At 36.0% G+C, this 288358-nt stretch overlaps 5 protein-coding genes, 1 long non-coding RNA gene and 1 pseudogene across 9 annotated transcripts; 3 read left to right on the forward strand and 4 right to left on the reverse strand.

Annotated features, from left to right (window-relative positions):
- The first annotated feature begins 13227 nt into the window (after window positions 1-13227).
- On the forward strand, window positions 13228-33766 carry CCT8 (chaperonin containing TCP1 subunit 8). The gene is made up of 15 exons (XM_027875511.1): window positions 13228-13365; window positions 15886-15976; window positions 16718-16797; window positions 17646-17795; window positions 23742-23922; window positions 25568-25629; window positions 26618-26755; window positions 27494-27672; window positions 31459-31525; window positions 31603-31690; window positions 31793-31908; window positions 32222-32293; window positions 32368-32532; window positions 32813-32932; window positions 33606-33766. Exons 1-15 carry the CDS (start codon window positions 13306-13308, stop codon window positions 33681-33683), a joined length of 1647 nt encoding a protein of 548 aa, XP_027731312.1. The 5' UTR covers window positions 13228-13305; the 3' UTR covers window positions 33684-33766.
- On the reverse strand, window positions 23932-31444 carry LOC114052797. The gene is made up of 3 exons (XR_003570313.1): window positions 29756-31444; window positions 27217-27370; window positions 23932-24698 (listed from the first exon to the last, which is right to left on the reverse strand). It is a non-coding gene; the product is annotated as an uncharacterized LOC114052797 (long non-coding RNA).
- Window positions 33767-35137: 1371 nt separating the features above from the next.
- On the reverse strand, window positions 35138-72028 carry USP16 (ubiquitin specific peptidase 16). The gene is made up of 18 exons (XM_027875501.1): window positions 71909-72028; window positions 62580-62682; window positions 61552-61730; window positions 55931-56034; window positions 55037-55140; window positions 51964-52151; window positions 50260-50355; window positions 49371-49501; window positions 48980-49067; window positions 46832-46910; window positions 45512-45603; window positions 44669-44725; window positions 43536-43709; window positions 40874-41534; window positions 37779-37873; window positions 36172-36258; window positions 35571-35727; window positions 35138-35483 (listed from the first exon to the last, which is right to left on the reverse strand). The coding sequence occupies exons 2-18, from the start codon at window positions 62638-62640 to the stop codon at window positions 35350-35352; spliced, it is 2487 nt and encodes an 828-aa protein (XP_027731302.1). The 5' UTR covers window positions 62641-62682; window positions 71909-72028; the 3' UTR covers window positions 35138-35349.
- A 24-nt stretch (window positions 72029-72052) lies between these two features.
- RWDD2B (RWD domain containing 2B) lies at window positions 72053-82654 on the forward strand. Of its 2 annotated transcripts, none has more exons than XM_027875502.1 (5): window positions 72053-72161; window positions 73412-73624; window positions 73709-73776; window positions 73925-74290; window positions 80697-82654. In XM_027875502.1, exons 2-5 carry the CDS (start codon window positions 73418-73420, stop codon window positions 80929-80931), a joined length of 876 nt encoding a protein of 291 aa, XP_027731303.1. In that variant the 5' UTR covers window positions 72053-72161; window positions 73412-73417; the 3' UTR covers window positions 80932-82654. The 2 variants fall into 2 exon arrangements, with proteins under 2 accessions (XP_027731303.1, XP_027731304.1); XM_027875503.1 differs by lacking the exon at window positions 72053-72161 and adding an exon at window positions 72406-72485.
- Window positions 82655-87544: 4890 nt separating this feature from the next.
- LOC114052732 lies at window positions 87545-87739 on the reverse strand (annotated as a pseudogene).
- A 14004-nt stretch (window positions 87740-101743) lies between these two features.
- On the forward strand, window positions 101744-187411 carry LTN1 (listerin E3 ubiquitin protein ligase 1). 2 transcript variants are annotated; one of them, XM_027875504.1, is made up of 30 exons: window positions 101744-101841; window positions 113167-113370; window positions 113908-114006; window positions 114601-114831; window positions 125371-125423; window positions 129180-129360; window positions 129842-130015; window positions 130568-130758; window positions 132733-132880; window positions 133520-134344; window positions 135390-135431; window positions 138409-138598; window positions 140221-140460; window positions 141763-141916; window positions 142578-142725; window positions 143022-143208; window positions 152117-152276; window positions 153833-153937; window positions 157805-157947; window positions 162748-162883; window positions 163069-163213; window positions 174209-174410; window positions 177628-177865; window positions 179435-179509; window positions 181021-181207; window positions 183327-183498; window positions 185085-185305; window positions 186056-186250; window positions 186452-186619; window positions 187116-187411. In XM_027875504.1, the coding sequence occupies exons 1-30, from the start codon at window positions 101800-101802 to the stop codon at window positions 187176-187178; spliced, it is 5319 nt and encodes a 1772-aa protein (XP_027731305.1). In that variant the 5' UTR covers window positions 101744-101799; the 3' UTR covers window positions 187179-187411. The 2 variants fall into 2 exon arrangements, with proteins under 2 accessions (XP_027731305.1, XP_027731306.1); XM_027875505.1 differs by lacking the exons at window positions 185085-185305; window positions 186452-186619; window positions 187116-187411 and having other exon boundaries at window positions 186056-186199.
- A 5856-nt stretch (window positions 187412-193267) lies between these two features.
- N6AMT1 (N-6 adenine-specific DNA methyltransferase 1) lies at window positions 193268-215407 on the reverse strand. Of its 2 annotated transcripts, XM_027875549.1 has the most exons (6): window positions 215230-215407; window positions 203084-203170; window positions 202506-202596; window positions 201134-201217; window positions 196806-196947; window positions 193268-193528 (listed from the first exon to the last, which is right to left on the reverse strand). In XM_027875549.1, exons 1-6 carry the CDS (start codon window positions 215376-215378, stop codon window positions 193422-193424), a joined length of 660 nt encoding a protein of 219 aa, XP_027731350.1. In that variant the 5' UTR covers window positions 215379-215407; the 3' UTR covers window positions 193268-193421. The 2 variants fall into 2 exon arrangements, with proteins under 2 accessions (XP_027731350.1, XP_027731351.1); XM_027875550.1 differs by lacking the exons at window positions 193268-193528; window positions 196806-196947 and adding an exon at window positions 199552-201034.
- Between the last annotated feature and the right edge of the window lie 72951 nt (window positions 215408-288358).

Here is a 288358-nt window from a genome sequence, read left to right on the forward strand (position 1 = left end):
GTCAGGAGGACCTGAGTTCAAATCTGGCCTCAGACCAGACACTTGACACTTACTAGCTGTGTGACCCTGGGCAAGTCACTTAACCCCAATTGCCTTAAAAAAAAAAGTTTACTATGCACCAGACACTATGCTAATCACTGGGGATACAGAGAAAGTTCAGGAAGAATCCTTACTCCCAAAGAGCTTACAGTCTAATGGGGGAGGTAAAATACAAACAATTATGTATTGACAAGATATATACAGGATAAATTGGGGATAGTCTTAGAGGAAAGACCCCAAGATTAAGGAAGCCTGGAAAAGGTTTCTGGCAGAAGGTGAGACATTAGCTGAGACCTGAAGGAAACCACAGAAGCTATCAGGTGGAGATGAGAAGTGAAAGAGTTCCAGGCATGGAGGACAACCAGTGAAAAGGTATAAAGCAAGGAGATGGAGTGTCTTGTCCTAGGAAAAGCAAAGAGGTCAGTGTCACTTGGATCAGAGAGTACATGGTAGGAGTAAGAGTTACTCCTTATTCTGAAAAAGTCTGCAGTTCTTCAAGGAAAGGTCCAGATTATGAAGGGCTTTAAAAGCCAAGGGATTCTATAACTGATCCTGCAGATAATAGGAAATCATTAGAGCAGAGGTTCCCAAAAGTGAGTGATACTACCCCTAGGGGGTGTTGGAACAAACTGGGGGGGTGGCAGGGGGGCCTTGGGTGCAATTGGGGAGGGTGTTGAATAAAAATAAGGGGGAGGTGGAAGCATAAGGAAAGAAGAGAATATAAGAAAATTTTCAAAAACCATTTCTACATGTTTCATCTGTTGTGTAACAGTTAAAGTCATATTGATTACATTACTTTCCAAATAAACCCACAAAATGCAAGTTATAACCAATCAGTAGTCAAGTCTGCAGACAGGTCTTAACAAGCAAGTGTTGGCAGGCGAGTGTGTTGTGCATTGTTGGGAAGTCCAGCATGCATCACAAGGAATATGTGTAAACAATGACTTGTTTACAATATGATACTATACGGTTACATGATGCATCATCAAAATTTCAATGCAGGAAAAAACTCCATAAATTTACAAGAAATTATTAAATTTAAGATGCTTCATTTTTTAAAAAAATATTTTATATATTTTTAAAAATATTTCATGTATTTTTAAATGATGCAAATTTTTAAATTTTTAAAGGGTTAAAGAAAGTAGATTTCTGGGGGAAGTTGTGTAATTTTTTTTAAAGGGGTGGTAGGCCAAATAAGTTTAGGAACCTCTCCACTATAGTATGTTGAATAGAGTTGGGGGAGGAGGGGCCATATACTCAGAACTGTGATTTAAGAATATCAATTTAACAACTGAGTGGAGGATGAATTGAAGAGGGGAGAGGTTTGAGATGGGGAGACTAACCAGCTGGTTGTTGCTATAATCCAGGTATGAGGTGATGAGGGCCTGTACCAGGGTGGTGGCAGTGTCAGAGTTGAGAAAGGTACACATGGGAGAGATGTTACAAGGATAGACTGAACATGACTTAGTAGCTGATTAACATAAGAGGTGAGAAAGAGTGAAAAGTTGAAGGTGACACCTAGGTTGCAAACCTGGATGACTGGGAGGATGGTAAAAAAGTTAGGAAGAGGGGAGGGTTTGGCAGAAAAGATAATGACCCCAGTTATAGACATGTTGAGTTTAAGATGTCTACAGTAAGTCCATTTTAAGATACGTAACACACAGTTGGAGATGTGTGATTGGAGGTCAGTGGAAGGAAGGAGGGAAGGAAAGAAGGAAGGAAAGTTAAGTGTGATGTTGTGTGGATCCTATTTTGTTTTACTCATTATGTATGTCCACATGAGTCTGTCTAAAGGTGGCTTAAAGGGAGGCAAGAACAGATAGATAACCCTAGCATCTCCCCTCCCTCATTTTTCCCCAAGGAAGACTTTGATTCCTGCCAGGAGAAGGAGGATGTTGGGGCTAAAGTTTGGCCCCTTTGCTGTTTTCAGAGAGAGAAAATACTGGGCTAGAATTATAACTATTTGTTCCTTTAAATATTATCAGTCATGGGGACACAATTTTTAGACTCAAGCTAAACTCCTGATGGGTATTTTTTAATGAGAAAGGATATCCCCAAGCTCTATATCCAAGATTTTATTCCCTCTCCACCAAATGCCAGGTCTACAATGAACACATGTAACAAATAGAAAACAAATTCATTTTTCCAAGCCAATAGCAAAACAAATCAGAGAATCCTCAAGTGCAGCAAGCTGGCGGTAAGGGCATGATAGACACTGCCAGTCCCTCTCATGTTAGCTTCTTCCCAGTCTTTTTCTCCTTTTAGTGATCAGAAGAAAGATTAGAATCACACCTCTTCTCTCAAAACTAGAAGCCAAAAGATCTCAGATCTCTCTTCCTTTTATCTCTCACCAACTCCTCCCACCTTCACAGGCATGGGACATTGAGTAATCAATCTCCATCAATGAGGAACTTGAGCCAAGGGTTGGGAAAGAAGGAAGAAAGGAAGAAAGGAAAGAAAGAAAGAAAGAAGGAGAGACAGAGGGAGGGAAGGATAGAGAAATGGAGGCAAGAAAGAAGAAAGGAAGGAAATATTAAACACCTACTATATGCCAGGAACTGTGCTAAATATAAATATATTGGGGATATAAAGACAAGCAAAAAGGAAAAAGTCCATATCCACAAGGAGCCTACATTCTAATGGGAGAAAACAACATACAAAAGAAAGCTGAAAATAAGGAGATAGAAGAGGAATAAAATTGCTGAGGGAAGTGCCAAGATGAGCCAGAATTTGAAGGGTACAGTTGTGAAGTCCTAAGAAATTCAGGAGCAAGGTTAGAAAGGGAATGGAGGCAGGCCAGCCTGAGTCTTCCTACAAAATGGAGGCTCCACGAAGAACTCACCAATGGGAGAAGGGGGCCAGAACTTGTGGAGTAATATTCCATGGTGAGTCACTAAGAGGACTGTTCCAGAAAAAGGAGGCCCCAAGCACTGAGGAAAATTCCAGGATGAGACCTTATCTAGAGAAAGTTAGGAATAGGGTTGGGAGAGAAAGGTTAGGGCTGAATAAATAGATTTTAGAATCATCAGCATTAGAAATGATAATCAAATCCATGGAAGCTGATGAGATCTCCAAATGAAATAATATAGAAGACAAGGACCCAGGACAGAGTCTTATGGGATACCCACTTTTAGTGGACATGACCCGAATCTTCATCCAGCAAAGGACACTGAGCAGGAGAGTTCAACAGGTAGGAGCAGAATCAGGAGAGAATAGTTATGAAAATCCAGAGAGAATAAAAATATACAACAGTGAAGAACAATCTAGAAGAAGAGAAGTAAAAAAGCAATAGTATTAAAAGAAAGCATGATCTCCATTCAAACAAACTCTATTGATCTTTAAGACAAAATGCACGAAGACAACTTAAGGATAAAAGGTTTCTTAGAAGAATGCGACAAGTCAAAAAAACTGAATTCCTTAATGCAAGAAATAATACAAGAAAACTGCCAGGAACTTATGAACACAGAAAAACAAAACAAAACAAAACAAAAAAAAAAACCCTATGCTGTATACTCTAAGAAACATAATGGTTAAGTTTAATAATTCCAATAAAAAAGATGAAATTCTTCAAGCAACCAGGAAAAAGATCTTCTAATATAAAGGTAAAGAAAGGTAAAGAATGCAATGAATGTGAGAAAGCCTTCAGTAGCAGGGGAAGCCTTAACAGACATCTGAGAATTCATACTGGAGAGAAACCCTATGAATGTAATGAATGTGGGAAAGGCTTCAGCCAGAAGGGACACCTCATTTATCATCAAGGGATTCATACTGGAGATAAACCCTTTAAATGTAGTGAATGTGGAAAAGGCTTCAGTTGGAGAGCAAGCCTTATTACCCATCAGAGAACTCAAACTGGAGAAAAACCCTTTGCATGTAACGAATGTGGGAAAGGCTTTGGGGAGAGGGGAAACCTTATTACCCATCAGAGAACTCATACTGGAGAGAAACCCTTCGAATGTAATGGATGTGGGAAAGCCTTCACTCAGAGGGCAAGCCTTATTACCCATCAGAAAACTCATACTGGAGAGAAACCTTTTAAATATAATTAAAATGGCCAAGCCTTTGATGAGAGTAAAATACTCAAAAGCTATCAGATAACTTACACTAAAGAGAAGCACTTTGAATATAATTAACATAGGATACTTTCTTAGGATAGTCCTTGGAGGACATCAGTGAATACATGCTGAATTAAAACTCTTCCTCTGGAATGAGTATAGGAAAGCTATTTTTTTTCCTGGAAAATGCTCAAAAGACATATAAGAATTCATACTGGACATGAGACCTTTGGATCTTATGAATGTGGGAAAGCCTTCTCCTGGGGGGGGGGAGTCTCATAACATGAGACTTTTTTGTACCCACCAGAAACTGAAGGAAGAAATGGAATGTTTTAATAAACATCAAAGACGCTCAAAATGCAACCAAGATGACATACCCTGCAAATCTAAGCCTAATCATTTCTGAAAAAAAGATGGACATTCAATAAAAAGGAATTATTCAAAGCATTTCTAAAAAGAAAACCAGACCTGAACAAATAACTTGCTTCTCACAACCCCAGACAACAGAAATAGAAGATAAACAAATAGAGCAACCAAGGATAACAACAAAATAACATCAGAAAGTATTAAGAGATTTCTTTCTGAAAGTACACAAGGAGACAAAGATGAAAGTGGAAGGTAAACAGAAATGATAGTGGAGAAACATGCCTTTTCAGGTCTTATTATGGACCCAGCTACAGAATTGATGCTTTTCTGGGACAAAATTATGGAAATAATAAAATGGAGAAGAGAGGAAGAAGATAGAGGGGAATATGTAATGTACTCTAATCAAGTCAAAGAAGAAGTAATTTATGCAGTCACAGAAAAGATAGAACCTACAGGAGAGCAGCTGAGGAGTTGAAGAGGAATTGAAACGGGGGAAAGAAAGGAGAGGCAAATCCCAATTTGTAAAGATAAAACAACACTAGAACAAATGAAAGAAAAGAGAAGTCTTTCATAACTTAAATGTGAATGGATTAAACAATCCAGTAAAACTAAAAAAAGTGGCAAATAGAATAAAACCCCCACAATCAGGGGGTTACAAGAATATAAATATATGCACAAAATATTTAGTAAAGTTCTAGAAACACTAGGAATAGTAATTGAAAGAAATCAAAGATATCAACATAAGCAAAGAAGAGATAAAACTATCTCTATTTGCTGATTATATCATGTTTCATTTAGAAAATCCTAGGGAATCATCAAAAATACTAATTTTGACAATTAATGACTTCAGCTGTTTCAGTATACAAATATAAACCCTAAAAAAATCAATAACATTTATATATAATATATAAGAATGTATTTTATATATTATACACATAATGTATAACAACATAAGAGATATTAATAGCAAGGGAAATCCCATTACAAATAATTACAAAATACATAAAATATCTGGGGATCAATTTACCAAAACATATAAAGTATTTGTATAGATTAAATTACAAATTGCCCCTTAAGGAAATAAAGAATAACTTAAATGGCTCCAGTGCTCATGGATAGGCTGTGCCAATGCAATATGAATGACAATGCTACCAAAGTTGATTTATAATTTTTACATAATATCAATTACATTATCAAAGAAATACTTGAAAAACAGAAGATCTAGAATATTAAGGAAAATAATGAAAAGAGGTAGAGATGAAAGGGGGATAGCATTTCTGGATCTTATCCCATATTATAAAGCAGCAGTCATCATCAAAACAGTCTGGTACTGGTTAAAAATAGAGAGGTAGATCAATGGAACAGACTAGACAAGGAAGAATCAGAAGCAACGGAACTCAACCTAGGGTTTGATAAAGTGGAAAACATAAATTACCTAGGGAAAAAACTCCTTGTTTGATAAAAACAAAACAAAATAAAACAAACTACTAGGATAAATGGAAAGCAGTCTGACAGAAATTAGGCTTAGACCAACACCTTATATCATATACGATATATTCTTAATGTATATGTGACTTTAATATTAAAGATTATACTTTAAAAAATAGAGGAGAAACAGATTAGCTATTTTTCATAGCTATGTACAGATGTAATCCTAACTAACAAGAGATAGAGGCTATTAGCAAAGATAAAATAGATAACTGAACACGAAACTGAAAACTTTCTACACAAACAAAATTAATGCACTTAAGGAGGGAAGCAGTCAAATGGGGGGAATATCTTTGTATCAAATTTCTTTGATAAGGGTTTCATGTCCAAGAAAGAATACATCACCATGTCTGTGAGAGGTTTGTGATCTATTTGTCTTCCAAATTTTTTATGGTATAGTCTTTATTAAGATCATATTTCCATTTAGAATGTATAGTGGAATATGGTTTAAGGTATTAGTATAAGCCAACACCTTATACCATATTTTATTCTGACATACTGGTTTTATTCTGAAAGACCACTTTCCAGTTTTTCCAGTAGTTTTTATCAAATAAGGAATTTTTCCTAAGTAATTTATGTTTTTCACTTAATCAAACATGGGTTTATTGCATTCCATTGTTTCTGATTCACCCTTGTATAGTCTATTCCATTGATCTATTTTTTTTAAACCAACATCAGGTGGTTTTAATGACTTGCTGTTTTATAATATAGTTTGAAGTCTAGAAGAGCTATTCCCACTTCAATCCTACTTCTTTTCATAATTTCCCTTGATATTCCATATCTTTTGTGTTTCCAAATGAATTTTGTTATTATTTCATCAAGTTCTATGAAGTATCCTGTGGGGTCCCCATTGGGAAAAAGCCATGAAACAAATAAGAAGTGAAAGCCATAACTTAAACTCTGTGGAAAGTGGAAGCCAGGACATGGTGACCTGTTAAAATCATAATTCAGACATCGAGTCATAACTCAGATAATGCAACCAGGCAATAAACATGACACAGATACAGTGACAACTTCATGACCAGTACACAGTCGTGTGTTTGGTCATTTACTCAATAACATTGGCATAACACCCAAGCCCAGAAATGAGCTTATTACTAAGCAGAAACCCAAAATATCCACCAATCAACTCCTCCTCCCTTTGTTTGATTTTTTTTTTCTGTTTGTTTTTTGTTTTTTGTTTTTTTTGGCTAGGCAATGGGGTTAAGTGACTTGCCCAGGGTCACACAGCTAGTAAGTGTTATGTGTCTGAGGCTGGATTTGAACTCAAGTCCTCCTAAATAAAGGGCCGGTGCTCTATTCACTGTGCCACCTAGCTGCCCCCCCTTTGTTTGATTTCTATAATTACCATGGACCTTTTTCAGATCTTTGTGGGGATCCAACCTGTAGTCTGGCCACCACCCTAGACTGATGATTTATTAAATTCTTAGCAGGAATTCATCATTCTGCCCTAATGTAAATTATCCAATTGATTAAACTACTATTCATAATCAATATGGGACTCTTGGCCTCTTCCTTCTTATCAAAGTTGTCCCACTGTTTGAGTGGGTGTGGCATGAATATCCCTGTGCAGGGGAATTCTAGACCCTACATATCTCCTTGATAACTTGACTGGCATATCATTAAAAATGTAAATTAAATTTTGCCAATATTGTGATTTTTACTATATTGGCATAGCCTAGCAATGTTCATTGCATATTCCTTTAGCTATTAAAGTTGTTATTGACTTCTTTAAGGAATGCTGGGCTTGAAGTCAGGAAGACTCATCAGAAAGATGAGTCCCCTAGGATTAAGAGTAGGAGCTGGATTTAATTACATTAAATTGAAAAGTCTTTGCACAAAGACAATGCAACTAAGATTAGAACGAATGTAGAAAATTGGGAAAGAATTTTTACAACCAATCTCTCTGATAAGGGCCTCATTTCTAAAATATATAGAGAATTAAGTCAAATTTATAAGAATACAAGCCATTCCCAAATGATAAATGGTCAGAGGATATGAACAGGCAGTTCTCAGATGAAGAAATTAAAGCCATCTATAGTCATATGAAAAAATGCTCTAAATCACTACTGATTAGAGAAATGCAAATCAAAATAACTCTGAGGTACCACATCACACCTACCAGATTGGCCAACATGACAAAAAAGGAAAATGATAAATGTTGGAGAAGATGTGGGAAAATTGGAACACTAATGCATTGTTGGTGGAGTTGTGAAATGATCCAACCATTTTGGAGAGCAATTTGGAACTATGTCCAAAGGGCTATAAAAATGTGCATATCCTTTGACTCAGCAAATAGCACTTCTAGGGCTATATCCCAAAGAGATCACACAAACGGGAAAAGGACCTACATGTACAAAAATATTCATAGCAACTCTTTTTGTGGTGGCAAAGAATTGGAAATTGAGAAGATGCCCATCAATTGGGGAATGGCTGAGCAAGTTGTGGTATATGAATGTGATGGAATACTATTGTGCTATAAGAAATGATGAACAGGCTGACTTCAGAAAAACCTGGAAAGACTTGAATGGAATGATGCTGAGTTAAGTGAGCAGAACCAAGAGAACGTTGTACACAATAACAGCCATGTTGTGTGATGACTAATATTGATAAACTTAACCCTTCCTGGCAACACAAGGATCTAAGACATTTCCAGAGGCCTTGTGATAGAAAATGCTATCCACATCCAAAGAAAGAACTAGGGAAGCCGAATTGCTATTTTTCTTTTCTTCTGTTGAGTTTTGTTTCCTCTTTCTGATGGTTCCTCCTATTGGTTTTAATTTGTACTTATAACATCACTAATGTGAAAATATGTTTAATATGAATGTAAATGTATAGCCTATATCAGATTATGCGCCGTCCTGGGGAGGGTAGTGGGGAGGAAGGGGGAGAAAAATTTTAAATTCAAAAGCATATGGGGGCAGCTAGGTGGCGCAGTGGATAGAGCACTGGCCCTGGATTCAGGAGGACCTGAGTTCAAATCTGGTCTCAGAACAGACATTTAACACTTACTAGCTGCGTGACCCTCGGCAAGTCACTTAACCCCATTGCCTAATCAAAAAAAAAAAAAAAGCATATGGAAGTGATTACTGATAAATCAAAATAAGTTAATAAAAAAATTAAAATATAAAAAAAGAGTAGGAGCTGGAGAAGAGGGAAAGATGGGCATCCATGAGAAAGAGGGGTTTAATAACATGGAGATATACTACAGGCATCAAATTTTTGATGTAGTAGAAATTTTTAATTGTGTGGATTTCAAAAGAAGAAAGATTTCTGAATGAAGGAGGCAAAATGGAGAGTTTGGAAATAACAATGGAGAGCAAAGTGTATTCTGATTCTCCTTCTAGGATCAGTGGGAGAAGGCAGATGGTAAGAGAAGGTACAACTAATGCTGCGAATAGTACAGGATTCAGGGTCATTAGTCACTTGGCAGGCCTTAGGGAGGACTAAAAGAAGGAAAATTTATGAAAGAAAGACATCCAAGATGAAAGGAAATTTGTTAGTTATGGCACAGAAATCCCATAGGGAAGAGTGGAAGGTGTAGGCAGGTTGGTTTGGGATATAGATGGAAGTAGAGTTGAGAGATGGAGATGAAAATACTAAATGATCAGTCATTAAATATTACAAGGCCAGGAAGAGATATAAGCCATATAGGTGAGTAATTAATTAGTAAATAGGGAGAGAAGCTCATGGTCTCCAAAGGGTGTTGAACAGAGAACTGAGCTGGGTCTAGGTCTTTTTCTTCACCTGGCAGGCTAGAGGGAGAGTTGTCTCCCCATGTCCCCTTACCCAATCCATGTCTCAAATAACTGCCAAAATGTTCTTCCTAATGTATATGTCTGACTATCATATTCCCTTGCTTAAGACTCTTCAATACCTTCCAAATACCTACTGAATAAAGTTCAGGTTTCTTAACCTGTCATTCAAGAGCTCTACATTCAGGGTATAATATACTTTTCAGTCTTAATCTTACACAACACCCATGTCCTGCCCCCAAACTCAACCCTTATAAATTCTATCAATTACTTAATCAGTAACCATTTGTTAAGGACCTACTATGTCCTAATCACTGTCCAAAAATACTGGGAATAAAAAGATAAAAGTGAAACAATCCCTGCTCTCAGTCAGTTGCCAAACCTTGAAGTCTCTACCTCCACAACAGCTCTTAACTCCAGCCCCTTCACCCTTTCTCTTTATGTTCATTGCTTCCTGATTAGATTATTATAATAGCCTCCTAATTAGCATGTGTCCTACTCCAGTCCAGCATACAAACTACTGCCAAAGTAATTTTCCTTAACTGTAGATCAGGTCACAAGTTTCCCATATTCAACAAACTTTAAGGAATATTCCCTCTCTGGAAATAAAATTATGTGAGTTTAGGAGATGCAGAAGAGCCATAAGAGGTCTGTCCCACTGGCAACCAGGGGTTGGTAGTAGTGTCCTTTGAAGCTGGTAGTGGCTGTCAGGATCCCCATGCCAAGACCACCCCTGTCTTTTTACTATTAGAAGATACCCTATTTTCCAAAACTAAGGCCCAGCAAGCAAGCTGTGCCCTGACCTTGGAACAATAGCAATCCTTTCTGCTCACCCTCTGGATGAACTCAGCCACAGCATAACCACAGAATTGTTTCACATCAGCGCTAGGTGGTCTCTGAGCTTGGACAAGAACCTATACTATCTGTGTTCTGGGCATGAAGTCCTGCTATGAATCAAACTCGTTTAATGGTTGCTGTTACCCTTCCATTGTCAGTGTTACAGCTCACTATGTACCCATTGGTATAAGTATTGAGATTTATCCACACTAAAGGGGCTCTCCTACTAAGGTGGGGGAGGGAGGGAAGGGGGGTTACGTATGTGTCTACTTTCCCTCCTCCAATGGAATAAAGTTTTTTGCTTAAAACCACTGTTAGCTCTTTGGTTTTATTTTGTTTTATTTTTTTTGTAGAGTTAACTGTGATTTTGATAACCTGTGTGAGCTGAGTTTTTTTTAAAGTTAACAGCAGTTGCAGAGCTGCTGTGGCTCTTTGGTCATTTGGTCAGGGTTTACATGACTGATGGCAATATCTGCCTTAGGAACTGAGAGACACACCAAGGAAAAACCAGGCACATTAATGGAAAATTTCTTAAACTTGTAAAGTTCCAAAAACTTTAAACTTAGTTGTAAAAAAACAACTTCACAGATCCTAGTTTAAGAAACTTTCCATTTTTCCAATATTTTGATATTTTAATATTATATATTATAACATATTTTAATATTATATATAGCTTTAATGTTTTGATAATTATACCTATATAATTGGCTTCTTTCATAACCCTATGCATTTCATTTTATTTTGTGCATTTAAATACATTATTCTGAGGCTTCACCAGACTGGAAAAGGGATTCACCACACACAAAATGTTAAGAAACCCTGCTCAGAGGAAAAACACCTTCAAAACTTTTCAGGGCAACAACCTTGGATCCTAGCAGAATGAGGACTCCAAGAAGGAAGAAAAGAATTTCCAGTAACCAGGAACTATGACTTTATTCTTTGGCCACATGTGCTCTCTTAGGTTGAGCCCATTCTCTCTAGGGACCTTTTTTGTGAAAAGTGAGAATATTCACCAGTTCAAGGAGACTTTTCTATAGCTGTCTTTGCTATACTTGTTTAGTAAATACTATAAAAGCTAATTAATAGTGGCTGATACTCCACCAGGAGCACACAGATTGGGAGCTAGTGAGCAACCATTACTAGCAGCTTAACCCTTAGCAGCTTTAAAGCTATCCCTAGAACTCAAGTAGTCAGAAATCATCTGGGGACCTGGCCCACCAACAGAGTAAAGGAAAATAGCCCTTGAGGTGGTGCTATTTATACATTTATTTTATCCTATTAAAAGGTAAGCTCCTTGTAGAGTTTCTTTTATTTTTTGAATATGTATCCCTATTCTGTTGCACAATGTCTGGCATATAGTAAGCACCTAATAAATGTTTGCCAGATTGATTCATTAATTGAAAGAATCCACAATCTAGCTAGAGGTCTCGTGTAGAAAGTGGCATTTAAGGAACCTAGGGATTCCAAAAGGCAGAAGTAGGAAGGGCATTGGTTTAGGGGACAACTGGCATAGTTATCAGCCAGCCAGGGCAATAGAGGACTGTCCTGTATGAGGAACATTGTAAAGGTCAGCTTGGCTGAAACATAGGGTATGTGAAGAGAAGTATTGAAGCTGGAAAGGTAGGTTACAGACAGATTGTAAAGGACTTTAAATGCTAGGTGACAGAATGCCTAACGAAGTCAGGAGTTCAAATTCTGGCTCAGTCACTTACTCAGCTGGGTGACCTCCCTGACACTCTTTCAGGCACAGTTTTCTCATCTGTAAATAGGGATAATAATCTTACCTACCTTACATGGTTGTTGTAACATATGTAAAACACTTAGTAAACCTTAAGCATTACATAAATTATATAACAAAATAAATTATATAAATGCTAGCTATTATTATTATGCCAAACAGAAAACTTGTATTTGAAGTAACAGGCAGCTCCTTAAGTCTACTGACCAGGGGAGGGTCAAAGTTAGGTCTGCACTTCAGGAAAAGAGATTTTGTCGCTTTACATCCTACATCCTACGGATGGGAGAGGAAGCAGTGTCCGTGCAGGGGCCGCGCTCCAGGCCAGACGCGATGGGAGACTGGACTAGGATGGGGGTGGCTACCTGCCGGGGGACAAAGGACGGACGGGAGAGGTCCTGGAGGTTCACGTGTCGGGTTGGAACTGTTGGGAAGTGACGGGGGTAGATTTCAGAGGCTGCAGGCCCGGGTGACTGGTACCTTCCACAAAAGCTCGGAAAAGGGCAGCGAGGCCCGTGGGCTGGTTGGGAGGCCCCCCAGGGAGGGACGCGACCGGAGTGGGTGGATCCGGAGGAGGCCGGAGCACGGAGATGCTCATTGAATCTAGGGGCGCTGATGACGTCACCGAGAATGCGGCAAGCGAGAGGAACCCTGGGACAGAGCCTTGGGGTACACAACCCACAGGCGGGGCTCGTGACTGCCCAGACCCCAAGCTGGGAGAGGCTAGTAAGGGAAAGCGCGCCCGGGCCTTCCCCCCGCCGCAGGTGCAGCGTCCCGGGCCGCGGCAGCCCGAGCTTCTCTCTCCCGCAGAGACGGCGCAGGCCACGCCCAGTACCCGAACGCGTGGGAGCGGGTGTCCGGCGGGGAAGAAGGAGGGAGGGGTCGTGAGGAGGGAGAGGAAGTGAGAGAGGTTGGAGGGAAGGCGTGGGGGTGGGGAGTTGCGCGCGCAGCCTTCCCAGCGGCCAGTGCGTGCTTTTTCTCCGGTGTGTTCCCTGTCTTGCCCGTTGTGATCCATAGTTACCGTCCAGCCATGGCGCTGCACGTTCCCAAGGCTCCGGGCTTCGCCCAGATGCTAAAAGAAGGAGCTAAAGTAAGCGAATGAGAGGGGATTGGCGGGGGAAGAAGTTGGCTCGGTGCGGCCCGCTGTGGTGGGAGGGTAAAAAAGAAGGCGAACTGCGGCGGGTGGGCTCCTCCACAGGCTGGGCCGCTGGGAAGGAGAAGGTTCCAGAAGGGGGGGTGGGGGACAGGCGGCCCACGCGCCGTGCTCCCAGTTCCGAGCTCCGGGCGCGCGGCTCCCGTCGATGCAGCCTCTGGGAGGGAGCGGCGGCGCAGTGGGAGGTGGTCACGTGCTCGGGGGCACCACCCTGGGACACGCGTTAGCGCTCCGCTTTTTTATCTCTTGAAGAAAGCCCCCCTAACGCTAGCCGAGTTCATTTCCCGGCCGATCCTGTTTAGTAGTGGAATGGGAAAGCTTTTGGAGGATGTGTATCGAGGGATGATATTATGAAGGAAAGAAATAGCATTTAAGCACCTACTGTACCAATGGGTGTGGTTGCAGATTAAAAAAAAAAAAAAGGTAAGAACAAGTCCTTGTCAGGGTGCTTATAGTCTTAAAGGGCTCTGGATCTATTACCCATGATCCTGTGTCAACGCCAATAAGTGTATAAGAGAAACAAAACAGTTCATTGGGAGGTTCATGCGGGCAGGCTTCCTTCCCTTCAAGTGCTATGTTGAATGGAGGTATCATGGGATGGTACATGTGGTGCAGTGGATAGAGCACTGTCTTTACTGAGTCAGGACAAGGGTATAAATCACTCCTCGGGTGTTTACTATCCGTGAGCTTGACCTCGACTTATTTATTTGCAAAGTGAGAATTATACTAGGTGGTCTCTGATGTCACTTTCAGTTCTAGATCTATGATCCTGAACAGCTCTCTGACTTTAATAGCTTCCATGTCTGCCAGCATATGATGACATCTCATTTGATCCTCTAACACCTCTGTGAAATAGGTACTCCAGGTATTACCCCTTTTACCTATAAGAAAACCGAGGCTCAGATTAAGTGGCTCTTTCCATGGCCTCACCTAGTAAATGTCTTAGGCAAGACTAAACTAAAGTCTTGCCTAACTAATTCTGAAATTATTTGAGTCTATGATTTTTACTTCCCTTTCTCTCAGAAGATTAGAATTAACCTTACCTAGCCTTAGGTTGACAGACTGTGGTCATGATCCCAAGACCTGGTCTTTCATGTAATTTCAGAGATACAGGTAGGAGATTCTTTTGTTATAACATTATGATTTCTTTTCTTGTATTTTTACAATTTTAACTGACTAAGCTTGCTTATGCTGAATTACTTACCTGGATATATAATTGCACCAGCAGGATGAAAGAATATTTTTAAAGAGTTGAGGTTTTGAATGGGGATATAAAGTAACAGCTAAATGGTTTTGAAGAGTTTGGGGTCTTGCAAGCATAGCCTGGAGATATGATTCATTCCAGGTGCTTGTTTGAAAACTTTGTTCCTAATAGAAACTTAAGAAATTTTTCTTTGTAAATTATGTAGTCATCTAGAAAATAAGTTTGAGTGAGAACTCAACCATATTTACAATAAATAATTTACTATATTCCATCTAATTCAATATTTATTAAGTACCTATTGTGAGCGGCATTATGCAGAGTATTGTAGTGAAGAAAGAGCACTGACTGCCCTTAGAAACAAGAACACTTGGGTTCAAGGCTGTGACACATTCTGGCTTTGGCACCTGCCTTACAACAGAGATTTAGAGAATTGCCTGAAATACTAAGGGGTCAAGTGGTTTGCCCAGGGTCACAATATGGATTAATAGGAATTTCTCAGACTTTGGGTTCAAATCCTGCCTTAGATGCTTAATAGTTATATGACTGTGAGCAAAGTCACTTAAATTCTTTGAGCCTCAGCTACTTTATCTGTAATAGGAGGATGATCTGTAACAGTTACTTTTAGTATCTATCTCACAGGTTGTTGTCAAAATAAAGGAAGATTGTGATGTTTTTCATGTTGTGAAGCTATTAATATATATACGTGGTTCTGTGCTAGATTCTAGGGTTACAAAAATGAAAAAACATTAGTCTTTGCCCCAAAGAACTTGTTAGAAGTCCAGTGGTTTTGAGAAGCAGTATTTATGTGTTAATGGCAAAGTTGACATTAGGTATCACTTAGAAATAGTATCTATTATATAGAATGCCCCTATATTTTGAATTACAATCTGAAATTCCTCTTTAAAAAAGTGAGAAATTTGAAAATCATAGCAAAAGGAAAGTTTTTGGATCTGATGATACCTTTGGAATTGAAATAATATAACTTACATTAACAAATAATTAATAGCCTACCCTTTTTCACTGCTTTTTGAGAAAGCATGTTTTGATGTCTAAACTGACCTATAATTCTAAAAAAAATCAGTATCCTTTATGTTCAAGGTGCTCATGGAGCATTTGTTACATCCAAGATGCCGGGGGGGGGGGGGGGGGGCAGGGGTGTTGTACAAAAATGAATGAAGTACACTTTTTCTGTTTCACAAGTCTTACTGATTAAATATATCAACTGTATAATTTTAACTATTTTTCTTTTAAAGCATTATTCAGGATTAGAGGAAGCTGTGTATAGGAATATACAAGCTTGTAAGGAGCTTGCCCAGACTACCCGTACAGCATATGGACCAAATGGTAATTGTAAATTTATTATATGAGTCACTAATAGTTACTGCCAGTTGTTTTAAGATTCATTTTATGGTTATTTAAAATTAGACATTTCTTATAAATTAGTTTTAGAATGTTAAGATGTTATGTAAGAGATTTGGGGTATGGACCCAAAATTGAAATAGCAGAGGTCAGTGTCACTAATTTTCTTATTAAGAACATTTTAATAACTCTTTTGACTTTATTTTTGTTAAGCAAGTTATGTCTTAGAACAATTTCCTGGAGTACTGGTAGAAGGAAGATTAAAAAATGAGATAGAAGCTTTGCCATCAAAGATTCCATTCCACAATTTCCTGTAATGGAAAGATCAGTGAATTTAAGAGACATGCTTTCTGGTGCTGTTCCCCCACCCCCTCATAAATGTGTGACCTTGGGGAAATCATTTTATCTCTAGACCTCAGTTTCCTCGTCTCTAAAATGAAGTGGATAGATTTGATGATCTCTGAAGTGTTTTGAAGATAATAAATGCTACTAGGAATTCAGAGGTGGGAGAGGTCACTTTTACCTGTGGTAGACTGGGAGGTTTTATAGAAAAGGTATGGAGTGAGCTATCCTTCAAGGATTTTAGGGTCATGTGAAGCTCTATGAAGAGTAAGTAATTGAAAATGCATGCTTTATGGCTGTCTGGGAAAGACAGTACTTATGGGATTGTGTTAGATTGTAAATCTTAAAAGGATATAGAAATATGAATTGCTCTATTATTTTTAGGAATGAACAAAATGGTTATCAATCACCTGGAGAAGCTGTTTGTGACAAATGATGCAGCTACTATTTTAAGAGAGCTCGAAGTAAGTAATTAAGGATACTTTGGATTCTTAAATAATAAAAACTTGTCTCATTCAGGAAATACATTTTACTTCAGATTAGTATTATAGAGGATTTTCAATGAACATAGCTGTGCAGAAAGGTGGATTTTAGAAATTTATTTCAGCTAAGTTTTATTCCATTAATATTGGTAAAGTAATGCTCCATTTAGCTAGCGTTTCCAGAGAATCATGTATTCTAGATTTGGAATTTTCTAAATAACTGGTCTCCTCTTTAAGAACTACCATTTATTTTAAGCATTTTCTTGGAAATCTTTTCAAAATTAAATGCTTTCCCGCACTTTTTGTGTTAATAACTGAACTTTGTTCTTCTTGATGTCTTAAGGTTGTCATTCTGACCATTAGTTATTGTACCTGTTGTAGAAAATACAGTGACATCCTTGGGCTTAAGGATATCATTTGTGTAAGGCTTTTCCCTCTAATTTGATGTGCTTTTTTTATTTTAAAAATCCTTAAATTTTATCTGTCTTGTGTCTTGTCACTTAATGTTTTTCTCAGAGTGTCTCTTGAGCAACTTTGCTCAGTTCTGCAGTTTTCAGTGGTAATGATGGATGGATGATGTTATTCTTACGATAATCTTGCCTGTTTGTGTTAGGAATAAAGTATAAAACTATAGAAAAAGAGTGGTGCTAACTCTCCCACAGGAAGATTGAACATTCAGCCTTAGCCTTATTAATGTAATAACTACAATGAAATGAAAGTAAAAAATTAAAAAATTAAATTAGGCATATTGGAAGTTTTACTGAAATTTAGACAGTGGTCCAAGAAAAAAAATATTTTAACTTTTCAATTAAAATTCATTCTGCCAATAGGTACAGCATCCTGCTGCGAAAATGATTGTAATGGCTTCTCACATGCAAGAGCAAGAGGTTGGGGATGGCACAAATTTTGTCCTTGTATTTGCTGGAGCCCTTCTAGAGTTAGCTGAAGAACTCCTGAGAATTGGCCTGTCTGTTTCAGAGGCAAGTATTTCATTTTGTAATTTCCTGTGATTTGAAATATAATTTTAAAACAAGAACAATAAGCATCTGTCTACCCATTTAAATTATTTCCTCTTTAATTTTCATGAGGACCTAAAGTTTTTATTTATTATCTGTTACTAGTTTTAATGCAGTATAGGCCATACATGTATTCTGTAGGATCTCTGATTTTCTGTATGTTGGGCTTTTTTGTTTTTATTTTTTTTTTTAATTAGAAACTTGGTTATCAGCAAAGAATGCCTTTCCATATATAAAGATCAGAAAGAGGTTTGCTTATGAGACTGAATCTACAATATATTAAAGTGTACTTAACATGCTAGCACTAGTCATTGTCCTTACTGTGTTTACTTCTGAACTGCCTTTTGCTCTTGTCTGTATATTTTTGTGTTTTTCATTGATGCTCTTTTTTTTGCATCACTCTCACTACTTCCCACAACGTTCCATTGTAATGAATATGTCAGGCAAAACAAATTTGCGTTGTATTGGTCATACCTGAAAATATATGTCTCACTCTGCACTTACTTTTCCAGGTGGTGTGCTTAGGCATCAGTCTTTCAGAGTTGTGAATGTTCATTGCATTGAGCAGAGTTCTTAAGTCTTTCAGAATTATCCTTTACAATGTTGTACTCATCATATAAGTTATTCCTCTGGTCCTGCTCGCTTCACTTAGCAGTTCATACATTTCTTCACAAGTTTCTCTCAATCTGTTCCTTTCATTGGTTCTTATATTGTAGTATTCTATTACGTTTCGTATACCATAATTATTCAGGCACTCCCCAATTGATGGGCACATGCTATTTTTCTAGTTCTTTTGTTATGACAAAAAGTGCTGCTGTAAATATTTTTGTACATGTGGTCTTTTTTCTCTTTTATCTTTGGAGTATAAGCCCTAGTGGTGATACTGCTACGTCAGAGAGTAGGTACGGTTTTTAGTGACTTTGGGATATAATTACACATTACTTTCCAGAGTGTTTGGACCAATTCACAGGTTCACTAATAATTGAATACATCATCATGTCTGTCTTCCTGTAGACCTCCGACATTGTCATTTTCATTTTTTTTTTTTTGTCATTGCTAATCTGATAGGTATGTGATAGAAACTCAAGTTTTTTTGATGTGCTTTGCTCTTATTGTTAATGATTTGGAGCATTTTTTTTCTCTTGAGAACTGCTTGTTAATTTTCTTTGACCATTTATCTATTGGGGAACGATATTAATTCACTAAGTGTACCTTTATCAGAGAATTAGAAGGAGACAATGCAGAAAAATTCTGATTTTATTGATCTTGTTTGTGCAAAAGCCTTTCAAATTTGTGTAATCAAAATTGTCCAGTTTATCTTCTCATGATCTCTTTTCTCCTGTTTGATCAAGAGCTCTTCCCCTATCCACAGTTGGGAAAGGTATCTCCTTCCCTGTGCCTCTAATGTGCTCATGATGTAATTTTTTATATTTGGGTTGTGTATCCATTTGGAAAGTATTGTGGTGTATGGTGAGATGTGGTCTGAGCCTAATTTCTGCCAAACTGCTTTCCAGTTTGCCATCAGTTTTTGTTGAATAATGAGTCTTACTCTGGTTGATATCATTGGATTTATTGAACATCATGCTATAATCCAATCTCAGCTGGGCCATCAATACATTAAGGAAGTCTTTTTGTTTCTCTCTAGAAGACTCCCTATTTCGTTCCCTATTTCGTACCCTATTTCAAACCTTTCTTCCTTCCGTAAGATCCTCACCACCATTCTCTCAGCTCACCCTTAGTTAAGGTCCTTATCTCTAACTGGGGGGAAGGGGAAGAAACCATTCAATATGAACTGCTCCCTCTTTACACATTCTATTTATCTCAAAACGCCTTCATGTCATCTTCTCTTCTTTTCCCCAGTACCTGAAAAATTAATGATCCTCTCCAAGCTCCATTTTCTGCATCTCTTCTCCCCAAATTACTAGTACCCTCTTCTCCCAAACTTCTTTTTGAATATATACATTTACTCTTTTTGCTATATGTGTTTTTATATGTACTTTGTCTCTCCCATGAGAATTTAAGCTTCCTGCAAGTAAGCATTATTTCATTCTCTGTTCTTACCTCTAGCAGAGTAGGTACTTAATAAATACTCAGTGGAATAAAAAAGAAATATATTGGATATATAATTAACTCCAGTTTTTATATACATATTATATATATATTATATGTATTATAAACTATTTGCAAAAATCAGGAAAGATGGCATTGTACCAGACTTTTATAGTACAGATGTGATAATATGATAATCATTTATATAGGAGAAAAATTAGAAGATTAAAGAAAAATCTTTTCATTGAGTATGAATGCAAAAATACATTGAATTGAATAAAATGTTTAGCAAAGAAGGTATAACCAAATATTAAGAAATTTATACATCATTGACAAGATTGGAGTTGTATCAAGAATGTAGGATTGGTTTACTATTAGAAAAATTGTAAATGTGACAATATTAATAACAAAATCATTTAAAAATCACGTTATTATATGTAAAAAGAGCTTTTAACAAGATACCATACCCATTTGTTTAAAACAAAGGTATAGGAAACAAATGAAGTTTCCTTTATAATAGTAAATAATATCTATCTAAAATCAACAACCAGAATTATCTGCAATGGAAAAACGTCAGGGGTTTTTCCAATAACATTGGAGGCAAAGAAAGACTATCTTTTATCCTTTTTCTACTGTATTTTAGTCAAATGTATTATATTCTCTTTTCTCGTTTCTTTTTACAATTTTTGAACTTAAAACGGCAGTAAGCATTTCCACATATGCTATAGAACAGAGAAAAGGATTATAAATGAAACTGCATCTTTATTATGTAGAGCTTGCTTTTCCTTTATAGATAAAAACCTGTTCTGGTTGAGATTTTTTTGGCCTTTCTTTTGTTCCATTCCTCCAAAAGAGAAGAAACAAAACCTTTATAATCAAATTGTACATTCAAACAATATAAATTCCCACGTTGGTCATATCCATAAACATGAATCTTTCTGCACAAGAATGTTACTTGCCAACACTGTTATTTAACATAGTTTTAGAAATGATAACTATAGCAGTAAGACGAAAGAAATCAAAGGAATAGTAATAGAAAACACAATTAGTGCTTTTTTCAGATGACGACAGTCTATGAGAAACCCTACCTAGAGTCAACCAGAAAGTTGTCAGCTTTAGTAAAGAAGGATATAAGAATACAATCACAAAAATCACCAATGCTTCTGTGTATTAACAAATTTGATTCAGAGTGACAAAAAGAAATTCTATTCAAAATAACTACATTACAAGTAAACTATCTGGGAGTACATCTAGCAAGACTCTCACAGGAATTAGTATAATTACAAAATACTTCTTACAGGAATAAAGGAACATTTAAATAATCAGAGAGAAATTAATTTCTCATGATAGTGCTGTGTTACGCATGATAAAAATTGTAATACTATGTAAATTAATTTACAGATTGTGTGATAACAGCCAAACTACCAAAAGTAATGCTGTACAGAATTCTAAAAAAAAATATCATTCATCTAGAGAACAGTGGTCAAGAATCTCAGGAGAAATAATGAATACACATGAAAAGGATACGAACTTCATAATACTAGAACTACTCCAAGCGGAAAAGTTGATCAATAAAGGATATAAGCTACACAAAATGAAGAAGGCATTGAACGTTGTAGCATAATGATCAATAAATCCAGTGATGTCATCCAGGGTAAAGACTCATTATTCAACAAAAACTGATGGACATACTGGAAAGCAGTTTGGCAGAGATTAGGTGTAGACCACATCTCACTGTACACCACAATATTCTCCAGATGGATACACAAACATGAGATTGCCTCATGAAGACATTAGAGGCATTTCCTTCAGTTTTCAGAGGATGTATTAAGGCAGGACTGACTGGACAGAGAAGAACAGCTATAAGACACAGGGGGCAAAGGATTCAAGGACTATATAGAGTTAAATGGTTAACCTTTGTGTTGAAGTTGGAGACTGTGAAGTTGAAAATTAGCGAAAATGTTTAAAGAAATAAGTTGCTTTCCAAGAACTGGTTTGGTACTCAAGAAGGTAGTAAAAGAGAAGAAATGTGGTCAATATTAGCTATCTATAACTGATTCTCCTTTCTTCCCCTAGTCTAGATCCTAATCACTGGTTCTTATTGTTTCTTTACTTTTGATCCTATTACAATCTGCCCTCTAAAGTTTGCTTTGCTTGTGAGTATTTCTTCCCTGTCCTTACTTGACTGGTTGAATTTAATTTCTACACCAAACTCTGTTCAACCCTCTGTTGGCCAGTTCAGATGAAAGTGAGGTTATGGGAAGCACAATATCTCCTTCTCTGTGTTTGTATAGTCTTCTTACCAAGTACTCCAGTTATACAAGTTTCTTCTTCCTCATATCATCACTTTTTCCAACTATTTAAGTCCTTTTTGGTTGCTCAAAAAATGTATTTACATTTTAGAAAGTTTGCTCTTATAGTTGGTGTTGTCGTTTCTAAGATTCTGCCCTGCTTGGGTTCAGATGCTTGAAAGTAGCCTGTTATGTTGAGTCTGGTTGTTTTTTTTTTTCTTTTTACTCTGTAAAATTTTATTTTGCTTGATAGAATATTATTCCTAATTATAAGCCTTCATCTTTTTGCCTTTTGGAATGTCATTTCTATCTCTCCTCTGTAGAGGTAGCTTGTGTGATCCTTGGTGTTTGAATTCTTTATTTCTGGCAGCTTTCAGGATTGTATTCTTTAATCTGGAAACTCAGGATTTTGATTGACTTTCATTTTGTTGTTTTAGGAGGTAACCAGTGGATTCTTTCTATTTTTACTTTATTCCCTAGTTCTAATATATTTGGGCAATTTTCTTTTATGATTTATTGAGGTATGTTGTTCAGGGTTTTGTTTTTTTGTTGTTTGTTTGTTTGTTTGTTCATGTTTTCTAGGGAATACGTGTTAAAATTTCCTTGACCTGTTTTCCAAATCACTGGTTTTTGATGGTAGATGAATTACATTTCTTTAAGTCTTATGTCTTTGTTCTAATATTTATTTTTGTCTCATGGAGGCTTTGAGTTGTATTCTCTTTTTCAGGTTATTGCCTATAAGATAAAAACCTTTTATTCTAAGCTATTTAAAATACTCTTCCAATTTTTTTTCCCCATGGATTTCTTTTTGCTTCATTTCTTCCTGGTACTGTTGCCCTTGGGGTCAAACCATTCTTTTCCCTGAGGTGTTATTTGAACTTGTTTTGGAACTCCTGACTTTTTCCAGTTTACCCCTTGGTTTCTCTTAATTCATAGTGTTTCTTTATTATATTAAACATTTTCTTCGGTTTACTAATGTATTTAACCTCAGTTCTTGATGGGAAATAGATTCTTGGGTCAGATTTGCACTCCCTTCCATATTCTTGGATGGTGTGGGCAGGCCTTGCCCAGGTCCTGTCTCCTGAGATCTAAATACCATTGCCTCTGCTTTTGTAAGATTATGCAGCCCTACCACACTGCCCCTCACCCCAGTCTACAGGCATGCCTGACTTTTAGCTTAGTCTCTTGGGGATTTGACTCAGATTTTGGCCTTAGTCCCTTCTCCTTGCTCAATCTAGAACCTGAATTTGGCTTCGTCACCTGCTGTGGCCTTAAGAAGCCCTAATCAGATGTTGGTAGCAGACCTTTTCCAAGTCTCCAGGTTCTATGCTTAATAAAATCACACTTTATACATGAAACATTTTCAAGAATATATTCCTCCAATGATGTTTTCTTTTCTACATTTGTTTCTCCTGCTCTGGCTTCAGCGCTGGCATTTTGTGGAGTGATCTAGCCACCTGGCACATATCAGAGCATCAAAATAACAAATCAAAAAGAAGTCACAATAGCAAGTTAAGATCATAGGTTCATTTATTGTTTGGGAAGATAATTACTGTCCTTCATATTTTAGGTCATAGAAGGTTATGAAATAGCTTGCAGGAAAGCCCATGAAATTCTTCCTGATTTGGTATGTTGTTCTGCAAAAAATCTTAGAGATGTTGATGAAGTAGCATCTCTGCTTCAGACCTCCATTATGAGCAAGCAGTATGGAAATGAAGTCTTTTTGGCAAAACTTATTTCCCAGGCATGTGGTAAGTAAATTTTAATGAACTCACACAGCTCTTTTCCTCCAAAAGTTCAATACTTTATAGTTTAATTTGGTTGTTAAAATTGAGAGTGATGTGATGATTTTGAGCAATGTAAAAATAATAGTGGATTACATACACATGCATGTATGCTTGAGCTATAAAAGGGGGTTACCAAAGGGGGAAAACATTCAAATGACTGAATGTCCCGGAATGAATGTTAGATGGGAGCCAAGAATCTTCTTTTCTCTCAGTCTTAGTTCACTCATGCATCTCTCATGTGAGCATTTCACTGCAGTAAGAATCTTTCATACCCTTAGACAAGTGGTGTCAAACTAAAATAGAAATGGGGATCTCTGAATCAGGATCCCTGTGGGGGCAGTGTAGTAACTTAGTTTCAGAATATATTATCTGCTGTATTTTTATTCGTTTTAAATATTTTCCACTTACATTTTAATCTGGTTTGGGCTGCATGTTTGAAACCTGTGCTCTGGAGAAGAACCTGTGACCCTTAGGTCCTCAGTTGCTGCCTTTTGATTGAATCCAGAGTTCACAGAACATATCCCCTTACTAAAAGGATTTGTTCTGTAAAACTTGGACTCAGTTAAAAGGCCGCACCCAAGGACCGAGAAGGACACATGGAGCCTCAAGGTCACAGGTACCCCACCCCTGCTTTAGACAGTTTGTTAGAAGTAGGATAATTTTAGTTTGCTTTCCTACCTTTCCTTCCTGGTTAGCCAGAAGATTCCTCCAGTGTTCTTTTAAGTTCTTGTGTTCTCTTGCTGCACAGTGAAACAGGAGTAAAAAAGCTCTATGGTGGTGTAATGAATTACTCCTTAATAAAATCACACTTACATGTGAAGCCATTTCAAGAGTATTTTCCCCCAGTGACGTTTTCTTGTCTACAGTTGTTTCCGGAGCAACCATCTCAGAACCATCTGTTCTCTTTATAGACTGCCTTATTTTAAAGGGATCGGATATCATATTTTTGTGGATGGTTTTAGGGATTTTCGAGGGTAATTTTGGTGGTAGTTTTGTTTCTGTTTTGTTGTCTGCTGTTGTTTTGCTTTATGCCCTGGCTTGAGAACCCCTTTTCTTTTAAAGCTTTTAAGCCCTTTCTCAACCTGGCCCAAACCTATCTTTCTAGCCGCATTGGACGTTATTCTCCTTCCTGCTCTCTGATCTAGCCAAACTAGCCTGGTCTGTGCATCTCATACGTGACACTCTTATCTTCTGTCTCCATGCTTTCTCAGTGAATCCCTCACTCCTTTCCCCCATAGCTGGAATGTACTTCCTCCTTGCCTCTGCCTCACAGAGCCCACTTCTTCCTTTAAGACACAGCTCAAGCTTTGTCTTTTGCGTGAAGCCTTCCCTTGTTCCCCTTCTCCCTCAAGTTGCCTAGTGCCTTCTCTCTCAAACTCTACTTTGTATATATTTGCATTTATTTATTTTGTGTTTATGCTGTATATGTTTGTGTGTGTATATACACACACACACACAATTGTCTACCTCATGAGAATTTAAGTTCCCTGTGAGTGAGGATTGTTTCATTCTTTGAACTTGTATCTCAGTCATGCCTTGCACATAGTGGTGTGCTTAATAAATACTTGTTGATTAAATGATTTGACGTATAATCTTATTTCTTCAACAGTATCTATTTTTCCTGATTCTGGTCACTTTAATGTTGATAATATCAGAGTGTGTAAAATTCTGGTGAGTTATGAAAATCATTTCCTTTTAATTTAGTAAAACAGTTTGTTGAATTTTACCTTTAACTATAGGAAAACCAATCTTATGTAACTTTTTGTTTTAACCAAAATAGCCTTCATGTATTTAATTTTGAGATTTATTGAGAAATTCTCCACCAGAGATTATGATAACCTGAATAGCATAGTGGAGATACCACTGATTTTGGTGTCATGCTTGTGTTCAAGCCCCAGTTACTTCTTATTATTTGGATATTACCTTACAACATTTGGGTATTTTTAGGTTTCAGAAATTCTAGCCTTTAGTTAAAAATATGGTAATTTTACATCTCCATTTTTGGATTGCTATAAGTTTGTTGTTAGGTTTTTTTAATTACATTTTTGTATTCAGACATTAAAAGTCATGTTTTTGTTTTTTGTAATGTTTGTTGGATTAAACCAGCAAATTGATCTAGAATGGAGCTGAAGTTGGCAGATTGACATCTCACTATAATAAAACAGTACATGTCTGCTGTACATTAAGTTTTACTCTAATGCTAATCATAGTATGATGGTTCTTAAAGGCCATGCCAGTGGAGTGTAAGCTCTGTTAGACTTCCAGATTGGAAGGGGACTACATCTGACATCTTAAGATTAGACTAGCTAAATTCAGAGAGCTTTATCATCAGATTCACTGTGGAGTAATAAATTGTTTTCATGTAAAATAGCAACTCTTCTGGGTCATAGAAGAATTATGATCTGTCTTTGAAGGGACTACCACACCAATTTAAATCAAGTTAATTGAAGCATGTTAAAGCTTTATCTATTCAATGCATTGGAGCTGCGTTAAACAATGCTTTGAGGAGGAGAGCATTCTGATTATTTAGTTCATTTGGTTCCTAGCTAATTATGTTTTACTATATTTGTTCATATGTTTTTGAAGAGTTCATTTAGATATCCTACCCATAGGTGTATGGTTTCAGGACACTGTTATTTCAAGATATTTTCTTTCACAGGGCTCTGGCATCCATTCCTCTTCAGTATTGCATGGTATGGTTTTTAAGAAAGAAACTGAAGGTGATGTAACTTCAGTGAAAGATGCTAAAATAGCAGTGTATTCTTGTCCTTTTGATGGCATGATAACTGAAACTAAGGTAGGTAGGCTTCAATTTAGGAATTAATGGTCTCAAAGATTCATTTGTGAGATGTGCACTAATTTTCTAAAGTCATAGCCAGAATGTTAATTTAAAAAACTGGGTGCAGTCTTTTAGAGGCAGCTAGGTTCCCCATGGACTCCCCTGGAGTCAGGAAGACCTGAATTCAAATTCTGCCTCAGGCAATTAATAACTTTGTAACCCTGAGCAAGTCACTTAATCTCTTTCTGACCCGGTTTCCTTATCTGCAAAATAGGGATAATAATTAGCATATACTTCATGGGGTTATTGTGGGTATCTTAAAGGGACATGACTGATTAATGTAACTTTTTGTTTTGTGCAGGTAGCATTTCCTTGAAGAGAATAGTATACAATGATATACAATATAAATTATACAAAATAATAGCATACATTTTAATATAAGGCTTGCATAAACTTGTAGGGCCAGGGTACATACTTACTCCCTTTACTGCAAAGTTTCAGCAGTATCCTTGAATTTCTTCACAGGAGTTCTAGGGTTTCTGTGATCTTGAGAATCTGTGAAATTCTTAAGAATTATTTGGCCCATGAGATTGAAGTTTGAGGAACATAGGGTCTTTTTGTGCAGCTTTTTTTCTATAACAGACATGGAGGGGAAAGAACCAAGTTGTGTTTCAGAATATACAAATAAGAAATTTCATATGAAATAAAATATTTTAAATGGTTTTTCATACTTTAAATAAAATTTTATCTTGATAGGGAACAGTACTGATAAAGACTGCAGAAGAACTAATGAATTTTAGCAAAGGAGAAGAAAATCTTATGGATTCGCAAGTTAAGGCTATTGCTGATTCTGGTGCAAATGTAATAGTAACAGGTGGCAAAGTTGCAGATATGGCTCTTCATTATGCTAACAAATACAATATAATGTTGGTCAGGTAAGAATTGAATGCCTTTTTCTATTTTTTTAAGAAAGGTCACTTGTACATTACTTCATTGCGAAAAAAAATAAAAAGTATATTTGGAGTGTGTATGAAACCAGTGATCACTGACTGATTCTTGTCAATGACCTTCTACAAATCCTACACAGAAGATGTACCCAACAAGCTTGAAGTTTCCCTGTAGAACAATGGTCCTCAAATTTTTGAGTCTCAGGACCCCTTTTACTCTTAAAAATGAGTCCTTTGCTCCCTCCTCCCATGAGCTTTTGTTAATTACATGGGTTAGACCTATTACTATTTACCATATTAGAAATTACAGTGTCTTGGTATTATTATGAAATTAGTTTTTAACCTTTTGGACCCCCTTAAAGGGAATTAGGGACTCTTCTTACCACCCCCACCCCTCCCAGTTTTTGAAAGCTGCTAAATAGGGTACCAGCATAATTTAGGCTGTCTTCTTATCCCTCACTTTGTCCCATGAACAACCCAGCTCCACCCCATTTTCTAATCATAAATTTCCTTGGTGTAATATACTTCTTACGCACAAGCCATTGTTGGTAATATGATACAACCAGTTTATGCCCTTTAAGTCACTTGGAGTTTTGATTCTTAATTGTGGTATTGCATGATTTGTAGCCATATAGCATAATCTGAAGAATACTGATATTATTTGGTGCTTTTTCTATCAGGAAACAGCTTGGAATCATTTAAAGTGATGTACAGTTGCCCAAATGCAGTCCACACCTCTTCATTTCTGGGCCAGCTTAATGACTACCCTTCCATGTGCTCCCATACCCTGACCCATGCATACAAATTCCACGAGGTGGAACAGGAACTTGCTGCTCACACCTCTTGGATGAAATGGGAAATATCAATTCTAATCCTCCTGTTGTGTTGGAGGACCACCATGTCCTAAGGTCTTCTGAGCAGTCATCTGATCTACTGATGCACTCTAAAGACTTTTGGGCTTTGACATCCACCTTATTGCTGTACCCTTAGGATTTCCCAGGCCTTTCCATATGCCCTGACGCTGAACTATCTTACATGAGTTCCTCCCCCTTTGTAATTTGCATTAAGAAATGCTTTTTTATTTATTCATCTACAGTGCCTGCAAGCAATGGAATAATTCATTGGGTTACCCATCAGATGCATGCAGTAGTCTGGTCAATAGGCATACTTAATCCACTCAATATGGCAAAAAAAATTATTCACAAAATGTTGCCTATAGATATTTATGTATATGAGTTGGAAGGGGGTATTGTACAAGATAACCATTACTGAGTAATTTTCCCAATATATTGGAACCTTCTAAAAAGCAGTGAATTTCAGGAAAGCCATCATTTTCCGGATGACATAGGTAATTTTATAAAATAGAACTTTTTTCCTACTTAGCTGTGTCAATCGAAAATCTTCTATTCTAATTAAAACTAGTCTTGACTAAAAAGGATTGTGGAACTAATAGTGATGATGAAATTCTGACATATCTGTTTAATTTTTGTTCATCTGTTGTTCTTCAGTTCTGTATATGAAAGCTGACTACCTATGGGTTGTGAACTAAGAGTGTTTTAAATTTTCTCATAAACATTATCAAATGGTTTTTTTTAAAAACTCAAAAAAAAAAGCCCAAAACATTTCTTAGCTCATGGGCTATACAAAAATAAGAATCTAGCTGGATTTGGCAGTTGGTTGTAGTTTTCTGAACTGGTGTTGCTGTTGCCTTCTATATCCCTGCTTAACAGGTAAACAGATTTAAAGGGTCAAGGCAGTTCCTGGGATTATTTAGTCTCCTTGTTAAACTTAATAGGAAATTGTAATGGTCTTTGTTACTGTTGTTTCATTATTTTTCTGCTTTTTGAATAGCAACTGAAGCTGTAGCAATTCCATTTAGTGTCTTCTCATCTTTAGTCTTCTGATTTGGTATTGATTTTGACTTTTGCTCTAACATGTTCATAGCTCACACACAAACTAGTAGTTTGGAAATAAATCCCCCACTGGTTGCCATTTGTTTCCTGTCAAGTTACAAGTATTTAGTTGTTTGTTTGTTTGTTTTTTTTGGTGATGCTTTTTGATGTTTGCTTACCAAACTGCCAAAAGTCAATGGAGAGAAGGCATAATTGCTGAAATCTTGTTTTGTATGAGTTCTTAATGAAGCAGAAAGAAATGAAGTTGCTGCTAAATGGGGATTTTCCCTGGAAAAGCAAATAATGAATGTGAGAAAGTGAGCCTACCACTTGCCTAGTGCTAAGCAGTGTCTTTTTTAGTGTAGCCTAAAATTACATTAACTTTGACTGCCATATCATAGCATCATTTCATATATTGAGCTTACACCCTGCTAAAAATGACCAGATCTTTTTTAAACAGACTTCTATAAAGTCCTGTCACTGCTATCTTGTGTTTTGGAATCCATGTAAAACGTTACATTTAACCCTTTTATATTTGAGCGTATTCATTTCAGGCCAGTGTGCTGGCCCATGAAGACCTTTTTTAGTTTCTGTCTCATTCATATCTCTCCTCAGCTTTATGTAGTCTATGAATTTTATTTATGGGGTTCAGTATTACAACTAGGTTGATGAACAAGGATCTTATATTTACATTACCAGTAGTTCAATTCAGAGTCTGAAAATTGTGAGTTTTCGCACCCCTTGGCCTTTTTTCCATTGCTCTGCCACCCTCACTGAAGAACTAGAAATTTGTACAAGACAGAATAATTTTGTATTTTTCTTTCTTTCATGGATTCCCATGGCAAGATATTTCTTCACAAAGTGACAAACATCCTATCAGTGAGTTAGCTTTATGCCTAACTAGGCTGGTCTTGGGACAGTAGGCAAAAATACTACTTTGTATGGGTAACATATTTGAAGTCTTTCTAGCTTAGAATTTGCCTTAGTTGAATCAGAGTTTATACTTTCCTGATACATATATAGGCTTTGACCACTCAAACAAGCACATCTTTAGAGATAGAACTTCTCAATCCTCCATATAAGTTCTGTGATTTATATCTTTGGTGTTTTCACATTTTCCCTTTCTCATTGTTTTTGATGCGTGGAAGTGTTGTATGCTGCTCCAAATACAGAGCAAATAAGGCCCTGTTTGAACATGAGTTCCTTTTACTGTTACACTGAGCTTTACTTTTATTTGCTGCTACATGACAACTTCAGGAGAAAAAATAATTCTGGGAAAGTAATAGAAAGAGCACTAAACAGAGGATCAGAAGACATTGGTTTCAGTCCCAGCTATTATCATACCTCTGAACTTTGGGCAACTTTAGTTTTTCACTTGTAAAATAGGAACTAATAATTGAACTACTTAGAGGGATGTTGTGAAGAACACAATTTGTAAACAAAGTGTGAACATGCCCTGACTGTGAAGGCATACGTACAGATAACTTTTCATTGAATCAGATTTGGAGATAGAAGATACCTAGGACATCTCTCCAACATACTTGATGTTCCCCACCCCCATATTGCAGATGTGGAAACTAAGAACCTGTTTATTATGATTTGTCTAAGGTCATACAGAGAGTATAAGCCAGATATGAAACTTGAACACAGAGGTTCTTTGATTCTTAAACCAAATTCTCCCCCCCCTTTTTCTAACCATGGTAGAGCATTGAAACAAATAGTATAAACTGAAGGACACCAGAAAATTCTATCATTGGAGTGTCATTGCAAAATATTTTAGGGGGGATTTGTGGTAGAAAATTGCAGTTGCATGTGTAGTCTATAAGCCATACCTTTTTTATGTATGTTAATAGTCAGTTACAAGTTTGTTTTGTTTTAAAAGGTTGAATTCAAAATGGGATCTCCGAAGGCTGTGTAAAACTGTTGGTGCTATTGCCCTTCCTAGATTGGTAAGTAAGTTGGATTTAAGTTCATGTTTGGAATGTTTTTTATTACTTTGATTATATTAATAGAATTCTTTTTCCAGACTCCCCCTGTCCTTGAAGAAATGGGCCATTGTGACAGTGTTTATTTATCAGAGGTTGGAGACACACAAGTGGTTGTTTTTAAGCATGGTAAGTATGCCTTTGAAGAATAATTGCTTCTGGTTGACAGTGTTTTTTCACTACCTTTTCAAAAAAGCAAAACAAAACACCTCCACATTTCAATTCTTACAGAAAAGGAAGATGGTGCCATTTCTACTATAGTACTTCGAGGTTCTACAGATAATCTAATGGATGACATAGAAAGGGCAGTAGATGATGGTGTTAATACTTTCAAAGTTCTCACAAGGGTATGTAAAAACAAGCTTGCTTAGTGAAATTTAGTTTAAGAGAAATTTAATCTTTTTCATGTCTTGATATCTCTAAAATTCTATAAATAATTTTCTGTAGTAAAGACACTTTTTCTTGTCATTACCTTATTTCCAATCATATACCACTCCTTCCTCCCCCCAAGCAATAGCTTTGAAGTTTTCTTTTAGCTAGGTAACCTGCCTGTGCTGGGGCACTGTAATAGTTGTTTTTTTATAGAAATGAAGCTTTTTGACTTTATTCTAAATATCAAACTACTACAAATTTGAACTCTTAGTATGTGCTTCATTATAGGATAAGCGTCTTGTACCTGGAGGTGGAGCAACAGAAATCGAATTGGCCAAACAGATCACATCTTACGGAGAGGTATGCCAATTTCTCTGTTGTTTATTTCTACTTAGGCCAAAATTAAAATATTAAAACATTTTATTTTGTTTTAGACATGTCCTGGGCTCGAACAATATGCCATCAAGAAATTTGCAGAAGCATTTGAAGCTATTCCCCGGGCATTGGCAGAAAATTCTGGAGTTAAGGCTAATGAAGTGATCTCTAAACTTTATGCAGTACACCAAGAAGGAAACAAAAATGTTGGATTAGATATTGAGGTTGGAGGACAACTATTTTCTTTTGAGTATACAACTGTAAAAACTCTCTTTTAGCATTCACATGACTAATGAAGTTTTAGTGATATAAAATTGTAGTACATTTAATTTTTATCAGTTGGTTCTACTAAGATACTTAGGAATCCAGCTTTCACTGTTTTAAGAAATAACAAACCCTCTCACATAATGATTTTAAAAGAGTTTTTTGTGGCTTATAATTTGCATTTGGGTGTGTACATGTTTAGAAAGAAAAAGAATAAACATAGTTTTGTTTTATTGGCAGGCTGAAACTGCTGCAGTAAAGGATGTGTTGGAAGCTGGCATTCTAGATACTTACCTTGGAAAATATTGGGCTATCAAGTTGGCTACTAATGCTGCAGTTACTGTACTCAGAGTTGATCAGGTGGGTTGAAAAAAAATTCTATTAATTGAAAAACTAATTTTCTAAATTGAGTATCTTCTCCCCTAAAGATTATGAAGTGTTTTCTATAACTCTTAAAATAGGATTTATAAAACAGGATGTATTTCAGCTAATTTAAGTGAAGGAATTTGAAAGATGTGATGTGGTCATTATTGGATAGCTTAAGAGAAAAGAGCCTACGATAGGTGAGGAGATGAGAGTACTCAGATTATCTAGGATACTGAAAGATCTTGCAATCAAAGTCTTTGATCTTAGAGAACAAGGAGTGCCCCTAGAGATACCTAAGTTGCCCCATTTTTTGAAAAGTATAAGAAATCTGAAACTTTTATTCAAAGTACTTGTAATCATTAGCTATTTAAGTCTTTTGTAATCTCTTCGTGGACAGATTTAAAGTTCTAATACCATAAAATCCTAGATGCTATACCAGGTTTTGCTCCAAAATAAAGCTGGGATGATGATGATTGAACCTGCCAAGGTTAATTTTTTGTGCTAACATAAAATTGGGGAAGGGAAATAACTTTAAAGTGTCTCACTTTATCTGATTTACATACAGTTGAGTTTCATATAGAATGGTTTTTTATATTATGTTTTGCATTTATATACAATATATTGATGTCATAAAGATTTTCTTCTCTCTTTCTTTTTTTTTAAATAGATAATCATGGCAAGACCAGCTGGTGGGCCAAAACCTCCAACGGGAAAAAAGAATTGGGATGATGATCAAAATGACTGAACAGGTTAACTGAACATCTCAAGTTAAAAGATCCTGTTTGTATTCCAAGATGATAAATAAATACTATCAAATTTTTATGGCCAGTATTGTTTCCACATTTGCTTCTTTACAGGGGAAGGGTGGTTTTGACCATTTTAACTGCAATGCCTGTCTTCAAAATGGTGTCACTTTTCCAGTGGATTGAGGATTTTCAACATTAAATGAATTTTTATTTGTTTCTCATGGCATTCTACAGATGAGGAAAATGTGATTCCACGAAAGAAGTTAAGTAACTTTCTCAAGCTACTATTAAGTGGCAGGTGTGGCTTACCAGGTTTCCAGTGGTCTTATGACTTAATTTAGTGTTTAGGCTTATAAAATAGGCATAAAAATATTCATGAGCAAATATAAAAATGAAACAAATTTGAAAGGTTTAGAACTACCTTATTTTACAAAGGTGAAGATTGAAAAATAATCTGTGCACTTCTTAGTAGAAGCCAGACTTTTGAAATCTCCAGGTTATTCATTTTAGAAACAAAATCCACAGCTATTGCTATTTTAAAAGGCAAGAAACTTTTAGATTTTTTTTCTTAGCCCAGAGATTTTCCTTTCAATGTTGAATTTTTTTACTGCTTCCTAAAGTTCTAACTGAAGGCTCAAGGAAGTGACTTGACCAAGTATCAGATCCAAGGGTATTCTGTGTCCAAATGAAGGGATATTTCCATTGTCAGTCTTTCAGGTTGGAAGTGTGGTGGATAGTGTGGAAAATGACTGCACGTATGTTGATGTTTTTAAAACCAGCAAACAGCTTCGATACCTCCACTTTACAGTCTATATCTTCAGAAGGTCCTTTCCCAGCGTCATATCCTATTAGTTCTTTTAGATTGTAAGGTCCCTTGAAAAGAGCTACTTGTCTGAGGTATATGAATTAAAGTTATGTTATGTAATAAATGTATGATACTTTTTGCTGAGGAAAGCAAAAAATCTGAACCACCTGGGCTTCTCTTTAAGCATTTCCCCTGGGCTTTGGTCTTCTCCCTGTCCCTAGGGCTGCACTTCTGGGATTTCTGTTTCCTGTCTCACTTTTTTCTCCTGGAAAGAGGTCTTGCCAGACATGGCTAGACATGGATTGGAGGAATTATTCCCCAGGTCCCTTTGTCTTTCTCCTCCCACGCTTTTGATTTTGATAGGGGGTTATGAGAGTAGATAGATAAATGCCCCTGGCTCTCTCTCTTTAATCAAGGCCTCGGTTCCAAAAACCATCAAAATAAAACCTATTCCATTATTTCATTCTATTATGCTAGATGAAGAATCCACAGATACTTCACAAGATTCCTCATCAATCCTTTGTCCAGTTTTTATAGTAAATGTCACCACACTGAGGAACATGTGTTTATGAATTAGTGTAAGTTTTGCAATATTTAAGGACATTAATCCTAACCAAGTTTCAACACAGCAAACTAATAGTCTTAAAATTATTAAACCAGTAAATGGTATCTTTATTTTTCCTCTCCACCACAGACAGAAACAAAACATTTGTCATTTGCGATTCTGTTCAGTGTCTTCCCTGCATCATTCCAGGACACATTATCTTTTCTGGAATATTCAAATTTATGTGAACATGATTCAAGTTGTCTTTGTTTTTTCCCATTAAAAACCAAACAAACATGGGGTGGAATTCTTCAAATTAATTTTTCAGATTAATTCGCTCATAAAACAGGAGGTAAGCTTGTGAATTTAGAACCTTAGTTGCAGGCACAGCTTGTACATGTGTATCACTGATATGAAACCACTGCCCCTTCGCTGATTCATTTTCAAATTCTATCAAGAAGAAAATTTAAAACAGGATTAAGATACAGGTGTATTTTCCCTATTTTAAAGTACTAATAAATATTCCCAGATATTTACCTTGTGGACTAGTTCCATCAAGAACAAGATTATAAAGATGACTATTTGAAGTTCTTGTCTTCACATAGGCAGTATAATGCCCCCGCCTCATAGTACCACTGTGTTCAACAACTCCATATAAAGAATACAATACTTTTGTATTTCCTTCAGCAACATTCTGTAAGAATTGAAATCAATTTCAAAGCATTTCAAATTAGGGTTAACACAACTCATCTGAAAAGTGTACTAGTTTTAGTAAATGTTATTAAATTGGTCAAGACAATACACTGACTTAAGAGTACTCATCAAAGAAATAACCCTTTCAAATGATTAACAAGATCAGATAAAGGTCTCAGAGCTCTGTGATCTCAGCAAGGTGTGAACTTTTAGCGACAAATAGCACTCTTGTCTATATCTTTATATAGGATCTACCCAATACCTTTTCCATATCCTCTCATAACTATATAGGATCTATCCAAAGTTTCTGTTTAGGGCTAACGTTAGGTTTACTGTTTAACTTAAAAAACCTCCCATTCCCCCAACCACAACTACACATCATGCTTATATGAACAAAATTGATAATGTAAGCTATAATTTAAATATAAGGACCACTTTTACTTACCTTGCACTTTATGGTACAAAAAGGAGCCAAATCTATCACATCTGGAAACTTTATGTGCTTGTTGACTTTGCAAAGATTAAGACCAGCCTAAAAGGGGACAATTTAGTTTATTTTTCTAAAGTTAAAAAAAAATTTCAGTGCTATACATACTATGTAAAACTCTTAAGAGAATTTCCTTGTGTCTCTGTTTGGTTTGGTCAAGGATTAAGGAGCCCAAGGGATCCCACCTTTGCCACTAACCAGCAAAATCATTAGCTTTCTCTAGGCCTAGGCCTAAATTTCTTCATCTATTGGTGGACTGCCTAGATGACTTCTAAGATCCCTTCCAAATGACTCTAACTTTCAAAGTTAGCCATTAACATCCAAAATGATTGTTAAGGACCACAAAATCAATCTAGAGCTTCAATAGGAGGTTATCTACCTTTGCCTGCTCAAGTAAACTAGAGGACCCAGACTGATACTACTAATAATACAGCATTTATGCTTTAAAGTTTACAAAGTGCTTTTACATAGAGTATCTTATTTGATCCTTACAAAAACCCTGTAAGTGCTGTTATCTCTGTTTTACAGTTGAGGAAAACTGAGGCATTCAGTTTAAGTGGCTTGCCTAATAAGCTGAATTTGAACTTGGGTTTTCCTGAAACTAGGTCCAGTGCTCTTTTCCACTGTATTACCTTAGAAATTTAAGACAGGAGTTTATAACTCAGCACTAGAAAAATACTTGTCCAACCTTAACCCTCTCCTACCTACAAACTCAGGCTTAGAGTGTTACTAAGTCCACACCCTAACTGACCTAACCTCCAGCATAAAACTAGGGAAGAAAAAAACCCAAAGGTTCTGAAACTGAAGTACAAAGATTTTCTAAAGATAAAGATCATAGCATCACAGACCAAGGTCACAGAAGTAGTTAAGTCACAGTGTTGGGATTTGAGCCAAAATCCTCTAGTCCAAATCCAATACCTCCTTATGATGGTATCATTAATGTGATAATACAAAATACTCAGTGATACATGAAAGTACATGAAAAACTTTTAGTAATCACATCTTCTTTCCATTATGAGTTAATCCTTAAAAAGGGCAAAGACTTTAAGAATGTCAGGGGAAAAAATTTACCCAGACTTCTAAGCAGCATCTGTGGAATAAATACCTTGGCCTTTCTCCCCCTGAAACTAATGCTACAGCAACACTAAATGGGGGATATTTTCTAGATTTCTCCATTAACTTCATACATTTTCCCATAAATCTTATATCCTGCCTATAATAACTTTTCTAATCCTTGCTATTTGTTAATTCCCTTTCAAGGTTGAAACTTTTAAAAAATACTTCGAGAAGCTGCAAAAAAGTACAGTTATCACTGCATTAGAGCTAGAAGGGGCCTTTGAGACAATATATCAAGTCTAGCCCACTTACTTTACAGTTAAGGAAATCAAGGCACAGAGGGGTTAAATGACTTGCTCAGACACATAGCTAGTAAATATATGAAAGGATTTGAATCTACCCAATTCAAAATCCCACTCTACTATGCTTGCCTCTCAAAATTTTACTATTTTTAGAAATGAGACTGTTTACTAACAAAAGATAGTAAGTTGAATATTAAACACTGATACCTGTTGAAATCTCTTTAAATGAAGAGTTAGAATGGGAGGAGCCAGAGAAATCAGCATTTGCTTTTTGGCATTAGTGTAAACATGCTTCTTTTCACCTAAAGGAAAAAAAAAACACCAGAAATTTCAAAGAGAGCATTTTTGTAGCATGTCAAACAACTGAAGACAAACCAATTTTCTTTCTTTTCACATTTACATAAAACCATTTTAGGTGCTGCTAAAATAGTTTGTTCTAGGCGTATGTGAAGGGAGACAGGAAAAGACTGAATGGCACGTGCCGCTGACTCACAATAGTCTGGCTTAGACCTATTTTCCATTCTCCTTGAAAATACTAGGAAAAATCAATCAAAAACCCACATTGTGCCAGGGACTCTCTAAGACACTAAGGATACAAATACAAAAGGAAATTCTCTACTCTTGAGGGGCTTACTTTACTTCTTAATAAGTTACTTTAATTCCTAAAGAGCACACATACTATACAAAGGAAAATAAACACAAGATAAAAGGTACTTAGGAAGGGGAGGGCACCAGGATTTAAGAGGATTGAGAAAAGTTTCATGCATGAAGTGGTGCTTATGCGGAATCTAGAAGGAAAAGTAGGATTCTATAAGATGGAGATAAGGAGAGAGTACATATTCCAAGAATATGAGACAGCCAGTGCAAAAACAAGGCAATATAAATGTAAAATGGAGTGTCATTTTGAAGGATAAAGAGAAGGCCTGTTTGGCTAGATTACAGAACAGAGAAGGGGAAGCTGGGAAGATAGGTTGAAGCCAGCATGTGAGGGCTATTTAAACCAAGCAGGAGTTTAAATTTGATCCTAGAAGCAACTGGGAGCCATTGGGTGCCTACTGAGTAGGGAAGTGACATGGTCAGATATTGCTCTTTAAGGAAAATCACTTTGGCAGGTGTGTTTAGAAGGAGAATAGACTGGAGTGGGAAGAGACTTGAAAAGACACCAACTGAGGAGGTCACTGCAATAACCTAGACAGGTGATGAGGATTTGAATTAAGGTGGTGACCGTATGAGTATCTAGGGGAAGTTGGATTTGTGAGCCATTGTGAAGATAGAAAATGTAAATGCTGGCAAATGATTTAGAAATACGGGTTGGGGATACTGCTGAGGCTAGAAACCTGGAAGACTAGATGAATGGTGGTGCCCTTGACAGAAACAGGAGTTTGGGAAAGTGTCGATTTGGGGGATAGTGGTGCGATATGAGTTCTATTTTGGATATAATGAGTATGAGATGTCTTTTGGGCATCTGGTGTGATAAGTCTAGCTGTGTTACTGAAACTCAGTAAAAAGACCAGGGTTGAGGATATAGATCTGTAAGTTATTTGCTTTGAATTGATAATTAAACCTATGAAAGGTCAGCAAGAGACAATGTGTAGAGGGAAAAGAGGGCCCAGGACAGCATGTTGAGAAAACCCACAGTAAAGGAACAGGAGAGATATAGATGATGAGCCAGTGAAAAAGACTGAGGAAAAAATAGACAAGTAGGAAGAGAATTAGGAGCATATAGTGCCAAAAGAGGATGGTTATGTCAAGAAGTATGAGGATTAAGCAAAGACTATCAGATTTGGCAATTAAGAGATCACTGGTGAACTTAAGAGTTCAACTTTCAGTTGAGTGATGTCAGAAAGCAGACTGCAAGGGTTTGAGGACTAAGAAAAAAGAAAAAAAAAGAAGTAAGTATAGACAGCCTTTTCTAGAAGTTTGGCTGGGAATGGGAGGAGGAGATATACAGAACGATAATTTGAGGGAGTGGAGGATGGTAAGGTTTAGTGAAGATTTTTTTAGGACAGGAGAGACTTGTGCATGTTTGAAAGTAGCACAGAAGCAACCAGTAGACAGTAGAAACAGAACACGTGGAAAGGTGAGGAGGGATGAGTGAGGATACACGGCTGGAGAAGACAACAGGAGATGGAATCAAAGGCACATGCGATAGTTGGTCATGGCGAAGCCAAAGTCCACCTCATTATGACAGAAAGGAGAAAATGACGAGTGTTGAGAGATAGTAAGATGAGAGGGGAGAAGAGGGAGCTCGTGGCAATGGCTTCAATTTTTTAAATAAAATAAGCTCTCTCAACTGAGAGAATGTGGGTAGGAGGAGGCATGGAAGACCTAAAGACAGAACGTCTGATGTATCTTATCTTCCGTGGGAAGTGAGACTGGGTATCAATTAGGAATAAAATGAATGCCACACTACAAGTAGGATCCAGTTGAAGTTGGATAATAAGAATGTATAATGTACCCAGGAGAATGGTTGTGTGACTTCCTTCAGCTCCATTCAGTGTATGAACGTGTATGAAAACAGAGGAGGTAAATAGCAGGAGCAATCCAGGGCTGGTGTTTGGCAAGGAATGACTGGTGAGAGGATAAGGGGACAAGTGATTCAAGAGCAGACTTACACTGTGCAGTTAACTGGTTGGTCAATATTGGGAAAAATGAAAGTGAAGTCTGAAAAAGGGTAACAAGCCTGAAAATGAACTAAGGGGTCAGAGAGACTGGAAATCATGAAGGTGAAAAATAGGTTTAGGGAAGATGAAGCATAAGAAAACCTTTTTGATTAAGAAAGTAGAACTCTGTGGGTAATGGTGAGATCCAGGTTATGACTATTGCTGTGTATAGCTGAGGTGGAATGAAGAATTAGGTCATGAAATTAAGGAGATGTTCAAATGGATGTTAAAATCTCTTAGTATAAGAGCAGCATTTAGGAAGGAGGGGAAAGATAGGTTTTAAATTCGCTGAGAAAAAATGACCAAGGGTCAGTAGAAAACAGCCACCATAACTTGAATGGAGAGGAAAATTTCAATACAATGTCCCTGAAAGGAGAGGTTGCAGAGTTTCGGCAGCAAAAGGAGAGTCCAGAAGCAAGGAGTATTCTAATTGTCCCATTAAGGACCCAGTATGTCAGGATGTGTGAGTGAAGGTACAGTCAGTGCTGGAGAAGCATGGTCAGAGGTACACTATTTTCTGGGTGAAGCCAGACTCAGAAAGTTCACTTTGGAAATACATAATTTTGTTCACTATGGAAATTTGTAATTAAAAAAGAATATATTTTTAAAATATTACTTTTTAAATATTTAAAATATTACCTTTAATATCTGTCTTTGGTCCACTATGCTGCCTCTGTGTACAAACATCACAGAGTAGTTTGTCTGACCCTTGGAGTTTTTCATTACTAGTAAACTGATATAAACAATGATAGATTGAACATTCATCAATATTCATAGCTTCCCTGTTTGCTAGGGTACAAAAAGCAGTTTCTGGAACTTCGTTTACTACTTCATAGATCTTTGTCCCAACAGGATAAGTGTCATTCAAAATCTCTATATTTATTTCATCAGGCTGAAGAAGTGTATCCAACTTAAGGTTTTCAAAATCATTGACAAGTTCCTCTTCTTCATCACTCTCTTTCTTGAGATATATACCATTTAACTTACTAGCACATTCAATGGGAAAAGAAACACTCAGAGTGTCACCTGCATCATTTCCATTTTTTACATTTTCCTCTTCTGTACAATTTGGATTTTCTGACAAAGCTTCTATGGTATTCTCTTTGTCTCTCATATCTTTTTGATTTAAGCAACACTCTTCAGATTTTTCTTTCTCCTGTGAAAAGCAGCTAGATTCATCATCCATCTCTTCTTGTGGTAAAGTTTTATTAATGTGTTGATGTTCTTCAGGATACTCAGTGGTACAGATATTATTTAACTGAATACTTTTTTCTTGAATTTTTTGTTGCCTTCGTTGGTTCTGTGAAACAATGCATATAGTTTGACAAAAGACAAAAATAAGTAAAGCTGATTAATGAAGAAAAGAAATATTTAGTAGAGGTGAATCAACATCTAGAACTCTAGTCCTGATCCTTTATAAGCAAAAAAGCAAAAAACATAAAATGGTGAGTTCATCAACTCTAAACAATACTTTCATATTTGGGGCCACCTAGACCAGAAGACCACCAGTCAATCAACAAGTAGTCACTGAATGCCTAAATTCTGCTTGGCCCGGGGGTATGTACAGTAAGAAATAGGAAGAGATATAATAAATACTACGTGTATAATAAGAATTTGAGGAAGGGATCAATCACTGTGGATTGGGTAGTCACTGAGGTGGAAGTTGAGCTGGGCTTTGAAAAATGGGTAGGATGCTTATGAAAAGCATTTATAAGTCTGTGCCAAGTGCTAAGTGCTAAGTGCTGAGACGTGAATATAAAAACAAAGTTGTTTCCCTTAGGGAGCTTACATCCTAATGAGGTTAAATCAATCAATCAATCAATATTTATTAAATGCCTATTATGTGCCAGGCACTATGCTAAGCACTGGGGGTATAAAAAGAGGCAAAAGACGGCTGTTACCCTCAAGAAGAAAACAGTCTAACAGGGAAGACAACATGCAAACAAACATAACAAAGCAAACTATATACAGGAAAATAGGAAATAATTAACAGAGGGAAGTCACTAGAATTAAGAGTGGTTGAGGAAGGCTTCCTGCATTAAATAGGATTTTAGTTGAGGCTTCAAGGAAGCCAGTGAGGTCAGCAATCAGAGTGGAGGAGGGAAAATATTTTAGGAATGGGAGAGAGCCAAAAAGAATGTCTGAAGCTGAGAGATGGAGTATCTAAGTCTGGGAACAGCCAGGAGGCTCAGTGTTGCTAGGTCAAAGAGTATGTGTTGGGGAGGAAGGTATAAAAAACACTAGAAAAGCGGAAGGTGGCTAGATTATGAAGGGTTCTGAATGCTAAACAGAGTATTTGATCCTGGAAACAGTATGAAACCATTGGAATTTATTGAGGGAGGGGAGTGACAGGATCAGATTTAAGCTTTAGGAAGATCAGTTTAGTGGTTCAATGGAGAAGAAAATGGGTAGGAAGAGACCTGAGGCAGGTCGACTCACCAGCAAGCTACTGCAAAAATCAAGGGGTGAGGTGATGAAGGTCTGCACCGGAGTGGGAGCAGTGTCAGAGGAGAGAAGGAGTTGTATTTTAGAGATGTTGCAAAGGTGAAATCAACAGGCCTTGGCAACAGATTGGATATGGGAATGTGAGAGCTGGTGAGGAATCCAGGATGACGCCAGCTGTAGGCTGAGGGACTGGGAGGATGATGTTGCCTTCTTCAGTAACAGGGAATGAAAGAATGGGTGGGAAGGGTTTAGAGGAAAAGATAACAAATTGTATTTTGGACATTCTGAGTTTAAGATGTCTACAAGACCAATAATAAAACAGTAATATACTTCTATACTATGTCCAGGTTTGCAAAAAGCTTTCTTTAGAACAATCCTGTGAGGTAGGTACTATAAGTGCCCTGTTTTGCAGATGAAGAAACAGTCTCTGAGAAAAGTGACTTGTTTATGATCACAGGAAGTGTCCCAAGGGGGATTCAAACCCAGGTCTTCTGACTCCCATTACTGTGCTTTTTTTTTTTTTTAACATGCCAGCAAAAGCAAAGTAATAGAAACTTAAGTAAATGTAGCATGTCAACAGTAATCTACTTTTGGATAAATTTTGCTATAAATGAAAGAAGGTTATTATTGGTACTGTAAGGCTAACAAATGACATGGAACAAAAAATACTTCAGGCACATAAAACAGTTAAAAATTATGTTATCATAAGGCAAAATTTCAAATGTAACCAATTCCCTTATAAATGAAACATCTACTCATAAAATGAGAATCAGCAAAAAAAATTTTTTTCTTAACTATAAGTCAAACTGTACATTATAAAATACAAGGTAGAAGATCGTTCTTTATAAATACTAACCTTTGCTTGCTTTTTGGCTTGCTTCTTTGCTTTTTTCTGCAAGTGCTTACTTGTACAAGAAGAAATATTATTCTTCTCTTTCATATAACTATTATCTTTCTCTTCTTCACTGTCTTTATCTTCATCTTCCTTTGTTTTTTTGATATTTTTATTATTTATGCTTTTCTTACCACTCTTAAAACAGAACATAAATTTTAAAAATTAGTAACAATATTTTCCAAAGAACTTAATTTTGGCTAAATGTTTTTATGTTATAGTTTAATGATAGAAATTTTACTAAAATATTAAATTAATCAGGATAAAAATTATTACTTTTCCAAGCAAAACAAGAAGAAAAAAAGAAAATAGGTTGAATTTGTGAGCTTTACAGACAGGAAATAAAAGTATAAGAGCAATATAATGGAATTAATCAGGTATATAATAAATACTAGACTTGCCGTGCAAATTTCTAAATAAAGCATTCTGTTGTATTGTGTGTGTGGTGGGGGTAAATATAATATTATAGTTATAGCAATTCCTTTTTTTTTTTGGTAGGTAAATAATAAGTTTCAAAAGGGAGTCTGTTTTGAAAAGCAGTTAATGTCAGCATGGTTTCAGTGCCTATGATTATGATGAAATGGGTTTCTAAGTTAATTTGTGATTGTTTCATTGTCCATTGACTAAATCAAGTCTATCTCTCTTCTATTGTGACAGTTTTGTATCTAACATTTCCTCTAAAAGAATAAAATAAATATATTGAAGATATACAGACTTCTCTATTACCTTGTACAAAAAAAAGCCAGTTCTAACAGTGTTGTACCTAACACTTATTAAGTTATAACATGCTACATAATAAGACTATTAAGGGAGTTTTAGTAAATCCATTATAATAATTAAATAAATAAAAGAAATTAACGATTTTCAAGACTTACAGATATAATTGTCTTCTTAAGCAGAATTTAGTTCACACTTTTCACTATTTTCAGGGGACTTTGCAAATAATATTTATAATTTTTAACACAAGTTAATAATAAAAGGCTTTAATAAATTATTAATTTTAATAAATTATTAACCTTTAATAAATATCTTTAAGTCTTAATTCCCTATATCTAATGGTAAAAAAAATTTACATTAATTAAACTCAATAGTCTTACCTGATCATCTAAAACTGGGAGAGACAAATCAAGGAAAGACTCATGAACCAAGGAGACCTTAACCAAACACCAAAAAACATTTTTTAAAGGCAAAGAAGAATTTACTTAAAATATTACAAAGTAAGGAGTTTTGTTTATTTTAAAAGAGAAGGGGAAGGGAATAAGCATTTATACAGTAGCTACTAAGTGGTAAGCAATTTATAAACTTATTTGGTTCTCACAACGAACTGTTATTATCCCCATTTTACAGTTGAGGAAACTGAGGCAGACAAAGGTTAAGTGACTTGCCCAGGGTCACACAGCTAATTAGAATCTGAGGTCAAATTTGAATTCAGGCCTTTTTGACTCCAAGCCCAGCATTCCCCTTTACTCAGAATGCCTGCATTGACTAAAAATATACTAAAGATGCTTTGAATAAATTTTGCTGTAATTGAAAAGAGATTATAAGTGGTGCTGTAAGGCTAACAAATTATATGGAACAAAAATACTTCAGGTAGAAATATAATTTTAAATTATATTATCAATATACAATTAATTACTAATTAAAATTAAAATCCATTTCATTAAAGTATACTGTTAAATTTATCATTATATTATCATTATCACTGTACCACCAAGCTGCAAGTATGAATTAATTGAAGGAAATATGACTATGTAACTAGGAGATGTTTCAGGGTAGGGCCAAGGACTTTTAAAATTAGCTTTATACAGTACCATATACACTTGAACACATATTATTATAACAACAGAGTTTGGAAGTTATAATCTTATTTGTAAAGTAGAAATTTAAACTTAGATTTTATATATCTAATAAATCTAGTCATAATCAAACAATCTACTTACAGTTTTGCATTCCTCACACATGATTGTACTAGTTAGTTCTCCACCAAATATTCGATCCACAAAGCTTGGTGTTGCCTTTTTTTTTTCATGTTCTATAAAAAAGGGTTTAACAAAATAACTATAAAATTAACAAAGCAGGTGGAAAAAAAACCCAAACTAGATGGTACATCAATTAACTCTTATAAATTGTATAAAATTTAAGGTCTCCTAATCAACAAACTTTCAAACTAGTTCTACCCTTGATCCAGCTAAAGTTCTTCTAGGAACATAAACTCATTATCATAAAATATTTAGTTAGGAATACAACATCAGCTTCAAGTAGAAATGTGGTGTAATGAACAGGGAGAACTAGGGGTCAGCAGAAATATTCTCTAGTCCCTGTTGTTCTGCAATGTGACTTTAAACAAATCACAGTCACTCTGGGCCTCTGTTACTTCATCTAAAAAATGGGGGAGGGGAACATTATTTCTAAGATCTCCAGTACCTCTAAAATTCTATGAATCTTTATTACTACAGAAGAATTACATACGAAATTCTGATATTTGGGGGTAGTAGATTTGGCTTACTAACTAATCTTACTTAATTATAATATGGTTATAAAAAATACACTATGGGAATATATGCACTTCCTTCAATACAACAGAATAAGCACCTATATTGTATCTGGCACTGTGTTAAGACTCTTGGCATACAAAGACAAAAAGGAAAGCATTCCTTCCTCAAAAAGCTTACATCACTCTGAAGCGATGCAGCATGTAAAGCAAAGTCTTCTTGTAGGATGTGGCATATGAGCTGAGCCTTTGAGAACGGTACTCCTTTTTATATAAAATACTACCAAACATAAGCCAAAACTATTTTCTCCTTTCCTCCTTTCCACTATAATACTCTCATCGAAGTTAAACCAAGTCAGAATCATTTTCTGCGGATACTAAATATTTATCAACATGGTTATCTGGGTAACAGAGATGTGTCTAGGACAGGGCTGTGCCAATTACCCGTTTTAATGGCCTAACCCCAAAGGACATCATCAAAAAGTGAAAAATCAATGTTAAATGCTTTAAGTACCGTAAAACAGGCAAAATGGGGATGGCCACAAGTGTAACTTCCCTCATACATATTATTATACAACTAGTACACACCGTAATTTCCTTTTCTGGTATGTCCATATTTGAACTGCTTCACTGACTGACAGCAAGGTGCAAGCATCAAATCCACATATAAAAAATCCTCAAACAAACAAAAACATGCTAGCAACCCAGAATCTAAAAAAATGAAAATGAGTTTGACTTTGCTATTTGTGTTCCGGAAATCAGACATTACCTTTAATTTTCTTTTTAAGTTCTTCATCTAATTTTTCAGTGGAATTGCCAAATGCTTTAAGAATGCCAGTGCTTACTCTCTGAAAATAATGAAATAAGTACATATACTATGATTATTTTTATTACTTTTGCATAATCACATTTTTGAAAGAGGACTATAAAATACTATCCACAATAAAACAACTGTAAGATAATCATCTTTTTATTCTTGACAAGTCCTAAGTGTGAAAGTTATTGATTAGGGTAAGAACTGAAATATCTCAACTAGCAAGCCATCCCTCTACCTTTTATATCTCCAGAAGTATACTTTTAAATCACAATACTTAAAAATAACTCTGAGTAAAAGGTGTTCTAACAAAGTTCTACTAAAAATTTGGAAGATAAACACATAGTCTAATAATTCAAAATATTTCTAATGCTTAAGAAATTATCTGCTCAATTATCCTTTTTTACAGTTAAATTATTTTCAAAAGTTCTCGTTATACTGAATTAGAGACATATCAACAAACATAAACATTTCCATATTAAAAAAAAGAGAAAAAAAGAATTGTAGCTTTTTTAAAAAGTCTATCATAAATTCAACATGTTAATTCCAAAACTGCCTTGTTTGTCTGCATCTTCCTCTGAACTTCCTTCTGCTTTTGTCTGTGCGTTAAAAACAAAAACAACAAAACAATAAAAAAAGCCACATCTCACTAATGTCCTTTTCTTCTTTTTAGGGGCATCATTATGACAAACCTACCCCCCCAAACCAAAAGAAATGTATGCTTTGTAAAAATTAAACATAGGCAAAACCAACCAGACATTGGCTGCCTATAAATGTATGTCTCATTCTACACTTCTGGATGTCATCTGTATCAAAAGATGGGAAAGCGTGTCATCATGGGTATTCTGGAGTAGTAGATTTAATAATCCTTAAAAATTATTACAGTAAAAAGGAACTTCTGTATCTAAGGGGCTAACGAAACATAGCTTTTTGTTAACAATTTCCTCTGCATTTTACCATTTTTTTTTTTGGTGGACAAAAAGCCCTTAAAAACATGAAAAAGGTGGGGCAGCTAGGTATCACAATGGATAGAGTACCGCCCCTGGAGTCAGGAGGACCTGAGTTCAAATCCGGCCTCAGACACTTGACACTTACTAGCTGTGTGACCCTGGGCAAGTCACTTAACCCCACTGCCTAGCAAAAAAAGAAAGAAAAAAGAAAAGAAATGAAAATGTCGTCAAAAGTAAAATTGATGATATTTAATAATTATTAAAACACTAGGAAACTGAAAGCATGTTCTTGTTTTCTGATTCTTTCTGAAGCCTTTTAATTAAACACATAATGGAGTGAAAAGTTCCAAGAAATGCAAGAATCAAAACTGTGCTTCATCACTGCATTACCACTCATAAGCACGTGGGCCAGCCTAACTGAAGCAATTGGACACCCGAAGGAAGACAGAAGTAAACATGTGCCAGGCAGCTCAAACCACCACCACCTTGACCACTATATCTCCATTCAGACCCTGATGGACACAGCCCAGGACCCTCAGCCCAAGAGCCTTGGGAATAGTGTACTCCAAACCAACAGACCCACTTCTACCCAGTCCTCATATCCTCCCTTAGACTCTGATAGATAAACCAGGACTCTGAATCCAAGAGTCTTGGGAATAGCAATGCTTCTGGCCTATTGCCATCATTTTGGGAAGCAACCCAGCCACACTATTGAAGACCCAGAAAAAAAAGTTCTCACCAAATTCCTCGGCACTGTCAAATGGTTCAATATCACAAACAGCTCTGATTTTTATCAATGGAAATGATATTAAAGAAGAAATATTACCATCTACTTTGCCACTGCACCTTAAAGACTATGGGACCTTTCCACCGTCTTTCAGTTGAAACTTTCCATGTGTTGTCTCCCCATTAGAAGGTGAGCTTCTGGAGAGCAAAGGCTGTCTATTTGTATTCACAGGACTTAACAAAGTACTTTTACACAGTAAGCACTTAATAAATGTTTTATTCATTCATTCATTACCAGCCTAAAAATTCTATTACTAAAAAGTTAAATTACTAAATTACTAAAACAGGAAAAATTCTATTACCAAATTACTCAATGACAAATAAATGATCAGAGTATAAAAAACAAAATTTATAATGATAGATTTACCTGGATTTCTTCCGCTCTCATCCCATCCAGTAGATACCGAAGCAGTTCCTGACTATCTTGCTGCTGAGAACCTTTAAATCGCACTGCTCTAATTTATATAAAAAAAAAAAGAAAAAACTACTAAAATATGAAGGCACATTCACAAAATCCCAATAATCACATCTCTAATTTTGGAGTCTTTCCAGTTTATTTTAACTTCTATTTAATCTGATATGTTCTTTGGAAGACCTAATCTCTACTTACTATTTTGAGAATACAAGAAAAATAATGGAATATATTTGCTCACCTAACAGAATATGCACTCAGATCTTTTCTATATTATTCCTACGCAAAAGTGTGTTATAGGCAGTGTCCTATTCATGGTTCAAAGACAATCTGAACAGGTACTCACTTTTTACAGACCTGAGAAAATAGCTCTTCAGGTGTCACAATTCCCCTTTGGGTTTCATGCATCTCATTAAGAAATTGGCACATGGCTGAAGTAAGAGGACCTGGAGGTTCAAGGTTTATTTCTAGAGGCTCCTGAATGCGAAAAATAAAAATTGCTTTTTTCAATCAACATTAAGGACAGTTATTTATTTAAAACATTTATAGCAACAGAGAAACAGAGGAGACCATGGAGACCATCTAGACCCACGCCTTCACTTTACAGATGAGGAAACTTAGGCAAGCAACTTGCTTACAATCACACAGGTGGTAAGACATCAGAGGCAGGGTTCAAACCCAGGTCCTCTGACTACAAGTCAAATGCTCTTTCTACTCACTCTACCATACTGTTTTCCTTATTCTACAATTTATTCACTTTTAACTAAGGCTATTTTCTGGCCTTAAAGTTTTATGTGGTGTTTATCTTCACAATTTTCAGTTTTGAAAGTGTTTATTTCCATTTATAGACTTGATGGGTTGAGAATACATGAATTAAAACAAGATAAAGTAAAAAACAAAACAAAAAAAAACAAGATAAAGTAAGGATAATAAAATAACATATATATTTTTGCAATGCCTGCCAAGATATGTCAGTAGCATTCTCTAGAATAAAACACGTAAGTAAGCAGAGAGATGTATAAAATAAAGATATGCATATAACATACAACTCTTAAAAATTATAAAAAAGGTTTCATAATTATTTAATCAGTTTTATTAACCTATAAATGTTATGAACTTAGGAACCAAGAACATCATACTGAACATCTATACAAAAATATTTTTTAATCTTGGAAGATAATTATTTATTTCAAAGAAAGAAAATTTTCATCATAAATATAAATAAAAATACATACTGTTAGGGATAAATCAGGTGGTTCAATTTTCACTATTGTTCCAGACATTTTTACTTCCTTCAATAGTTCTCTTAGGACTAAAGTCTGTGACAAATTCTGGAAAAGAATGGAGAAAGAAAAAAGACAAATTACTTTAGACAAAAGGTATGAAATTAGCCAGAACAGAAAGCAAAAAAAGATTAGGGCTTTATTTCTCATTACAGTTTTAGACTTGGATAATGTAAATTGTAAAAGATAAACAACAAAAGAATTAGATCTCTAAAAATGTATAGTAATTCTATTTATAAATTGGCAAAAGCTCCATTAGATACAGGTATATTGTACCTGACATGTCAGAGTGTTACAAATGTATTTCTTTCTTGAAATTAGTTATATTAAGATATAATAATTATATTCTACTTTTAAACATAAACAATCTATTAACCTTAAGGCATATAGACATCCTTTCAAATTTAGGCTCAGGAATTATAAATTTGAATATCTTCCTAAAAATGTTGTTTTCCATCTAACATTTTTTCAATCTGTTAAATAATCAGCTTTCCACCAATAAAATAAACTGGAAAAAATTTTCTCAGGGTAGCACCAAATTTCCTGAACATGTCCAGCTCTTATATTTGTATTAAAACACCAACTAGCACAAACTGACTTTGTATGATTTAATAATAACAGAAGGGTGCAAATTAAAACTCTCAAAGTAATTTATGGCTCACTTATCAATGGGTGCAAAGTAAATGTTTACTAGTTTATAATCTAATTAACACAAGGTCAATTTAAAACATTGCACTGATCTTAACAAGCATATAATTCTTTCTTGCATAAATATCAGTTTTTACCTCTTACTCCAACATTTATTTTTAGTTTCTAATTAATTATTAATTAAAATTAGCTCACAATTTTTATTTCAATTTTGAGTTTGAGGTATTGGAGCTCTTGATAAGGAAATTTCAACTACCAAATACTGCTCAGGAACTGTTCTGTAAAACAGTCTCAGAAAGTTACCTAGGACACTAAGAAGTTAAAAGTGACATCCCAGGATCAGTACATGTTAGCAATGCAGCTTGGCAAAGCCAGGACTTCCTGATTTTGAGCTGTCTACTACCAAGCAGCCTCTCTTAAAGAAAAAAAAATTTCTTCCAACTATGCTACCTGGCTACATAAATCACAGAGACCAGTCTCTGAACCCAAGCAGTAGCTCACCAAAAGGGCAATGGGAGAAACACAGGGAACACATAAACAGACTGGAGCAAATTATCAACACTTGAGCACCAGACACAGCATAAAACTAACTAGGGACATATGACTGGGAAAGAAGATGGGCTATCATGTATTAAGAGCAAAGATGAATATTTTGGGTAAGTAATGTCAAAATATCTAGAAGAAAGTTCTTGGGATCTTAAATATGCCCACTATTGATGATTTTTGAAAGATCACTGCACATAATGAGGAGGCATAGATGGGTTGTGATTTGCACACTTGGAGAGTAAATACACATACATGATATCAAAGATCTATCAAAATATTAAAGTATTTAATATAAATGATACTAAAGGCCAAGTCACACATGAAGTTATAGAAAAGTAAAACATTTCATTAATTTATCTAATGAGATTCAACAAAATATTTTATAAAATACTTGGGCATTTTAATAAATAAGTCCTATAAAATAGTGAGAAGCATAAGGATGAATAAATAACACTTGATCACCTGCATGACTGCATTAAAGAAACATGTATTCCCCAAATTACTGAGTCCTTTCACAGTCACTTGAATAGTAGAATTCAATGGAGAATTTTCTTTAGCCATGTTTTCCTTTTTCTCTCTCTCCTGTTCATTTTTGCTATCTTTTTCTAATTTTTTGTTTTCAATTTCAGTTTTCCCTTGATCTTTTGATGCTAAAAAAAAAAAGGTTTAAGCAATGTATAAAACATTTATTATTACATAAATGATTAATGAGAATGTAGCTATACTTGTAAATTTTAACACTGTAATTCAATCTGGACCAATCTGATTTTATTGATTTTTTTATTTATAGAATTACAGAATTTATGTATAGATTATGTCAAGTATAAATGAATTGATAAAGTTTTCAATAGTTCCTTCCATATATTTCTGACGCCCTATCACAATCTTAATGGGGCTATTCCAGATCTTTCATTAAGCTCCCAATCTACATTCTTCTTTTAGTAAGTGACCTCTTTTCCATTTATCTATACTGAGGCCATGTGTCACGAGCTCCATCATCTACTTCAAAATCTCTCTGTTGTCACCCCGCATCTTCTCCTCCTCTGCTTTAGTGTCAGAAGACAAATTAGGCCTCCTGTGCCCTCCTCTCATCTTCAATCCCTACTTTTCTTCTGGATTCTTCATCATTGCCAACCAATAAGCTCAAATAAAAACAAACCAACCTTTGCTTGATCCTACTACAGTTTTATATAACTCTACTCTTCCACTATTCAATATCTAGAAAGAGAGTTCTAAACTTGTTGATTCCATTTCTTCATTTTCTCTCTTCGTTTTCCTCTCTGGTTGGTTTTGACTATATGAATTTCTTGGCCCTGTGCAGGGCACCAGCTGGAAGCCAAAAACCTTCTCCCTTTCAGCTTTTCTGTATTGTCTTCCCCCATTAGACTATAAGCTGCTTGAGGGCAGGGACTGTCTTTATTTTCCTTAATTGCATCCCCTGGGCTTAGCACAGTGCAGAGCACATAACTGGTACTTAATAGATGGTTATTGACCAATTTACTCTTATTCTTCAACTCCTTCCTAATGTGGCTTCTAAATTTTTTCTTTTAAAGTCACCAAATAGACCAATTCAGTGACCTTTTCTCACCTCTCTGCAACATTTCACACCATTCCTCCTCCTTGATACTCATTCTCTCATTCTTCCCTCATAGCTGGTGCTACTCCATCTTGTCCTTTAACAGCCTATACATTCATGCCGACCATCCTGCATGCTTTATTCATATTTGCTTGTTGCAATCCTCATCTTTCCTCAAGACTCAGCTCAGGTAATAACTCCTACCTTCCCTAAAGTTCTCCTCAGATAAAAATAAGGGGAACTACCTACCTACTTCCTCAAATTTTCTAGCACAACTTTCTCTGATCTCTTTTTTGTCTTTATCACATTCTACCTTATCACACCTATCTCTGAACATGTCACATGATACCCTCCAGTAGAAAATAAGCAATTTGAGGGCAAGATTATACTATTTAATAATTCTGAATCTCCAATGATTAAAACAGTGCTGCCTGCTGCCTTGAAGCCAACTTAACCTGTCTTCTCCAGTTGCCCTATTTTCCAGAAACAGTGGACCTGGGGTAATCAGAAGCCAGAATGAGTCGAGAATGAAGCCCCACCCTCCCCATCCCTTTCTGTGCTGACTTAATTTCTACCTCTGAGGCTCTCAGTGTGTCCTCGAGGGTTGAACCAGCTACAAGATGGGCGCCAGTCAGTCTGCATTAGGCTGATATGCAGTGGAAACCCTTGTTGGTAAGCAGACCATCACATCTTCATAGTCCAGTATTTCCCAAGGGAAAAGAATGCTGCTTTTGCCATCCTACTTACCTGTTCCCCTACCCCTACTGCTTCCTTCCTCCTCCTATGCCACTCCCATTTGGGAGGGGATGAAGCCCCATGCTGCCAATGCGACTTCCCCTTTCTGTAACTCATAAATATTCAAGCTTCTGCCTAGATTGTAAACTCCTTTCTACTTGGTATAGGAGTTCCACATGCATGTTTATTTCTCTTGTAATCAATTCAGTTTTGACATATCTCATGGACTTGGGATTTTTTTTGTTTAACATGCCTCTTCCGCTTACATCACAAAGTCTGTGAGAAGTGCTATGTAAATGGGAGTAATTTTTATTTGTTTATTTATTTTTAATTTGTTGAATTGAGGGAAATTAGTTAAATTGATATAAGCACTAGTTTCGACACTGAAGAATATGAAGACACATATAAATTTGTGGTTCTATTCCTTTTCATTCTTTACAAATGGGCAATGCTCTTCATGAAAAATGGTGAAGAATGTAGACATAAAGTAACACGTGAAAGAAAATTTTGCAAATGCAACTATTCCAAAAACCAATTCTGCAAAGTGGCAAAGGGAAGGCAGCAGACCAAAAAATTCCAAAACAACTTCAAGGCCATCTTAACCTTACAACTCAAATGCAAATTAAAATAACAGTTCAATACCATACTATTCACCAAAGATGGCACTTGCAGTCTCAAGGTACTGTTAACAACAATTCATTGTTTTGCTGTTAAAACGATGACAGTGAAAAACAATACAAAGCAAACTTCTGCAGTGGCCCCCTATTTTAACATATTTAGCATTTCTGTACTCATTTAAATACAATTATATCTGAAATGATGATGAGTCAGAGAAGCAAGTGAACATGAATACAAGGAAAACATGTCATTCCAATTAATTAACTGGTACTTTGTAATAACACTATTTACAGTCTGATTTTAACAGGATGTAGTAAATTCTGTATAAGGTACTTTTGGATGTTATTCTGGATAATATCGGTACTTCAGCATAAGTCTTTTGGATGTCATTTAAGAGAAGAGCATTTTTCTCACATGAGATAATTATAACCCTGTATACCTCACAGCACATGGATGCTAAAGACTATATTATGAGAGGCCCATATAATTGGAATTCAACATTTAATGATAAAGAGTTAGATCTAAACCTTATACATAAGATTCACCCATCTGCTTAAGGGTAGAGCAATATTAAAATATATACATATATCCACTACAAGACTTTACCTGGTCTTGGAGTTTTGACATTGGTTTGTTTTCTAATATAATCCACAAGTTGACCCAATCGACTTGAGCTGCTATATTGGACCTCCTCATCACACAAGTAACACCTGCCTCCCAAAAAGTACCAGAAGAAAACAATGACCAAAACCAAAACAAAACAAAACAAAAAAGCCAAACCTCATAGGTCTTAGAATTAAGATATTAACTTCAGATGTCAAATCTTATAAAAAAAAATAAAAAGCATTTTTGTCATATCATATAAGCAAATTTTTTTAGAATTCTGTACATCTTGAATAAAGTTGTTTTTATTATCAAGTTAGGCAAGATTTCAAAAACATTCTAATATCAACAAACACCCAAACTTAACCTATTAGTGGAATGATGATTTGAAATGAAAAATGTTCAAAATGTTGATGAGTTTTGTATAAACCAATTTCAAGGCAAAGTTCCACATCAATATATTTACCAGATCTTACAATTAAGCAATATTATATGTCAGGTGAATCCTATTTGAAAGGCCAAGGTCGAGAAATTACTTTAAAACATCATACTATGCACCTGAACACATTAGAATACAATATAACTTATGTTTGTTTCCCTGAAAGGATATTGTGGAAACTGTCATTTATTCTCAATATCTCTGAGTTTTTACACTGAGCTGTGATCACTTTGGCATATAGACCTATATAATAAAAAATATTTCCTAATATTTTTCTGCAAAGTAGAAATACTATCATTAACTAGAACACTATCAGAAATTATTACATAGTCTACCCTCCTGAAATATATTTTGCATAAAGTTAACTATTTACTTCTTAATGATTTTTCAAATATACCTATCTTCACTAGTTCAAAATCTTTTGCAATCAAATGTGTTTAATAGTTCCTCAAACTCACCACACACTCCAGTTGTACAAATTAAGCACCAAACAATGGGGTTCTGATCTTGGTGTGGAATAATGCTTGAAAGCATGCTGTTCTTGAGAATCTCTGCCACAACCCTAATGAAAGTAAGAAACTGAAAATTACAAAATTTTATGCAAGAATTCACAGCTAACATGAACAAGGAACGATGACTTGCTGTTTAAAAAAAAATGAAACATTAAGACTTCAATTCTATGTTAAAACTTAAGAGTCTCCAAAATAATTAAGGCCAAAATTCAAGTTTGAGGAAGAAGGTAATTATGAAGAAGTCAGATACATCCTTACTTGTTATAAAGGAGGGCTTTTTTTGGGGGGGGGAGGTGGAAGGTGTTCTGGAGAGGTATAATAATGATGATTAGGGGAGAAAAGAAAGAAAAGAGAGTCAATGAAACATTTTTTTAAAGTCACAGAAAAGATAGGACATAAGAAAGCAGGGAGGTTTTGGTACTAGATTAAATTTAATATGTAATGAAAAAAACAAGCTGTATGTACTAGATCAATGACTTTAAATACAATCCTCTTTTTCTGTACTTTGTGGAAATGTTCATGCATGTTGCTGACTATTGAATTCATTTTATTTATGTATACACATGTAAACATGTTCTTTATAGGCTTATATATGTAGATATTTATAAAATAAAAAGTCATGCTCTAGAAGTATTTCACACAACCATTCCCTCTTTCCATTCCTTCCTAACCTTAGTTACCCTTACCTTTCATCCCTACCTTTCTTTTTTCTTTTCTTTTCTTTTTTTTTCTTTTTTTTTTTTTTTGGTGAGGCACACAGCTAGTGAGTGTTATGAGTCTGAGGCCAGATTTGAACTCAGGTTCTCCTGACTCCAGGGACGGTGCTCTATCCACTGCACCACCTAGCTGCCCCCATCTTTACCTTTCACTTAAACTTTTTAATTTAAGGCAATAAATATTAAGTACCTACTATATACAAAGCATGGCAGCTAGGTGGCAAAGTGGACAGAGTGCCAGGCCATCAGGAAGACTCTTTTCCATGAGTTCAAATTTGTCCTCTGACACTTACTAGCTGTGTGACCCTGGACAAGTCACTTAACCCTGAGGCAGGTGAAACAGTGGATATAGCGCCGGGCCTGGAGTCAGAAAGACTTAAGTTCAAATCCAGCCTCAGACACTTACTAGCTGTGTGTGCCCCTGGGCAAGTCACTTAACCCTGTTAGCCTAACTTTCCTCATCTGTAAAATGGACTGGAGAAGGAAATGGCAAACCACTCCAGTATCTTTGTCAAGAAAACCCCAAATGGGGTCATAAAGAGTTAGACAGGACTGAAATGACTCAACAACAACAACAACAACAACAACAACAACAACAACAACAATATACAAAGTACTAAGCTAAGTATCGGGGATTCAAAGAAAAAAATGAAATCGCTTCTGTCCCTAAGGAACTTATATTCTACTGAGACAAAGCCTATAACCATTAAAGAATTAACACATGGTGTAATAATCTGAGAGGGAGTCAGCCTCTGGGAATCAGGAAAAGGATTACAGAGGAGCTGGCACCTGAGCACTGTGGGGACTTGGGATCCTAAGAGGTGGAGATAAGTGGGGAGTATATACATCCCAGGCATGGAAGCCGCTACGTGCGAGCGAAGAGAGAGAGGAGTGAGAATGTCAAATTTAAGGAACTAGTTGATAAGTCTGGCTAGAACAAAGTGCATGAAGAGGAATGATATGGAACAAGCCCTGAAAGCTATGTGAGAGTCATATGCTGAAAGACTGAATATCAGGTTAAAAAGTTTGTGTATTTCATCCTAGAGCAGGAGTTCTCAACTCTTTTTGGGTCATAAATCCCTTTGGCAGCTTGGTGAAACATTAGCAAAATAATATTTTAAATGCATGAAATAAATGGATTACAAAGGAAACAAATTATAATGAAATACAGATATCAAAAACTTTTTAAAGAAGTTCATGGGTTCCAGGTTAAGAACTCCAGTCCTAGAAGCAATAAGGAGTCAGTGACGATTTTTGAGAATGGGATTAAAACTATCATAATTGTGTTAGAAACATTAATTTTTTAAATGTAAATTTACTTATTTATTTTTATATGTATTTATAATCTATTCCCTTACTGCTCCTCATGAAACAAAAATAAAACTCTTATTCTTGGTTCAGCAAAAAATTTAAATTTAAAAAAAATCCCACATTAGCCATGCCTGAATGGATGTTTCAGGCTGAATTTTAAGTTCACCACTTCTCTGAAAGGATGTGAATGGCATATTTCATCTTCAGTCTTCTAGATCAGTGCTTCTTAAACTTTTTCCACTTGTGACCCCTTTCTGCCCAAGAAATTTTTATGCAACCCCAGGTATATAGGTATATGAAATAGGTATACAAATCAAACATTTCACAATAAGAAATCATAAAGAAATTTATTTTAAAACAACTCTTTGGCATACATATAATTTTATCCCTTATTAAAGACAGTAATCTCAAATCTGAGTTGAGATGTTTCTGGCAACATTTGTTGGGGTTGCATAGCGTGACAATATGCACAGTGCAAAGTGGGCATGTTATATGTTCAGAACCAAGGCTGCAGTGAAGCTGTATGATGCAACATGGGTAAGTACTGCCAGAAACACCTCGGATTCATTACACATTTGATTTTGAATTATTTTTTGGTCATTGTGTGTTCAGAAACCTTTTACTGTTGCCAAATCTTTCATGACCCCCACATTCAGTTATGCCAGTCCATACGGGGTTGCAAGCCACGGTTTAAGAAGCGCTATTCTAGACTCATGTTTTATCACTGCATTAGAATTCTAAAGTCTTTCAAGTTTTGTCATCAAAGAGAAAAACCTCTATGATGGTATCATCTTATAAATTGTTCTGTTTCTGCTTACTTCACTCTGCATCAGTTCAAAGGTTTCCTCTAAATTGTTAACTTTGTCATTTCTTATGGGACAATAATATTCCAGTACATTCATATTCCACAGTTTGTATAGTGATTCCCCAATAGGCACTTCCTTATTTTCCAATTTTGGGATATTACAAAGAAACATTAATTTGGTAGCTATGTATTGGAAGGTAAACACTGGAAATAAGGACACCTATTAGGACAATGTTGTGATAGTGGAGATAACAGACAGAGAGAGCCTGAACAAAGGTAGTAGCTATGGGAGTGGAGAGATGTGAGACCTTTTGTAGAATCAACAAAACTTGACAAATGATTGAATATACATGTGATGGATAAGAAAGAGCCAAGGATGACTTTGAGGCTGCAAACCCACATGACTAGAAGCAATGGTCATGTCAATAAAACTTTAGAAAGGTAAGGTAAAAGGTAAAGCTTAAAATTAATTTCATTTTGAATGTGTTGAATTTGAGATACTATATGGGACATCCAACTGGGAATGTCCAGTAGTAGCTGATGATGCAAGAATGGAGTTAAGCGAGGGAAAACAAGGGCAAGAGGCTGACTACAAGAGAGACTGATTTGCTCTGGGACACTTAACTTCAGTGAAAACCAAAAAATTGTACCAGGCTGAATAATTATCAAGAAATTCAATGAGCAACTACCACAACAAAACTCTTCCACCCCAAAATTACACAAAAAGTCAATCAGAAACCCATGAGCAATAGGAAAGAGAGCTATCAGCAATGTCAGTACCAGCCTAAGCAAACAAGCTAGCCACGACCCAGTTCTACAAGAGACATATGTAGCTTGCCAAGTACTATAGCACTGTATCTGGAAGCAGAAAGAGAGGAGGACTCTCTGAAACAGCCCCAGAGTGATCTGGGAACACATAGCAGCACCCTGGAAGTCACTAGGAGCAGATGTGATGAAAACAGCCCAACAAGAAGGTCCAGTCGAAGAGACACCAGGGCTCTGAGGTCTCTTAACATTCTGTGCTGAGATGCCATAGAGGGCTCTCTTTCTATATTCTTACAACTAAGAAGTGTAATCTATATGAACAACAAAGCTTGTTGAACCTGTACGTTCTTTGCCCACCTTCTTTCCAGAGTTTCTTGTTAATTAAAAAGAAAACTGAATAGCTACTGCTGTTATGTAGTAATTAAGCAATATGCTGAAAATCTCTTAGTTTAAGCTATGGTGAATAGCCTAACAGTTCAATAGAGCATCTTAAGAGGGGAAACTAATTTCGATGTTAATTTCTTTAAAAGAAAGGATGTATAGAAGTTGTCCTGAATTAAAAGATGAAACTTTACACAGGATTATAAAAGAGCTGTAGTGAAACAAACAGTTTGTGCTTTCAAGTAGTAAATGGTACATATGTAAAGGTTGTATGCTTTTTCTTTCATAATATTAAAAGTGAAATTAGGGGCAGCTAGGTGGCGCAGTGGATAGAGCACCGGCCCTGAAGTCAGGAGGACCTGAGTTCAAATCCGGCCTCAGACCAAACACTTGACACTTACTAGCTGTGTGACCCTGGGCAAGTCACTTAACCCCAATTGGCTAAAAAAAAAAAAAAAAATTTTTTTTAAAAAGTGAAATTAAAAAAAAACAAAACTGTGCTCAGAAACCCAAAAATCCAAAGGAGCCCAGTACTACTGAAAGTTTTAAAGAAGCTCATAAATACAAGTGATCCATGTTGACCTATACAGGTTTATGATTATGAAAACAATAACAAAGTCCAAGATTCATTAACAACTCCAACAACTGGTTCTTCAGTTTCTTTTAAAAACTAAGTCATTTGTGTTCTATTTTTAGGGAAATATCTTTTTGGCTCATTTCAACAAAGGATTCTGCATCTCCACATCACATAATAACTGAAGAAAATTAAATTAATACTACTTTGATTCCTAAAGTTACCTTTCTATGTCTTTGAGTTGAGCTCATGAATTCAGCTTCCCCTCTGAGTTAGTTTTAAGTTATAATTAAAAGGAAAGTTGTTATCTCCCATACAAGTAATCCCTTTAAGCTCCACAAGTTCACTTGGTACCATCACCAAAAGATATATCATCTGCCCTTGCCTGTCCTTGTACAATTAGGGGAGTTTTTAATCTCTTCCAAGGAGACAACAAGTCAGATAGATGTGATCCCCTAGCAAAGACTATAAGATATAGATGGGTCCCATAAAACAATCAGAGAGGGGCAGTAATTAGCTTTATGTGAATGCTACTCCATCTTTCTCAGTACAGCCAATTGTAATGTTTCTGCCCCCACCCTATAACCTATCACTTTTTCTCCCTCCCTACCAAGACCCTTTCTTTGTTGTAAGTCAATAAAGACCATCCTCTCCTTCTCTCTGGGGTTTCTGGCTTTACTGAGATTGTCAGTCTGAACCATTTTGTTAACAGTTATACAAGTCACTGTTAATGAAATGATTTTGCTCAAAGCTTTATAGCTCTGTTTACCTTCATTAATTTTATTTGCCACATAACTCATTTTAATATGACACTTTTAAATTGGTAAGTAATTTTCTTTACAACAACTTTGTAGGTTAAACAGTACAATTATTACTATTTCCAATTTACAGATGATGGAACTAAGACTGTCAGAAGTTAAGGGAACAAGATCATACAATTTTGAGGCAGGATTTGAACCAAGGATTCCTAACTCCACTACATCATGCTACTTCTTAAACAAAATCAAAACAATACCTGATGGCCACATTTAAGACACAGCCAGATTGAAGGGTTTTCTTCATTCTCCCCTTCAGGTTTATCTTTTGTTCTGTTGTCAGTCTTACATTCTTGGCAAATGTTCCACTGCACATTCATTAAAGACTTTTTCAAATTACTTTGTTCTAATCCTTTTCGAAGATGTCTGCACAGATGTTCTGTAAAAATAAAAAAAGAATAGGGAAATAGGAATTTTACATGATCTTTTGCATAGACTTAAGATTCAACTGTCTACAAATGTTACCTGCAAACTATTAGATAATAGGATTTAAAATTCCTAGGTCTAATCATTTACCACACCAAGATTTTTGTTTTCTGAATCATTTGTGAGTCACTGTTTCATTTACTGTGGCTTTATGGACATTAATCATTAGGTAAAAATATAGTACTTGAAATTAAAAGTCTTTTAGTGTCATTAAATAAAGTTATTTCTATTAAAAAAATAAAAATAAAAAAATAAAAAAGAAGAAAAAGTATTAAAGAACAGAGACATTTTGTTAACAGTAACTTTGCTTTTGAAATGTCAATCATACATACAAAAAATTTCGAACTCAAGTTTCAAAACTTCCTTTCTGGAATACGGCGAATAAGTCTAAAAATAACTGCACAGCACATCATCAAATGCTTTTTTATATACTGCATGCTAAAACTGAGTCAGAATATAATATGTGTATATTCTGTAGAATATGGAAATTTTGTAAATATAGACATTTTGAAGGAAAAACTTTCATTCTTAAATACCATAACAAAAACTATAACTTTATTTGTACAGAATATTTTAGTAATAAAACTTTTATCATACTTAAAATGTTTTAAAAACAATTTAGATCAAACTCATTATTTTAAATAGTTTATAAAGACATACATACATACATAATATGAAGTTATACTATTTTCCTTCTAGAGTTAATATTTCATTTTAATAGAGAAATACAGTGAAAAACAATACATTTTGGGACATAAAAATTACCCTGTCCAATCAATAAATAAAATCCAATATACTATACCTGAAATTTCAGCAGCATCATCAGTCAGTACAGTTTTTCCCTTTGTACGTTTCTTTCCCATTTTAGCGCTCTGTAGATTACCTAATAATGCATAAAGAATTTCCTACAACATAAGAGAAAGTTAGCATAATAAAAATGTGAGTATATTTTATATCAAATTTGTGAAGCAGAAACATAACCAAAACATACCTAAAACACCATCATTTCTATTCTGACAATGCTTTATAGTATTTTCACATATGCTATCTCATTTAATCTTTAGATATGACAAGTATTATTATTCTCATTTTATTTAATTCTTCAGCTAAATTTAAATGACTTGCCTTAGGTTTACAAGACTATAAGCAAAAGATACCTATGCCTCCAGATTCTTGATTTAGTGATCAATCTAGTGCTCTTTCAACTACATCAAACTCAATTCTTAATAAAAGGCTTTACTGAAAATGTACTTTTTACTTTACTTTACTTTAAATTTACTTTAAAATACCATTTTTAAAAAGCGTGTTGGCTTCCCTTAGGTAACTTCTGTGATCCTCTCAAGGAATGCAAACTAAATATTCCATTATACTTTAAAAACTAAGAAAAATTTGGAAGATAAAATTAAAAATAAAATTTCAAAATAAATTCTAAAACCAAATATAAAGTTGAATTTGATGACACTCAAGGTCACTTTCCATTCCACAGTATGTATCTGCCTAAAACAGCATGTGCAAACCAAATCACTTAAAATGCACTCAAATACTCACTCTTCACAGAAACACTCAGGGTTTCATTCTGTAAAGCCAGGGATCCTTCATTATAATATATCCATCCCAATCTTAACTGGAAAAGTCAGGGATTGTGAGAGAGGAAAGGTCTGGCCCCACTCCATCCAGAATTTCAGTACTTGGGAAATCCTGGACTACAGAGGGAACAAGACTCACAAACAAGGCTTGCCTGCCCTATCCAAGAGGTCAGGAGGGGGTGAAGCCCAGCTCTAGCAGAGTTCCAATCCAGAAACAGGCTGGAGTCATCTTGAAAGCCATAATTGTACCCATGAGAGCTGATGAGATCACCAAGAAATTACAGAGATAAAAAAAAAAAAGAAATTACAGAGAGAGAAAAGAAGCCAGCCTTGAATACGACTTGGGGCGGGGGAGGGGGGGATACCCCCATGCATATGGGAAAAGGCACAGATGATGAGCCAACAAAGGAATCTGAGAAAAAAAGGTCAGACAGGTAAGAAGAGAATCACAAGAGAGCAGTGTTATGAAAGCTGAGAAAGAAAGATTATCTAGAAGGAAGGAGTGGTTAATAGTGTAAAAAACCTCAGAGGTTAAGAGGATTGAGAAAAGTTGAAGTGAGTGGGAGGAAGTATAATGAAGACAATCTTTTCTAAGAATGTGGCTATCAAAGGGAAAAGAGCCATAGCATAGCTTTTTATTCTACTAATTATTGCTGCTAACAAGATGCCATATGTGGGCAGTCTAGGATGATGGGGTAGAGGAGTGAGAGAACATCACATACCCTTTCTACCACTTGCATCTCCCCATTCCTCGGTCACCATCCCTGTCCAAGTGCAGGCTGAATTCTAGTGCCCATCTCTCCCTCTCCTTTCATTGGTAGTGGTCATAAGCAAAAAAACACTCTTGAGGAGGGAAAAGAGTAATTTTTTAAATTACTAAACATAAGATAAACATAAAAGAATAGGATCAGAGGAAATATAGAATTAGCAGTCATAACTGTGAACATGAACGGAATGAATTCAGCATTGGAATTGGAAGAGGATAGAAGAATGGATTAGAAACCAGAATCCAACACTACATTTTTCATGAGAGTCATATTTTAAACAGAAAGATACTCACAGAGCTTCTCCAAACATATCTAGAAGATTAACCAAACTGAATCCTGATGGGGAAAAAGTCAATGAGGCATTTGTCTAGCCCAGCCAGCTCAGGGAAACTGATTAAGAATTCTTAGGAGAGAAAAACACAGCTTGGGCAAAAATTCAAGTAGAGTTTTTGCAAGAGTTCTTAAAAGTATTAAAAAATGTTTTTACAAATAAAATAGGGGCAGCTAGGTGGCACAGTGGATAGAGCACCGGCCCTGAAGTCAGGAGGACATGAATTCAAATCTAGCCTCAGACCAAGCACTTGACACATACTAGCTGTGTGACTCTGGGCAAGTCACTTGAAAAAAAAAATGAAAAAAATACTTGAAGGGAAAAAAAACAGCAATGAAATGAGGGCTAAACAGCTTAACGCTTGAGGTACAAAACCTTGCTCAAGCAATAAATTCTCTGAAAAACTAGAATGGACCAAATAAAGCCAATGACTCCGTAAGAGAACACAAAATATTAAAGCTAAGCCAAAAGACTGAAGTAAGTAAATAAATAAATATATACATATATGTGTGTGTGTATATATATATATATATATACACACACACACATATAGATGGTGTCACATTGCAAAAACAAGTGATCTGCAAAAGATTGTGGAGGAAAAAAAGTGTAAGAATCATTGGATTATCTAAATACCATGACCACAAAAGGAGACAACCCATCATATTTCTAGAAATCTCAAAAAAAAAACAAAACCAGAACTGTCCATATCTCTTTGAATCAGAGGGCAAAGTAGAAAATGAAAGAATCCACTAGTCACCTCCTAAAAAATGAAAAAATCTACAAGTACCTCCTAAAAGAAACCCCAAAATAAAAATTCTCAGGTATATTATAGTCAAAATCCAGAGCTCCCAAGTCATTGAAAAAAATACTTCAAAAAGCCAGAAATAAAGAATTCAAGTACTAAGGAGATACCATCAGAATCACACATTCAACTTTCACAAAAGAAAGGAAAGTTTAGAATAAAATATTCTAGAAGGTAAAGGATATAAAGCTTATAACCAATAACTTAATCAGCAAAACTGAGAAAAAAGTGGATCTTCAATGAAAGGGAACAAGTATTCCTGACGAAAAGATGAGAACTTCAGAGAAACTTTGACGTTCAAATATAGAAGTTAAGAGAAACAGAAAAAGGTAGACATTCAAATATGGGAATGATACATGTATTACCTTCTGAACCCTATCACTATGAGGGGTCATAGAGAAAGTTTAATTAGACAAGGCCTGGGAGTGGTGCTGTTATACCTAAGGATCTTAAGAGAAGAATGAAAAGAAAGGGAAAGAACGTCAGGGTGCTCAAGTAGAAGTCTATACAAACAAGAACAAAAAGGTAGGGGGGAGCAGCTGACACTTGAACCTTATTCTCATCTGAAAAGGAAGAATACATATACATATACATATGCATAGTGGGTAAAGAAATACATTTTGGCTTAGATTCTTATAATTTAGCCAAATGCTCTGAGTCTTACAATCTAGCCACTGCTCAGATTCTTATAATATAGCCAATAGCTTACTAATGTTCAGACTCCTTAAGAGTCTTGCCCAATATGATGGATGTTCTAATAAACCTTGTCTTTGGCTGAAAGAAGGCTTGGGTCTAATTCTTTCAGGCAAGACCCGCATGTTGTGATTTCGGGGTCCCAGCACCTCTAAACCTCTAAACCTCAACATTTTGGTGGCCCAGAAACTGCCTAACCCCAAGTTCTTCTCCAACCAAGACTGGAAGCAGTCTCAGTGAAGAAAGGAACTTATCTGTGCATAGATGAAATGGCCAAGGATAAGGAGAGGATGAAGGTTTCTTCCACCTGGAAGAGTGAAATAGCTATCCTTAAACACTGAAAATAGTAATGAACATAACTTCAACTCCAAATCCACAACAAATAGTTTTAAAGAGGGACCAGCCCTTACAGAGCAGTCAGTCCGTTTCTGAAAAACATTGCTTATGATTGAGATTGCCCAAATCCTCTGGGTACTTCCTCTGTGATCTTGGTTGGGACCCCATCCAACTAGAAGACCTTACAAAAAGAATCTAACTGAGGGGAATCCTCGCCCTTACTAAGTAAGTCTATGCCCTTGCAGACCCTCCATTGAATTTAGGGTGACACAGCTTATGAAGGATAAAACCAACCAGAGTGGTCTGGGTAGAGACGGATTCCTTTGTCCAGATTGCTGGAGGCAGCTGAGTCTCAGGATGAAGTCATGTTTCTCAGCAGAAAGAGCTATCGACTTTCAGCCTACCTCCTTATAAAAACTCCCTCATTAATTGTTCACCAATCAAGGCTGATTTCCATGTGTCAGAGATACCTCCTTTTCTAAGGTTTTAAGCATTCGGGGACCTCCATGGTTTTGTCTTTGGTTATTGAGAGACACTACTGACCAACAATTTATTGTTTATTTGCTAGCCTAATTAATAAATTGATTATTAATTACCCAGGAAAAAATTACATTTTACAGTGGCAGGTAGGTGGCACAGTGGATAGCGCACTGGCCCTGAAGTCAGGAAGACCTGAATTCAAATCCAGCCTCAGACACATAACACTCACTAGCTGGGAACCATGGCCAAGTCACTTAATCCCTATTACCTCAACAAAAAACAAAACAAAACAAAAAAACCATTTTACTTAACAGTGAAATATAAGGGAAAGGAAAGATGGGGGATGGAAGAATTAGAAAGAGGGTGGATTTAAGGGAAGGATTAGTCCTAAACAAAACAAACTCTAAGGATGAACAAAAAAAAAAAAATCCAGAAGCTCTTTTTGAGGTAGCAAAGAATAGGAATCTGAGTGGGTGTCAATAAACTAGGGGATGGCTGAACAATTAAGTTACATAAATGTGATGGAATACTATTGTGCTGTAAGAAATCGTGGAGTGGGGTGCTTTCATTCTCTGGTTTCAGGGAAATCTTAGAAAACTTGCATGAACTGAGACAAAGTGAAGTGAACAGTACCAAGAGAACAATTACTACTTTGATAACAGTATTGTAAGGACAAATAAATCTGAAAGACTTAGGAAACTCTGATCAGTGTAATCAATAATTATGATTCCAGAAATATACTACTCACTTCCTGCTCAAAGTAAAAAGACATTTTTCTTTTTACATAGCCAAACTGGAAATTTATTTTGTTTGACTGCATTTTTTTTCTTACATAGACAAATTGGAAATTTGTTTTGTTTGACTACGCATGTCTGTAACTGGGATTTTTTTTTATTTTCAATGGGTGAAGAGGAGTTGAGGTGGGAGGGTGAGAAAAGGGATTTTTGCTGTTTGACAGATACATAGTTGTTTAAAAAAATAATTCCACAGACAGTGACAATAAAGGAGCTATGGAAAGTTGAGGTTAGGAGATGCCCACAGTCAAATACAGAGGCAAGCAGAGATAACCATTCACTTTCAATAACTTCTGAATTCACCTAACTGTAATATCTATTTAGCTCACACCATACACTTTGTCTATAAGGATACCATGAAAGACTTAATAAATGCTTTATTAAATTCAGGTTAATTAATTGCCCTCATTTACCAGTCTATTATTAATGCTGAGAAAAAAAAGGAAAAAGAAAAGGAAAAAGCTGAAGGCAGCTAGGTGGATAGAACACTGGATTTAAGAGTCCAGAAATTCTGAGTTCAAATGTGGACTCAGACATTTACTACCTGTATGACCCTGGGCAAGTCACTTAACCTCTGCTTGCCTCAGTTTCCTCATCTGTAAAATGGGGATGCTAATAGCACCTACCTCCAAGGTAAAGGAGTTTGTTTTGTTTTGTTTAGGGCTAATCCCTCCCTTAAATCCACCCTCTTTCTAATTCTTCCAGCCCCCATCTTTCCTTTCCCTTATATTTCACTGTTAAGTTGTAAGGATAAAATGAGATATTTGTAAAGCTCTCTGCAAACCTTAAAGTGCTATAAAAATGCTAGCTGCTATCATCATCATCGTTACCACCATTAGCATTCACATCTGCCAATCCTTTCAGTACCTGAAGATGTTGATTTGAAATCATAAGCTCCTCCAAAGGCTGAAATTATCTCAATTTTGCATGTGTAAACTCAGTGTCTAGCACAAAGTAGAGATTGATTTTTGGTTTTCAATTGATTACTAGAGCTAGTTAACCTCTTATTACATCCCAACTTATCTGGATAATCAACTTCTTATAAGCCAAAATTTTTGTTCTGTCCAAACCACTACCAGTATCAATAGAAATAGGGAAGCTGGACAAACGGGGTTTTTATTTGTTATAGTTGTTCTTTTGGGGTGAGAGAGATGATTAGTTCAGTTCTAGACATGTTGAATTTGAGGTGATGGTAACTACATCCATCTCTACATGGAGATGTCCCATATGCAGACAGTTGGAAATTTGGCCATGGAGTTTAGGAAAAAAAGTCAGGCTCAGTGAGACTTGAGAATCATTGCATCGAGGTAATAATGAGGTCATGGAAATATTCATTTGCCGTGCCTCCCCCCTACCCCCCAGTCCTGTATGTCAAGAAGGAAAAATATCACTACTTATCTTATACGGGGAAACTGAGGCTCATGGAAATTATGACTTGTGCAATGTTATATAGCAATTAAGTAGCAGGCCTAGCATTTAGTCTTCTAAATTCTAATACAATGTTGTTTCCAATACAAACAAGGTAACCTTTTCCCTGGACATAACATTTATTCTTACCTCCATTCCTTTGCTTATGCCATGCCTTCGGTTTGAAATATCACCTACTCTTCTCTAGTCAAATCTTACCCATCCTCTAAGACCAAGGTTTAAGTGCCAAATCTCCCATAATACCTTTTCTGACTATTCCAGTCCACATTGGCCTTTTTGCTTCTGAACTCCTGAAACACTTACCGTGCACTTAAGTCATATACTTATTGTCTTGGGCTGTTATGTATCCTCTCAAAGGATAATGTATCCTAATATAAATGTATCCTTTCAGATCAACTATCAGCGTGCTTTCAGGAGAGCTACTCCCACATCACAAGCTGCCTATTAGATATTTCAATCTAGCTGACCTGGATACATTAAAAAAAAAACCAAAAACAAAAACAACTATTCCTTTTCCAAACAACCCTATAACTGTTGAGGGTTCCACAATACTGTTGAGGTAGCTTAAGTGGCACCATGGATAAAGTGCTAGACTTAGAGTCAGAAAGATCAGAGTTAAAATCTGATCCAGACGCTTGCTGTGTGACCCTGGACACTTAACCTTTATCTGCCTTAGTTCCCTTATCTCTGTAAAATAGAGATAATAATAGCACCAACCTCCCAGGGTTTTTGTGAGGGCAAAATGGGATACTATTCGTAAAGTATTTTGCAAACATTAAAGTTCTATATAAATGCTAGTTCTTGTTCTTTTTATTATTATTATACTTCTAATCTCCCAAGTTCACAAACTTAGCAGTCATTTTTTACTCCTTACTTCTATCTCCCCATCTCCTAACTATGTCCTTTTCTCTCCATTTACAAAGCTACCATACTAGGTTAGGCTCTCATTACTTCTGACTGATGATTACAATAGCCTAGTAATTGGTCTCCCTGCCTCCAAGTCTTTCCCCATTTCAATCTATCTTCCACAGTCACCACAGTGACCTTACTAAAGCATAAATCTGACCATGTCATCCTCCCATCCCAAATCAATTAAACAAACTCCAGTTGCTCCATATTATCACTGGGATCTCTTTGGCATTCAGTACTCTTCAAAACCTGGCCTCTTCCTATCTCTTTAGTCTTCTTACACATTAGTCCTGCTCCATGGTCCAGCCATACTGATCTACTTGTTTTCTTTCACACATGATTCTCAAATTTCCATCTCTGACTCTTGGCACTGTCCTCCATGCTTAGAATGATCTACTTCCTTACCTCTAACTCTTGGAATCCTTGGCTTCCTTCAAAATTCAGCTCAAGTGCTGATTTCTGCAGGAAGCCTTTCCTAGTTTCCCTCAGCTACTAGTTCCGTCCCATCCAAAACTACTTTGTGTCTAATTTATATATGTCTTTTACATATTTATATATGTATACACTGTCTCCTTCAAGAGAGTATAACCTTCTTGGGAGAAAGAACTGTTTCATTTTTGTCTTTGTATCTCTAAACCCTAGCACAGTGCCTGGCACACAACAGCATATAATAAATGTTTGTTGACTGAAGGCTCTATTATCTTTTGTATTTTCTCAGAGCATTTAGCAGAATATTAATGTATAGTAGGTGATGAATAAATATTTGGGATTGATCTACTCAATAAATGGTAAATGGGTATTCTACAGAAAATGTACAATATCAGGTGAGTAAAGTACAAAGACATTTGACAGAACCATTAGGAAAGGGGAAAATCAGGTCTGGGAGAATAGTAAAAAGGAGGAAAGGAGGTGTTTGAACTTCTAAATCTTTCATTTAACTGGGGAAGTTATGAAGCCATAAAATGTATGGAAGAAAAATTCAATCCCTTAATTTCACAAAGTGACTCACACAGGTAACATAGCTAGACAGAGGCAGATGGATCCCCTTACCCTTGGCCAGTGCTCTTTTCACTACATAAGCATCTTAAACCACCAAAAACTTTAATTGTTGCATGTTGAGGATAAGAGCTTTCTGGGTTAATCCTGGAGTGAGAAATACAGTAGGTAACATTTTAGAACTATACAGAACATCTGAGAGCAAGTATAGTGCTTCAAACATACATAGTAAGTCATACAGCAGCATCAGATCTATCAATGCCATGAAGTCTGAGAGTTTCAGAGGAAGTGACCTTAGGTAAATTATATCTTTAAGGAAACCCACACCACACCTCAACCAATTAGACAAGTCTAGGCTTGCATCCTCTTCTTTTTCATTGCTCTCCCTCTCAGCCAACTTGTCCTCCCTTAAAATGTAACGACAGGGTCTCTTTGGAGTCTTATCACTAGCTCTGCAGCATGGCCTTCTCCTTATGTGCGACCGGTCGCCACAGGGTTGTCGTAGGATCACAAGGTTTCAGAGTTAGAGGGGCCATGACAGATTGTCTAATCACAGGACCGAATCTGGAGCAGGAAGCAGGCCCGGAGAGGCGGAGGGCCCAGCTCAGGTCTAGGGCGTCTCGCGCTCCCCTTGGCCAGAGCACTAGCTCCACGTGGGAGCGACCACAAAAGCGCTTCCTACCACGTGGCTTCCTAGCGCCCAAACCCACCCAAACGGTGCCACCCGGCAGCGGTGCAACTCCGAGGTCTCAAACCCAGTGGTCGCCTCAGCAGCGAGAAGGGGAGGCCGCCGCCGACTCCTCTCATTGGACGATCCACTTAACGGACGGAACAAGCAGCCAATAGGACGGAAGAGCCTGCAGTTGGTCAAAGAACTCGAGGAAGGAGGAAAGGGCCCAGAAGACAGCGGCTCCTGGGGTTAAGGAAAGGAAGCGACGAGTGTGGGGCTCACGGTCCTGGGGACGAGAAGCGGCGGTGATGGCGTGTCAGGGGAAACGGGACTCACCTACAGACACGGCTCCCATAGCTTTCCCTCTAAGGAATCCGCGAGTCCCCTTCGGCCCCACCTCTTCTAAGTGACGACTCCAGCACGACAAATTCTACTCCCAGAGCAGCCCAAGGCCCCGCATTAATTTCCGGAAAGGGGCATTATGGGATAGGAATGAAATGCTTGCATTCTTCCAGGCGCGGGCGACTTGTCCGCCTCGAGTTGCGCGCGCACTGTAGAGGATCCGGAAGTCCCGCTTCCCACTCCTGGGGTAGGTAACTTGCTGCGGCCTCCCGGGGTCTCTAGTTCTTTGGCTGAGACACATTCAGAGTTGAGACAGTTTAATTCAGAATCTTGCAGCGCCTCGATTTATATGTGGCCTCCTAAGCCATTTCTCAAAGGTCCGGATCAGAGAATTAATATTTACTTCTGCACCATCTTGCAGAAAAAGCAGAGGCTACGTTGGCCTTTCCAGGTCCTGTGCTCCAGGAAAACGGGGAGTTTGTACCTTTTAGACAGCGCCAGAACTTGGGGTGTGGGGGGATGGAGGGGGCGAATGAGGGTTATCGGATTCACACCTGTAACCCAAACCTAGGTGAGCATGATGAAAGCACCTAAAATTCCTCCGTGATCAGAAGTAGCACAGGGAGACTTGTATAGTGCAGAGACATCTCGCAGCGTTATTCCAGTTTCCTGGAGGGGCAGTGCTCCATCCCAGTGCCAGAGTCACCCTATGCCCTAGCTCTGACGGCCTGCTCCTTCCCTACTGAATTGCCTAGATGTGAGGGAAAGAGGGGGAAAAGAACTGGCATAGTAAATTCAGACCCAACCTCTCTTCTAGTTAATATCCCTCTCTGATCTCCCTTCCCATTCTCCCTCTCTTCCCATTCTGCCATCTAAGAACCTTTCTCTTTTGTGGTATAGTAGAAAGATAACTAGAATTATTATAGTCAGAGACCCTAATTTCCATTTTACTCCCTAAAGCTCTTCTACTCCCTTGTGACTTTGGGCAAGCAAGCTTCTTTACCTTCCTGGACATCAGTAACTTCATTTATAAAAAGAGAGTTGAATTAGATGACTTCCAAGGTTCCTTTGAGGTCCTGCTCTAAATCCATGATCCTAGATTCCTTCTGTCGTCTAGTAGTACCTACTAAAAACTTAATTTGCTCTGAAAGACACTGCATTTCATGGTGACTCACCCAAACTGACTTTAGGACTCTATCCATTCTGGCCATATTTATTGCTATGATCTATGGACTTCTAGGTCACTTCCTTACCAGTAAGTTTAGTACCTGGATCATAGTCTCTACCTCAGGCCCCTCCACTGTTTGACTACCTTGACCTCCCCTCAAAATAGAACTGACGTTGAGGTGAAGGAGAAATAATAGCTATGCTTAAATTTGAGACTTAAATGACAGTCAAACACATCTTAACTTAGAAGGCCTAATTCTTTTATATTTGTTTTTTATCAGAAATCATGTTTTAAAAATATCTTTTTTTTAATCTCATTTTCCTGAACAGCCTAAAATGACTGAAGTAAAGCAAGCTGAAGCTCAGCTGTCTGAATTAGACCTGCTCTCTAGTATGTTTCCTGATGAGAATGAATTCATAATACATGATCATCTGGCTTTAGCAGAACTGAAAGATTATGTGGAAATGAGGACCACAGAAGTTCCATCTTCAAAAGTTCACTTTACTATAAATATAAAAGTAGAGATTTCTAATGAATCTATGGTAATTCACTTCATTTTTAAAGGAAATGTAGACATATCAGTTGTTAGTACAAAGTCCTAAAACATTATTGTTCTCTATTTTCAGGTTACATTTTCTTTATCTTGTGCCCTCCCTTTTCAGTATCCTGCAAGCCTGCCTGAAATTACTGTCAGGTATGTTATAGAACATACAATAACATCAAATGTTATAGAAACTCTTTGACAAAAAAATTACATTAAGAACTAAGATAGATTTTTAATATTTGGGAGATTTGGCATGAGAAAATTAAGAAAGATTTTCTCTGCTTATATTTTTCAACAGATCACTTTCATTAAGTAGAGCCCAGCAGGCCCAGCTAAACACAGACCTAACTGCATACCTTCAGAAAGGATACTGTGGGGAAGTTTGTATACTAAATGCAACAGAATGGGTTAAAGAGCATGCATCAACCTATATCAAAAGAGAACCCATGCCTTCCACTACCACCAAGACAAATCCAACTTATTCAACAGATGTCATTTTCACAAGACTTTGGATCTATAGCCATCACATTTACAACAAACAGAAAAGAAAAAATATTATGGAATGGGCAAAGGATCTCTCCCTCTCTGGGTTTAGCATGCCTGGGAAGCCTGGAGTTATTTGTGTTGAAGGTTCACAAAGTACATGCGAAGAATTCTGGGCAAGGTTTGTTTGTTTTTTTCCTCTGCTATACAACTCATGATGCTATATTTGTTATTAAGTAATAATAAATTAAGAATTGATTGCTTTCTGTGTGCCAGGCACTATACTAAACTCTAGAGATCCAAAGACAAAAAATGTAATATTTGTTGTTTTTAAGGAACTTGTATTCTATGGGGGGAGATGGCATGTACATATAAATCCTATATTTACATATAAGTATATATAGAATAAATATAGGGGATATAGGGCATTAGCAGTTGGGGGAATCAGGAAAGTTTTCCTATAGAAGGTAGTGTTTGAGCTGTGTCTTGAAGGAAGTGTGAGATCTTAGGAGGTGAAGGTGAGAAGGAAGTAATTTCAGTTATGGAGGACAACCAGGGCAATGAAATTGGAGATGGAGTTCTGGGTAGAAGGAAAAGAGGAAAGGCTATTTTGGCTAAACTATAGAATGTTGGAAGAAGAATAATGTATAATGAAACAGGAAAGAATGCTTGAAGCCAAATTATGAAAGGTCTTCAACCCGTCAGAGGAATTTATATTTTATCCTAGAGTTAAGAGAACCGCTGGAATTTATTGAACAGGGGAGTGACATAGTCGTATCTGCACTTAAAGAAAATCACTTTTCAGCTATGTGGAGGATAGACTGGAGAGGGGAGATACTCGAGACAAGGACTCCATTTAGGAGACTATTGCAATAATCTAGGTAAAAAGTAATGAGGGCTTGGGGCAGCTAGGTGGTTCAATGGATAGAGCACTGGCCCTGGAGTCAGGAGTACCTGAGTTCAAATCCGGTCTCAGACCAGACACTTGACATTTACTAGCTGTGTGACCCTGGGCAAGTCACTTAACCCCAATTGCCTCGAACAAAAAAAAGTAATGAGGGCCTAAAGTAAGGTGGTGGCTATGTGAGTAGAGAAAAGGAGTCAGATATGAGATCTGTAGAAGCAGAAAATGGTGAGATGTGGTGACTGATCAGATATATGGGATGAGTGAAAATGAGGAGTTGGAGATAATACTAAGATTATGAACCTTGAAGAAAGAATGATGGTGCCTTTAACAAATAGGATCATTTCAAAGAGGATAGAGTTGGAAGAGGGGGTAAAATGATAAGTTCTTTTGGGGATATGACGAATTTGAGATGTGTCTAGGTCGTCCAGTTTGAAATGTTCAGTAGGCAGTTGATATGGGACTAAAGCTCAGGAGGGAAACTTTGGCTGATATATAGATCTGTGAGTCATCTGTATAAGCTGTGAGAACTGATGAGGTCACTAAGAATGTAGAAGGAAAATAAAAGAGATCCCAGGACAGAATCTTGGGTTACACTGATAATTAGAGGTACTGATATGGAAGTTGAACCAAAGAAAAAAAAATTGAGAAGGAAGAGTTAGGTAAGGAAAGAACCAGGAGAGAAGTAGGGTCATGAAAATCCAGAAAGGAGAGTTTCCTGGAGGAGAGATTGATAAACAGTGTCAAATGCAGCAGGAGGGTCAGGAAAGATGAGGACCTAGAAACATAAGGTAAGGCAATTAAGAGGTGATTAGTAACTTTGGAGAGCAGTTTCAGTTGAGTGATAGAATCAGAAGTCTAATTGCAAAATGTGGATGAGTGAGTGAGAAGAGAAGTAGAGGCAATGAGTGCAATGAGCATTTTCTAGGAGGCTGGCTGAGAAAGGGAGGAGGATAATGGTTTGAGGGGCATGGTGGGTATAGTGAAGAGTTGTTTTGCTTGTTTTTTGTTTTTGAAGGATGGCAAGATTTGACCATATCTGAAAGTAGTAGGGAAGGAGTTGATAGGTAGAGAGAGAGACTGTAGATTAGGTAAGGCAGTCTGCTGGAAAATTTGGAGGGGATGGGATTGAGGGCATATTTAGACCTTGGTAAGAAGGCCCACATCATTAGAGAGTGGAGGTTTGGAAAAGAGAATGGAAAGACAAAATCAAAGGGTTTTGAGAAGAAAAGGAGCTCACAGCAAATGGCCTCAATTTTCTTAATAAAGTAAGTGTTAAGGTTCTCAGTTGAGAGGATGAGAAAAGATGTGAGAGGTCTGAAGAGATGCAAAGGTTTGGAATAGCTGTAGGAAATGGGATAAGAAATCAATCAGATAGGCACAAAATGTATGTCATGCTACAGTAAAGGCTTTGTTTAGGTTAGACATTTTAAATTTGTAGTGTACTCAGCATGGTTGTATGATTGTCTCTACCTCTATTCAGCAACACATAAGTAGTTTTGGAGGAGGCAAATGGTGGGAAAAATCCAGGATTATTTTTAGAATTAAGTGGTCACCCACTCATTATGAAAACACTGAGCTAGGAGTACAGATAGATTGTAGTTTAAGCTCTACTGCAAACTTAGCTGTGTAACTTTGATCAAGTTAGCCTTTAGGTCAGCCATGGAATGGAGGTAAAGAAAAAAAATCGCATAAAAATAAAAAAAACTAGCTCTTAGATTAGCCCTTCTTCTAGCATAGTGAGTGACAATAATAATAGTAGGCCTTAGTACCACTTAGCAACAGTAATACCTCAAAGATGCATCATCTGAATGCAAGTTCAGCAAAGGTGGCTACATCTTTGCTTTTTGCTGAGCTCCTGAGGAGCTTCGGCTAATTAGCAGGAAAAAGAAAGAGCAAATCAGCTTGGGACAGCACACTAAGGATAGAAAGATAGATCTCTCTTTTGTACTTTTCTCAGGTGTCCTTGTGTTTTAACTCTTGGTGTACATGTCTTTACTATATCCCATCCCACCTCAACCCTCCTTAGGTTGGAAGCTGCTCACATCTTTCTTTGTATTACTACCATCTTGCATGCATATTTTGGTCTGGATCTGTGATGTCATTAGTGTGGGTAATTTCACCAGTTCAAATCAGCAACTTGATTACCACTTAAAGTCTTAGATACCAAAGGGAATGAGAAGTTAAGTGATTTGCCCATGGTCATAAACTTAATATATGTAGGACCTAAACCAGGTTTTCTTTATTTCAAATATTGTCTTATATCCAGATCTTACATCTACTACACCATGCTCCCTGTTGCCTTGCATGTAGTAACTGCTTAATAAGGTTTGAGGTTATTTTGATAGTGGTTTTACATTGATTTAATCAGTTTTTTATTTTTTTAAATAAATAGATATCCTATGGGTATATCGATTTCTATGGTCTTAGGAGTGTCAGGGCTTACTGTGGGCTACTGGAATAGATATCTGAAGTCTCTTTCTAGGTCTAAAATCCCATCTGAACTCGTAATATTTTTAAAGCCATATACCTACAAAACTGGGAGTGCTGAGAGAATAGTATAAATATTGTTTCCATAGTTATACATATTCACAATCAACTATGACCAGCCATCTATGTGCTGGAAAGACCAATTCAGTATAAAAGACAAGAACCTTCACAGCCCAGCTTCTGTTCTGCCTCCGATACCTTCAGGTCATGAAAAGTGCAATATTTTTATCTTTTTAAATGTCTCTAAGGAGGCTGGCAATAAGTGATAGTGGGTATATTTTAGATTGGTTTCATGGACAGAATCAGAATAACAGAATGTGACCATTGCAAAGGATGTTAGTGCCCATCCAGTCCAACTCGTACCCAGAAAGGAATCACCATTACAAAGATACCAAACAAGTGGTATCCAGCTTCTACCTTTTGAAACAAGTGTAACCTTGGCAACCCTTGACTTCCGAGGCTGCCTGCTGCATTTATGAATAACTTTAATTCTTAGAAGTTTTTCCTGACATCAAGCCTAAATTTGAGTCTTTGAAACTTTTATACATTGTTGCTAGTTCTGCCCTCAGGGACCAAATGGAACAAGTCTGGTAACTTTTCCAGTTGACGGCACTTGAAGACAACCTTCGTGTTGTCTCCTGACTATTCTGTTCTCCAGCGGAAAGCTCTCCAGTTCCTTCAATTGACCTTTTAGGACATAGAACCTTTGACCATCCTGGTTGTTCTCTGAAAACTGTAGCACCCAAATTGAACACAGTACTTCAGAAAGATGTGGTTTGACAAGGACACAATACATAGAAACTGTTACCACTTTATTGCTGGAAGCTGTTGTCCTTTTCAGTGTAGCTCAAGATCATATCAGCTTTTTAATTTTTTTTTTGGACACTGCCTTAGCCAGCCAGAGCCTGCAGCCTATAATTTTCAGAAAAACTGCTATATCCCCCATCTTATACTTATGAAGTTGATTTCTTGAACCCAGGCCAAAGACTAAACATTTATCTCTGGTAGATTTTATCTTATTAAATTAAGCTCAAGACTGCCAGGATTCAGACTGTCTAATTAACATTCAAAGTGTTAGTTGTCCCTTCCAGCTTTCTGTCATCTATAGGTTAGATAAATATGTCATTATGCCTTTAGCTAAATGTCACTGAAGAAATAAATGGTAAACAGCTCAGGGCCAAGCACAGCTCCCTGGCACATGCGTCTGGCTATTTATTTAATTCCATACCCCTCTTGTGCTATCATCTAGCCCATAGCCCTCAATTTTTTTTTCTACAATAATATGTTTTCAAACTATTATTCTAATGATCTAGAATTTTCCAAGTAATCAAAGTCAAGCTTCCAGGCCTCTAGTTTGTTGAATCTAGGCTCTTGTCTTTTTTGAAGTTTAGGACATTTGCACACCCCAGTCTTGAAGTACCTCTCATTCACTACAAGTATTTCATAAGTCACTGACAGTGACTCAGAAATCACTCTGTGGATTATCTGTGGATTCCCAAGGATGTAGTTCATCTTGGCCAGGTGATTTGAATTCCTATATAGGACTGCTAGGTGCTCTCTTACTATCTTGTGTATCAATTCACTGTTATCTATTTGTTTTCTGGCCTTTCCTAACCAAAGATTGTGTCTAGTAAAGTAAAAAAGTACAATAACTGAATCTTCTCCCTTTTGTTAGTTATCATTTATTTCCATTGTATCTGCCATAATCCCTCTCTTTTTCTCAGGATAGCTTAAAAAAATCTTCTTGTTATTAGCTTTCCTGTCAGGTTCAGCTCCTCCAGACCTTGAACATTATTAATTCCATTCTTACAATACCACACTGTACTTATGTATTCATTAGGTTATCTGCTCTCACTTCCATCTTCTGTACATTTCTTGAAAATATGATTGGTTGTTGAGTTCCTCGTGCATCTGATTCAGTCTCTTCAGACAACTTCACTTTCTTCCTCTGATTAGAATTGTTTCTCTTTGTCTCTTCATAATGTCATTCATGAGAGTTTCTGATCCCTCCTCAGCTGAATTCGTCTGTAGAATTTTAGTCCGTGAGATCCTATCTATCTATTGTTTTACTAACTAACCAGTTTAAAATCTGCTTTCCCAGAATCTAAGGTCTATGCCAGATTATGCTTGACTTTCCTTTTCATTATCCTAACAGCTAGTAATTCCCAACTCACCCTGCCTTCAATTTTTGCTATCATTCTACCCCAGCAATCAGTTCCAAAATAGAATTTCTCCTTGTTGGTTTCTTCACCTCTCTGAGAATGAAATTATTAAAGCAGAAAGGAGAAGGGAAAGTGCCTATCATATGCCAGGTTTGATGTTAAGTGCTTTACAAATATTATCTTATTTGATCCTTACAACAGTCCTGAGGTAGGCAGTATTATTATTCCTTTGTGCCAGGCTTGTGATCTGTTTCTCAGACTTCTTTTTGTCCAAATGTTTGGTAGTATACATCAATCATGTAGTTACATAATAACCTATTATTTTTACAGCTTTCATATACTTTGTCTTATTTGATTCTTGAAACAACCCTAAAGGAAAGGTAGGGCAACTATTAATATCCCTATTTTACTGAGGAGGTAACTGAGGCAAAGATTGGTAAGTGACTTGCCTAAGATCATATAGCTAGTAAATGGTAGAATCAGTATTAGAATCAGATCTCCAGAATCCACATCCAGTATTCTTTCCAGCACATTATCCTGTCTCTATAATAATGGGTATTTATACAATATCTCATTTAACATTTTATTTACAATCACCTTGTAAAGTAGCTACTGCAAATATTGCCATCCTTATTTTACAGAATCCTAAGGATCAGAGGTTAAAACTGAAACAAACAAACCAACCCTCATACACAATGGCATAGTACTGAATTTGGAGTCAGAAAACCTAGGTTCTGATTCTGTCTCTTCACTTTGTATAACCAAAGGCAAATCACTTGATTTCTATGGATCTCAGTTTCCTTATCGCTAAAATGAGGGTCTTTTCCCCTATCTAAATCTATAATCATCAGTCCTTATCCTAAGTACAATGATCTTTCCACCACATGCTAATTCATTGAGTATCAACACATTTCTTTGCACTGAAAGATGGGTTGGTAAGTCAACTTCTGCTCTGTATAGCTTTTATTTTTAAAAGTTCCTGAATGTGTTTTACATTTTGGAAAAAAAATTTTTTTTAAATTTCTTTCCAGACTCCGAAGATTAACATGGAAGAGAATTTTAATTCGCCATCGAGAGGACATTACTTTTGATGGCACACAAGATGAACTGCAAAAACAAAGAAAATTTTTTAATTTTGAAGAAAAAGTTTTTGATACAAATGGTAACAGAGGAAATCACATGGATTTGGGTCAGCTTTATCAATTTTTAAGCGCCAGGGGATGTGCTGATGTTTTTCGGATTTACTTCGGCATAGAGGGACAGTAGTTGAATAAAGTATACATAGAAGACTTTTTTTTTTTTTTTTTGCCCAGTCATGGACTTAGTTTCATTCTTGTTACACTTTTTGCTGAGGGACTAATGAGTATTTTAAACTGCAGATTGATACTTTCAGTCAAGAGGGCTACCTGAACAAGGCAAACAGCTCAGCTCCCATAAACCTCCTGCATTAAAAACCTAAAAATAGCACAAGACCCAAGTGATCATGAAATCTACTAAGAGACTACACTACGTGACTTTATCCCACAATTGCACAAAATGGTAACCAGAAGCCCATAGGCAATAGGAAAGCCAGTGTCAGCACAGGCCAACAAGCTAGATGCCTCCTTGATAATCAAAAGAGTTTTGAAAGTAATGTTTTTACTTTATTATAGACTTTTTTTAAGTAGTAGATTTACAGTTTCACATATAATTCTCAAACAAAAAAACAACTAGATGTTGAATTTGCCTTATTAGCATTTCACTTGCATAGTGCTGAAGAACTGAATGAAGGTCACCTTTATATCATGATGAGGAATCAGATAATTTAATGTAGGCATCATGTCACTACTTTATTTAGGATACAGCCCTTATTGCCTACTATATCAGATCAAAACTACACTGCCCTTTTTTCAAGGCCTTCCATAATTCAAGTGGACTAAGCACTGTGGAAAATATGTAATACATTTAAGATATAATTCCACTTTTAAAGCAAGTATAGTCATGTAGGGGAGAAAGATAAGGTAAGTTTATGGAGCTACTAATGAAGCAAGGCAGTTCCAAGATGAGTGATTGCACTCCATAGGACACTGTGTGTATATATATATATATATATATATATATATATACACACACACACACATTCTATAGTTCTATAGGAATCTAGACTATGAAGAAAGAGATGAATGTGGACTCGAGTACTTAGGGAAGTCTTTATGGAGGAAGGAACCTTGGTCCTGAAAAATGGGTGGGATTTCAATAGGCACAATGTAGTGATAATGAACAAAGATAAAAGTTAGATGGAACAGAGAGTTCTTGCTGGGAAATAAGGCAGTTGGATAGCTAAAATGGGCCTAGAGTGACAGCCTAAAAAAAAAAATCCAGACTTCATTCCAGTGGCAGTGGGAATCTGTTAAAGAGTTTTTGGGCAGGGAAGTGACCTGATGTAAAATGCTATTGTTGTCACAATGCATGGTGGGGTCAGGGTAGGTAACAATTGATATAGTACTTTGAAAAAATGATCTCATTTGAGTCCATAGCACCTCTATGTGGTAGCTACTACAGGTATCACATTTATTTTATAGTCGAGAAAACCAGCTCAAACAGAATAAGGAACTTCTCCATGTTCACACAGCTGGTAAATGTCCTAAGTTGTATTTGAACCCCAGTCTTCCTGAGTTCAAATCCAGCAATCTCGATTATGCTTGATTCAGGCAGAGAAACTAATAAGGACACTTCCTGTTATTTAAGCTTAAGTTAATAAGAATAGAAAAAAATCTCTTTTTTTAGTAGAAAACATGCAGAGACATGGGTTAGATGTTGATAAATAGATCTGGAACCAGTCAAATAACCATACTTAAAGAATAGTCGTTAGTGACTCAATGTCAGTTTAGAAGGAATATGCCAGTGTAGACTACCAAGGATCTATCCTTTGGCCTGAGGCAGCTAAGTGGCCCAGTGGATAGAGTGCCAGCCCTGGCAGGAAGACTCATCGAGTTCAAATCTGGCCTCAGCTACTTACTAGCTGTGTGACCCTGGACAAATCAGTTAATACTGTTTGCCTCACTTCCTTATCTGTAAAATGAGCTTGAGAAGGAAATGGCAAGCCATTCCAGTATCTTTGCCAAGAAAATTCCAAAGGGGTCATGAAGACTCAGACATGACTGAAACGACTAAACAAAAATCCTCTGGTCCTGTGCTATTTAATGTTTTTATGATTGACTTGAATAAAGGCTTTAGTCAGTAGTAGCTACTATGTGCCAGGCACTGTGCTAAGCATTGGGAATACAAAAAAAAGTAAAAGTTCTGCTTTCAAGGAACTCACAATCTCATGGAGACAGCTCGCAAACAATTATGTACAATCAAGTGTGTATTTACAAGATAATCGAAGAGGGAGGGCACTAGAACTAAGGGGCCCCTGGAAGGCTTCCTGTAGAAGATAGGATTATAGCTGAGACTTGAAGGTAGGCAGGAGGCATAGAGGATGAAGAGCTTTCCAGACATAGGGGACAGTCACATGCTTATCAAATCTGCAGATGATAAAGCTGAGAAGAAAAGCTAACACTGGATGGCAATCAGAATCTAAAACTATTTTAGTAGGCTAGAGCATTGACCTGAATATTAAGATGAAATTTAATAGAAATAAATGGATTCAAGAAATAAATTTCACAAATACTAGACGGGAATGCAGCCAAATGAAAAAGATTTGGGTGGGTAATGAACTTCAGGTTCCCTGTCAGCAGCCCACTTTGGTAGCCAAAAAAAAGCTAATAAATTCCTGGAATTCATTAAGGAGGTGAAAATTCTGGTCTGTGAACATGTGGAGTACAATGTTCTGTTCTGGCAATTTTAAAAGTAAAAGGACATGATTATTGTCTTTGAGTATTTTTGAACTGCTGTCACACAGAAGAGCAACAGAAGTTGTTTTTCTTGTCTTCAGTAGACAGAACTAGGAGAAATGAGTGGTAATTTCAAAGAGTCAAATTTAGTCTTGATGTCAGGAAAAACTTTCTAATAATTAGCGTGATACATATGTAAGAGAGGCTGTGTTAAATAGCAGATAAAGACGTGGCCTCAGAGCCAGGAAGACCTGGGTTCAAGTCCTATTTCTGATGTATACTGACTCTGCAAACCTGGACTACTAAACTCCTAGTATGTGGACCACTTGTAGAGTTTCAGAGTACTGCCAAACTGCGTTGCCAGAGGGAGCTCCTCATCAAAGAGTTTCATTACAAGTGAAATCACCAGTCCCTATCCCCAAGAAGAATGGGTTGCCTTAAGATGAGAGGATGAGAGCTTTTCAAGTATAGGGAACAATTTTTTTGAAGAGTAACTTTTTTATACTTAATTTTCATTTTATTTTTTCTCAATTACATATAAACAAAAAATTTTGAACATTCATTTTTTAAAATTTTGAATTCCAAATTCTCTCCCTCCCTCTTCGTACCCCTCATTGAGAAGATAAGTAATTTGATATAAATTACACGTGTGCATTCATGCAAAACATTTCCATATTAGCCATGTTGGAAAAGAAAATGCAGACCAAAAAACCCCCAAGAATAATAAAGAAAGTAGAAAACAGATTGCTTCAATCTGCATTCAGACTCCGTCAATTCTTTCTCTGGAAGTGAATAGCATTTTTCTTCATAAGGCCCTCAGAATTGTCTTGGATCGTTATGTTGCTGAGACCAGCTAAGTTATTTATGGTTGGTCATCAAACAATATTACTATTCTTGTGGACAATGTTCTTTCTGCTAATTTCACTTTGCATCAGTTCATGTAAGTCTTCCCAGATTTTTCTGAAAGCATCCGGCTCGTCATTTCTCATAGACAGTAGTAGTCCTTCACAACCATATGCCACAACTTGTTCAGCCATTCCCCAATTGATAGGCATCTATAGGGAACAATTTGAACTAAGGTATAACACTATGACAGTCTAATGTATATGGGGCCTTCAGGTTGACTCGTTTGTTTTCTGAATGTAGAATGCCTTCATTCAACATCTCTCTGCCTTTTGAATGCCTGGTTAACATTTAAATATTACCTTCTTTAATAAATCTTTCCTTGGAAATAACCTGCTCCAGGTCTCATGTAACACTTTATTTTGTAGCATTCTAATGAATTTACCATTTAATATTTATTAAATAGCTTACTGTGTTAATGTCTCCTTGCCCTGCTAAATTATATGCCCCTTGAAGGCAGGGATTATGTGTTATCTGGTCTTTGTATCTTGCTCACATGTAGCACAGTGTTTGGCACCTATTAAGCATTTAATAAATGTTTATTGATTGTTTCATTGATTAATAGTTTGATTAGCAGACAATGATAGCTATATACCTGGCATGGGAATTAGTGACAATTATCTGTAGAAGTCACCAAATTAATTGGTGCTTGGTGTGCATTCCCCAGTTGATGGGCACTCACTTTGTTTCTAGTTCTTTATTCAAACAAAAAATTCTACTACAAATGTTTTTGTACATATGAATCATTTCCTTCTTTCTGGGGGGGTATATACCTCATAGTGGTATCTCCTAGTCAAAGGGTCTAGTAGTGGAAATATTTGCCAGAATCACTTACCATGGAAATTGACTACTATCTTAAAGTCAATGATGACAATGAGAACATAACAAAATTTTTGGGATGTAGCCAAAGCAGTATTTAGGGGAAATTTTATATTTCTAAATGCTTACATGAATTTTTAAAAATAAAGAAAGGGCACATCAATGAGTTGGGCAAGCAGTTTTTAAAAAACTAGAAAAAGAACAAATTAAAAATACCCAATTAAATGCCAAAATCTTGAAAATCAAAGGAGAGATTAATAAAAATTGAAAGTAAAGCCCCCCCCACCCCAGTAAACTAACAAATAAAATACTTAAATGACCCTATTTTAGAAAAAGAAATTCAGCAAACCATAAATGAGCTCCCTAAGAAAAAATCTCAAGGACAAAATGGTTTATACTTAAGGAACAATTAATCCCAATACTATAAAAATTATTTGAAAAAATAGAGAAAGAAGTCTAACTAAATTCTTTTTCACAAATATGGTCTTGATACCTAAGTAACAGAGAAATAAAACTATAGAACAATTTCCCTAATGAATATTGATGCAAAAATTTTAAATAAAATACTAGAAAGGAGATTACAGCAATATATCATAAAGATCATATACTAAGACTAGGTGGGATTTATACTAGGAATGCTTCACTGGTTAACTATTAGGAAATCTATAAGCATAACTGAACACATCAGTAACAAAAACTATAAAAATCAGTGATTATTGAAAAAAAGCTTTTGACAAAATATGACAGCCATTCCTGTTAAAAATACCAGAGAGCATAGAAATCAAAGGAGCCTTTCTTAAAATAAGTAGTATCTACTTTTTTAAATGCAAACTTTTTTTAATGCAATATAGTTTTATTCTATAATTCTCCATGACCCAGCCTAATGTTTCATCATGGGCTTTCACATGCTGTGCCCATATTAAAGTAATAATGGATCTTTTTGAAATATTTATTATTATTCTTAACATACTGGATAGAGAGCTTACTTTGTTATCAGAATCACAAAGATCTGGGTTCAAGTCTCAACTATGAGACATTCTGCTTATATGACTCTAGGGAACTCCTTAACCTTTCAGCAACCTTCCAGGCAAATTTTTTTAAAGCTTTTTATTTAAAGTTTTGAGTTCCAAATTCTGTCCCTTCCTTCCTCCTTCCCTTTGCCACTCCCTGAGATGGTAAGCAATCAGATAGTTGTTATACATGTGCAATTATGTAAAACATTTCCATATTAGTCATTTTGTACAAGAAGACTTAAATAAAAGAAAAAAATGGAAAAAAAAAAAGCAAAAAATAGCATGCTTCAGTCTGTATTCAAACAGTATCAGTTCTTTCTCTGGAGGTGGATAGTGTGGTTCATCGTTAGTCCTTTGGGATTGTCTTGGATCATGGTAATGAGAATAGTTAAGGCATTTGCAATTCTTCATCGAACAAGATTGATGTTACTGTGTACAATGTTCTCCCAGTCCTGTTCACTTCATTATGAATCAGTTCATGTAAATCTTTCCAGATTTTTAAGAAATCATTCTGCTTATCATTTCTTACAGCACAATAATATTTCATTACAATCATATACCACAGCTTGTTTAGCCATTCCCCAATTGATGGGCAAAACTTTGATTTCCAATTCTTTTTTTTTCCAATTTGATTAATTTTTATTGAAGAAAATGAGGAATTCTGAATTCCAGTGCAGACATTCTAGTATTTTAAAATAATAAAAATGGAGATATTACTTTTTGATCATGAAAAGGAATAAGCAACCGCACCTACTATATATCAGGTACTGTGTTAAGTACCTTTTTACAAATATATCATCATCTGATTTCAAATCCTTCAAAGTAGGTACTGTTATTATCCCTATTTTAAAGCTGAGGAAAATGAGTCAAACAGAGGTTAAGTGACTTGCATAGGGTTACACTGCTAGTAAGCATCTGAGACTGCAATTTGAATTCAGGTCATCCTGACTCCAGGCCCAGCACTCTATCCACTGAGCCACCTAGCTTCCTCTGTTCAATTCAAAGAAGACTTTCCTGCACCTAATTAAATAAGAAAAATAGATCTTCTAAACCATTTCAGCTTTAATAGCCTACAACATTGATTAAAAAGATGTGTCAACTTCAGGCTTTTTCATTTTAGGTTGATTGCTACCAAGTACAGAGAGGAACACAGACAAATTGAGACTAGATTCTAAGAAGCAAGTGTACAAAAGGAGTAATTGGAAAGTTGTGAGAATGGGTTAAAAGAGTCAAAGATATGAGCTCTTCCTGAATGAGGTCTCCTAGATGTGGAAAAAAGGTTCTTGGGCCAGAGTCCTTCATGGCTGCCATTGCTTGGTGGTTGGTAATTTAGAGGACTAATTGTGCTTGTTGGGTCATGGTAACCTTGAATCTCTTCTTGGTAATGATATGGTGTCTTGAATACTTGTCATCTGGGGAGAATCTGGCTGAGTGAGGTGAACAGGTCTGTTGTCCTGCAGGGTCTGTTTTCTTTAGGGTATAGACCTGGTCCCCTTGCTCACTGAGGTAATACCACAGAAACATCGCAACCAATTCACTTCGCCATCCAGGTCTACCATGGAAAGCATTGGGCTACAACTATACTTCCAAAGCCTGCGAGACTCTTAACGACAGACAGCTTGGGAAGCCTGGGCCTGCCCAGCTAATTTCCCATTCTTAGCTACCACAAAAAGAACTGCTATAAATATTTTTGTACAAATAGGTCTTTCTTTCCTTTTTTTTGGCTCTATTTGGGATATAGACCTATCAATGTTATCACCGGATCAAAGGGTATGCAGTTTTATAGTCCTTTGGGCATAATTCCAAATTGCTCTCCAGAACGGTTGAATCAGTTCACAACTCCACCCACAGTAGTGTCCCAGTTTTCCCAGATCTCCTCCAACATCCAGCATCTTTCTTTTTTTGTCACATTAGCCAATCTGGTAGGTGTGAGGTGGTACTTCAGAGTTATTTTAATTTGCATTTCTCTAATTGACAGTAATTTAGAGCATTTTTTTCCATATGACTATAAATTGCTTTGATTTCTTTGTCTAAAAGCTAGCTGTTCATATCCTTTAACCATTTATCAATTGGGGAATGACTTGTATTTTTATAAATTGGACTCAGTTCTCTATATATTTGAGAAATGAGGCCTTTATCAGATACATTTGTTGCAAAAATTCTGCTTTCTGTAGGAGGGGAAGGGAATAAGAGAAAGGTGGGGGGGATGATAAAAGGGAGGGCAGATGGGGGAGGGGTAGTCAGAAGCAAAACACTTTTGAGGAGGGACAGGGTGAAAGCAGAGAGAAAAATAGAATAAATGGGGGGGACAAAGGATGGAGGAAAATACAGTTAGAAATAGTAACTGTGAAAAAAATTTTGAAGTGAGTTTTTCTGATAAAGGCCTCATTTCTCAAACATATAGAGAACTGAGTCAAATTCATAAAAATAAAAGCCAGTCCCCAATTGATAAATGATCAAAAGTTATGAACAGTTTTCAGATGAAGTAATTAAAGCTATATATAACCAAACAAAAAATACTCTAACTCACTATTGATTGGAGAAATGTAAATTAAAACAATTCTGAGGTACTACCTCAAACCTATTAGATAGGCTAAAAGGACAGAAAAAGTAAATGACAAATGCTGGAGGGGACTTGGGAAAAATGAAACTTTAATGCATTGTTGGTGGAGTTGTGAATTGATTCAACCATTCTGTAGAGCAGTTTGGAACTATGCCCAGAGAGCTATAAAACCATGCAAACCTTTTGACCTTGCAATACCACTACTAGGTCTGTATCCCAAAAAAGATTTAAAAAAAAAAAAAGGAAAAGGACCTATATGTACAAAATATTTATAGTAGCTCTTTTCTGGGGGTAAAGAATTAGAAGGTGACGGGATGCCCATCAATTGGGGAATGGCTGAACTATATTATTGTGCTATAAGGAATGATGAGCAGAATGCTCTCAGGAAAACCTGGGAAGACTTGCATGAGCTGATGCAAAGTGAAATGTACTATGTACAAAGTAACAGCAATATTGTAAGATGATCAGCTGTGAATGACAACTCAGCAATACAATGATCCAAGACAACTCTGAAGGACTTATGATAAAAAATGCCTTCCATTCCCAGAGAAAGAACTGATGGTATCTGAATACAGATGAAAGCATACTTTTTTAAACTTTATTTATTTATTTTCTTGAGGTTTTTTTTTCTCCCTTGTTTATCTTTTCTTTTACAACATGACTATTATGAATATGTTTTGCATGACTACTCATGTAAAACATATATGGAACTGCTTGCCTTCTCGATGTGGGGGGGGTCATGGGGAGAGAGGAAGGGAGAGAATTTGGAATTCAAAGTTTTAAAAATGAATGTTAAAAATTGTTTTTACATGTAACTGGGGAAAAATAAAATACTAAATAAAAGCTTTAAAAAAATTCTGCTTTCCTTATAATTTTGGTTACATTGGTTTTGTTTATATAAAAACTTAAATTTTATATTACCATAATTAACTGTTTTACATTTTATAATGCTCTCTATGTTTTCTTTATTCCTAAATTCTTCTCTTATCCATAAATCTGATAAACTATTCCATGCTCTCTTGTTTTGCTTATGGTATCACCCTTTATGTGTAAATCATGTGCCCATTTTGATCTTATATTGGTATACTGTGTGAGATGTTGGTCTGTACCTAGTTTCTGCCATACTATTTTCCAGTTTTCCCAGCAGTTTTTGTCAAATAATGAGTTTTTTGTTCTAACAGCTTGGATCTTTGGGTTTCTCATATACTAGATTGCTATGGTAATTTACTATTATGTAATTTGTATCTAATCTATTCCACTGATACACCACTCTATTTCTTAGCCAGTATTGATTGTTTTGATAATTACCACTTTATGATACAGTTTGAGATTTGGTATGAGTAGACCACCTTCTTTCACATTTTTTTCATTGATTCATTTGATATCCTTGAGCTTTTGTTCTTCCAGATGAATTTTGTTATGATTTTTTTCTAGCTCTATAAAATAATTTTTGATTAATTGGCATGGCACTGAATAAATAGACTAATTTAGGAAGAACTGTCATTTCTATTATATTGGCTTGGCCTATTTTTTGACAATTAATATTTTCCCAATTATTTAGATCTGATTTTATTTGTGTGAAAAGCGTTTTATAGTTGTGTTCATTTAGTTTCTGGGTATGTCTTGGCAGGTGGACTCCCAGGTATTTTATATTGCTTAAAGTTATTTTAAATGGAATTTCTCTTTCTATCTCTTGCTGCTGAGCTTTGTTGGTAATATATAGAAATGTTGATGATTCATGTGGGTTTATTTTGTATCCTGCAACTTTGCTAAAACTTAATAATTTCAAGTAGTTTTTTAGTTGATTCTCTAGGATTTTCTAAGTATAACATCATATCATCTATAAAGAGTGATAGTTTTGTTTCCTCATTGCCTATTTGAATTCCTTTAATTTATTTTTCTTCTCTTACTGCGATTGCTAACATTTCTAGTACAATATTAAATAATAGAGGTGATAATGAACATCCTTTCTTCACCCCCTGATTGTATTGAGAAGGCTTCTAGCTTATCCCCATTAGAGATAATACTTGCTGATGGTTTTAGACAAATATTACTTATCATTTTAAGGTAAACTCCATTTATTTCTATGCTCTCTAGTATTTTTAATAGGAATGAGTGCTGATTTTGTCAAAGGCTTTTTCTGCATCTATTGAAATAATCATCTGATTTCTGCCGGTTTTGTTATTGATATGGTCAATTATGCACTAGTTTTCCTAATATTGAATCAGCCCTGCATTCTTGGTGTAAATTCCACCTGGTCATAGTGTATGATCGTTGTGGTATATTGCTATAATCTCTTTGCTAGTATTTTGTTTAAAATTTTTGTTTCTGAATTCATTAGGGAAATTGGTCTATAATTTTCTCACTCTGTTTTAGCCTTTCTTGATTTAGGTGTGAGCACCATATATTTGTGTTGTAAAAGGAATTTGGTAGGATTCCTTCTTCGCCTGTTTTTCCAAATAGTTTATATAGTATTGGGATTAATTCTTCTTTAACTGTTTGGTAGAATTTACTTGAGAATCCATTTGATCCTGGGAATTTTTGCTTAGGAAGTTCATTGATGGATTGTTCAATTTCTTTTTCCCAGATTGGGTTATTTAAGTATTTTATTTCTTCTTCTATTAATCTGGGTAATTATATTTTTGTAGATATTCATCCATTTCATTTAGATTGTCAAATTTATTGGCATATAATTGGGCAAAATAGCTCCTAACAATTGTCTTAATTTCCTCTTTGTTGGTGGTGAATTCACCCTTTTCATTTTTGATACTACTAGTCTGGTTTTCTTCTTTCTTTTTTTAAATCAAATTAACTAGGGGTGGGGAACCTGTAGCTTTGCTTGGGTGTGGTCTTTTGACTGAGTCCAAGTTTTACCTAACAAATCCTTTTGTTAAGGGGATTTGTTCTGTCAAGTTTGGATTCAGTCAAAGGGCAGCACTTGAGGACCTAGAGGGTCACATGTGGCCTTGAAGCAGCAGGTTCCCCACCCCTGAAATTAACCAATGGTTTATCTATTTTATTGTTGTTTTTTTCATAAAACTAGCTTCTTGTTTCATTTATTAGTTCAATGGTTTTCTCACTTTCAATTTTATTAATCTCCTTTGATTTTCAGGATTTCCAATTTGGTGTTTAATCTGGGAGTTTTAATTTGTTCTTTTTCTAGGTTTTTTAGTTGTATGCCCAATTCATTGATCTGCTTTTTGCTATTTTACTGATGTAAGCAATTAGAGATATAAGTTTTCCCCTAAGTACTGCTTTGGCTGCATCCCATAAATTTTGGTATGTTGTCTCATTGTTGTCATTTTCTTTAATGAAATATTTGATTGTTTCTATGATTTGTTCTTTGACCCACTTGTTTTTTAGGATTATTTTATTTTCAATTAGTTTTAAGTCTCTCTTTCTATTGTCAATTATGGAATGTAATTTTTATTACATTATGATCTGAAAAGTAAATATGCATTTATAAATATACTTTAGAAATTTGAAATAGAAATTTAGAAATATACTATTTCTGCTTTTCTTCATTTGATTGTGAGGTTTTTATATCGTAATACATGGTCAGTTTTTGTGTAGGTGCCATGTACTGCTGAGAAAAAGGTATATTCCTTTCTATTTCCATTCAGTTTTCTCCAGAGATCTATCATATCTAGCTTTTCCAGAATTTTATTCACATCCTTAACTTCTTTCTTGTTTATATTTTAAATTTATCTAGTTCTGAGAGGGGAAAATTGAGGTCCCCCACTAGTATAGTTTTACTATTTTCTCCTGTAAGTCATTCAACTTCTTCAAAAATTAAGATGCTATACCATTTAGTGCATATATATTTAGTATTGATATGACTTCATTGTCTATGGTACCTTCACCAAGATATAGTTTCCTTTCTTATCTCTTTTAATTAAATCTATTTTGACTTTTGTTTTGTCTGAGATCATGATTGTTACCCCTGCTTTCTTTGCTTCACCTGAAGCATAAATTTTGCTCCAGCCTCTTAAATAACTCTATGTGTATCTCTTTGTTTCAAATGTGTTTCTTGTAAACAACATATTATAGGATTCTGGTTTTTAATCTATTTTGCTACCTGCTTCCATTTTATGGGTGAGTTGATCCCATTCACATTTATAGTTATGATAACTGTGTATTTCCCTCCATGCTATTTTCCCCTTGTTTATCCCCTTTTTTCTCTTACCCCTCATCTTTTCCCTCCTCACAAGTGTTTTACTTCTGATCACTGCCTCCTCCAATCTACTCTCCTTTTTTTATCAGTCCCCCTTCCTCCTTATATTATCCCCATCCCTTTTTACTTCCTTATAGGGTGTGTTATTCCCTCTTTGAGCCAATTTTGATGAGAGTAAGGTTTAAGCTTTGCCTGCCATCCCCAGACCCTCTTCATTGTCCCCTCCATTATAATAGCTCTTTCATGCCTCTTTTATGTGGGATAATTTACTCCATTTAATCTCCTCCCTCCTTCTTCCAGTGCAATTTTCTTTTTCACCCCTTTATTTTGTTTTTTTTTCGGGTATCATCTCATCAAAGTCACTTTATATCTACATCCTCTGTCTATATATACTCTCTTTTTTTTTCTTTTGGCAAGACAATGGGGTTAAGTGACTTGCCCAGGGTCACACAGCTAGTATGTGTTATGTGTCTGAGGCCAAATTTGAACTCAGGTCCTTCTGAATCCAGGGCCAGTGATCTATCTACTGTGCCACCTAGCTGCCCCCTATATATACTCTTTCTAATTGCTTTTATAATAATAAAATTCTTAAGAGTAATAGATATTTTCTTGCCATATAGAAATACAAAGTTTAACCTTATTGAATTTCTTATGTTTTCTCTTTCTTGTTTCTTTTTTACCTTTTCATGTTTCCCTTGAGTCTTGTATTTGGAGGTCAAATTTTTTATGCAGCTCTGGTCTTTTAATTAGGAATGCTTGAAAGTCCTCTATTTCATTAAATATCCCTTTTTTCCTCTGAAAGATTATATTCAGTTTTGCTGGGTAGGTGATTTTTGGTTGTAATCCTAACTCCTTTGCTTTCTGGTACATTATATTCCAAGTCCTCTGGCTCTTTAATGTGGAAGCTGCCAAATCCTGTATAATCCTGACTGTAGCTCCATGATATTTAAACTGTTTCACCCCAGTGAGACAGACCTTTCCTGCCAGGCTGGTAAGCTATTTCCCTACTCTTAGATCCTAGAAACAGTTTAAATATCATAGAGCTACAGTCAGGATCTGTGAGCTCTGGAATTTGGCTATGATGTTCCTGAGAGTCTTCATTCCAGGATTTCTTTTCAGTAGTGATTGGTACATTCTTTCAATGTCTATTTTGCCCTCTGGTTCTAATATATCGGGGCAGTTTTCTTTGATAATTTCTTGAAAGAGGTTGTCCAGGCTTTTTTTTTTTTTTTTTTTTTTTTTAAATCATGCCTTATATTATCTCTCCTAGATCTATTTTCTAGGTCAGATGTTTTTCCAATGAGAAATTTCAAATTTTCTTCTATTTTTTTTTTTTTTTACTTTTTGATTTTGTTTTATCAGTATCTTGATGTCTCAGACATGATTAGCTTCCACTTACTCAATTCTAATTTTTAAGGAATTATTTTCTTCAATGATCTTTTGAACTTTCTTTTCCATTTGGCCAATTCTATTTTTTAGAGAGTTATTTTCCTTGATAAATTTTTGTATATCTTTTCCCAACCTATTGCCCCTTTTTTCATGATTGTCTTGCATTACTCTCATTTCTTTACCCAATTTTTCCTTCTACTTCTCTAATTTGCTTTTTAAAATCCTTTTAAAGCTTTTTTCCAGGAATTCTTTTTGGGCCTGAGACCAAATTACATGTTTCTTTGAGGCTTCACATTTAGCTATTTTCACATTGTTGTCCTGTTCTAAGTTTATGCCTGGATCCTTTCTGTCCCCATAGTAACTTCCTATAGTCAAATCTTTTTATTTTTGTTTTTTGCTCATTTTTTTCCTGCTTTTTTTGTGACTTGATGTTTTTATGTGAGAGTTGGGCTCTGATCCTGCACTGTCCTAAGTTTTTTGTGCTGAAGCTCAGGGTCGTACTGCTGGTTTTCATTGAGCTTCAGGGCTTAGCTGCTTGCTTTCACTAGAGGGTAGCCACCCTTCTGGCTTTTACTGGAGGGGTGCTTCCTGTTGTCCTCCCCTGGGTATGAGGAAGAGCTGCTGGTCTGCATCAGGAGTGGGGCCTTGCTGTTGGGTTGCTATGGTAACAGAGCCTTTTTGGTGGCTGGCCCTGGAGGAGGAATCTTGTTGCTGGTCTGCCCAGGGGTAGGACCCTGAGTTGCTATGGAAACAGGGTCTCTCTGCTGGCAGGCCCCAGGGGCAAGATCCCAGCCCCAGTGTGGAGCTTCACTACTGTTCAGCAGTGGGGTCAAGTCCTAGCTGGTGGCTTGTGATGGGGGTGGGGTCACTGGGGTAGGGCCTTGCTATATTGCACAAACTGCTCAGTTACCTTGCGGGGCTGCTGGTTTGCAGGAGGGCATTTCCCCAGGATTTCCTCAGGCTTAGAGCCTTGCTACAGGCCCCATGCTATGAGGCTGGCTGCTGCTACTGCTGCTGCTAGACCTTGCTCCCCTCCCACCCCAATGAGACAGACCTTTCCTGCCAGGCTGGTAAGCTGTTTCCCTACTCCTAGATCAATTCTGAGGCAGTTTTCTAGTTGTCTGGAGGGGAATTTGAGAGGGCTTCAGAAGTTTCCTTCCTCACTCTGGCATCTTGGCACTGGAAGTCAAACATTTTCTATAATGGGGATGAACTAAAAGCCTTCCCAATAAGATTAGAGGTGAAGCAAGCATGTCCATTATCACACTATGATTCAATATAGTACTGGAAATGCTAGCTGTAGCAATAAAACAAGAAAAAGAAATTGAAGCAATAAGAATAAGCAAAGAAGAAACAAAATTATTACTCTTTGTAGACAATATGATATACTTAGAGAACCCTAGAGAATCAGCTAAAAACTAGTTGAAATAATTAACAACTTAGCAAAGTTGCAGGATATAAAATAAACCCACATAAATATCAGCATTTCTATATATTACCAACAAAATATAGCAGGAAGAGATATAAAGAGAAATTCCATTTGAAATGATTGCAGATAGCATAAAATACTTGGGAGTTTACCTGCTAAGACAAACCTATGAACTATATGAACACAATTATAAAACACTTTTTCCACAAATAAAGACAGATCTAAATAACTAAAAATATACTAATTGCTCTTGGGTAGGCTGAGCCAATATAACAAAAATGATAATTTAGCCTAATTAATTTCCTTGTTCATTGTCATACCAATCAAACTACTAAAGAATTATTTTATAGTGCTAGAAAAAATAATAAAATTCATCTGGAATATCATGGGAATAAATTTTCTAAAAAGTGAAGAAAGGTGACCTAGCACTTCCAGATTTCAAACTATATTACAAAGCAGTAATTATGAAAACAATCTGTTTCTAGCTAAAAAATAGAATGGTGTATTAATAGATTAAGTACACAATACACCATAGCAAATAACCATATTAATCTAGTATCTGATAAACTCAAAGATCTCACCATTTGACAAAAATTTCTGGGAAAACTGGAAAGCAGTTTGGCAGAAACTAGGTACAGACCAACATCACATACCATATACCAAGATAAAGTCAAAATGGATAAATGATTTAGAAATAAAAGGCCACAACATATGCAAATTAGAGGAGCATGGAAAAATGAATACATCAGATCTATGGATCAAAGAAGAGTTTATGACTAAACAAGAGATAGAGAGGATCATGGAAAGTAAGATGGATAATTTTGATTACATGAAATTAAAATTTTTTGCACAAACAAAACCAATGCAACCAAAATTAGAAGGAAAGCAGGAAACTGGGGAAAAATTTTACAGCAAGTTTCTCTGATAAAGGCCTTTTTTCCCCTCAATATATATAGTGAACAGAGTCAAATTTATAAAAATAAGAGCCATTCCTCAAGAGATATATGAACAAGCAATTTTCAGAAGAAGAAATCAAAGCTACCTATAGTCATATGCAAAAATGCTCTAAATCGCTATTGATTAGAGAAATGCAAATTAAAAAGAACTCTGAGGTACCACCTCACACCTACCAGATTTGCTTGCAAAGTAAAGGAAAATGATAAATGTTGGAGAAGATGTGGGAAAACTGGAACACTAATGCATTGTTGGTGGAGTTGTGAACTGATTGAACTATTCTGGAGAGCGACATGGAACTATGCCCAAAGGGCTATAAAACTACATACCCTTTGATCCAGCAATACTAGATCTGTATCCCAAAGAGATCATAAAAAATGGAAAAGGATTCATATGTATAAAAATATTTAAAGCAGCTCTTTTTGTGGTTGCAAAGAATTGGAAATTGAGGGGATGCCTATCAATTGGAGAATGGCTGAACAAAGTTGTGGTATATGAATATAATGGAAAATACTATTGTGCTTTAAGAAATGATGAGCAGGCAGATTTCAGAAAAACATGGAAAGACTTACATGAACTGATGCTGAGTGAAATGAGTAGAATCAGGAGAATACTGTACACAGTAACAGCAACATTGCATAATTATCAACTATGATAGAGTTAGCTCTTTTCAGCAATACAGTGATCTAAGATAATTCCAAAAGACTCATGATGAAAAATGCTATCCACATCCAGAGAAAGAACTATAGAATCTGAATGCAGGTCAAAGCATACTATTTTTACTTTTTTAGTTTTTTTTCTTTCTTGTGGTTTTCCCCTTTTGTTCTGATTCTTTCATAACATGACTTGTGGAAATATGTTTAATATGATTGTACATGTATAACCTATATTAGATTGCTGCCTTGGGGAGGGGGGAGGGAAGGGAGGGTGGAAAAATTTGGAATGCAAAATCTTATAAAAGTGAATATTGAAAATTATTTTTACATGTAATTGGAAAAAATAAAATGATATTAAGGGGAAAAAATAAGATAATAAAGACATAACAGAACCACCCCACTCCCCAAAGGAAAAAGACTGTGCATACCTTTTGACCCAGCAAGACCACTACCAGGTCTATATCCCAAAGAGATCACAGAAAAAAGAAAAAGACCTATATGTGAAACTAATGTTTATAGCAGCCCCTTTTGTAGTGGGAAAGTATTAGAAATTCTTGAGGGGATGCCCATCAATTGGGGAATGGCTAAACAAGTTGTGGCATATGACTGATAGAATACTATTGTGCTATAAGAAATGACAAGCAGGATTTTTTCAGAAAACCCTAGGAAGATTTATACAAACTGATGAAAAGTGAAATGAGCAGAACCAAGAGAACATTTACACAGTAACAGCACTATTGTAATAATGATTAACTGTGAAAGACTTAGCTACTCTTATCAAGACAATAATCCAACACAATTCCAAAGGACTTATGATGAAAAATGCTATTTATGTCTGGAGAGAGAATTGATGAACTCTAAGTACAAACTGAAGTAAATTTTTTTCACTTTCTTGTTCTGCCTTTTTTTGCCAGGGGGTTGGGGTGGGGCAATATGGCTTTTACAGAAATGTTTTGCATGATTTGACATGTATTATTGTTATCATATTGCTTGCCTTCTCAATGAGTTGGGAAGGAACTGGAGGGAAAGATTTTGCAACTCAAAATAATAAAAAAAAAAGAATGTATTTTTTTTTTAATAGCAGCACTTCCTTAAGGAAGGGGGAGCATTAGCAGTGCTCAGGGCCTAGAACAGGAAGGTGGCACACTGTGCTGCTGTAGTGGCCGTTGGCTCCAAAGCAGCGACACCAGATTGCTATGTAGGTCCTAGCAGCAGTGCCAGAAGGCAGTTGTACCAACCCCAGGGGTAGCAGCTACCTGTAGTAGTGACAGTGGTCAGCAGTAGGAAACAGCTTTATAGAATTCCAAAAGTTTTGGTACATCTCATCATTATTTCCTTTCATAAATTTTCTACTGCTCCTCTGATTTGTTCTTTGACCCACCGAATATTTGGGATTAAATTATTTTTGCCTCCAATTAATTGTTAATCCTTTCTTCAGGGTCCCTTATTAAATCAAATTTTTATTGCATTGTGTTCCGTAAAGGGTATGTTTAACATTTCTCCATTTGTGAGGTTTTTATGTCCCTAAAACATTTTTTAATATCCCAAAATATTTCGATTTTTGTAAATTTGCCATGCATGGCTAAAAAATATGTAAAACTTTCCACTTCCAGTTGATAATCACCACAGGTCTATCACATCTAATTTTTCTAATGTTTTATTCAGGTCCTTAATTTTTTTCTTATTTATCTCTTTCTTTGGTCACCTTTTCCTCTTTGGTATTGTTTTCTTTCTAGGTTTTCATGACACTATTCTTTCATACTTCTTCTACCTCTCTGACCACTCCTTAGTCTCCTTTGCTGGATCTTCATCCAACTCACAAACATTAACAGTATTAATAGCAGGTGTCCCCTGCGGCTCTGTCCTGGACCCTCTTCTGCCTCTATATGATTTAATTTGATCTCATCATATCTCATGGAATCAATTATCATCTCTATGCTGATGGTTCATAGATCTACTTATCTAGCCCTAACCTCTCCTCTAACCTCTAGTCTCACATTTCCAACTGCCTAGTGGACATTTAGAACTAGATGTCTCATATATATATAGATTATTTTAAACTCAACATATCAAAAACTGAACTCATTATTATCTCCTCAAGTTCTCCCTTTTTCCCAAATTCCCTGTTAGTGTTAAGGGTACTACCATTCTCCCAGTCACCTTAGGTGTTATCCCTGACTCCTTACTCTCACCCCTCTCCTAATATCCAATTAGTTGCTAAATTCTGTAAATGGTACTTTGGTATTATCTCTCTCATATGTCCTTTTCTCTCTTCTGACACTGCTCCCACACTGGTGTAGGCTCTCATCACCTTACACATGGATTTTTGCAATAGCTTATTTTGAGTCTCCCTGCCTCTAGCATTTTCCTACTCTTGTCTATCTTCTACTCAGCTGTCAAATTGATCTTCTAAAGCACAGGTCTGACCATCTGACTCCATCACTCTCTTAATGAAAACTCCAGTAACTCCGTGTTACCTCCAGGATTCTCTGGCATTTAAAGCCTTTCATAATCTGCCAGTCTCCGCCCCCATCTTTCCAGCCACATAATGTGTAAACCAATGATACTGGTATCCTTGATGTTCCTTTCATAAGGAAGAGTGCATTTTTACTAATGTTGTCTCCCATGCCTGTGGTGCTCTCCCTCTTAATCTCCATCCCTTGGCTTCCCTGGTTGCATTCAAGATCTGGCTATAATGCCACCTTCTACCAGAAGCCTTTCCTGATATCCCTTAATGTTAGTGCCTTCCTTCTGAGATCATCTCCAATTTATTCTGTATATCTTGTTTGTAAATGTTTGTATTATGTCTCCATTTAGACTCTGAACCTCTTGAGGGCAGGGATTTTTTTTTTCCATTTTCACCTTTTGTCCTATCCTAGTCCTGGCACATAATATAGGTGCTTAATAAATGCTTTGTTGCCTGGCTATCACATTTGTAGGAGACCCAATGAAAAGATATGTGGTGGATGTTAGCAGATTGCAGCATGTTACCAATAACATGAAGTGGTACAAAAAGCATCCCCAAGGATATGTATGATCTGTGAAGGTGTGTAAATACCAAAAGGAGGAATAGATGAACACATGGAGGGTTACAATGGAATAAGGAAAATATTAAAAGTCCCTGGTAAGGTTTTACTGAAAGTCATAGAAAAACATCAACATTTGCACCAGTGGGAGGCGCCACTAATTCACATTTACATGGCATTTTAAGGTTTGCAAAGGGATTTCCTCAGAACTATCTTGTGCTGTAGGTATTATTTCCAATTTACAAAGGAGGAAACTGAAGTGCACAGAAATTACTTAAGGAAGGTCAGTTCTTTAGTATCTCATTGTGGGAAGAGAGCAAAGCATTTCCTCTTATTTCTTATTAGCTGTGAGGTGACTGACTAGTCATTTTTACCATTTCACCTCTTTGGGCCTTGGGATCCCACTTGTGAAAACATGTGAACATGTAAAAAGCATGAAGAAATAGCTCTAAAGTTTTGTGACTAGTGCTTGTCTTTGAAAAAATTTTTATTATTATGAACTTAATCATGGACAAGAACATTTCTGCATGGAAAGGACAAAAATTGTATATGAAACCACAAACTTGTTATAGCTTTTAAGTGTGTATTAAAGAGGGCAGTAACAAAAGCGACCTATTTGTGTCCTCTCCTGAGTGTTTTCTTCTGTGTATCTTTTTTTTTTTTTTTTAGGCAAGTGGGGTTAAGTGACTTGCCCAGGGTCACACAGCTAGTAAATCTTCTGTATATCTTTAAACGTATTGGTGCTTTTTTTTCTTTTTGCATCTCAATCTTTCACTAACTTATCCCTTCCCCCAATAAAAGCCCTACACTTTAACGTTTAGTCAAGCAAAACAATAAATATCCATCATGTATGCCATTACTCTTCCACCAGCACAGTGCTGACGTTAAAAAGAAATGAATTAAAACCCACCACTGCACCCTAGGTCCAGAATGTCCCCGGACAGAAGCTCACGTGACCAAGGGGAAGGGAGACCTGATCCTAGAAATCTCGGAAGTGACGCATTTCTTTCTTGTCCCTTCGTGGCTTTCCCCTCCCCTCCCCCCCTGCCCCTGGCCCTGGCCCTGCCCCCGGCCCCTCCCCTCCTATCATGCCCTAGCTACCCATCTTTGGGTTTCTATTGGATGAGAATGGGTATCTTGGCTTTGGGCAGGGCTTTACACTGTGACGTTTCCTAGGGCAAAGGAGAGAAAGGCCGGGATGGGGTTTCTGGAGGCAGGAGGCAGGAGGCAGGGGGCGGGCGGCGGGCGGCGAGAGGGCGGGAGGCGGAGGGGAAGGGAAGGGGAAGGCGTTGCTCGGCGGCTCTCTTCCGGCGGGCGCTGCGTGCCCGGAAGTCGTCCTCCCGGCTGAAGGCTGAGGTTCGCGCGAAGTCTGGGTATCACGGGGCTGGCTGCCATGGGGGGGAAGAACAAGCAGCGGACGAAGGGGAACCAGAGGGTGAGTGAGGAGAGGGGGCGGGCTTCTCGGGGCGGGGCGCCCGCGGCCGGGCGCCCGAGGCAGTTGGGCGTCCGCGCCTCCTGCACCTTGGCTTGCTGCTCCATCATTCCTGGCGCCCTGGCAGCCGGAGGGAACTTGAGGGGCCATCTTAGGCCGAAGTCCTCCTAGGCAGGAAAATGACACGTCCGTGGTTCGTGGTGTTGCGGCCCTGGGTGGCTTGGTGTCTGAGGGCTGCTGCAGGTGAAGGGATCGTCGATCGCGTAGTTCTGTTTTTCAGTCTGCTCCACCTGTTCTCCTTCTCCTTTCTAAGTGAGGGATTGCACAGCTGTTTGCACCCAGAGTTCGCTCCCCTTTCAGAGCCAGACCTCTTGAAAAAGTTTTTACACCCAATGCTACTTCCGTGCAACTCTGCTCAACACCTAGCAACCCCTGTCAATATTCTTTTGAAACTACTTAGCCAAAGAGCATTAATAGCATATTCTCATTTTTCCTCCACTTTTGCTGTAGCATTTATACTGTTGGGCACCCAGTCCTTCTGGATACTCTTGCATTCATTGCCTTCAGAAATACTAGTCTCCTTGATTTGCTTCTTAGTACTACTACTAGTTGCTGGCGTTTATTATTGAAACCCTTTAAAGATTTGCAAAATCTTCACAGATTCACTTGGTGATCTCATTAGCTCCGATGGATTTAATTTTCATCTTTCTACTGATGGTTCTCAAATGTACCTCTCCAGCCCTAACCTCTCTGCCAGACTCAGATCTCCCAGCCTTTCAAACATCTCAAACTGGATGTTGGATGTCCTGTAGATATCTGAAACTCAACATGTCCAGAATTGAACTCCATAACTTTCCCTCTTCTAACTTTCCTATTACTGTTGAGGGCACTATCATCCTGTACTCCTCACTCTCTCATCACCTCCTATCCAATCTGTTGCAAAGTCCTGTGGTTTTCACCTTTGCAGCATCCTTCTGATAAAGCCCCCTTCTCTCCTCACTCTGCCACCACCCTGGTTCAGGCCCTCATCACCTCATACCTGGACTATTTAAAAGCCTGTTGGTTTCCCTGCCTGTAATCTCTCCCTACTCCAGTACATTCTCCATTTATCCACTAAGTTATTTTCCTATAGAACATTTCTGACCATGTCATCACCCTTAAGTGGCTTGCTTTTACACTCCAGGATGTTAACAGGATTTTACTGAGCCAGTCTCTAACCTGAGAATGACAAAACAGAAGTCCAGAAACAAAGTGCCAGTAATTACATAGCCATTTAATTAATTAGTTTCAATATGAGGAACAGATTTGTAAATCAGGAATTCTCCTGATCAGCATTCCACCTTGCTGAAATGAAGACAGAGATTATGTACATAAATCACAACTGGGAAGGGAGGAAGGAAGTGGTTTACAAACATTTGTTCCTGAGACCAGAGTGGTTTCCTTCAACAAACCCACAAATGGAAGATAATACAACAATTCTGGAGTCCTGTGGGAGCAATATTGCTCAAGTCCTGGGGGGTCATTACTTGGTGGGTCACAGGACCAGAGTTCTGTGAGGGGAACAGGTTCTACAATTTTTTATTAGCTTCACTTCAGATACGCAGGCAGAAGAATGCCAGTGATTGTGAGCCTTGTAAAGGTTTGATTGATCACTTCAGGCTGCATTGTGAGTTTTCTCAGAAGAGAGGCAATTCTGAAAAATCTAATCTATTAATGTATTCATTACACATCTTATCAATCAAAAAATCAGAAGTCACTCCATGAAGATCTGTATAAAATCCTATTACTTTTAAAACCTGACCCCTACCTTTCCAGCCTCCTTTCACCTTACTCCTGTACATGTACTCTACCATGCAGTGACAATGTCCTTTGTGCTTTTCCACAAACAAGACACTCCATCTCTTGACTCTGTGCCTTTACACTGGCTGTTCTTCATGTCTGGAATACTCTCCCTCCTCATCTCTACCTCCTGACTTCCTTCAAGTCTCAGTTAAAGTCCCACTTGCTTCAAGAAACTTTTCCCAGTCGTTACTGTCTTCCTTCTGAGATTATTTCCAATTTATGTTGTATGTATTTTGTTTATGTCTGGTTGTTTACATGTCGTCTTCCCTGTTAGAATGTGAAGGAGAAACTTTTTTTTCTTCCTTTCTTCTTATCCCTAGTGTTAGCACACTGCCTGGCATATTAGTAGGTACTTAATGAATGTTTGTTGACTTGACTTCAAATCCATTGCTCCTACCACTGTATCACACTGGCTTCTGCCTAGCTCTTTTAATAGTTTCTTGTCTTTTCTGACTCCAAATTTTTTCTGGCGGTGCTCAAGGTTTTATTCATAGTGGTTTCTTCCTTCTCTTAGTCTAAGCTATTTATCTTTATGGGTTCAACCACTTCTAGGCAGATCTTAAGATTTATAATGAGAAATGGTCTTAGAGATCATGATGTTATAAGCCTTTATGTTATAGATGAAGAAACTGTAGTTTAGGTAATTCCAGCCCTGAGCTCTAGACCTCTGTCTTCCACTATTAACAAAACATCTTTGTTTTACTAATTTGCCCTAAGTAAGATAGCAACAGGATTTCCTATCTCCCATTTAAATCTGCCATTTTGACAGCTAGAATAGCTTCCCTTTGTCAAAAAATAACTAGTTAAAAGCTTCCATTAAAAATGTGAAAAATTCTGTTCTTGAAATGTTTGATTCTCAAATACTAATTCAGTGGTTTCAGCAATTATAAGTATCCTTCTGTCCAAATTTTAACAAGCTATATCTGAAACACTTGTGTATATAAACTTACATATATAAAATTTTGAGAACAAATGATTTACCCTATAAGTTTTCAAGTATTTCAAATGTCCGACATACACTCAACTTTCCTTCTCTTTGCTGAAGTTACATTATTTTCTTTTTCATTCCTCATGAAATATCCTGACATGAAGAGACATTTGAATCTGAAAATTAAAGCCACACTTTAGAGATATAAAGGAAATTCTAGTTTAATCCAGGTTTCTCCCTGCTTCCTGCCCATTCCCAATTTGGATGGCATTTTTTTCTCTGCATACCCTTTTACATGTTTGAGTTAATTCATTTATCACAGAGATGTTTGCTAATCCCAAAAAGCATTTTATCGAAGTTTTAACTATGCTGTCTTACAGCATATCAGTTTCTATTTTCCCTTCAGTGAAGATCTTATCTTCCTAAGTATGAAAATGGATTGTCCCCATTATTAAAGATGTAGCATAGTACAGTGAAAAGAACACTGTATTTTGAAAACAGACTAATTATGAGGATATTATAATAGTTGAGGCAAGACAAGATGAGGCCTTGAACTGGAATGGTGGCAGTAAATGGAATGAATGAGAGATACGGAAGTAAACTCAACCAGAACGGGCAGTGGATGGGTTTATGAAAAGTGAGGGACAAGAAGGGGTTGTTCAAGAATGACTCTGGAAATGTGAACCCAGGTGCCTGACAAGGTTGTGGTGTCTTCAGCAGAAACCAGGAAGTTTAGAGGAAGGGAGGGGAATTTAAGAGGGGGAAATGTTTGTTTGGATGTGTGATTTGAAATGCCTTCTAGGTAGAAATATCCATAAAACTAGGGGTTATAGGACTGGAATGAAGTAGAGAGACTAGGGCTTGAAATCATTTGGGAGTCACATCTTGTAGGCAAACACATGTTGACAACATACTACAAATGGGAGTATACACATTGGAAAAATTATTTAAATTTAATCTTAAATTTAAATTTAATGTATTTAAAGCTCTTTGCAAACCTTGAGTTGGTATTGTTATTAATGTAACCACCACATTGATGCTCATTGGCATCGGGTCACCTGAAATTCCAGTTCTTTAGAAACTATTGTGTTCCCAGGTTCACAGCCCCATAAAATCACAATGAAGCTACTATTTAAGTACTTCCATATACAATATCACATATATAAAACAGTATGAGTTAGCAGATGCAAGTATCAGATGAATGTCTTCGACTATTAGTGTTTGGTGGAGGGTGAACCATGAGTATGAGAAGCACTAGAGCAGAAACCAGTCTCCTCTAGTGCTCTTACTAATGTAATTTTCAATCTCTCAGTTTTCTCGGGGGCTCTTGTAGATTTTGTGGCCTAACCAATTTTTTTCTCAGAGGGCTCTGCTTATTTTGTGTTCCTTTCTTTTTCTGGGTACACACCTTGGGTCTCTCTTTAGCTGCAGTATTTCTTCATTGTATTTGGTATTTTATTTGCTTGTGTTTTCAGCCTCAATTCCTGGATTGGAATTTTGTGTTCATACCAGTCAGCCAGTTTTTCTCCACTACTTAGAATGGATAAATTCAACCAAATTAAATTGGTTGAATTTTTTGATCCTGTCTCCTCTTTAATCTGAGTGCTACTCCTGCTGAGAATCTAGATGAGGTGGCTTCACTCTCCACCTCAAACCAGAGTCTTTGCCTTAGACTGTCCTTTGTTTCTATTCTGTTGGGCTCTTCTGTTGGAAGAGTCCAGCTTCAGGTTCAATTGTGGGAACTTGGACTGTTTTCCTTGGTAGGCTCCTCACCTTTGCTCGTCATGTTTACCTAAGAGCTTGCTGGCTTCTGTGTTGTCACACCTCTATTAATCTTTGTCAGCTTCTGTCTGTGTTTTGATTTGTTTTATTTTGCTGTTTTGTATTAGATGGAGGTGCTTGTTTCTGTTCCTTTTTGGGGGTCCTTTTAGATATTTTCTGAGGTTTTTGTGAGAGGGCTGGGTTTCTCTATGTCCTTCCTCATCACCATCTTAGCCATAAGTCCAACAGTGAATCCACTTCCCATAGAAAATATAGTGTGACCAGGAAGAAGAGAAACAAAAGATTAAAAGATCAGCTAGACTAGAACAAGTATACACAATATACAAGTATACACAGAATAAGCCTGTGCTGGGGGCAACACAATTTTAAGACTATTAAATTTCAGGTATCTGATAGAAGGGATGATTCGGAAGATTTGGACAAAATCACAGACTTTTTTTTATTTATAGTCACATGATTGAAAGCTTATAGAAGAATATGAGATGCCCTTAAGTTCATTTTTTGTTGTGAAAAAGAAAATAAAATTGTTTGGGTAGAGGGAAGTACCTTCTTAAGCGATCTCTAATAAGATATCTCCTGTGAATGTTAAAAGTCTACATCATTCTTTGAAAGATATAACAGAGTTTGTAACTTTTATTAAGTTGCTTCTGAATGGTATTAGCAAGGGGAGCATAAAACAGGAATCCATTTACTTGCCAAAGGTGTTTGCCATTTTCATGTAGGTCATCCACGACAGAGTCTAAATCATAGCAGCATTCCCCTTAGGTTCACAGTGGTCCTACAGATTGCTCATTTTTGTAGGTGATTTAGTTCAATTTTGTAGATGTAAATATGATCAGATATTCAGAACTGAAGGAACCTTAGAGGTCATCTCAGCCAACTTCATTTTTTTTTTTTTTTTTTTTTTCCACAGTGGAACGTCTGGCCCAAGGTTTTACAGATAGTTGGGGCAGAGCCAGGGTTTAAACCTGAATCTTTAAAAGGCTCCAGATCCAGTGGTATACAGTCTTGTTTAATCCATTTGTTCCCTCCTTTCCTTCCTTTGATGTTCAATTTATCTAAGTCTGAGAGAGGTAAATTTTAGTTCCACACTACTGTAGTCTTCCTGTATTTCATTTGACTTTTCCTTTAAGAGTTTAGATACTATACTATTTGTGCATATATGTTCAGTATTGATATTAATGCATTGTCTAGAATATCTTTTAACAAAAGGTAGTTTTCCTGTTTATCTCTTTTAGTTGTTTTTTTTTTGTTACTGTGGCTTTATCTGAGAATAAGATTATTCTCTCTTCCTTTTTTACTTCAGCTGAAGCATAATAAATTCTATTCCAGTCCGATATTTTAATTATATGTATGTCTTTCTATTTCAGATGTTTCTTATAAATATATTGGTTTCTAACACATTCTGCTCTCCTCTTTCATTTCATTTTATGGAAGAGTTCATCCCATTCAGATTCACTGTTATGATTTCTAACTGTATATTTCTCTTTGTCCTATTCTCATACTTATTCTTTTCTTCCCCTGCTCCATTTAAGAATATGTTTTGCTTCTCATGCTTCCCATACTTGACCTCTCCCTTTTACTCCCACCTTTTTTCTTTATCCCTTTCCTTCCTATTGGTTAAGATGTATTTCTTTACCCAATTGTGTGTGTGTGTGTGTGTGTGTGTGTGTGTGTGTATGTATGTATTCCTTTCTCCTTTAGTTCAGATGAGAGTGAAGTTCTAATGTCTTGCCATTCCTCTCCACTGCCATTTCTTTGTTGTATAAACTGCTTTTCATACACTCTGTTTACATAGTTGTTTTCATTTTTCTTCTCTCTCCCTCTCCCCCATCCCATTGCATCCCTCTTCTCTATCCGTCTGATCCCATTCTTCTTTTGAGATCTTTCAAACATAACAGAATCACACCTAGCCCTTCTGTCTAATTAAATTCTTTCTGTGACCTCAGGTGATGATTCTTGAGGTCTAATGGGCCTGCATGTATCATCTCCCCGTAAGATAATGTAAACAATTTAATCTTGGTTAGCCTCTTGTAATTTCTCACTCATAATTGTTTTTTTATGCTTCTCTTGATTCCTGTATTTATATGTCACGTTTTTTATTCAACTCTCTTTCATCAAGAATTCTTGGAAATTTATTTCATTAAAGGTCCATTTTTTCCCCTGTAGTATTATACTCAGCTTTGCTGGTTAGGTTTTTCTTGGTTGTGAGCCCAGTTCCTTTGCTTTCTGGAATATCATATATTGGGTGCTCTGCTGCCTTTTTAGAGGTAATTGCTAAATCCTGTGTGATCCTGACAGGTTCCTCAGTGCTTGAATCCATTCTAGCTGCTTGCAGTATTTTTCCCTGCCTTGGGAGCTCTGAATTTTGGCTATAATATTTTCAGAAGTTTCCATTTTGAGATTTCTTTCAGGAGGTAGATTTTTTCAACTTCTACTTTGTCCTCTATTTCTGAGATATCTGAACAGTTTTCTTTTAAGATTTCTAAAATAGGATGTCTAGTCTTTTTTACGTTCATAGTTTTTGTTGCGATTTCATGGTGTGTGTTGTGGCAGCACTATCTCAAGGAATTCAGAGTCAGACCACCTCTAATCCAAGTATAGGTATTTATGGAGAATTGACACTCCTCAGAAGTGGGCTAGGTTTCAAGAGAAACTAGCAATTTAGGAAGACAGCACAGGCAAGTTTAGAGTATAATGATATTGGTTAAACAACAGAAGTTATGAATATTAAAAAGGTAGGAGGGATTTGTTAAGTGATTATGTAATGGGGAGGGGTTCCTTCTATGGTTCTGTGGTCAGACATCCTGGTTGTGCTGTTTTCTGATTGGCTAGATATTGTGCTCCTGTCTGGTCAAGATAGATAGTTAGGTTTTGTGGTCCCATCTTGGGCTAAATGGATGATGTGATTGTGGTTGAGTACAAGGACACACCTATTCAGATATGTGAATTGGATCTGGAGGCAGTGGCTAGCTGGGGCAGTGACAGTATTGAATCTGGGGACCTGAAGTGTGGTTGAATCAGGACAGGCCTGTTGTTCAGTGGGGCCCATAAGGAAGTTAGAATGGGGCTGGGGGAAGCTTTATTAGGATTCCATCAGTTTTCAGGTGATTCTTTAGTTACATCTTTTTTTTTTTTTTCTGTTTTGTAAGACCACTTTTTCCTATGAAATAACATAATTTTTTTTTTATTTTTTTCAGTCTTTTGACTTTACTTTATTATTTCTTGATTTCTCATGTAGTCTTTCACTGCCTTTTGGCCAATTTTAATTTTCAGAGTTATTTTCTTCAGTAAGATTTTGTTCTTTTTCCAAGCAGTTGATTTTATTTTCGTATTTTTTCTTTTCTAATTCCTTTCTCTTTTCCCATTCTTTCCTCTTCTGTTCTCAAATGGTTTTTAAAATCTTTTTTAATTTATTCTTTAATTCTTGCTTTACTTCTTCTAGTAATTCTTGTTGGACTTATATCCTAGACACATTTTTTCTTTGAGACTTTGCTTGTAAATGTTTTTGAATAATTTTCTACTTCTGTATTTATGTCTTGAGCTTGCCTTGTCACCGTAGTAGCTCTTTATGGTTGAGTATTTTTTTGGCTTGCTCTTTTTTACTATCCTATTTATTAACTTTGGACCTTATGTTCATATTGGTCTCTGTATACTTCTAGAGGGATGTCTGGCTTGAGTTTCTGTCATTTTACATTTAACCAGCAACATTTATTGGACATACATAGTGTTTAGACTATTTTAATGGATGTTAGAAGAATTGCAAAAAGAAGTGAAATAAAATATGAGGAACTTGCTGTTGAGGAACTTATAGGAAAAGACAAATAGTCAATTTGTAAAATAAGTTTTTATTACTGTTTCATCAGCACAGTATCCCATGTATCTCTTCTGCTCCCATTCCCAGACAGCCATCCTAGATGACAAATATTATTATTTTAGAGAGCAAAAAAAAAAAATCAGCACAACCGATTGATACATTGAGAAAGTCTCTAAACATGTACAATGTGTAACATCTGAGGACTTCCCACCTCCATGAAGGAATAGATTGGGGAATGAATGAAAAATATTTAAAGACTCATTGTCATAGTTGGAAGGGCTCTTAGATGGCATGTGGTCCAAACCCTTTCCTTTTTTAGATGATGAAACTGAGGCGCAAAGGGACTTAAATAAACACAAGTGATAATAACAATGTACTTAAAATTACGTCAAGATACTTATATGAGCTAGTGTGGAAGGTTAAAGAATTAGAAGATTCAAGAAAATGTTAACTGGCGTAATTGAAGTGGCAGAAGTAATCCAAAAAGCTTTCAGAGCAGGGAGATAAGATAATTATGAAAATTTATACAAACCAACATAGGTTTCTTATGTGAGCTAAGTTTGAAATAGCCTCTTTCTGTGGCATCTCAGCAAAAAAGTGTCTTCTTCTTCTTTTTTTTTTTTGGTGAGGTAATTGGGGTTAAGTGACTTGTCCAGGGTCAGCTAGTAAGTATCAAATGTCTGAGGCTGGATTTGAACTCAATTCTCCCTGACCCCAGGGCCAGTGCTCTATCTACTGTGCCACCTAGTCTTTTGAACTAGGAAAATAGTCTGTGCTGTGTAAACCAGGAAACAAATTTGTTTAAGTTTCCTTGAGGACAAAGATAGGCCATTTTTTTTTTTAGTTAAATATTTCCCGATTACATGTAAAATTATTTTTAGCATTTATTTTTTTAAAATTTGCATTTCAAATTCTTTCCTTCCTGCCCCTTCCCTACCATTGAGAAAGCAAGCAAGGTGATATTGATTAGACATGTGAAATCATGCAAAATGTATTGCCATAAAAGTTATTCCCCCTCCACAAAAAAAAAAAAGGCAAGAAAAAGAAAGTGAAAAAAATTTACTTCGGTTTGCCCTCAGAATTCATCAGTTCTCTCTCAAGGTAGATAGCATTTATCATTATGGAAATTCATTAGGAATTGTGTTAAATCATTGTCTTGATCAGAGTAGCTACATCTTGCACAGTTGATCATCATTCCAATTTTGCTATTACTGTGTACAATGTTCTCCTTGTTCTGCTTACTTCACTTTGCATCACTTTTATATAAAACTTTCCAGGTTTTTCTGAAACACTCCTTCTTAAAATTTATTATAATACAGTAGTATTTCATCACAGTCATATACCACAACTTATTCAGCCATTCCCCAATTGATGGGTATCCCCTCAAGAATTTCCAATTCTTTGCTACCACAAAAAGAACTGCTATAAACATTTTTGTATGTATAGTTCCTTTTCCTTTTTCTTTGATCTCTTTAGGATAACAGACCTAATCTTGCTGGATCAGAGGATATGCACAGTCTTACAGCCCTTTGGGCATGGTTCCAAATTGTCTCCAGAATAGTTGGACTAGTTCACAACTCCATCAACATGCATTAATGTACCTATTTTTCTACATCTCCTCCAACATTTTTGTTTTCCTTTTCTGTCATGTTAGCCACTCTAATAGGTGAGAGATAATACCTCAGAGTTGTTTTAATTTGCATTTCTTTAATAGTGATTCAAAGCATTTTTTCATGTGATTATTGATAGCTTTAATTTTTTCATCCGAGAACTGCCTGCTCATATCCTTTGACCGTTTATCAATTGGGGAATGGCTCTTATTTTTATAAATTTGGCTCAGTTCCCTATATAGTTGAGAAATAAGGCCTTTATCAAAGAAACTGGTTGTAAAAATTTTTCCTAGTTTCTTATTTTCCTTCTAAAATTTTGGCTTCATTAATTTTGTGTAAAACTTTTTTAATTTCGTGTAATCAAAATTATCCATTTTACTTCCATGATTGATTCTGTTTCTTGTTTGGTCATAAATTCTTTCCTTATCCATAGATCTGACTGGTACATTTTTCCATTCTCTTCTGATTTACTTATGATACCACCCTAAATGTCTAAATCATTTATCTATTTTGATCTTATCTTGGTATATGTTGTGAGTTGTTAATCTGTGCCTAGCTTCTTCTGTGGTGCTTTCCAGTTTTCCCAACAGTTTTTGTCAAATGGTAAGTTCTTAGCTAGTACTAGATTGTTTTCATGGTTAACACTATGTAATATAGTTTGAAATCTAGTATTACTAGTCTAAGATAGGCCATTCAATAAAAGGAGTGTTGGATACCCTAGATCTCAGGCTAAAAAAAAAATAAAAATTCTCAAGTGAATATTTACTATGTTAACCAAAAAACACTATCACAAGTCCGTGAGACATTGTGTTGCAACTATTTTTATTACAAGAGAAGTGACAAGAGAAATGAACATGTATGTGGAACTCTAAGCCAGGGCGAAGAGTTCACAATCCAAACAAAAGCTTGCATATATATGAAACTTCTAAGTGGGAGTGGTAGGGGAGGGAGAAGTCATGAATAATTAAGATGGCAAAAGCATCATTTTATTTTCCCTTGAGAACTTAAACTATGAAGGTAGGATGCTCTGTTTATCTATAAGGGTCCCACCTGCACAAGCTGTTTCCCAGTCTAGTGCAGACTGACCGGCGCTTGATTTGATTCTCTAGGACACACAGGGAATCGAGCTTGGAGTATAAACAACAAATTGTTATCAGCTCAGGAGGAGCTTTGTCCTTGACACATTCATGGCTTCCTATATACTCTGGGTCTGTTGTTTGTGGAAAATCTGGCAACTCAAAAAGACAAGTTTAGGGGAAACCCTTAACAACAATGAAAAAAATTTTAAGTAACTTCTTATTAGGTCTTAGAAGATAATTCTTTGATCTATCTTCTTTGCTTTTCATCAGCCCTCAAACAGTGGACGTGCTGCAGAACTCCTTGCAAAAGAACGTGGAACAGTACCTGGATTTATTGGCTTTGGGACATCTCAGAGTGACCTGGGCTATGTTCCTGCTGTACAAGGAGCAGAAGAAATAGACAGCCTGGTGGATTCTGATTTCCGGATGGTCCTTCGAAAACTTTCCAAGAAAGATGTTACAACAAAATTAAAAGCAAGTTTACTTTTTTACCTTACAATTAGGCACAAAAGCCCTTTTATTGAAATAGTGTTCCATTAGAAAATCAAAAGCATATCTTGTTGTGTTAGCTATGTTGTTTATAAGGGAAATTAGATTAGGCTTACATATTTACAAGTGATTTTTCTGAAGCATAAACTTCAGAAACATAGTAACTGGATCTGCCTCCAGGTGATATATGAATTTATTTGTTGCTGTGATTAAAAAATATATACCTTTAAATTTTGACTACTTTGATACATATTAGGGAATATAATTGTGAATTTAAATTATATTAAGAGGATTTTTATAAAATGTCAGAAATTCCTTATTATATTAGTCTGTAAGGGAATGTCTTAAGTATTTCCAAATGGCAGAGGTGAAAATTAACCTATATAACCTCCATTTACATTATTTAAACTTTGCCAAACTGAACAAAATAACTATGACATACATACCATGGAGGTGTTTTGCTACTCATGTATACTTACAAAGGGTATTAGTAACCTTGCATATATTGGTTCTTTGCATTAGGCTATGCAAGAATTCGGGGCAATGTGTGATGAAAGAGATGCAGAGATTGTAAAAGGTGTTCTTCCATACTGGCCAAGAATTTATTGCAAAATCTCTCTTGTAAGTACTGAAACATTTTTTTGTTTTAAAATTCTTTTGTTGTAGTAATGAGTACAGTTAAATTTGGGTGATTTCCCTTTGATAAGGTTTTGAAAAGAACAGTGAATTTCTGAGGAACGTTAGAAAAACAAAATAAAAGACTGCTGTGTTTTATTTACATAGACTCTGGGGACTGTGTTTTTATAGCTGTTAATAATATACTTTGGATCCTAACTACAAACAGATACTTTCTCATCCTTTAAGTTACTTATTTTAAATCCTTATTTGTTTACTTCTTGAAGAATAAGGGAAATAAAATATAAGTTGGTTTCTTATGCAGTCCTTCCAATAAACTAGCATCAGAGCAGGGAGTAGATTCTAGCCTTGTTTTTTAAGACATGTCTCTGCAACATCTAGTAACTTAACTGCTTGAAAAGTGAAAGATTTAGACACACTAGGTACTTGCCATGTAAGATAAAAAATATCTTGGTTATTTTCTTGATTTTTACTGGTGTTTAAAAAGAAACACTTCCAGTTAGATATTAGTTATGCATGTAGGTACAGTCTTAGGAGGAAGAGGCAATTATTTTTTAACCATATTTGTATTTTCAATAGGATTATGACCGTCGAGTTCGAGAAGCCACACAACTAGCTTTTGAAAAACTTATCCTAAAAGTAAAGAAACATCTGGCACCTCATTTAAAAAGTCTTATGGGATATTGGCTTATAGCACAATGTGACACTTATGCCCCAGCTGCAATTGCGGCAAAACTAGCATTTGAAGCAGCTTTCCCTCAAAGCAAGCAGTCCGAAGCATTAGTATTTTGTAAAGATGAAATTATTAATGTAAGTTGAAAAAAGTTATATCTCTATTCGTGTGTATGTGTGTGTCTGTGTCTGTGTCTGTGTGATTTTGCTGATATAGAGAACATGTGGTAAGGAAACTCCCTTAACCAGTGAAGATGGGCAAAAGCTCTGCAATTTGTAGTCTTCGTTGCTTGCGGACACTGAGAGGTTAAGATATAGAGTCATAGATTTAGAATTGGAAGAGACCATATAGGTCATCAAGTTCAGCCCCCTAATTTTGTTGTTGAGGAAACTGAGGGCAAGAGAAGTAAAATCCAAGAAGAAAGAGCCAGTTTGTGTCAAAGGTAGGACTTGAAACCAAGTCTTCTGACCCTAAAGCAGGCTTTCTGTCAACTTTATATTTGTTATTTGTAATTCAATTCAGTAAGTACTTAATGAAGTGCTTACTTCATGTTTTTCTAGGCATTGGAGATATAAAGATAAAAATGAAACAATCTCTAATAATAAGTTTATATTTTAGTATGTGTTCAGCAGTATGACCTCAAAAAGTAACATGAGGAGGGAAAGAGCACTAATAACTAGGGGGGCTTGGAAAAACTGCCTGGGAGCAGTGTATCTGCCTTGATCCTCAACGGAAGGTAAGGATTCAGAGAAGTGGAGGTGGGATTTGAGGGGAAGAAATACATTCCAGATATAGGAAGATACTTGTTTAAATGTACAGAGTTATATGTAATGTTTTGCTCTGGGAAAAAGTCTACTTTGCTTGGAAAATAGAATGGAGAAGAAGATGGTACTTGAGCAGAGCCTGGAAAGAAGCTGATGATTCTAGACTTGGAAGTGAAGAGGAAGCGCATTCCAGGTTTGGGGGATAGCTTATATGAAGGTGAAGAGAAAACACACGTTTCAAAATTTTTCATTCATTCTTTCAGCAAGCATTTTATTAAGCATCCAGTGTAGCAGGAACTGGGGGTTACAAAGGCAAAAATGAAACAGTCCCTGCTTTTGAAGAACTTATATTCCATTGGAAAGGAAGCAACAAATACACAGATACAACTATACAAAATATATTCAAAGTAAATGCAAAATAATTTCACCCTTTAAATGACAAAACTATTTTTACTCATTTTGTATGGAAATCTTCCTAAGACACCTTACACATTTCTTTATCCCAAACATAAACTAACTTAAAAAAAAAGTTTTATTAAAGCTTTTGATCCTTCCATCATATTCATTTTCCTTTTTTTCCCTCTGAAGTTAAAGACCAAAATAAGCATTTCTTTACGTGCAGCAGAACATGAAAAGAGGATTCTATATGAAACCTTGAATTTCCATTTCATACCCCTTGCTTTTGTAAACAGTACATAATATGTACATATAACATTCAAGACTGCCCAGCTTATCTCTTTTTCTCTTCTGAAGACTTTCCTACTTGTCTCTTTTTCTCTTCCGTACATTTAAAAATAATATTTCAGTATCCCTCTTTAATTTTTTTTTCTCAGCCCTTCCCCACTCCTCAATTAAAAACCAAGAAAGAAAACATAATCAAGCAAAACATCCACACAGTGTCCATATCCAAAAATTATGTTTGTTTCTTTATCTTGAGTCCATCAACTTTCTGGAAGTGGTAGTTGGTCACTGCTTTTATCAGTGTGCTTAAGTCTTTTCAGAATTGTTTTCCTTTGCCATATTGTTCTTGTGGAAACCATTCTGCTTTTGTACGTTTGACTCTGCCTTGGTTCATACTTTCTAAGATTCTCTGAAATAATCTCTTTCATAATTTTTATGGTGTAATCATATTCTATTACATTCATATATCATAATTATTTAGCCTTTCCCCTAGATATCCCCTTAGATTCCAGTTCTTTGCAGTCCTTTTTTTTTTTTAATCCTCAAGGAAAAATAAGTTTGTTTTGCTTCAACTATTGCCTCCCAGTTGGTCAATCACCAAGAATTTACTCAGCACTTACGATGTACCAGACCCTGTAGTAAGTGCTGGAGGTACAAAGAAAGGCAAAAAAGAACTCCCAAATATTCCATAAGGAGTGTTCATTGTAATAGAGGAAACCTGTAAATACCTGGATATGCAATATATCTATATCTATCTATCTAAATCTATATCTACCTATTTATCTATCTATATACATACACACACACACACACATATATATATACAGAGAGAGAGAGAGAGAGAAGTGGACCTGGAAAGATCTATAGAAGGTAGGTTTTGAGTTGAGTCTTTTTTATTTTGTTTTGTTTTGTTTTGTTTTTTTGAGTTGAATCTTGAAGGAAGCCAGGAAAAACTGAAAGGCAGAAGTGAGGGAACACAGCATTCCAGATAGAATTACAATCTGATCTGGGGTTGTGGCAATATGATTAGAGAGAAGACAGATATACAATACAACACATGATGGGGAGGGAGAAGTGACAAATTTGGCAATAGATTGGGTACATGTAGCAAATTAGAGTGAATAGGATGACATTGAAATTGTGGATCTGGTGAACTAGAGGAAGGTGATAGTCGGACAGTGATAGGGAAGGGGTAGAGGGAGGATTTGTTGGGAAAGATGATGAATTCTGTTTTGGATATGGTGTGTTTGAGGTGCTTACAGGGGCAGTGAGTTTAAGATTTCCAAGAAGCAGTTGGAGATTCATAACTGTAACTCATCAGAGAAACCAGAGCTGGGATATGTAGATCTGGGAATCATCTTCATAGTGATTAATGCCATGGGAATGATAAAATCACCAAGGGATAGTGTGTATTGGGAGAAGAGAAGAGGACCCAAGACAGCCTTGAAGGATACAATTGGAGGGTGTGAAGTGGGTGAAGAATTAACAAAGGAAACTGAGAATAAAGAGTCTGATGGAGAAGAGGAGAACCAGAAATCAGGCTTATGAAAACCTCGAGAGGAGAGAGGATCCAAAAGGAGAAGGTGGTGCACAGTATCAAATGCTTCAGGGAAGTCAAAGAGGATCAGGATTGAGGAGAGGCTATTTGATTTGGCAGTTAAGAGAGATCATTGGTAACTTTGGAGAGGGCTGTTTTAGTTGAATGTTGAGGGTGGAAGTCATGTTGCAGAGGGTTTAGAACACAGTGGGAGGAGAGGAACCAGAAGCATCAGTAGTAGAGGCTTTCTAAAGGCATTTGGTCATAAAGGAGAGTGCAGCTATCAGAAATGGTAGGCTCAAGTGAAGGTTGTTAAGCATGCATGCGTATGCTTGTTAGGCAGTAGGAAAAAGTAACTAACAGATGGAGAGAGTGAAGGTGAGAGGGGAAATGATAATGGGGGCAGTTTTCTGGAGAAGCCTGGAGGAGGTTCAGGGTTGCTGTAGAAGGCTTAGCCTCACCTCTTTTTATTCATTCATTCATTCATTTATTTGTTTGCTTGTTTGTTTATTTATTTATTTATTTATTTATTTTTGAGACCAGAGTGAAGGGGAGGAGGTAGGGAAGGAATATATCTGAGAGATATGAAATGAGGAAGAGGGAGAAAAAGACAGTTCTTGGTGAATAGTCTCCATTTTTTCAGTGAAGTATGAAATTGCAGAGTGTCCTTGTGATTATTTAGGGGAGGGTGTGTCATGAAGGGTTTGAGAAATTTTGGAACACAGCTGTGGAGAGTGGGAAGGTGAATCAGTTAGGGAAGAATACATTTACCTTGCTACAATGAGGGCCCAAGTAGGATTAGATCACCTAAATATATAGAGGGTCCAGGTAACTGTTTTTTGACTTTCTCTGGCTCCATTCAATTACACATGAGTAGCAAAGGAAGATAATGTGAGTAATCCAGACTTGGGGCTTGGTGTGGTGTGATTTGTAGTAAGACAGAGAAAAGGGGAATTGAAAGTGAAGTTTGAGTTGGTCCAGAAAGGGTTCAAGATAGGAAAAGGAGGAGAGTATACCATAGGCAGTGTAGAGGTGATTGCTTCATAATGAACTGAGGTTGGAGAGAAAGAAAGTCACAGTGGGGATCAAGAACAATGTCAGGGGTCATAAAGCACAGGGAAAGAAGGAATAATAAAAGATTATAATCAGTTAAAGGAGTTTCAGAGTTCATGAACATGGAAGTGTGGAAACTTTATAGGTGATGGCAAGGTTCAGGGTATGACCATCTCTGTGTGTAGCAGAGATGGATTGGAGTAGTAACTGGTTATGGGAACCTACATGAGTAGATAGAGGAATTGGGATATTCAGGTATTTAGGGGTAACAACATGTATGTTGATATATCCCGTATTATGAGTATAGGTGATAAGGAGAGGTTGTGAGCCAGGCACTAAACTCAATGAGAAAGGAAAGAAAATGCTGTGGAGTCCATAGATAATAGCCATCAGGATCTGGATTGGGTGATAAATTTGGATAGCGTGAACCTCAGGAGAAGAGGTTGCATATTGAAGGTAGTTGAAAGAGATCAAAAGTATTCTCAGCCCCACTATGAACATTGATTGTGTACTGAGAGTTTGTTTAGCCAGTTGATTGGTGTCCTTCCTTCTTGAAGAGGACCAAAATGACATCACTGTATTGGAAGTTAGGGTACAGTATGTCTGATTGTGGCTGATCAGACCAATCTTTACTGAGCAGACAAGCTCAGAAGGCTCTGCCGAAGGTTGTGCACAAATGGTCCACATGAACATGTGGAGTGGAAATGTCTCTAAATTTGTGCATCACGTGTTTCTTTTGAGCTACTGTAATTCTGCTTTGCCTTTTTTTGATGTGGGCGTGCCATGCTGGGTAAGCCTTTGCCAGTGTTTTCCATGTCATGCTGTCGATTCCAAAGTTCTTCAGAGAAACCTTGAGTATTGCTTCCTCTGACCTCCAGGTGAACACTTGTCTTGTGTGAGTTCTCCATAAAATAGATTGCTATTTTTTGCTTCCTCAAAAAGAGCCTTGTAAATATTTTTGTACATCCTTATTCAGAACTTGTTTTGAGGACAGTCCCTCCCTTTATTCTGTTATCCTTCTAATTTCTCCTTCTCCCATCTTCCTTTACCCACTTCTTTCTTTGTTGAGTGTAATTCTATATCTAGCTCCATGTTTCTTCCCTGTTTTGACTAATCAGATGAAAGTGAGGTTCACTTGTCAGCTCTTCCCCCCACCCTCCTCTTTTTATATTCATGTCTACTTGTGCACCCTGATGATGCAAGGTAATTTTCTCTAACCTTCCTTTCCCTGCCCCCACGCCACCCCTAGTGTATTCATCTTCTCTATTTCCATTCTTTTAAAAGATCATCAAGATGTAACAGATCTAAGTTATCTATTTCATTCTTTCCCCTGTAAGATTATACTAAATTTTGCTGGCTATGTTGTTCTTGGCTTTAAGCCTATATCCTTTGCCTTCTGGAATATTTCATTCCAGGCTGCCCTATCCTTAATAGTGGTGGCTGCCAAATTGCATGTGATCCTGACTGTGTCTCCTCATTACTTGAATTCTTTCTTTTCTGGCTGCTTGTAGTATTTTTCCTTTGTTTCTGGGAGTTTATATTTGGTGATTTCTTTTAGGAGGTGACCAGAGGATTTTTTTCTATTTCCACTTTACATTCTGGTTCTGAGATCTAGGAAGTTTTCTTTTAACATTTCTTGAATTATGATGTCTAGGCATTTTTTGTGGTCATGGTATACATATAGTCCAATGATTCTTGAATTTTTTTTTCTTTGATCTGTTTCCCAGGTCAGTTATTTTTGCTGTAAGATACATTTTCTATTTTTTCAGTCTTTTGACTTTGTTTTAATACTGTCTTATAGAATTACTGGTTACTTCTATTACATTCTAATTTTCTGGGAGTTTATTGCTTTTTTACTTATGCCTTTTTTTCATGTGTGTGTGTGTGAGGCAATTGGGGTTAAGTGACTTGCCCAGGGTCACACAGCTAGTGTCAGGTATCTGGCCTAAGGCTGAATTTGAACTCAGGTCCTCCTGACTCCAGGCCTGGTGCTCTATCCACTGTGCTACATAGCTGCCCCTTTTTTACTTATGCTTATTCCTTCAGTTTCTCATTATTGTCTTCTTGCTACAAGAACTGCTAATTTTGTTTCCTCTTTACTGGTGCTTATTCCCTCAATTTCTTTTTCTTATCTTATTTCTGTAGCTTGCATTTCTAGTAATTCAATGATAATTTATTAAGTACCTACTATATTCCAAGCACTGTGTTAAATGGTAGTAGTGATAATGGCATACTTACTTTACCTTAGTCATTTTGGAAAAGCCTCTAACTTTTCTTCATTAGATATAATGTTTACTTTTGGTTTTCTATAGATTTTGTTACAGTACAAAGGAAAAGTACATGTATACTTGTGTTTTCTAGTTTGTTTTTTTAACAGAAATGGGTATTGGATTTTGTCAAAAGGTTTTTCAAGGGGCAGCTAGGTGGTGCAGTGGATAGAGCACTGACCCTGGATTCAGGAGGACCTGAGTTCAAATTTGGGCCTCAGACACATAACACTAGCAGTGTGACCCTGGGCAAGTCACTTAACCCCTTGCCTACCCCTCCCCCCAAAAAAGTTTTTTTCAAAATGTGTTGATATAATCATGTGCTTTTTATTCTTTGTAAGTTTGTTATGTTTATATTTTTCCTTTTTGAGCCAGTTTTACATTTCCAGTATAAATCTATAATGTTCATAGTGTATATTCTTCTTCAAATATTGTATCCTACTTCCTAATTTTTATTTAAAACTTTTGTGTCAGTGTTCCTTAGTTTATAGCAGAGACTCTTAACTTGGGTAGACATACTCTAGAGTTATGTAGATAGATTTCAGGGGTTCTGTGGAAATATTTACATCTTTAATTTCACTATAATCTCCATTTGAAATTTGACATTTCCTTCCATTATGAATGTAGGCAACATTATGGAGGAGTCTGTAGGCTTTGTTCAAATCTACCCGCTGGGTCTGTAAAACAAATAAATTTAAGAATCCTTCGTTTATAGTTTTTTTCTCTGCTTTTTCTCTCATTTAGATATCGACACTATATTCATTGGAAAGATCTCTTTTCCTGTTCTTGCAAAGAGTTTCTGTAATAATGGAATTAATTGTTCTTTTGTGTTTGATAAAATCCATCTGGTTCTGGAGGGATTTTTTTTTTCCCTTTGGGAGTTTATTTATGACTTGTCCAGTTTTTCTGATACTGAATTTTTAAATAATTTTTTTTGTTAATCTGAATATTTTGCTTTTGTATATATCCATCCATTTCCTCTAAAAAAAAAGCACTTTAGTTTTTTTAAAATTAATTTATTTTGATTTATCAACAATCACTTCCATATGCTTTTGAGTTTAAAATTTTTCTCCCCCTTCCTCCCCATCACCTTCCCCAAGGCGGCACACAATCTGATATAGGCTATACATGTACATTCCTATTAAACATATTTTCATATTAATGATGTTATAAGTAAGAATTAGAACCAATAGAAGGAACCACCAGAAAGAGGAAACAAAACTCAACAGAAGAAAAAAAAATAGCAAATAGTATGCTTCAATCTGCATTCAAATTCCATAGTTCTTTCTTTGGATGTGGATAGCGTTTTCCATCATGAGACCTTTGGAGCTGTCTTAGATCCTTGCATTGCTGAGAAGGGCTCAGTCTACCAGTGTTAGTCGTCGAACAACATGGCTGTTACTGTGTACAACATTCTCTTGGTTCTGCTCATTTCACTCAGCATCAGACCATACAAAGTCTTTCCAGGTTTTTCTGAAGTCAGCCTGTTCATCATTTCTTATAGCACAGTAGTATTCCATTACATTCATATACCACAACTTGTTCAGCCATTCCCCAATTGATGGGCATCCTCTCAATTTCCAATTCTTTGCCACCACAGAAAAAAAGCTTCTATAAATATTTTTGTACATGTGGGTCATTTTCCCATTTGTATGATCTCTTTGGGATATAGCCCTAGAAGTACTATTCCCGGGTCAAAGGGTATGTACATTTTTATAGCCCTTTGGGCATAGTTCCAAATAATTGGGCAGAGGAATTTCTGATAAATTTTAAATTTCCTTTTCAGTTGTTGAATTCTCCTTTTTCATTTTATAGTTTGATTTACCTCTCTTTAAAACTCAAATTAGCTGTTTATTTTATTTATTTATTTTTTTTCCAGGAAAAAAGCTTGTAATTTTATCAATTTGGGAGTTTTTTTTGCTTTAGATTTTATTAATCTCTTCTTTGATGTTCGGAATTTCTACTTTGTTTAGTTGGGTTTTTTTAAATTTATTTTTGTCTTAATTTTTAGAATAGTGTACCCAGTTCAGTAGTTTATTATTTTTTTTCTCTTTTGTTGATGAAAGCTTTTAGAAATATAAATTTCCCCTTAGGACTGTGTTAGTAGCATCCAGTAAGATGAAAGTCAAGTGATCAGCTCTGTTGGTCTCCCTGATTTTCAGTATTAACCTTTTTCTCCCTAGATCTTTGATGTTCAGAGCACTTATATCTTTAGGACCCTATATGGCTTTTCAGGACAGAGGCCTCCATACAGACCTTGGGTTGTCTAGTACTTAGCACAGGCCAGGCATATATTAGGTGCTTATTTAAAAAATGCTTGTTAATTAACTGACTGGTCTGAACACTGTTGCACCCACACTGTTAGCTCTTGTTCCTCATGGCTTCCGAGGGCTGTGCTCTGTGTTTCTCACTACTCTGGGACTTTCGTGAGGAACTCCTCATTCTTAATGTTTCTGATCACAGAACCCTGTTGTCTACATGAGTCTTTGACTGATCCCAGGTTGCAATGGGAGGTTGCTGACTTATTTACCTGCCCTGGTTCTGACTTTACTGGTGGACCCCTTTCCTTTTGCCTCAGGGCCTTGAGCTGTATTTTTATTCAGTTCTAGGGTGGAAGAAGTCACTTGTTTTAGTTTCTCGTTGGATTTCTTGACCGTTATTTGGACTAGTACAATTTTTATGTTTTTGTTGGACTAGGTGGGGAAAGCTAATCTTCCAGTCCCTGTTTAGGCAGCCATCTTGGCTGGAAATCTCTATTATAATTCATTTTTGGATATATCCTCACTTCTCCTTCCCAGTAAGCCTTTTCTTAACGAAGATAAGAAAAGATTTTCCATGAGGTAATTTTGCAAAACTAGCCAGCGCATTATTGGGCCTCTATATCTTGTGCAACGTTTCACATCCATAGTCCTTAACCTTTTCAATGAAAGGAGACTGCCTTTTTTTTTTCTGGGGCCAGGTATGAGAATTTTAATCATATAGTTTCACTTTATTGTTTTTCATTTATATTGTTGTCACTGTGTATATTGTTTTACTGGTTCTGTTTACTTCACTCCAAATTAGTCTTCACATGTCTTTGATTTCCTTATATGTGGCATGTCTTAATATTCTGTTGATGTTTCACAATGTGTTTAACAGTTTCCCAGTTTGAAGGCCCCATTTTGTTTAATAAAAAATATTGCTGCAAATATTTTGATTTATATAAGACTTTTCTTTCATAGGTGAACTTTTTGCCTGGTCAGTTCAGCACTATTGTCAGCATCAGTTATTGTACTTGTGAGTTTATTCAGGTTAAAAAAACATCAAAATAGACAAAAAATAAATGTGGCGATGTTCTCCGTAGGCTTTTGTGATTTTTTTGGACGGTTAGCTCCCATAACTGAATGCCTCGTAATGTTTGGAATTCTCTTGTGCCCTACTATATTATAAAATTAATCAAGTTCTTAATAAACATCTGTTGATAATTGACTTTGATTCTGCTTGCCATACTTTTCTGTTTCCCTCTCAGCTAGGTTGTGAGGTCTTTGAATAATATATAGGGATTATGTCTTGTTTAATCTTTGTATCTTTTCCTATTGTCTGTCACAGGGCTCTGCATAAAGTAAGTTCTTAGTAATCATTTGTTGATAATGAATTTATTTCTGCTTGGTTTAATTTCTTCTCTCACTTTACCACTGTCACTTTTTGCTGCTGTGTCAGTATGCCTTTATCAACTGTCTCTCATAATTATCTCCTTTCTAATTTGAAGCTTTGGACTCCCGTCAACTGGGAACACAATGAAACTTGTTAGAATTGAGTTAAGCGCCTGAAATATCATTTTGTGGGTGAAATATAGGATCTTTTGTTTATAGCCATGGTGACATATTTTGCGTGTTCATAGACTTTTTTTTTTTGCTTCTTTTTGGGTTTTTAGCTATATTACAGATAGTTGAGATGATTAACTTTTTTTTTTCTTTAAGGCAATTGGGGTTAAGTGACTTGCCCAGGGTCACACAGCTAGTAAGTGTCAAAGGTTTGGTCTGAGGCCGGATTTGAACTCAGGTCCTCCTGACTTCAGGGCTGATGCTGTATCCACTGCGCTGCCTACCTGCCCCTTGAGATGATTAACTAAGTGGTACCTGTGTAAATGTGTATTCTGTACCATATAAAACCCTAGAAGAAAGAGGAGAAACTCAAATCAGTTTTTTGATACTTTGTGGTAACTCTGGAAATAATTTTGCTAAGGAAGAGGTTGAAAATCTTACTAAAAATAAATGTTACAGGATTATCTGTTAACTTGCACATATCCATGCTATTTCTACCCATTCTTGACTGTGCAATTAAATCTCTTATCAAGTGATTAAGGTTTTGGTTGTTTTTTTAAACCTTGTGTAGGTACTACAGGATCATCTTCTGAAAGAAACACCAGATACACTTAGTGACCCACAGTAAGTTATATTATGTTTCTATCTCACATTAAAGGTATACTTTTATTACTATGAGCCCACCTAGATGTAATCAGTTGTTTATTAAGTGACAAGTTAAAAATGGCTTATAAATGTGGATTTTATTTACTAGAGTTGTCATACCAAAGTTTATAAGAACTAAAATTATCTTCATCCAAGTGTATTTTCTCCATTACATTTGCCATATATGGGGCGGAAAAGGTGATAGTCTTTCTTTGTTTTTTGATTTTTTTTATTGTTTTGTTAATACTTTTTTTCCTTGTTTTTCCATTATATGATTTAAATAATTGTCATTTCTGACTCTCATAATTGGGAACCTCTAGAGAATGGAAGACCTGATTTTCATAGTCTTTGAACCTTGTTTTGGAAACAACTTCCAGTGCATCACATACCTATTTGTCTTCTTTCAATGTGCAAAATCACATTTTCACTACACAATATTTTCCCCTGTATTTTGATTTCAAAAATAACGTATTTGAATTTGTTCCACCTTATTTCTTCCCTGCCCAAATGTAGCAGCACCCCTTCTCCCACCTATCAGTGCTTATAGAGAATGATTAAAGATTCATAAATAACCTTGTGAATGTAACAGGAAGTTATATAAAGTGTCATCAGGTAGATTAAGCTTTTAGAGTCTTCATCAAAGAAACGTTTCATCCCTGGATTCACAGTGATTTCAGTGCCAATGCTCATCCTTATTTGTCAACTCTCATAGTTTTCTAACTTTTAGAATCCCTTATTTAGTAATACATTATCTCACAGACAAAGTGGTAATAAGAGAGGGATAGTGGAAATAATTGTAGCATATTACTATGAGTAGAAATTCTATATTGTGATTTTAAAACACCCATAATAATATGTATGATGTATGCATGTATAATATATGCTGTATATATAATATACATTGAAAACTTAAATTCTCTTCAGTCCTATGTACAAGACATTGTGCTAAGCACTGGGCATACAAAGACAAAATGATAAATAGCCTCTGCCCTCAAGACATTTGTCTTCTACTGGGGTATATAATATTTAAATGGATAAATATCTGCATGAGAATTTGAGGAAAAGGGCAGATCTGGAAAAGCTTCCCATAACAGGTAGGACTTGAGTTTAGCCTTGAAGTAAGCTAGGAAGTCTAGCTGATGGACCTGAAGAAGGAAGGCATGCCTCACGTGTTGTTAACATGTGCTGTTACTTGGAAGTGGGAGATGAATTCCTGTTCAGCACGATAGCTGGAACAGAGAATGCATGAAAGTATAGTAACATAGAGTAAGCCTAGAAAGATAGGCTGGAGCCAGAGTACAAAGGGTTTTAAATGGTAAGTTGATGATTTTTAAAATTTTATTTTGGAAGCAACAGGAAGCCGTTGGAGAAGGTTGAGCAGGGGAATGATGTGATTAAACTTGTGCTTTAGAAAGATTTATTTTGGCAGCTCTTTGGAGGATAGTTTGATAAAGAATCTTAAAGCTGTGAAAATCTAGTTTTTATAGGCTTTTGAAATAGTTAAGATGAGGGGTAATGAGGACCTGAATTAGGGTAACCAAGTGTGTAGAGAGAAGGAAATAAATATGTGATATCTTGTTGAGATAGAATCAACAAGACTTGGTAACAGTTTGGATATGGGAGATAATAGGCATTTATAAAGTGCTTGATTTTGCATGCTATATGCTAAAAGGGGCAGGGCAGGGAGATAGAAATAAAAAACAAAAGCTAAAAAAACAGTACCTCCTCTTAAGGAGTTCACAATGTGATGAACTGCAAGATAACTTGCAAACACTTATGTAGAAACAAAATATATACAGGATAAATATGAAACGCAGTAATATTAAGGGGAATTGGGAAAGGAGAGGGAAGTGTAAAGGGTGACTCCAAGGCTAGACCAAGATGGCTGGGGAAGAGAGAGGGAGGCTGGTGACTTTGCACAGCCCTGCCTCACTGAAATTCAGTTCACTTGCAAGACATCACCTTCATGTCATTGGTCTTCTTTGACTACAAAGGACAAACAACAAAGTGATTTTCCTAAATTTCATGTCCAGTGAGGTTACTTCCCTACCCAGTAAATTCCAGAATCTTCCTATAGCCTTCTGGATCAAATGTTGATTCTTCTACTTGGCATTCAAAGCCCTTCATAACCTAGCCTTCTCTTACCTTTCTAGCCTTACTCCCTGCCAACATACTCCAGTGACAGTGGCTTTTTCACTGTTTCGTGAGCAAGACACTCAGTCTTTTGGTTCTGGACATTTTCTGTGGCTGTTCCCTATCCTTGGAATGCTCTCCCTCCTTGTCTCTGCCTCTTGGCTTCCATGACTTCCTTTAAGTTCCAGCTAAAATACCATCTTCTACAAGAAGCTTTTCTCAATCTCTTTTCATTCTAGCTTCTTTATTTCCTATTTATCTGCTATATTGTTTGTGTATGTGTGTTTGTTTGTTGTTTCCCCATTAGATTGTGAGCTCCTTGAGGGCAGGGACTTTCTGCTTCTTTTTGTAACATCTTAGTGAGGGAACTGAGTATATTAGAACAGAAAGTGGTATTGGATAGAGAGTGAAACACACTGATTCCATCTGGTGACTTAATTTTGGAGTTAGCTCAGTTGCCTTTCTATTCAGTTATGGGTCTAGTCCAATTTCTGTCATGTAAGAAAATTTTATTCAATTATAGGAATTGTGAGAGAACTTTATTGCATTTGAACCTAGGTATGTGTGACTAGGAAGTTGGACCAACTCTACCTGCTGCTTAGAGACCCTTAACTAAGGACCTAGGTTATGCTGACCAGAAACTCAGTCATATCGAAAGATTGATGGAAGATGTTTTCTCACAATTACACATCTCAAGTAACCCATATTTCTTTCATAGCCCTGTAATGGTCAGTTGTTGTTTCCATGTTTCTTTAATTGTATACAGATGCTTGGAGGGAATGGGATACCCCTTTTTCTGATTTCAGGGAATTGTACCTGTTCATTCTTCCCCTCCCAACTTGGAAAGTCCCTAATCTTTCCTCCAGTTAGAAATCAGGTCACCTAATTTTGTATCCTGGATAATTGTTTTCTTTTAATTAATTGGTTTTATTTGATTAATTGTTTTTAATGCATAAAAGTCTGTCTCCCTTTGTATTTGTGATTCAGTGCCAAAGCTGAGGAAAGCTACTGGTCTCAATTTGTTGGGCAATTGGGATGCATTGATTCATTTCATTTTTCACCCACCACAGTAGGAACTTAATAAATGGTTTATTGATTGATTGATTATTCTCAATAAGCGAGAAAAGAAAAGAAAGCTTTGGAAGTCAGTCACAGAGGGCAGGACATGGATGATCCATCATGTTGGCAGGCCTAGTACTGATGTTTAAATCCTCCAGGCTAAAACCTCTGATTGTAAATTTTCATTTAATCAGCAAATGTTTATTAACACCTACATAATATATGGCACTGTGGTAAAAATTACATATCTCATTTATATGCTTATATATACATTCTTTCTCTCCTGGAATGTAGGGTCCTTGAGGGCAACAATTATCTCACTTTTGTCTTAGTATTCCCCTTAGCACAGTGTCTGTAAATAGATACTTAGTAAATAGATACTTTATATATGCTTGTTGATTGATTAATTTGGTAGTTGCTGTAATGATTTTATAATGAGAATTTGTGTCTTAATGATACAAATAATTGTTACTTTTATTATTTGTTTTCTGCATATTTAATATATATTCCATTACCCCCACCTCTTACCCCTTTCAAATTAAGAACTGTTCCGGAAGAAGAAAGAGAAGCCAAATATTTTCGAATTTTAACTTCTTCCCTATTGGCTTTAAAGAAACTGCTTTGCATGTTACCTTCTAGTGAGATTGCCTCTCTAGAGGAAAAATTGAAACCTCTTCTATCTCAGAACAAATTTTGGAAGTATGGAAAGCATAGTTCACCCCAGGTATTTTTGTCCTTTTTATAGTTTAAATGCCTATCTTATCTCTCTCTTTTTTAGATAATACCTTAATTTACATTTATTTACATTGCTCTGATCAATTCTGATTGCTTATTTGAACTAAATTCTGTCAATTTTTAGTCATTAATGCTTTTGGTTGTAAATATATTTGACATTTTATATATCTGATTTTCATAAGTATTTGCATGTCTTCACTAGACCCCAGAGCCATTCATATTTTCCTGTATTGTTATGGGAAATCAGAATTAATTGAAGTTCTGATTAATAGATTTGAAAATTGTTGTTCTTTAATGTGCACATTAACTGCTGTTTATTTTTTTAACCATAAACAATAAACCACATCCATGCATTTATTTGGATATTTATATGTATGTAACACAGAAATGAAAAAACTAGGCCTTAGTTTTAACACAGCTTTTTAAGTGTTCCTAACTTTTATATTGTTTCTCTTTGTTGTCGTTTTTAGGTTCGTTCAGCTTTTTTTGAGTTAATTTCTGCCTTATGTCAGTATATTCCTAAGTCTGTGAAAGCTGAATCATCCAAAGTATCTCCTGCAGTTCTCGTTAACATTGATGACAATGATCCAATGGTTTGTCCATCTCTTTGGGAAGCTGTGCTTTATATCCTTACTACCATTGAGGTATGTAAGAGAACTTCAAAATTATTTTTGTCCCTTGTTCGTTAATGGATCAGTATCTAGCTTTAAACATAAAGAAGTCCATTATGAAAACTAAAAAATGATAGAAGAAACTTCATCCATTATGAAAATTAAAAGATAGTAGAAGAAACTTCTTCTAAATCTTGGTACAAATTTTAACCTGAATATAGAAATGTAATTCACAAAACTTGTATTTAGTTTCTTACTTAAAGCAACAACCATTAATACCTAATAACCTGCAGACTAAACAAGAGCAGCGTATATGAGTCTTAAAAGGTAGATGGAATTGAGCTGTCATTTTCAGAAAGTAGCCCTAATAGAATTATTTTAAACCAAATGTCTGTCCATGTGGATTCTGATCAACACTGACTTATGTTATAATTTTGACTGTATTGTGACTATGACTGATGATTATAGTATGACTCAATCTGTGTTTTTCTTTTCTGAATTTCATTTTTTAGAAGTCGAGAACATTATAGGAAGGGATAAATTGAATGATTCATTATATTTCTGTTTTCTGTTTGTTTTTGGTAGGATTGTTGGAATCATGTAAATGCAAAAAAAAATGTGTTTCCTAAACTGTCAACTATTCTTAGTGAAGGAGGAGGTGGCCTAGCTACAGTTATATATCCTTATCTCTTGCCTTTTATTAGCAAGATCCCTAGTGCTACTACAGACTTGAACCTGGAATTCTTCAGAAATTTTTTCACTTATATAACTAAAGGGTAAGATATCCTAAATCTTGATTGTTAAAGTACAAATAATTTTCTTCAGAAGTAGAGAAATAGAAAAAGAAATATAATGTGTGTCTATGTATAAAATGTCATAGATAGTAATATTTTTGTGTCTTGGACTATATGTATGAATTTATAGGTGTTCTTTTGTCTGGATGTGGGAGCATCTCATAGTTAATATACCTTATTGTTGGTAAGTATTCAGTGGGACAATATGGGAGCCTAGTAAGAGAAAGTAGGATGACTTAGTGATCATTATTGAACCAAGAGTTAGAAGGGTTCAAATTCTAGTTTTGTTACTGTGGTATCTTAGGCAAGTCACTTACATCTTCTGGGTTTCATTTTCCTCTTCTTTAGAATAAGGAAGTTGAACTGGATAAACTCAAATAGTCTGTAATCTTCTACACTTATAGCTTTGGAGATGGAGTGGGTAGAGTGATAGGCCTGCAGTCAGAAACACTCAAGTTCAAATCCTGCATTGGGCACTTATTAGTTATGTGACTGTGGACAAGTCACTTAACCTCTTCAAGTTTCCTCATCTATCAGATGAGGTGGTTTAGCCTCAGTGGCTTCTAAGGTCTCTTACAGCTCTAAATCTGTGATCCAATGAATAAGATTCTTCAAGTATTTATATATTCTAGTCAGTATAGTGAGAGTGTTGAAATCGGAGTCAGTGTTACCTGGGTTGGAATCCCAGATCTTTCATTTACTACATTTATGATTTCCGGTAAGTCACTTTACTTTTCTGGGCCTCATTGTTCTCATTTGTAAAATGAAGAGTTTGAACTAGATGTCTTCTGAGATCCCTTCCAATTCTGTATCTCTGATTTTAATTATTATCTGCTTAAATGTGTTTTAAAACCATAGTCTAATAATTCTTTTCTTTGGAATTCTCATAGTAGTAGGTTACACAAAACAGTGAAATCAGTATGCTAAGGTCAAAAGTGAGATCACTTTGCCAAATGAATTAGTTTGGTAGTATTTTGAGAAATAGGACCCAGTGTAGACAAGATCTTAATTAGGGGTTTCATCAATATAACTAGTTTTTAAAGTGATTAAGTTCAATAAATAATGAAAACTCATTTCATTGTAGTGGTAATAAAAATGTCTTAAGTTCTTTATTTTAACTTAATTTCTTAAAAAAAAATTTTTTTGATTTGTGAAGGAGTCGCCTACTAATTTGTATATGAGTTAGTTTGTGGAGCAGGGTTTGTTTAGTGGAAAAAGCGTTTGGTGATTTGAAGTAAGAAGGTTTCCAATTCTAACTTTGTCACTTTATAGTTTTGCACGTGGTATCAGGCAAATCATTTAAGCCTTAGTTTCTTTCTCTTTAAAATGGGAATAATAATAGTTGAACTATCTACCCATTCAGGGGTGTGAGTATAAAATGGGAAAACACTTTGCAAATCTAAAGTGCTACCTAAATATTAATATTAATGGAAAATTAATCTTTTCAAAATTTTTTCTCCCAGTTTTCTTTCTGTAGTTTTAACTTGTTATTACTCTCTTTTCAGATACTCAGTATAAATTAAAAAAGTATTTAAGCTCATTGAATATAAGTCTTGTTAGCTATGTGAATATGAATAAATCAATTAATTTCGGGGCAGGGAGGCTTAGTTTCCTTATTGGTAAAGTGAGGGAATTGTTCTAGATGGCCTCTAAGCTCCCTTTTATCCCATCACCTAAAGACTTGAACTTGGAATTCTTCAGAAATTTTTTCACTTATATAACTAAAGGGTAAGCTATGCCCTTCAAACTTTAAAACACACTCTGATTCCTAAGTACTTCTCATTTTTCAGTAGTTTTAAGAATATATCATTTTAGTGTTGGTAGAATATTTTCTATAGTACCTATGTTTTCATGCCATAATGTTTCTTATTCTTAATCAACTATAAGAGTATGAGACAAATCAGTAGAAAGAATTGTAAAATTATTGTTCTTATCACTTAATTTGTTCTTTCTTAGACTATCAACAGAACGAATCCTAACCAGCCGGTCAGAGTGCTCAGCGGTAATATCAGCATTTTTTGAATGCTTACGGTTTATAATGCAACAAAATTTAGGTGTAAAAGAAGAATCATTAAAAATGCAGAAGATGCTTATCAGTGATCAGGTATTTATAAAATAAAAATAACTTCTTATTTTAAAAATGTTTTAACCTTTTAATATTAATTGATCATGTTTATAATTTTTAATTTTGCCTTACTTATTCATTAAGTAACATACTATATTGGCTAGATAAATTTAGAATTCTACAATTATTATGCCCAAGCCTAAAATTATGGTTAAGTTGGAATTAACCATATGTTGTGTCAGTGATCAGCCCTTAGTGAAGTTAAAAGGTTGGGATAAACACAGACAATAGAAAGAAACCTGCATTATTTTTTCATATCTAAGAGAGGCCATGTTGCTTAATGAAAAAATAGAAAGCTGGCCTCAGAATCAGAAAAATGTGTTGGGAATGTGATCCTGGTTAAGTCACATAACCTTTCAATGCCCCCAATTCATATTAGTAGAGAGAAATTCCTCACTGGGAGCTCCCTACACTGAAGAAAAATCACAGATCTGGTTTTAAAAAAAGGTTAAGAAGTAATTCAAGCAGACTCTAATTATGACTGTAGGATCTTTAACTTTCAGAGTTCTGGGGCGAAATATATTTTTCAACAACTCCTAAAGTTTGTCAGGAATATATTACTTAAACTCTTTCTCCTCAAAAAATTTTTTTTCTACTTTTTTTGTCTTTCATTTTTAGTTGATCCCTTTTGTTGATACAGCACTGAAAGACCCAAGACTGCAGAGTGAACAGCTCTTTGATCAGTTAGCAGAAACACTAAGTTCCTGGGAAACTAAAGCAGAAGCCCAAGGAGATGATACAGTAGTTAATACTTTGAAGAATGTGCTGAAAACTTTTTGGACAAGTCTATCAGAAATTTGTCTTCAGAAAATTAATGCACAAGATACTGATGTAAAATCATTATTGAGCATATCTACCTTATTAGAAGTTCTTCAGAAGGCAGAAAATTCATGGAAACAAAGCAAAAAAAAAGTTGCTAAGGTCAGATTTATAGATGAGGTACCTGAAAGTAACACCGAGAACAAAAAAGTAGAGAACAAAATAGATATATTTTCAGAAGAGAATATTGAAGAATCCGAATTCTGTTGGGATGAGAATCTTCCGGTTCCTGTGTCTCATCTAAGGAAAGGACCTCTGTATGACTTAGTTTGTAAACTTGCAGAACAGAGTGTTGTACATATCAGTGAATTGAAGTCAGAACAACATTTAAGCTTTTTGTCTTCTCTTCTCAAGTCTTTCTCTTCATGCCAAGTATTCCAAGCTCTGCTGGACTTAGCAAAAGAAAAAAATAAAGCCAGTGAAAACCTTAGTCCACTACCTCAAGAAATAGGAAAATTTGTCCATGAAAATCCTGCAATCCAATTTACGTATCATAGACTAATGAATTGGCTTGGTGAAGACAAGAAGGCAAACACTGATTTTCTGGTTGATATTTTGTACAGCGTCCTCTGTTGCTGTGAAACTAATACAGAAAGAAAAAATATACTGGATGATTTGACAAAGGTATCACTAGGTTGACTCCTGTTTCTTGACAATTAGTTAGCTGTGTATAGCTAAGTCACTTAACCTTCCTGAGTCCCAGTTTTCTTGCCCATTAAAAAATGGTTAGTACTACCTCACAGGGTTGCTGTAAGGATTAAATGAGATAATGTTAGCACTTTGTAAAACTTAAAATGTTATATGGAAATAGCTATTATTATTATTGCCCTTTTTTTGCTATTAGATTCGCATGTCATTCCATGAACACTTTAAAAGTAGGTGGAGTAAGTTGAAATTCACAAAGTTTTTTGGGATTACTCTATATTCACATAGTCAAGTCATTTATTAAGTCAAGGCTTTTATTAAATGCTTACTATGTGCCGGGAACTGTGTTAAGCATTAGGACATGGTTACCCTTTTTTTGGCTAAGTCTATAAATTAAAGAATATGATATTGATCATTATTGGTAAATTACACAAATGTGGGATGTCTGTTAAAAAAAAAGACTTACCCTTTTTTTGGCTAAGGCTGTAAGTTAAAGAATATGATATTGATCATTATTGATAACTTACACAAATGTGAGATGTCTGTTAAAAAAAACTTAGACTTGATAGCTGTCTTGTTCATGTACAAGAGGGATTAAATTTGTTTTGCTCAACTGTGACAGGTAGAACTAGGAACCACAGATAGAAATTTCAGAAAAGCTTCATCATAATTAGAGCCAATGGGTGGCTTCAGTATTTTACTGAAAATATTAAAGCAGTTAAGTTAGATAAATACTTACAGAGAAGTTGTAGAACTTAGTTGATTTATGAGGTTTCCTTCCATTATCACAATTCTATGATTTCATATGAGAATTTAGCAACAAACTCAGTTACTGCCTTCAGTCTATAGATTATGAATGGGTTCTTTCAATTTAGGAAACTTTAATTGCCAATCTTCTAACTGTAAGTGACTTTCCTAGCTTAATTAATTTTAATTCTCCTTTGTGCCATACCAATTTTGATATTTCAGAAGTTATTTTTGCCTTATTCATGGATTATAAGTAACTTTTTTTTCCCTCATTCAGTTGGATCTGAAATGGAATATTCTTCTTCGGATTATTCAAAAGGTATTTTCGTCACTATTTATGGTTAAATTTTTGTAGTTTTAGAAAAAATTAGAGTCCTTCAAACTTAAGAGTTGATAAGTCAGTGTACAGTAAGTCTGCCGTATTTATTTACCAATATGGTGTTGTGGCAAATTTTGGCATTACTAAATACTTCCTCGCATAATTCAGGAACTTATTTCTTACCCACCAAATTTACTGTTCATTATTTTTTTTGTAATTTGTTCTAGCTAGGCTTTAAATAGAAAAAAAAAGGGTACTTTTTGAGAAATCCAGTGTGACTTCAGGGGGGGAAAATTTATTTTCCTAGTACCAGTGTGCAGCTTTTTTTAAAATTACATTTTAATTTCAATTATTAAAATATTTTATTTCCTTACTATCTCCTCCATTGGGAGGAAAAAACCAAACACCTTATAGCTGATCTGTTTTGTCAGATAAAATAAATTTTCTCATTGGCCATGTCCAAAAATTGTTGTTGTTGTTTTTAAATTCAGTTTCATTTCTTACATGAAGGCAGCAGATTTTTAATCTTTTTTGTAATTTGTGTAATTAAAAACTTTTTTCAGCCACTAAGTACTTATTTTTCTTTCTTTTCTACCTTTCCTCCACCCAATGAAAACTGAACAAATTCCCATAAGGATATATGTCTCATTCTACATCTTGAATCCATCTCTCGTTAGTACCGAAGTAGATAGGATACTTCATCATACTTCATCATCAGTCCTTTGGAATTGTGTTTGGTCATTATGTTGATAAAAATTCTGTCATAGTTGTTGAATCTGTCATTTTTTTAAAATAAGGCAGTATGATCACTGTAATAATAATTCACTATAACCCCTTCATTTTCATTCTATGTGGAAAAGATTTATGAGTGTAACTTAGTGGATAGAGAGCCAGTGTTGAGGGCAGGCAGACCTAGATTCAAGCTTCATTACTAGCTGGGTGATCCTGAGCAAGACATTTAACTTCTTAGTTCTGCAGGTACCTCTTTAGGTGCCACCCTGCATTGGTAAAGGATATTTCCTCATTCAGGAGTTAATTATATCAATGAAATCACAGATTGAGTATCTATCACTAGAGAAATTATTTGTGTCCTTTCTTAATGGTGCCCAAGCATGCTAAAAAAATTTTTTGTGGTTGCCCTCCTAAAATTCTTCCTTTTTCATAATATGCTTTAGTTTTATGTGAGATTTAGGCAGCTAAAATTTTTTTTAATAGATTTGCTCCTTAGGCCAGCAGTGATTTACTACTATTGTAGCCTAGGTTTCATGTTATTTTCTGTTTATTAAACAATCTATTTAACATCAAACTTCAGATTAAAAAAAATTGACTAATAAAATGGGATTACCCATAAGCTAAAGAGGATTTTTTTTAAATTTTGCTAGGCTGTGGGGTTAAGTGACTTGCCCAAGGTCACACAGCTAGTAAGTGTTATGTGTCTGAGGTCAGATTTGAACTCAGGTCCTCCTGACTCCAAGCCTGGAGCTCCATCTGAGGCTGGATGTGAACTCAGGTCCTCCTGAGTCCAGGGCCAGTGCTCTATCCACTGCACCACTTAGCTGCCCCAAGAGGATTCTAAAGTAAGCTTTTTTAGAACAAAAAGTCTTTGAATATTAGAGGCAAAAGGGACATTAGAAGTTGTCCAGTTGAATTCTCTCATTTTATATATGAGGAAATAGAGGCCAAGAAGTTACTTAAGGTTATATAACAATTTAGTGGCAAAGCCAGGAATAGAACTTTGTTAAGCTTTGCTTTTATGCTGTTCAATTCATGTTTAAAAATAGATGATTTCCAAAGAATGATTTGTAAGGCATTTCCCAATCCGCACTTGGTTTTTGGATGTTTTTTTTTTTCCAGATTGCTTTGAAATGAACCAAGTTGCAATTTTCCTTCTTCCTCAATCCTCAAAACAAAGGAGCATGAGGAACATGGATCAGCATGTTTCTGGAATGGATTGATGGATTTTTTTTTCCTTGAAGATCGGTCATTTGCAGTTAGACATCTGGGCTCAATAACATGCTTCTGGGCCTAAGTTTCTTTTTTTTTTCCATGGCAGTGTAATTTCAATCTATTATAGAAGTAAATTGCCGCTATTGTATATCAAATGCTCTTTAATTTTAGTAAAACTAAAGAACCAGAAAATAACATTTGTTAGATATTTTTTATTTAAAATTCATTCCTCAAGATTCTTGTGAAGGATGAAGTATGCATAACACAGTGCTAAGCACTGTGGGGAATACAAAGGAATTATAAAACAGCCGTTATCTTGAAGAACTTTATAGTCTGTTTGGGAAGAAGACATACATTTGGGACATGGAAGCCCAGAATGTTATATGAATAAATTCCCAAATGAGTGGTACACACAGAGTTTTTCAGAGAGGGGAGTAATTATCAGTGTCTGGAGTAGTTGCAGAATAGTTCAGTCAGTAGGCTTTGTATAGAGAAGCAGCATCAGAGAACAGCATGAACAGAGGTGAGAGTATGACATTAGACACACCTAAATAGAACAGAGGCTATGTGTTTTAAAAAATAATGGGAAACAAAAGTTTGAAAGGTTGGTTGGAGTTAATTGAGGAGTTTGGAATTTAGGGGGAGATAATGTGTCATATTGGCTTGAGTACTGGCTTTGGAGTCAAAAGACTTGCCTTCACATTCTGCCTCATATACTGTAACTATACAGTCATGGGCAAGTCATTTAATCTCCCAAAGCCTCAGTTTCATCATCAGTAGAGCGGGGATAGTATACTTAATGTGTACTACTTACCTCACAAGGTTGCTGTGAAGGAAGCTCTTTACAAACTTTAAAGTGCCATATAGATGATACTTATTATTTTTCTTCAGATAGTGATAAATAATTAAAGTTTTCTAGGCAAGGGACTGATATTTAAATGGCATTTTAGGAAAACTTATGAGTTAAGTAAACTTGCTTATCTTTGGCCCTAAATCTTGCTAATGCTTACCTTTATTTTTATGTTTTCAGGCATGTTCAAGTTCCAGTAAACACTTGTTAGTATCTACCTGGCTAAAGGGAGATATCCTAGGAGAGAAATTGGTAACTTTGGCTGATCATTTGTGTAATAAGGACTTGGAAGTCGCAGTATCTTCAGAATCCTTTACCTCAGAAGGATGGACCCTATTGAGTTTGGTATTGTCTCAGCATGTTAAAAATGGTACGTTCAGTGAGGGTTTATTGTGCCAATTGAGGATCAGTTTTTGGAGAATCTAGAATTTCCCAGGTTCAGTTTTTGTTATTATTTGTTGTTCAGTCATGGCCGATTCTGCGTGATCCCATGGACCATAGCATACTAAGCCCTTCTATCTTCCATGGTCCCTTGAAGTTTATCCAAGTTCATGTTTGTTGTTTCCATAACACTGTCTCCATCTCATCCTCTGCTGTCCCTTCTTCCTTCAATCTTTCCCAACATCAGGGTCTTTTCCAGTAAGTCCCATCTTCTCATTGTGTGGCCAAAGTACTTAAGCTTCAGCTTCAGTATTTGGCCTTCCAGTGAATAGCCTGAATTAATTTCTAGAAGAATTGACTTTTTTGATCTCCTTGCTTTCTGTTACTGGAAGACCCTTGCTTTCTCCATAATACAGTAAATGTTGATAATTTGGTTTTTGGTTCCTCTGCCTCTTTGAAAACCAGCCTGCTCTTCTGGTAATTAGTTCACATATTGCTGAAGCCTAGCTTGAAGAATCTTAAGCATAACCTTGCTGGTGTGTAAAATGAGCACAATTGTTCAGTAATTTGAACATTCGTTGGCTCTGCCCTTCTTCAGGATTGGGATGTAAACTATAACCAATCCAGTGACCACTGTTGAGTTTTCCAAATCTGCTGTCATATTGAGTGCAGCACTTTTACACAGCATTATCTTTTAGGGTTTTAAATAGCTCAGTTAGAATGTATCATCTCGGTGCAGCTAGGTGGTGCAGTGGATAGAGCACGGCCCTAAAGTTAGGAGGACCCGAGTTCAAATCCTGCTTCAGACACATAATACTTCCTAGCTGTGTGATTCTAGGCAAGTCACTTAACCCCAATTGCCTCACTTTAAAAAAAAAAAGTGTTGTCATCTCCACTAGCCTTATTGTCAGCAATGATTCCTAAGGCCCACTTGACTGATCAGCTTTGGTCTCTGTGGCATCAGTGGTTTGAGCATAGACTTTGAATGGTTTGCCTTGGATTTGAACAAATATCGTTCTACCATTTTTGAGATTATGCCCTCAGTTCTGCTTTTTTCACCCTTTCGTTAACTATGAGGAAGGCTACTCCATTTCTTCCAAGGGATTCTTGCGTACAGTGGTATATGTAGTGATTCACCCATTCCTGTTCATTTAGTTCACTGACACCTAAGATGTTGATGTTTAATCTTTCCATCTGTGTGTGTGTGTGTGTGTGTGTCTGTGTGTCTGTGTTTGTATTTATACTCATGTGTGTTAGTTTTCTTTTTGGTCTGGATCTTTGATTTCATTAATGTGGAGTTGAATCTCTTTCCATTATTGAAGACTGGCAAGACTATAATTTACAGTCTTAGAGGCTTGCTGGGCCGCTGATGGATTAATTGGCTTGTTCATGATTTCATAGCTGGTGTCAGAGGCATGACTTTAAATATTGCAGTCTTTCTAACTCCAGAGACCGATTCTCTGTCTGCCGTGCCATGCCATGCCACCTATATATCTGGAGAATTGTTCTGATGAAAAAGAATTACCAATAATAAAATATATGTAACAGAGGTGCTTGAAAATGCAGTGGTAATATTTGTAACATTTTGTTTCTTTTTAATTTTTTCAACAGATTACTTGATTGGAGAAGCTTATATTGAAAGAATTATCAGCAAACTTAATGCAGCTCTATCCAAAGCAAAGCATATTTCAGAAGCTGGAAATACTGAGTCACCAGTATCTTTTATCTGTGATGTGGCCTCTAACTTTTTCATCTCTATGAAAGGATGTTGCTTAATGTCATCATCTGAAGACCTGTTATTAACTCTGTTTCAGTTGTGTGCTCAGAACCAGGATTTTACACACTTATCAGGTAGCAATATGCATACTTCTGAATAGTTATTTTTTTAATTCTGTTTTTGGGAAACATAGCTTTGGATACTGGAAAGTACACTTGCATGTGCTCTCATTATTTTAATGTGGAAATTAAAACATTGTTTTAGAGGGTTAGAAATGCCCACCATGTTCTGTTTTAGATGTGAGGCTTAAGGGTTTCTAGAGATAAAACATCTAAATAATCAGTCTGATTGTTTTCCCCTGAGAATGAACATAAGTTCCTTGAGAAATAAATTGTTTTACTTTTTTTTTTTTTATACCTAACGTTTAATATAGTACCTTGCACATAGGGACTTAATGTTGATTGATTATTTGATAATGAATGTCAGGGTAGAAAAGGATTTTGAGATACCAAGTAGTCTATCCCCATGACTTTATACCTAAAGTATCCCAGAAAACGGCATTCCTGTTGTTGGTATTTAAAACATTTTTAACCATTCTATGTCATAGATTGACATGTGACATGTACCATTTTGAGAATTATAGAGTATTAGACGTAGAAGGGACTTAGAGATCATTTTGTCATTTGCCCTTTCTCCCTTCCTTCCCCCTATTTAACACTGGAAATAACCCTGGAGAAATGAAGTAAGTTTCTAAAGGTCATATAGATGATTAGTGCTGAAACCAGGACTAAAAAAAAAGAAATAGGTCTCCTTATTCTCATTGTGTATTTTGCGGTACCACATTGCCTCATCTTGTCTAATAGTTAAAAGAAAATAAAATCAAACTTTGGTGTGATATCCAGATTGTCTATTGTAAAAACTATATTTCTCACCCCTTGCTTTAGTATAGAGTTGTCAAACTTGCTGCCTGTGAGCTCCAGAGTGCATGAAGCACATTAAAGTATAATTGGGAAATGTTTTACAAAATAAATTTGTGTAGGTCAGTATGCCAACCTCAGGGATCTGTTTCGATCTGAGTTTGACACCACTGCTCTAGTATACTTTCATGTATGAAAGGAAAAGAAATATAGACTTTTTAAAAACTTCATTATTACTCTCTCTGGAAATGATGGTAGTATTTTTCCAATCTTTAAAATCTAAGACTTGTATGAAATCATGTCAGTTTGTGTTTGTTACTTGCTTACTTATATTAGTGTCATGATTCAGAAATTCTTTGCTTGGTAGTTGAATGTTTATTTTACATTTTCTATTTAAATGATGTTTTAAAAAACTGAAACCTATTGTAAACTACGGCCAAATTCAGATGACTAAAGTATTTGGACATTTTGTGTTACAAATTACTGCTTGATTTTATTATATTAACTACTTGATTTTAGACTTTCTTGTCTGTAAACTGAAGCATACGTGGTTATGTGGCTTACATTCACTCGTTCTTCAGTTTGGAAATTCAAATAAGCAGAGCACCTTCCTCCATTCATCTGCTCTATGGCTCAAGAACCAAATTCAGTCTACATCCTTGGATGTCAAAAGGTAAGTTCTCTTTACTCTGTAACAGTGTTTTTTTCTTTGTAATCCTTTTCAAAACAATGAGCCTTATTGATTTGTGTACATGCTTGTATATTAGTATAGGGTTAATATAAGTTTCTTCAGTGATGATTTATTGCTAATGAGTGTTAAATGCTAACACGCTGTCCCTTTAAGGATAATTGGACATTGGAAAGAGATTATTTTTGCAAATGTCATAAATGCATCTTTAGTCTAGGGCAGGCTTAGAAGAGGTCTGTTCTTGTTGCGAGCACCCTTTGGTATTCTCTTCCCAGTATCTCCGAGAGGGAGATTTTTCAGGAAACAGATATAACTAGAAACAAATTGGGATCACATCTACTCTACAAGTCAGCTACAGAATAGTCCTAAACCCCAAGGATGAAAAAGTGAGGCAGTATTTTTTTGTGCATTTTCCTTGTTAGGTTGAAATTCTTCTTAGATCCATGGTACTGTTTCAAGAGGAGTGAATAAAGCATGAGATTTAAAATTAAAAGACCTATATTATATTTCTCATTTATGAATTTATATGATGTGGGAAAATCACTTACCTCTCTGTTTATCTTTCTAGTTCAATAAAGATACTGTCTTATACAAATGTCCTTAAATGAAAGTAACAGTCTAACTGCAATATATTTTTTGTTTTTAGCCTACAAGTTATGATGTCCACTGTTGATGACTTACTAAATAATCTTCTAGAAGCTTACAGTTCTCATTTTCTTCTGAGACTTTATGTTGAAAATATAATGCCAAGTGATAGTGAATGGGAAAATATGAGGCATTCTCTTTCTACACAGGTATGTTACAGACTGGAAAACTCCTTTCAGCTTTGTCTCCTTGAGAACTCTCTTTTAATGATTATTTGGATTTCATTCAAGCTAGCATCTTCTCCTTGCTATGTAATCTGGTGAGAGTGATAAAACTTTCTACTTCCTCTTTGACTCTTAACATATACCTTTGTTATATCATAATTTTGGAATTTTATTATTGGACTGCATATCGCCTGACCATATTTTTTCATTTTGGGACTTAGTATACTTGTATAAAGGAGAACTTTCTGTCTCTCACTCTTTTTTTTTTTTTAAATTAACAGTGGTTACATAAACCTCTTTTGGAAGGAAGATTAAGTTTAAACTATGAACACTCCAAAACAGATTTCAAAGAGCATAGTACAATGAAGCTTCCAAGCCATTTGTGTACCACAGCATTATTAAGCAAAATAGTCTTGTTGGCTCTAAAAGAGGAAATAATTCTTGAAGATAATAAAACTGAAAAAATAAGTAAGTATTGCTTTGTGATGAAAATAAAGGACTCTGGCTTACATAAAATGTGTGAAAAGGGATAGTAAACACTACAGTTTTAATTCTTTGAATGTAACATTGTATTAGCGATGAGGAAAGTTGAAAGACATAAGTGATTGATATTAATTGATTAATTGACAATTGATATTAAACTAGGAATCAAATGGGACCATATTGACATTTTATTAGAATATTGGTTGTGTAATTACCAAAAGGGTCTTCATCATAATAAATGTTTAATGAATTGAATTGTTGAGTTCCATGACACACATACTATAATAAAAAATGATAAGTGAGAAGATTGCGGTGTTTAGTTAGGAAGTCTATGCTTTTTTTTTTTTAACACTGCCAATATTTTCATAGGGATATCAGCTTTCTTTTTTTATAAATTTTTTAAATTTTAAACTTAAATACAAAATAAGAAAAGAAAAAAACTTAAATACTAAAACTAAAATAATACAAAATAAGAAAAGTATTACCATATGCACAGTAGAACATGAGAGGATCCAAAATGTACAGCAGTAAATTTCCATTTCAAGAAAGCCTATATAATAAATAATGTACATTATGTTGAGAGCTGTCCATCTTTGCTTCCTTATAAGTTTTCTTTTGTTCTCTGCTGTACACTTTTTATTTTGTTTTTTTCCCCCTTCCTCCCCCCAGAAGGCTATAGTTAAGCACAGTTATATTTATATATAGATACACACGTATACACAACATGTGCACATATGTATACATAGATAGATAGACATATACACCCAAAGATATACATATATACATAAACATACATATGCCTGTACATACATACACTGACACATACATATTCTTAGATATCTGTAATCATAGTCATATATGGACATATACATTCATATGCATCAATGTAAGACTGGACTATATTTATTTATCCTCTGTTTCTCTGAAAGTAGATAACTTCTTCCTCCCTAAGTCTGAGTCTTTCCATATTTTTCCAAGTCCACCAACTCATCGTTTCTCATGATATAGCAATATTCCCACTGTCTAATTGTTGCAAATAGTCCAAAACAATGTTGATAAATATGGTTGACACACAGTGTAGTTTCCCTATTTTTCTCTTTTGATGAAATCTATTTTAGTCTTAACTTTGTCCAAGATCATGATTATAGCCCTCCTCCTTTTTCCCTAACAAATTCTTCTCCTGATCTTTATTTTATGTTTGTGTGTTATCTCTTATTTTCTGTCCTTCCTCATTCCTCTGTTTTACTTCTTCCTGCTACTTGCCCTCCTATTGCTTAACCTCCCCACCACCCCCAAGGATCTCTCCCTTATCCTCCCATTCTCATTAATCTAAGCACCCTTCTGTACCTGCCTTTAACCTATTCCGTCATCATCTCAACTAAAGATCCCTCCTTTATCCTCCCCCCTCTCCCTGTTTCCTTAGTGTTTTATTTCTTTCTGAATTTAGAAGACTTTTATACCCTGTCTATATATATTGTTCCCTCTTGAACCCATTCCCAATGAAAGTAGGTTACCAGAACTCTTCCCCAATCTAATTCCTCTGTGTAGTTTCTTCCAGTTGTTTTTTATGAGATGTTTCACATTGTCTTCTGCTTTTTTGTTCTTTGTATTTTGTTTTATTATTTCTTGATCTCTTATAACTTCACTAGCTTCCCCTTGCCCAATTCTGATTTTTAAGAAGTCATTTTCTTCCTTGAGATTCTGAATCTCCTTTTCTAATTGGATGACTTTCTTTTAATAATCTTCTTGCTTTTCTTGGATTGTCTTTTTCTTTTTTTTAAGTTTTTCCTCAGTCTCTCTCATTTGATTTTTAAAGTCTTTTTCAAGTTCTTCTATGAATTCTTTTTGGGACCATTTGACATTACCCTTTAGGGTAGAAGAGGGTTTCTTTGCTTCAGTATCCTTCTCTGAAGATGAACCTCAATCTTCTTTATTCCCATAGTAACTCTTTATGCTTGAACTCTTTCTCCTTTGCCTGTTCATGTTTTTTTAATAATTTGTAGCAGCTTAGTTTTTATAATCACCTCTAGCCCTGAGGCATAGGGTGCCTCTGGCCTCAGATCTTCCTTCAGTTCTCAGTCTTCAGGTTTGGAACTGAAACCAAGACCCCCAGCTTCCTACACGTGGCAGCAGCCAGCAGCATCCCCACCCTGCTGCTTCTGCACTCACCGAGCAGTATGCTGTTTCCTTCTTCACCCTGGCCGCATCTCCATAGCATAGCTCGGTCCAGCGTTTCTTGTCAGCAGAAGTTCCCTTGGTCTTCTTAGATGCCCAATTCTTCTCACTGTTCTGGGGGTAGAAGTTCCTGGGGCTGAGGCAGCCTCCCAACCCAGTTAACTCTAGGGCTTTCCATTTGTTGTTTAAGCTATTCTAGCCTGGAGTTGTTTACTCTTCACAGGGACCAAACCTCATCTTGGGATTTTTCTTCAGATCTCTCCTGGTTGTCTCAGGAGGACCACTGTTCTGCCCCTACTCTTATTTATTTTTACCTCTCTATGTCTGCCCTGAGGTGCTATTATTATCTCATTTGTGGGGGAAATCTGGAGAGCTTAGAATTTTCTAACCTACTCTACCATCTTCTCAGAATCCTCTCTCAAAATATCAGTTTTCTACTTCAGATTGTTGTTCCTCTTGGAACTTCTGCAGAATCTGTTTTCTTGTTTTTTTAATGTAGATACAGATCCAAATAACATTGATGGATATTTTGTCTGGGTAGGGCTTTTGCAAAATTGGTTGGATTAGAAATTTGGAGGGCTTGTATCTGTTGTTAATTCTTTATTCCAGAGGGGAATTCTGGGAAAATGGCATCATAAGGCAGGAAATTACCTGGCTCTCCTAAATTCTCCCACAGATAATTTAAAAATAATGTCTTAAAGTGAAATTTAGAAGGGCAGACATAATTAAAAGTTAGGGTAAAGCAGTTATCCAACCTAAGACAGTTTGGGTGGACATTAGTAAAGATCTCACCTCCCGGGGTAGTGGTCTGGCCTAATTGAAGTGCAGGTACCTTGCGGCATATACCACCAAGTCAACAAACTACAAGCCCTGAGGGCAGCTGTATAGGCAGTAGCCTCAGGTTTAGGAACTTTCACCCCATGGACAGTGTGGGAGTCAGACAGCTGATCAGGGGAAGATTCTAGGACCCTCTGCTGGTACTGGATCTGGGTACCAGGTGTGTTGACCAGACACCCCCCTGGTGATTGTGGTGGTAGAGGGTGGGGCCCTGCTGGCTGTGGTAGCTTGCAGGAGAGTAGAGTCCCAGGTTTCAGTTCCAGAGCACAGGGTTGAGCTGAAAATTGTAGCCATAGGAGTGATTACAGGGAGTAATTGTGTCTGCGGTGACAGCATTGCTGGGGGTCCCCTTTGTGGCTCTGGGGCAGAGAGGAGTACCTGAGGTTAGGCCTCCAGATAGAGAAAACAATAGCATTAAAAACCTGATGTCTGAGACATTATCCCCCACACCTTGGGATTAGAGCTTGACTTTACCATAAAATTAAATAAGCTGCTAAAAAAAAAATGAGTAAGCAAAAGAGAAAGAACCCAACCATAGATAGCTACTGTGGTGATAGAGAAGATCAGGGTTCAAACTCCAAAGAAGTGAAGTGAAGTCCTTCTAAAGCTTCAAAGAAAAATGTAAAATGATCACAAGCCCAAAAAGAGTTCTTGGAAGAGATTTAAAAGGACTTTAAAAATTAGAGGTTAAAGAAAATTAGGAGAAACAATAAGAGTAATGCTAGCAAATTATGAAAAGAAAGTCAACCAGTTGGAAAAAGAAATCCAAAAACTTATGGAAGAAAATAGTTCGTTAAAAAATAGATTTGAGCAAGCAGAAGCTGATAACTTCATAAGACACCAAGAAATAATAAAACAAAATCAAAAGAATGAAAAAATAAATGTGAAATCTTATTACAAAAATAACTGACCTGGAAAACATGTCAAGGAGAGACAATATAAGAATTGTTGGACTACGTAAAAGTTTTGCTAAAAAAAAAAAAAGTCTTGACATTATACTTCAGGAAATTATTAAGGAAAATATCCCTGAAATTCTAGAGCTAGAGCATAGAGCATAGTGCCCAAAGTGGGCACTATCATCCCCTGGACAGCACTGGAATGATCCAGGGGGGCATTTGTAGCTTGTAGCCTTGGGTGCAATTGGGAGTAAAAATAAGGGGGCAGTGGAAGCATAAGGAAAGAAGAGAAGAAAATTTTGAAAAAACTTTGTACATGTTTCATCTGTTCTCTAACAGAGTTAAAGTCATAGTGATTACATTATTTTCCAAATAAGCACACAAAATGCAAGTTATAGCTGATCAATGGTCAAGTCTGCTGACAGATCTTAAAAAGCAAGTAGTGTTGGCAGGTGAGTGTGTCGTGCATTGTTGGGAAGTCCAGCATGCATCAGCAAGAATATGTGCTATAATGACTTGTTTACAATATGATATGATATATGGTTACATGATGTAATATTGTGTTACCAAATTTCAGTGCAGGAAAAACCCAATAAATTTGCAATAAATTATTAATGTAAGATGCTTCATTTAAAAAAATTTTTTTTGAAATAATGCAGATTTCAAAAAAAAAACGTGAAAGGGTTAAAGAAAGTAGATTTCCAGGGGGGTGTTGAGTAATTTTTATTCTTTTTGAAAAGAGGGCGATAAGCCAAATAAGTTTGGGAACCTCTGAGCTAGAGGGTAAAATAAAAATTGGGAAAATCTACTGTTCACCACCTGAAAGAGATACCAAAAAGAAAACTCACAGGAACATTATAGGTAAGTTTCGAAGCTCCCAGGTCAAGGAGAAAATTCTACAAGCAATTCTACAAGAAGTAAACAGTTTAAATATTGTGGAGATAGAATCAGGATAACACCAGATTTAGCAGTTTCTACATTAAAAGACTGGAGGGCCTGGAACATGATGTTCTTCAGAGCAAAGGAGCTGGTTTTAAGAATAACTTAGCTAGCAGAGCTGATTGTAATCCTGCATAGGAAAAAAATAAATATTTAGTGAATTAAAGAACTTTAAGGTTTTGTTGAGGAAAAGACCAGGACTGAACAGAAAATCTGACCTACAAGAACCAGATCAAAGCCAAACGCAATAGTTAAAGCTAAAATAGTTAAAAGAGATAAATAGGGAAACTGAATTATGTAAAAGGTACCATAGTTAATGAAATAATATCAATATTAAACCTATGTGCACCAAATGCTATAGCACTCAAAATTTTAAAAGGAAAAGCTGAATGAATTACAAGTGGAAACAGATAGCAAAACTATTATAATGGAGGAAAGTCAAGGAGATAATTAGAGTCTTAGATAAGCTAGATAAGTATCTGAAGAGAACTGAATGGGAATAGAAAAGAATATACCTTTTTCTCATTGTATATGGTACCTTTGAAATTAAAATTGACCATATATTAGGGTATAAAAACTTTATAGTTAAATTCATAAAAGCAAAAGTATTGATTCATCCTTTTCAGATCATAGTATATTAAAATTATATTTCACAAGTGACCATGGAAACATATTAAAAATTAATTGGAGACTAATCTAATCATAAAGAATGAGCAGGTTAAAGAACAAGTCAGAGAAAACAATAAATAATTTTATTAAAGAGAATGGTAATAATCAGATAACATACCAAAATCCATGGGATGCAGCAAAAGCAATAATCAGAAAAATGTATATCTTTAACTGCTTACATCAGTAAAATAGAGAAAGAGCAGATCAATGACCCCCCCCATTAAATACCAAATTAGAAATCCTAAAAATTAAAGGTGAGATTAATAAAATTGAATGTAAGAAAACTATTGATGTAATAAATACCAGGAGTTGGTATTATGAAAAAAAATTAAAACCCAATAAGATATTGGTTCAATATTACTAAAAAAGAAAAACAAATCACTAGTATCAATAATGAAAAGGGTGAATATACCACTAATGAATATGAAATCAAAGCAATTATTAGGATTTATTTTGCCCCATTATATGCCAGTAAATTTAACAATTTAAGTGAAATGGAACAGTACTTACAAAAATCTAAACTGCCTCAATTAACAGAAGAAGAAATAAAACATCTAAATAACCTATTTTAGAAAAAGAAATCAAACAGGCCATAAATGAGCATCCTAAAAAAAAAAAACAAAAAACACATCAGAACCAGATGGGTTTACAAGTGAACTCTACCAGACATTCCAATTTTAATTTCAATATGAAATAATGTCAGTATTAAATAAATGATCTGGAATATGGCAAAGAAGGAGTCTTCCTAAACTCCTTTTAAAAACAAATATAGTGCTGAAACCTAAACTAGGAAGGGCAAAAACAGAGAAAGAAAATTATACTGAATATAGATGCAAAAAAAATCACAAAATACTAGCTGGGAGACTACAACAATACATCATAAAGATTTTACATTGTGACCAAAAGTGGGATTTGTAACAGGAATGGTCTAACATAAGAAAGATTTAACATAATTGATTACATCAATAATAAAAGTAAGAAAAGTCATACGATTATCTTAATAGATGCAGAGAAAGCTTTTGATAAAATAAAGCTCATTCCTATTAGAAGCATTTGAAAGCATAAGTGGTATAAATGGATTTTTCCTTAAAATGATAAGAAGCATCTATCTAAAACCATCAGCAAACATTACTTTTGAAATGGGGATAAGCTAGAAGTCTTCCCGATAAGATCAGGAGTGAACAGTGATGCCCATTATCACCAAGATGATTCAATATTTTATTAGAAATGCTAGCAATAATAAAAAAAGAAAAAACACAAGTCATCAGAATGAGTAATTAGGTAATAAAACTACCTCTTTGTGGACGATATGATAATATACTTTGAAAATCCATAAGAGTCAATTAAAAAGCTAATTGAAACAATTTTAGTGTAAAAGAATATAAAATAAGCCCACGTAAATCATCAGCATTTCTATAATCACCAAGAAAACACTTCGAGATAGTAAGGGACGCTCCATTTTAAAAAACCGTGGACAGTATAAAATACCTTAGAGTACACCTTTTGGGATAAACCCAAGAACTATATGAACATAATTATGAAACACTTTATACAAATAAAGTCAGATTTAAGTCATTAGAGAAATATTAATTGTTCATGGGTAGGCAGAGCCAGTATGAAAAAAATGACACTCCTACCTAAACTAATCTACTTATTCAGTGCCATTCCAATTAAGTTACCAAAAAGTTATTTCATTGAGCTAGGAAAAATGACAATTCATTTGAAAGAATAAAAGGCCAAAAATATGAAAGGAATTAATGGGGGAAAAATGTAAAGGAAAGAGTTTTAGCAGTATCAGATCTTAAACTGTATTATAAGGTGGTAATTATCAAAACTTTCTGCTACTGGCTAAGAACTAGAAAGGTAGATCAGTGGAAAAAAGTAGACACAATATACAACAGTAAATGATTATAGTGTGTTTGAGAAATGTAAAGATTTAAGCCTTTGGGATAAGAATTCACTATTTAGGAGAAAATTGTTGGGACAATTGTAAGGCAGTCTGGCAGAAATTGGGCATAGGCCAATATCTTATGACCATTTATCAAGATAAGGTCAAAATGTATTCATGACCTAGATACAAAGGGGAAATATGTCACAAGTAAATTAGAAGAACATGGAACATATTACCTATCAGATTTATGGATAGGAGAAGAATTTATGAATAAACAAGAGAAAGAGCATTCTGAGATTTAAAATAGATAATTTTGATTATATTAAATTTAAAACATTTTGTACAAATAGAACCAATGTAGCCAGGATTAGAATGAAAGCAGAAAATTGGGGGGAAATTTTATAGATGGTTTCCTGGATAAAGGTCTTACATCTCAAATATATAGAGAACTTTGTCAAATTTATAAAAATATGAGTCATTCTCCAATTGATAAATGGTCAAAGGATACAAAGAGGCAGTTTTTGGATGAAGAATTCAAAACTATCTGTAGTCATATGAAAAAATGCTCTAAATCACTGTTGACTAGAGAAATGCTCAACTTTGAGATATCAACTCGCCTATCAGATTGGCTAAGATGATAGAAGGAGAAAATGACAAATGTTAGAGGGGATGTGGAAAAATTGTGACACTAATATACTGTTCGTGAAACTAAGAAACCATTTTCAAGAGCGATCTGGAATTAGGCCCCAAACTGTGTATATACACTGTGACCCAGCAATACTAATATTAGGTCTGTTTTCCAAGGTGATCAGAGGAAAAGGAAAAGAACCTATATGTTCTAAAATAGTTATAGCAGCTCTCTTTGTAGTGGTATAGTACTGAAATTAAGATATCCATCAATTGGGGAATGGCTAAACAAGTTGTGATATATGATTGTGATGCAATACTACTGTGCTATAAGAAATGATAAGTAGTTTGATTTTAGCAAAATATGGAAAGACCTGCATGAAATAATAAAGTGTGAAATGAGCAGAACGAAGAGAACATTATATACAGTAACAGCAGTATTGTTTGAAGAATAACTGAACAATTAAGCTGTTTTGAGTACTATAAATATTCAAATCAACTACAAAGGACCTATGAAGGAAGGTGCTATCCATCTCCAGAAAAAGAACTGATAAATAGGAATATGCATCAGATGGTTTTACACGTCTGTATATCTAGCTATTTATCTGTATTGAATGATGGCCATTTGTAGTTGGGATGGGGGTGGGTGGGTAAAGAAGGAGGGAGACAATTTTGAACTTAAAGTATATTTAAAAAAATTAATAAAATTTAATTTAAAAAGATTCTTTATTCCACACAACTTTGGGTCCACTGATGGGAATAAAGCCTCAGTGTTGGGAAGTGAGATTGGGCAAAAGGAGATGGCTGAAGTGTTTATGCACAGTACATTTTTTAAGTCTGATCTTGTCCTTTTCATTAGTTGCAGAATTGCTCTATTCATTGCAGTGGTGTGAAGAATTGGAAAATCCATATAGCATACTAATTGAATTTCGTGAGATGCTTCAAGGAATGGGTATTACTTATGATAATTTATGTGTACTTAGCAGGATACCTGGACTGCTGCATTTGATATTTATCAGGTAAGAAGCCATTTTAGTTCCTGACGTCTTTATGATATAGGCTTTCAGGAGATGTGGAGCTGACTTTATGTATTGCCTTTTCACTAAGAGAATTGATTTAAATTTCTTTCTTTATCTGGAGATTGGTAGTAACTGTGTTGAAGATATACGTCAGTGTAGGTGGAAGAATGTGAGTCTTCACTAGTCAATACCAGCTCTGTAACTATGGGAAAGTCACTTACTATCCCCAAGTCTCAGTTACTTCATTTTAAAAATTAAGATAATAATATTTGCAGTGCCTAATTCAGTGTTATTTAGAAAATCATAGAAGTATATATGAAGCATTTTATAAAATCTTGGAAGTGAGATATGTGTGTGTACATATACGTACATATATTTATTTTGGCTGTGATTTTATTTATTTTTAAAATACTTCCCTGATTTCTCTGAATCTATATTTATCTTTATTTCTTATGGAACAATAATATTCCATTGTTTTTCTGTTTCACAGTTTGTTTAGTCATTCCCCAATAGATGGTCACCCACATAATAAATGCATCCCTAGGCCACACCTTAATCTCCATTTTACTACTTCCCACAGGACTTGGAGGTTCTAGATCCTTTTTGGGTTTAGACTGTTAGCTGATATAAACAATAGAAGTAGTTTATTAGTGAGGATACCAGAAGCTTAAGGAAATAATACTTTTGGCTGTAGCAATAGATAAATAAACAGACAGATATACAGATATAGGGTAGTTAGATATCTTCCGTGGAAAACTTTAAAAAACCATTTAATTGACATATTTGGTATTTTTTCCTCACTTTGCAGTAAACAAACCCTTCCTACTACAGTGCCTTCACATTAAAAACAAACAAACAAAAATCCCACAGTAAAACAGCCTAATATTTCAAACAATTTTGTTTTTGTAATTTACTGTTTAACAAAAAGGAAAGATCTGTACTTTATAAATTTGAAACCGACATTACTACATTTAACCTGAATTTTATTGTCTTTTAGTATTGTCTTCGTTTACATTATTGTCATCATTGTGTATATTACTTACTGGTGCTGCATTAATTCGTACCATTCTTCCTGAATTTTCATTACTTTCAAATGCCACATATAGTTAAGTTGTTCTTTGTAATTGTTGAACACACACTTTGTTTCCAGCTTTTTGCTTTTAAAAATATTACTGCTGTGGATATTTTGGTACATATGCAACCTTTCTCTAATTGACCTCTGATGGTCAACACTGGGATCATTTGATCAAAGAGTTTAAATTTAAGGATTAATATCTTTTGTAGTATAGTTTCAGTTGAATTTTATCGAATGTTTGAATCAGTTCACAGCTCTACTAGCAATGAATTTGTGTGTCTACCTTCTTACAACCTCTTCAGCACAGATTTTTTCTTTCTTTGCGAAATTAAAGGATGTGAGGGGTCAAAGTTGTTTCATTTACATTTTGAAAGAGACATGATATTTTTACAAAGGTGGCCCTTAGAACCAGTTTTTAAAACCAGTAATAAATTTTAGAAAATAGATTTTTTAATAATTTTCTTCTATTGTTTTCTTTTAGGTCCAGGGACACTGGAACACTTTGGGCTCTAACTATTTCTAAACTGATACAATCTAAGAACATTTTACCTGATGAAGTTAAACAACTTTATAAGACAACAGAAGGGTATTTTGATTTATAATTATTATACTTTATAATTTCTCTTTAGGCAGTCATGCATGCTACCTTTGACTGAAATGAACTATTGAACTTATATAGTTTGAGGAAAGGCCAGTTGTATTTTTAAAAATTTATCATTTTTGTAAGGAATGCTCTTTTTTTCCAAGTGCTTTCAAATGATTCTATTTAAGAAAGTGATTATTTGATTTTGGCATCACTTTGTGCATGTCTAAACAATGCATTTCAAAAGTCTGTTCTCTTACTCTAAACCAAAACTCCTCTCAGTTTTTGTCATGAAGTTCTTACTTTTTTAAAAGTTAGGGCAAATTAATTTTTTTTGGCTTGTTAAAGGAGGAGAAACAGATTGTCATTATCGTTTGCTCTTCAAAGAAGAACATTGTATTTAAATAAACCAGTTCCTCCAAGCTGTTTAAGAAAGTTAGGCAACAAATGTTTAGAACTACCTTATGTGATAGTATGCAAGTGACTTTTAATAATTGAATTAAACTCTTACTTGGAAGTATTTCTAGTTATATACCAAGAGATGTAATGAAATACAAAGTTAAAATATTGAAGCTGTGTGGACAATGGAAAGATCACTAGCACCTCCTTTCTCTGATTGCCCCAGTTGAAAGTATTTTCCCCCACCCAAGCTGTTTCTACAGCACTTTATATTATTTTGCCTTAGTCATGCACTAACTTAAGCATTTTTTTCCTATACATGTGGAAGCCCCCTGTTGGTGTTATTATTATTACTACAAATATTTAAAGAAATCACTTTGTTGGCTTCAGTATAGTATAATATACTATCAGCGTTTTTCAGTGAGTAGTGGACACTATTGACCTTTTCCTTGGTTAGTCTTTCCATCTCCTTGTTTTGACTAAAACCTAGATTTCACCTGTTGACACACAAGTTTTCTTGAAACGCTTTCCATTGAAGGCTACTCTGTTCTTCAGTTCAAGGAGAGAAGAAAAGTGATAAGTGTACTTCTCATACTCCTTCCAGATACTACTTTTGCACTGTCACTCAAGAACCATTTGTTTTTGAACTCCACACCATCTTACATGCTACCCTTTCCTAATTTCAGTCATCTGAAGATTTTCCTTGGTACTAAAGTACCAAGCTCACGGTATTCTTCTAGCCTCTCCCTTCACTCACCTCTTTGCTCCATGAATCTCACAATTCTGATTTCCTCACTTTCATTGTGCAGTTTCCATGACCTTCACTTCTTTTACTACATTATTGCCAACAATCATATGGCCATATCTTAGTCCTCATCATTACTTCTCACTACTGATTTGAGTTCCCCCATTCAGGATTTTTGTGTTCCCTCCATTTTTTTCCTTCCTTACTATTTCAAAGGAGATAGTCTTTGTCAAGGTGATTTCTGTCTGATTTTTTTTAATCCCATTTCTTCTCTCTTCTGATCTTGAATTCTGTCTTTTTTTATCCCATTTCTTCTCTCTTCTGATCTTGCTCTATCATTAATATTAATCCCTTTTCTCTATCATATCTGTGACTTCTCCCTCTCTGCTAGCAACTTCTCTTTTGTCTATAAACATATATTTCCCAATACTTTAAAAAAAGTTCTCTCTTAACTCTGCCATGCTCTAAAGCTTCATTTTAACCTTCTGTCTTGTCCCATTCACTCACTACTAAACCTATTAAAATAGAGCCATTTGATTTTTACATCCTACCCTTTCTCTTAATGGCAGTATTCCTTAATCCTTTACAATATGACTTCATGAGGCCATATATTTGGTATTTTTTTGTCAAGGGTATCAGTCACATAATTGCTAACTTCTGTGGCCTTTTTGCAATTGTAATCCCCTACATCTCTGTAGTGTTGCAGTAACCATACATCCTCCTACTTGATTATTTCTCTTTTGGCTTCCACAACAATGAACTCATCTATTTCTTTCCTTATTTCTCCTGAGTATTCTTTCTCCTTTTTCTCCTTCTGCCTTCTTAATGGATATATTTTCTAGGATCTATTATTGACTTTTTAAAATTCTCTTTGGTAGTGATATCAAGTCCCATGGCTTTAGTTATTTAATTTATTTAGTGAATGACTCTTACTTTTTCCCAAGCTCTCGATCCACACTCTGTACTGCCTATTGGAAAATTCCATGTGGATAGTTCATCATTTGCCAAGTTCTATTGATTAAAATTCTACAATAGTTCTTAAGGCTATCACTTACTTTATGTTCTTATTGCTACTGGCCATAGTTTAGGCCAGCACGTTATGGCCTGAGGACTGCCCCATATGAGCTAAGAATGCTTTTTACATTTTAAAATACAACAAAACTTCGTTTTAAAAGTATAGTAAAACTTTATTTAAATGGTATTAAAAAAAACATTTTTAGGTCAGGAGCTGTGCAAAACAGGTGGAGAGCTGGATTTGGTCTGCAGAAGGCCTCTATTGCCTCTAGCCTGGTGTATTACAGTAACTTAAATGATCTCTTTGTTCTCGCTGTTCCAGTAATGCTGCAAAACATTATCAAATCAGAGTTCTACTTTTTTGGGGGTGGGGGGGGCTTTTTTGGCTTTTTTGGTGAGGCAATTGGGATTAAGTGACTTGCCCAGGGTCACACAGCTAGTAAGTGTTAAGTGTCTGAGACTCAATTTGAACTCAGGTCCTCCTGACTCCAAGGCCAGAGCTCTATTCACTACACCACCTAGCTGCCTCAAATCAGAGTTCTTAAAGTAGAGCTTTAATTATGTCATTCTTGCTCAGAAAACTTCAGTGGTTCCCTGTTATCTATTGGATAAATTAAAAACTCCTTATTTTCATCTTCAGGACACACCACACTTGTCTTATCTTTGATTAACCTACTCCATACCTTTCTTATTAACCAAACCAAATTACTCTCTTGTCTGAACATGTTTGAGCCTTTTACACCTCCATACTTTGCAGAGTCATTCTAAATGCCTGGAATTCCAGCATGTTCCCTATATTTCCACAGTTTAAAATCTTAACCTTTTGTTCAAGGTCCAAATCAAAGACTTTCCCTTTGAGAATTCTTCCTCCCTTTCCCCTGCTCCCTACTTGGAAGTGTTTGCTCCTTCCCCTTTGATCTGTCATGAAAGCATTTAATCCATGCCAGGTATAGGGAGGGAGGCCTGTGATCTCTGCTACCAGGAAGGTTGAAGCCAATGGATAGCTTGAGCTCACAAGTTCTGAGATGCAGTGGATTATGTTATAGGGTAGCCACACTAATAGAACTAACTACTAACACTAACACATCAGTGTGTTAGACCCCAGGAATGGAGGAACATCAGACTAATAAAAGAGGGATGAACTGGCCTGGGTTGGAAACAAAGCTGCTCAAAACTTCATGCTGATCAGTATTAACTGTTTTTCAAGGAATGTCTTCCGTTGGGGGATTTGTTTTCTATTTTCTGAATACAAAATGTAGCTACAAATTTTTTTTATAGATCAAGGTCCCTGACCCCAAGAAATTGAAAATGTTTTGGGGATAGGAATCAGACAGATATACAAATAATTATAATACAAAGCATTAACAATGCTTAAGAGGAACCATGAGTGGGTTACTCTACTTCTGGGTATGGATGAGATAGGGAGACTCAATCTCAAAAGTACAAAACAAAACATAAAATAAGAAAAACAGTTAACTGTTAGCGGAAAGGAGGGATATATTCTTTAGTTTTGACAGTGTAGTATTCACATTGACCATTGTGTTTGGCCAGACTTTTGTTACATTTGTCTTGATGCATTGTGTGATAGGAGTTGAATAGCCTAAACAAGAGGGATGGATTTTGGGGATTTTTTCTGAATTTAACTATGCAAGTGACAATAGAGATGTTATTTTTAAAATCTTTCTATAACATCTTTTCCCCTCTGTGGACAGGTTTTTTCCAGTAACAGAAGGTAGTTTGCATACTGTTCAGAGTCTCTCCCCATTTTTGCCTTTAGAAGATAAGGAAGAACTAGTTAACCACTGCACAGCAAGACTTTTGACATGCACAAAGAAAGATCTTTGCAATATTGATGGTAAGTTAACTTTAAAAAAATAACTTTTATGTTTATCTGTACACCATTGAGTAGTTATGACTGGAGGTGATTTTTTTTTAGAATTAAAAATTAATTAACAAGTAGAGTACATGACATGCAGATAACAGGGCAGTGTATATTGCCGAAAGATGATCATTTTTGTCACTATTCCTGTTGCACAGTAGTGCCTCTGCTACATACCATTATAAGGAAGGCTTATAACCACAGTGAACCCTTTATTTCAGTCCTTCATTTATGAGTGTAAAATACCTTGCCAATATGTCATAGAACTTCGAGGTTCCCTATGTTTATCTTGTAAATCCTCTGATTTTATAGATGAGAAACCAAGGAGTTCAGTGACTTTGAGAACTCAGATGACAAAATCACAGAATTTCATTATTGGCAAGGATCTCAGTGACTCTTCCTGGTTCTGCACATAGCCAAAAAAAAGAATTCTCACTGCAGCACATGCAGCAGCTGGTCATTCAACCCTTATTTGAAGACTTCTAATGAATGCAAGCCCACCCCCTGCTGCATCAGATCATTTCACTTATGGATAGCTTTAATTGTGAGGACATTTTGTCTTAAGATCAAGACTAGGTTCGCCTCTGCGATTTCTGCTCATTGCTTATGGTTCTGTGAAATAGTTAGCATGGCTTCCTCAAATCTTCCCTTTTCCTAACTAAACATTCCGTATAGTGTAAACTAATCTTCATAAGGTATCAGCTTGAGTTCCTTTACTGCTCTTGTTGTTTTCTTTTATATGTTCTCCAGATGAGAAATATCCTTCTTTAACTGATTCCTAGAACAGAACACAGTATTCCTGGTGTGTTCTGACCAGAGCAGAGTATAGCAGACCTCTTACCTCCTTATTCCTGGAAGTTTTGCTTCTCTTAATGTAGACCAATTTCACAGTAGCTTTTTTGGCAGCCATATTCACACTCTTAACTCACTGAGCTTATAGTCCACCAAACCCCCCAGATAACAATCTGCTATCTGACCATGCATCTCCCATATCATACTCTTGAAGTTGATTTTTTGAACCCACCTTGAAAGATTTTGCATTTGTCCCTATTAAATTTTGTTATGTTCTGTTCAGCCCAATATTCTAGTCTGGCAAGACCCTTTTGCATCTTCACTTGTCTTTCAAAAATGTTAAAGAGCACAGGCCCAAGCATAGATTCCTGGGGCATTCTCCTGGAGATTTCCTGTCAGGTTTCATTTTTTTTAATTCTTATTTAAACTGCCTAACTTATTCTGACTTATTCTATGTAACTTAGCAGACACCAAATAAAATGGGTATTTCCATTTACATAGTAAAGCAGAAAATAAGGTGGTACCTAAAACTGCAGATTGCTATTAAGTACATCTTGCTCTTTTAAGTATATGAGTTTAACTTGTAACTTTCATGTCCAGCTTGCTTCTTTCTCACCTTCTTTCTGTTATCTTTTCTTCCTTTAAAGAAAAAAAAATGCCCAATGACCTCCTTTTTTTATCCTTGTTCCTATTCTCAAGTCTTCACCATTAAAAAAAGAAAAAGAAAAACCAAGCCCTTTTAACAGATAAGCATAGTTAAGCAAAAGAAGTTTAAAAAAAAAAGTATGCCTCATTTTGCCCCTTGTGTTTATCACCTCTTTGTCAAGAGTGAATAATGTGCTTCATCTTCAGCCCTCTCGAGTCATAGTTTGTCATTGCATTGATCAGAGTTCTCAAGTCTTTCAAAGGTGTTTTTATTTATATGTGGTTATTGTATAAATTGTTATTTTAGTTCTACTCACTTCTAGTCCTACCACATTGAGTCTGACCATTTAACCATTTCTTCATCCATTTAATTTACTACATTTTTACATCTTTTTCACAAAAATGGCAAAACAAATACATTGCTAATATCTAGGCAAACTATGGCATTGCTCAGATTTAGTAATTTAGTAACTTAGTAGAAAAGGAAACAAGTTTAGTAAGGCATGACATTATTGATGAAATTATGCTGCTATAATCACCTTTCCTATAAATTGTTTAATAATACTTTGTTGAATTTGTTCCATTCAAACTGTTCTGTAGTTTTCACGTTCTATTCTTTTCCATTCTTTGAAACCAGTACATTTGGCTTCTCCAGTCAATCCCACATTGCCCTTTCCTTTCTCTACTATCTTTCAGATTATCATTGACATTGACTCAGCAATAACATCTGCCAGTTGTTTCGGTACTAAGGATATCGTTCATCTGGGACAGGACACTTGAATTCCTTAAGGGCAAAGAGGTTTTCTCTTAATTATCTCCTTAATTAGCCATTTTTTTTCTTTTTACCATTCAAAGGTCATTCTCCTTGGCAGAGAAGTAAATTTAGATTTGAGTAGTTCTACCTTGTGTTGTCATTTACCATTTTATCCATCTCTAAACAATGGTCCTACCTCTTCTTTGAGCTGCTTCTTTTCCCCCCAGTTAAGCAGTACAACTCTCCCTCCCCCCCAACAAAACAAAATGAAAAACTTATAAGCATGTTTTTGTTATCCTTGGCTTTCCTTGCCAGCCTTAGTTCATTCTGAACTTTAGCACTCTGCTATATATATATATATTTTGTAAAGAAATGTAAGGCATTATTTATGTTAATCTGTTAAAAGGGGAAATAGAAAAATCAGCTTCTCTCATATCAAAGAAATGCATAAAGAAATTATGCAAATGCGTTTGACATAGTGACCACATCTGACAGTGTATTCAGTATTTTGCCCAATAGAGCCTTCCTGCTTTCCATACTTCTCTGCCATAAGGAAGGATGTATCTTTTCATGACTTCTTTCTCTGGACCATCATAATTTTTACTCACACTTCAGCTTTCTTTTTAGCATTCTTTTAATTTACATTGTTGCAATCATTGTACTTTTTGTCCTTTTGATTCTGCTTATCAGTTTGTCCAAAGTTTTTCATGCTTCTCTGAATTTCTCACATTAGTCGCCTGATATCTATATGGTATCATTCCATACTTTTATGTTTACCTTCTGTTATTTGCTCTCATTTCCACATTGTATATGTAGTTTTTTAAAAATCTGGGTTGATTTGTGAGTTTTTTGTGCATTTCATCAGTCATTTCAGACATCTTGTTTTCTGAATTTCATTCAAGTGCATCCCATCCCTTTTGGGCAGTTTTTGTCAGTAGAATTTTAGTCCATAGATTTCTACATATTCTTCCTCTGAACCTTTTGAAATCTGCTCTTTTAAAATCTAGGGTGCATATCAATCTGACTTTATTTTCTATTACAAGTTCTAGAAGGGAGTTGAAAACTTTCCCTTAAAAATTTTCATCAATTCCCCCCCAGTTTGTTAAACAGAAGGAAAATTCTCCCCATTGGTTTCTCTTCCTTCTGAAGGACAAAGTTATCAGTAATTTAGATCAAGAAATTATTAGCTGCTCTCTCTTTGGCACAAGAACTTCACCATATGTCTGGTTCCTTGAGATCTTGTAATACTCTATTATTCCTCTTTGCAAGACCAGTGATCATTTGTACCCATATGAATGATCAAAAGTAGTTAGTAGTCACCTGTTCTGACAAGTTTTGAGAGCTTCTCTGTTGTGAGTACATCCTCTGGAAAAACAAAAGATCTCTGTTCCTGTAGTCAGGTTAATTGACAAATTGACAAAATTCTTCATTTCCCATCACTATTGAGTTATCAACCACCCACTACCATTTTCTTCCTGTCTCTTACAAGATGATCACTTAGCAGTACCTTGAACTTAATCATTCCTTTTTGGATATGTAGATGCTTCTTCTCAGAGCATTAAACTTTTTTTTTTAGCTCTAAATGTACAGGTCTCCTGATCACTAGTTTAAGACATTTCTCACTGTATCACACTGTGTCCTTAAAGCTTAACCCATCTCTTCCCTTGTTAACTGTTGATTGACATGTGAAGGAAAAGGGAAACATACTGTGTTCCTTTTTACACCATAGTTCCAGTCCATTCAATGTTTCTCCATACTATTGATTAGCTATTTAGGTTGGGTAGTAAGAATTGAATTTCATTTACTGTGCATAGAAATCACCATGAAGTATTTTTTTTTATGCCTACCATATAAGTGGTGATAAAAAGGAAAATGACATTTGGAAGATGGAGGAAAATAGAGGAAATCTTTTAAAAATTAACACTTTTAAAAAAAAATTATACTTTTCCCTCTTACTTTGACAGATGAAGAAACTAAATCCCAAAGGCATATAGCTTGGCTAAATCAGTTCTCATATATTTTTTCTTTAAGTTAAAGTTGATAGTCAGCATGGTATAGACTACAGAGGTTCCCAAACTTATTTGGTCAACCGCCCCCTTTTAAAAAAAAATTATTCAGTGGGCCCCCCCCAATCTTTCTTTAACCCTTTAATTTTTTTTTTTGAAATTTGTATCACCCCAGGCTACTGCTGTCCCCCCTCCACCCATCATTCTAGCACCCTCATGGGGGCAGTATGGCATACTTTGGGAATCTGTGGTGTAGAGAATAGAGAGCCAGGAGCCAACCTCCCAAGTCAGGAACACTGGATTCAGGTTACACCTCTGACACAAGACTAAGTTGCAGAGAAGGTGCTAACCTGAATTAGTAGTAGGAGTTTCCTCACTTAGGAGTTGCCTGTACTAGTGAAATCACAGGTCTAGTTTCTGTTCCTATCCCTAAGTCTAAAGATGTTGTTTGATGCTTTATGTAAGTGTTCTTTAGATTTCTTGCAGTAATTATTCATTCGAGAAGAAATTGATCCTTTAAAAGAATAGATGTCCTATTACATAATAGCTATATCATTTTCACATTGGCTTTTGCTTTAGGAAGTTTTGGATATCTTTCCATTTTGAATTCTTGTCTGAAAAAGGGAAGCATCGATGGTAGAGAGAAACTCTATGGAATACTAAAAATTATAATGTCATGGAAGAGTGACCATGAAGATATTTTTCTTTTCAGTTGGTAGGTCATGCGCCATACTATAATTTTCTTCTTTTCTGTATATAAAGTATATTTCTTACCATAGTTTGTTAAACTAACAGTATCATAGACCTGTAAATCAAAAGGCTAATAACAAGGTCAAAATGAATTATCTTTATTTTTTTGCCACTTCAGAATATTTTTAATCCTTTGTGTTTTTGGTGCAGCAATTTGAAAGAAGCAAGTCCTCAACTGCTTGGCTTAAATATAGAAATAATCCACTTACTTTCCATATTACTGAAATATTCTTCATCTCTTTTGGTGGAGGATGACTGGGACTTCATCATGTGCTCAATGTTGGCTTGGTTAGAGGTAATATGATTTCTCATGTTTCCACATAAGCATTAGTAACTCTCTAATTCTTAAGAAAATTATTTTGAAGTAACTCAAAACATTTCATACCTATAAAAACAATAGTTTGTTATTTATAGACCTTTACATCCAGTATCACTTTGTTTTGTTTTGTTTTGTTTTGTTTTGTTTTTTGGTTAGGCAGTGGGGTTAATTGACTTGCCCAGAGTCACACAGCTAGTAAGTGTTATGTGACCGAGGCCAGCCTGAGCTCAGGTCCTCCTGAATCCAGGGCCAGCGCTCTTTCCACTGCGCCACCTAGCTGCCTCTCCAGTGTCTCATTTTAATAGCACAGAGTAGATCTATGAGGAAGAATGTGGTATTTCCATTTACAAATGAAAAACAAGGTCACTATCATTAAATGACTTGCTAAGATTCATAAATCTAGTAAAAAGACTAAAATCTAAGACTTCTTGTTTCACTTGTAATGTTATTTCCATTACATTGCCTTGTCCCTCACTATTATGCATATATTATTACGTCAATTATTAATAAAATGTAGGATAAGAAATTGCTAGCAAACCACATATTCTGATACTGTATCATATGTATTTCTCTTAAGGGCTTTTTCTCATTAATCTCTGCCATGAAGAGAGTTCTTTACAGCTTTGTTCTTTAAAGCAAGATCCTTTTCATATCCTATTTCTTAGTTTCTTATGAATGTACATATTCTAAAAAATTCATAAAATGGAATTGTAAGTACTCTGCAGAAGTATAATAGTGATGATCAACCAACCAAATAATGAGTATTTATTGTTTTTGACAGACACTGTGCTAAGTGCTGGGAAGACAGAGAAAAAGAATGAAAGAATCCTTATTAATTAGTACAGAATAAATACAAGAGAGGAAGGGAGAGTTCTAGCAATTGGGGGAAATCAGAAAAGGCTTTATGTAGAAGGTGGCACTTAAACTTTGTCTTGAAGGAAGTGAGGGATACTTTGACGTGCAGGTGAAAAGGAAGTACACTCCCCAGGCCTGGGGAGCAGTTTGTAGAAAAGGACAAAGAAGGAAGATTGAATGTCATGTGAGAAATGGAGAGAAACCCACTTTGGCCGAATAAGGCTGGAAAAAAAATATGAGTCTTATTGTGAAAGGTTATAAACGGCTTTAAGAGTCAAATGGAGAGCTGGGCTTGGTGGTCCACACTTGTAATTTCTTCTACCCCCTATCCCTCAGGAGCACAGAGGAGGCTGAGGATGGTGGATTGTTTGAGCTCAGGAGTTCTGAGATGCAGTGGAGCTAAGCTGATCAGGGATCTTGACTACTTCCAACACACTCAAGGGGAAGGGTTAAGAGAAGCCAAAGCCGCCTAATAAGGGTGAACCAGCCCATGTTCAGAGTGGAGCCGATCAAAACTGTGCAGATCAGTGGTGAGATAGAGTGGCACTTCCATCCTTGGAAAGATGGGGAAATCCCGTTCCTAACCCTCCAGGCTCCCCTTGGGAAAAAAAAAAAAGCCTAATGGGAATTTATATTTTATCCTAGGGGTAATAGGGACCCAGTGGAGTTTATTGAGTAGGAGAGTAACATGGTTCTGTATGCTCTTGAAGAAAATCATTTTAGCAGCTGAGTGAAGGTAGGATTGGAGTGGGATGAAACTTGAGGTTGTGAGACCAGTTAGGACACTATTGAAATAATCTAGGTTAGTGATGATGAGTGCCTGAAGAGAGAAATAGTTGAATATGAGGGGTATTGTAGAGGAAAAATGGTAAGAATTGGCAGTTGATTTTCGGCAGGGGTAGGGTAGAGGGTGCAGGTGCAGTGAGGGAGAGTGAAGAGTACAGGGTAATAGGTGAGGTTATGAACCTGGAAGGTTGGAAGAATGGTAATGCCCTTTACAGAAATTGGGACATTTGGAAGAAGGGTAGATTTTGAGGAAAGATAATGAATTATCTCTTCAGCATGTTGAATTTAAGATGCATCCACATCCAGTTTGAAGCATCCAATATGCATTTGGTGATGTGGGCCTGAAATTCAGGGTAGAGACTGGCATAGAAAATGTAAATCTGTGACTCATCAATGTAGAGATGATACTTTTACTGGGAGGTGCTATTAAGAGTACTGAGAAAAAGTGTAGAGGAAATAAGAGGGCCCAGCACATCTTTTGCATGTGATGATACATGCATATGCAAAAAATTTGGAAGTTCATCATTATATGAAACTTAAGGTATAGGAACTCTCTCCAGATTATTACTTGCCTTTGATTTAGTAGATGAGTCCTCTGAAATTGCCTGAATCACTTAGAGGTTAAATGCCAGTGTTATATAGCTAGTAAATGTCAGAAGTAGTTTAAACTTAGGTCTTCCTGACCCAGCATTCTATTTTTTACCACTCTGTATTATAATATATACAAGAAAATTTAGAGAGGGCCCACTTTTCCTTTTATACCCTTGAGTCAGTTGGGTTTGGTTTCACTTAAATTCAGGATTATGTTTCTGAGCTACAAACAATTCTCATTTTAAACATTATGTGAATTTGCATTACACAGATTTGTTTTTATGCAAAAGAATTATGAAAAAAACCTGCATTCCAAAAAAACTTACTTATGTTAATTTTACTATACTCTATCTTATCACTGTGCTTTCTCTGTCTACTCTTGTACCTTGGTTTGGCATGCTGTGGCCTCCCAACCCCCTACCAAAAAATACTAAAAAAAAAAAAAATCTTTCAAATGAAAACAGAAGAGCGGATGGAGAGAGACCACCACCACTGTGGCCTGGTCAGGGACTTGTCAGGAGATCTCCAACCTGAAGAGAGGAAAAACTGCTCCATTCTGCCCACTTGCCCACATATCTGGTCCCTCTGTTCTTCTGCCCCTTCGTGTTCAAGTACTTCACCTTTACACAGCCCCAAATTGTCACCCATTCTCTTCTGTCTGTTTCTGTGTCTGTGTCAGTCCCCCACATGTCTGCCAGCCCTCCCCACTTCTGGTGTTCCTTCTGCTCTTGCTTCTCTGTCCCTGGCCTCTATGTGTCCAGTGAATTTTCATTATGTAAACATATCTTTAAGTCATGATCTGTTTAAGTTGAGAACTGTCTGTATAAATGTAATCCATGTTTCAAAAAGTCTCTTACAGAGACTGTTAATGTCTCTTTAAGATCACAGGATGCTTAGGAAAACAGCTCATGTTGGCATTCTTTTTTTTTTTTTATTTTTATTTTTATTATTTTTTAGGCAATTGGGGTTAAGTGACTTGCCCAGGGTCACACAGCCAGTAAGCGTCAAGTGTTTGGTCTGAGGCCAAATTTGACTCAGGTCGTCCTGACTTCAGCGCCGGTGCTCTATCCATTGCACCACGTAGCTGCCCCTTCATGCTGGCATTCTTGAAGTAACAGTTGAGAAGTTTTTTTATTAAGAAGTGCTTCTCCCTAAAGAGTTAGCAAGAAGGTGATATGTTTTATATTTGATCTCTGAGGAGCTCTGAGAGCTTTGTGGAGAAGACAATTAGGGAAGAAGGTGACGTGAAACTTCTTCCATATCAAAACTGTTGTAAGTGATGTGTTGCAAAGAAATCTTATAAAAATTGAGGCACTCACAAATACTATGTATTTTAAAAAAATTTTTATGTTGGGGCAGCTCAGTGGTACAGTGGATAGAGCACTGGCCCTGGAAGTACCTGCATTCAAATGTGGCCTCAGACACATGACACTCAGTAGCTGTGCGACTCTGGTCACTTAAGTCATTTAACCCCAGTTGCCTCATATAAAAAAAAAAAATTATGTTACACTTAAACACCAAAAAATGATCATTTTCACTTACAAAGTAGGATAGAAAAAGACAATTTTTGTATGAAATTGGAAGTTTCTCTTTACATATAGCTTGCTTTTAAAAAATTTATATAAGAAGCTCAGCATGTAGCAGCCATCCAGTTTGTTACTTTCTGATTTTCCTTCTTTTCTCTTCTAGCTAATTTCTTTTAAATACTATAGGGACTGAGAAGGGGGGGGTGTTGCATTGGCAAGCCTATTACTTTCCCCTTTCTTTTAATCTTCACCCTACTCCCATTTCCCCCAATTGAAAAGTAAAAACCAAAATAAAAACTTTGTAACAAATATTTATAGGCAAGCGAAACAAATCCATACATTGGCCATACCTGAAAATCTTTGATTCTTCCCCTTGAGTCTACTACCTCTGTCAAGAGGTAGACAGCTTGCTTCATCATCTGCCCTTTAGAGTCATAGTTGCTTATTGCATTGATCAGAATTCTTGAGTCTTTCAAATTCGTTTTTCTTTAGCATGTTGTTGTTTATTTTATAAATTGTTTTCCTGGTTCTGTTCCTTTTATTCTGCATCAGTTTATACAAGTATTCACAGGTTTCTTTGAACTATCCCTTTTGTAATTTCTTATGAAGCAACAATATTCCATTATGTTCGTATACCATAATGCCTTCAGCTATTCTCCTTTTGTAGGATTAATGTTTTTTGTAATTATCAAAGTGAGGCCGACGAAAAAGGACCAATTAGCTTACTTCCCAAGAGACTGAATTTAATTCTTATATTGAGGAGAAGTATAAAGAATAATTTTAAGTGACTTTTATCAATATCTGGAATAAATTGGATGATGTGAGAGCAGGTTGTCAGAAAAATGAAGAGGAGTCATCTGTTTTTATATTGAGGGTTTGAGGTAATTCTGGTTGTAATCTTCTCCATGGACAAAATATTGTAAATCATATGTCTTTATATTTGTTATAGGCTTTATTGGTTAATAAGTTGTATATATCTAGTGATTTTAATATTTAATTAATGAGAGACAAGGATGATCACTAATGGGAAAAGAGGTTTCTATAGATTATCTATTAATAAACACTTAATAAATTGGGGTGAGAGCTTGAGCTAATTAATGAGAGAATGCAAGTTTAATAGGAAACTAATTTTATACCTAGATTTCAAAGAGGGAGGGGTGTCATAAAAGGAGAGGTTGTCGGATTTTTTTCATGGCTACATGAGAAGGATGATCTATCCTCTTTATACTTGTAACATGTGAAAAAGAAAAACCCTTGAATATTAATTCTTTAGTTTCTTTTTAATGGAAGTTTCTTTTTAATGTAAAATTTGATAGTTTTTCTTGGTATTGGACAGTGGTATGAATTTTGAAATCATAAATAAGAAATGTGGCATATGTTATCCCTTATTTCAGATGTACTATGGTTTGGTGGGAAATGCATTAGATTGGAGGCAGGAGATTAAAAGTTCTAGTCCTATCACTTAATAGTTGTGTGACCAAAGAGATATGCATCCATATGGCAGAGTAGCAGGAAGAAGTGCAGTGACCTCCTCACCAGAAGTCCTGGAAATAGATCTAAAAAATGTACTAGAACAAATTCTGGTGGAGAAGTCCAAGAAACAGTCACCGTAAGTCATTTTTTTCCAACCCAGGTCAGCAGCACACTGTGACTTTATGCGGGATGTAGGAACAAGTGCCAGTGGGCAACTTTCCTGCTCACTACCCAGATATAGATCACAGCTCCAGAGCAGTGAGGAAGGGACCTGTGCCCTAAGGATGGCAGTAAATGTTGAGGGGTGGTTGAGAATTCCCTGCAGGCTGGGCAGTATCCAAAAGCAAGAAACAGCCATGTGGCTCAGATGTGAGGAGCAGAGCAGGGTCTTAGTTCCAACTTTAAGCCCATTGTGAATTTTACAGTGGAATAACCAGGGTGAAATCCCAAAAAGAAGATTGCAATCTTGTTACTTTGAACCAGTAGAGCTTTCCAACTGACTGTAGTCAATTAGTAACTGTCTATGTTGCTCAGACCTAAACCCTAGTCAGGCATTTCCAGAGCTCAGACCAGAGATTTAGTCATTAGCCTTTGCTAATGCAGACTCCTTTGAGAGCCCTGATAGCTTGCAGGTCTTCAGCCTGAGCTGTGTCTGAGATGTGCCCCTGAGAATTACAAAACTTGGTCAGCCCAGACTTTACCTCCAGAAGTATACAGTCAGTCAAGAAGCATTTAATGCTTACTATATGCCAGGCACCATACTAAGTACTGGGAATGCAAATATAAGGGAAAAAAATAGTCTCTGCTCCTTGGGTTGGGGAGGTAGTGGAGAGGGCAACAGTTCATAAAAAGGAGCTGAAAAGGTTGCAGGAGAGCAGAAGGTACATGGTTTGAGAACAGGATGGAAAAGGCCAGAGGAAGGTGGCCTAGTAGAAAATGAAGAGGTGGCTGACTTGGGTATCGTCCTTAAATGGAAGTTCTGGGAAGATCCCTCTTACCCTTCAGTTAAAGGGAGAGGGGTGTCAGGAGCAGAGGGTAATGATGAAGTATGAATTCTAGAGCTGATGTGATCGTGCAGGATGAAGAAATTCCTGCTGTATGACAGAAGTCTAGAGGAGTGAAGCCTAGTGCTCAGAGGCTAGCCCTAACATAAAGCTTGAAGTAAAGAACTAACGAAAAAAGAATCTCACCATAAAAAAGCTGTGAGACAGTGACATTCAGTACACTACTGAAAAGAAGAGAATTACTCCAAAGATCCACAAGCAAAGCTTCAAAGAAAAACTCAGCTTGGTCAAAATTCAAATAAAGTTCCTGAATAGATGAAGCAAGAGCTTAAAAAAAAAAAGAGTTAAGTATGTTTTAATAAATGAAATTAGAATCCTAGAGGGAAAAAAAAATTGAAAAGAAATGAGAGCTATGGAAGAAAGAATTGGAAAGGAAATTAATAGTTTGGCACAAGAGGTATAAAATCTTTCCCAAGCAGCAAATTCCCTGAAAATTGAATGGACTACATAGAAGCCAACTCCAGAAGACAAGACATAATAAAACAAAGTCAAAAGACTGAAAAAAAATGAAGTGTAAGGTATCATAGCAAAAAGCAACTTACCTGAAAACCGATCAGGAGAAAAACAATGGCCTAGACATCATATTTTAAGAAATCAAAGAAGGGAACTGCCCAGATCTCTTAGAGGGCAGAGTGGAAATTAAAAGAATCCACTAGTCACATTGTGAAGGAAACTCCCAAAATGAAAACTCAAAAATATCATAGCCCAAATCCTGAACTCCCAGATCAAAGAAAAAAATACTGCAAGCATGCAGAAAGAGATAATTCAAGTGCTTAGGAACCATTCACAATTTAACAGCCATCATCATGCTGAGAGTATAGCACTTGAAATAAGATTTTCCATAAGGCAAAAGATACAGTTTATGAGCCAAGAAAAACTGAGTATAATTCTGCAGAGGAAAAAAAATGGATCTTTCATGAAATAGAGGACTTCCAAATACTCCTGATGAAAAGATCAGGTTCTGTGTAGTAACTTCAAAGCTTAAACACAGGAATTAAAAGAAATATAAAAAGGTAAACATGAATGAACAATGATAAAGGATAAACTCCTTGCATCCAAATGTGGAGAGATAATACGTGCATCCCCTATAAACCCTATCTTTATATCAGGGGTTATAGAAGGAATCTAATTATATAGAAGAGCTGGGATTGGTTCCATGATGTCTTGATGATTTTTTTTTTTAAAGGCAGTTGGGGTTAAGTGACTTGCCCAGGGTCACACAGCTAGTAAGTGTCGTGTTTGGTCTGAGGCTGGATTTGAACTCAGGTTCTCCTGACTTCAAGGCTGGTGCTCTATCCAGTGCACCACCTAGCTGCCCCGATGTCTTGATGATCTTAAGAGAAAAATGGAAAGAGAGGGAAAGAAGAGTATGTTGGAGGGAAAGGAAAGAAAAGCTAGAGAAAATTATCTCACATAATCAGGCTGTACAAGTAAATATCTGTACAAATAAGGAATAAGAGAGAGGGAGGCAAGAGAGCCAAGATGGCAGAATAGAGGCAGAAACCCAGCTGAACTCTCCCAACTTTCCACTCCAAACAACTTTTAAGAACATGTCAAATTGAATTCTGGAGTGGCAGAGCCAACAAAAGGTCAGGGTAAGATATTTTTCCAGCCCAAGATAACTTTGGAGGTCAACGGAAGAGGTCTGTGACAATAGTGTGGGGGCCAGCCCAGAGCAAACATGGTGGCAACACCAGCAGGTGACTTGGAGTTGGCTGCAACAGTGGCCGCAGCAGATTAGGACCCTGAGCTGACACTGGGACCAGGACCTGCAAGTGTTTGGCAACTTTTGCCTGTGTGTGGTTCTGGGTCAGTTCCAGGGTGGAGAGGAGCACCCATGTTAAGAATTTGACCACAAAAAGTTATCGAGGTGTCAGGGAAAACCAAGATACAAATTCAGAAGAAGACAATGACATGTAAACAACTGCAAGCAAAGCCTCAAAGAAAAAGGTAAATTGTACTCAAGCCCAACAAGGATTCCTGAAAGAGTTTAAGAAAGAGATAAGAGTAATAGAGGAAAAAATTGGGAAAAGAAATGATGCAAAGAATTATGAAAAGAGAATGAATAGCTTAGCTTTAAAAAAAAAAAAAAGGCACAAGAAAATAAGAAGACAACACCTTAAAACAGAATTAGCCAAATGGGCTGGAATTAGCCAGAAGAATTAGCCAAACATTCACTGAAGAAAAGAACTTAAAAAGTAGAATAGGCCACATGGAAAAAGAGATACAAAAGCTCACTGAAGAAAAGAAGTCCTTAAAAATTAGAATTAAGCAAATGGAAGCTAATGATTGAGATACCAGTAAACAATAAAACAGTAAAAAAATAAAAATAAAAAAAGAAGAAAATGTGAAATATCTCATTAGAAAAACAACTCAACTGGAAAACAAATCAAGGAGATACCATTTAAGAATTATTGGACTACCTACCTGAAAGCCAAAAAAAGAGCCGAGACATCATATTTGAAGAAATTATGAAGGAATGTAAATACTCCCCCTATATCTTAGATCCAGAGGGCAAAAGAGAAATCGAAAGAGTCAACCAATCACCTCTGAAAGAGGTCCCAAAATGAAAACTCCCAGGACTATTATAGCCAAATTCCAGAGCTATCATGTCAGGGAGAAAATACTGCAAAGCAGCCAGAAAGAAACAATTATAATATCATGGTGCCATAGTCAAGATCACAAGATTTAGTAGCTTCCATGTTAAAGGAGCAGAAGGCATGGAATATGATATTCCAGAAGGGAAAGGAGGTAGGATTACAACCAAGAATAACCTACGCAACAAAACTGAGTATAATCCCTTAGGGGAAAAAGATAGTCATCTGATGAAATAGAGGACTTTCAAGCATTTCTGATGAAAAGACCAGAGCTGAATAGAAAATATGACATTCAAACACAAGTCTCAAGAGAATCATAAAAAGGTAAACATAAAAGAGAAATCATAATGGAATCAAAGTTAAACAGTTCACATTCCTATGTACATGTAACTTCTAAGAACTTTATCATTCTTAAGGCAGTTAGAAGAAGTCTGCATAAAGGACAGAGGTGTGAGTTATGTTGAGATGATCTCAAAAAGAAAACGAAGGGATAAGGAAAAGAGATGCCCTGGAAGAAGGGGAGAGGAAAAATAAGAAAAATTATCTCAGAAGAAGAATTCAAGGAAAAGCTTTTACAGTGGAGGGGCATATAGGAAGGGGGCGGTTAACAGACAATGCATAAACCTCATTCTCATTGGATGGGTTCAAAGTGGGAAGATTAGGTGTAGACAGTCAGTTAAGTATAGAAATCTATCTTACCCATCAGGGAAGTAGGAAGGGAAAGAGATAAGAGAGAGGGGGTGGATTAAGAGAGGCAGTGGTCTGAAGAAAAACAAACTTTTGAGGAGGGACAGGATAAAAAGAGAAGGATAAACAGAAGAAACATCTCTGAGGTACTGCCTCACACATATCGGATTGGGTAACGTGACAGAAAGGAAAATGACAAATGCTGGAGGGGAGGTGGAAAAATAGATAACACTATAGCATGGTTGATGGAGTTGTGACCTGGTCCAACCATTGTGGAGAATAATTTGGAACTCTGCAGAGGATTATAAGATTGCATATAACCTTTGACAGGCAATACCACTACTAGGTCTGTATCCCAAAGAGATTAAAGGAAAAGAAACTATATGTACAAAAATATTTATAACAGCTCTTTTTGTGGGGGCAAAGAATTGGAAATTGAGGGACTGCTCATCATTTGGAGGATGGCTGAACATCCTCCCACACTAATTGGATTCAGAACTATATTTTGCTCATCGTGGCAATAGGGAAGAGGGAGAAGTGGAAATTGGAGGGTAGAAAAAGGAGACATTGATCCTAAGCATAACACTTTTAAGGATAATACCAAACTACAGCTCTTTTTGAGGTGGCAAAGAATGGGAATGTGAGGGGAGAGGGTGCTCATTATTTGGGGAATGGCTAAAGAAATTATATATTAATGTGGTGGATTACTACTATGGTGCAAGAAGTGATAAAGGGGATGGTATCAAAGGAACCTGGAAACACTTGTATGGACTACGGCAGAGAAAAGTGAATAGAACCAGAAGAACAGTTTATTTACATTGAATGACTCAGGAACTCTGATCAACATAATGTCAGTCACAATTTCAGAGGACTAATGTTGAAATGTACTGCTACTTCCTGGTAAATGAAAGACTGAATACAGACTCTCACACACACAACTATGCATATATAAATATGTGTGTGTTTTTTTTCCCTTTTGGATATGGCCAATGCAGAAATTTGTTTTGCCTGAATACATATATTTCTAACCGTTTATTTTCTTTTGTCCTCAAGGAGTGGGGCTTGGAGGGGGGGAGAAGGAGTTGGAGGGGGAGGGAAGAGAGAAAAGGTACATTTTTGCTGATTGAAAAATAAATATTTAATTTTTAAAAATAGTTGTGTGATCCTGGGCAAGTCACTTCACTGAGCCTAAATTTTCCTAGCTTTCAGAAATATTTTGCCTTTTCTTTTTCATCAGATTACTTTAAGGATTAAATGAATAAAAGGAATACTTTAAGCATTTCAAGAATATGCTTTATAAAATCTTAAAAGTATGATATAAATATGTTACCATTATTGCATCTGATTTTAATAATTAGAAATTTGCTTAATTCTACCTGATTTTTATTCCAGACAACAAGTGAAAATCATGCACTGTATCCCGTTCCACTTGTGCAACTGTTTGCCTGTGTTAGCTGTGATTTGGCTTGTACTCTGAGTGCTTATTTCAGTTCCATAAGCAGCAACCTTCCTGTAAACCTAATCAGTGAATGGCATGAATTTTTTTCTGAAGGCATACACAATTTACTTTTACCTCTTTTGGTGAAGATTACAGGTAAGTAAAAAGGGAAATAATGTCCTGTTCTTGAAGTGGTAGTTTGAAGTTTATGAGATTTATCCATAAAATTATCTATAGATTCATACCTATAGATTTATCTATAAAGATTCAGACTAAAAGAAATTGAAATGGCATTATAAATGTTTGAGGTGATATGAGAAGGGTAAGATGAAGAATGCGGAAAGTGAGGCAGAAATTATAGCAGTTATGTTTTTTTGTAGCATTCAGATAATAAGATAGTAATTTATAACTTAGGAGTTGAACACACCTGGCAGAAAATCTCTCCTAAAACAATTGCAGGAGGGAAGAGTACTGAAATAAGCCTTTTATTTCTCCCCCTGCCCCCAACTTAGTGTTTATTTTTAACGTTCTTTTTAAATTTCAAGTTCCAATTTCTCTCCCTTCCTCCCAGTCGTCCCCCACCCAGTGTGAAATCATGCAATATACATTTCCATTTTGCAGTCAGAGTTCATCAGTCCTCTCTCCCATGGTGGATAGCATTTTTTTCATCATGAGTCCTTAGGAGTTGTCTTGGATCATTGTATTAATCAGAGTAGCCAGATTTTTCACAGTTGATCATCCTTATAACAGTGCTGTTATTGTGCACAGTGATTGATTCTTCTTACTTCACAAGCCTTTTATTTTTAATGTGACAAAAATACTTAACCTCTCCTACTTAACTGTTTTTTTTCAAGAGGGTGACATAACAGTCAGGCATTATTCTAATTAGAAAGGTTGTTTGACTTGCCACTTATGTCATGTAGATCTTGTTAGGAGGTGCTGGTTTAAATACAAGTGCTGTGAAAAAAACTCTCTTGTGGTCACAGTGTAGTCAGTAACTGCATGGTACACAAAGTTTTTACAAATCACTTCCTTTTCTTTTGAGGTCTGCAGTATATGAGTAGGTCTTTGCTAAGGAAAAAGAAAAAGAGGTAGAGAACAGTTTGAAGCAAAGGAGTTTTGTTGTTATCCAAAGGTGTACCTGGGCATTTGGTTATTTAGGAAATTTCAAAATTCCTTTTCTTTTTAAATCAGGGAGGCCTATTTTCTTTTAAACAATTTATTTATTTTTAGTTTTCAACATTCACTTCCATAAGATTTTGAGTTTTAAATTTTCTCCCCTTCCCTCTCCTCCCCCTCCCCACGATGGCATGCAATCTGATATAGGCTCTACTTATATACTCATATTAAGCATATTTTCACATTAGTCAAGATGTAAAGAAGAATTAGAACTGATGGGAGGAACCACGAGAAATAAGAAACAAAACAAAACAAAAGGAGAGCAAATAGCATGCTTCCATTGCATTCAGAACATAGTTCTTTCTCTGGATGTGGATAGCATTTTCCATTGTGAATCTTTTGGAGCTATCTTACATCCTTGCATTGCTGAGAAGAGCTAAGTCTGTCAAAGTCAGTCATCGCACAGTGTGGCTGTTACTGTGTACAATGTTCTCCTAGTTCTGCTCATTTCACTCAGCATCAATTCAGATAAGTCCAGGTTTTTTTGAAGTCTGCCTGCTCATCATTTCTTATAACGCAGTAGTGTACCGTTACATTCATATACCACAACTTGTTCAGCCATTCCTCAATTGATAGGTATCCTCTCAATTTCCACTTCTTTGCCACCACAAAAAGAGCTGCCATAAATATTTTTGTACATGTGAGTCCTTTACCTGTTTTTGTGATCTCTTTGGGATACAGACCTAGAAGTGGTATTGCTGGGTCAAAGGGTATGCACAATTTTATAGCCATTTGGGCATAGTTCCAAATTGTTCTCCAGAATGGTTGGATCAGTTCACAACTCCACCAACAATCCATTAGTGTTTCAATTTTCCCACATCTTCTCCAACATCTGTCATTTTCCTGTTTTGTCATGTTAGCCAATATGATAGGTAGGGAGACCTATTCTTGGAGTGTCTTTTTTTTTTTTTAAATAAAAGAAACATTGGATTATAACTGTTAATGAGAAGGGAAAGATATTAATAGGTTGATTATTTAAAATATAGGTTAGCACTTCTAGCTCTATATCCCAAAGACATCAAAAAAAAAAAGGTGAGGAGAAGGACTTATTTGTGCAAAAATATTTATAGCAGCTTTTTGTGGTGGCTAAGAATTGGAAATCAAAGGGATGCCCATCAATTGGAGAATAGCTAAAAAAGCTATGGTATATGATTGTGATGGAATATTATTCTGTAAGAAATGACAAGCAAGATGATTTCAGAAAAACCTGGAAAGACTTACATGAACTGATGTAAAGTGAAATGAACAGAACCAGGAGAATATTGTACACAGTAACAGCAGTATTGTTCGATGAACTGTGAATGACTATTCTCCCCAAAACAAAATGATCCAAGACAGTCCCAAAAAACTAATGATGAAGCATACTATGTGCCTCCAGAGAAAGAACTGGTATTGTTTGAATACAGCCTGAAGTGTGCTGTTTTTCATTTTTTTTTAATTCTTTTTCTTGTATTTGAGAAGTCTTCTATAAAATGACTAATATGGAAATGTTTTACATGATTGCGTATGTATAACCTGTATCTGATTGCTTACCATCTCAGGGACGGGGAAGCGGAAGGAAAGAAGGAGGGGTAGAATTTGGAACTCAGAACTTTCAAAAAAATGTTTTTAAAAAAAGTGTTTTAACATATAATTGGTGAAAAATAAAATGTATTAAATGTAAAAAAAAATAGGGTGTGGAGGTTAGCAATACAGAGTACACAGTATGTTGGGCCTTTTAAAAGGTATGAATAAAGCATTAATTACTTACTAGATGCAAAGCTTTGTGCTATGCAAATTTTTACTGACATATATCCCAATGAAAAAACAACTGACCTTACCTCCACTCAATAATGAAAAAAAGATATGGATTGGGGGTGGAGGGGGGGAGAATATAATATACACACATGTGGGGAGAGAACGAGGGAGGTGGAGTAGGCGGGGGTTAGGTCAGAATTTTTTTCTTGGCCAAAAACTATTGCAAAATTAAGTTGAATAATAATACTCTTCTGAAGTCTTAATTAGAATATCTTAACTGAGTACAGAACTTTTTTTTCAAAGAATCAACAGCATAAAAACACAGTTGAAGGCCATGATATTGCATTTTCTTTGTATTAATAATATGCAGCAGCTATCTGCTGATTTTCTCTCAAGTATTAATTATAGTAACTGTCTCATTGGATCTTTTGGATTTGTTTTATTTTTCTTTTATTAGAGGAAAGCAAAGATACATCTGAAACATCTTTTCAGAACTCAGTGCTGATACCTTTGGGTGAAACACTCACATACATCTCAAAGGATCAACTGCTCAATCACAAACTCGCCGTTAGATTAACACCTGACCAAAAGACAAATCTTCCGGAACATCTCCAGACCTTGTTAAATACACTTGCCCCATTACTTCACTTCAGAGCTAGACCTGTCCAAATTGCAGTTTATCATATGTTGTATAAGTAAGAAATTAATGTACTGATTGTGTTGGGTTTTGTTTAGCTTTCAACCTTTGAGAAATGTGTATGTGTGTATCATTAGTTTTTTTCTTCATTTAAAAAGTTGGACAACTCAGATTGTGTTTAGCGAAAATTTAGGAATTTAAATGTATGTGGTATAGAGAAAACTTCATGCAATAAATTTATTTAGGAGGTATATTAAGTGGAAGAAGAGGTGCTATATTTCTAATACAGTGCTAATTTCTATAAAGTGGTTCATTTTCAAAATTAGTTCCTATTTTTAGGGAAGTTGTATTGAGAACTATACTGTCAGTCTATGTGAATTTTAAGTATTTAAGTTATTAAGGTATTTTAAGTTAATAATAATAGCTAGAATTCATATAGTGCTTTAAGCGCTTTACAAATATTTCATTTTATCCTTACAACAATCCCAGAAGGTAGGTGCTTTTATTATCCCCATTTTACAGATGAGAAACTGTGGGAGGCAGTTTTTAAGTGATTTTCCCAGTGACATAACTAGTAAGTGTCTGAGGCTTAATTTGAAATAAAGTTTTCCTGATTTCAGGTCCATTAGTCTATCTGCTATATCACTTAGATGCTCCTGCTTTTAAAATCATAGAATTATTTATAAAATTAATTATAGAATTATTACAGAATTAGAAGGAGCCTTAGAGTTCATCCAGTCCTTCCCTCTCATTTGACTCATAAAGAAGTATTTGTAATCAAAGGCTTACTTTCAAGCACACATTAATTTCTTTTTATTGTTGTTGCTCAGTATTTCTTTAAAAAGAAACATTTTCTGGGGCAGCTAGGTGGAGTAGTGGATGGAGCACCGGCCCTGGATTCAGGAGGACCTGAGTTCAAATCTGGCCTCAGACACATAACACTTAACTAGCTGTGTGACCCTGGGCAAGTCACTTAACCGTCATTGCCCAACTTAAAAAATAAAAAAAAGAAAAGAAACATTTTCTAAGCAAATTATTTGAAAAGCAAATTTATGTAATGTTAAAGATGAACAAATACAGAATTATATGGCCTTAAAATATATTCACATTAACTATGAGTTAATATTTAGTAGCATAAATGCTGTTTTTATGGTTTTAAAAAAGATTTGTTTTCTCCTTTAAAATACACAGATATGTTTTGTTTTAACATAGCAGATACTTCCCAACAAAATCCAAGTGAACTACTTTGAAAAGTAAATTTCCAAAAAATTGTTGACAGAAAAGGGTATGTGGGGTGGGGGAGAGGGCTGTCCTTTAACTTTAATAGCGAAGTTAAAAAACAAAGTTTTATTGCTTCTCAGGGTTGACCTTACTTATATTTGTTTACTATATTCATTGTGAATATTATATTGGTTATTCAGCTTCCCTCATTGTAAATAACATCATGTAAGTTCTAGTTGTTACGCTATCTTAAACTACATTATGTGCATTTACATAGTTTGTAAAATTTGTCCTTATGGATAATTTAAACAATGCTTTAATACAAAATAAAAGTTGTTTATCCTTATAAGTATAGTTGAGCCTACAGAAAAAATTTTTTTTAAATAATGCTTCCTCCAACCCTTAGGTTGATGCCTGAATTGCCAAGGTTTGATGATGATGATCTTAAATCATATGTTGATGAAGAAGAAGAACCTGCCTTGTGAGATTTTTAAAATTTTAATTTAATTTTATTTGAATCCTTTTAATCTTATAGTTGCTTTTAAAATTCCCATTCAATAAGTTATTGTTCTTAATATTTTACAAATAGATCATATTGGTATAATTTATAAGGTTTTGTGACCTAGAGTTTGTTGTCTGAGGTCAAATTCAGGTCTTTCTGACTGAAGGTTCAGGGCTTTAGGCACTTAGCCACCTAGTGGCTAATTTAATTAGATACCCTAGCATTTAATATCAAAAGACTTCAAAGGGAATGAATGAAAAAAGGATTTATTAAATGCTTACTGTGTGCCAAGCACTACCCTAAGGGCAGAGTTAGAGCTTACTTCCTTAGATTCAATATATAGAAATCCATTCCTTTTGTACTTTATCATATCTGCATGTGAATCAAGAAGATTTGGCCTTAAATTTAAGCAGTTAGATATGATTTGGTAGTTTCTTTATCAAACTATCTCATACATACTTGTCTATACATGTTGTATACCCCCTGTAGAATGTAAACTCTTTGAGGGCAGAGAGGGGCTATATCATTTTTGAATAGTAATATGTGTTGCATATAGCAGACCCTTAATATGCATTTGTTACACTGAATTCAGTTTAGTTACTACCTGAGAAATTTATTTTTGAGCTTCTTTTTTGGGGCTGGTATTTGTTTCTTTAATAATGCGTTTATAATTGGGAAATCAGTCCTCTTCATTCCCTCTCGTAATCTTGGTGAATGTTAAATCTGAGAGAGAAAGTTTTCAACTATTTGCTTCATGATAAAAATTAGATAATTTTTTCATATGTATAACCTTATACAAAAACTCCATTCCTCATCCTGATATGGAGTTTCTGGGTTTTCTAAGCCTGTACCAATGGGTTACAAACTTTGGCATTTCTGGGCAAGTTAGAAATGCTTTGTGTACAGGCTTAGTTATGGTTTTTTGTGTCTGTCATCTGAGGGCCAACCAGCCTAAGTTTTTATAAGTTGCTTGCAGAGTGCATTTTTTGACTGTAGAAGCTCCAGAAGACTATCTATCAAATTATAGGGAGGTTGTGATCTGTGCCAGTGGAAGAATATACACTAACCATATCATGAATCCTTAAGAAAATGAAATATGTTATTTTCCTCATGATAATTTTCACAGTAATGCAGTGCTAGTGGCCATTATAAAAGAAAATGTTTTGCTTGCTCTGTTTTAAGGTCCTAAGTATCAAGACTATTATTTTTCTCTCTTTAAAGCCTCCATATGGTTAAAAAGGAAATAACCTTAGTAAAGTAATAAAAGTTTTGGTTTGGAACTAACAAGTATCCAGACTTGCATAAATTGCCCTTCAGTTTGCATGATTGCCTTGTTGTGTCTTAAGTTTAAAAATATAATTTAAGGAGACTTAGGAGCCAAGATATCTGAAGCATTTAAATAATGGCAGATTTGGTAGGAAATTGGTGCTATAGAAAGATCTAAATTTTAGAAAATATTCCATAATCTAAAATTTATCATTAATTCCTAGGTCACCACCTGTAGCTTTGATGGCTGTTCTTGGCATCTTGGAAGATTTACTGGAAAATATTCTGGAGTGTTACCCTGTTGGAGAGTTTGCAGTTATTCAGCCATTGAGTGAGGAGTTCTGCTATGTTTTGGGGTACCTCCTGTCATGGAAATTAATACTTACTTTTTTCAAAGCAGCTACATCTCAGGTATGTCCGAAATCATTAGCTCTGTCCCCTCTTATTCTTTATATCCCACTAAAAGAAAATAAGGAAAGTGGCTTTTCATCTTATCTGAACAACTTTGGACCTAGTCTATTTAAACTTCCTCTTACCTATTCTGCTATTTCTCTTATCCTGTATTTCTATTTTTTTACCCCATCCTTATTATCTGTATTGTTCGTTTTCTGACTCTGACAGGGCCACTAAACCTAAAGGATCCCTTGCAGCCTGCAAATTGATTTAGAAAACCACATAATCCAGGTTCTATTGTATTTTTATTTATTTTATTAATTACAATTTTAATTGTAATTACATTTTAATCTTAATTTGTCACACTCAGGAGTGTTGGGGGTCTGCAGGACTTCTGCCTCACAGCTCTGGCACCACTCAGAATCTTTGTTTCTAAGTTGTTGGCTCCCTAGGTTGAAGCTCCTTTCATTGACCACCCTGCTCTCTGTTCTCCACGTCAGCCCCCTTCCTTGGGTGTGCTGCTTCCACTCATCCCCCAGCTTCCCAATGTGCCATCCTGAATTCCCATTCTATGTTTACAAACTGCCCTTCGACATTAGACCTGTATCTTCCTCCAGGAAATTACTTTGCTTCTAAAAAAATGCCTTCTTGAGGGCAGGGATAGTTGTTTTGTCTTTGTATCCTTAGCACCTCGCATGTAGAACTTGATAAATACTTAGTGAATTGAACAGAATAATCTAATAGAGGAGATGCAAAGAACTACAATGAGAAAATAGAACATGATGAGCGCATAAGAGAGGTAACAAAGCTCTGTGCAAGGTTTGAAGAAGGAAGGATCCAGTGGCAACTGGGAAAATGTGTGAGACTTATTGGAGACGGCACATTGAATTGGGTCTTGAAGGATGGGTAAGATTTTGGTAGGTAGAAGTAGAGTTAGAGCTAAGAAAAAAAGGGTATTTAAAATATAGGGAAATGGCATGAGTAAAAGCATGAGGAGAAATTGAGAACTATATCCAAGGGATGGTGAATACATCAGTTTGGTTGGAGCATAGTATACGATAGGGTGGCACTAGATCATGAAGTACCTTGGATGTCAGACTAACTTGAATATTTTTCATTTTGCATTTATTGAAGGGTTTCAGGAAGAGTAGTGATATTGAATTTGTGCATGTGAGGAATATAAATCTGGCAGTCACATGAAGTCACATGATTGGAGCGTAGGGCAAGACTGGACATGGATTAGGAGGCCATTTGAACAGCCTCAACGGGGAGTAATGAGAGATTTGGAAGATGAGGATGTATTTTAGTGTAAAGAACATTCTAAGCAAGGACATGACAAATGAAAACTTGGAGGCCATACAAGTTTTGAATAATGGACAAGCAGGTTTACTGTCTGCCTCAGGGAATGTAAGTTGAGGTGATAAAAGTATTATAGCATTTATATAATGCTTTTAGTATTTACAAAGAAGCACTTTACATATCTTATTTGATCCACACAACTCTGATAGATACGTGTGTTTATTAGTCCCATTTTACAGTAAAGAGACTCAGGCTGAGAGAGGTTAAGTCATTTGCCCAGCATCACACACTAACAAAGGAAAGATTTGAACTTAGATATTCCTAACTCAAAGTTCTGCACCCTGTTCACTGCCCTGCTTGAGTAAGCTAGGAGACAATGTATAATTAAAGTGCAGAGTTAAATTATGTTTGACGTAAATGGTAATTGAAAGCTGTGGTGGCATTTTTAAATAGAGGAGTGATGTTATCCAAATACTTTTTAAAAAGAGCCAGGAATGTCATTTCACTTTAGAGTATTTCTTAGTTGGGACTTGAGTGTTGTTCAAGCTTCTGATCTCATTTTCTGAGTTATTTCCTAAGATCATAGATCTAGAGCTGGAAAAAATTTCACATCTAGCCCAGTGCGCTCATTTTGTAGATGAGAAGACTAAAGTCAAAGGAGGTTAATTGACTTGCCTTGGGTCACACACAGGTGGTCAGTGTTGGAGGTGGGATTTTGAACCCAAACACTTTTGAGTCACTTTTTCCCCCATTGTTATCATAACTTGCTTTATCTGGTTTTGTGTTTCTCGTTGTAGTTTAATCTGGAATTACTAACAAATAATTTTGTCTCCATCAGCTTCGTGCCCTTTATTCATTGTATCTTAGAAGAACAAAGAATTTGAATAAGCTGCTCTATCACCTGTTCAGACTTATGCCAGAAATACCTGCCTATGTAGGGCCAGGTGTTGAGCTCCCAAATAAAGAAACTAAAACATTCTTTACAGAAGAACTCCATTTACATGTCAGAGGTCAGTAAAGTATATTGTTTTTATTCTCTGTTCTTTTATGAAACTAGCTTCAGACTTAAGGTTAAAATATGTTTTCTTCCAGGGAAAGACCTTACATTTTAGGGAAACAGCTTTTTCTTTAGTCTTTTTTTTTTTTTATTGCTTTTTGGTGAGGCAGTCAGGGTTAAGTGACTTGCCTAGGGTCATACAGTTAGTAAGTGTCAAGTGTCTGATGCCAGATTTGAACTCAAGTCCTGCTGACTTTAAGGCCAGAGCTCTACCCACTGCACCACCTAGCTGCCCTTTTTCTTTAGTCTTAAAGTCAAGAGAAATCATAATTGCTGACAGAAAATTGACATTTAAGATTTTCCAGAATTTCTTATCTGTGACAGAAGAAAGCATATTTTTTGGTTCTGTACAGAACCTAGGATTGGGATGATCATTGATTATGGTTAATTCTGAACTCTTTAGCATGCTAAACCTGCAATATTTTACTAGGTAAGAGCTAGGTATAGTGTTTCATACCTATAATCCCCACTTCCAAGGAGGCTAATGCTCACAAAATCTCTTGAGGTTGGGAGTTCTGAGCTTCTGTTGGGCTAATAAGCCAATCTGATGTTGGCATTAAATCTAGCATCAAAATAGCGAGCTTCTGGGAGTGGCATCAGGGTTGAATCAGGTGCCCTAAGGAAGGGAGAACCGGCATAGGTCAAAAAAAAGCAGGTCTCCCTGGCCTGACCAGTGGTGGGATTGGGCCCATTTCCAGCTCAGGCTAAATAGGGAGACAACCAGTCTTTCAAAAAAAATTTTTTTTTTTTACTACATATGCTAAAAATGACCCCCATCCAGCTAGTGAGTGATCTTTGGGGACTAAGATGAATCACCTAGAACCTTTGGAACTAATGAGGAGCTTAAAAGCATGCTAAACACCAGGGATCTAAAAAAGGAACTTAGCTCACAGTCCCTTAAGAAACTCTAATAGGTAGGGGAAAAAAGATGTAACATGATATTCCAGAGAGAGTATTTCACTTCTCTCTTGGAAGTATGTTTTCATTTCACTTGTCATGAAAGTGTTCTTTTCCTATTCTCACTTAACTGGCAGTTTTCACCTTTTTTTCATTTAAAAAAAACTTCACCAGTTTGGTATGTAGTTGAGTCATATTTAAAATGTAGGGTATATAAGAAGAAATTGAGATTGAAGCAGTACCATTTAGCTCCTTTAATTACAACTACTCAAAATTTAGTATTTTTTTTTTAATGGACCTGTGATTTTATCAGTATAGACTCCCCAGTGTGAAAACCAAGCTAAAATAACAAATGTTCTTCTGAATTAGTAGTTAAACATGATGAGTCTTATTTATACATAGGAGGCAACCCTATTAGGAGATAAAGGTATTTGTGAATCTTAGTTTACTAAACACTTAATTTGGCTTTTACATGGTTCATCCTGAATTTGAGAGAAAAGTCAGCTGACAACAATGGGAGCTAGATCTTCTTTGCATTTGACAGTGTTGTTGCTAGTGAATAAAACTTTATTTTTTAATGAAAGTGAACATCTTCTAGATGTGTGTATATATAGATAGATAACTAAGACTTTTTCTCCCCAGAGACAGCAACCCTTTCATCTCAGATTCCCCACTTGGCTTGTTCTGTCTATCAAATCACATTAAAAGATTTGCCAGCTATAGTTAGACTTTGGTGGAATAGCTGCGAGAAGCGTGTTTTCAATGTTGTAGATAAATTTACAAGCAAGTATGTGAGTAATATGCTTTCTTTTCAAGAAATATCTTCTGTGCAAACAAGTACACAGCTATTTAACGGCATGACGGTTAGTATTATCTTTTAACTTCTTAAAAAAGTTTTAGAATATTTGGCTATTCTCTAATTGTAGTTTTAAAACTTTATAGTTTTAGTATGTAAAAATCATTAAGTTGAATGAACTTTTGTGAATGTTACTTTTGTCGTGTTTTTAAAATGAATGTGCTCATGAGAATATCATAGCTAGAAGATAATGTGATAGTAATGGAGAGTCAGTGCCTCATTCATAAAATATACAGTGTGCAGGGCTTCTTTATACCCTCTGTTTCTGTGCTTCATACCTAGACATTACCAGCTCCACAATTCCACTCTTTAATAATTTCTTCTTTCCTTAAAGGCTAGGCTTTCCTAATCCCTTCAAGCTAAAAATAGCTTCTTTCTTTTCAAATGCCTTGTATCATATTGCCTGGCTATTTCCTTTTCCTTTATATAATATATGAACCTCCCATTAGACTTGTAAGATTCATAAAAGCAGGAACTATGTTTTATATTATCTAGCACTTGGCATGGTGCCTTGCATATCTATAATCATTACAAAGTTATATGATTAATATATGTAATAAATGCTTCTTGCATAGTATATTTTGACATTTGAATCTGTCATCAAAGAACTACATTTAAAAATGGCAAGTACATTTAACACTGATTTATTTATATACTACTCACATTCATATGTATTGATTGTTTTTAAATAAAGATCTTTGCTTACAGTACTCTTATGAGAATAACAATTTGAAGATTGCTGTTCTTTTTCTTCCAGGTAAAAGCTCGCTCTACCACAAGAGAAGTCATCGCTACCTACTCAGTTGATGATATATTCATTGAACTTATCATTCAGCTTCCTTTGAATTATCCACTGGGCTCAATAACAGTGGAAAGTGGAAAAAGAGTTGGAGTGGCTGTTCAGCAGTGGCGTAACTGGATGCTGCAGTTAAGCACGTACCTCACTCATCAGGTGACTTTCAAATGCCATGTCTGTTAGGTTTCCAAACTAAATCAGAGCTACTTTTTGAGGGAGGAAAAATGGGAAGCCATTTGAAAAGTAAAGAGTTTACAAAATTTAGAGTTAATATATTCTCTTATCTAAATCTTAATTTGTGAAGTCTAATTTAAAAAATAACACCAGTGACATGGTACTTTTTTTCTTTTTTGCTAGAATGGAAGTATTATGGAAGGCTTGGCATTATGGAAAAATAATGTGGACAAACGTTTTGAGGGTGTTGAAGATTGCATGATCTGTTTCTCAGTCATTCATGGTTTTAACTATTCTCTTCCCAAGAAAGCTTGCAGAACATGCAAGAAAAAATTCCATTCAGCTTGTTTGGTAAGATTAGGAAAAAAAAAGTTCAAGAATTATGAGTGATTTGTAATTGGTAACAAAAATTTTACCAATATTACCTCAGATTTCTTAAATGTAGTTAATGAAGTGGAGTCATACATAGTTCTAGTAGACTGGTAGCACTGTTGAACTTTATAGCTATTTCCTCAGTTTTTTATTTTCCTATTTCAAGTGACTAATCAAAAAAAAAATCAACAAGGGAAAGGTATAAAATACTTTGTTGTATTTTGATTGTATGCTTATGAAGAGGTTGACATTTTAAAAAAAGGTTTTGTTACCTATTTTCTTTTAGTAGGAAGTTTCATATTAGAGACAAAAGTGCTATGTAGGCCTATGTATTTTTAAGTCCTGCTACATGATGCAGTCTGTGACAGTAACGCAGAGCAGATCTCTTTTATCATGACCTTGATTTTTAGCCTAGAAGAAAGCAACTGTGGTGTTTTATTGTCTTTAATTTTTTTTTAATGTTTATCTTTTGCAGTACAAATGGTTTACGTCTAGCAACAAATCTACTTGTCCACTGTGCCGGGAAACATTTTTCTGAGAAAGAGACTGTTTCATTCAGTTTACTGAAGTTGCTCTGTCACTCCCATCAAATATTTTAAGTGCTGAAGAAACCATTCTCATATGACCATTATTTCTAAATCGGATCAACTAGAAAATTCCATTGGTTTTTATGATGATCCTAAAATCAGGTTTACTTGCCTCTGTATTGTTTTGTAAAGCATTTGGAAGCTTTTCTTTGACATAAAATATTGGCAAATTTACAATGTAAAAAACTCAGTTTATTTTAATTTGCATATTAAAAATAAATTTGAAAATAACAAATTACAGAATTTTTGTGTACATGGGAGTATCATTTATTTATAGCATGCTGACAGACTTGCTATTCAGATTCCAAATACATATGTGAGACATATCAAAATGAGGCATTTGATAAGGGTTACAGATTATTATAAAACTAAAAATAGTTCTAATTATAGTAATATAGCTTTGGGGCAACTAGGTGGTGCAGTGGATAGAATGCCAGGCCTGGAGTCAGGAAGAGTACTCTTTCTGAATTCAAATCTTGCCTCAGACACAAACTGTGTGACCCTAGGTAAGTCACTTAACTCTGTTTGCCTCAGTTTCCTCATCTGTAAAATGAACTGGAAAAGGAAATGATAAAACACTCCAGTATCTTTGCTAAGAAAACCCCAAATGGGGTTACAAAGAGTCAGACATGACCGAAACAACTGAACAACAAAAAATATAATTTTAAGTTAAAATTTAAATTTAAAAATAGGCAGCTATTTAAAACTTCTTTACTTTTCTGTTCTGAATCTTTTTGCTGGTAGAGGTGAAGAATTTCATAGATTTGTCAGTGGAAATAAACAATATGCTTTCAGAGGCTTTAAGAGAGACTGAGAATGGGACATCTCTCAACTAACAATGCATTCAGCCTTTCAATCTCTCATGTCCTTCTTATTTAATTTAAAAAATTTAATTGAAGCTTAGACCCAAAGTCCACAGAGATGAGATGCTGCAGAACTGTAGGGCTGTAGTCTCATTGGGGCATCACACTCTCAGCTAGGACAAGACAAAGAGTCCTGGATGGCAGAGAGAAGTGTTACAAGAGGGATATGACCAAAGCTGTCATGTGGAACAGGCACTAGTATTATCATTCTTGGCCACAAGAGGGCAGAAGTAGGACCACTAGATGGATATTATGTAGGAGGAGATGTTGGAGCTGACAATGTCACCTTCCTCTGCCTCCCTCCACAAATCTTTTATGACTATTGTCTCTAGGAAATAATGCAAAACTTTTTTTTAATTTTAAAACATTATTAATTTTAATATATTTTTTTTAATTTTGAGTTCCAAATTCTTTCCCACCCACCATTCTCACCCATTGAGAGGGCAAGAAATATGATATCAATTATACATGTAAAATCATTGGTAATATTGCAAAGAAAGCAATAAAAATTGAGAAAATTATACTTCAAAAAAAGTTTAATTGAATTTAAAGCTTTTTGAAATCCAAGATAAAGAGGGAAAATTAACAGGTGATATAATATAATCTCCATTTTTATTGTCAAGTTTTCTCTTACCTACCAAAAACTGGAATCAAGGTAGAAAAAATAAAATTCAAAAGACTAACAATTTTGTCAACTTGTAGCAGCATAAATTAGTTAAAACTTAAAAAAAATCAAAGTGCATAAGATGTCTTCATGCATTTGTGAAATACTAGTATGTATTATGACTTAAGTTTTTAAGTTTTTTTCAAGAATCGAAATGTCAAACACTGGTAATAAACATATATAACATAGAGTACTTTTACAACCATAACTATATGGTGGTCTGAAAATGAATGTCATATTTGAGGGAAGAATTCTTCCAGAATCTTTACTGATCTTGTGTTTGACCTCAGGGGTCAAAGGAATTTTTTGAAATAACTTTTTTATTGTTCACAGTTCATTTATAGGATGGATGGAATACCTACTTTTCATGGCTATAACGGCAATATAGCAGTTTTATTTTTACACCAACATTTGATAGTGTATCCTCTTACTCTGTAAGGATAAAAAGTAATTTTCTAGTCAAGGTTAACATTTTTATAATTGTGTTAAAGTGTTTATACAAATAACCTAAAAGTTCCAACAATAAACACAAGAATATTTAAATCTCATGGTACTAAAAGTCTATTAACCAAAGTCCAAGGAACTAAAACCCAAATGTTCTTAGTGTGGGAACAAATTACCTTCTATACTGTTGTGAATATTAAGTCACTTTGACATATCATCAATCTTATGCTGCCCATTTTAGAAAGGATAGATGCCTGTTGCAAAATGTTTTTTAAAATTAAATTTTAGTATTTTTTCCATTTGACTAGTTTATCTCCCCCCACCCAAGTCCCCAGAAAATCACTAATGATAAAAATAATAAAAAACAAACAAAAAAACCTAATTTAAGTCCATCACCTTTTTGGCAGGACATGGGTAGTAATGTGCTTTCTTTCTGGTCCTCTGAAATCATGGTTTGACATTCACAAAATATTTTTTACAATTCATACTGATCAAATGAGAGCCAGTGTGGTGCAGTGAACTGGGTTCAAATCCAGCTGGACACAATGGCTCTGTGATCCTGGGAAAATCACTTAACCTTTCAGTGCTCTAGACAACTCTCTTAAGATTCTAAATTTCAGAAGATAGAGCTAACCTACATTCATTGAATTTCCTCATCCTGGAGTTCTGTATTACACTGAAATCATAGGTTTAAACCAGCAGTGTGGAACCTATTGGCTCAAGGCCCCATGTGGCCCTCTAGGTCTTCAAGTGTGGCCCTTTGACTGAGTCCAAGTTTTACAGAACAAATCCTTTTATTAAGGGGATTTGTTCTGTGAAGTGAAAGGGCTGCACTTGAGGACCTAGAGGGCCACATGAGGCCTCAAGCCAATAGGTTCCCCACCCCTCCTCTAGACCCTATCCCTATCCTATCAAATCACTTAAAAGAACTCCGTAGGAAAACCCACAATAAAATTCTAAAAGGATGTGATTTCTTTCAGGAGAGCAAAAATATTTTTTGCAGAGATTTAAAAATGATTTTTCTAATGAAAGTATATTTATATATGTCAATGAACAGGAATGGGTAAATTTAATTCATATGATCATTACATATACTACTGTGGGCAAGAATCCCTTAGAAGAAATGGAGTAGCCATCACAGTCAATAAAAGGGTGAGAAAAGCAGTATTCCAAGGTATAATCTCAAAAACGACAGAAAGACATGTGTTTGAATCCAAGGCAAACTGTTCAACATCACATAATACAAGTCTGCACTCCAACCATTGATGTTGAAGAGGCCAAAGTTGATCAGTTCTACGAAGAACTACAACATCCAGAATTATCACCAAAAAATCATATCACATTCCTCATAGGGGATTGGAATGCCAAAGTAGGAAATCAAAAGATAATTGGTATAACAGGGAAGTTTGGCCTTGGAGTACAAAATGAAGCAGTGTAGACTAATAGAGTTGGCAAAATAACTCACTGGTCATAGCAAAAACTCTTTCTCAATAACTCAGAAGGTGACTCTACACATGGACATCACCAGATGGTCACTATCAAAAGCAGACTGATTACATACTTTGCAGCCAAAAATGGGGAAGCTCTATTCAGTCAGTTAAAACAAGCTAGAGCTAACTGTGGCTCAGGTCATGAGCTTCTTATTGCACAATTCAGATGTAAATTGAAGAAAGCAGGGAAAACCATCAGATCATATAGGTATGACCTAAATAACAACCCTTATGAATATGAAGTACAAGTGATGAATAAATTTAAAGGATTAGATCTGATAGACAGAGTGCATGAAGAACTATGGATAGAGGTTTCCAATACTGTATAGGAAGGAGCAATAAAAAACATTCCAAGAAAAAGAGCAAGGAAGCAAAATGGCTGTCTGATGAGGCTTTACAAATAGCTGAGGGAAGAAGGAAAGGGAAAGGTATAAAGGAGAAGGGAAAGATATACCCAACTGAATGCAGAATTCCAGAGAGTAACAAGGAGAGGTTTTTTAAAATGAGTAATGCAAAGAAATAGAAGAAAACACTAGAATGATAGAGATCTCTTCAAGAAAATTAGAGATATCAAAGGAAAGTTTTCTTCAAAAATGGGCATGATAAAAGACAAAATTGGTAGGGACTTAAAAAGAAGATTTGGCAAGGATATTCAGAAGAACCATACGAGAAAGATCTTAATATCACCAATAACTGCAATGGTGTGGCGGCTGATCTACAGCGAGACATGCTGGGGAATAAAGTCAAGTAGGCCTTAGGAAGCAGTGCTAACAAGAAGGCTAGTGGAGGGGAGGGAATTCTAGCTGAATTACTTAAAATCCTAAATATGACGTTAAAGTGCTACACTCAACATGACAGCAAATTTAGAAAACTCAACAATGGCCACTGGATTGGAAAAAATCAGTTTATAACCGAATCCTAAAGGACAAGATCAAAGAATGTTCAAGCTATTGAACAACTGTGCTCATTTCACACACCAGCAAGGTCACACTTAAGATTCTTCAAGCTAGGCTTCAACAATATGTGAATTGAGAATTACCAGAAGTGCAGTCTGATTTTAGGCAGAGGAACCAGAGACCAAATTATCAACATTTGCTGTATAATGGAGAAAGCAAGGGAGTTCCAGAAAACCGTCTACTTCAGCTTCACTGACTACACTAAAGCCTCTGACTGTGGATCACAACAAAATGTAGCAAGTCCTCAGAGAAATGGGAGTACCAGATCATCTTACTTGTCTCCCGAGGAACCTGGGTATGGGCCCAGAAGCAACAGTTAGAACTGAGTATGTAACAACTGATTGGCTTAAGAATGGAAAACGAGTGGCAAGGCTATATATTGTGAAGTGTTTTATTTTATTATTTATTTTATTATTTTATTTATTTAACTTATATGCAGAGGATAACATGAAACGCCTGGCTGGATGAATCAAAAGCCAGGAGTAAAGTTTCTGGGAGAAATATCAACAATCTCAGATATGCAGATGATTTCAATCTGATGGCCGAAAGTGAAGAGGAATTAAGAAGCCTCTTGATAAGGGTGAAAAAAGAAGACGTGGAAAAACTGGCTTGAAGCTTAAAAACATCAAAACAAACAAACAAAAAAAAAAACCACCGAGATCTTGGCAACTGGTCTCATCACTTCCTGGCAAACAGAGGGAGAAGAAATAGAAGCAGTGTCACATTTTATATTCTTGGGTTCAAAGATCATTGCAGATGGTGACTGCAGCCATGCAATTAAAAGACATTTGCTCTTGGGAAGGAAAACTATGGAAAATATGGACAGCATACTAATAAACAGAAACACCACCTTGCTGACAAAGGTCCCTATAATCAAAGCTACGGGTTTTCCACTAGCAATGCATGGCTGTGAGAGTTGGCCTGTGAGGAACGCTGAGCAACACAGAATCAATGCTTTTGAATTATATTGCTGGAGAAGATTTTGAGAGTCCCTTGGACAGCAAGGAGATCAAATCAGTCAATACTTAAAAGAAATTAATTCATACTATTCACTGGAAGGTCAAATACTAAAGCTGAAGCTTAAATACTTTGGCTACATAATGAGAAGACAGGACTCACTGAAAGAGATGCTGACGTTGGGAAAGATTGAAGGCAAAAGGTAAAGGGGACAACAGAGGACGAATGGATAAATACTGTAATGGAAGTCAAAAAAAAAAAAAAGCTTGGACAGACTTCAGGAGATAATGGATAGAAGGGTTTGGCGTGCTATGGTCCATAGGGTCATAAAGAGCTGACCATGACTGAACAACAAACAATAAACACTTATATAAGTCAAACCCTTCTTTCATTACTCGGGGACAGTGACATTTGCTATGACATATATTTTTATTAATGCTTATAACACTGTTCAGTAAACCACTGTGACTTAGCATAAAGCCCAAAGAGCCTTTTCTTGAAAAGTCACAGATTATATTTTGAAAAACACTCATTTAACTTAAATAGTTAACCTAAATTGTTCTCAACACTTAAAAACCACACTTCAAATTTTTTTTTTAAGGCAATTGGGGGTTAAGTGACTTGCCCAGGGTCACACAGCTAGTAAGTGTCAAGTGTTTGGTCTGAGGCCGGATTTGAACTCAGGCACTCCTGACTTCAGGGCCGGTGCTCTATCCACTGCACCACCTAGCTGCCCCTACACTTCAAATCTTTACCTGACTCTTGGAATAGCTTTGGCTTTAAAAGTATATCAGTGACTGAACATTTCACATTACATATATTAGAATTTGTTGAACTTTAGGACTGAAAGAATTTCTTGTCCTGCTTGTCTGGAAAGTACAATTTTGCCCTGTAAACCATATTTCTTCATTGTTTCCATAATTTCATCTGAAATAAAAATGAAATATAAAATCACATTAACTGTTTTGATAAAGTTTAGCTAATTGTGATGTCTGTTGAAAAATATAGCAAGATTATAATCACAGGCTATTTTAAAACACTTTTATCTGGCAAAATGACCTTAGATTTTACAAACTTTAAAAGTTTTTGTAAGTTTTATTATATAGCTTACTTTTATGGTGGTAGTTTGCTTAAGAGATAAAAGGAATAATTTAAAGTAGTAATTATTACAAATAGTTTTTTTTAATTCTATTTTCTTGACTATTGACTGCACTGCATGTAGGATACTCATACAAAAATACAAATATAGTGTCAGTTTCATACATATAGACTCATTTTTATTTGTCTTTGTTTCATGAGTTGCCTTAGCCAAAGATCCAACATTGAAATGGTCATCTAACTGTTGATTAATCTCTCCATATCAGCTATGTTGTTCCTCAAAAAACAGATTTGCTCTTTCCCTAGAGTCATACTATTGCCTTCCCAACATGGTATATATGTAAACTGGCAGAGCTTCTGCTCTGCTGGCATAGCTTTCAAGGAAGCCCAGGGTCACCTCCATGAAGTAAGGAAGCATATAAGTAGTACTTTGCTGCAGAGTTATGGCATGGCAAATATATACACAGACATATTATATATATTTTGCAAAATATATTTGCTTACATATTTTATAAATATATATATCTAAAATGTTAAGTGGACCCCTTGTGGTGAACTCATGGGAAGATATGGACAAGAGTTTACACAGGATGGGTTATAATCCTGATCACTGGAGGGAACTCTGAAATTGATGAGATCACAGATTCATTCAAATATTGCATTAAAAATACAGCAGTGAAGAAATGTTTAGTGTTAGTAAGTAGGGCTTCTTCTTAGTTTTCAAACTGTGCTAAGAAAACAGTATATGTTTCTGATAATGAAAATCTCAAATTTTACTGGAATAGAATGTGTAATTTGTTTTTGAAAAAAAAAAGATCCCTTAGAATGTAATAGAAAACGCAAATTAATTTCAAACCTAGGGAGCATTGTTGAATTCGAGATATGAAAAAATGAATGTGCACCTTTGTGTGGGAGGAATGGCAGGATCTCCCTTTATTTCATTGGTATGGGAAACTACTGGAGTGGAAACTCTCCACCAAAACAGATCAGCAACTAGTTTTTAACTTATCACCTTATAAAACTGCCTGGGGACACTTTAAGTGACTGTCACAGTCACAGGGCAAATATGTATCTGCAGCAGGATGTGGACCTAGGTTTTTCTGACAGCAAAGCCAGCCTTCTATCTCTTTTATCTTACTGAGTCTTATATACTCATTGTTTTTTAACTTTAATTTTGAAATTTTATTTTTACATTTTAAAAAAATTTTGAGTTCCGAATTCTCTTCTTCCCTCCAGACCCTTCCCCACCTGAGAAGGTGAGCAATGTGATATACCCATTTTACATGTGAAGTCATGCAAAACATTTCTATATTAGCTATGTTGTAAAAAAAAAAAAAGGAAGAAAAATAAAGGAAGTGAAAAAACAATATGCTTTAATCTGAGAGTTCATCAGTTCACTCTCTGGAGGTGGAAAGCATTTTTCATTATTAGTCTTCTGACACCGTCTTGGAGCACTGTATTGATCAAAGTAGCCACGTCTTTTACAGTTGATTATTGTCTCAATATTTCTGTACAATGTTCTCCTGGTCCTGCTCATTTCATTCTATATCAGTTCATATAGGTCTTTGCAGGTTTTTCTGAAACCATCCTGCTCATTTCTTATAGCATAACAGTATTCCATCACAATCATATATCACTAGATCAGACATTCCCAACTGATGGGTATCCTCCAATTTTTTGCCACCACAAAAAGAGATGATATGTTTTTCTATATATAAATCTTTTTTTTTATTTGATCTCTTTGGGATACAGACCTAGTAGTAGAATTGCTCGAGTCAAAAGGTATGCAGATTTTTAGTCTTTTGGGCGTAGTTCCAAATTGTTTTCCAGAATGACTGGACCAGTTTACAACTCTACCAACAGTGCATTAGTGTACCTATTTTCCCACATCCCCTCCAGAGTTTGTCATTTTCGTTTTCTGTCATGTTCGCCAATCTGATAGGTGTGAGGTGGTCCTTCAGAGTTGTTTTAATTTGCATTTCTACAATTAGCAATTTAGAGCATTTTTTCACATGACTATTGATAGCCTTGATTTCTTCTGCTTGTTCATATTCTTTGACCATTTATCAACTGGGAAACAACTCTTATTTTCATAAATTTAGCTTAGTTCCCAAAATATTTGAGAAATGAGGCCTTCATCAGAGAAATTTGCTGTAAAAATTTCCCCCCAGTTTCCTTATTTCTTTCTAATACTAGCTACAGTGATTTTGCTTCTGCAAAAACTTTGATTTTACATAATCAAAAATTACTCATTTTATCTCCCATGATTCTTGCTATCTCTTTTTAGTCATAAACTCTAATCTTATCCATACATCTGAGAGGTGAATTTCTTCTATGCTCTTCTAATTTCCTTACAAAATCACATTTTGTATCTAAATTATGTACCCATTTTGACCTTATCTTGGTATATAGTGTGAGATGTTGGTCTATGCCTAGCTTCTGCCAGACTATTTTCTAGTTTTCCCAGCTGTTTTCTGCCTCAAAAGCTTAGATCTTTGGGTTTATAAAACACTTAGCTCACTGTGGCCATCTACTACTGTGTATTATATATTCAATCAGTTTCACTGATCCACCTCTGCATTTATTAGTATCAGAGAGTTTTGATGATTATTGCTTTATAATTTGAAATTTGGTACTGCTAGTCTGATTTTCTTCACATTTTCTTTCATTGATTTCCTTGATATTCTTGACCTATGGTCATTGTTAACAGCATGATTAGGGAGCTGAAATTTAAGGTAGGAAAAAAAACAACAACATAGATATCTACAGTAACTGATCAGCTGAATGAAAAAGGATTTAATAAAAGCATAGTCAAGATGACTAGAAATGGGAAGTTCATCATAATGAGCATATGGTGCTTGGAAAAAGTTATAGACATTTTTATGTCTAAGCAGCAGTATACCAATTTGAGAAACTCAGGTAAAATGAATTTTGTTTTAAAATGATTAAAATAAAACTACTTAATATTCAATTAAGCAGCATGTATTAAAAATGTACTACATTCTGTCCTACTCCAGTGTTAATATCCCATTATCTTATAGTTTGAAAACCATATTACATGATTTCAGATAAGTAAATCATTGAAAGAGAAACTAAATTGTATTACCTGGATTATTTTCTTTAATGGTAACTAAATAGAAAAATCCTTCTGGTGATAGCAGATCTGCAACCAAAGGGAAAAATCTGTCCATGACTTCTCGGCCATTTCTGCCACCAGCCCAAGCTGCCTCTATTCCATGACTTCCTACCTGTGTTACCAGTTGGAAAGAATCTTTTAATTTTTTTTAGTTAAAATTATGTCTGGAATTTCAAACTACTGAAATTCTTAATCAACTTTAGATTTCCATTGTTAATACTTTGTTGGGAAACATAAATTAACTTCCACATACATTTGTCCTGCTTTTAAGAAACCTGACACAGTATTCGGAAAAGTTCAAACTTAAAGTGCTAGATTAAGTGCTAGAGATCACATTATATTTTTTGTTTTACAGAAACAAAGGAGTTTTAAGGTCTTTTTTTTGGCATAATGACATTTAAAACATTTAAGAGATCCTATTTAAAAAGTGACACATAACTTTTAAAGAATATATGCAAAAATACACTTTTAAAAACCCCAACCATTTGCTTCAGGTCCAAATATGACCCAACCATTAGCCTTTGGAAGTGAGTTTGAACAGATACATTATGAATGACCCATGGTAATTTCATGTCCAAAATGGCAAAATTTTATCTTAGAGCTGTGATAGCAGCTATGTTCCTTCAGCAATGGAGGGCTCAGGATTCATTTGGTTTACGAGGCCGTGAAGAAAAATTGGGGTACTACTTTGGTGGATCTGATTTTAACGTAGGTACTCACTCCCTCCAAAAGAGTTTGTAACCCATCTGTGTTTTCTCACCTGGTGTGACTTTTGCCCATTTTGTCCTATAAATCCTCCATACAGGATTTGAGAGATCAGTAAGTCTCAGAGAAAAACCTACCTTAATTCTCACCTTCACTTTGCCATGACCACTGATATCTCTTTGAATTAAAAAGAGATAAAAATGGGCATTCTAAATCACTATCCAGTTATTTATTTTCTGGACAGGCATCCTGCCTCACATTCCAGGTATTCTGTTCCCTGCTGGAGGTGGGACTTGATGTGCAGTACTTAAAGCTGAAGTGGATGGGGCCTTTTGTGAGATCAAGGGGAGAAATGAGAAAGGGTTCATTGCTGTGAACTTGATGTTGACTATCTTCATAAATAATGTAATCTTTATTATGTAGAGTAGTGAGTAACCCTACAGTGATGAATATCTCTGTAACCCTTAGCATATGATTCTCTGGGCTTTTGTTTCCTTACCTATAAAGCAAGGATAATGTCTGACATTTCTCCCAGTTCTAAAATTTTAAGAATACTTTAATGCCAGTGTTTGTCATTTATAAAGCCTATGCCTATATTCCACCATGAGAGGAATCATGAAGGGTATATACAGTACCTGAGCAAAGCTTTCAGGAAAAAAAAGGATTCTAAAAGGTAGAAATAAGTAAGGAGTGCATTCTCAAGCATGTATAAATGCCTCGAGGTGAGAAATAGGATGTTAAGTGGGAGAAACAAAGTGACTAAGCTTAGCTGGATTACAGGTACTTGAAGAGGAAAATAGGAAATACTGCTAGACAGAGGAAGATGGGCCGAATTTATTAGAGTCTTAAATTTCAGTTTGATAGTGTCACTGAAAGTTTTTGAGCAAAGTAGTGAGACAAGGTCAAGCCTTAACTTTAGAAAAAAATTTTTGGGAGTTGAGTGAAAGCTTTATTTGAGAAGGAAGAAATTGGTGAAATTAGGTTATTCTGTAGTCAGGACATGAAAGACAGCTAGCTGGTGCAGTGGATAGAGTACCAGGCCTGAAGTTGGGAGACTTGAGTTCATATTTGGCCTCAGACTCTACCTGTGTGACCCTGGGCAAGTAACTTAACCCTATTTGCCTCAGTTTTCTCATAAAATGAGCTGGAAAGAGAAATGGCAAACCACTACAGTATCTTTGCCAAGAAAACCCCAAATGAGATTACAAAGAGTCAGGCATGACTGGAACAGGTAAATAAGAACAAGTCAGAATAAGACCTAGGCCATGCTTTACATACTATCATAGGCATCTTGTTCTGTGCCTGGTTGATATATACATAGTTTGTCTTCCATCTACTTCTCTCATTCTGGGAAAAATAATCAAATCAATACTGTTCGTTGATTCTGGCATGAAACAGGGTAGTGGTTATCTGAGAAGGAGATGAATATAAAGATGGTGTCAAAAAAATCAACAAGTTTAGTAATTAATTGGATTTTGGACGATCCTAAGCAGTATGGTGGTACCTTGAAGTAGTAAAGAGGCTTGGATTTGGGGAAATACAATATTAACTTTTGACAGGTAGGATTTGAGATGCCAAAAGGACTTTCAAGTGGAACTGTTCAGCAGTCAGAATATATTAAGGAGTCATCTTCAAAGATGATAATCAGATCAGTGGAAGCAAATCAGATGACCAAGGGAAATTGTAGGGAGGAAAAGGGGACCTAGGAAAGAACCCTGATGGATGCCTATGTTTAGGAAGTAGGAGATATATAAGTTGGTAAAGGAGACTGCAGAATGCAATGTCATGAAATTCAAGGGTAAAGGAAGTAACTAGGAGGCCTGGGGCACCACATTAAAAGACGTAGGAAGGGCAAAGAGCTTAAGACTGAGAGAAAGTTTTTGTTAAATCTTTGCTTAATTTCTAATTTTTAGCAATCTAAAGTTATGGATAATGTTTTGTTTAATTTTATTGTTTTTATATATCATTTTCCTTTAACACCTCTCCCTCCCAATAAAGTTTTCTCCAAAAAAGAAAAACATTTAAGCACACTATGAACATGACTTGACACAGTATAACCCATGTTCTTCTTTTTACCATCTCAGCACTCTGGGATCAAGATTAGTCACTGTGATTAATAAGTTTAAATACTTTTAAAATGTTTTCACATTATTTCAATCATTGTGGGTTCTTCATTTTTTACTTTGTACCTAGTCATTCTTCCCATGTTTTTCTGATCATGTCCACTAAGCTTTGAAACTCTGCCTTGGGTTTGAGCTGTCCTGAATAGTGAGAAAAACCTTCCTTAACTCTCTTCTATGTTGCCAGCCCCATACCATACTTCAAATCCCATACATCCTAGCAATTTTGCTAAATGTCCTTCTGCCACATGCATATCCCCTCTCCCATCTAGATTTCACCTTTTGCAACTAAGAACAGTAATCAGACTACAGGCATTTAGCACAGTGCAGTAGGCACTTGCTTTTATTCAATTATTCTCTGGTTCTGTTCATCATCTCTGAGACTCTCCATGTCATAACTATCTTGCTGGCCACCATTCCCCTATGTGTGTTGTCTTTCCCTATCAGAATACAATATAAGCTTCCAAAGCACAGAAACTATTCCCATTTGAATCTACATTCCCCACATCTAGCAGTGGCTTAGACATAGCATCCCTCAACATTTTTAGTAACCATATGATGACTCAAAGAATATATTCTGTCCCCTGGCTTAATCTTGACTGTGGAATCTTGTCACTATTTCTGAAAACCATGAGATGTATGTATGAAAACCTTGCACTGGTAGGGAGAATTCATTTAGCAGGAATAACTTAGCCATTTGAATCTTCCTCCAAGCTGCAATACTTCTGTGAATGTGTATAAAATGTCTCTGATAGACTTAAAACCAAAGAGTAGTGAGAACTTCATCATGGACAGCTTCAATTTTATCATTAAATAGGAGACAAGTTCATCTGCTAGGAGTAGAATCAGGGTCTTGAGAAGACAGAATAAAGTTCATAGTGGATCAGCCACTATAAAGTGTGTGGTAGTCAATCATAGATGAATGAACAGATTGCTGTGTAGCAGTGAAGGCCCAGAGGAGATAAAAATGACATGAATTGTTCAGCTTATTCCAGTAGAGGGTGGGAATTTGCTAGCCATAGCAATAGAGTACTCAATTGACTAAAGTAGGTGTTGATAGGGGCAATGGCAGCTAAAAGGTCATATGATGAAGGGGTCACTAATCACTAATCCTTACTAGGGGGGCTGGTGCTATGACCAGGAGGAAAGGGTGGGCCATGTAGTAAAGGAGTCCTAAAGTCGCATGGAGCATATGGCAGTGGTAGCCTCTTCACTCTTCCATCTCTTACCACCACAGTTTTAACCAGGACCAAAACGGGGCAGCATTAGGAGGTACACTTTTTTACTTTGCAGCAGCAGCAGCAGTTTTTACTCATCCAACCATGTAATGACGGAGGGAGAAGAAGGTGCCATTTTCACTGATGCTACCCCATACTGGAGAGAGATGAATGATGCCATAAAAAAATTCATTCAATACTAGCTAATGTGTAACCTAAAGATAATGGTCATTTAAAATTTTTATACACCTCTTACCTCTTCAGAAGGCGTAACTACATAGGGTGGGTTAAATACCAGAAGATCGACTTTCCTGAATAACCTTGGTAACAATCCTTTGGCCTGGATATAAATCAAAATAGTCAATTGGACTTTGTGGTTACATGTCAGTGCCTTCAATAATGTCACTTGTATTCTTACAGAAGAAATGTGTTTCATGTACTGCAAAGCATGGCAGGCTCAGGTGCTGAAATATCTTAAAATCTCACACATTTTCATCTTAAGTCTCACATAAATTTACACAAAATATAGATTTTTTTTTTGGAGCATGGAAACTAGTTCATCAAAATAAGCACAAACTGTCTGGGTATGTTGCTGCTGTTCAACAATCCAGATTGTGCACATTGGTATATTTTTATAAAATGAAATAAAAGGGTAGGCAAAATCCATAGATTATAGCAAGTTAGAGACAGAAATAGTTGCATTTCATAAATACTTAAAACCTAGCACAATTTTCTGACTGAGAACTAGGAAAAAGATGCCTTTTTTGAGTCAATAAATTCAGCTCAACTAGATGGAGCATACACACACACACACACACACACACACACACACACACGTAGAATTTATTGAGAAAGAGAATTTATGCTTCTAGAATTTCTGTGCCACCTGTGTTTCTATGAATTCAGATTTTTCTTCTAAATCAAATGCTTCCTTAACAATGGTTACCCTACAGCATTTCATGTAACTGTTACATTCAGTGTCAAATTCTGAGAAATTATGAAATAGTATACTTGAATGATTTTGACTGTCAAAATTCTAAAAGTTTTCTAAATTCTAATTCCATTTTTAAACTTAACACTATTAAGTAGTCATTAGCTGATTAAAAAAGAAAAAAAGACATGCTTATTCAGAAATACTATTAAATTTCTTTCCCTGGAGGTCCTTAAGAAGAGATTCATCTTGATATAGCACAGATATCATTTTGCCCTTTTTAAAAAAATTAATGGTTAATCTTTTTCTGGATTACTCAGGGTTAAGTATTCTCTGTACACTAGTTAAGAAGGCAAAGACATTATACTTTAGGAAGACTTCCACTCAAAACTGTTAAAATATTTTTTTTAACTTAGTACTTAAAGGATGAAGCCTCAACTATCCATAAAATCCAGCTACTCAGGACAACCATTCTCTTAAAAGCTTCTTTATATGTTATCTTATTTAGTCCTTACAATAACCCCATGTTAAATAACTCCCATATTCAAGTGTCAGAAGAAAAACTTGAACACAGGTCTTCCTGATTCTATCCATTATGACTGGCTCTTTATGTCTTCCTATGTCAACCTATACCTTTTGAAAAGTTTGGGAGAATTCTTAATTTTATACCAGTAGTGGAAAAGGATTACTATCTCACCAAATCTGTGATTATTGGCTGAATGTGAACTTTGTTACACAGCGCTGTCTCCAAGGTACAGTCAGCTGCTTTTGGGTTGATATCAGTACACCTATAAAAAAGATAAAAAACAACAAAGTAACCCTTTGAGAAACAAATAAAACCTTACAAATTAATGGGGCAAATCTATGACAGAAATCAAGAAATGTTTAATTTTTTATAAGAAAAGAAAGTATAAGAAAAAGTATAATGCTATAATAATGGACAAGAAAACAGATGCACATTTGTGGCTTTTAAAACTGTTTAGAATTGCAGAATGATAGAGTTGGAAGGAACTTTATATATTATTTCTTTTAAATAAAATTTAAAAAAAATAGAGATGAGTAAGTTAGACCCAAATTAGTGTTACATATATAGTTTTAATTCTCAGAAAAGGCATACTACTCAATCTTGTGTCCTTTATGTGTTTAACTATTACATTTACAAATCAAACATGCGTACCTTGTAAATGTTAACACAAAATATTGTATTCAAATAACTATACTTCAATTCATTACTCTTAGTACACTATTTGATATAATTGATACAATTATACTTACATATACAAAGCCTGAGGGCCAATAATTGAAGCCAGGAATGCAGATACGATGCCAGATCCTGATCCTATTTCAAGGGATATCTCTACTCTGAATTGAAAATGTTGTATTTAGTAAAAATAAAATAAAAATGGACTCTAGCAAATGTTTTAGCATAAATCTTTCCTGTTCTGTCATTTCCCCCTATAGAAAGTTAATGCTATAACCATATGCAAAAAATACTTATAATGTTTTTATGCTTAATATTGTAAAGCTCAAAACTGCAGAATTACTCTGTGTATGCAAATAAATACTGTCTTATTGAATTAGGAAAAACAATGTATATTGGTAATGTCTCTAGACAGCTTTAAGGCAATTTCAGTAAAATATTACACAAGAACTATGTACTTATGCCCTGAAAAATAAGAATATTTACTAAGTTAATTTCTATAGTTTTTTAAAATTACTTATCCTATAACATGCTGTATTAGAAAGGTAAAGGACCCTTGGTACTAATTTACAGTGGCAAAGAATTCCCTATATGGCGTGCAGTAAGGAGGCTGAGAAGACTTTGGTGAAAACAATGAAATAGTTGCACATTTCATGCTAGTGCTTTTATGGTATTATCCAAATTAAATTCCAAGACAATCAGTGTAGTATGGTGGATAGAGGAGGATGGTTGTGGACTTGAAATTGTATCTTTCATACATTGTTGTATTACAGTGAACCACTTAACCTCTCAGTGCCTCCAAGCAACTCTCTAAGCCAGTTCATATATTTTGGTTGTTCTATTTTTTAAACAGTTATTTTTTATTGCTGTTTTCTGTTTCTTACATCACCAGAGTATCCCATGTATTCCCCCACCCCTTACCGCCCAGGAGCTATTCCATAAGACAAACAGTGGAGTCTTTTTGCTTTAGGAGGGAAAATCAGCACAACCAATTGATACAATGAAAAAGTTCAAAAACGTGTACTGTGTTAAGACCTGTGAATCTCCACCTACACAAAGGGATAACTTCTCCTATGTTTTCACTGGAATCTCACTTGTTCTTTATAATTTTATTACATTTACTTTTGATTTTTTTTTTAATGTCATTGTTTCCTTTTACACTGTTGTAGTCAATGTTGTGTATATTGTTTCCTTGGCTCTGCTTCACTCTGCATCAGTTCACAGCTTTCCAGGCTTCTTTGCATGCATCATTTCTTTTTTTTTTTTTTTCCAGGCAACTGGGGTTAAGTGACTTGCCCAGGGTCGCACAGCTAGTAAGTGTCAAGTGTTTGGTCTGAGGCTGGATTTGAACTCAGGTACTCCTGACTTCAGGGCCAGTGCTCTATCTGCTGCGCCACCTAGCTGCCCCCGTATGCATCATTTCTTCCAGCATATTAGTATCCCAATATATTCATGTACCACAACTTGTTTAGCCATTTCGCAATGGATGGGCATCAACTTTGTTCCCACTCAACTACTTCTTTTCTCTTCCTAGATGCATTGTTTTCTATGCAGAAGCTTTTCAGTTTCAAGTAATCAGTTTTCTATTTTATCTTTTGTAACTGCCTTTATCTCTTTTTTTGGTCAAAAATATTCTTATCTACAGCTGTGAAAAGTACATGATCAGTTTCTCTTCTAATTTTTTTATAGTATGATATTTAATATTAAGATCATATATCCAATTAGAATGTTTTGTGGAGTGTAGTTTAAGGTGTTAGTCTAAGCCTAATTTCTGCCAGACTGCTTTCCAATTTTCCCAGCAGTTATCAAATACGAAGTTTTTCCCCTGGGTAACTTAGGTGTTCTACTTTATCAAACACTGGACTATTGAGTTTTATTGTTTCTGAATCTCCCTTGTCTAGCCTGCACCACTGTTGTATTTTTTAACCAATAATTTTAATGACTGCTGCTTTACAATATAGTTTGAGTTCTGGAAGTGCTAGTCCCCCTTTCTCCTTACTTTTTTTCATCATTTCCCTGGACATTTTAGATATTTTGTTTTTCCACATGAATTTTGTTATTTTATTAAGCTCTGTAAATAGTCCTCTTGGTAATATGAATAGTATAGCATAAATAGTAAATTAATTTTGGCAATACTGTCATCTTTTATTATATTGGCATGGCCTAGCCCTGAGCACTGGGTATTACTCTAGCTACTTAAGTTGTTCTTTATTTCTTTAAGGGGAACTTTGTAATTAAATCTATACAAGTCTTCTGTGTGCTTTGGGAAGTTGATTCCCAAGTACTTTATGTATTTTGTACTAATATGAAATGGTATTTTCCTTTTATTGCTTCTTGTGTTTTGTTATGATGATATAGAAATGCTCTTGATTTTTGAAGATTTCTTTTGTAGCCTGCAACTTTGCTGAAGCAATAGCAATTGATTAGCATCTATACTGATTCCCTGGAGTTTTTCAAGGAAACCATCACATCATCAGCAAACAGGGAGAATTTTATTTCCTCTTTACCTATTCATATTCCTTTAATTTCTTTCTCTTGTCTTACTGCTGCTGGTAGCATTTCCAGAACTATATAAAACTGGGGAATCCCTGTTTAATGCCTGTATTTATTAGAAAAGGTTCTAGTGTATCCCTATTGCATATGATGCTTATTTTGGTTCTAGAGAAGTGCTACTTAAGATATTACAAAAAGGTCATTCTATGCCCATACTTTGTCAGGTTTTTAGCATAAAAGTATTGTAATTTGTCAAAGGCTTCTTCTGCATCTATTGAGATAATCATGTGCTTTTGAATATTTTGGTTTTTTATACAGTTATGTTGATTTGTTTTTCTAATGTTGAATGATTCTTATACTCAGAGTATCAATCCCAATTGATTACAATTTCTTGGATGATTTGCTGTAACCTGTTTGATTGGATTTTGTTTGAAATTTAGGAGTCAATATTCTTTAATTATATTAGCCTATAATTTTCTTTCTGTGTTTTATCTTTCCCTGTTTTAGGTATTAGGACTCTATTTGTCTCGGTAAAAGGATTATGGTAAGGGTCTTTCTTAATTTCTGAGGGTAATTTGTGAAGTATAGGTACTAACTATTCTTTAGAAGTTTGACAGACTTTTCCTGTGAATCCATCAGGTTCAGGGGCTTTTTCCTTTGCGAGTTCCTTTACAGCTGGATCTATTTCCCTTTCTGTGACTGGATTATTTAAATATCTCTATCTGGTTTTCTGATGGTTTTGGTTCAGTAATATTTTGAAAGTATTCCTTTATTTCTTGTATGTTCACAGTTTTGTTAGCATATAACTATGCATATTATGTTCTGATCATTCTTTTTTTTCTTCTGAATTTGCTGTGATGCCAGTCTACATATTTTTAAAATCATACTGTGATGTAGTATGATTTATGCCTCCTATTAGGAAGGTTCTAGCTGCTAAACTATTGTAAAATATCAGAACAATAACAAAATCAGTTCCTTACACGGCATGACTATAGCTTATGTTTGTAATCTATTCTATGATATTTTGGAATAAAAGACAAGTTGCAAAATAGTGTTGATTGACTCTCTAATTTAGTAAATCCAAAAGTTCCATTGAAGCCTGTGTGTATAAAAAGCTGCCTAGTTTCAAACGAGAGATAAATCAGTGCAGTGTAACTTTTTGAAACATGGCAGCTAGCCAATCAAATGCATCCAGAGAAACCCAGTTCTTTATTCCATTACAAATACATGTAAATGGTCAAATTCCAGCATATAAATTTCACTCTTTATAGCTATAAAATTTCAAAAGTTCTTCCTTTATTTATAAAGTATTGAGTTCTCACTAATTATATTTTTTACTTCAAAAACCTTACCAACCCCCAAACCTTCCACCTTCCCAATTACCGTAGAAGGTAAGTACTATGTTCCTAGTCCCTCAGGTACACAACCTAGCTGTCATCCTCGACTCTTCAGCTGATTATCAGCAGAGAGAGTGGAGGGAGGGGGATACATGGGATGTCTGAGTAAGGATGAAAAGGTTTAGAAGAGTTGCTGTGAAAAGTGGGATAGTGAGTTGACAAGTGGGGTGTAGCAGGATTTCCTAACAGCAGTGAGGGCCCAGTTGAGTCTTGGTAACATGAATTTGTAGTAGACTCAGTCAGAATTCGCATGATTTTTTCCTCCTTTGTTCAGCAGCATGTGTGAAGGAGTGAAGGAGACGAATAGTGAGAGAGATTCAAGGCTGAGGCTTGGCTGGTCATAATCAGTGATATGACAATGGGGCTAGGGATTCAAGAGGAGAACAGTGTAGAGTTGAGTCAAGATAGAGAGGAGTCAAGACAGGGAGAAGAGAGTGTAGCTAGTGTAGGAGAGATGGCCTGGAAGATAATCAAAGGATCAAAGGCTTGGAGCTCATGGTGAGAATGAAGAGTAGGGAAGGCACAAGGAGAAGTAAAAAGCTAACAGATTATGGTCACATAAGGAGATTTAAGAATCCTTGAATGGGTAAGTGGTACATTTATGGATGTTGGCAAGATAAAGGGTAAGACCATTTTTGTGTATGGCTGAAGTGGGGTGTAAGAGTAGCTCATGGGAGGAGATAAGATAAGAATTGAATGGTTAAGGCATTTGAGGAAGAATCAATATTATGTATGTTGAAGTATGAGGGCAGGAGTTGGGTAGGAGAGAAAAACTGTAGGTCAGATATCAAACTCAGAAAGTGACCTTGTGATCTGTAGACAACTGATACCAGGATTTTGACTGATAGGGAGTAGCATAGACCTATAAGGAAGAAAGGCTACTGAGTGATGGATGAAAAGAAACAGCCTAAAAGTGACAGTATTATTCTAGAAATGCAAGCTATACCAATAAGTCAAGAAAAATAAATTGAACAAATAAGCCTTGGCAATGAGAAAAAAAAAAAAGCTATCACTTTTTGCAGATGATATGATGGTTTACTTAAAGTACTCCTAGAGAGTCAACTAAAAAACTAATGAAAAGAATCATCAGTTTCAGGAAAGTTGCAGAATATCAAACAGACACATAGAATCATCAGAATTTATATATGTTACCAACAAAACCGAAAAGGGATAGAAAGAGAAATTCCATTTCATACAAATAAAGAACATCAAACTACCTGGAGATACATTCATTGCTCATGGGTAAGCTGAGCTAACATAATAAAAGTGAAAATACTACCTAAGTTAATTGACTCATTCAGTGCCATACCAATCAAACTATCAAATTACTTTATAGAGCTAGAAAAAAATAACAAAATTAATCTGGACCAACAAAAAAGTCAAGAATATCAAAGGAATCAATGAAAAAAATGCTAAGGAAAAGAACCTAGTAGTACTCAATCTTAAATTATACCACAAAGCTATAATCATAAAAACAATTTAGTCCTTGATAAGTAACAGAGTGGTTGGGAGGCAGAGCCAAGATGGTGGAGAAAAGGCAGCAACTCACCTGAGCTCTCCCCCAAACCCTTCTGAACCCCTTTAAATAATGCCATAAAACAATTCCTGAAGTGGCTGAACCCACAAAAGGACAGAGTAAAATAATTTTCTAGCTAATGACAACTTAGAAGGTTGGGAGGAAAGGCCTGCTGCACCTGGGTGAGAGTGGAGTGCAGTCCAGCACAAGCTGCATCAGTACAGACCTAGCCCCGGCAAACCAGGAGCCAGACTTGGGAGGCACTGAATCTGCAATGGCAGTCGCTGCAGCTGCTTCTGGAACTTTCAACCCACGGATGGTAATGGGGTTGAACAACTGACCAGAAGGCGATTAGAAGGGTCACCTTACTGGTACTGGAGGCAGAACTCTGTTGCTTCACCCATACTCAGATCCAGGTCACAGTCCTGGGTGGCAGTCTCAGGGCAAAGAAGAGCACTGGCATAGCAGAGCTTGAGGCCACAGTGGAAGAGGGACCCTCGTCATAGTTCCAGGGCTGAAAAGACTAGAGTACAGGCCAGAATAGTGGTAAACATACCTCTTCTTAGATCACACCGTCTTGGAAGAACTGAAAAATTACAGGTCCCTAGAAGTATCTCTGAAAACAACTGCACAAAATTCCTGAAGCTTGGGACAGTGTGCCCTCTACCCTGGAAGTAAAGCCTTACTTTAACAAAGAGTTAAAAGTCAAGAAATAGGCTAGGAGTATGAACAAAGAACAAGAAAGAAAATTCTGACCATAGAAAGTTACTGTGGTGACCAGGAAGATCAAAACACAAACTCAGAAGAAGATAACAAAGTCAAAACTCCTACAGCCAAAGCTCCAAGAAAAATATGAATTGGTCTCAGGCCATGGAAGAGCTCAAAAGGGATTTTGAAAATCAAGTAAGAGAGGTAGAAGAAAAATTAGGAAGAGAAATGAGAGTGATGCAAGAAAATCATGAAAAAAGAGTCAATAGCATGGTAAAGGAGACACAAAAAAATACTGAAGAAAATAACACCTCAAGAAACAGAATAGACCAAACGGTAAAAGAGGTACAACAAGCCAATGAGGAGAAAAAAAACCTTGAAAAGCAGAATTGGCCAAATTGATAAAAAGGTACAAAAATTCACTGAAGAAAAAAACTCCTTAAAAAGTAGAATTGCCCAAATGGAAAAGGAGATACAAAACCTCACTGATGAAAATACAATTCCTTAAAAATTAGAACTGAGCAAATGGAAGCTAATTGTGAGGGATTGTCTGATGTTGGCTACTGCCAAGTAGAGGTTGTGGCAAGATGGGGTAGGAACAAGATATTAGGAAGTAACCAGAGCTCACGCTCCCGAGGCAGGGGCTGTGCTAGGCGGAGTTGTGGTGAACTGGGATGGGAACTGGATACGGAGAAGTAGCTGGAGCACATGCTCCTGAGGCAGGGGGCTGTGCCATGTGGGAGTGGGACGGCAGAGAACAAGTTCCCTTTGTCTAGTCCCCTCCCTAGGTGCAGCTCTAACCCCAGACGCCTCCTTCCTGTATCCGGTCCTAGCCCCCTGTGTCACGTCCTCTCCCTTGGTGCAACACTAAACCCAGACATCCCCTTCTGGTATCTGATCCTACAATCAATGACTAGTAGGCGGGGCTGAGGAGGAGGGGCTAAGTAGGTACTTAAGGAACGGTAGGGATCAGGAGCTCGCTCTCTCTCTTGCTCCTGCTCTTTTGCTCTGGCTTTCCTGCTTGGCCTTGCTGTGATGGCCTCTGAATAAAACTCGAGTGTTTGCACCTCCTGATCGGCTCGTCTCTGTGTTTACTCGGGTGGGCACTGAAGACTGGTAAGTATGACTCTGGCAGCCTGCTCCTTATAGGAGGAGAGTGCACGGGCGTGACCGGAACAGCTAATGACTTCATGAGAAATCGAGAAGCAATGAAACAAAACCAAAAGGATGAAAACAAAAAAGAAGACAAAATTAAATATCTCATTGGAAAAACAACTGACCTGAAAAATAGATCCAGGAAAGATAATTTTAAAAGTATTGGACTACCTGAAAGCCATGATCAAAAAGAGAGCCTAGACATCGTCTTTCAAGAAATTATCAAGGAAAACAGCCTTCATATTCTAGGATCAAAGAGTAAAATAGAAATTAAAAGAATCCACTGATCATCTCCTGAAAGAGATCCCAAAATGAAAACTCCCAGGAATATTATAGCCAAATTCCAGAGCTCTCAGGTCAAGAAGAGAATATTACAAGCAGCCAGAAAGAAACAATTCAAGTATCGTGGAGCCACAGTCAGGATAACACCAGATTTAGCAGCTTCTACACTAAAGAATAGGAGGGCTGGGAATATGATACTCCAAAGGGCAAAGAAATTAAGATTACAACCAAGAATCATCTACTCAGTAATCTGAGTATAATACTTCAAGGGAAAAAATATTCAATAAAAAAAAAATTCAACAAAGAGAGAACTTTTCAAGCATTCTTGATGAAAAGACTAGAGCTGAATAGAAAATTTGACTTTCAAATACAAGACTCAAGAGTAGCATAAAAAGATAAACAGAAAAGGGAAATCATAAGGGATTTAATAAGGTTAAACTGCTTACATTCCTATATGGGAAGATGATACTTGTAACTCTAAGAACTTTCTCATTATTAGGGCAGTTAGAAGGAGTACATATAGACAAAGGGCACGGTGTGAGTTGAATATGAAGGGATAATATCTAAAAAAAATAAAATTAGGGGTGAGAAAGAGGAATGCACTGGGAGAAAGGGAAAGGGAGAGGTAGGATGGGGTAAACTATCTCACATAAAAGAGACAAGGAAAAGCTTTTACAGTGAGGGGACACTGGGGGAGGTGGTAAGAAATGCTTGAGTCTTACTCTTATTGGAATTGGCTCAAAGAAGGAATAACATGCACATTCAATTGGGTATAGAAATCTATTTTACCCTACAGGAAAGTAGGAGGGGAAAGGGATAAGAGAAGGGAGGTGACAGAAGGGAGGGATGATTGGGGAAGACTGTAAGTCAGAATCAAAACTCTTTTGAGAAAGGAGAGGGTGAAAAGAGAGAGAGAATAAAATAAACAGGGGTGGAGATAGGATGGAGGGAAATACAGTTAGGAATCGTAATTGTGAAAAAAATTTTGAAGCAAGTTTCTCTGATAACTTTCTCAAATATGTAGAGAACTGAGTCAAATTTATAAAAATAGGACCCATTCCCCAATTGATAAATAATCAAGAGGTATGAACAGTTTTCAGATGAAGTAATCAAAGCTATCCATAGCCATATGAGAAAGTACTCTAAATTGCTACTGATTGGAGGAATGGAAATTGAAACAATTCTGAGGTACTGCCTCATACCTATTAGATTGGATAATAGGACAGAAAAGGAGAATGACAAATGTTGGAGGGGATGTGGGAAAAATGAGACATTAATGCACTGTCGGTAGAGTTCTAAACTGATTCAATCATTCTGTAAAGCAATTTGGAACTACGCCCAAAGGGCTATAAAACTGTGCATACACTTTGACCTACCAGTGCCCCTACTAGGTCTATATCCAAAAAGAGATAAAAAACAAAAGGGAAAAGGACCTATATGTACAGAAATATTTATAACAGTTTTTTTCTGTTGGCAGGGAGTTGGAAACTTGGAGAATGCCCATCAATTGGGGAAAGGCTGAACAAATTGCACTATGTGACTGTGATGGAATACTATTGTGCTATAAGAAATGATAAGCAAGATGCTTTCAGAAAAATCTGGAAAGATTTACATGAGCTGATGCAAAGCGAAATGTACTGTATACAAAGTAACAGCAACATTGTAAGATGATCAGCTGTGAATGACTTAGCTATTCTCAGCAATACAATGATCCAAAGCAACTTTAAAGAACTTATGATGAAAAATGCTATCCATCCCGAGACAAAGAACTGATGGTGTCTGAAAACATATTGAAGCATACTTTTTTACTTTCTTTATTTTTCTTGAGGTTTTTTTGTCTATGTTTTCTTTCTTTCTTTTTTAAAGCCAATTGGGGTTAAGTGACTTGCCCAGGGTCACACAGCTAGTAAGTGTCAAGTGTTTGATCTGAGGCAGCATTCGAGCTCAGGTCCTCCTGACTTCAGGGCCAGTGCTCTATCCACTACGCCACCTAGGTGCCCCTCTATGCGTTCTTTCAAACATGACTAATATAGAAATGTTTTGCATAACTACAACATGTATAACATATCAAATTGCTTGCCTTCTCAGTGAGGAGGGGTAGAGAGGAAGGGAGAGATGTTTTAAAAATGAATGTTAAAAATTGTTTTTACATGTAATTGGGGAAAAATAAAATATTAAATAAATTTTTAAGAAAGAGAAAAAAGAAATAGTATGGTTGAGCAATGGAACAGATTAGGAACATGAATTACAGAAGCAAACGAGCACACTAACTCTGTGTCTGATCAACCCAAATATCCCACCTATTGTGGCAAGGGCTCATATTTAATAAAAACTGTTTGGAAAACTAGAAAGTAATCTGGCAAAAAGTAGGCATAAACCATATTCCAAGATAAGCTCTGGGATCTCTTTTCAGCTTTCTTTGGTATAGCCTCCAACCCTCCCCTCCCACAAGATTTAAGCTCCTTGACGCTAGGAACTATTTCTTTTTCTTATTTGTATCTCCAATACTTTCCACTTGGTAGGTTCCTAACAGAAGTTTAGTGGAATGAATTGAAAGTGGGTTCATGATTTAGCCATAAAGGCCAAAATCATAAGAAAAAAAAAATAGTGAGGCATGGAAGAAATTACCTGTAAGATCTATGAATGGAAGAGGTTATGACCACATGAGATAAGAGGTTCATATGAAATCAAATAGATAATTTTGATTACATAAAATTAAAATTATCTATACAGGCTAAACCAATGCACCTAAAATTAGAAGAAAATCAAAAAACTGGGGGGAAAATCTTTACAGCAAGTTTCTGAAAAACGTCTAATTTCTAAAATAAATAGGAAACTGAGCTAAACAGCTATCCCCCAATTGGTAAATGATCAAAGGATATGAATAGGCAGTTTTAAGAAAAAAAATTAAGCTATTAAGTCATATTTAAAATGCTATAAATCACTAATAATTACAGATATCCAAATTAAAACAACACTGAGGTACTACTTCACACCTATCAGATTGGCTAACATGACAGAAAAGGAAAATGACAAATTCTGGAGGAAGTGTGGAAAAGTAGATACACTAATGCACTGCTGGTGGAGCTGTGAACTAGTCCAACCATTCTGGAAAACAATACGCCCCAAAAGCTATTAAACTGTGCACACCCTTTGACCCAACAATAACACTACAAGGTCTATACCCCAAAGAGATAAAAGAAAGAAGAAAAAAACCCATGTATACAAAGATCTTTATAGCTGCTTTTTTTGTGATGGCAAGAAACTAGGAACTGAGATGATGACCATCAACTGAGGATTGGTTAAACAAGTTATAGTATATACATACATACATATATGTATATATACATGTCTATATATGTGTGTGTGTGTGTATATATATATATATGTATATGAAATGTGACACAATACTGTGCTGAAATGAAGGAGATGGTTTCAGAAATACTACCGTAAAGACTTATACAAACAAATGCCAAGCGAGGTAAACAGAACTAGGAAAATAATTTACAGAGAAACAGCAATATAAAGATAACCAACCAAAAGATTAGTAATTTTGATTAACACAATGACCCAGCACAATCCCAAAGGATTTATGACGAAAATATGCTATCCCTCTAGAGATGAAGAACTGATGGACTCAGATTGCAGATTTAAGTATATTTCTGGGTAACGTGGAAATGTTTTGCACAAACGCATATTTCTAACAATTTTTAAAAAATTTTCTTCTTAATGGATGAGGGAGAGTAAGAATTTGGAACTGAAAATAAAATTGATATTAAAATAAATAAAATGGGGATAATAGCACCTTTCCAAGATTGCTGTGAGGATCAAATGAGATAAATGTAAAGTGCCTTGAAAACATTAAAGCATATATAAGTGCTATTGTTATTAAATGAAGTCATGGACAGACAAAAGAAAGTAAAGAACACATCATTAGAAAGTTCTTTAGAAGAAAGATTAACTTACTAGGGAAGATACTTGTGTGGGCTGAAAGTGGCTTTTCAATGAGGCTAACCGTAACCATCTCAACATTTCACAAAACAAACTTCGATCCTAAAACCCTTTAACAAAGTGTCATTTACACAAGCAACGCCAGTTTTTGTTTGTTTGTTTTTTTGGCACACTGCCACTCCCATCATTAGATTGGTTCTGACACCAAAAATAAATCCCAAGTCATAATTTCTGGTAGTTGAAGAGGGAGCTAAATTACGCTTAAAAAAAAAAAAGAAAAAGAAAAAAAGCTCTTTGCTTCAGTTCCTCATCTGTAAAATGAGCTGGAGAAGGAAATGACAAACCACTCCAGTGTCCTTGCCAAGAAAAATCTCAAATGGGGTCATGACCAAAGAGCTGGCCACGAAAGAAAAAAACGACTGAACAAAAAGACCTCAGGAGCCAAAGACGCACTTCCGACTTAGGCAAAGTCAGTATTTTCCCAGAGCCAGCACTAACGGCGATAAAGAAGATAAGGCGGCAGCAGACCACGCACTTCCGGCCGCCCTCTGGCCCCGCCTTCCGGCCCCGCCCCTTCCTTTCCGGCACTGTGCTCCTGCCGCTCCTGCCCCGCCTGCCCCGCCCGCTCCCGCCCCGTAGAGTGATGATCGCTTCATTCTCTTCCCTTTCCTTCTCCTCCTCCTCCTTCCTGTCCCCCGCTTCGCTCACACCCTCTCACCCCATGAGCTCCTCGGCTCCTGCCTCCAGTGCATCCAACAACAAGAACGTGTCTTCAGCTGGTTCGTATACCTCCTGGAAAGCACCCTGTCCCATGTGTCCGTGCAATGGAGTAGAAAAACGTGGCGGGGCCCAGCCCCCCTGGGCCATGACTGCAGAGCCTCGCCGCGCATGCGTAGCTTCGGGGGCTCTCAGTCTCGAGCTCATCTGGCCCAGGAGCGCGCCGTCCTCCCGGAGCATGCGCAGAGCTGCCCCCGAGCCAGGGGCTCCTGTTTACTTGTCTGTGTTCTTGCCAGAGATGCCCCGTTGTTTAGATGTCTCTCTTCTCAGCTTTGAGGGTCCTTATCTCATCCATGCCTCGCACAGATGAGTGTCCAAAGCTACATCTCCCCCTTAGGATTCTGGGGCTACTCCCCAGAGAAGTCTGGGATAGAGCTCCTACCAGCATGCTCCCCCCAAGGTTATCAGATTAGAAAGATAATTTAGTCACCCAAGCCATAAATGACTTTTATAAATGTGCATTTGCTCCAGCGGTTTAGTTGGCACAAAACAAACACCCGTAGCCCCAAAAGTGTATACAGAGGCAAAGGACAGTGTACCAAAACTTAGAGATCAAATCGTAGCTCCTCCCTTCTGGAAGTCCTTTTCTTCCATTTATGGGATGATAAAGAAGTTCCCCTAGGACCTTAAGCTTAGGCCTTGAGTTTCTTTGCTGGCCACTTTGTGGTGTCGTGAACTTACATCTTCATCAAGTATGCCATTGGTTTCTACTGTATACAATGATTGCCATTAACTGACTTTTAAGTCGCAGGCAAGCCCATAAGAAGTCCAGCATCCTGCAGACCCTTTGTGGTTTGCAGGGTCCTGTTCTGGCCAAAATCTGAGTGGAGGAGAGAGGAAGGAAACCTATGCCAAGGCTATAGCCAAGGCTTCTCTTTTCCCTTCTGGTCTTCCCTCCTCAAGGATTTTCTTGGAATGGCATACTTGTTACAATCCCTTGAATGACTCCTGTTCTAAACTAGTATAACCCTTGAGTCAAAAGTGCCCGTTGTCTGAGACTTGTTCCCCAGATCTGAATAAGGAACAGAGGAAAGAAGAAAGATCTGGATTCTTCTGGCTTCCAGCATGGAGAGAGAAGATGCAGGATTCCAACCTCTCTTCAGGTTCATGAAAGGAGAAAGATTTTGGGAACAAGCTGACATGCAGAACTGCAAACATAGCCCTATTCCCAGCTTGCTCCATTAGAGACTTCAAAAGAATTTCCCCTTGGATGAGGTTTGGTACTCTCTTAGGTAAATGAAGTTATCTTACCTCCAATAGGAAAACTCATTTACTCTGTGTAATGTCTGGTATGTGTTCTCATATATACTTTTTCTGATTTCAATTTTTTTTCTTAGTAAATGCTTTTTTTTTTTTTTTTTTGCTATTTTCTCTGTGTATTCAATGTGAAGCTGGCATTTGGTAGAGTCAAGCCTTGAATATAAAGCTTGGGACCCTCCCTCTCCGTTAAGCAATAGTGATCAGGAGTTTAGTTCGAACCTAAATATTACATTTCCAAGTCTAGTAATAGTTAAGGGACCAGATGTAATTCTAGCCTGATACTCCCTCTCTCTGAGGAGAGTTGGGGGCCAACCTTTGGCTCCGACCTCTTACTTGCCCTCCTGGCAGGAACCAAAGTCACCCTTGGAGAAGGATAGAGGAGGAGATAATAGAGTTGTCTGTTCTTTCCTCCGTTTGAGCCACCTTTTGTTAGACACGTATAGACAGACCTAATCCACTTGGGCAAAAACAAATCAATGCTTCAACCCCCCCACCCAAACTCACACACCCACCCTTACATTTGCTTGTTAATTTATAGATGATGCTTGCAGCATGACCAAATTTCCTCTGCTTTTATCCTAACAGTCTATGTGCAATATCACTCTACTTCCAATAACTTCCTGCATGTTGTCCAAAGTCTATGGTTGAAATTGATTGATTGAATATTTTATCACTTTATGTGAAGTGGGGTGGCTTGATTTAGTAAGTAACCAACCCACCATTCATAGGAAACAATAACAGTGGAATGAAATGGCATGGGAAATGCCTGCTGTGACTACCTGAGTACCGTTGTTGGCTAGTGAAGAGTCTCAGAGGAATAAGTATCATTTATAAATAGAAGAGAGGAGGCAAGTCTTCTATTTCTTGCTGTGCGTGTCTCCTGCAGGAAGAGGAGAGGCAGCCTTCCATCTTGCAGCACCTATGTGCTGTCTGATTTTTAGCCTTTACTAAGAGTGTAAGGTAGTGTCTCTAAAAGGAAGGGGGGAAGGATATAGTCCATCTGACTGCATGCTTTCCTTCTTGTGCTGTGTGCCTGATTTCCAGCTTCCAGAGGGAAGAGAAGAGGAGAATTTGGGGGGAGGGTGGCTTCTCTGCCCCCTTCCCAACCATGCACCTTTCAACCTGTGCTGTTCATGTCTCCTATAGGAAGAGGAGACTTGGCTTTCCGTCTTGGGGCTTCCAGCTCCTGCCTGATATCCAACCACTAGAAGGAGTATAAAGAAGTATGTTGGGGCCTTCCATCAGGCTGTGCTCCTTCCATCCTGTGTGGGTGGAGTCTCCTCTTTAGTCTCTACTGAAAAGAAGGATGATGTTCTTCACTAATGATTAACAAACTCCCACCTACTCATACCTTACACATCCTAGTGATTCTAGACCTCTGTAGGTCATCATTCTCTTTCTGCTATCCAGTTCCTTACTCCGGTCCCCCTCAACCTACTTACCCCAAAGTCCCAGCCAAAAGCTACTCACCCCTTCCAAGTGTGCCAGCCTGGAAAGCTGATGAAACTTGCTTTCATCTCACATCTTTTACTTTGCCACACCTCTGCCTCTCACTGAGTCCTTGTCCCCCCCCTCCCCCCACCCCCAAGGGCACAGCCCCCCTGGTCACTCCTTTCAGTACTGGATACACTTTGACTCATTCCCCTCAACTCACTATTTGAGGTGGGAGAATTGGAATACTCCTTGTTCCTCATTGCCTCTTCCAGGTTCTCCCCCTACCACTGTTACTCAGTAACATTTCCTTTGAGGTCTGTTTGTGGGGCCAGCACCCATCAGATACATATGCTAAAATACCAGGTTGGAGTTGTTACAAGAGTAACAGAGATTGGGAGGTGGGTCCAGTGTTAATTGAGACATTTGGGTGGTGATACATGTGCTGGGCACAGATTCATGATTCCTCTCACTAAGGACAAGACAGCTGATCCAAGTGGCCCTCAGTCTGTCCCTAAATGACAAAATGGAACTTTCTTACAAGAGGATGAGAAGATGCACTGAAGAACAGTTGCATCATTATGCATCTGACTGTCCAGGTCAAGTGCTCGACCTCCAAGAAGCCATGTTCATGACAAGTAGATGCTGCTGTGGAAAGAGAAAGGGCTCCCTCTTCCAGTAGTTTCTTGGGTACAGTCTCCAGAAAGACTGAACTGATAAGAATGTTTTGGCACACAGCTCTGACTGATGTTGTCTGGCTCTTCCTCAGTCTCATGGTTCTTGCCCTCAGAGGGCTCCGTATACTCTAGAGAAGTAGCTCACGTTAGTAGACTTCCTTTCCTTTGGGATAGTTCAAAGAACTCCTTCCCACAAAAGGCTTGGGGTATCAAGGAGTGGTATTTTTTGGGAGTGTCTTGCTTTCTAATAGCATGGGGGAGTTGAAATTGCCACTGTATAATTATGGTGAGTGTGTATTTCCCTGGAAGAAGTGAGATACCTTAGTTGACTTGGTGGTAATTCAGAGTCACTGGATAAGGTTGAGGGAGAATACTTATTTAGACACTGGGGAATAAGGGAGCAGCCCTTTACAGGCCTCCAAGGGAGCAAAGATTTTGTATCATTCTCCTGATGAAGGTCTCAGGAGATTTGATTGGATAGTGGTACAAGGAGACCCTCTGTCTCAACTTATATCCCCAGACTTATGACTTCTTAGCTACTTTACCACAGACAATCCTGATTGAGGATGAAGAAAGTTGACTGTCAGAGAAGTGTTCATGTGGAGGCCTTTGATGTTCCTGGGGCTGCTCTAGCTCATCATGACCAACTCACATCAAGGGAAGTCTGTGACTACACTGAGACATTATCATCTGCGTTCCAAAGATGTGGTATTATCCATCACAGGACCAGAATATGGGACTTTGAGAGTTAGTCTTTTTGAAGGAGGAAAGAAAGGCTTGGGACTTGTGATATTTCTGTATTCCTCCACATTTTTGTTTTGATTTTCGTTTTTGCTTCCCTCCCCCCGCCCTTTTTTCCCCTCTCTTAGTACCAAGCATGACAGTAAGACTCTAGTTTATTTGAATGGTGGAAGGTCCTGTAGAATGTCTTTAGGACCTTGCCAGCAAGAGGTGGCATGTGGTAGACAGCAGTTTCCTGACACAGTTCTCCTTACTCTGACACAGCTTCTTCCCTACACACAACTTCCTTTGGCCCAGTGTCCCTAGTGGCTTCCCTGGTAAAACTTCCTCCCCACCCTATGACCCCATGAAACCTGATTGGCCCCTGCTTCTCTGACACAGCTTCCTGGACAAGGCCCAATAAAAAGCCCCAGCCATGTGGACTCCATGCCTCTCAGATCTGGTGAGTGCAGGAGATCCTATGAGTCCTAATATCGTGTAGATCTATTGCTCAGACACTTTCTGTGTGGAAGCCCGGGAGGCTGCATTCACCATTATTCCCCTTTCTCTCCTCTTATAGTGCAAGTCTTTACTTCATGCCTGGACTATTGTAATAACCTACTGTTTTCTTCCTTCCACAAGTCTCTCCCCAGTCCAGTCTGTCCTCCATTCAGTCACCAAAATGGGAAAGTAAGGAAAGTGTTCCCTACCAGTGGTGGCACTTATGCCACTGCAGTATGGTATCACAAGGGTTCTATCTATGCTTCTCTGTGTTTGACATATACATAATTTCTTACAGTACAACAATATTCCATTACATTTAAGTTCCACAATTTGTTTAACCATACCAGAGTCAGTGAGTGTCTACTTTGTTTTTAATTCTTTTCTATTACAAAAAAGTGCTCCTATAAATATTTTGGCATGTGTTGAGGCTTTCTTTTTTATCAACAGTTTCTTGTAGTATAAGTTCAGTAATGAAGTTTCTGGTTCAAAGAGTATAGAAACTTTAGTCAAGCATATTTCATATATATATATATATATATATATATATATATATAAAATTCCAAATTGCTTTCCAGAACAGCGTCTTCATGTTGAAGCTCCACCACCAATATATTAGTGTGCCTGTCATCCCACAGACTCCCCCCCCCGACACTGACTATTGGCATTTTTGTCATCTTTGCCAACTTGAAGACTGTGAAGTGAAATGTTAGGGTTATTTTCATTTGTATGCCTCATATTATTAGCAATTAGGAGCATTCTTTCACGGGATTGTGAATACTTTGTAATTCTTCTTTTAAGAACTTGTCAGATACCTGCCAAGACAAACCCAGGAACTATATGAACACATTTACAAAATGCTTTTCACACAAATAAAGTCAGATCTAAATAATTGGAAAAATATCAGTTGCTCATGGGTAGGCCAAGCTAATATAATAAAAATAACATTTCCACGTAAGTTAATTTACTTATTCAGTGCCATACCAATCATACTACCAAAATTTATTTTATAGAGCTAGAAAAATAACAAAATTCATCTGGAAGAACAAAGGGTCAAGAATATCAAGGGAATTAATGGAAAAAAATGCAAAGGAAGGTGGCCTAGCCATACTAGATCTAAAACTATTTGATACTGGCTAAGAAATAGAGTAATGGATCAGTGAAATAGGTTAGGTACACAAGACAGTAGTCAATGAGTATAGTAATCTACTGTTTGATAAACCCAAAGACCCCAGCTGCTGGGTAAGAACTCACTATTTGACAAAGTTGCTGGGAAAACTGGAAAACAGTATGGCAGAAACTAGGTATAGACGAAACTGTTACACCATATACCAAGAGAGGGTCAAAATGGGTACATGATTTAGATATAAAGAGTGATACTATAAGGAAATTAGAAGAACAAGGAGTAGTTTACCTGTCAGATCTATGGAGAAGGGAAGAATTTATGACCAAACAAGAGATAGAGAACATTATGAAATGCAAACTGGATAGTTTTGATTAAATAATTTAAAAAGGTTTTGCACAAACAAAACCAATGCAAACAAAATTAGAAGGAAAACAGGAAGCTGGGAAACAATTTTTACTGCCAGTGTTTCTGATAAAGGTCTCATTTCTAAAATATGTAGAGAACTGAGTCAAATTTATAAGAATACTGGTCATTCCCCAATTGATAAATGGTCAAAGAATATGAACATGCAGTTTTCAGATGAAGAAATCAAAGCTATCTGTAGTCATATGAAAAAAAACTCTGAATCACTACTGATTAAAGAAATGCAAATTAAAACAACTCTGAGGTACCACTCACAACTATTCAATTGGCTAATATGACAAAACAGGAAGGTCATAAATGTTGGAGAAGAGATGAGAAAATTGGAACACTAATGCATTGTTGGTGGAGTTGTGAACTGATCTAACCATTCTAGGGAACAATCTGGAACTATGCGCAAAGGGCTGTAAAACTGCATACCCTTTGATCCAGCAGTACCACTACTAAGTCTGTAACACAAAGAGATCATAAAAAAATGGGAAAAGGACCCACATGTACAAGAATATTTATAACATCTCTTTTTGTGGTGGCCAAGAATTGGAAATTCAATGAGGAAATTGGAATATTGGGGAATAGCTGAACAAGTTGTTGTATCCGAATGTGATAGAATACTATTGTTCCATAAGAAATGATGAGCAGGCAGATTTCAGAAAAACCTGGAACTGATGCTGAATGAAGTGAGAAGGACTGGGAGAACATTGTATACAGTAACAGCAACATTGTGCTATGATCACCTTTGATAGACTTAGACCTTCTCAACAATACAATGATCTAAGACAATTCCAAAAGACTCATGTTGGAAGGTGCTAACCGTATCTAGAAAAAGAACTATGGAGTCTGAATGTAGATTGAAGCATGCTATTTTCTCTCTCTCTTTTTTTGTATTTTCTTTTTTGTGGTTTTTCTTTTTTGTTCTGATTCTTCTTTCACAGCATAACTAATGTGGAAATATATTTAATATGATTGTACGTGTATAGCCTATATTAGATTGCTTGCCATCTTGAGGAAGGGGGAGGGGAGAGAGGGAGGGAAAAAATTTGGAACTCAAATCTTACAAAAGTGAATATTGAAAACTGTCTTTACATGTAAGTGGGAAAAACATACTATTAAGTTGGGGCGGGGGAGAACTTGTCAGTCCTGTTTCTCCTTAAATGGAGGAGTTTATACCTCCGCCCTCCAATCAGAGAGGCAGATGGTATTGATGAGGCATGAATAACAAGGTTGATTGGATCTTACAAGTTGATGAAATTTCCCCATGATGAGTTCATTGGAGGCATGATGTCCAAAGAAAGTCGAAATAAGTGCAAAATGACTGCTACAGAAAAGAAAAAAAAATGCCAAAGAAAAGTGAAAGAGAAAAAAAGAAAGAGAGAGAGAGATTATTTTCCTAGTTGACCACTTTGTTTCTTATCCTTGGTGTGTAGATTGTGTCTGTGCAGAAGCCTTGCAGTTTTATGTATTCAGTTATTTTATCTTTTCTGATTACCTCTATCTCTTGTTGGTTAATAACACATCTCCTAGTCTATCTTCTAAGACAAACCTATGTATTATGTGAAAGCAAGTACAAAATACTTTTCACAAAAATAAAGAAAACTACAAACAACTGGAGAAATATTAATTGCTTAGGGGTAGGCCAAGCCAATATAGTAGAAATGACAGTTCTACCTAAATTAATTTACGTATTCAGTGCCATACCAATCAAACTACCAAAGAGTTATTTTGTAGAGCTAGAAAAATAATAACAAAATTCATCTGAAAGAGCAAAAGGTCAAGAATATCAAGGGAATCAGTGAAAAAAATGTGAAGGAAGGTGATCTGGCAGTACCAGATTTCAAACTAAATTACAAAGTGGTAATCATCAAAATAATCTGATACTGGTGAAGAAATAGAATGGTGGATCAGTGAAATAGATTAGTTATATAATAGTAGTAAATGATCATTGTAATCTAGTATTTGATAAACCCCAAAATCCATATTTTGGGTGCAAAAACTCACTATTTGACAAAAATTGCTGAGAAAACTAAAGCAATATGGTAGAACATAGGTATAGACCAACATTTCATAACATATACCAAGATAGGTAACTGGTGTTATCATAAGCAAACCAGGGCTGCATGGAAAATTCTACCTGTAAGATCTATGGATAAAGGAAGAATTTATGACCAAACAAGAAATAGAGAAAATCATGGGAAATAAAATGGATAATTTTGATTACATGAAATTAAAAAAGTTTTTGCACAAACAAAACCAATGCAGCAATGATTAGAAGAAAAGCAGGAAGCTGAGGGGAAATTTTTTATAGCAAGTTTCTCTAATAAAGGCCTCATTTCTCACATATATAGGGAATTTAGCCAAATTTATAAAAATAAGTCATTCCTCAACTGGTAAATGGTCAAAGTTTTCAGAAGAGCAAATTAAAGCTATCTATAGTCATATGAAAAAATGCTGTAAACCACTATTGATTAGAGAAATACAAATTAAAACAACTTTGAAGTAGCATTTCACATTTCTTAAGATTGGCTAACATGACAGAAAAGGAAAATGATAGATGATGGAGGGGATGTGGAAAAATAGGGACACTAATACACTAATGTAGAGTTGTCAACTGGTCTAACCATTCTGGGGAACAATTTAGAACCATGGCAAAAGGACTATAAAACTGCATACTCTTCTACCCAGAAGTATTCTTTTTTTTTTTTTTAAGGCAGTTGGGGTTAAGTGACTTGCCCAGGGTCACACAGCTAATAAGTGTCAAGTGTTTGGTCTGAGGCTGGATTTGAACTCAGGTCGTCCTGACTTCAGGGCCAGTGCTTTATCCACTGAGCCACTTAGCTGCCCCCCTTCTTGTGATGGAAAAGAAAAAGAAAGTCTTTAGTGGATGCCCATTAATTGGGAAATGGCCAAATTGTGTCATTTGATTGCAATGGAATACTATTGTGCTGTAAGAAATGATGGGGCAGCTAGGTGTCACAGTGGATAGAGCACCATTCCTGGAGTCAGGAGGACCTGAGTTCAAATCCAGCCTCAGACACAATACTTACTAGCTGTGTGACTCTGGGCAAGTCATTTAATCCCACTTGGCTTGCCAAAAAAAAAAAAAATGAGTAAGATGTTTTCAGAAAAACCTAGGAAGATTTACATGAATTAGTGCAAAGTGAAGTGAGCAGAGCCAAGAGAACATTGTACATGGTAACAGCAATATTGTAATGATAATTAACTGTGAATGATTTAGTTACTCTGATCAAGACAGTGATCCAAGACAGTTCTGAAGGATTCATGATGAAAAATGCTATACAGCTCCAGAGAGAGAACTGATGAAGGCTGAGTGCAGATTGAAGTATGATTTTTTCACTTTATTTTTCTTGCTTTTTTTTTCAACATTGCTAATATGGAAATATGTTTTGCATGGTTTCACATTTATAATTGATATCATATTGCTTCTCTTCTCAATGAGTTGGGGAGGGCCTGGAGGGAGGGAGAACATTCAGTACTCAAAAGTAGTTTTTTAAGGTGTCAAAATAAATAAATAATACTCTTTTAAAAAGATTAATTTTAAAAAAGAAAAACTAGCTGTTCCACAATTAGCTTCAATCACCTCAATAGTTCCTGTGGGAATTTCTCTAAAGTATAATAATGTATGTCCATGATGATGATTCTGAGACATAAAGATAAGGTTAAATTATGTTCATCACCCTCATTTTAAGAAGGCAATGAAATGCACAGAAATATTTCCATTAAAATGAATTCTCAAAAAAAAGATTATATCTCCTATCCATAGCTGTGAGAAGTATGTGATCTCCTTGTCTTCTAATTTTTTAAGTTATACATCCGTTTAGAATGTAGTGTGGAATATGGTATACGGTGCTGACCTAACCATAATTTTTGCTAGACTTTTTTCTGATTTTTTCCAGCAGTTTTTAAAAAACCAATTAAGAACTATTTCCTAGGTAATTTATATTTTATCAAATGCTGGCTTATAGGCTATTGCTTCTCATCCTTTCTTGTCTAGTCTTTTCCATTGTTCTATCTCTCTCTCTTTTTTTTTTTTACCAATACCAAATGGTTTTGATGATTGCTCCATTATAATGTAGTTAGAAGACTGGAAGTGCTATTCTCCCTTCATCTCTACTTCTTTTCATTATTTCCTTTAATATACTAGAAAGGTTCTAGTGTATCCCGATCGCACATGATACTTGCTTTGGCTTTAGATAGATGCTTTTATGATATTAAAAAAAGATTGATCTGTGTCTATAATTTGTAAGCATTTTAGCATAAAAGAGTACTGCTCTTTGTCAAGGGTTTTTCTCTCTCACAATTCTCGTAATCGTATGGTTTTGGACATTTTGATTTTTAAAATGATTAATGATATTGATTGTTTTCCTAATGTTGAACCATACTTGAATCCCTGGTATAGATTTCATTTAATCATAATGGATTTTTCCCCTTTTTCCTTTCCTTTTCTTTCTTCTTTCCTTCCTTCCTTCCTTTCTTTCTTTCTTTTCTTTTCTTTTTTTTTTTGAGGACCTTCTCCAGAATTATTTCTTGGACAAATCACTTTAACCTATATGACATGATTTTGTTTAAAATTTTTGAGACAATATTCATTAATTGTATTGGCCTATAGTTTCCCTTTTATGTTTTATCTCCCTCTGGTTTAGGCATTAGGGTTATATTTGTCTCATAAAATGATTCTGGCAGAATGTTTTCTTTCTCAATTTTTGAGAATAATTTGGGAAGCATAGGCATTAATTTCATAGAATTCTCCTGTGAATCCATCAGTACTACTTTTTTTGTGTGTGTGTGGTAACTCAGCTAGATCTATTTCTTTTCTGAGATGGAGTTATTTAAGATTTCTTTCAGGCCTTCTTTTACTTTTAATATTTTATATTTTTGGAAGTATTTCCCTACTTTTTTTGTGTTCTCAGTTTTGCTAGCATATAACTGTACATAATATATTCTAATTATTTTTTATTTCTTTTGATTTTGTTGTGATTTTGCCTTACTCATTTGTTATTTTATTGATTGGATTTTCTGCCATTTTTATAAAAATCAGCTAAAGATTTATCAATTTTATTGGATTTTTTGAAGAGCCATCTTTTAGTTTTACTTTTGATTGTTCTGGTTTCCAATTTATCTATTTATCCTCTAATTTTAATACCTTCTCTTTTGTGCTTCAGGTTTGTTTATTTGTTGGTTTTCTGATTTCTTAAATACATATTCAGTTCATTAATCCATTCTTTTTTATTTTGTTAGTGTATGTTTTTTAGGAATATGATTTCTCTGTAAGGATTGCTTTATCTGAATTTCAGAATTTTTGGTATGTTGTTTCATTTTCATTCACAAAATTATTAACTGTTTCTATTATTAGTTCCTAGAACCACTCAATCTTTAGACTTTCTTGTTAAACAGTCATCATTTGGGTCTGTGTTTTCTGTCTGTGGTCTCTGAACCAATCAATATTTTTATTGAGTTATGGTCTATAGAAGATATATTTACCATTTCATCCTTTTTATGTTTGCGGGATCTCTGTGCCATTTTTTGTAATAGTTTCATGTGGTGTTCAGAAAAACTTGCATTCTTTTTCCATCCCATTGAGAAGATGCCATGCATGAGTCCTTTAACTCTAGTTCCTCCAGTAATTTTTTTCAGTTACACATTTTCCCTTCAGTTTATTTTTTTGGTTAGACTTATCAAAACTGAGAGGAAGATACTGAAATCTCCTTTCACTATTGTGTTATTGTAGTTATCTTCTTGTAGGTCAATTAGTGTTTCCCTTATTAATCTGAATGCTAAGGCCTTTGAAGAGCATACATTTGTTACTGATATTGGTTTGTTGTTCATTGTTCATTCAAAATAGAGCAGTTTCCTTGTATTTTTTTTATTTTTTCAATATTTATTTTTTAAGTCTTATTGTAGCTCATTTATTGTTTCCTTTATGATTTTGGATGCTAAGGCATCTGGAGAGCATAAATTTATTACTAATACAGAATTGGTTTGTGTCTTGTTCTTTCAGCATCACATAGTTCACTTGTTTATTCTCTTATTTTTGAATGTTTGTTTTTACTTTATCAGATGGCAACTCCTCATTTTTTGGATTCATTTGATGCACAGTAAATTAATTTCCATATCCTCAATTTTATTTTGTGTATATCTTTGTTTTTGAAATGTGTTTCTTGTAAGCAGCCACTTGTAGGGTTTTGTTTCCTTATCCAGTCTGTCCCTCGTTTTCCTTTTATTGGAATGTTTAATCCATTCACATTTAAAATTATGAGAGGTGAGTTTATATTTTCTTCAATTTGTCTCTAATGTCTTTTTAAGTTATAATTTCCCCTTCTTCTGCTACAAACGCAGCATTATGTTCCTTCAGTTACTTTAGCTTCTTCTTTTGAAAAAAGCTATTTTAATAGCTTTATAAAGAAGCTATCCCAACTAATTCTCTTCCTCTCACCTCCTATGCCCTCCTCCCATTTTTTTTTTACCCTTTTCTCTTTAAGGTTTTGCTTGATATCTCCTTTCCTGCTTTCATCTAGTTATTTCATTCTGCCCCCCTTTTCTCATCTGTTGCATAGATTCTCTCTTTCTCTCTTCTCCTTCAACTAGTCCTCTTCATTATTAATTTTTTGAGCTCCTTTCCAGAGACTTTTTCTCATTGTCTTCTTTATCCATCTTCTCTTTCTGTCTATGCGAGGCCCTCATTTTTTGGTTCCTCACACTCTAGGCCATTTCTTTCTCTGTATCCTTTATGGAATCAAAACTTCCAAGATATTCATTTTGGGCTCTTCCATTAAGGCACTGAAAGAAAATGGATAAGAGGTCCCCAGGATTCGGGCTGGATTTTGTTGCAAGTCCATATGTATTGGGTCCTTCAGTTGGGTGGTGTAGCCTTGTTGCTGGTAGCATGGTGCGCAATGGGGAAAGGGATGTTGAGTAAGCACAGGGTAAGCATCAGTTCATGTTTTTTTTTTAAACCTTTAATTTTCACTTCTGGGTGCTCTAGGCCATGGAGACAGCTGTAGTTATTTTATCTTTGGGAAATAATTTCTATTTTGGAGAGGTTTGAGAGGATGAGGAGATGAGAAAAAATGTCTAGTCCTCCATCTTGTTCATTTTGTGAACCAGAAGGCCTTAACTTATATTTTTTAAGGTGATAACTGTATTTTAATATAGTTAGTTCCCTTCATAATCCTATGTATTTTATTTTATGAGTTAAAAAACATCATTCTGAGATATCATCTATAGGTTTTGCCAGAATGCCAAAGGAGTCCATGACACAAAAAAACTTAAGTTCCCCTGCGCTGGATGAGGTACTTGCAAATTTAAACCTATGATCTCTATACTTGCCTCTGTCTTTAAAATGCTATGATCCTATATGTTCATATCTTCAGGACACTCACTGCAGATTCCCTCAGGAACATCTTGCTGAAATTTGGAGGTTCTCACCACTAGATGGTGATGTTGCCTCATTAAGTAGCAGACTTCATGAGTAATGGTCTCTCCAGGTATCAGAGATTGCTGAAATCCTAGAAACATTCATCCAGTATGGGACTTCCACATTGTCTTAATAAAAGAAGGTTAAATTTAATTTTACCAGCTGTGCCAACATAAATATTAGACTTTACTACATGGTATGTTATATATACTATAAAACATATTATTGCTGTTTAGTCATTCAGTCACGTCTGACAGAATTTTCCATTTCCTTCTCCAGTGTGTCCCCATTTTACAGATGAGGAACTGAGGCAAATAGGGGTTAAGTGACTTGCTCAGGGTCACACAGCTAGTAAATATCCGAGGCTGGATCAGAACTCATATCTTCATGACTCCAAGTCCGGTGCTCTATCCACTACACTACCTAGCATATACATATTATACTATAGATAACATATGCTATACTATAAAATATATACTGTATTATAAATATATAATACAAAACATACTTAGGTTATATTCATAATATAATCTATATGAAATATGTTTCACATATATTTATAATGTGTTATAAATGGTATAAGATATTGGTCTATGCCCAGTTACTTTTACTGACTATTTTCCTTCTCAGCCTCTTTTCACAACGTATCCCCAGTTACCTTATCTTCTCCTCTTCTCTTCTTATTCCTTATTTTACCCACACTTCTAAAATTCCCACCTTATCTATTAATATCTTATCTATTCACCCCATTCTCCTTATCTTGATCTACAGACCCTTCTAAAAGTCCCTCCCAAATGCTATTACCCAGTTTTCTCATCTCTAGAAATTCAGAAGGCTTCTAAACCACTTCAGCTATATTTGCTGTTTCCTCTTCAACCCAGATGAGAGTAAGGTTCTAGTATTACCTGCCCTCCACCTCCATTTGCTTCCTCTGTATTAGTTCTTTCTTTCATGCCTGTTTTCATGAGATAATTTCTCCTTTTAACCTTTTCATACCCAGTTTTGTTTTTTAGAATCACCTCATCATGCACAACTTAGCCCCAACCTTTCTTTCAAACTAACTTTGTAATGATAACAATTTTAAGAATACTATTACTACTACTAATGATAATTACTAATATTAATAACATTTTCATATATCATAAGTAAACAGTTTGACCTTAATCAGTGCCTTATAATTAGTTTTTAATGATTTCCTTATATTTCTTCTGGCTGTTTTATATAGAATTTCCCATTGATTTCTGCTTTTGTTGTTGTTATTACAAATACCTGAAAGTCTTTCAGTTCATCAGATGTCCATTTGTTTTAACATTTAGGATTATACTCAATTTTGCTGGATTAGTGATTCTTGGATGCAATTCTAGCTTCTTTGCTCTTCAAAATATAACATTCCAAGACCTACAGTCTTTTAGTGTAGAAGCTGCTAGGTCTTGTGAAATCTTGATTTTTTTTCTGCACTATTTAAATTGTTTTTTTTTTCCCTTGTTGTTTGCAATATTTTCTCCTTAACCTAGGAATTTTGAAACTTGGCTATCACATTCCTGTAAATTTTCTTCCTAGAATCTTTTTCAGGTGATGATCAGCAGATTCTTTCTATTTCTACTTAATCTTCTTATTCTAGAATTTTAGAGCCATTTCCCTTAATAATTCTTGTAATATGATATCCAGCGTCTTTTTTTGATCATAACTTTCAGGTAGTCTGACAATTCTTATATTGTCTCTCCTCAATCTGTTCTCCAGATCAATTATTTTTCTAATGAGATGTTTCAGATTCTCTTCTCTTTTTTCTAGTTTTATTATATCTTGGTGTCTTATAACATCATTCGATTCTACTTGCCCACTTCTAGTTTTCAAGGAGTTATTTTCTTCTTAAGATTTTGTATTTCCTTTTTCTAATTGGTTAATTTTCTTGCCATAATTTTCTTGGGTTGCTTTAATTTTTTTCTAAATTTTCCTCTTCCTTTGTTATTTGATTTTTGAATTTCCTTTTATTTTCTTTCTTATGATTCTGTATCTCTTTTTCCAATTGGTTAACTTTTTTTTCATAATTTTCTTGAATTCCTTCCCCCCCTATTTTTTCTTGTTTTTTTTTTTTTCTTATTTGATTTTTTGAATTTTTTTTGAAGTTCTCCCAAGATTTCTTTTTGGGCTTGTGACCCATTTGATGTTACTCTTTAAGGGTAGGAGTGGCGTTTTTTACCTCCCTATCTTCCTCTGAATATGAACCCAGATCTTCTTTTACATCAAAGTAGCTATCAATGGTCAGGTTCTTTTTCCTTTGCTTACTCATTTTTATTTTTAATTTGTCTTATTTCATTTTTTTAGCAGCTTAATATTATTATTATCAGGTTTTAATCCTGAGATGTGGGTAACATTGCCCTAGGCCTCAGGTCGTCTTTACTGTTGTTTTCTGAATTCTGTCCAAGGGTTCAACCTCAGAGACTTTTTCTTCCTTCTCTAAACCCCAGCCACACTGTCCCCAAAATGTTCTTGCTCCCTGCATAAGGCACTCACTGGGTTTGTGCTCCTTCCTCCTCCCCCACAGCCACAGAGGATCACATCTGGTCAGCACTGCTAGGCCTGACTTCTGGAAATAGCGTGGGGTCCTTCAGTCTTCCCTCACTCAGCCCATCTGCTGTTCTTTAGATGAAAGTTTGTGAGGTAAAAATTGACGAGGTGAATTTTTATTTTATTTTTTATTTTTTTAAAATTAATTAATTTTTAGCTTTCAACATAACTTCCACAAGATTTTGAATTTCAATTTTTCTCTCCATCTCTCCCCTCCCCCACCCCAAGATGGCATGCATTCTGCATACCCCTTCCCCCAATTTGTCCTCCCTTCTATCACCCCCCCTTCTCTTATTGCCTTCCCTTCTATTTTCCTGTAGAGCAGGATAGATTTCTGTACTCCATAGCGCATATATCTTATTTCCCAGTTGCATGTGTAAACAATTTTTAACATTTATTTTTAATTAAATTTTTTGAGGCCTATTCTGCTTTCCTCAGGGCCCATTGTTTGTTTATTCAATAGAGTCAGCCTGGAGGTGTCTACACTTCACTCAGACCAAACCTCAGCCCCTGCAGTCTTCTCTGAGGTTCTCTCAAGAAGTCTTAGGGAGACAACTGCTTTACCCCTTTATTTTTGCTGTTCTAAGTTCATTTCATTGTGATTTTCTGTTTGTGCAGGAAATCTGGAGAGCCTGGAAATTTCTGACCTACTCCGCTATCTTCCCAGAATGCACCCTAGCAATATTGTTTTAAGAATGACATAGAGTGACTAAGTCATTTTGACTATTATGAATACACAAAGTAAAAATAAAGGACGTGTAAAGATGATATCTGCATCCAGAGAAAGAACTGATAAATAGAAGTAGGTATAGAATAATTGTACATATATATACTTATTTATGTCTAATGATAGCCATTTGTAGGGCAGAAGCAGGGAGAGGAAAGAAAAAAAGGGAAAAAAGAAATTTACATGAAAACTTTGTTGTATATTTGGAGCAAGTTGTACATGATAGATTTGCAATTTCATGTGCAATTGTCTTTTTTATTGACTGTGTTATGGAAATGTTCATTTTGTTCCCTGAATTGAAAATAAAATAAAATAAAATGGCATAATTCCAGATTGCTTTCCAAAATGGTTGGACCATTTCACAGCTCCACCAACAAAATATTACTCTGTCTATCCATCCCCAGCTCATTCCAATATTGACTGTTACTTTTTTTTTTTTTTTGCCAATTTGTAGCCTGTGAAGTGAAACCTCAAGCTGTTTTGATTTGAATTTCTTTTATCATTAGTGATTTGGAGCATTTTTTTAATGTGGTTGTGAATACTATGCAGTTTTTCTTTGTAGAACTGTTTGTTCATATCCTTTGGCCATATCTCTAGTGGTGAATGGCTACTAATCATATATATTTGTTCATTATGTATATATTTTGGATATGAAACTGTTACTAGAGAAACTTGAAACAAAGATTTTTTTCCCATTCAACAACTTCTCTTATCTTAGATGCATTAATGTTGACCATGCTGAAGCTTTTCAGTTTCAAGTAGTTGTCTGTTTTATCTTTTGTAAATACTTCCATCTCTTATTTGCTTAAGAATCTTATCTCCTACCCATAGCTGTGACAGATATATGATCTATTTCTAATTTTTTTTATAGTGCAGTCTTTAATAATAAGGTCACGTATCCATTTAAACTATATTGTGGAATGTGTTGTGTTGGTCTAAGCCCAATTTCTTCTAGACCACTTTCCAGCAGTGTTTATCAACTTATCTATTTGATAATCAAATTATGAATTTTATAGGGAATTTCTCCCCAGGTAATCTAAGTTCCATTTCATCAAACACTGAGTTGTTGAGGTCTGTTGTTTCTGAATCTCCTTTGCTTCATAATAATAATAGCTAACATTTATATTGCACTTATTATGTGCCAGACACTGTGCTAAGTACTTTACAGTTATTATCTTATGATTCTCCAAACAGCCCTGGGAGGTAGGGGCTCTTATTATCCACATTTTACAGGTGAGAAAACTAAGGCAAAGAGAGGTTAAGTGACTTGCCCAAGCTTATACATCTAATAAGTGTCTGAGGACCTGATATTTGGCCTGCTCCAAACCTATCATTTATGGTCTTTTAAAGATTACTGATAGTGGTTTGGTAATTACATTTTTCAGTTCTTTCAGTATCCTGATACATAATCTACCTGGGATTATTATCTTGAACTCATCAAGGGAAGTTAGATGCTCTTGAGTTCAATGACTAGGGGGCAGCCATGGTCAATACTTAAGGAGGACACTTTGACAGCTGAGTGGAGGATGTACTCATCAGTGGGGAGAAACTTTAGGTAGGGAGACTAATGCAATTGCAGTAGACCAAGTATGAAGTGATGAGTACACGTATCAGGGTGGTGGCTTTGTAAGTGGAGAGATGGTAGAATGATAAGATTTGACAATAGATTGGGTATGTGGGGTGAATACAAATGAGGAGTTGAGGGTGACTTTGAGGTTGTTAGTGTGGGTTATTGGGAGGCTGGTGGTACCTTCAAGGGTAATAGTGAAGCTAGGAAGGGAGAAGGGTTTGAGAGGAAGAAAAGATGAGTTTTGTTTTGGACACATTGATTGTGAGATATTTATTGGACATCCACTTTGAGATGACCCATAAGCAGTTGATAATGAAGGTCTTTAGGGTTTATTTGTTTTTCTCATTTTGCAATCCTAAGAGATGCTTTCTAGGTTTCTTTTGATTATATGTTTTGTATCAGTCACCAGTAATAAATAGTGATTGTTACATTTTACAAATATCAGGAAGTTCTTCACTTTCTACAGTGCTCTTGGAAGATATTTATGTCAGTCTGACAAATAATTACTCTGGTACTCCTCCACTAAGGGTCATTATAACTTGTTTCTCTTCTGATTATCCCTGGATGGTCTCTTACCTGGTACCTATGCATTCAACTCCTCAGTTTTTTAATAAGAAGAAACTACTTCCATTGCAATAATCCAGCTCTTCACTCTTTGGGAAGGTCTGAAAGTCTCTTAACCTCAATGTTTGTCCAAAAACTAGATCAAGTCACAGCCACAAATTGCTCCAGTGCTCCAATTCGACATGACACAGCTTTATCTTTTTTTTTTTATGGGTTTGAGGATGGACTAAGTGATACTAAAAAAATGTCAAGAATGTAGTAATATTTTGTAGTTTCTATGTTTTACATTTTAATTTTGTGAAACACAACCAGAGCAGTTTGAATTAACTTTGCCCCAGGAGGACTGATCTGAAACTCAGGTGTGGACCCTTTGGGCAAAGAGTATGTAAAGACCACTCTGCCTACTGAGATTCTGCCTTCTGGAGGGATGCTTCTACCTGGGGGCGGGGAATCTACAGAGTAGGTTTCTATTAAATGAAATTGCTTATCTGAACCCTTTAACTTTGAATGGTCAGTTGCACTGGGTGTGGGACCCTTACTGAGACAAAGGAATAGATGCAGTGTTTATTAAATTGTAAATGGTATAAAACTAGGAAGAATGGTTAACAAACTGAATGAGATCATATGTGGGGGAAAAAAGAAATCTTGTTAAAAGAATTAGGAGAAAAATAGTTTATAAAAGAAAGAAGAAAACCTTTATTAAAATGGTAGACTTCCTGAAATTTAGGGTAGAATAAAACAGATTATCTCCTCTAGGAGACAACATTAGACAAACATTAACAAATATTAGAACAAAGACAAATGTTAGATTAAAAAAAGAAGAAAATAAAAGGTGTATATTATCAAAAACAATGGACCTAAAAAACAAATCAAAGACAGGAAATTTAGAAATCAACAGATTCCCTGAAAACCATGGCTAAGCAAGAAGTTTGAATATCATATTTCAAGAAATCATAAATGAAAAATATTAATTCCATTGGAATCAGAGAGCAAAGTGAAAACAGAAGGAATTCACAGATCACCTCCTTAAAGAAACCCATAGTTTAAAACTTTCAGGAATGTCCGAGCCAAATCAAGAACTTCCAGATCAAAGTAAGAGAGAAAAAAAGTTCAAGTACCAAGGATCTATAGTCAGGATCACATAAGATTTATAAGCAACTGTAATGAAGGTGAGAAAATCTTAAGGTCATATGATTTAGAGCTGGAAGGGATCTTAGAGGCCATAAAGTCTAACTTTCTCCTTTTGTAGATAAGGAAACCAAGGATAAGAGAAACTGTATTTCTTGCCCACCATCTCACTGTTAGTACATGTACAGGATTATGAACTCAAGTCATTCTAACCCTAAGCCCAGCACTTGATCTGCAGTACCACCATACTGCCTCAAATATTGGAATACAATATTCCAAATGGCAAAATAAGAAGGCTAACAAACATAAATTACATACCCTGCAAGACTGAATGTAATCCTACAGAGGAAAAAAAAAGGGGTGGGGTGGGGGGAACCTTTAATGGAATAGAGTGTTATCAGGCATTCCTGATGAAAAGACCAGAACTGAATAGAAATAATAAAATATAAATGCAGGAATCAAGAGAAACTTAGGCAAATTGTTGTTATTGTTCAGTTATGTCTGACTCTTTGTGGCCCTGTGGGTTTATCCATTTTGTTTTTGTTTTTGTTTTTGTTTTTTTGGCAGATATACTGGAGTGGTTTGCCATTTCCTTCTCCAGTGTTTCCTAATTTTACGGATGAAGAACTGAAACAATTAAGGTTTAAATGACTTGCCTGGGGTCACACAGCTAGTAAATGTCTGAGGCTAGATTTGAATTCAGGTCTTCGTGACTTCAGGTCAGGCACTGTGTCACCAGAAGGGTAAATACACTTGAGTATTTGGAAAGGGTTATATAATGATAAAGTACTTAAATTCCAATAGGTGGAGAAATTATTGTTCAGTAATTTTCAGTCATGTGTGACTCTTCATGACCCCTTGTGAGATTTTTTTGGCAATGATACTGGAGTAGTTTGCCATTTCCTTTTCCAGCTCACTTTACAGATGAGGAAACTGAGGTAAACAGGGTTAAGTGACTTGCCCAGGGTCCACAGTTATTAAGTGTCTAAGACCAGATTTGAACTCAAAAAGATAAGTCTTCCTGACTCCAGGCCTGGTACTTATTACAGTGTCACTTAGCTGCCCAGGTGGAGAAAAGATAATCCCAATCTGTTCATTGAGGAATTTACAACAAACACAGGGCCTGGTAGTTGTTTTGCCTTGTTTTAATGGTTTTAAGAGAGAAAAGAAATGAGAGGCAAAAAGCAATGTAATAGGGAAGAAATGAAAAAAAAGGAGGAAGAAGTTATTTTTTCTCCTAATTAGGATATGTGAGAAAAAGAGAATATCAATATCAAAGAAGGAGTTGGAGGATTGAAAATCACTGTTATCTGAACTGGACAAATGAATCTCTCTCTCTCTCTCTCTCTCTCTCTCACACACACACACACACACAAACAAATTCGCACAGAGTTTAGTATAGAAATACCAACAAAGAAATTAGGAGAGGGAAAAGGGATGAACTCACCCATAAAATGGAAGTGAATAGCAGAGTGGATTAGAAACCAGAATCCAATGATATGTTGTGTACAAGAAACACACTTGAAAAAGAAAGTCACACACAGAGTTAAAGGACTGAAACAGAATCCAATATGTTGAAGCTGAACTAAAAAAAAGACATAGCAATCATGATCTCATACAGAGGAAAAGCAAAATGGACATAATTAAAAGGGATAATGAGGGAAACTACATTTTTCTAAAAGGTACCATAGTCAATGAAGTAATATAAAAATGTTTTACAGCAAGTTTCTCTGATAAAAATCTCATTTCTCAAATATGTACTGAGTATAGAATTGATTCAAACTTACAAAAATAAGAGCCATTCCCCAATTGATAAATGGCCAAAGGATATAAACAGGCAGTTTTCAGAAAAAGAAATCTATAGTCATATGAAAAAATGCTCTAAATCCTTATTGATTACAGAAAGGCAAATTAAAACAACTCTAAAGTACCCCCTCACAACTATCAGAAATGACAAATACTGGAGGGGATGAGGGAAAAATAGGTACAATAAGTAGTGAATTGGTCCAACTATTCTAGAAAACAATTTGGAACTAGACTCAAAGGGCTTTGAAACTATGCATACCCTCTGACCCAGCAAACCACTACTAAGTGATCAAAGAGATCAAAAAAAAAGGAGAACAACATATGTGTTCTAAAATATTTATAGCAGCTCTTTATGTGTTCAAAGGATTGCAAGTCTTTTTGTGTTCAAAGGATACTCATCAATTGGAGGATGGCTCAACAAATTGTGGCACATGATTGTAATGGAGTACTATTGTGCTGTGGTAAATGATAAGGGGAGAGGTTTCAGAAAAACATGGCAAGACCTATATGAATTGATGCAGAGTAAAGTGAGAAGACCTGGGAAATCATTTGCCCAGTAATAGCAATATTGTTGATTTGGCTACTCTGATCAATAAAATGATCCAAGACAATTCCAAAGGACTCATGATGAAAAAATGCCATCCACCTCCAAAGAGAGAACTGGTGAACCTGGAGTGTAAATTGAAGCATATTTTTCTCACTTCATTTTTCTTGATTTTTTTTAGATATGGCTAATATGGAAGTATGTTTTGCATGATTTCACATGAATAATTGATAGCATATTGCTTGCCTTCTCAGTGGGTGGGAGAATGGGTCACAGGGTGGGAGAGAATTTCCAATTTTAACTTAAGTTTTCCACTGACGTCAATGGCAATTTCATTCATTCTTTCCACAACAATGTTTCATGATAATGAAATATTCTGAAAAGCTGTAGCTTTTTTTGGGACAAACAGTTTCAGTGGCTTTCACCATACACTCTTTTCACAGTATATGTTGAAACCATACACTTCACCAAACCACTTTAAATATTTAGCTATAAGTTCTGAAATAACATAGCTTTAACCACACTTTTACTCTCATGGATTTTTTTCAGTGCATTTTGTTATTTTTGAAGTGTAGATTTCAAATTTCTTAATTTATTTCCTCTTATTTTAAATATTTAAGTATTGGTAAGATATTAAGTATCATGTCTGATCAGAACTTGATTGATCAAAATGATGTATTTCATAATGTAATTTTAAATTATATTATTTGGGGACACTAATATGGTGTGTATAAATTAAACATACAATCTTGTGTTTTCTTCTGAAAAGAAATAATCTTCCACTTTGTTTGAAAAATGTTGTTTTCTTCTTCTATGGACTTTTTCTTATTGTTCTTAGAATGTAACTTGATTAACACCCTTCTAATTAAAATAAGCAAATTTAAAAACAAATAACCACAAGTTTATATTTCTAGTTGTAAATAAATTTATAATTTTCTTACCTCACATAAGTTGATATACATATTTTTTCTCAACCTCTTTTACCTTTGGTAAAGACTTGTTGAATTTGAAAACAAGAAAATATTATTTCCTGTATGTCAGTTAACACAGAATGAATTTCATTGGTGCAAGGATCACAACTGTAGATTAATTGTATAAACTGTGCTTAAAAGAATCTTGAGGGCTGAATTTACTTGCTTACGTCATGTTGAAGCCTTCCTCCACTAAACCACTGTTAGGGAGAAAATTTCAAAACATGACAGGAGCTTCCTTGTGGTGTGAGAGAGACAGAACATGCTATGAGGAGAACAGCAGTCAGAGCAAAGGAAGGGCTGCTCCATGCTTATCAATTTTTGCTTCTCTTTCTCAGAAATAATAGTCTCATCTGCTTGGTTTCCATACAAACTCCCATAGATTGCTTGCCACAGACATGGTACTTTTCCAATATAGATGAAACTTTGACTTAAACACAAAAGCTGCCTAACCCACAACGTGCTTCAAATGTTGTGGTTGTTATTCATCTTTTGTTTTTGAAAAGGACGAATGACATCATGGGGTACATTGAATTTAAGTGAGGCAGAGTTGCATGAAGTCATTAGCCTTACTCTCTTTTCCAGAGTCATCCAAGTTCAGTGTCAAGACAAAATTCGGGACAACTGGCAATGGCCCAGGGTGCAATGGATGATATTGGAGTCTTTGGTGTCTAATCGAACTCTAAGCGCCCCACAGTGCCTGCTTCCATCACCTTCATAGTTGTTGAAACAAATTGTTCTCATCTGCCCATTCCATAGGGGGACGTCTTCATGCATGAGGTAGACATCCTCTTAACACAGTCTATCAGTTACCTTCAACCTGGTTTAGCCTGTCTGCTGAGATGGTTTTACTGGGTTGTGGCCGCTGCACATTCTGTAGCTTCTTGAAGTCACAGATGAGAGTTGAGATGGACACCAAAAGTGTATGAGTAGCCTTGAAAAGGGCTCGGCAAGCCTTCACACCAGAGGTGCTAGTCCTCCTATGCTTCAAATACTGCACAAGAGAAGGAGTACCTATACACCAAAATGGATGGCATGACTAAACGTTTGGTGTATCACAAGGTGCTTAGTCTAATGAAAATCTGTAATGTATAGTGCCACAATAACAGCTACTATGCAAAGGAAAATTGGCATTTCTACTTTTTTTTGTTTGGTTGGTTTTTGCTTTTTTTTTTTTTTTTTTGGGTAGGCAATTGGGGTTAAGTGATTTGCCCAGGGTCACACAGCTAGTAGGTATTGTGTGTTGTGTGTCTGAGACTGGATTTGAACTCAGGTCCTCCTGACTTCAAGGCTCTACAATTTACTAATAGCCTTCAAATACTAAAAATATTATGAAGTTCTTTACAATGAACATTTTTCTGCATTTTTTATCTAAAATAGATTGTGATTTGCAAAGATAGGAACTTGGCCGTGAACTGTGCTCATGTGCTTGTATGTAAGGTTGCCTTTCATGTGCTACAAACATCTCCAATTTCCACTACATGTGCCAGGTTGAGCCTCCCTCCTAACATTCCTCTCCACACCACCCTGCTCTGACCTTCTTCCAAGACAACCACCAAATTATCATGCAAACTACTGCCTGCCTCCTCCAAAATTACTAATAGCAACTATATACTTTAGAGTGGAAAATTATTCTTTTAAGATCAACCATTGCTGTACTATCAATGCTAACAAATAAGAATTAATAATAAAAGTAGTAAATTATTCACTTTATAATCATAAAATTATATTCAAAGAATATTTTATGATTTTTAATGTAATTCTTTGTTTTATTGTATTTTTATTGATTTTGTTAAATATTTTCCAATTTTAAAAATTTCCAATTTTACTCTGATTCAGCTGAACTTAGGAATGTTGCAGTCCACATGCTGGGGCCTTTGGGCCAGATGTTTGACATCTCTGATCTACAGTGTCAAAAACTAGCAAGAGGTCCGGAAAGATAAGGGCTGAGAAAAAGGTGTCAGGGAGACCAAAACAGAGGCTGAAGCCAAGGCTTGATTCCTTTTCAGGGATAAAACTGAGATATTTTCTTTGCTCTGCTGCCAAATCCATTAGAACTCATTTGCTGTTTTATAGATGATCTACACAGTGTGACCAGGTTTTCTCAACCAGTCTGACCACATTTCCTGTGTAATGTCACCTCAGTTGATGAAGAACTTTTTTTTCATCTTCTGATACCTGATCTTTTTCCTAACTTCTATATGTATCTTTTTAAAAAATCAAAATTTGTTGGTAAATTATTAGAATACTGAGTTTGGTTTCTTTAGAAAATTTCCTTCTGGAATATTCCCCATTTCTTCTATCTTTCTATGTAGAATTCTAGTCCATGGGATCTTACTTATCCTTTGAAATCTGTTCTCCCCAAATCTGGGGTCTATGTCACCCTATGCCAGGCTTTAGTCTGCTCTATCACAAACTATAGAAGGGAGTGGTCTTTCCCACAATGTTTCCATCCTTTTCACCTCAGTGACCTGCTTTATTTTAGTGAGAATCAGATCCAGAATATAATTTTCCCTCATTGGTTCCTTTACCTATTGAAGAATTAAATTATTATATTATTATTAAGGCAAGTCAAAAAGTTACTTATATAGCTCTGCCTTTGGCAGATAGAAAGATCCTGTAAGTGTCTGGTTAATTGAAACTCCTCATATATATCATGCCTCTGCTCCAGGCTTATAATCTATTTCCCAAACCTCCCATATCTATTTCCTTTTTCTGTTCAAGTTATCTGCGGTATACTCTGATGCCAAAAACCTTCTAATTTTACCTCCATTAATCTTCACCCAAATATTCTCCATCATATTTGCTTATATCTCCCCTCCACACATCAGTGTAACATCTTAATATACAAGGCATTATACTTTCTTTCCCCAACAAGATACACTCATCCAGAACCATATTCCAATCATGGCTTTTATCCTACCAATTGTTAGTGATGCTTATGAAGATACATTGCCTCTTTAGGATTTCTAGTTCACCTTATTTATTATCTAAGCTTTTCGTATTTGTATGTAGACATTTGAAGCCATGGATTTTACTATTGGCTCTTTTCTTACAATTTATCTTCAATGAGCTTCTTAGTTATATACTATTTTATGTTGTTTGCTTCTTTATGTATGTTAACCTTGTTTCATCAGTTGGGTCGTAAGTTCCGTAAGAGTACTTTTGTATTCCATATTCACCTCAGCAAAGTGCTAACTTAGGACACAGTGGGTACATAATAAACATTTGTGTGCAGTGTTGCTCGAGGTGGATCATGGGTTGAGAAGTTTTGCAAGCAGCCTTTCTGGCTCTGCCATTTTAATTATATGCCATAACTTGGGTTAAAAAGTAACAGATTGGGCTACCCTTTCCTTTGATCATTTTGATGTTTCTGGCTCCTTATCTTCTCCTTGATTTAAAGTTTTATTCTTTGTCTCACCTAATGTGAATCCTGAAAGTCAGCTAACGTTAGCTAGTCTATGACCTGGGACATGGTAAGTATTGTGAAACACAATATACTAATGATTTTATTTCAGGAATTAATGCAAGACATCACTTAATCAGGTTTTTTTGTTTTTTTTTTGTTTGCTTTTTGGTGGGGACTTGCATTGTGGGTACTACCATTCCTTAGGGAAACTCTAATATTCTGAATACTAACCAAACTAGCACAAAGAAATGCATATTTCTGAATGAACATTGTATTCCGAAAAAGCAGAAATTCCAAGAACATTTGTGGGCCAACTGGTATGTTTGTTTCACTGCCTCAGTCCATTGGCTTTAATTAATTAAATACCAAAGCATCTCTTCTTTTCCCCTCTCCCTTTTCCCCTCTCTTCCCCTTCATTCTAATCTGCTAGCCAATCATTTCCTGCATCTTGTTTCCTCCTTGCTCCTTGATCCCTCCCTCTTTTTGGGGATAGGATAGAGGCCTCTTGAGCATATAGGGGATCTTGTTATTAGAATAAAATTAAGCCCTTAACTTTCCATGGGTACATTTTTAAAAGGAGGCATGTTAGATTGAGACCAATAAATCAGCATTCATTAATGCTGCCTATTGATTATGCCTAGTGATTTGGGCTAAAGCTAATACAAGGAAGGAAACAAGGGAAAAGACAGGAAAAGAGAGGATGCACTAGGGGAATGGTTAGGTGGAGGGATGGGGAGTGTCTATGTGTAATATGTGCATATGTTTTAGGGAACAATCTAGAAGTATATAACATTCCATGGGTACCTCTGAGTTAAATTGGGTTTCATGGTGTGCATTAATGTTCTTTCTCTGTGAGACACACACTGAGTGATGAATAAAGCTGCATGTCAAATGTTTATCACATTATGAGACATATAAACTCTGTTTCTCCCCAGGCCACGTTAAAAGAGTTGAAGGTGCTTGTAGCCTTAGCTTGCCTTCTGATATTTCTCTTGTGCCTTTTGTCTCCTCTTTTCTGACTTAGGCTTCCTCCACTACTCTCGATGAAGAGATAGCATGTAGAAGAGGATGATCAAAGGCTGCGGGGAAGTCAAGAAAGATGAGGACTGAGAAAAGACTACTAGATTTGGCATTAAGAGATCATTGGTGACTTTGCAGAGAGCAGTTTAAGTGAAATGATGAGGTTGGAAACCAGATTGCAGAGGATTTTGGAGAGTGAATGAAAGCAGTGGAAGGGACCACTGGAAATGGCTTCCTCAAGGAATTCAGCTAAGAAGGAGAAGGGAGATATAGGACAATAGCTAGGAGGAATGGTAGGATTAAGTGAGTTAGATTTTTTTGCTTTGTTGTATTGTTTTTTGGATAGGAAAGACATAGATAGGTTTGTAGAAAACAGAGACGGAGCCAGCACATAGGGAGAATTTGAGCTTTAGAGAGTGAGTGGCTATGGTAGATGGCTTAGTCTGCCAGAGGAGACAGAATTGGATGGGATCAAAGATTCTTGGAGAGGAGTTTTCAAGGAAAAGAGCCATCTCTTCATGAAAGCTGGGCATGAAGGAAGAGATAGTGGGAAAGATGTTTAAATGATGTGAGATGAGGAGAAGGAGGAGAGAGGAGAGAAATCTTGGGAAATTGCCTCAATTTTTGCAGTCAAGTGTGAGGTAAGGAAATAAAATTGGGAGGAGGTGCCATGGGAGGCTTGAGGGAGGACGAAAAAGTTAGGAATCGCTATTGTGGTGTGTGGAAAAGTCAATTATTTAGGGTGGTTTAAAAGAATTGACTTGCTGCAGTAAGGTCCAGTTGAGATTATATTACAAATTAGTTAGACCCACTCATAATAATGGCTTTGAAAGGTAAAGAAGCCTATTCAAGTCTTCAATATAAGCAGTCACAAGATTCAAACCTACCATGGCATGGCCCCTTTGTTCTTTTAGGTTCAGGATGATCTTGTCAGTGGAGGAGCCTTCAACTCCATGGAATTCTGTAGTTGTAGGAGGTACATTATGCTAGGCAGCTAGCATTTACTCAGGGACCTGGGAACTCTCAATCTCATCAAGTAGCTGCCAAGGCTGGAAACACTCATTATTTAGCATCACTGCATACAGGTCACATACCTGTGCTAAGATACGAAAGATAAAGGCAGCTGGTGATTCAGCTTTTCCTAGATAAGAACATGTTCTGGATACCATGTGTTTGTAGCTAGCATTTCTGCTGCTAGGAGGGAAGGTGAGAAATCTTCCCTCTCCTTTGCAAGTCCAAGGGAGAACTGGCAGATTCCCAAAATGGCATGCTCAGAAGAGAAAGGAAATCTTTCTTCTCAATCCTTTATAGCCTGCTGAATCAGTGTTAATTCCTGGCTCAGTTGCTAATCACTGTCTATGGGCCCCCCTAGTCACAGGTGCCAAGTGACCAGAAGTTGCTGGATCACCCATGTCCTTTATTAAAGGGCAGGAGGATATATCCTATGGAAAGGGAAGGAAGTGTGTGCTCAGTTCCCTGAGAAGTGCTCCAAACCAACCCAGATACAATATGTTAAATAAAAATGCTTAAAGTGGACACTCTAGCATTTGGCGTTGTTTTTAGTAGGCATGCTTTTAATTGATCCATCAATTTCAAGAGAGAGAGAGGGAATAGGCTCTTTTTTTTTTTTTTTTGGTGAGGCAATCGGGGTTAAGTGACTTGCCCAAAGTCACACAGCTAGTATGTGTCAAATGTTTGGTCTGAGGCTGGATTTGAACTCAGGTCCTCCTGACTTCAGGGCCGGTGCTCTATCCACTGCACCACCTAGCTGCACCGGGAATAGGCTCTTGAGAGACTGAAAATTTAGCTGTCATTCTTCAGTTACCGATTATAACTGGAGAGAGATTGAGAGAATAAAGAGAAAGGAGTAAGAAAGCTGTTTTAAGACTCCATTCAAAGAACTATTACAAAGAGAATTAAGAAGATTTTAAACTTTGTATCCTTAGAGAGCTGAATGGTGAAACCATTTCCAAAATTGAGAAGTCAACAGTAGTAGTCATGTGTGGAGGTGACTCTAGCTAGGATTTATTTCACAGCTGATTCATTATAATTATTAATGCTTCCTTCTCAACCCAGACTCATGCCCCTAGATACAGATATTTGAGACGCAACAGGTAGCCATGTCTAAGATATTACTCTTCTAGAAGACTAGAAGCACTGCTCACTTTCAGCAGATTTGGACCTTGCCAGCTCTTCTTACCCCTCCAGCTACTGAATATAGTGCAATTGTGGCTTTCTCTTAATAATCAAAGGCGCAGGGTAGGTTTTTCTCCCATTCTCTAAGTTGGGTTGCCTCCCTCTGGATACTCTCCAGCTTATCAATGTCCTTTTTAGACCATGGTGCCCAGAACTTAAAGAGCACTCCAGATGAGGTCTGATGAGGCCATGGTATAGTAGTACAAATAGGATGGTGGTTTTCCTATTCCCAGAAGCTATACCTCTCTTAATACAGTCTGATTGTTTTAGATTTTTGGCTACCACATCACAGCATGGCCTCATATTGAGCTTGAAGTCTATAAAAATCCACAAATTCTGACTGAAGTAATAAGGCATCTCAAGGAAGAGATGGGAGATAGCATATACCAGGCAAGTCAAAACATTGTTATCACCTACAGCATCAACTCCCCTCATACTTCAGTGGGGATTAGACCAGGACCCTGAATCCAAGAACTTTGAGAATAGCAGTTTTCGCCAAACCGCTGGCCTTGCTTCCATGCCCAGGTCCTGAAACCATCATTGAGGGGAACAATCACTGTGAAGAAGGAGCCTAACTAACTTCCTTGCCTCCACCAACAACAACTGCTGACCAATTGCCACTAAGGGGCAAACCCAAAAGCTCAGGAGTGGGAATATCCTTTTCTACCTATCCCCTGACCACTGATCATGCTTCCAGACCTCATAGCTATTATTCTGGGATAAAATCTGGCAACTTACTCTTTAAGTTCTCCCAACTTATGTCCTTAATAGCCACAGCTACTAAAGATTTGGAAAAGAAAGTTCTTGCCACCTAAATGTTTGGCACTGTCAAATGCTTCAACATCAGAAATGAATATGATTTTATCAGTACTTTGGACTTACTTTCCATAATTGAGGTCTTAATAAATTCTAAGGATGCTTCTCCCAAATTCCACTCTCGCAGAGAAATTTGGTCCCTGAGCAAGACTATGTTTCTTCTTTAGGACTCTAGGGGTACCCTTGAGGGGTTGGAAGGATGTTTTTTTCTAGTGCTATTTGCTCAGTCGCTCATTTTGTTATATACTATCCAAAATCAATCATCAGTGATCCAGTGTTATTTAATGAATTAACATCAATTAGCTTTTACAAAGGGATATTCATTGAGAAGATAGTGCAAAAATAGAAGTATAAATGTTACCCACAATACCTGGGGTAGAGGAGATCATATCTTCCCCTATACCCTCTTGATCTGTGGGCACAGTGAGCTGAAATTTAAAGTGATTGCTAACAAGATATTTATTCCACCACATTTACTTCTGGATGTGGCTTCGTTAATTGATGAATTGTTATTCCCCCTTGGCTGCCTTAGATCTCAACTGAGTCAATCACATCATGCAGATCTCAACTCCTCATTGTCTCGATTAGTCATAAAATCTAGCGTGGATTCTGCTTCCCATATCTCTGGTGGCTTGTCATTTCAACCTTTTTTTTTTCTTCTTTTTTTTTTGAGGCAATCGGGTAAAGTGACTTGACCAGGGTCACACAGCTAGTAAGTGTCGAGTGTCTGAGATCAGATTTGAACTCAGATCCTCCTGACTCCAAGGTCAGAGCTCTATCCACTGCGCCACCTAGCTGTCCCATTTCAACCTTTCTAAGCTCATAAGGTCATAGCTATCTCCATTTCTTCAACTTAAAGCTGAAAAGAACAAACATAAAGAGGCAAATAATGGAGGTTTATATTTCATGAGCCATCTAGAGACCCCACATGGGGAGAACCCAAGACTTTCCAGAGAATTATAGCAAGCCTGTCTTGACTAATTAGTGTCTTTTGAATGCATGACCTTTCTGTTTTGACAGCCAATAAAAAAGCTCATTTTCTTTCACATGGTAAGTCATCCAAAAACAATGACTGCACTGCTCAAATACACACAGGAATTGCATCAGACAGAGATTGCTGCATATGCTCATGAGGATTGGTCTTTCATTGGTTAATACCAGTCACCTTTATTACAATTTTATCAGGAGAAATGACATTGAAGAAGATGCTAAACCATCTATTTTCCTGCCATGCCTAAGGACCATGGCATATTTACATATGATTTACAACCAACTCTTCTTGTTTTGTTTTTTTGGGTTTTTTTTGCTTTATGGTGAGGCAATCGGGGTTAAGTGACTTGCCCAGGGTCACACAGCTAGTAAGTGTTAAGTGTGTGAGGCAGGATTTGAACTCAGGTCCTCCTGACTCCAAGGCCAGAGCTCTATTCACTGCTCCACCTAGCTGCCCCGTACAACCAACTCTTCTTATATGTGGAATCTTCTCTATTAGAATGTGAGCTCATTGAAAGCAGGGACTGCCTTTTTTTATTTGTATTCCTAGTGCTTTGCACTTAAGCCCTTAATAAATGCTCATTCATTTATTCATTCATCATTTTCTAAACAACTACTGTCTATGTCTCCTCACCTTATAGTTATGAAGTTGATTGTTTTTTGTACTCAAATACAAGACTTTACATTTATCCTTACTGAGTTTCATCTTTTTTAGAATCAGTTCAGTGGATTCTGTTTTCATTCATTATCCATTCCTTTCCTTCTCTAAGATGCTCTAGAAATGATTCCTAAATAAGTTAATTCTCGACAGAAACAACAGGAAGAAATGCTCTAAAGAGGAGCCTGGGGAGCTCATTCCTGTTTTTTAACCTGTTCTTTGAACCTCTGAATTAAACTCTCTAAAAAGTGACCTTCCTGGGTCACTGGGAATTAATGTTTATTAATTCATATCTTCTTCCTACATTTCTGATTTTTCTTCTTATATCTTTTGCTTCTTAGGCTTGTTAGCCCATTACTGCTCTTATTGCCATTTCAATGACCCTCAATGTGTGTTTTTAAAAATAAAGAATATTTAATATATCCAGATGACTAGCTCACCTCACACTAATGGCCTTGTCTAGCCCCTGTCACATAAAAACAAATATTTCATTTCCTAGTATTTTGATGCAATCTAAAAGTATTTTACTTCTGTTTGATAGGTTTACTTTTTTGGATCTTTTGAAGGAATAACTTGAATTGTTTCTTTTGTTAAATTTCCACTTGTTTTCTTTGAGGCTTAGGCTCAGATTTCAAGATAAATTATTTTAGGATGCTGTGATAGGACCAGAACATCCCCATTTTCTCAAAAAAGGAATAGTTTTTCTTAAAAAGCAACAAAGCTGTCCTTAGGAGTGACTGATCCCTGCTCTCTTGATATAGCTTCCTGGTTACTTAAAGGAATAAGCAAGAAGTCCCACCCATGTGTTGTGTGGGCCTCACTGACTTGGCAGATGTCTGAAGACCAATACACTCAAACCTGCTTAACTGACAGGTTTACATATGGAGACACAGGTTGCTGAGTCTATAGAAACTAAGTGACATGGCATCTTTGTTGCATATTTTTGCTATGTTTAGTCTAAATATTTTCTTATTAATTATTTAATGACTCCTTTTATCTCTGAATCAAACTGAAAATAACAGGGTGCTGGCATTAGACCTGCCCCTGGTATCTAGTAGCAAGAGTTCTTCTGATGGTGTATGAAAATTTCTTTCAATGGACAAGTAGCAGTTGCCCACTCATGCAGAGTAATTAACTCAACATATAGGTTCCTTTTTTCCCTCTAATCATCTTTGAAAATAGACCTCGTGGTCATATTGCTGAGTCAAAGGGTATAGGCAGTTTAATAGCTCTTTGGGCATAATTCTAGATTGATCCAAAATGGATGGATCAGTTCACAGTTCCGCCAACAATGAATTATTGTCCCAATTTTTCCACATTCCCTCCAACATTTGTCACTTTTCCTTTCAATCATTTAGCCAGTCTTACAGGTGTAAGATGATATCTCAAGTTTGTTTTAATTTGCATTTCTCTAATCAATAATGATTAGAGCATTTTTTCATATGACTATAAATTATTTTGATTTCTTCATCAGAAAACTGCCTATTCATATCCTTTGACCATTTATCAATTGGGGAATGACTTGTATTCTTATAGATTGACAAAGTTCTTTATATTATAATTTGAGATATGAGACCTCTCTCTGTTTCTCCAGTGTTCTGCTTTCCTTCTGATCTTTGTTAAATTTGTTTTATTTGTATAAAACCTTTTTAATTTAATGTAATTGAAACTATCCTTCACACTGCTCTCTATTTCTTGTTTATTCTTAAATTGTTCACCTATCCATAGGTTTGATGGGTAATTTGTTCCATGTTCTTCAAATTTTCTTGCAATACCTTTCTTTTTTTCTAGGTCATGTATTCATTTTGACCTTATCTTGGTAAATGGTGTAAGATGTTGGTCTATGCCCAGTTTCTGCCAGATTGCTTTCTACCTTTCCCAACAATTTTTTTTACCATATAATGCAGCCTTATCCACAAAACTTAATTCTTTACACTTGTAAAATGCAAGGTTTCTATATTCATTTGTTGCTTCAAATTGTAAGTCTACTCTGTTCCACTGATCTACCTTTTAATTTCTTATCCAGTACCAGATAGTTTTGATAATTGCTGCCTTATAACTAACCCCCCCCTTTACATTTTCTTCATTATTTCCTTTGATAGTCTTGACTTTTTGTTTCTTCCAAATGAATTGTTATTATTTTTTCTAATTCAGTGAAATACTTTTTTGGTAATTTAATCGGGATGGCATTGAATAGATAAATTAAGTTAGGTAAAATTTTCATTTTTACTCTATTGGTCCTGCCAATAGACTATTTCTCCAATTATTGAAATCTTATTTTATTTGTATAAAATTTTTTTAAATTAATTTTGTTTATATTGTTCCTGGGTTTGTTTTTGTTAGGTATACTCCCAGGTATTTTATACTGTCTAGAGTTATTTTAAATGTGGTATCTCCTACTATATCTTCTTGCAGGGTTTTGTTGGTGATATATAGGAATGCTGATGATTTATATGGATCTACTTTATATCCTGCTACTTTGCTAAAATTATTAATTGTCTTAACTAACTTTTTAGTTGAGTCCTCAGGATTTTCCAAGGATATCATCATATCACCTCAAAGAGAGTTTGACTACCTCAGTCCCCTTTTCTGATTCCTTCTATTTCTTTTTCTTCTATGATTGCTATTGCTAGGATTTCCTTTTTTTTTTTTTGGTTAGGCAATGGGGTTAAGTGACTTGCCTAGGGTCACACAGCTAGTAAGTGTCAAGTGTCTGAAGCCGGATTTGAACTCAGGTCCTCCTGACTCCAGGGCTGGTGCTCCATTCACTGTACCACCTACCTGCCCCCCTTTTGCTAGAATTTCCAATAAAATATTGAATAATACTGGTGACAGTGGGCATCCTGGTTTCACATTTGATCTTATTGGGAAGGGTTCTAGCTTATCCCCATTACAAATAATGCTTCCTAATGGTTTTAAGTAAATGCTTTTTATCAGTTTAAGGAAAAATCAATTTATACCCATACTTTCAAGTGTTTTTAATAGAAATGATTGTTGTACTTTATCAAAAGCTTTTTCTCCATCTTTTGATGTAATCATATGATTTTTAAAACTTTTACTATTGATACAATCAATTATGTTAATAGTTTTCCTTATGTTAAACCATCATGACATTCTTGCCACAAATCCCACTTGGTTGAGATATCTTTGCAATATATTGTTGTAATCTTTTAGCTAGCATTTTATTTAGGATTTTTGCCTTTATATTCATTAATGAAAATGGTCTATAATTTTTTTTCTGCTTTCAATTTTCCTGGTTTAGAGATCAATATCATATTTGTTTCATAAAAAGAGTTTGGTTGGATTCCTTCTTTGCCTAGTATTTCAAACAATTTATTTAATATTGGAATGTTGATCTCTAAATGTTTGTTAGAATTCGCTTGAGAGTCCATCTGGCCCTGGGGCTTTTTTCTTAGGAAGATCATTTATGAACTGTTCAATTTCCTTTTCTAAAATAGGTCTATTTAGATATTCTATTTCTTCTTCTGTTAATTTAGGCAATTTGCATTTTTGTAAGTCTTCATCCATTTCGTTTAAATTGTTAAATTCATTGGCATGTAACTCAGCAAAATAACTTCTTATAATTGTTTTAATTTTATCTTTATTAGTAGCACATTCACTCTTTTCATTTTTAATAGTAGTGATTTGGTTTTCTTCTCTCTTTTTAAAAATCAAATTAACCAATGGTTTACCTATTTTATGGTTTGTTTGGGTTTTTTTGTATAAAACTAGGTCCTAGTTTTATTTATTGATTCAATGGGATTTTTTACACTCAATTTTATTAATCTTTTAAGTTTTAAGATTTCTAATTTAGTGTTTAATTGGGAATTTTTAGTTTGTTCTTTTTCTAGTTTTTTTTTTTTAAATTGCATACCTAAATCATTGGTCTGCTCTTTCTCTATCTTACTGATGTAAGCATTTAGAGATATCAATTTTCCTGTGATTACTGCTTTTGCTGTATCCCATAGGTTTTGATATATTGTCTCATTATTGTCATTCTCTTTAATGAAATTATTGTTTCTATAATTTGTTCTTTAATACAGTCATTCTTTAAGATTAAGTTATTAATTTCCAATTAGTTTTTAATGTATGTTTCCATGGTCCCTTGTTAATTATTTTTTTTATTGCATTGTGATATGAAAAGGATACTTTTAATATTTCTTATTTTCTTCTTTAAACTATAAAACTTTTATGTTCTAATATGTGGTCAATATTTTTAAATGTACCACGAAGCACTGAGAAGAAGGTGTATTCCTTTTTATTCCCTTTCAATTCTCTCCAGATATCTATCATAGCTAAAATTCTATTCATTTCCTTGACTTCTTTCTTATATTTTTTAGTTAGATTTATCTAGTTCTGAGAGGGGAAGATTAAAGTCCCCCATTATTATAGTACTATCTCCACCTGTAATTCATTTAATTTTTCTTTTAAAGTTTAGATTCTGTAGTATTTGGTGCATATAGATTCAGTATTGATATAGCTTCATTGTCTATGGTACCTTTTATCAAAATGTAGTTACCCTGTTTATCTTTTTTAATTAAATCTCTGTTAACCTTAACTTTGAGATCATGATCGCTGTCTCTGCCTTTTTTGCATCAGCTAAAGCATAATGAATTCTACTCTAATCCTCTGTTTGAACTCTATGTATCTCTCATTTTTATATGTGTTTCTTATAAACAATATATTGTTGGATTGGTTTTTAATCCATTCTGCTATCTGTTTCCATTTTATGGATAAGTTCATTCCATTCACATTCAAAGTTAGTGTCCTTTACAAACAGGTGGCAACCATGCAAGATACTGAGGTCTCTAATTCAGTCACTGAAACCCTGCCTCCTCCACTGATCTAATGGTCTCCCACCTCTATAAAGATATGGCTCCTAAAAACATCATTTTGCCTGCTTTAACAATGGCTCCATTTGAAATGAGAGGGACATGCACAACTAGACTTCAATAGTCACTAATACCATAGGGCAGAAGTTCTGATCCTTTCTAACCCATAGGGATTCCTGAGACCTTTTCTTGAATTTGTGAGATCAAAACTTCTTTCATAATAGTGCTGAATTTAATTTCTAATATACTAAATATTGATACATTTGATCCAATGTGCATCCTCAATAATTTTTAAGAGTGTAAAAGGGTTTTGATGTAAACAAATGAGACTTGCTGCCCTAGGGAAAAGGGGTCCTGTCAAGTCCTTTCAGTGGCCTGAGCTTCAGTTTCATGGCTAGAAAACGAGAGAGCCTTGAAGGATAGGGTGCAGAAAATATTCATCTATAGTGATTTCATGAGTTCAGTAAAGAGGTCTGTGACCTGGAAAGCACAGGACTGGTTAATAAAAGGCTTTTTGGTGTCACAACCAAGAGAGGAATATTACTACTGCCTCCTACTGCATATTGTTGTTTGTGGTACAAATCAGTACCCATTAGCAGCATCATGTGCTAAATTACCAAATTGGAGCTGTTTCAAGAACATCAGAGGTTGGGGAGTGTATCTAATGGCACTATAGACACTAGAGAGGTGATGTTAAGCATGGTTCCTTGTTGCAGTAAAAGCACCCACCTAACCTGAGTGGCTGCCAATCTGTCCCCAACTGGCAAAGTGGCATTTTTTTATTTTAGGACAAAAGTTTTGCCCCTACTAATCAATAGCTTCATCAATATGTGCCCAGGTTAGATGTCCAAGCTCCTAGAATCCATGTGTGTGACAAATCAGTGCCACACTGGAAAGGCTCTCTGGTCAAGGGGTTTCTGGCATCCAGTTTTCAGGATTTATCTGATAAGAGTGGACTGTTTTTGGTCATAGTTAACCATCTCTGCCTCTCTCTGAGACAGGAAATATTTAGTTGATGGTGACATTAGCAAAGTTTCAATATCAAAATAGATCCTGAGACAAGTTACATGCAAGAGGCTTATGACTTATTGACTATTTACTACAGATGATCCTGATGTATGATGAATTGCTGACTGTGCTGTAATCTATTCTGTGGCCCTGGTGTTCCTGGTGCTGCCTCCTTGATGCTTACATCAAAGAAAGAATCTGTAACTGAACTTGACATGTCATCATCTGTGCTGTGTCCCTGATCTTCTTAGAGCTGCTTCAGCTTATTGGCCTAGCAGCCAAGCAGCCTATCCGCATCACACAGAACTCTCCCCACTGAGATGACTGACCAGGTCTCACATCCACTATGGTCTTCCCTGTGCTGGAATGTACAGTGGCTACTTTCCTAAGTGGGAACTATTTCGTTCCTAAGTTCCAAAATCTCCTTTTCATACCTTGATAGCCAAATCATTATTGCTGATATTCATTATTATTGGCAATATATTGCAGATCTTTGGGGTCCAAGTCTTTTAATGATAGGGTCCATTGGGTCAATGGTAGGGCCAATGGCTCTGTGGCTTCCATAGTAACTTCTCCCTAGGGAATGTTTACTACCTTTTCATATGGTGTACTTACTCAAGTGGGTATTGTCCTGGCCCTTTTTCTTTAAATAAATATTCTTTTGAAAAAAATTAACAAGCATCTTCCCTTTCTCCATTCCACCTCTCCTGCTCCTGGAAAAAAAATAAGAAAAACAAAACCTTTGCAATACATGTGCATAGTTAAGCAAAACATATTCCCACATTGCTCATGTCCAAGAATTTATGTCTTACACTGCATATTTCATCCACTACCTCTCTATCAGGAGGTGGGTAGAGTTATAAATCATAAGTGTTTCAAAATTGTTAATTTTTACAATTTTGTTGCTACTGCATAAATTGTTCTTCTTGTTTTGCTCACTTCATTCTGCATTAATTCAAAGTGATACCTGCTTTCTCCACCCCTTATAAGTTTATATAGACTACTACTTTCACCTCCTATCAAGGTCAGCTACTGCACTGATGGTAAATTATTTAACTTGAAAAGGCTACAAACCAAGACTAAAATGGAAGGAGAATTGGTGTGTGACTTTTTGTTCTTTGGCAGCAAAGGTCTGTCACATGGGGTAGAAGTTGGACCCAGAGTGCTGTGGACCTCTCTGTTGCAATGTCAGCAGCAGGCCTTGTAGGTGGTGGCAACAAAGTAGCGGCAGCATCTTGGGAGCACTCAGCTCACAGACGGTAAGAGGGTTGTACAACTGAACAAAAAGAGATTACAGGGAATACTTTGCAGGTGCTAGGTTCAGGACCCTGTTCCATTGTCCATATGGGTCAAAGAACCAGCACAAAGAGAAGCAGTAGCACTGGAGGCCACAGGGGAGCAGAGGGACCCGAGTCACAGTTCCAGGGTCAAAAGAAGTGATACAATTGTAGCTACAGGGCAGTGGAGGTCATGGTTCCAGGGTGGAGAAGAACAATTATGGTCGCTCACAAGAAAATAGGGACCCTGGTCTCAGTTCCAAGGATGAGAGGAGCACTGCAAGAGATTAGGGAACCTGGACACAGTTCCAGGGCCAAGAGAAGCACTATCACTTGAAGCAACAGGGGAATAAAGTCCCTTCCTGGATAAAGACCAGAGTACAAGCCAGGACATCAGTGACCACACCTCTCCTTAGGTCACACCACCTTAGAAGCACTTAAAACTTACAGACTTCTAGAACTAGCTCTGAAAAGAGTAGCATGAAAAACCTAGTGCTTGGGACAGTGCCCCCTGCACCCTGGGAGCAGAGCCCAACTTTAACATAAAGTTAAAAGTCAAGAAATTGGCTGGAAAAATGAGGAAACAAACAAAGAAATTGAAAACCTGACCACAAGAAGTTAATCTAGTGACAGGGAAGATTGAGACACAAATTCAGAAGAAGACAACAATGTCAAACAGCTACTAGCAAAGCCTCAAAGAAAACTTTGATTTGGACACAAGTCCAACAAGAATTACTGAAAGATCTCAAAAAAAATTTTAAAAATCAAATAGGGCAGCTAGGTGGTGCAGTTGATAGAGCACTAGCCCTGGAGTCAGGAAAACCTGAGTTCAAATCTGGCCTCAGACACATAACACTTACTAACTTTGTGACTCTTAACCCCAATTGCCTCACCTAAAAAAATAAAATAAGAGAACTATGTAGAAGAAAAATTGGGAAAAGAAATGAGACCTATACAAGAAACATGAAAGGAGTCATTAGCTTGGTTAAAAGAGACACAAAAGAATATTGAAGAAAATAACACCTTAAACAACAAAATTTGAAAAATAGTAAGAGGCACAAAAATCCACTGAACAGAAGAATTCCTTAAAAGGAAAAATTGGCCAAATGGATAAAGAGGTACAGAAGCTCAATGAAGAAAATAATTCCTTTAAAATTAGATCTGGGCAACTGAAAACTAATGATTCCATGGAGACATCAAGAAACAATAAAACAAAGTCAAAAAATGAAAAAAATAAGAAAAAAAATGTGAAATAGCTCATTGGAAAAGTAACTGACCTGGACATTAGATTGAGGAGAGAAAATTTAATATTTATTGGAATACCTGAAGTCCATGATAAAATAAAGAACCTAAACATCATAGTTCAAGAAATCATCAAGGAAAACTGCCCTGATATCCCAGAACCAGAGGGTTGAATCAAAATGGAAAGAATTCACCAATCACCTTCTGAAAGAAATCTCAAAATGAAAACTCCCAGGAATTTTATAACTAAATTCTAGAGCTCCTGGGTCAAAGGGAAAACATTGCAAGCAGCCAGAAAGAAACAACTAAAATATCATGAAAACACAGTGAGAGGCACATAACATTAAGCAGCTTCCATGTTTCAGGATCCGGGGGCTTGCAATATATTATAGAAGGTAAAAGTGCTAGGACTACAACCAAGGATCACCTACCCAGGAAAACTGAGTATAATCCTTCAGAGGAAAAACTGGATATTTAATGACATAAAGACCTCTAAGCATTTCTGATGAAAAGACCAAAAACTGAATAGAAAATATGACTTTCAAATACAAGACTCAAGAGAAGCATAGAGATATACACGAAAGAGTAATCATAACAGACTCATTTCTATATGGGAAAATTATACTTAAAACTCCTAAGAACTTTAGCATCATTAGGGAAGTTAGAAGGCATATACGTAGACAAAGGGCACAGGTGTGTTGGCTATGATGAGATGATTTGAAATAAATAAAATGAAGAAGTGAGAAAGAGGGATGTCCTGGGATAAGAGGGAAAGGAGAGGGAGAGTAGAGTAAATTATCTCACACAAAAGAAATGTTATACAGCTTTTACAGTGGAAGAGTAAATGGGGGAGGGAGGCAGGCAGGCAATGCTTGAATGTTACTCTGATCAGAATTGGCTTAAAGAGAGAATAACATACAGATGCAGTTGGGTGTAGAAATTTATCTTACTCTACAGGGAAGCAGGAAAGGAAGGAGATAAGAAAAAGGAAGGGATGAAAGAAGGGAAAAAAGATTAAGGGAGGCAGTTTTCAGAAGCAAAACAGACTTGAGGAGGGAGAAGGTAAAAAGAAAGAAAGACAAACAGGGAAAAATGAAATGGAGGAAAATACGAGTTAGTAATTATAACTGAATATGAATTGGAGGAACTAACTCATAAAATGGAAGTAAATAATAGGATTAAAAACCAGAATTCAAAAAATACGTTGTTTACAAGAAAAACCCTTGGAACAGAGAGACACACACACAGAGCAAAAATAAGCAGCTGGAGTAGAATCTATTATGTTTTAGAAGAAGTAAAAAAGTCTAAATAACCTTATTCCAAAGAATTAGTGGGTCAAAGAACAAAGCATAGAAACAATCAACAATTTCATTAGAGAATGACAACAATGAAACAATATATCCAAAATTTATGGGATGCAGCCAAAGCAGCACTTAGGGGAAAATTTGTATTTCCAAGTGCTATAAATAAAATAGAGATAATCAATAAAATAGAGAAAGAGCAGATTAGTGAATTGGGCATAGAACTTAAAATAGAAAAAGAACAAATTAAAAATCCCCAATTAAACATCAAATTGGAAATCTTGAAAATCAAAGGAGAGATGAATAAAATTGAAACTAAGAAAACCATTGAACTAAAAAAATTAGAAGCTGGTTTTATTAAAAAAAACCAGTAAGATAGCTAAATCATTGGGTAACTGGATTTTAAAAAGGAAAGAAGAAAACAAAATTGCTAGTATCAAAAATGAAAAGGGTGAATTTAAACCAAATAAAGAGGAAATTAAAGCAATTATCAGGAGCTATTTTGCTCAATTATATGCCAATAAATCTGACAATGTAAGCAAAATTGATGAATATTAAAAAAATACAAATTGCCCAGATTAGCAGAAGAGAAAATAGAATACTTAAATAACCCCATTTTAGAAAAAGAAATTGAATGAGCCATCAATGAACTCCCCAGGGCCAGATGGATTTACAAGCAAATTCTACCAAGCATTTAAAGAACAACTAATCCCAATACTATATAAACTATTTGGAAAAATAGGCAAAGAAAGAGTCCTACAAAATTTCTTTTATGACATAAATATTGTGCTGATACCTAAACCAGGAAGAGTGAAAACAGGGAAAGAAAACTATAGACCAATTTCCCTAATGAATATTGATGCAAAAATTTTAAATAAAATACTAGCAAGGAGATTACAGTAATATATCACAAGGATCATACACTATATTCAGGTGGGATTTATATGAAGAATACAGGGCTGGTTCAAAATTAGGAAAACTCAGCATAATTGACCACATCAATAATAAAACCAACAGAAATCATATGATTTTCTCAATACATGCAGAAAAAGTCTTTGACAAAATACGACAACCATTCCTATTAAAAACTCTAGAGAACATATGAATAAAGGGAGTGTTCCGTAAAATCATAAGCAGTATCTATCTAACATCATCAGCAAACATTATCTGTAGTGGGGATAAGTTAGAAGCTTTCCCAGTTAAGATCCCAAGAAGGAACAAAAATGCCTACTATTATTCGGTATTTTACTAGAAATGCTAGCTATAGCAATAAGAGAAGAAAAAGAAATTGAAGGAATTAGAAAAGGCAATGAGGAAACAAAATTATCACTCTTTGCCGATGATATGGAACACTTAGAGATGCTAGAGAATCAAGTAAAAAAAAAGCTAGTTGAAATAATTAACAACTTTAGCAAAGTTGCAGGATGTAAAATAAACTCACATAAAGCATCAGCATTTGCATATAATACCAAGAAAGTCCAGCAGCAAGATATAGAAAGAGAAATTCCATTTAAAATAACTGTAGATAATATAAAATACTTGGGAGTCTACCTGCCAAGACAAACCCAGGAACTATATGAACACAATTACAAAACACTTTTCATACAAATAAAGTCAGGTATAAACAGCTGGAAAAATATTAATTGCTTATGGATGGGATGAGGCAATATAATAAAAATGACCATCCTACCCAAATTAATTCACTTATTGAATGCCATACCGATCAAATTACCGAATAATTATTTTATGAAGTTAGAAAAAACATGAGCAATATTCATCTCGAAGACCAAAAGGCCAAGAACAGGGTTGGGGAACCTGTGGCCTCAAGGCCATATGTGGCCCTCTAGGTCTTCAGGTGCAACCCTTTTACTGTATCCAAACTTCATAGAATGAATCCCCTTAATAAAAGGATTTGTTCTGTAAAACTTGGACTCAGTTAAAGTACTGCACCCAAGAACCTAGAAGGCCACATGTGACCTCAAGGCCGCAGGTTACCTACCCTGGCCAAGAATATCAAAAGAATCAGTGGGAAAAAAATGTGAAGGAAGGTAGCCTAGCCATACTAGATCTCAAACTATATTATAAAGTGGTAATCATTACAACAATCTGGTACTGGCTAAAAAATAGAGTGGTGGATCAGTAAAATAGCTTAGGTACACAATACATTGTAGTAAATGACTATAGTATTTACTCTTTGATAAACCTAAATATCCAAGCTTTTGGGACAGAAACTCACTATGTGACAAAAACTGCTGGGTAAATTGGAAAATAGTATGGCAGAAACTAGGTATAGACCAACATTTCATATTGTACACCAAGATAAGGTCAAAATGGGTACATGATTTAGATATAAAGGGTGATACCATAAGCAAATTGGGGGAGGATGGAATATTTTGTCTCTCAGATATATGGATAAGAGAAGAATTTAGGGCCAAAGAAGGAATAGAGAATATTGTGAAATATAAAATTGATAGTTTTGATTACATTAAAAAAAAGTTTTTACACGAACAAAACCAAGGCACCAAAATTGATTAGAAAAATTCATGTTAAAACAACTCTGAGGTTCCACCTAATATGACAGAAAAGGAAAATGATACATATTGGAAGGGATATGGGAAAACTGGAATACTAATGCACTATTGGTGGAATTGTAAATTGATCCAGCACTTTTGGAGAGCAATTTGGAACTATGCTCAAAGGGCTATTAAACTACACATCCTCTTTGATCCAGCAATGCCACTACTAGGTCTGTATCCAAAAGAAAATTTCTTAAAAAGGGAAAAAGACCTATTTGTACAAAAATATTTTAGCAGCTCTTTTTGTGGTGGCTAAGAATTGGAAATTGGGGAGATGCCCATCACTTGAGGAATGGCTGAACAAGTTGTGGTATATGATTGTGATGGAATATTAAAATGAAGAGCAGGATGATTTCAGAAAAATCTGGAAATACTTACATGACCTGATGCAGAGTAAAGTAAGCAGAACCAGGAGAACACTGTTCAGCAGTACTGTATGATGAACAACTATAAATGACTTAGCTATTCTCAGCAATACAGTGATCCAAGACAATTCCGAAGTCTCATAAAGAAAAATGCTATCTGCCTCCAGAGAAGGAACTGATGGCATTTGAATACAAATTGAAGTGTTCTCTCTCTCTCTCTCTCTCTCTCTCTCTCTCTCTCTCTCCCTCTCCCCACCTCCCTACCTTCCTCCCTCCCCCTCTCCCTCTCTCTTTTTCTTACTTTTCTTCCACAAAATGACTAATATGGAAATATGTTTTACATGATTGCACATGTATAACTTATATCACAATGCCTCCTCAGGGAGGGTGGAATGATAAGAGGGAAAGATAGAATTTGAAACTCAAAAGTTTTGTTTTAAATGTTAAAAATAGTTTTTTTACATGTAATTGGGGATAAAAATAAAATATTATTTAAAATAGAAAAACAAAGGAGAAACTAACAAAATGAAAAGTAAGAAATAAAACATTGAAATAATAAATAAAATTAGAAGTTTTTTTAAAAAGGAATTAATAAAATAGACAATCCACTAATTTGATTTAAAAATAAAAAACTAAATTGCCACTATTAAAATGAAAAAGGTGAATTCACAACCAATGAAGATGAAATAAAAGTCATTAGAAGCTATTTTGCCTAACTACATCCCAATAAAATATGATCTAAATTAAATAGACAAATACAAAAATGTGAAATTTAAAAAGATTAACTGAATAGGAACATTGACAGGAATACTTAAGTAGCCCTATCTTAGGAAAATAAATTTTACAAACCATAAATGAATTCCCTAAGAGAAAAAAACAACCCAGGACCAGATGGATTTACAAGTCAATTCTACCAGACATTTGAAGAAAAATTAGTTTGGAAAAAATGGGTAAAGAAAGAGTCTTACCAAATTCCTTCTATGACACAAATATAGTCTTGCTATCTAAATCAGAGATTGTTAAAATTATTTTTAAAAACCTATAGACTAATTTCCTTATGAATATTGATGAAACTTTTAAAATAAAGTCCTAACAAGGAGATTACAGCAATATATCAAAAATATCATATGCTATGACCAGACAGGATTTATGTCAGGAATGCAGGGCTGGTTCAATATTAAGAAAAATATAAATATAATTTACCATGTTAAGAACCAACAAAAATCATACAATTCATCCTTTTTTGAACTTCTTTTTTATTTTTTCTATTAAATGATATTCAATGGATTGCAATTTGGCTTTTTTTAAAAGTGATTTTTAAAAAATTCAACTTTATTGTCTTTTCAGCTTAAAATTCTCTCCTTTCTCCTTCTCACTCTCCACCCTTTGATATGATAAGAAAAAAACAAAAACAATTACAGGTACATATAGTCATAAGCAACAAATTTCGGTATTATTCATATCTTCAGAAAAAAGAAAGATAAGAAAATATGCTTCAATCTACACTCTGAGTTCTTCAATTCTTTATCTTGAGGTGATAGTCTGTTTCATCATGAGTCCTTTGGAATTATGGTGGGTCATTTTGTTGATCAGAGTTACAATATTGCTATTACTGTATAAATTATTCTCATGGTTCTGCTCACATCAATTCATATGAGTCCAGTTTTTTCTGAAACCATCCCCTCCGTCATTTCTTACAGCACAAAAAAAATCCTTCATATTCAAATACCATAATTTGTCCAGTCTTTTCTCACAAAATCAGCTGCTATAAAGATGCTTGCACATGTGGGTTCTTTTCCTCATTGCTTGATCTTTTTGGTATATAGACCTAGTACCTTGTTGATTAAATGGATAATGGTCGCAGTTAGGGGGTTTGTGGGTTAAATGGATTATGGCTGCAATTAAGGACAAGAAACTCATAAATGTTCTAGCTGGGTCAAGAATGATGTATGGCTGGCAGCCAACTTCTGCCTAGGTTGAACATTTATACATCCTGTTATTTCAGCCACAGCTTCCCCTGCACCGATTTTTTTTTTAAATCCACTCTCTCCTTAAGCAATTTTGGTTATATATACATGTATTATATATGTATATATGATGTGTATATACACACATACCTATATTTGTATATGTGTGTGTATACATACACACACACACAGCTTAAGAACAAAGCTTCTGCATGGACATATTCCCTGTCCCTTGCTGTGTTTAGCAAGATGCTATCACTGGTTGCTGCTTTAAGCAAATCCTCCAATAAAGCTCAGACTGATCACCCTGACTCTGTGTGCTTCTTTTCTCAGAATTCCCAAGTCACAAGTGGGTGCAACCGGCAACTTTGGTGTCCTGGTCCTCAACAATAAGCATAGGAGAAAGAATTTCCAGGAAATAAGCTTGGGAAGGGAGAAACATACAGAGTAGATACCCAATGGCTATCCATAGGAATGTGTGTACCAGTTTGGTGAATGATAGATTCATGTGGGCTATATAGAGATTGAGGAGATGCCCTCAAAGCTCCCTGCTAGCCAAGATGAAATTGCCAACTGTTGGCAAAGATGTTAGAGGAACACTTGCCAAAACAGCTTGGCCATTGTTAATTGCTTCACATTATGTCACTGAGTTACAATTAGCTTCTGAGGCCCGAGTGTGTGAGTTAGGGAAAGACTTAGGGCTGGAAGGAGATATATGGATTAGAGCCTCCCAATTAATGAAGGATATATCTGAAAAGAGTGAAAGAGGAGAAAAACACCCCTCTATTTTAACATGTTGTTTTATGAGGGCTAAAGGTGCCAAATACCAAGAATTAGAATCAGAGCTCTTATAACATCTAAGAATTAGGACTTGGGCATATGGCCCCAGGAGGAAATGGATTCAGATGAGGAGTGGGAGGTAGTGTCTGAGGCTAAAGGAGAAAGAAAGGATGTAGACCCTTTGCAATTATATCAAGTTGGATGGGTATTCGCCAGATAAAGCAGAGGTATATGGGAAATGACTAAGGTCTACCTCCCTCCCCTTCTTCCCCCCACAACATGTTATTAGCCCCAGAGAATATACCCCAGGAGTTAATAGATTTAATAGCTAGATTTCATTAGATTAGAAACCCAGGAAATCCATTCTTTTATAGATGGTTTGATTATGGGATAGAGGAGCAGATGTAATAAAGTCATATGGGTCCAAGGATGAAAAGATGAGTAATATCACCATACACTCAGCCTTATGACAGAAATTGCACAGAGGATTTCAGGGAAATCATTCCATATGCAATTGAGTTACTAGGCCTGTAGGGATACTTGACCAGACCCCCTGATATGCCAGTAGAATGAGCTCCTTGCAGAAGTAAGGAGGAAACCCAGGTTACCCTTAGGGAAATGGCCATGCAATCATACATGCCCCTGAGTTCCATGGGCTTGATGCAGAACCTGTTTCAGCTGGGATGAGGAATAAACTTTTAGCATTAGCCTCTGCTCATTGGAAGGAGCCCCAATTAGCTGTTTTAGGTCCCCTGGTAGGGGCATTGGCCTATGACTTTGGGGAAAAATTGGTTGAATTTGGCTGAGATTCAAGATTTAAACCCCACCAAACCAAGACCCATGCAAGGGAAGTAAGAAAAATATGCCTACAACAAGCTGGTCAACGAAGCTAGTAAGGAAGCAAATACAAGTTTACTTGACATGGGCTGGGATGTCTCAGGAAGAAAGAAACTGGAAATCTAATGCAGTGTTACTAAAGAGGTACAGGACACTGAAGCCTCATCAACAGTATAATAGAAAAGATCCTGAAGAAAATAAGGTCCCAGACATAAGGAAGGCAACAAAAAAGGCTGTACCCCTCTCTTGTTGCCTAGTGGGTGCCTGAAATTATAAGGGACTAGGAATGGGGCCAATACTCCCCAAGAGGGAGACTGGAGGCCACATATAGGAGTTACCTCACATTATTCATGGAACAATAAGCAGACAGTTTTTAATCTAGTTTATATGAATGGTAATAGGGCTACTGAAACCCCAGCAAAAAAAGAATTAAGGTTGTGTTACAAATAGGACATTCACCACCTCAAGAACATGCTGTGTATATTTCACCAATCCCTAAAAACATTAAAGGAATAAATTTATTATTGGAGGTAGCCTTGCAAACTATTATGGGGGAATTCTGGTTACGGGTCTGAGGGGTAAAAGCATTTTGTCAAATGGACATGCACTTCCTTCCACCATGACAGAAAGTGATGAACATAAAATAATATAGGCACCTGGTAGGGCACTAGGAAATATCAGAAACAATTCTGGAATTGGCTAAAGCAAATATCATAAGGCAAACCCAAAGCCCTTTTAATAGTACAGTGTGGTCTGTGAAAAAACCCAGTGAGATGTAGAGAATGACAATAGACTGTTGTAAATTAAACAAGATCATTCCCCCAGTACATGCTGCTCTCCCAGGTAGATTTACTCCTCTCTTAGAGAGACTGACCAGAAAAGTGAGGCAATGGCATATTGTGCCAGATCTAGCAAATGCTTTTTTATTTGTTTTTTAGTATTCCCTTAGCAGAGGAGTCACAGGAGCAGTCTGCATTCATATGGGATGGATAGCAATGGATTTTCCAGGTCCTACCCCAGAGATACACATATAACCATACCATAAGACATAGTCCGGTTGCACAGAATCTGGACACCATCTTAGTCCCTGTGGGTATCCACTATGAACCTATATTGATGGTATTATGCTAATATCTGATGATTTGCCTTTGCTACAGCAACATTTTGACCAACTGCATGATACTTCCCTCAAAAGGGTATGGGCAATAAACCCTAAGCAAAGTGCAAGAACCAAGACATACTGTGAAGTTCCTAGGTATAGCATAGTCAGGTAACAAAATTCAAGGTTTCTTTACTCTTACTACTGTTAAAATATTGCAGACCTTTTTGGAATTGTTGGGATACTGGATGGATATTCCATCTTGCTCAAAGTTTATGTCCTCCACACGCCATTCTAAGGAAGGGAGTGAGAATGGGTAATGACCAACAAGCTGCCTTTACTAAAGTGGAGGCTAGAGTGCCACTAGTGGCACAATTTAGTACATCACATGCCACAAACCCTAGTGTCCCATACAAATTAGATGTTGCTACATCTAATGAGGGATTTAATTGGGCTCTGTGGCAGTGCCCCCAACCTAGAGCATGGCAACCCCTTGGATTCTAGTCACAACTGTTCAAGGGATCTAAATGCAGCATATTTTGCCAGAAAAACAATTATTAGCTGCCTTTCTAGCCTTTCAATAATGCTGAAACTATTATGACAGTTCCCTGTGATCCTTTGAATATCTCTACCATAAAGGGATGGAATGACAATAGTTTGACAAAGCCCACTTCTCCTGTTGTACAAACCCCTACCCTGACTAAATGCACAGCAGAGCTCTCTGTCCAATAGCCCTTTAAGCACTGAATTACAAACCCTTTTAGGCCCAGTACAATGTATGGAGTTAGAACCAGAGGACCCAATCCCTCCTCCTGTAACTCTTCTCACTAAGGTAAAATGAGTTGAGGGAACCTCTCCAGATGATGCCTATTTATAGTGATAGTTCTGCACATGGGCAGCCCTCCAGATGGGTAACAGTAGTCATTTAGCCTAAAACAGACACCATATAGCTTGATCAAGGCAGATTACAGTAATCAGTGGCATGAACTTAGGGCTCTGCAGATGGTACCTACAGGAGAGGACCCTCTCTTAACTATATGTATAGAGTCCTGGGCAATAAGAGAGGACTTAACTTAGTTCAATGGTGGTGGGGGGAGAGAGCACAAATAAATGATTAATGGCCACCCATTATGAGGACAAAACATGTAGAAGGGTATATGGGAACAATACAAACTCTAGCTTTCCTCCTATAAGGTATGCTTGTGAGTGCACATACTGAGGCTGACACTTTACCTGCCCAAGATATACAGATACCCTCTTCAGACGTATCTGTGCATATCAACACAAACCACAGGGGTGTTGACTCCACATTAGCATGTACATAGAAATGTCCCAGAAGATGTTGGATGAAAGAGGTAAGAAATGTCCCAAATGCCACTTCCATGGTCAAGCTCAGCCCCTACCAATAGAAAAATGATACATAAAACAAGGAGAAAAACCTGGCGAAACATGGTAAATAGATTATATGGCATCCCTCGTCGACAGTCAAGGAGCAGCATGTACTCTAACACATGTAGGTAGAATTAGTGGGGGTATTTCAGGCTTTTCCTGTAAAGACAGCAAGAAAAGAATCCACTATTTTGTTGTTGTTCAGTCATTTCAGTCATGTCCAACTCTTCGTGACCCCATTTGGGGTTTTCTTGGCAAAGACACTAGAGTAGTTTGACATTTCCTTCTCCAGCTCCAGGAAACTGAGGCAAAGTGGATCAAGTGACTTGCCCAGGGTCACACAGCTAATGTCTGTGAGGCCAGATTTGAACTCAGGAAGAAGAGTCTTGACGCCAGAACCAGAACTCTATTCACTGTGCCACTTAGCAGCCCAAGCATCCAATATAAAAGGCCTAAAATGCCTTTATAACCACTTACTGTATACCCATAGAGATCGTTAGTGAGCAAGGATATCATTTTATGGGTAATGATGTTGCTTGATGGGCAGAGCAAATAAATGGAGTTTCTATTTAGTTTGCAACCCTACAGGAGCAGGATTAGTTGAATGGAAAAAAAGCCAGGTTTTTAAGACAAATTAGAATTTTAACTGGGTTGAATCTAAAAAACAATGTACTCTGGTTTTAAAGGATGCTCTTGCAATATGAAATGAAAAAAATCAAGTGAGTGGGTTTCCTTTGGACTGCCTAAAGAAACATGTATAAATTATTCTATATTGCTAAATGCTGGAAGGCTACACCCTCTTCCATTATGTGCTCATAGGATGTTACAAGAAGAACAGAGTTGATCTTTTGATCAGAAGGATGACCTGTTTGGTATAAACTACCCAATGAACAAAAGTGAAGGCAGAAGTTATAACATCTATAAGTAAAGTCACCAGTATCACTACTATGATAGAGAGACATGATGTTCCAAATACTGTTACTAACCACAGTTTTTGCTCATTGAATATTAGGTTTGTCCATCTGGCTATCGCATTGTTATTTTTATGTAACGACTCTCCACATCAATGCCAATTGGGGATATGAAAACTAGTATATACACCGGCTGCTCCATATGGCACATAAGGAACACAGCTACAGTTGCTGGATTTGCATGGCTATGCCTATCCATGATCAGGGAGGAGCACCTTGGAAAGTTGAACCACTGAGAGCAAATAAGTTGCTATTACTTAGAGATCTTTGTTAATGAAACTAAGACCAGACAATGTGCTCTAACTAATGTTCCAAGTCCACAATTATGTCTATAGAGATATGGAACAAGACAATTTGTGCACTGGGATATAAGAATGGGTCTCTAGATGGGACAGATGGTGGAAACAACTGCTTGCTACTGTACTTGCATTGTATACTCTTCTCTTATGCTATGCATGTGCTTATACTGTTGGTGTGCTGCATACTTACAATTTATAAATATCATGATAACTAACATCATAAGACTCCTATTATGTAGTCCTTCCACGGAGTCCTAGACGCATCATGGAAGACGTAAGCACTAAGATTGTACAGGTAAACCATGAAAGGATGGATTGTGGGTTAAATTTATCAGGGTTGCAATTAGGGAATTTGTGGATTAAATGGATTATATTTGCAGTAGGGGCAAGAAACTCATAAATATTCTAGCTAGGTCAAGAATGATGTATGGCTGGCAGCCAACTCCATCTTAGTTGAACATTTACACATCCTGTTATTCTGGCCAAACCCCTCCTGCCATTCCTGCATTTTTTCAAACCGCTCCCAGTTTCAGTAAAAAAGTATATAAATAGTTTACGAACAAAGCCTCTGTATGGACCTATCCTCTGTTGCTTGTTGTATGTTTCAAAGTGCTATCACTAGGTGCTCCTGCAAGGACATCCCCTAATAAAACTTAGACTGATCATTGTGGCTTTGCATATCTCTTTCTTCTGATTTCCTGCATCAAAAGTAGATGCAACAGGGTGCTTTGGCGCCCTGGTCTGCAACATAGCTGTATCAATGGGTCAAAGGGTATGTACAATTTAATAGCTTTTTGGGCACAGTTCCACATTGCTTTTTATAATAGTTGGACTAGGCCACATCCTCTCCAGCATTTGTCATTTGCCTTTTCTGTCATCTTAGCCAGTCTGATGGGTGTGAGATGGTACCTCAGAGTTGTTATAATTTGCACTTCTCTTATCTGAGGTGATTTTGAGTATTTTTTTAAAAGGAATTGCTCAATTTTTCTTCTGTCTCTCTTATATGATTTTAAAAGCCTTCTTGAGATCTTCCAAGAAGGCTTTTTGAACTTGAGACCAGTTCATATTCCCCTTTGAGGTTTTGGATGAGGGTATATTGACAATATTGTCCTCTCCTGAATTTGTATTTTGATCTTCCCTGTCACCAAGATACTTCTCTATGGTCATTGTTTTTTTTGGTTGCTTCTTGCTCATGTTGTTTGCCTTTTTTTCTGGCTTTTAAAGTTGATCTCTACTTCTGGAGCACCAGAAGGCACTGTTCCAGGCTTCTTGTGCTGGGGGCTAGGGGCTTGGTTACTGGTTTTGTGTGCTGCGGCCTCAGGTGTTGGCAGCTGGAGGCTGTAGGCATCTGGCAGCTTACTTAGTGCTGAGCTGGAGCTGGTGGTGGTGGCTGGTGTGTGCCTAGTGTTGGCACTTCCCTGCTCCACAACCCTATGGCTCAGGATCTCCCGCTGGTTTGCTGAGGTGGGGCTTGCCACTGGCTTCCTGCGATACCTCCCATCTTGTAGTGGTTCCCTTCAGCCACAGCAAGAGGGAACTTTCTTGTTAATCCCCCTAGCCTCCTGAGTTAAAAGACTGCTGCACCTCATCTTTCTGCTGGCTTCACTATTTCAGGATTTTTCCTGGGGCATTATTCTCTGGGTTTTTCAAGGTCAGAGAGACTTACTGCTTACTCCACCATTTTGGCTCCCAGAACTTGAGTATTTTTTAATATGACCATTGATAGCTTGGATTTCTTCCTCTGAAAATTGCCTATTCAGATCCTTTGACCATTTTTCAATTACAGAATGGCTATTATTATTTTAAATTTGGCTCGATTACCTATATATTTGAAAAATGAAATCTTGCTGCAAAGTTCTCTCCCCCTGCCAATTTTCTGGTTTTCTTCTAATTTTAGATGCACAGGTTTTGTTTGTGCAAAAACTTAAAATTTTTTGTAATTAAAAATGTTCATTTTATCTCCTGCCAACCTCTTTATTTCTTGTTTGATCATGGCCTCTTCTCTAACTACAACTCTGACAGATTTCACTAACTTGCTTATAACGCCATTTATGTCTAAATCATGCATATATTTTGAACTTATCTTTCTATAGGGTCAGAGATGTTGGTCTCTCCTTAGTTTTTGCCAGAATGCTTTCCATTTTTCCCAAGAATTTTTGTCAAATAGTGAGTTCTTGATATAATAGTTGGGATCTTTGTATTTATCAAACACTAGGTTACTATGCTCATTTGCTTCTGTATACTGTGTACCTAATCTATTCCACTGATCAACCTCTTTATTTTTAACCTAGTACCAAATTGTTTGATGATTATGATTTTGTAGTATAGTTTGAGATCTGGTACTGCTACGTTACCTTCTTTTTAATTTTTTTCATTGATTCTCTTAATAGTCTTGACCTTTTATTCCTCTGGATGAATTTTTTTTTCTCCTAGCTATTTAAACTAATTTTTGATATTTTGATTGCATGGCATTAAATAAATCAGTTAATTTAGGTGATATAATCATTTTTATGGTATTGGTTCAAGCTAACCATGGACAATTAACGTTTCTCTAATTATTTATATCTGTATTTGTGTAAAATTTTTAAATTATATTCATATAATTCCTTTGTGTGTCTGGACAGGTAGACTCCTAAATATTTTACAATGTTCATAGTCACTATAAATGGAATTCTCTTTCTAGATCTTCTTCCTGGGTTTTGTTGGTAATGTATAGAAATATCAATGATTTGTGTGAGTTCATTTTACATCATGCATTTACTCATGTTTTTGTATTATTTAGTTGTTGTTGAAGCTCCAGAGTTCTGTAATTAAATCATCATATCATCTGCAAAAAAGTTTTGTTTCTTCCTTCCCAATGCTTATTCGTTTTTGTTGTTGTTATTATTGTTGTTGTTGTTGTCAATCCTCTTAAATCATTTTTTTTTTGTTTTTTTGGATGAGGCAATAGTGGTTAAGTGATGTGCTAAGGGCCAAACAGCTAGTAAGTGTCAAGTGTCTGAGGCTGAATTTGAACTCAGGTTCTCCTGACTCCAAGGCTGGAGCTCTATCCACTGTGCCACCTAGCTGCCCCCTCCCAATCTTTATTCTTAAAATTTATTTTTCTTCTCTTATTCCTATAGGTAGAATTTCTAGTGCAATATTGAATAGCAATAGTGATTATGTATATTTTTACTTCACCTCTGATTTTAATGGAATGACTTTTAGTCTATCCCCATTACAGATAATGCTTACTCTTGGTTTTAGATAGATACTGCTTATCACATTAAGGAAAGTTTCATTTATTCCTATATTTTTCAGAGTTTTTCTTTAATTTTTAACATTCATTTTAAAAAATTGAGTTCAAATTGTGTCCCACCTTCTTGCTCCTCCAGCACACATTGAGAAGGTAAACAATATGATATCGATTATACCTGTGAAATCATGCAAAACAAATTTTCACATTAGCCATAGTTAAAAAAAAAAACAACAAGAAAAATAAAGTTTAAAAAGGTTTGCAGATTGACTGCATGCGGGGTTCATCAGATTTCTCTCTGGAAGTGGACAGCATATTTTTTTTTTTATGTGAGGCAATTGGGGTTAAGTGTTATGTGTCTGAGGCCAGATTTTAACTCAGGTTATCCTGAATCCAGGGCCGGTGGTCTATCCACTGTGCCACCTAGCTGCTCCTAAAACAAAATATTTTAGAAAACCAAACACATTGTTAGCTTCTGGCTTCTAATCCATTCTATCTGCCTCCTTTTATGGGTGAGTTCATACCCTTCACATTTACAGTTATGATTACCAACTGTACATTTCCCTCCATCCTATTTTCTTCTGTCTATCCTCTTTTTCTGCTTATCCTGTCCTTCCTCCAAATTCTGTTTTACTTCTGACCACTGCCTTCCTTTATCTACCCTACCTTTTTTCCACCCCTCCCTTTTATAATGTCCATTTCCCTTCCTACTTCCCTGTTAGGTAAGATAGACTTCTATACCCAATTGAGTCTCTGTGTGTGTATGTGTGTGTATTTGTACTTTCCTTTCTTTGAACCAATTTAGATGAGAATGAAGTGTGCCTGTCTCCCCAACACCATTTCCCCTTCAACTATAAAGGCTCTTCCTTCTGTGCCTCTTTTATGTGAGATAATTTCCCCCATTCTTCTTCTCCCTTCCTCCTTCTCCCAGCACATTCTTCTTTCTCATACATCTATTTTTTTAAATCACCTCAACATAATCAACTCCTTCTTATGCCTTCTGTCTATGTAGAGCACTTCTAACTGCCCTAATAATAAAGTTCTTAGGATTTACATGTATCATCTTTCCATGCATGAATATAAATAGTTTAATCTTATTTAGTCTCTTATTATTATTCTTTCATGTTTACCTTTTTTTTTTCTTCTCTTGAGTCTTGAATTTGAAAGTAAAATTTTCTATTCAGCTCTGGTCTTTTGTCAGAAATATTTAAAAGTCCTCTATTTCATTAAATATCCATTTTCCCCTGAAGGATTATACTAAGTTTTGCTGTGTAGGTTATTCTTGGTTGAAATGCTACCTCCTTTGCCTTGTAGAATATGATATTCCAAGCTTCTGCTCCTTTAACATTATTGTTGTTTAGTCATTTCTGACTCTTTGTGACCTCATTTCAGATTTTTTTGGCAAAGATACCAGAGTGGTTTGCCATTTCCTTTTTCAGTTCATTTTATAGATGAGGAAACTAAGGAAAATAGGGTTAAGTGACTTGAGCAGGGTCACACTGCTAGTAAGTATCTGAAGCCCGACTTGAACTTGGGAAGATGGGTTTTCCTGACTCTAGGCACAGGATTCTATCCATTGTGCCACCTAATTGCCCTGTTGTGGTACCTGCTTAATCTTGTGTGATCCTGACTGTGACTCTACGGTATTTGAATGGTTTCTTTCTGGCTGCTAGTAATATTTCCTCCTTGAATTGAGAGCTCTGGAATTTGACTGTAATATTTTAGGAGTCTTTATTTTGGTATCTTTTTCAAGAGGTGATCAGTGAATTCTTTTGATTTCTATTTTCCCCTCTCTTCCTAGGATATTGGGCAATTTTCCTTTCTAAGTTCTTGAAATATGATGCCTAGGTTTTCTTTGATCATAGCTTTCAGGCATTCCAATAATTCTGAAATTATCTCTGTTTGATCTGTTATCTTTAGGTCATTTGTTTTTCAGAGATATTTCACATTTTCTTCTATTTTCTCATTCTTTTGACTTTTTTCTTGATTTCTCATGGAGTCATTAGCTTCCACATGCTCAATTCTAATTGTTAAGGAATTATTTTCTTAAGTGAGATTTTGTACCTTTTTTCATTTCCCAATTTTGTTTTTTAAGGTGTCATTTTCTTCAGTATTTTTTGTACCTTTTTTACAAGCTGTTGCCATTTCATAATTTTCTTTCATTGCTCTCATTTCTTTTCCCAATTTTTCTTCTACCACTCTTATCTGATTTTGACCATTTTTAAAAAGTTCTCCCAGGAATTCTTGTTGGCCTTGTGTCAAACGCACATTTTTCTCTGAGGCTTTGCTTGTAGCTGTTCTGACTTCATTGTTTCTTCTGAGCTTGTGTGTTTTTCCTTTACCTATCTTTCCTCCCCCTTAATCCCCCCCTTTTTGGTCTTACCGTTATTGCTAGAATATTCAGAGCTAGATCAAATAATAGTGGGCATCCTTGCTTCACTATAGTATTAACTGGGAAAGGTTGTAGTGTATCCTCATTATATATAATACTTGTTTGAGTTTTAGATAGATGCCTTTTCATGATTTTTTAAAAAAGATCCCTCAATTTCTATACTTTAAGTTTTTGGGTTTTTTTAAGTTTAAAAGTATTGTACTTTGTCGAAGGCTTTTTTTCTTTACCTATTAAAATGATCACATGATTTTGGATGTTTTGGTTTTTAATGATTAATTATGTTTATTGTTTTCCTAATGTTGAATTAGCCTTGTACTCTGATATAAATCCCACTTGGTCATGAGGAATGATTTCTTGGATAATTTATTGTAATCTATTTGATAAGATTTTGTTTAAAATTTTTGAGTCAATATTCATTATTGATATTGATTTATAGTTTTCTTTTCAGGTTTTATCTCTTCCTGTTTTAGGTATTAAGACTATATTTTTCTTATAAAGGAATTCTGGTAGTATTCTTTGTTTCTCAACCTTTGAGAATAATTTGTGAAGTATTGGTACTAGCTGTTTTTTAAAAGTTTGATAGAATTCTTTTATGAATCCATTAGGTCCAAAGGTTTTTTCTTTCATAGTTCCTTTACAGATTGATCTATTTTCTTTTCTGAAATTGGACTATTTATATTCTCTATCTAGTCTTCTTATTGTTTGTGGTATTTTATATTTTTGAAGGTATTCTTCTTTTACTTTTGTGTCCTCAGTTTTGTTAGCATATAACTATGCATAATATGTTATATTTATTTTTATTTTTTCTGGTTTTGTTGTAATTTCACCCATCTCACTTGCTATTGACTTGATTTTCTGGACTCTTCTTTTTAATCAGATTATGTAACTATAATTACATTAAAGTTATATAATTATATATTATTAGAATAATTATATATTTATTTAATAATTAACTTAACTAACACATTAATAAACATATTCTTACAATTATCTAAATATATAATTATGATTTTGTAAATAATATAAAATATCTAGTCATAACTATATGTGGTGATATTATATTGTAATTATATAACTACAATTTTATCAGTGTTTTAAAACAGATTTTAATTTTATTTATTATTTCTGTGGTTTTTGTTTCCAATTTATCTATTTCCACTCTATTTTTAGTATCTCTTCTTTTGTCCTTATTTTAGGTTTGCTTATTTATTAATTATCTAGCTTTTAAAGGTGAATATTCAATTTATTAATCTTCTCTTTTTCTATTTTGTTAATGTATGATGAAAAGAATATAATTTTTTCTCTGAAGGCTGCTGTAGCTGCATCCCAGAAATGTCAGTAAATCCTTTCACCATTATCATTTTCTTTTAGATGGTAGTTATTGTCTCTATGATTTTTTTCTTTGGCCCACTTATTTGAGATTCTATGGAGCAGCTAGGTAGCACAAAGTATAGAGCTTTGGCCTTAGAGTCAATAGGACCTGAATTCAAATCTGGCCTCAGACAATTGTTTGGACAAGTCACTTAATCCCAACTGCTTCTCAAGAAAAAGATCTCATTCAATCTCAATTTGGTTCTCTAATTTTCATTTGTGGCCCCTTAACCAATTTCTGTTCTTACTATCTTGTGGCCTGTAAAGGATGTGTTATGTCTGCCTTTTAATATTTGTTTGCAACATATATATAGCCTAGTACATAGTCTGTTTTTTTTAAGTTCCATTTGGTATACAGCAGAAGTTCCCAAACTTATTTGGCCTACTGCCCCCTCTTAAAAAAATTATTCAGCACCCCCTGGAAATCTACTTTCTTTAACCCTTTAACAGTTTTTTGAAATTTATGTCACTTCAAAAAATATAATTAAAAATTATGCATCTTAAATATTACAATTTATTGTAAATTTGTGGGGTTTTTTCCTGCATTGAAATTTTGATGATGCAATATTGGTAGCACTTTAGTATGCTACCCTCAAATAACGGCATGCTACAAATTTATTTCTATAGTTTCCATTCAGTAAATCTTGTAACCTGATAAAATATTGTCTGTCTGGAATTGATAATAGGCATTTCTCCAAAAAGTTTCACAAATCCTTATTTCTTTTTTTGTTTTGTTTTGTTTTTATTTTTGTTGTTTGTTTTTTTGGTGAGGCAATTGGGGTTAAGTGACTTGCCCAGAGTCACACAGCTAGTAAGTGTCAAGTGTCTGAGGCTGAATTTGAACTCAGGTTCTCCTGACTCCAAGGCTGGAGCTCTATCCACTGTGCCACCTAATTGCCCCCCAAATCCTTATTTCAATGGAATCAAAAATCTACTGAACATCTTTCCAAACCCTTGACTTTACTCCATTTACTCTTTCAGTTACTCTCTATTTGGTGCAAAGGAACTTCACCTCTCTTTAGCATTCCATCCATTCTCCTCTTATCTGTACTTACTTAAACCTCCTCTCTTGCAGTTTTTTCCATACAGTGGACTTTGATTAAAACCTACCAACTTTGAAACTGACTTTTCTTTTCATGCTCACGTTTAAGTCCCTCTCATCTTATTTCTCAATCATATTCTACTCTAACATTCCACTGAAACTCTCCTGTACAGATTTCCTTATATAGTACCAATTACTTGCTGCACATTTACTTCTTGAATTGCATAGTCTATTTCAATTTATGTGACTTTGCTACTAGTTTAGCTAAACAATTAAACTCTGTTAAATCATTTCAGATCATTCAGTTCTGTTTATTCTGTTAGGTGAAACCATCTTCAATCAAAATGCATCTATCACCCTCAGGAAGTGAAGAGAATAATAGAGGCATGTATCATTTGGCTATAATTTTGATCCTAGGTGCAAATCTCCAAGAATCCACTAAGATATATTAGTGGTTACAAAACCCTTTGACTTCCTTGGGGTATTTTTCTAATCATGTAACTACTGGGTTAAAAGGTTTTGTTTGATTCATATAATCAGTCAGTCAGTCAGCAAGACTTGATTAAGCACTTACTATGTGTCAGGGACTGTGTTAAGATTTGGAGATACAAAGAAAGGCAAAAATAATTCTTATTCTCAAGAAGAGCACAATCTAGTGGGGGAGACAACACACACATAATTATGTATGAATGGGCAATATGCAGAATATATCAGAGATAATCAACAAAGAGAAAGCACAAACATTAATGGAGATTGAGAAAAGCTTTTGAAAATATGATTTCAGCTAAGATTTGAAGGAAGCTAGGGAAACTACAGTGTCAGAGATGAGGAAGAAGAATATTCCAGGGATGGAGGAAAGTCAATGAAAAGATAGGGAGTTGGGAGATGGAGTATCTTGTGAGACAAACAGCAAGGAGGCCAGAGTCACTGGATGATGGAGTATGTGGAGAAAAGTAAAATATAAAAAGACTGGAAAGAGAGGAAGGGGCCAGATTATGAAAGACTTTAAAAGCCAAACAGAAGTTGTTTTAAATTTGATACTAGAAGCAACAGGGAGCCACAAGTGGAGAGATGTGTGTGATATGGTTGGATTTTTACTTTAGGAAGATCAGTTTGGTAGTTGAGTGGAAAATGGACTGAAGTGGGGAGACACTTGAGGTAGAACAACCAGAAGGCTATTGTAATACCTCAAGCCTGAGGAGATGACAGCCTGCATCAGGATGGTGGCAGCATCAGAAGAGATAAGGCGAAATATATGGAAGATGTTGTGAAGGTAAGCAACAGACCTGCTCCCCAGTACCTGCAAGTGATAGTATTCCTCTCTGCCATTGAACTGTGACCAGGTCCTTTGCTCCCCTGCAACTGAACGTCTAGAGGTCCTCCTTCCTGGAACTGTGATCAGGGCTCCTACTTCCTTGTGACCAACCGCAAACACTCCTCTCCATTCTGTAACTGTGAATTAGAGGTGTGTTTGGGCAATGAAGTTCTCAAACAATATAGATATGAAGGGGGAAAATGACAAGGATTACATGTACGTTGTGAGGCAGGATGACTAAGAGCATGGTGGCGTCCTCAACAGTAAAAGGAAAGTTGGGAACAGGAGAACAGTTGGGGGGAAAGTTCAGTTTTAGACATATTAAGTTTAATATATTTATAAGACAACCAGTTCAAGATGTCCTGTAAGCAATTACAGATGCAAGACTAGAAGTCCAGAGTGAGGTTAGGGTTTGACAAATAGATCTGAGAATCATCTGTCTTGAGATGGTAATTGAGTCTACGGAGGTTGATGAGATCACCAAGTGACACAGTATGGAGAAAGAAGAAAAGAGGACCTTGACTTTTAGTGGTCTTTACCTAGATTAAGATCTAATAAAGTAGACTGAGGTCTAATCAAAGAAGTAGGAGGAGAATGAGGAAAGAGTGGTTTCATGAAAACCTAAAGATGAGAGATTATCAAGGAAAAGAGGGTGACCAACAGTGTCAAAGACTAGAGCCGGTCAAGAAGGAAGATTCAGAAAAGGTCATTAGATTCATCTATTTGTAACTGCTGACTGAAGTACAGTTCTGAACTGTGTCTTGTTCTCTGAAAGTAGAGAAATCCCAGGCAGTCAACCCCAAGCACCCTGGGTAAAGAGAGATGGGTTTTCTGGAAGCATTCTTTCCCACCATCACCCTATTGGCAGGGTGGGCAGTTCTTACTCACCTAGCTTTGATAGCCTGGAATATTGTCCCCCTAATCTGGTTGGACAGTTCCCCAGGGCCAATAGCTTGATCCTTCACCTTGCAACTCTCCCAAGACTCCAGCTGGGTGGGTCTCTGCCCTCTTCCTCACTTAACACTCATCCAATTTTCATTTCTTACTGTTGTGTCTAAGAAGAGGGAGTAGATGCCTCCTGACTTTTTGTAGTTACCTTTCATTGTATTTGATACTTATTTCTTTTTTTTATTAAAAGAATCACTTTCTTAAAAAAAATAACACTTTGGTAACTTTGGAGACAGCAGTTTCAGTTGAATGGAGTTGGAAGCCAGGCTTCAAAGAGTTAATAAGATAACGAAAGGAAAGGAAGTAGAGGCATTGATTGTAGAAGGCTTTCTCAAAGAATTTAACCACAAAAAGATGAAGAGATATAGGGTGATAGCTATTGGAAATGGATGGATAAAATGAGGGTTTTTTGAGGATGGGAGAGAAATGGGAGTTTTTGTGGGTAGTAGAGGAGTAGCCAGTAGACTCCATTTGTCTATACCCAAAGTCTTTCAGGATACTAGGGTTAATCCTCTTGCGGATTAACATTCTCCACCCTTGCTAATATAGATTTCAAGCCTCCAATTGTGCACTTCCATTTACAGAAACGTAGTCATTAACAATGATGACACATCAGATCTTAATATTACCATTTACTTAACAATAAGGTGAAAGCATAATAATATGACAAGTATTCATATAAAAGAAATGCAGGAATAATCAGTATATCATCATTTATACATGAAATTGTATTACACTACCTTTCCTGCCATGTTTACCTGAACGCGAAGAGTCTCTTGATTTTAATTTTTAAAATATATTTTACTTTTTAAATCACCAGAATTTTTTCCAGCATCCTTCACTCAGTATCTATAGGGGAGAGTGAGTACACAGTAGCTGAAATGTGGTAATGAAGAAATACTACATGCTTGGATTAACTCATAACTCTGGATGTAGGTCTTAAAATTATGGATCCATTCAGGAACATCTGCCTCCCATGAAGCCATTTCTCTGCTAACTATTTTCCCTTTAGTCTTTATCACTTTCATATTGGTCAGATACTTGTGTCTTTTACTGTAGAACTGATGAACTAGTTACAAGCTCTTGTAACTCACCATCACCCTAAAAGGCACAATTTATTTTAAGGCATGTGCTAAACTCATCAGGCTTCCTCTCTCTCTGGGTAAAACAGAGAAATCTAGGCAACTTTTTCCTCAGTGGAATTCTACAACATCTATTAGATATTAGCATCTCTTCTTATATAAGAAATCCTCTACAAAGTCCGTTTTCCCTCCTCACCTCCCTTTCACCTCTCCTTCAAAGGAGAGTAACAGGTATTTCTACAAGGTTTCACTTTTTTCAACAGTAGATGGCGCTGAAGAGAAATAATTGAAACTAAAGCTCTCTTCCACCCAGCAAATCAGCTGAAGCCTTCTGTTATCTGATGGATGTTCTTGCTCTCAGTTTCTTCCCACGTGGGATTTTTCAGCTGCCTTCTGATTATTCACTCTCTTACTCTGCTAGTCAGGTTCTTCACTACTTTTAATGGCTCAAAGCAGTGTCTCCTCATACTCAGTGATAAGGTAAAAACATAAAATATTCCATTTGAAATCAACACTCCTTATTCATTCATTCTATAGTTTCCAATAATTACCTAATATATCATTTTATTCCTTAAAAAATTATATACACATGACCTGGGGGACTACAGTCCTTTGCAACATGAGTCCACAGTCCTGAAACAAGTGTTCTTCTTTGTCTTTAAAAACTGTGCTTTTTCCATGCTTGCACTTTATAAAATTTAAATCAAGTTCTTTTCTTGCTCATTTTTATCATCATTCTGTTCACAAACAAAAGAGGCATCACATGACATCCTTTACAAGGTGATTAGCCATTTTAGTTATGTCACACTTCACTTTTTGCCCCTTCGGCAACCACAGTGCTTAGGGCTTATCTGAAAACTGGGCTTCTTTATACATAGATTTCTATTTTCTACTTTCTTCGGTAAAGAGATTTACATTTGTTGGGAAAAGGCTAATCTGAGGAAGTGTAAGCTAAATGCTAACCTTACCCTTTAAGAGTGATCAGGGAAGCAAAATTATCATTTTGTCATCATCTAGGCCTATACAAACAATAGCTTTCCAGATTTATATGTATAGATATATTCAGAGTTTCCTTAAAAAATAGATTCCCTTTTCATAAATTGTTTAAATGGTTTGGTGGGAACCGAGAAGTTGTGATCAAGATTAAGTTTTTGCCTATGGAGGGAGGGGGATAAAAATTTAAAAGTCAAAAGCTTATGGGAGTGATTGTTGATAATTCAAAATAAATTAATTAAAAATTAAAAAAAAAGTTTTTGCCTGTGTCAAAAATCAAAACATGTGTTAAATGTTTTTCTCCCTATTTCTCTTCCATAAAAAATTATAAAATAAGTTAGAAAACCATGAATAATTTCAATATATAGTCTTGGAAGAAGTTTTAAAACAAGCTTAAGGTTTCATATGAATAAATATTTAGGCAAAGTATCTCCTCATATATTTTTACCTTATTTCTGGGGGAAATTCACTTTAATAAATATGTAACCTGAGTACCCCCCCCCCAAAAAAACATAGAGAAATGCATAATAGGAAATGAAGCTCTAAAAGCAGAATTACAATCGTTAAAATGAGCATTGTGCCTCAAGGAGAAGAGACCGTGTGAGACCAACGGTGCAAGCAAAAAGAGTTCAGAGCTTTTTTGCTTTTGGTTTTAGAGGAAGGTGAACTGAGAAAAACTACTGGGAAAAATCCAAATGGGTGGATTGCACACATTTTGAATGGGGATTAATAATAGGATGTCCCAGGGGCAGTGGGAAAGTAAGTTATCTCCACCTAGCCTCCTCAGCTGTAAAATGGGGATAATAACAGCATCTCCCTCCCAGGGTTCATGTGAGGATCAAACAAGATGATATTAGTAAAGTGCTAAGCATGAAGTGCCCTAGAACATCATAGAGACTAGATAAATGCTAGCTCTTATCATTATAATCACTACTTGAGTAAATCCCTGGCTGAAAAGTGACTGTACTGTTCTTATCTGGGAGTCCTGGGAAAACCAGTGATATATTTCAGTTCTATCTTCTTATGCCTTATTGTTGCCTGAAAATGGCAAACATTTTATGTACAAAAGCACTTTGCTTTATATAAAATCTATGATTGATTATTTACATTAGAATCTGTTTTCCTTTATAATGAAAAACATTGACAATACCATTGTCAATTATAAATATCTTTCTTCCCCTCCTAATAATCTAATAAGATATTTAAACTTTTATTTTCTGAAAGTATAATACAAATTCAAAGCCAAATAGAATTCTCAAAGATTTTTTTCAAAGAATGTTGTTTGTGCATTACTGATAACATGAGTATTCAAATAGTCTGATCAATGAAATACTGAAATTAACAGGGGCCCCTCTGCCTTGGGGAAATGGGCTGAACAGTGGAATCAAAACTCTATCCCTGATTACCTCATCTCTCTGCCCACAGAGCATGTTTCCTCTATAAGAATACATAGTTTTTCCTGGCTAAGGGGTGTCTCCCTGAAGGAACCACCTCCCTTAAGGGGTTACCTCCTTTAAGGGGCTGTGACCTCCCTTAAGGAGGAGCCTAAGGGGCAGCTAGGGTGCAGTGGATAGAGCACTGACCCTGGATTCAGGAGGACCTGAGTTCAAATCTGGCCTCAGACACATAACGCTTACTAGCTGTGTGACCCTGGGTAAGTCACTTAACCCCCTTTGCCCAGCCAAAAAAAAAAATGAGGAGCCTACTTGGTGTGTTACCCAGAATAAATGCCTTTACTTGATTTGGAGACAGCCTAAGTGAATTCTTTTGAGATGACACTGTGATACATATATACGTTGCACCTCAATAGTTTGGTGACCTTGTACCTTATCACTTCCATTTCTTCTCCCTCTATGTGACAGGAAGTGATGGGACCAGTTGTCAAGAGCTTAGATTTTTTTTATGTTAAGCTTCAAGACAACTTTTGTGCTCTCCTCTTTCACCCTCATAAAGAGGCTTCTTAATTACTCTTTACTTTCTGCCATCAGAGTGGTATCATCTGCATGTCTGAGATTGTTGATATTTTTCCTGGAAGCCTTAATTCTGGCCTTTGATTCATTCAGCTTGGCATTTTGCATGATGTACTCTGCATGTAAGTTAAATAAATAAGATAATAATATACAGTGATGTCATACTCCTTTTCCAATCTTAAACCAATCATTTGTTTCTCTTGTCCATGTCTTCCTGTAAATACTCTACAAGGGGTTGACCTAATAGTCTGGGGGTCTTCCTCAAGTTCTCTTAACATTGTATAGAGACTAATAAAGCATGGGGGTGGGACTGTCCTCATTTTTGCAGCATGTTTGGCCCAACTTATTTTCTTGTCATGCATCTATTTTACATTGCTTCTCCTCTGCAATTCTTTCTTAGCAATATGTCCAGCCTACTTATGCCCACCATTCATATGTCTCTTTATTATTATTTTCATGGTCAAAAAGTTTACTTTTTCAGACACTGTGCAACATCAATGGGAATTTTTTTTTCTAGAGGGGTCCAGACTTGTGATTTAATTCATGTGGGGAATTCTCACCAAGCAAACTACTTTTACTAGTGTAGTTTATTTAAGAGAGTTGTCTGGGGACACTGAAAGTTTAAATGGGGGAAAAGGAAAGGGAAAGGAATAAACACATATTATATGTCAGACACTGTGCTAAGTGCTTTTAACAAATACCTCATTTGATCCTCACAATAACCCCATGAGATACGAGCTATTACTATCCCCATTTTGTAGTCAAAGAAACTGAGGCAAAAAAGGTTAAGTGACTTGCCCAGGCTCATTTTCTTACTCGAAGCCCAGTGCGCTATCCACGGTGCCACTTACCATCCCCTAATAACTTGCATACGGTCACACAACTAGAATCTGTAGGACTTATAGCTAAATGGGCCTTAAACCTAGGTCGCCCTGATTTTGAGGTCAGATTGCCATATATTATGCTATGTTGGTTCTCAACACTGGACAAATAGTATTGTTAAATAGACAAGCCTTTGTTTCGTGGAGAAGAATATGGGGCAATGAAAAACATTGTGCAGCTTCTCAGAGACAATCTAGTCCGCTATCCTTTTTTTTCAGTTCTAGGCTTACCTCAATGTTCATAATCAGTATCTGTCTAAAATATATGTGGGCAACCTTACTCTGTGACCTTGAACACCTCTATGTCTCTCAGTTTATTCATCTGTGAGATGGAGACTATAATATCTGCCTTCCCTCATTAAGGTTCGAATTAGTAAATAGATATGAGAATCCATTGAATAATAAAAAACACTTTATAAAGAAATATGTTCATTGAACAATATATTTTACTTTACAGTGTATTACTGAATAGGATAGATCACAATATTTTTTTAATACAAATCATGTGCTTAGTTATTTTAACATCAGAACTTAATATTATTCTGTCACATTTTTTCCAGACCCCTTTAGCAGTCTGATGACCCCTACAAATCCCATCTCAGAAAGTTTTTAAATGCATAAAATAGAATACATAGTATTACAAAGGAAACCAATTAAATTGAAATATAGTTATCAAAAATTTTTTTTTTAAATCCAAGGATCACAGGTTAAGAAAACCTGCCTTAAAGTAAGCAGTTCCTTGTTTTGGCAGACTTAAGTAACAAGTCTGATTTCACATAGGACAGCAGCATAACACTCTAATGGGTTGTTTTCTAATATGAATTTTAGAATAGTCATCTGTAAACTTTTTCCAGCTGTTCTCATTCCAGCAGATTGCATAATTGTTGTAGAATTGTGATGGGTCTTTAACAATTACTGAACAAATTGGAATTCAGAGAATGTAAAACAACTGTCATCTTAAAAGGAAGGCTATCTAGAAAATTTTTTTTCTAGCAGTAATATTGAATAATTTTATATCACTTGAAACAATAGTGCACAAAACAATAGCAATCATTTGAGTACCCAAATCACAGTCCTGGAGTAGCACTTGGACTTTCCTAATTAAGAGATAAATTACTCAAGGCTAACATGTGTTACCAAAAGATTTCTTGCCAAGCATATAACATGTATGAACATTCCACGCATTAAAAACAAAATCACTCATATTTTTCTCTATCTCTATGTAAGTATGAGAGTGCTTATGGCAGATTTATGATAATCATACAATTTCAGAACTCAACGCTTAGGACAAGAAAAAAAGAGCTCAAAGAAATATTCATGATCACCCAGACTAACCACTTTATTTTATCAACCAGGAAGCTAAGATTAGAGACAGTCATTGTCATGTAAAGATTTAGAACCATCATAATAATTTCTTAATGAATTCTTCATAATTTCCAAATCTATTGACAGATTAGTCACTGTATTATGTTATTATTTGACTGAAAATAAAGTCCAACAAATTTGTACTTGCTCATTACCTTTTGTTTCTCAACTTTTTTTTCTGTCCTAAACTTAGATGTGATATTTTGACAAAAATCCAAAAAAAAAAGAAAGAAAAAATTGTACTCATGCTGCAGTTTTGTTTTCTTAAATGTGTGGAGTAAAAATCAATGTGGCTATTATTCAAGAATAATTTTATTAAAGCAATTCATATGCTGAATTCAGGTATCCCCATAGTTTATTTCTATGACATCTGGTGTACATTTGAATGAAGAAGTGAAAAATCCTAGTTAGATTGTTATTTATTTTAGATATCAACAATCAAATGTAACAAATATAATCAGAAAAAAGTGAACTACAGGTTTAATATAATGAGTTGTATTTCAAAGTTTTCCAGAGAGCTGTATTTTTTTTTTAAAAATATGGAATCATTATTTTGTAGGATAAAAGATGTGAGCAGAGCCAAGAAACCCAAATAATTGTGAAAAGTTTTTAAAGAATTTAAAAATGCAATAGTTGAACAAAATAATTATTTATTAAAAAATTTAAAGTCTCATTTGTTCATAAATACTTCCAAGAGCAACTGTGTATATATGCAGACACACATATAATGTAAGGAAAAAATGATAAACCTCTTGGACATGGTATGCCAAGGCACACAAACTATTATGATTATATCCTTAAATGTGTAAAAGTCATAATTAATGTAAGCTTAATTCCATATTAATAAGAAAAAATAAGGGGGAAAGGCTTATGTTTGCCGTCAGCATCTCCTAGCGGCACTGAGAGAGTGCATAACCTATTTCCAGCTCAGGAGTTCTAGGACATGCTCAGTCACTTCTCCAAGTGGGACAAAAGGGTCTAGGTAATACAACACAGCTCCTGATTGATTTTTAAATCATGTATTCATTTAGGACCATTCCTTAGATGAAGAATCAGAAACTCTGGATCCAAGACTTTCTCCTTCACATGGAGAATGGACTCCAGAGAAGACTGAAGCTCCTACAGCTAGAGCTTTACCTTTGAGTGTCCTAATGTGGGCAGTGACCTCTGAATACTTCTACTTGCAACTTCTCAAGCAATCATGGAGCTTGAGGAATAGAGGCAAAAGCAAACTAGACACAAAGAGTAACTAAATTTTCCTGCTTTGATTGCCATCCTGTAGGAAAGATGCTAATGAACTAAAGACTAAGAGAATCAAGAATTCTCCAAACTGAATGTATACCTGAGTTGATAAATCTTTATCAGATTTCTCTATCAGATAACTACAGTGAAGGTAACAAATAATGAGATAACAAATTTGAATTTTTTAAATTAAATGTAATATACAGTATATGCAGTATTACTAGTTCTGGACATATATATATATATATGTTAAAAATAATTGATTGAATATTTATAAAATCTACTGGTTAGAGGTAGATTTATATCATGTAAAAATTTTTTGCTGAATTTATTCCCCTTTCTTTTTTTGTAAAAAAAAAAAAAAGGATACTTCAGAATTCTAATCTGGGTTCTGATGTAAAAAATACAGATGAAGGCAGAGCCAAGATGGTGTAGTAAATGTAAGTATTTTTGCTGAGCTATCCCAACATTCCCCTCAGAATAACTTTAAAAAGCACATCAAATTGAATTCTAGTTGGGATAACCAGCAAAAGTCAGAGAGAGTAATTTTTCCAGACCTGGGTAGCTTAGGAAGGTAGAAATAAAGGTCTGCAGACAGTGGGTTGGTGGCTGGCCAGGATCACATCATGGTGGAAATGAAACCAGCTGGGGGACTTGAAGGTGGTGGTGGTAGCAGCAGTAATAGCAGTGATACTGAGAGGACTCACTGCCCAGAGAGTAAAGGGTTTGAACACTTGGTCAGAAAAAGTCGAGAGGGGACTACTGTGCTAACTAGCACTGTGTGCAGGATTGGGTATCATTTGGCAACTCCATTGCCTGAAACAGTTGTGAGTCAGAGTTCCACAGTGGGGAGAAGCACCTGTGGTCACAAGGGAGCAAGGGCCATATCTGAATATAAGTTGCAGTTCCAGAGAGGAGCTTTGATCATGAGGAAGCAGGGTCCCTACCTGTGAAAGGACCAGAGGACAAACCAGCAAAGCAGTAACTACATCTATCCCTGGATTGCACCACCTTGGAAGCACCAAAAGTTTTCAGTCCCCAAAACCTAGCCATGAAAACAGAAGAACATTGAAGACAAATTTGGGACAGTCTTCACCCCTAGAAGTAGGCAGAGCCCAACTCTAACAAAGTCCAAAATCAAGAAATGGACTAGAAAAATAAGCAAATGACAGAAAAAGAACATGACCATAAAAAGCTACTATGATGAGTTTGCTTAAGATGCAAACTTAGAAGACAGTATCTTAAAAACATTTATAAGCAAAGCCTCAAATAAAAATGCAGGTTGAACACAAGAATAGCCAGAATTCCTAGTAGAGCCAAAGAAAAGATAGAAAAGAGCAAAAAACTGATTTAAAAAAAAAGAGTTGTGGAGGAAAAATTAGGAAGAGAAATGAGAGTAATGTAAGGAAGTTATGAAAAGATAATAGTTTGTCAAAAGAGGCAAAAAAGAGTACTTGAAAGAGAATTCCTCAAAAAGTATAAGTGACCAAATGGTAATAGAGATACAAAACCTCATTGAAAAAATAATTACTTAAAGATTAGGATTGGTCAAGTGGAAGCTACATGAAACATCAAGAAACAATAAAAATAAAGTAAAAAAAGAAAAATGGAAGAAAATATGAAATATCTCATTGAAAAAACAACTGACCTAAAAAATAGATCAAGGAGAGATAGTTTAAGTGTCATTAGACTACCTAAAAGTCATGATTAAAGAAAGAGGCTAGACATTATATTTCAAGATATTATCAAGGAAAATTGCCCAGATATCTTAGAACCAGAGGCAAAAAAAGAAATTTTTAAAAATCTACCAACCACCTTCTGGAAGAAATCCCAAAATGAAAACTTAGAGGAATACCATAGTCAAATTCTAAAGCTCCCAGGTCAAAGAGAATATATTGCAAACAGCTAGAAAGAAATAATTCAAATACTGTGGAGTCTGGTTCACACAAGATTTAGCAGCTACCACTATAAAAAACCAGGAGTCTTGAAATATGATATTCCAGAAGGCAAAGAAACTAGGAATACAATGAAAAATGACCTACCTAACAAAACTGAGTAATTCCTTCAGTGAAAAAAATGGATATTGAATGAATAGAGGACTTCTAAGCATTCCTGATGAAAAGACCAGAGTTGAATAGAAAATTTACATTTAAACAAATGAACTAAATGAATTAAAAACTAAAAATTAAAAAGAAATTAATTAAACAAGAGAAGCACAAAAACGTAAACATGAAAGAGAAATCATAAGAAACTTAATAAGATTGAACTATTTATATTCCCAAATGAGATGATACATGTAACTCCTAAGAACATTACTGTTATTGGGGCAGTTAGAGTATTCTTAGACAAAGGGTATGGGTGTGAGTCTCTTATGATGAGGCGATTTGAAAAGAAGCATGGAGAAATGAGAAAGAGCGACACACTGGGAGATGGGGGAAGGGAGAGAAAGATGGCAAAAATAATCTCACATAAAAGAGGCATGCAAGAAAGAGTTTTTATAATGGAGGGAGAAAAAGTAGGGGAGCAATGCTTGAACCTCACTTTCATCTGAACTGGTTAAAAGAGGAGAGAGAGAGAGAGAGAAAATTTGACAAAATGTAACACCCATTCTTATTAAAAACACTAGAAAGCAAAAAAAAAATGGAGCTTTTCTTTAAATGATAAGTAGTATCTAAAACAAAGAACAAGCATTTGTAATGAGGATAAACAAAAAAGGATAAAATCAGGAATGAAGCAAAATTGTTCATTATCACCACTATT

This window comes from Vombatus ursinus, unplaced genomic scaffold (assembly GCF_900497805.2).
Source record: "Vombatus ursinus unplaced genomic scaffold, bare-nosed wombat genome assembly UNPS02014809.1, whole genome shotgun sequence".
Taxonomy (NCBI): Eukaryota; Metazoa; Chordata; class Mammalia; order Diprotodontia; family Vombatidae; genus Vombatus; species Vombatus ursinus.

Coding starts and splice junctions, on each gene's coding strand:
- CCT8 (XM_027875511.1), top strand. CDS start 13,306: ATGGCGCTGCACGTTCCCAAGGCTCCGGGCTTCGCCCAGATGCTAAAA. Junction 23,923..25,567: donor ACTTATTTCCCAGGCATGTG/GTAAGTAAATTT, acceptor TTTCTTCAACAG/TATCTATTTTTCCTGATTCT. Junction 32,933..33,605: donor CTGTACTCAGAGTTGATCAG/GTGGGTTGAAAA, acceptor TTTTTTAAATAG/ATAATCATGGCAAGACCAGC.
- USP16 (XM_027875501.1), bottom strand. CDS start 62,640: ATGGGAAAGAAACGTACAAAGGGAAAAACTGTACTGACTGATGATGCT. Junction 50,356..51,963: donor TCTTTAATGCAGTCATGCAG/GTGATCAAGTGT, acceptor ATTCTTTTCCAG/AATTTGTCACAGACTTTAGT. Junction 44,726..45,511: donor TGTGTGAGGAATGCAAAACT/GTAAGTAGATTG, acceptor TGTTTGGTTAAG/GTCTCCTTGGTTCATGAGTC.
- RWDD2B (XM_027875502.1), top strand. CDS start 73,418: ATGACTGAAGTAAAGCAAGCTGAAGCTCAGCTGTCTGAATTAGACCTG. Junction 73,625..73,708: donor AGATTTCTAATGAATCTATG/GTAATTCACTTC, acceptor CTCTATTTTCAG/GTTACATTTTCTTTATCTTG. Junction 74,291..80,696: donor TGCGAAGAATTCTGGGCAAG/GTTTGTTTGTTT, acceptor ATTTCTTTCCAG/ACTCCGAAGATTAACATGGA.
- LTN1 (XM_027875504.1), top strand. CDS start 101,800: ATGGGGGGGAAGAACAAGCAGCGGACGAAGGGGAACCAGAGG. Junction 162,884..163,068: donor GATATTTTTCTTTTCAGTTG/GTAGGTCATGCG, acceptor TTTTTGGTGCAG/CAATTTGAAAGAAGCAAGTC. Junction 163,214..174,208: donor CAATGTTGGCTTGGTTAGAG/GTAATATGATTT, acceptor TTTTTATTCCAG/ACAACAAGTGAAAATCATGC.
- N6AMT1 (XM_027875549.1), bottom strand. CDS start 215,378: ATGGCCCAGGGGGGCTGGGCCCCGCCACGTTTTTCTACTCCATTGCAC. Junction 203,171..215,229: donor GGAGCCGAGGAGCTCATGGG/GTGAGAGGGTGT, acceptor TTTTCAATTCAG/AGTAGAGATATCCCTTGAAA. Junction 193,529..196,805: donor CATTAAAGAAAATAATCCAG/GTAATACAATTT, acceptor TTTTTATTTCAG/ATGAAATTATGGAAACAATG.